We start from the raw sequence: 267,955 nt of genomic DNA on the forward strand, positions 1-267,955 counted from the left end.
AAATACTTACGTTTTCTCGTGAGATCAGGCTGGAACGACTGACTTACCCTTCACCTTCCCTAAACACAACCGATAATGCTTTCAAAAGCACCGATTGACCCGTACACCTACTTCCCTAAACCCAACCGGCAATGTTTTCAAAATTAATCCAGAAAAAGAATAGGTATTTCCTGATTTTCAGATTTGACCACATTCTCACCCTGTTATTTGCTTGTTTATTCTCATTTTTTGGCTTCTTGTCTTTTGTCTTGATTTTGTTTTGGTCAGCTAGTAAGCATGAAAAGGAACGACATCATACCGGTCCGTAGTGTTCGTTTTATAAAGCCAAAATGCAACCATAAGTACTTCTGCCGTATAGGGTTACGTTTTCAGAATGAGTCTGTGTTGCAAAAATCAGACAAGTTTTATTGATAAAACCCTTAAAGGAATCTATCAACACTGTAAAAATAATCAGCTGATTAACAGTTGCATGTTTAGGATGTTTAAGATTTAATTGCATTTTCAAAATTGCATTATTGGATTTTGATCTTTGCTCCTAAACTTTTGATGTTGAAAATGTAATTCAACATTAGAAGAGTGACTTTTATTGATATTTTAGTTGTTCAAAACTGTTTAGAACAAATCATATACAGCAAGGGAAATTAGTATTGAACACGTCACCATTTTTCTCAGAAAACACATTTCTAAAAGTGCTGTTGACCTGAAATTTTCACCAGATGTTGATTAGCAACCAACAAAGTCCATATGTGCAAACTAAACAATATTAATTAGCATTTTAACAGAAAGGGAGGTGTTAAAAAGCAGTAAAAGCCCAGACAGCAGCTGACATCGCTCAGTAGTTCTTCAGCAACTTTCTGTCCTTCCTCTGTGGAAATATAATATTCGCTGCTTCAGTCCAACATCTACATTAGCAAGAGGATGAAGATAAAACCAGAGTGGACATTTCAGCAAAAACACAGGCAAGAAAGTTCTCAAATGCTTTCAGAGAAAGAAAATCAAGCTGTAGATTGGCCCAGCCAATCACCTGACTTAAATCCAATAGAGAATACACAATAAAGATCAGATTTAATAGAGGATACACACAGAACCATCCAAATTTGTACACTTTGTTGAAGTCTGTGAAAAACTCACACCTGAACAATGCATGTGACTTCATTCTATATGAGAGGCGTCCTTAAATAGTCATTACCAAAAAAGCCTTTTATAATAAGTGTTAAATAAGTTTCAGCACTCTCTGCTTGTGTCATTTCATTATTACACATTACTAATTACTGCAGATTTTTTTATTTTATTTTTATGCTTGAAATTGTTTGGGTTTTTACCAAAATCTGGTTCAAATCAACAACTTCTTTAGATGAATTTTAAAATAAAAAAATAAAGAAAATAAAAACATGACATATTCAATACTTATTTCCCCCACTGTATATAAGTAAACATAGAAATAAAAAAATACTGGCATCTTATTACCCTTTTTTGATACCCAAACCTGACCAGTCCAGATAATATATCAAAACCCATAATAAAAGTCCCAAATTGCTATTTGAAAATGTAAACACATGCAAAAACACCAGTGAATTGGGGAAACTAATTTAAGGTTTTAGTCAATATACAAACTGTTTTGTTGATCAATCATCTTCCCTTCATCAGACGTGTGCTGACTAGAACAGGCAAATGGACAACATGCTTCAACATCGAGCAAGCTTTGTCATAAACCAAGTCATGGTGATTCATTGGATTAAGCTAAGTCCTCAAGGAGATAATAATGAGGGTATTTATGAGTCAGCAGGTACTCAGACAATCTAAATTACCCATGGGTCACTTTATCTGTTTGTTTTGCCCTTTGCCCATGTCGTTTATACTTTCAGATCACGTAAGTTTATGACTTTCTGTAACACCCTAAAGGAACCTGACATAAATTCAAGCTTATGTAACTCATGTTTTCAGTAGTTATTAGAGGAATGATTAACCAAAAAGTAAAGTATGCACTGTAAAGAAATTGAGCTTAAATTCACTGTAAATTACTGGCTAATAATTGCATTACTTTCACAGTAAAATACTGTATGTAAGTTCACAACTAATTACTGTGAGCTAGTTCATATTTACTGTATTTTTATTATATTCTTATTTTTATTATATTATATTTTTATTATTTTTAATTTTGTTATATTCAATTTCTGTGAAATTACAGCCATATAGTGTAGCTTTACAGTAGATAATAAAGTCCATTACTGTGATTTCACAGTATTATCTTGTAGAATTAACTATATTTTATGGTGAAGCAGGCTTTTCTCAGCTAGTCATTCTGACATTTACCCTGACTTTGAAATCATTTTGGGTCTTTAACAGTGTTTGGTTTTATAAATCAATTACTTTTGTTCCAGTGTATGATGTTTTTGGCTAAGTACAAAGTTATGTTCATTAAAAAATTATTTCATATTTCCATGTTAACCTTATAAAATGAAATAAAGATGCAGTGCACCCAAAAATGAAAATTTACAATGAGATTCATGTCATTTCAAAACAGGATGAGTTATTTTTGAAGATGTAACCAAATAGTTTTTGGGTCTGCAATAACATTGTGTTATTTATAAATATCAAACAATTGCCAACACTAACATAAATGTTAATTTAATATCTATGTTGAATAAAATAAAAAAGAGTTTGAATTCCTGTAACTAAAATGCAAAATATATAGCCCTTTGTACAGTAATTTGCTGAAATCATGCTAATTTGATAATTTCACAATAAAATTCTGAATACCGCATGTTACTGTGAATATTTACAGTTAAATCCTGTAATATGATACCAATGTAATTTACTGTGAAAAATTCAGTAACGTTTTGAAAATCTGAATTTTTTTACAGTGTTCATTCACTGTAAAAAGGGATTTGTGCTTTACTTAAAAAAGTGAGTAAACCCATAATAACATAGAACTGTTGACTTTACCTAAAATGTATAAGCACAGAGTTCATTTAAGTAAGGTGAACTTATAACTTTTTACACTGTTAGTTATTCACCCTCATTTAATTCCAAACCATTTATTCATTCATTCATTTTCTTGTCGGCTTAGTCCCTTTATTAATCCGGGGTCACCACAACGGAATGAACCGCCAACTTATTCATCACACACACTTATACACTACGGACAATTTAGCCTACCCAATTCACCTGTACCGCATGTCTTTAAACTGTGAGGGAAACCAGAGCACCCGGAGGAAACCATGCACGCGAACGCAGGGAGAACATGCAAACTCCACACAGAAATGCCAACTGAGCCGAGGCTCGAACCAGCGACCCAGCGACCTTCTTGCTGTGAGGCAACAACACTACCTACTGCGCCACTGCTTCACCCCAAACCATTTATTATTATTATTATTATTATTATTCATTCATTTATTATTATTATTATTATTATTATTATTATTATTCATTCATTCATTCATTTATTATTATTATTATTATTTTGCAGAACACAAGAAGATATTTGTTTAAATGTCTGTTTATTTTGGTCATAAAAAGCGTTCTGAACCCCTTTAATTGTTATTATATAACCAAAAACTGTTCAAACTAAAGGGTGGGCCATTTATATGGATACATCTTAATAAACTTATTGGGAATTTCACCAAAAAAAAAAAAAAAAGGCAATAGAGTGCTAGGTTTTAACGTAAATTTCTTCTTTCACGAGTTATTTACCAGCCCCCTCACATATACTAATTTACCACAAACAGAACATTAATATCACCAACCATTCCCGCTTTATTAAGGTGTATCTAAATGGCGCACCCTGTATAGCTCCTTTGTGCTTCATAGATGGCAAAGTATAAAATGACATGGGAGTAAGTAAAATAATGGCAGAATAAAAATTTTTGGACACTACAAATGTATTTTTTTTAAATTGCAAGGCAATCAGATTCCAGGTTAAAACAGCCTGGGATAGAAAGAAACTACTGAGAGGAGTTGAAGGTTTTCTCTATTGACTAAATGAGTGGTTAAACAGAGCTCTGTGTTTATAGGAGCTGCGTCACTGCTGTCAGGTCAAAGGACATTGACTTGCCTTTATCCGGCTGTTGAAGTTTGCATTTGAAGCAGAGCTTCGCACTCCAGATCTTTTGAATAATGGCAGCAGATTGACGCTCTGGATTACTGAGCTCACCGATGCTGAATTTATTCAAATCATCTTCCAGTTATCTGAAGAATTCAGCAAAACCGTTGAACGAATCTTCAATCTTCTGAGTACAACTGCAAGAGTTTTTGCCTCAAATCTGTCATAGACGATATAGAGATATCTGTGGAAAGACGATTAAACAATGTCATCAAGGAATATTTTGCTTTACCCAGAGAAAACCGCTGCAAACCAACAGCAGGATTTCGTGGCTTTTAGGTCTGCTGCAATCATTAACTTATGATGCATTCCAGAGCCTTTCATCAAGACTGCTGTACAGTATGATCAACGCTGGGCGTCACACTGTTCTACAAGAATGCATAAGGATATACGGTCTATAACCAAAATAAGGATTGCTGAAAAAAATAGTTTGCACACTTTTGTAAAGTCTGAGAAAAAATCTCAAATGTTTTTGCTGTAAGGGTGAAAATTTCAAGTGAGTATGCTGCTAAAAGAACCATTTCGTTTCTAAGAATGCTTTGCTATCATTACCATTACGTTATGAAAATTGTATAACCTTTCCCTTATCCAGTTTTTTCTTGCTCGTATGGATATTAAAAGAACAGTCCATTCTATCATATTGCAAACCTACTGAAAAAGTTACAGTGCTTTTAAAAGTTCTCTGAAAAAACAAAACCTAAAGCATTATAAACATTCACAAACAATCTACAAATGACGTCTAAATAAAGTTTGTGAGCTAAGATGTTGAGAACATTAAAGACATTTTTTAATTAATATTACTGAAAGAACAATTTGTTTCAATTCAAAGCATCCATCTAAAAATTCTAAAACCTCCTGTGGAGATACATAAATATAATACTGTTAACAATGTTCTGTAAAATCAACAGTAAATCAGTTACAGTATAAATACTGTATTTACACCACCATTTATCTTCATTGGATTTGCTCTTCAGTGTTTGGACTTACAGCAGTAAAAATTAAAGCATGCTGAACTGAACTAAACTGAACTTCAACTCTGAAAACTGGACTGACACAGTTTTAAGTTTTTGACTAGAACTTCTATGTTAAGCTGCTTTGGCACAATCTACGGTGTAAATTGTATTGTAAATTGTACACGATAGAAATTAAGATGAATTAAGTATTGCTGTATATGTATTTACAGTATTGTTTATCTTTATGTAAAATTCAATTTAAGTTTATTTGTATAGCGCTTTTTAAAGGTGCACATAATTGCATTACAGTACAATCAAAATCAGAAAAGCTAAGATTATTAGTTATCATACTTCATTATTTACTAATAACTTTAACTAATCAACTAGTAAATAATAGCTTTTAACAGTTAGTTTTATTATATATAAACATAGTTAACCTGTAGTTATATACAGTGCTTAAATTTAGCCAGATCTTGCTGGATCCTGTTTTAGAAAATGTCAGATATTCGTGCTTTGCATTTTGCTATTTATTTTGATGGATCCGGCATTAACTTGTGCAATCTTTGATTCACAATCAAAATTGTGAATACCTACATATGTGTTTGTGTGTGTGTGTGTGTGTGTGTGTGTGTGTGTGTGTGTGTGTGTGTGTGTGTGTGTGTGCGTGTGCGTGTGTGAGTGTGAGTGTGTGCGTGCGTGCATTCGTGTGTGTGAGAGAAAGAGAGAGAGAAAATGTGAATGAGTGCAAGTGTGGATTGATGGTAGTCACCATGCGAAAGTTAAAGCAAAGTTACGTTTCACTATTGGCCCTCAACAATATTTTCAACCAATCTGCTTTCTTATCTTTACAATCACTCTCATTGGTTGGTGATTGTTTCGCGGGCAGTGAGCAATGAAAATAAATAATGGCATAGTCAGTGGCGTAGCGCAAAATGCGGGGGGCCCCTGCAGGGGTTACTGGGGGCCCCTGGTGAATCACTCTCAGTGATTTTAAAAATTAAAAAAGGCAAGCATGTTTTCATTTATTAAAACCACCAGTAAATCTGAGGTAACACTTTATTATTATGGTCTATTTGAGTATTAGTAGACTGTCTGCTTAATATCTGTTGATACTGCTTCTTCAACAGACATTTAACTGACTTTAAGAAACTTTGCAAGTACATGTCAACTTATACTAACTCTAACCCCAACCTAACAGTCTACTAATCTAATGAGAATTAATTGGCATGTAGATGCAATGTAACTAAAATCAACAAACCGATCATCAAAATAAAGTGTGACCAAATCTGACAATGAGCCTGATCAAAAGAGATCTTGAGGAGATGAAACTGCACATGGATCAGGATAGCGGGAGACAGAAGCAAAGCAATCTCAAGTCAACCAGTAAATATGACAGAAGAGGTAACTGTGGGTTCTTCTTAAAGATTTGACTTAGTGAGTAATGTAATTATTATATTTTTTTAGTAAAGTGAACTGAATAGTGATTGTTTATATGATTTATGTTTGTAGCTACATGTTTTTATTATCCTTGACTGACCTATAACGATATATGGCACAAAATAATCAAAGACCGTTCAGAAATGTGATGCTCTTTTAAGGACGTCTGTTGTGGGAAAACTTTGAGTGGTGGATGTTCTGGGAATTATTTATTTACAAATTAAGCACTGGTTATATAGTGTGTAGGGGATGTCTGTGTGTACATGTAATTGAAAACTACAGAGCATATTCTGGTCTTTGGAATAAACTCCCTGGAATTTAAAAATCAATTCAATCTGAGTGTACATGCGTGGCCATCAAATTTACTCCCCTACAGAGTTAAAATCTCACTGCTTTTAGAGTTTTAACACTTTCTGGAGTTAAAATTGTAATCTTACAGAGAGTACATTTGAGTATGATATGAACTCCTTACCAATGTTAAAATGTAACACTTCTTAGAGGTATTTAACAACTAATGTTAGTGTGATTGAAAATGTAATACATAGTTGAAAACAGCATCTCACGGTCACGAATAAATCATGTTACAATTCAAAACATTCCAAGAGCAATATTACACGTATTAAATCACAGAGACATAAAGCTGTGTTGCTGGATAAAAGATATTAACGCTTCCTCGTTGTGTAAGTTAGCCTATTTAAAAAGTGAACAGCAGGTTTTTTCATCTGATCATGTAGCGCTTCTTTTTGACAAGCAGAACACACATTTTCAGAAACAGGGAAAGGAAAGATGATTAGCTAGTGTTAGCTTGTTCACTTTCTCAACATTTTTTTAAATACTCCACAAAACAGACACATTGCAAAAAGCTAACTTATGTTAGATGCTAAGTTTGCCACAAGCAGTCACTAGCGTCACAGTACAAAACAAAACAGCTACAGCAAAACACATTTCTGTCACAAAATATCCAACATTTCGAAAAAGCTTTTAGAATTGTATAACAACGCACTTTTACCTACCTCACAACGAACACAACTCCAGTTCTCTTGTGCTGCTCAGCAGGGTTGTGTAATGGCGGACTGTCTAAAAATGTAACTCCAAATATGAACTTAAAGCACGTTCTGAACACCAACAAATGAACTCCAAAATACAGCACAGCAGGGTGTATCCCACATCACAAAATTTCGTAAGAGTTTTAAAATAAACTCCGAAAATTGAACTCTTTCACACTTTTTTCCTAACTCCTAATTTTTCAACTCCAGAAATTTGCTGTGAAGTATACTCAAAATTTACTGATAGTTAATTCTACTCATTTACAGTTTTATATATTTTACTGTATTTTCCCTACAAATACAGTGTACACAGTGTTCATCCCAACCAACACAAAGTTGCAGATATCGTGATCTACATAAACCATCAACAGAACAGCAATTATTAGTATTTACTGAATACAGTCACAGTAAAAAAATAAAATAAAAAATACAAATAAAAAACAGCTATACTCCATCTGCTTTTCTGTTTTGGTCTGGCCAAGCAGTGGGGGAAACGTCACTTTGCAAGGCGAATCCAGCCACGAAAAGCATCAACTGCTATAGCTTGGAGAAGGGGTATACGTGTGCGCGTGTGCAGATTTCGGTCATTCCATCTCCAGGCAGAAAAACAATTCCTCAATAGGTTTGAGGAATGCATAATATGGAGGGAGATAAACAACTAAAAACATGGGTGGGCAGTAAACTATTTGTGAACCAGATGAGCTCTGATTTCTAAATTGCAATTCTGTGTGAAAGGTGTTTACTCATGTGATGAGTTAGTATGCAAAGTAGGACAACTGACTTTACAAATGTGAATGACAGTGTGTTCCTTGTAAAAACAAAAGGTTTTCTGCATGAAAATTGTGCAAAATGCAGAGAATTGTGTTGTGTTTTGAAAAAAAAGTGTGTTTTAAACCTGCAATTTGAGTGTAAAGCAGGAATTGTGCTTGTAGTTTAGCAGAATTGGTTCAGGGGGTTGGTGCATCAGTTACATGTTGTAGTCATTGTGTCTGAAGTACAAGTATTTGAGTGTAAACAATTGGAAAAACTGTAAAAAGAGTTTTGAACTCAGTGTTGAAGGTAATAGGTTAATTAAATACCTCATTACTTCAACTTAAATGGAGCAAGTTCACAGTACTAATATACTGTAGATTTAGATAGATAGTTTTTAGATAGATAAAAAGCCTTGATAGTTTAAAAAAAACGGTAGATAGTTTTTTAAACTCAAATGGTTTGTTGCAATCGGTTTCCTCAAATGGTTTGAGTTGCCTGAATTTATAGGGTTTTACAGCACTCAGTTGGTTTGAGTTATATTCATTTATTGGGTTTTACTGTGCTCAAATTGCTTTATTTACTCAAATGGATTAAGTTCACAGTTCTCTTTAGGATTAGTTTTTGAACTTAAATTTTGTTTAAAATTTAAAATTTGTTTAAAGCTTCAAATTTGTTGCAATCGGTTTTCATCAAATGGTTTTAGTTACATTAACTTTTCGGGTTTTACAGTGTAGTTTTCACAATGCAACTTTAAAATACAGTAACATACCACATAACTGTCAAATACAGTTCATAATACAGTTAAATACTGTGTCATTTACCAAAGTTGGTAACAGTGTTGGATTAAAGAACTAATCCTATTCAATATTACACAGGATTCTTGGACACTCCACCATGGTTAACATGTCCGAGTCAAACAGTTCCAGTCCTGGACTGAGTGATGTTGAGCGAGTGTTGGTTCCCATATTCGACAGCTTCATCCTGGTGACTGGAGTAATCGGACACGTCTTAGTTCTCATTGTCATCAGTAGAATGATGCGCAAAGGACATGGACAGCCCAGCGGAGGACGGACAGGAGGACTCCAACAAACCAATGCAAACGGGACGGATGTTCTTCTTCTGTCTTTAAGTGTGGCGGATCTTCTCCTGCTTTGCTGTCTCCCTTATCACACGGTTGCCATTGCAACCCGTCACTGGCCATTTGGAAGCTTCATGTGCAAGTCTGTGAGCTTCCTTAGTGCCATGTGTACGGCTGCAAGCGCCTTTACTTTGTCCGCTTTGGCCTTCGCTCGATACGTTATTGTGGTTCATCAGTCAAAAGCGTACCGATGGCGTAGAGAGGGCCGTATGAAAGTGATCGCTGGTGTACTGTGGATACCAGCCATTATCTTGGCATCGCCTCAATTTGCTTGGAGGACGCTGATTTCAGGAGTGGACGACCGTGAATCTCGCGAGGACTTGGCATGCTTTAATTTCCTTTCGGACTCAGGCCAGTTGGCTTACGGCGTGTGCCACTTCCTACTGGCTTTTGCATTTCCACTTGGGATCATCGTAATAGCTTACGCCAAGATATATCACTTCTTGAAGATCACTAGACGGAGTCGCACAACTCAAACCACTGACCGACTGGAGCACTACCATGTGCACGTGACCCAAACGTCTGCTCTGTTAGTGCTGGCGTTTACAGTGTGTTGGCTGCCGTCATATGGGTTGATGTTTGCTCAGATGGCTGAGAGTGACAAAGCGACTGGTCCTTTATCTCAGTTAGGACCGTTTGCCACATTTGCTCGCATCATGGCCACGTCTTCAACTGTGGCCAATCCCATTCTCTATGTTTTCATGTCAGAGAAATTCAGAAAGGAACTAATGGATCTTTTTAAAGGGGGCTGTGGAAACAGACTCTCCATATAGGAGCCCTATATACAGACTACAGACTTCCTGAATTAACCTTTGAGTGCTCAAGAGTAAATGACATGGTGAAGTCCATAAAATAAGTTGTTTACACACGGTACATAAATGCAATTGTTAACAATCAGTATTTATTTGTAAACAAATATGGAGAATATTTCTATGAGTGATGCTACAGTGACCAATGGCTTGGACTCACTGTCATTGATGTGTGTATTATGTCATTTGTATATTAAAATCTACAGATACGGGCCGTCACGGTGGCGCAGTGGATAGCCTTACGGCAAGAAGGTCGCTGGTTCAAGCCCCGGCTGGGTCAGTTGGCATTTCTGTGTGGAGTTTGCATGTTTTCCCAGGGTTTACATGGATTTTCTCTGGGTGCTCCCCACAGTCCAAAGACATGTGCTATAGGTAAATTAAGCTAAATTGGACTTAGTGTTTTCATTCATTCTTTAATTTTCTTGAAATGAGATCCATTTGCTAAAGATCTTCAAGTTAGTTCATTTTGCTTTATTAGACTTTTTTACTCTCAAAGAGCCACGTGGTAGCCTTTGACTTACACTCTATAATAATCCATCTCAAAATCTTATCATTTGAATCAAGTATTTCATGTGCATTACCAGGCCCGGATTGGCTAATCGGGAGGACCGGGAGAATTCCCGGTGGGCCGGTCCGTTTTTTGGCCGCGAGGGCCGGTGTCCCTAGCTCCAGAATCTCACACTTTTTAAATTAATTTATTTATTTACTTGACCACATTCTTCTTATTCATTATTTTACTGCAGCTCTACTCTTTTTATATACAACCAGCCTGCAGGTTAATGATGATATAACTCAGATGAGTCACCTTTCAATATTCAGCTGTTGTGGTCCAGCGGTTAGCACCATAGACTGTAAAATATATGGACGTAGTATCCGTGACATCACCCATAGGTTTCTAAAGAGCGCACAAGTAGGCGTGGCCAACCGTCGCCATTTTGTTCGCGCGTCATCACACCCACGGGGGGATACCAAACATGGGCAAAGAGGCGGAGAGTGAGCGGAGCTACAGACGCATGCTGCATTTAGCTTGGACCTGGTTCAGACACCTGGTTTACTTTGGGAGAACGCTTAATATTTTATCACTTGTGACTCGTTTGTATTCTGACCACTTGTGCTTTGTTGTATACTATATCAATAAAGTGTTTAGTCTTTTAAAAACACTGCTGTAATACATTAAGCCACTAAACATTGTTCTTATGATGTTTCTCAACAGGAGGAAAACGCGAATTACATCCAAACACTTCAGATATAGTCTGTGTTAATAAATGCAGGACTATTGATGAAATCCAGCATAACACTGTATGACAACACTTCAGATGACGGTTCTAGAGCCTACAGCTAATCAATCTGACAGATTCTGGAGTGCATTACAGCTCTAAATATAAATATAAACGATAAATGATCTTAAATAAAACAAATGCATGTATAGAGATGGTATATAAGTATATAACTTTACTCACATGGGAAACGGAGGCCACGTGAACGGTTTGTGAGCACAATTAAGTGCACTCAGCATGACATTCCATCAAATAATTGTAGGAAACAAGTCCAAAAGGCAGTCGACTGTGTAAAGCCACATAAAACAACACAGAAATACGATAAATATGCCGAGTTCAGTGGCTAATCTGCAGGATTCAGCTGAGGTGACGTGACGGCGACCAACGAGACCTAGCTGTCACTCAAGTGACCACGCCCTTAATTATGCAAACTTAATATAACTTAATATAAAGGAAACGGATGAGTTATAAAAAAATTCACCCCCTCACAGTTGTCAGGAAGGGTAATATTAGCTGTATTAACCAAAACCTTTTTTGTACCATGCTGTAAACACCTTTTTTTCTGCTGTAAAGTTGGCCATTCTAACAGTGGGCTCAATTGAAATTTGCTCTGTTTTGGAGCCAGGAGCGGCCACGACTAGCGGAATTTCAGATGAATTGCAGTTTTAGTTACTTCCGTATTGGCTTCCTGAGGGAGAGCGGGAGGTTGCCGCTTGCTTAGCACAAAAGAATGTGACGCCGCTGACCCGGGTTTGATCCTCGTCTTAGTATGTTTTTTTTTTTTTAATTTTTATTGTTAAGACATATAATACTGTTAGGGTTGTTGAACATTTGAAGTTCTAAAGCAGCTGTTTTCTCAAAAAAAGACGTGATAGTGTCATTAGAAACTGAATTGGAATGACCCGGCCCGGTGCATTACTGTACATTTGCAAGTACACACCACACATCGATGTCCTCATGTCTTATCAACTTTTCTTGCGGTTAAGGTAAAGCAGAGGAACACGTAAAGCAAGACACTCACTGAGCACGTGAAACTATTTTTAATTGGTGTGGAGTGTTAATACACATGTGCAAGACGCAGGGCAGCAGTTTATACAACAGCTAAAATTAGCACAGCAGAATACAGTACAACGCATCCTGTGTAAACAAAAAATGATCTGGTGGATATTTACCTCCACGCTTCCCCTTTTCTCAAATATTTACTGCTAGTAAATGAGATCGAGAAAAGGCCTTTGGGCTATAAAAGACAAATACAGTTTGAGTAACTCATTGTAGTTTATATCATTAAGCAAATATTACTTTGGCAAATATTAAATGATTTGTGTCGAATGTAGTTAACTAGGCAATATATGAACAGAGGCGACACGGTGGCTCTGTGGTTAGCACTGTCGCCTCACAGCAAGAAGGTCGCTGGGTCAGTTCTGTTTGGAGTTTGCATGTTCTCCACGTGTTCACATGGGTTTCCTCCGGGTGCTCAGGTTTTCCCCACAGTCTAAACCAGTGGTTCTCAAAGTGGGGGTCGGGACCCCCCGAGGGGTCGCGGGGCAATGAAGGGGGGTCGCCTGGTGATTTCCAAAAATCGATTTATTTTTATTAAACCATAAGAATTAACATATTTTATTCATAACTATACTGAAAATAAAAATAGTCGTTTATAGTTACTATATACTATATAGTTACTATAGTAGCTTATAGTTACAAGTTCTATTGGATTGCGACCCCTGGGGTAATTACATTATATTAAAGGCAGCAATAGCGTCAGATGCATTTTGATTTTATAAAATCAGGTTATACTTTCTGGCACATTTAAAGCACTGACACAAATTTAATTGGTGTGTCTGCGTCATTGCATGCAAGGTTTCTGTATTTATAACCACCTCAGAGGATATGGGGGGTTGTGAGTCACTGGCATTGTTATTTTGGGGTCGCGGGCTGAAAAGTTTGGGAACCCCTGGTCTAAACCACAGGTGTCAAACAGGGCTGCAGCTCTGCACAGTTTAGTTCCAACCCTAATTAAACACACCTGATCAAACTAATTGAGTCCTTCAGGCTTGTTTGAAACCTACAGGTAAGTGTGTTGGAGCAGGGTTGGAACTAAACTGTGCAGGGCTTCGGCCCTCCAGGAAATGAGTTTGACACCCCTGAGCTAAACACATGCGCTATAGGTGAATTGAATGAACTAAATTGGCTGTAGTGTGTGTGTGTGAATGAGTGTGTATGGGTGTCTGCATAGTGAAGGGCATCCACTTTGTAAAACATATGCTGGATTAGTTGGTGGTTCATTCTGATGTGGTGACCCCTGTGAATAAAGAGACTAAGCGGAAGGAAAATGAATGAATTAATATTTTTACTGAAAAAAAATAATAATTCATTCATTCATTTTTTTTTCCCGGCTTAGTCCCTTTATTAATCCGGTGTTGCCACAGCGGAATGAACCACCAACTAATCCTGCACATTTTTATGCAGTGGATGCCCTTCCAGCCGCAACCCATCTCTGGGAAACATCCACACACACTCATTAACACTCATACACTACAGACAGTTTAGCTTACCCAATTCACCTGTACTGCATGTCTTTGGACTGTGGGGGAAACAGGAGCACCCAGAGGAAACCCATGCGAACGCAGGGAGAACATGCAAACTCCACACAGAAACGCCAACTGACCCAGCCGAGCCTCGAACCAGCGACCTTCTTGCTGTGAGGTGCCACTGCATCGCCTACAGAAAAACTTATGGTTAGTAAAACATAATATATTTCTTTATCAGAGTCAACAACAACAAGTTTAGCCTATATTTTAATTCAATTAGTTGAAATTGTATGGATGCTTATAGATCTTATATGTAAATCTAGCTCGAGCCTATATTAAATGTGACAAAATCATGTTTGGCATTTGTTGCATCAGGGTTTTTTGCTAATATGGTGGGTGAAAACCCAGAGGCAAGTTGTTTAGAGGCAAGTACATTTTACCAAAACAATTTTTTTTTTAATTTAGATGTTTTGTTTTTGACAAAAAAAGTAACCTGTAGTTCTGATAGTTTATCATGATAATTTAATTGTAGACTACTATATGAGTTTATCTTTAATATTATATCTTAAAAGCTGCTTTATAAATTCTTAGTTTTATGATCAAAGCACTGAAATTTAAATTGCCTGACAAATATCTGACTGTCAGATGTAAATGATGAATACAATTTGACATGTATTTTGAATATATAGTTGAAGTCAGAATTATTAGCCCCCTTTTGATTTAGTTTTTCTTTTTTAAAATATTTTTCAAATGATGTTCACAGTATGTCTGATAATATTTTTTCTTCTGGAGAAAGTATTATTTCTTTTATTTTGGCTAGAATGAAAGCAGTTTTTAATTTTTTAAAAGCCATTTTAAGGTCAAAATTATTAGCCCCTTTAAGCTATATATATATATATATATATATATATATATATATATATATATATATATATATATATATATATATATATATATATATATATATATATATATATATATATATATATATATATATATATGTATGTATGTGTGTATGTGTGTATACATATATATATATATATATATATATATATATATATATATATATATATATATATATATATATATATATATATATATATATATATATATATATATTACAAACACACACACACACACACACACACACACACATACATACATACATACATATATACATACATACATACATATATATATATATATATATATATATATATATATATATATATATATATATATATATATATATATATATATATATATATATATATATATATATATATATATATATATATATATATATATACATACATATACACATATATAATTACCCTTATCTGCTGTATAGAAGTGTCTTGAAAAATATCTAGTCAAATATTAAGTACTGTCATCATGGCAAGGATAAAATAAATCAGTTATTAGAAACGAGTTATTAAAACTATTATGTTAAGAAATATGTTGAAAAAAAAACTTCTCTCCGTTAAACAGAAATTGGGGGAAAAAAACAGGGGCTAATAATTCTGAGGGGCTAATAATTTGGACATCAACTGTATATTTATATATAGATTTTTATATATAGATTTTTAATCCTCACATGGATTATCATTCATTTATTTATTCATTCATTCATTTGGATCATCAAAACAGATCATCAAGTAAACCCAAGCTGCTTTCAGGACCTTGGTAAGTAATTTCAAAGCATTGACTTCATGTTTTATGTTCATGTTTTATGTCAGTTTAATGTAATGCATTAGTTGAAATAACTTGTTTGAATTTTAAACATGTTAACAACTTGGCGTCACAGTGGCGCAATGGGTAGCACAATCGCCTCACAGCAAGAGAGTCGCTGGTTCGAGCCCTGGCTGGAGTTTGCATGGTCTCCCCGTGTTCACGTGGGTTTCCTCCAGGTGCTCTGGTTTCCCCCAAAGTCCAGAGACACGTGCTATAGGTGAATTGGGTAGCTAAATTGTCCATAGTGTATATGAATGTTTCCCATTGATGGGTTGAAGCTGGAAGGGCATTCGCTGAGTAAAACATATGCTGGATAAGTTGGCGGTTCATTCTGCTGTGGTGACCCCTGATTAATAAAGGGACTAAGCCGAAAAGAAAATTAATGAATGTTATCAAACTATCAGGAAAACAATGTTAAAATGGACCTCTAAAATATAACAGGCTGTTTGTTTTTTATTTATAAATGTACATCATTCATTTTCTTTTCGGCTTAGTCCCTTTACTAATTTGGGGTCGCCACAGCAAAATGAACTGCCAACTTATCCAACATACGTTTTACGCAGCAGATGCCCTTCCAGCTGCAACCCATCACCCGGAAACTTCCAAACACACTTATTCACCATGGACAATTTAGCTTACTAATTTCACCAGGAAACCGGAGTACCCGGAGCCGGAGGAAACCCATGCGAACTGACCCAGCCGAGGCTCGAACCAGCGACCTTCTTGCTGTGAAGCAATCGTGCTACCCACTGCGCCAGCCGTTAATTATTGTAATATTAATAATTTTATTTGTCAGTCATCATTGTATTGGATATTTTGCCCCCACAAGGGATAACTGATTGGATACTTTTGGAAAAATTGAAGACATCCATGTTCTCCTAAACCATACGAGCAATAAAAACCGGACGCACCAAAGCCAGATGAATGAAACATAAAAAAAACCTTAAAATCTCAGAGGTTTAATAAACAGTTCTGTTTAAATTTGACGTTTTTTTAGATCATATTTGAATGTTCAGGTTCAAGTTCTTAACATTGACGTGTGTGATGTAAAAATACCAACAGAGGGCGCTTTGTGACAGCCTATGCACTGAAGGTAAAGCCTCTCTGACTAAAGCAAAAATAAAATTAAAAAGTATATATCAGTCTATCAGTGATCTTTTTTAAATAAGATTTATTTTATTAATAAAACAAACAAATAAATACATAAATAAATAAATAAACTTATAGGTTTGAGTTGAATCAAAATCACTTAGCTACAATGCAATGTCATGTAATTGTGTCCTCTAAGAGTTTAGATGTAGTTAATGCAACTTTATAAACAAATATTGTAAAAGAGAAAGGAAACTGCTTATACATTATAGAGAGCAAACAGAAAGCAGCATTGCTAAATGTACTCAGTTGCTATTTAATTACACAAGAGAGCAAATTTACACAAGAGCAAATAAACATGTATTGTAGTCTCTATAAGGCACCATTGTTGTTGTTGTTTTTTTTTTTGTAATAATCAAACGACCTCTTTGAGAAAAAGGAGATAAAAGCATGTAGTGAATGTGGCAGAGCGTGTCAAGGAAATGCTACTTTTTACCTGGGCCAGAGTTTAAAGTAGTAAGAGAATGCAAACCAACAAGTCTAGTCAGATTTTGTTTTTTGGGCTGTGTTCAAGAAAAACTCCTTTAGCCATGAGAGATTTCTAGAACAAGCACACAGAATGAACGCTATGTTTTTGTTAAGTCACCAAGTGCAGTCAGGTTAATTGGAAATATATCTTATAATTGATTTCAATAGGAACTTGTTCAATGTACTTATTTAAAATAAGCTTAATCAACTCAATTCTTGAGCTTTTGGGCAGGAGAACTTCATTGATTTATGTTCAATGCACTTAAATTTGTACAAACAATTAAGATTTGTGTTGGGACAAGGGAACCCAGCATTTTTACAGTGCAGATAAGTGATACGTCTATAAAGCAGGAGTTTATAATGTTATGACCTGCTAAAGAACATTTCTGACAGTACAAACTTCATATAAATTGCTTTATTATGACGATGACTATGATTCCACCATTTTTGTCCAGGTAAAAATGACTTATTTTAACAACGGGCATGCTGTCAAGTCACCGTTTGCATGCTTTTCTTGTGACTAGATGACTGTATTACAGTTTTTCTCAGTCACTTTTGTACATTTCTCAGATCAGAATTAAAATTTGCAAAACAGTAAGTGCATTTGTTAAAACACTGCATACAAATAGCAAAACACCATGATTACCTGCAAAACCTCTTGCTCTAAATTCTAAGTTCATCTTCCAAAACTAAATTTCTGTGTCAATGAACGTATCAGCGCCATCAGAATGACAAGTCCTTGTGTCATTGTGTGGATAAGACTCACTTAGACAAATCACTTAGTCATGTTGTCAATATAACAATGTTCTCTGGATAAATGTTCTGATGTACACTCCCACACGGAAAAAAAACTATATAAACATATATGTTTTAATATAAGTTTACAAAAAATTGCAAAAATTTACCAGAAATTTTATTTTAAGGACATTTTTGTAATTTAATATCCGTTATTTTATGGTATATTTCTGTAATTCAATGGCCGTTATTTTAAGTTTTTTTTTTTTTCGGCACCCCAGCTGCCGCAAATAAACTGTAAAATTACAGATTATTTTTACAGTGGGAAAAACTAATGTTAACTTACCTCCATGTTGTCTCAACACAAATCGATTAACCTGTTAGCCAGCACTCAATTTTGGGGATTTACATCTAGCTAACTTTAAATTAAAACAATTCCTGACTCCAGTAAGCTACAAACACACATTATGTATATTGGAAAGAAGACACTCTGTGCTTTACTGTGGTAAAAGGAGAAGTTACTTGTTAAAAAATATAAAAAGTTATACATTATGAAGTCATGAGGAATTTTTTTTATTGATTTTAATATTAGTTTTCCACATACAAACACGGGAAAACATTAATGTAATGTCCTCGAAAAAATATGACTTTAAAGCCAAGCATTTCATGAGGTTATATTTTAAATTCGGTATTTTAAATTTGATGAACTTAGTTTGTTAACTTAATCGATTATACAAATTTAAGTGAATTCAACATGAAACAATGAAGTTATCCCAAAACAACTAAAGAATTGTGTTGTTTCAACCTCATTTACAATAAGTAATGCAAGGCAAGTTTATTTATACAGCACATTTCATACATAATTTCATAAAATAATTCAAAGTGCTTTACACAAACAGGAATAAAAGAATTAAGTATAAGAAAATACAAACAACAGAGAATAAAAATGATTAAAACAGATTGAAATATGTTAAGAACTAGTTTTAAAGGAATGAAAAGGATGGATGCACAGCTAAACAGATTTGTATTCAGTTTTGATTTGAATGTGCCTAATGTTGGAGCACATCTGATCATTTCTGGAAGCTGATTAAAGCAGCGGGGGACGTAGCTGAAAGCCGATTCTCCCTGCTTTGACTGAACTCTTGGAATTTCTAGTTTACTTGATCCTAAAGATCTGAGTGATCTTTTAGGTTTGTATTCAGTGACCATATCTGTAATTTATTGAGGTCCTAGGTCATTTAGTGATTTATAGTCAAGTAACAACTATTCTGAATGTAATTGGGAGCCAGTGTAAAGACCTGAGGTGTGATGTGCTCCGATTTTCTAGTTCTGGTCAGAATCCTGGCAGCAACGTTCTGGAAAAAATTGTCTGACTGTCTTTTTGGGAAGTAATCCAACCTGCTGGTGATAAAAGCATGAAAAAGTTTCTCTAAATCCTCAATAGAAACAAAGCATCTAATTCTTGCAATGTTTTTGAAATGATAGCATGCTGATTTATTGACTGCTTTGACATAACTACTGTAACTCAGATCTGACTCCAGAATCCAGTTAGGTCAAGCAGCAAATATAATTTGAGTGAAGGATCAGATTAGTGTGAAAATGTTTTTAGAAAATAAATATCCCATAAAATCTTGGTGCCACAAACAATATATAAATAATATTAAAAAATAAATGTTTAAATGATCAGTATTCACTGTATTTCAAAGTATCTTTGATCACAATAAATATTGAGTTATTAAATTTCAGCACATTTCTAGTGTTGTAACAACTAGTCATTGGGATTATCTTTATTATCTCTGAATAAATCCTCAGGAGGGACTTGTTGCATTACTCCCTGTTTGGGTGGTTACTGTCTGTTATTAATTGACTCTTAAATCCAGGTGTATTATTAAAATCAGTTGCCATGATACAAGAAATAAAGAACCGCTAAACAAATCCACTCGGTTACCGAGAACAGGACTTTGCACCTGGCAGTGGTTACAGTTTTACGAAGCTGCAAATGACCAATATCATATAGCAGCCCAGGTAATTAAGAGCAAGCATTATTTTGAGGTTTTCAACAGAGGTCATTTGCATTTGTGTGTTTGTGTGTGTGTGTTTGTGTGTGTGTGTGTGTGTGTGTGTGTGTGTGTGTACGTGTTTTTGTGACATATCAGGACACAAATCTGTATAATGACATGGGTATGACACAGGTATTACAAAAAGGAGGTGAAATATGAGGACATTGGTGACGTCCTCATTTCTCAAAATGCTTATAAATCCTACAGAATGAGTTTAATCAGAGAGTAAAGCTGCACACAATCTCCTGTGATGGTTGGGTTTAGGGGTGGGGTGGGGTGAGGGCAATATAATATACGGTTTGGGCTGCATAAAATGAATGGAAACCTATGTAATGTCCCCACTTTTCACAAAAACAAACGTGTGTGTGTGTGTGTGTGTGTGTGTGTGTGTGTGTGTGTGTGTGTGTGTGTGTGTGTGTGTGTGTGTGTGTGTGTGTGTGTGTGTGTGTGTGTGTGTGTTTTGATTCTCAGATGGGAGGGGTGAGTCTCTCATGCATACTCAAAATTTGTTTCTCATTTAAAGATTGTCTGGCATATGTGAAGTCATATGAGCATTTACACACACTCCTGCATCATACTCTCTACTTTCTAAGACCTCAATGCAGTAAGTAAATTTTTTTTATTTTTTTATAGGTAGAGTCATCTATTCTTGTGTATTTTATTGTGAATTTGTGATTGTTATTTTTTTTATCAGCTTAGCAATTATAGCAAGTGTTTCCCAGTACTGGGTTGTGGTTGGAAGGGCATCCACTGCCTAAAACATATGCCTGAGTAGTTGGTGGTTAATTGCGCTGTGGTGACCCCTCATAAATAACGGACTAAGCTGAAGGAAAGAAATTGAATGAATTTTAGCAAGTGATTTTTCTTGCTTTTATTTTTCAATGGATGAAGTAAAAGTTCCTAAAGTTCAATATGTAGACGCACATGTAAAGAGTAATTTGAACATTTTTTGTCAAATGTTCGGCTTGAAAAGTGTGTTTGAGTATGATTGTGCTAAATTACGAAGGGATAGATTACATCAAATTTAAAATTATGCCAGCAATTTTTAACCTCAAAGTTACAAACCGGAATCTCAAACCAGAAGAAAACAAAATTAAAATGATGTAAAAACTTGAGTCGTGCCTTTTAAAATGAATACTAATTAGTTTTCCACCAGACCAAATTTAATAACTAGATAAATCTGTCATTACCTATTCACCCTCTACTTGTTCCAAATCTTTCTGACGTTTTCCCTCTAAAGATATTACGAAGAAAGCTGGAAACCTGTAACCATTGACTTCCATTTGTTTTTCCTATAACGTTGGCCACTATTTCAGCTACCTTATAAAAAGAACAAAACAAAAAGGTGTGAAAGCACCTGAGGGTAAGTAAATAGTGTTTAAATGATCCTATTTGTCTGACTTATCCTTCAAGTGGCGTGTTTACATACATAAAATGAAAGTAGGCATTCCAGCAAACATGATTCATAAACACCCACGTTATAACCGGGAAATCTGTCATTCGCACAGACACACCTGAGCCTCGTGCGTACGTCAGGTGACTTTACCGGACACAAATCTACTTTTCATGTTGGACCAGGAGCTGGAATGACATATTAAAGAGCTGAAGAGTTTATATCTGTAGATATTAAGGTCGTTTTCTGTTTACTCTCCTCAGGTAACCGGGACATTATGCTGCATTGCTGCGGGTTTTCGCGCTTCCTGCTCGGCGAGACTCGAGTAATAACCGGACTGAAGATTTGGACTTTGTATCCGAACTGATCAACAATGGTCCGTTCTGGTCCAGTTAAAGGATATACAACGAAGTATAAATAATCTACAGGATTTTGTTGTGAAGTAGTTTCGGTTAAACGCTTGTTGGACAGCGAAACTGTTACGCAATGGATTTGACGTCGTTTATATTGAAGCTGCTTTTATTGGCCGGTACCTGTGTGTGTTCAATGGAGCGGGTCACACACAGGCCAGAAAACAACATCACCTGTCCTCAGGTTGAGTATTTATGCAGTGATAATGTAATATATGCAATGACATACAAGGACTAGCACTATAATAGACAACTAATAGGCGGTCCATTCCGCTGTGGCGACCTCTGATAAATAAGGGACTAAGCCGAGGGATAGTGAATGAATGAATAATAATACAATACAATATGAAATAAGTTATACAAGAATATAATGCACAATTTCAGTGTTGGTTATAAAGTTAGCCTACCTTTAAAAGTAAAATATGACAACCACCAGCACTTAAATAAGAAATATGTTTTAAGGAAAGTAGTGTGAACATATGTGTTACTATATGTTATTTATTTACATATATTTTTAAGAGTAGATGTGTTTACGATTATAATATATTAATTTTAAAACAACTTTACCCAAAAGTGTTCATTACTAAAAACTAGAAACACATTGGAACAAAACTGAAAGAAGTATGTTATATGCAAACAATAATTCAGCTTTGAATGTTGTTTACTACGTGTTCTTTGTCTTTTATCTACAGTATGCAAATAATGATGTTATTCCTTTTTATAATGATTTACAGAAGATGCCCATTAATATACAATATAAAATAATTTACATATACAATTTTTTTAAATACATAGTTAGAAGAGGAGTCGTCTGATTACAAATTAAAAAACTATCTAAGAATTACGAGGTAAAAGTGAATTATATATTATTAAATGTTCATTCATCAAGTCCCAGTTAAAATAGGTGAACGATTAAAGAACATAAGGGGTTAGGGTTTGAATGTAGGTTAAGTTTAGGGTTAGGTGCATGTAATTATGCGTGATTAATAGTAATTACTATAGTAAATACGTGGAACATGTGTAACTAGGACATTCTAAATTAAAGCATTGCTAAATGTATTATTTTATACTTTTACAATATCCCAACACTGGGATATTATATTATATTATATTATTAAATAATATGCAAATGTTTATATGATTTATGTACAACAGTTTGTTAAGTATTTTTATTTTTTTAGTTTTTAGCAGACAGTCTAATGGGTTTTGCATTGTAAACCTTAAACAAAAGATAAAATGTTTTTTATTTCATAGGTAAAATTGTAAGTTACTATACTTTCAAAATCATTCCCCTTAAATCTGCAGATTTTGTGCAAAATTCTGCACAGAAATAGCAAAAAAAGTTTGCAGATTCTGTCTCGCCCTGCCCATAAATCTATCTCACTTCCCTCTTAATTAAGAAACAAAAACAAATCAGATGTCTTGTGAATCTAGTCTAGACACAGTTTATGCAACCAACCCCTGATCATAACCTTGATGTTGTTTGTGTTTTCAGACTCTTTTAAACTGCACATTTAAACGCACAGATCCTCTCAGCGCTACTGATGTAACCTGCTGCCCTGCCTCTGTATGTCATTCTGTGACCGTCAAGCCCAAACTGTGCTGTTACAATCAGGATTGCAAACCATGTTTTTGGATCAACATCCAGTTGAGCTTCATTGAAGATACTGAGGATGTTAGTGATGAATCAGTATATGAAGGATCTGAAGAAAACAGCGGTACGTCTTTATAGCAGCATCCAATTAGAGTTTGTGGTTCACAGGAATATGTTTTACATAAACCTAACCTTTGTGATTGCAGGAGAGGATTCAGAATATGTATCTGAATCAAATGACCATACACTATGCCAAATGGTAAGTGATTTATTAATTTATATATAGCAGGGGTCACCAATCTCTGTCCTGGAGGGCCGGTGTCCCTGCAGAGTTAAGCTCCAAGTTGCCTAAACACACCTGCCTGGATGTTTCAAGTATACCTAGCAAGACCTTGATTAGCTTGTTCAGGTGTGTTTGATTAGGGTTGGAGCTAAAATGTGCAGGACACCGGCCCTCCAGGAACAAGTTTGGTGACCCCTGATATATAGTAAATATAGAAAATCTGAATGAGGAATCACCTTTAATCTTTAATATGTGTTGTTCTTTTAAACAGAAAGAAAATTTTAATTGTGAAGAACACACAGATGATAAAGGTAGGCCGACGGCACTTACAGTAAAACAAAAAAAAAAAAAAACTTGAAATATCCTTTAGTTCTTTGTTAGTTTATAAGCTGTTTCAGCATTATGGTTGTGACATTTGCAGTAAAACTTGAAACATAACAGAGAATGTCTATGTTATTGTATATTGAAACATCTGTTTCCAAAATACTAAAGTTTATTTATGAACTAATTTCCAGAGGATCACATGCTGATGATTGCTGGCGGCTGGTCCCGCATAATCCAATTTATGACTGAGCAATCAGACAACTTATAAGCCACTATTAATACCCTAAGTTTCATATAACAGCCATCTTTGTTTTGAAGAATCCCCCCTTCCACCCCTACTCCTCCTTTCCTAGATGGGTGGCACGGTGGCACAGTGGTTAGCACTGTTGCCTCACAGCAAGAACATCACCGGTTCTAGTCCTTACCAAGTCAGCTGATGTTTCTGTGTGGAGTTTACATGTTCTCTCACGTGGGTTTCCCCCGGGTTCCCCGATTTCCTCCCACAGTTCAAAAACATGCAACTTAAGTTAATTAACTAATCCAAATCGGCATCATAGACATGCTCCTAGCAAGTAGTCTCTTAAGAGCAATCACTATCTGTTCATTAGCTACTACAACAGGGGAGTTCTCGAGATCTACCTGAGCTCAAACTCTCCTCTCACCTTGCAAACAGGAGGGAGCCCGGGCTCGAGGTTCTTATGAGCTCAGGGCTTTCTCCTGGGACAACATGCCAAACTCGCTTTATAATCAATCATCAGCTGAGTGTGACCTCTTGAAATGAGCAAAAAATAAAAAATTAAAAAATAAAAATCCAACAACTAACCACATAGAAAAGGGATTGGAAAGATATCAATCTGTAAATGTGTTTTATATTTTAATTGAGGGAAATAAACATGCATTGTGGATGTGACCAAAAGAGTTTACATTATACAAAATACTCTAGAAATTCTGTGAATTAAACTGTACGACCCAAGAAAAATAATAATAATCAGGAGGAATTTGAAATGAACAAGAAAATGAATGAGGAAACAAATGTGGAACAAAAAATATTTATTTTGTTTTATATTTTTGCATTCATGAGGAAAAGCACGTTGTGTATGTGATATACACTTACCAGCCACTTTATTAGGTACACCTTACTAGTACCGGGTTGGACACACTTTTGCCTTCACAACTGCCTTAATCCTTTGTGGCATAGATTCAACAAGGTACTGGAAATATTCCTCAGATACTTTGGTTCATATTGACATGATAGTATCATGCAGTTCAGATTTGTTGCACATCCATGATGCGAATCGATGGACATGGTCAGCAACAATGCTCAGGTTGACTGTGGTGTTGACACAATGCTCAATGGGTACTAATAAGTCCAAAATGTACCAAGAAAATATCCCTCACACCATTACACCACCACCACCAACCTGAACTGTTGATACAAGGCAGGATGGATCTTTTCTTTCATGTTGTTGACGCCAAATTCTGACCCTACCATCTGAATGTCGCAGCAGAAATCGAGACTTAACAGACTAGGCAAAAGTTTTTCAATCTTCTATTGTCCAATTTTGGTGAGTCTGTGTGAATTGTAGCCTCAGTTTCCTGTTCTTGGCTGACAGGACTGTCTCCCGGTGTGATCTTCTGCTGCTGTAGCCCATCTGCCTCAGGTGTTGGACGCGTTGTGTGTTCAGAGATGATCTTCTGCATACCTCAGTTGTAACGAGTGGTTATTTGAGTTATTGTTTCCTTTCTATCAGCTCGGACCAGTCTGGCAATTCTTCTCTGATCTCTGGCATCAACAAGGCATTTGCGCCCACAGAACTGCCACTTACTGGATATTTTTTCTTTTCGGACCGTTCTCTGTAAACCCTAGAGATGTTTGTGCGTGACAATCCCAGTAGATCAGCAGTTTCTGAAATACTCAGACCAGCCCATCTAACACCAACAAACATGCCTTGCTCAAAGTCACTTAAATCAACTTTCTTCCCCATTCTGATGCTCGGTTTGAACTGCAGCAGCTCATTTTGACCATGTCTACATGTCTAAATGCATTGAGTTGATGCCATGTGTTTGGCTGATTAAAAATTTTGACAGGTGTACCTAATAAAGTGGCTGGTGAGAGTATATAAAAATTAGCAGTTGTGATTTTGTTAAAATAAAATAATAATGTTTGAAAACATTTTCAATAGTTTTAATATACTGTAAAATACAAAAAAATTACTGTAAAAATAGTTTTGGTGAACATATATTTTATGGCAAGGTTGACATTTGCATGGAATTGCTCTCAGTGTTAGCATGCAGATTTAATAAACTGTATATGATTTGTTGAATCAGCAGTGGATTCACCATTGTTTGTTGTGTGATGCTTTAATAATACCTCTGTCTTCTCTTCATATAGTTACTATTGCAGTTTGCTACCAATCAGCTGAAAGCAATGAAATGCGGTGCAACAGATTAGACTTCACTGTGGTTTCTTCTGAAAGGCACAAACCTCTCGATGTGAGTAGCACATAAATATGCCTCTGTGCATATTTATTATGACTTTTTTTGTGGAGGTCTCTAACACTATCCATTCTAGATTAAAAACACTTTATTTCCCTTGTAATATATATTGCAGCATCGGGTCTTTCCTTTATACTTTATACCTAGAGCACCATTTACTGTTAAAAAACTATCCTACAGTGCCATCTGATGTTAAAAAAACTATCCTAGGGCGCCATCTGCTGTTTAAAGCTAGCCTAGAGCACCATCTGCTGTTAAAAAAAATCCTAGAGCACCATCTACTGTTTAAAACCAGCCTAGAGTACCATCTGCTTTTAAAAACTGTCCTAGAATGCCACCTGCTGTTAAAACTAGCCTAGAGTGCCACCTGCTGTTAAAACTAGCCTAGAGTGCCACCTGCTGTTAAAACTAGCCTAGAGCTGCCATCTGCTGTTAAAAGTAGCCTAGAGTGCTGTCTGCTGTTGAAAAGTAGCCTACAGCGCAATCTACTGTTAAAACCAGCCTATATTACCATCTGCTTTTAAAAACTGTCCTAGAGCGCCAATTGCTGTTAAAACTAGCCTAGAGTGCCACCTGCTGTTTAAAACTAGCCTAGAATGCCATCGGATGTGACAACTAGCCTAGAGTGCCATCTGCTGTTTAATGCAACCTAGAGCATCATCTGCAGTTTAAAACAGTCCTAGAGCGCCATCTACTGTTAAAAATAGCCTAGAGCACCATCTGCTGGTAAAATATAGCCTAGAGCAGTTATAGTTATAAATATATAAACCTTATACACCGGCGCACACATACCATTAGGCTCAAGTCTATTCATCATTTAATTTTGAAGAACGCCACTCAGAGGCCATCCTCCATGTTCAATTGTGGCCTGTATTTATTTTAAATGTACGTGAGTGCCGTAAAAGGTGTCCGAAAGTTTAACCTGGTGCCCTAAAATCAATGTGCTGTGTCTTTAATATAGCGTAATAACCTCAGGGGTTGCAAACAAATGAGAGGCTGATGGCTTTTTGTTTGCATGTTGTTGTTGTTTTAATGTAACTACTGTTTTACTTCTGTAGGTTATGGATAAAATATGTTAATTCTAATAGTTTAATAAAATGAATTTGATTTTTGGAAATCATCGAGCAACCCCCCGTCATTGTCCAACGACCCTCTAGGGGTCTTGAACCCCACTTTGTCAACCACTGGCTTAAAGTGCCATCTGCTATTAAAACTAAGCTCAGAATCGATTCAAGTGAGAATAGGGTTGCAAATCAGAAATTCGCAACCAGCTACATTAAAAACCAGATAAAAAGTAATATCCCAAAACAAAGATAGACAGGGTAATGATTGATCAAAGGTATTGAAAATTCTTGGTAAAAATAAATCTTTTGAAGTGCTATTGACAGTTTAATACTTAAAGCTTTAAATTAAATGCTCTTTTTATATTTAAATAAAATTTTCACCCAATTTGTCAAGTGTAATGTGCTTGCAAAGGTAAAGAGTGAAGCAATGCAGAATTTCCTGAAGATCCTGATTTCAAAAAAACTTTAGCGTGACACTGGTGACTGGATTGTAATGTGTTAATCTTTTTGTCGTGCAGCTGACTCTGGTGGAGTATGAAGATGTTCTCTTTGGCAGAAAAATGACTATCTCGGTTGGATCAAAAAAAACGGAAGCTGAAGTTCCTACATTAAAAACAGGTAGTCATTGATGGACTACTTGTCACACATTTAAATAAATAACAGGTTTTTGAAATGTTTTAACAAGAAGGCAGTTTATTAAAAATAGATTCAAATATAATTCATGGGCGGCACGGTGGCTCAGTGGTTAGCACTGTCCCCTTACAGCAAGAAGGTCGCTGGTTCGAATCCCAGCTGGGTCAATTGTCATTTCTGTGTGGAGTTTGCATGTTTGTTTAGGTTTCCTGATTTCCCCTCACAGTCCAAAGACAAGTGCTACAAGTGAATCGGATTAACTAAATTGGCCGTAGTGTATGAGTATGTTTGTGAATGTGAGAGTGTATGGGTGTTTTCCAGTACTGGGTTGCGGCTGGAAGGGCATCCACTGCTTAAAACATATGCCAGAATAGTTGGTGGTTCATCCCGCTGTGGCTACCCCTGATAAATAAGGGACTAAGCCGAAGGAAAATGAATGAATGAATTAGAATACATTAATTATAGGATGTAAAAATATTTCACATTGTGACTTTAATAGTCTTTAATGGAGTACATTTCAAACAATGTGAAATCTGTAAATGCAAATTTATTTGTATTAATTGTTTTTGCTTAGCACAATGTTTGTGTTATTGCATTGCATCTGAAAAATAAGAAGTATTTTAGATTTATATAGTAAATTTATATATTTTATTTGTTTATTTTTTGTCATTTTTTATTTTAAACATGCTTTATGTGTTTTGATATTTAAATTATGTTATGTTTTATAAGATTTTTGGCACATTTAAAAGGAAATGCATGCAAATTCATTGTTAAAGCATTAAGAGATTACAAAGCAGTGACTGCCTGTCATAACATCGGAAAGGCATCTGCACAAACCAGTGTTTTTTTCAGCAGTAGTTGCTGTAAATCAGGGGTGTCAAAACTCCTGGAGTTCCTGGAGGCCTGCAGCCCTGCAGTTTAGTTCCAATTCTGCTTCAAAACATTTATCTGAATGTTTAAAACACACCTGACTTGAGTTTGATCAAGTGTGTATCAAATTAGGGTTGAAACTAAACTTTGCATTGCTGTGGTCCTCTATGGTCTAAAGCATATGTCAAACTCAGTTCCCGGAGGGCTGCAGATCTGCACAGTTTTACTCCAACCCTAATCAAACACAGCTGATCCAAAAAAATCAAGGTGTTCAAGACTACTAAAGACTATTTAGCAGGTGTGAGTTGTTGGTGGTTGGAGCTAAACTATGCAGAGCTATGGCCAGGGCCGGATTAACCAACGGGCTTCATGGGCACAGACCATGGGGCCCGTGCACACTTGGGGCCCCTGGAAGGAGGGAAAAATGCCGATTTTGGAGTGTCTGTTTAGGAGGAGCCGATTTTGTAGTGTCTATTTAGGACAGAGTGGTATTATGGAAGACTCAGATTCATAAAACTGGATTGGAGAGTCCAAATCATATGCATTATAAGTTTGTAGAAGTTATACATTAAAAATACCCTTAAATATACATTTTCAGTACTGCTTCAGTGAACATGAACAAGTATATTAAAATCCATTAATTTCACTAGTTGTATTAGTTTTTTTTTTTTTCAAAGTATGCTTTAAATGCTTCAAAAATAAGGTAAATCTTTGTAGACTACAAATATATGTACTGCATATTATTTATTTAAAAAATGCAGACAATAAATTATAGAATAATTTAATTATGAAAATATTATATTAATCTTATTTTTTAATTCAACTATAGAGGTGCGGCTAGGTGGGGGCCTACAAGACATTGTGCCCAGGGGCCTCTGAATTCTTAATTCGGGCCTGGCTGTGGCCCTCCAGGAATTGGGTTTGAGACCATTGCTCTAAAGGCAGCAATGTAGAATGTGTGTGCTGTTTTTATTATAATATATATTTTTCTGTTGGTAGTGTGTTCCTCACGAGATCTCAAGGACATACAGCAGTGTAAAGGTATGCTCGGATTAAATGTATTTTCCTACAATGTGTCTCTCTACTTTATAATGATTTAAACCCAGGATAAAATACAGTTCAAGACATAACTTAAACATTTAGAATAAAAAATATATGTCTCTGAATGGCTCAATCACTATGTGGTGCTTTGTTAAATCATCAAGTCTTCATCATATAATTTTGACTTGAGGTTTAAGAACTTTTTTAAAGAAATATTTAATTATTAATTTGGCATAAGAATTTCTTATTTGTAGGACCAAAACCATAATGTTTGAGCTAATTTCACTTCAGGTGTCATGTTTTCTTGACGTCTGTTCATTTTAGGTCTCAGAATTCAGACTGAAACACACAAGGGCCTGGATAAGATGATATTGATCAGTAAAGATGAGGGAGCTTCTCAACCCTTGTACACGTGCATGAAACGCGGAAGAGAAGGGAAATGCTGGGTCAGTGAACTCAACATTTTTTCTGTCCAAATAACTCACAGCCGGAGGACTCCCTGCATACTTACAGAGAATGCAATGTACAAACCTGTTTGTTCTTTCTGTCGTCTACCTGTTCTTGGTAACTTATGTTATACTTTGTCTTTCAGCCCCTGCCAAATAACAGCATTCCACTGGCATCAATCACAGACTGCATCTGTTTTCAGGTGCTTTTCAAACACATACAGATGCAAAACAAAGCCCAAACTATTTGTTTGTTCATGACTTTAATTTGCCTTCTGTTTGCTTATACGCTTTAGGCTTGGAAGCAAGATTCCGAACGTTCTGAAATCTGTCCCTTTGAAGGGAATAAAACAGGTATTTCAGAGCCTCATTTTGTTGACAAGAGCGTTCAGATCCACCTCTTTTTACAGTAGTGCATTTCATTTAAAATTCTTACGTTTTGTTAGGTTACACCTGACTTATAGACTACTGTGGTTTAAGATTTGTTTCAGTTTGAAAATGTTAGGATTTATTGATCAAAATAGGCGGCATGGTAGCTCAGAGGTTAGCACTGTGGCCTCACAGCAAGAAGATTGCCGTATCGAGTCACAGTTGGCATTTCTGTGTGGAGTTTGCATGTTCTCCCCGTGTTCGCGTGGGTTTCCTCCAGGTGCCTTGGTTTCCCCCACAGTCCAAAGACATGTGGTACAGGCGAATTAAATAAAACTAAATCGGCTCTAGTGTATGAGTGTGTGTGCATGTTACAGTTTATGGGTGTTTCCCAGTACTGGGTTGCGGCTGGAAGGGCTTCCACTGCGTAAAACATATGGAGAAATAGTTAATGGTTCATTCTGCTGTGGTCACCCCGATAAATAAGCAGGGGCGGACTGGGACAAAAATTCAGCCCTGGCACTGTAGCCACATCAGCCCACAATACCACACCAACATAGCCCCACCCACGGACACGCACATTCACTATTTATTTTGATGTACAGATGGTGAAATGATATGACATTCTTGCCATTCTTGATTTTGATTACGTCCGGGTAACCTCGGATTGGGTCGGCCCATCTTGAAATCAGGCGGCCGTCGCCGATTGGTCCAAATGCTTAAGATTTATTATTATTATTATTATTATTATCATCATCATCATAATATCACATCTAGCAAGAGATAAAAGCTGTCTCCACGTAAAAACAATACATTTAAAAAATAAAATAAAAACTGACTGGCCCACATTTAAAAATTGGTCTGGCCCTTCTGGCATTTGCCAGAATTGCCAGATAGCCAGTCCGCCCCTGTAAATAAGGGACTAAGCCGAAGGAAAATAAATGAATGAATAAATATTGATTAAAATATTTATATGGTTTGCCAATGCCTAGATCTAGGGTTCTGGACCGAGTGGCCTTAAAAGTGTGTGGGTCTGCGGACCTGCAGCTGGATAAAGCTCTTGTAAACAGATATTCTTTTTTTTCTGTATGGGTGAGGAGCATTCATTCTCATTCTACTACATTCCACTAGTGCAAACACAGCCTTAATCTGAGACACAATAAACAGATGAGATATTTAAATACAAATGCTTTGTTGACAGGCTTCTGCTGTGTTGGCGAGGTGTCAACATTTTTTTAATTAAAGATTTTTTAAGTTTTTGAAATGTTTTTCAGCATTGGCCTGATATAGTATGTTCATTCATTCGTTTTCTTTTCGGCTTAGTCCCTTTATTAATCTGGGGACGCCACAGCAGAATGAACTGCCAACTTATCAAGCATATGTTTTATGCAGGGGATGCCCTTCCAGCTGCAACCCATCACTGGGAAACACCCATACACTCAAATTCACAAACATATACTACGGTCAATTTTATCATACCCAATTCACCTATACCACATGTCTTTCAACTTTGGAAACAAGAGCACCTGAAGGAAACCCATGCAAACAAAAGGAGAACATGCAAACTCCTCACAAAAGTCCCAGCCGTGTCTCGAACCGGCGACCTTCTCGCTGTGAGGCGATCATACTGCGCCATCGCGTCACCCCTGATCGAGTATATAATACATTTTCCTGTTTTCTGATTTTGAGTACTGCAGGCCAAATTAATTCAAATAATTTAATCATTATGCCATGTTTTGATGTGGATATCTGGGTTTAATTTGTATGTACAGTTGAAGTCTGAATTATTAGCACCCCTGAATTATTATATTAACTTTTAATAACTCATTTCTAATAGCTGATTTCTTTTATCTTTGCCATGATGACAGTACATAATATTTAACAGAATATTTTTTAAAATACTACTATTCAGCTTAAAGTCTAGCCGACAGCTAGCTCTCTGCAATCTCACATGGTTGCACACTGAAGCTAAGCAGAGCTGTGCCTGGTCAGTACCTGGATGGGAGACCACATGGGAAAGCTAGTTTGTAGCTAAAAGGGGTCTTAGTGAGAGCAGCAGGAGGTACTCAACCTGCCTCTGTGTGGGTCCTAACGCTCCACAATAGTGAAGGGGACTCTATATTGCTCAGAGAGCGTCATCTTTTGCATGAGATGTTAAACCAAGGTCCTGACTCTCTGTGGTCATTAAAAACACTTTGAAAAAAAAATTAGGGGTTTAACCCTGGCATCCTGGCCGAATTTGCCCACTGGCCTCTGTTCATCATGGCCTCCTTACCATCCCCATATCATAACTGGCTTCATCACTCTGTCTCCTCTACAACAATCAGGTATTGTGTGGTGCGCATTATAGCTGCCATTGTGTCATCTAGGTGGATGCTGCACACTGGTGGTGGATAAGGAGATTCCCCCAAAAAATGTGTAAAGCGCTTTGAGTATCCAGAAAATCGCTATATAAATGTAAGCAATTATTATTATTACTATTATTATTAAAGTGCCATTTAAAGGCTTAACTAGGTTAATTAGGCTAGTTAGGGTAATTAGGCTAGTCATATAACGGGGGCTGAACGGTGGCGCATGTTCGCCTCACAGCAAGATGCTCGCTGGCTAGAGCCCTGGTTGGGTCAATTGGTGTTTCTGTGTGGAGTTTGCATGTTCTCCCTGTGTTCAAGTGGGTTCACTCCGGGTGCTCTGATTTCCCTTGACATGTGGTATAGGTGAATTGGGTAGGCAAAATTTTCCGTAGTGTATGTGTGTGAATGAGTACGTATGAACGTTTCCCAGTGATGGGTTGCAGCTAGAAGGGCATCCGCTGTGTAATATATATGCTGTATAAGTTAGCGGTTCATTCTGCTGTGTCGACCCCAGATTAATTAAATGACTGCGCTGAAAAGAAATTGAATAAATGAACATAATGATGGTTTGTTCTGTAAACAATTAAACAATGTTTATTGCTTAAGGGGGCTAATATTGACCTTCAACGTTTTTTATTTTTATTTTTTATTTAAACTGCTTTTATTCTAGCCGAAATAAACAATACAATACAATATTTATTTATAAAGTACATTTAAAAACAACCAAGGTTGACCAAAGTGCTGTACATAAGATTAGAAATATTTGAAAAAGAAAAAAGTGCTGAAAGTTTTGACTTCAACTGTATATGCTGAGAAATTTGTACACATGTGAGTGGTAATTTTATTTATTTTAAGTCATATTGCACAAAAGTGATAATGCGCTAGAATGTGCATTTTTACTCTTCTTATTTCTGTACTTATTTACTTTATTTATTTGTTTCTCCTACAGATTTTAGGGCCAATGTCTGGTCACAGACATCAGTGTCTGTTGTCCACATGAAAACAAATGACAACGAGCCAATGCTGAGCTGGAATTTAACATCCCCCTGCAGGATCAGCCCTGAGCTGTGGCCGTGTCTCCTGCAGGCGGATGGAGTATGCAAAGAAGTTAAAGGATTCAGGCAGAAGTGCTGTAACACCTGGACAGAAAACAGCACTAAACTATGGGTAAATAATATATTACATCATGCAAAGCTTTGACTCTCTGAGAAGCTATGAAGCAAACATTATTGGATTTAAAATAAAGTGACATAAACCAGCACGGTGGCTCAGTGGTTAGTCGCCTCGTTGCAAGAAGGTCACTGGTTTGAATCCCGACTAGGCCAGTTGGCATTTCTGACATGTGCTATAGATGAATTGAATAAAATAATTTGGCCGTAGTCTATGTGTGTGCATGTGAGAGTGTATGGGTGTTTCACAGTACTGGATTGCAGCCGGAAGGGCATCCACTGTGTAATACATATGCTGGAATAGTTGGCGGTTTATTCCACTGTGGCGACCCCTGATAAATAAGGGACTTAGCCGAAGGAAAATTAATGAATGGGGATATAAGGGAATTATTATGATTATAAAATTTTATTATTATTAATTATTATAATGTTTTTTTTTTTTTTTACAAATTAGCGATTTATGAGTTATAGAAACTTTAAGAATTTTGTATTTTTCCATAATTATCTAAAATAATAGTCTTTTTTAACTGTGTTTTTATAAACATAGTATACAAATAGCATTTACTTAGAATGTTTACAATCACAAAAATGTAAACAAGTAATAGATAGAAAATAATAATAGATATAAATTATAATAACAGATAAATAAGAGTGACAGCTTTAAAAAAAAAAGAAAAAAAAAGGTGGGGAGTGTACAAATAAATACACTCCAATATAAGAATAGTCTTTAATAGTAGTTTAGTTTTTATTTTTAGTTTTTTTTGTGATGTTTATAGCAATATGTATGAACACAGCAGAGGTTTTAGTGAAGGTTAGCTTTGAGGTTCCTTACGGTGAGATGCTGTAATTATAGCAACAGCAGTACTCATTGCCATATGTTGGCAGAAACTGCAGTGAAACACTTAGTAAAAACACAGGTAGGAATGATAATTAAGGAGACACCGTCAATGAAATCTGGATAGAAAACAGCAAAAAATTTGACAGCATTCAAAGCTTTGATTCTCTTTTCAAGGTTGCAAATGAAGAAAATAGTACTATAATTATTACAAATATATTTCATCATTGGGTGAAAAAAAATGTGCAAGAATATTGAAATCTTTTATTGAAATCTAGAAATTAAATAAAATTAAATAAAATTAAGTTAAATTAAATTAAATTTTTATTAATTAGTTTAATTTAATTTATCCATTCATACATTCATTTTCTTTTTGGCTTAGAGCCTTTATATTTTATATTTAATAATTTTATTTAATAACTTTATTTCATTCTTTTATTTAATAATTTTATTTAAAATTTTTATTTTATTTCCATTGATTCATTCATTTTCTTTTCGGCTTAGTCCCTTTATTATTCTCGCCACAGTGGAATAAACCACCAACTTTTCCAGCAAATGTTTTATGCTGCGGATGCCCTTCTAGCTGCAACCTATCACTAGGAAACATCCATACAAACTCATACACTACGGACAATTTAGCTTACCCAATTCACCTGTACCACATGTCTACCAAGTCTTTGAACTTTGGACTGGGGAAACCGGAACACTCGGAGGAAACTCACACAAACACAGGGAGAACATGCAAACTCCCCACAGAAATGCCAACGGGCCCAACCAGGACTCGAACACGCAACCTTTTTGCTGTGAGGCGATCCGGCTACCCACTGCGCCACCGTGACGTCCTAATTTAATTTAATTGTTTATTATTTTATTTCATCGTATTTTACTGTACCTGGAGGTCCTTCAACAAAACTATGAGATTATTGGATTCATATAAACAAAAGTATCATTATTAATTAATGAATAATTTATACATCTTGTTTTTAGTGTGTCTTTTTTACTTTAATGTTGCTTTAATTATTTTGATCATCATTATGTTTTGCTGAATTAAAAAAGACATACTATATCAGTTTTTCTTCTTCAAAAGTTCATGTTAATTTTAATGTGTTGCTATTTGCTTGTAGATTTCTAAAAATTGTTTCTTAGGCATTGTTCCCCACCCCCCAGTGTACTTCTATTTAATTTAGTTTCACTTTTTATCTTGGTGAAATGTAATATCGCCTCTACCCCGACTGAGGTCAAAATCAATAATTGTTCTTCCAGCGATAAGAAAAAAAGTTTGCTTTACTGTTATTTGTCTTGGGCAGGCATCCGGGACGTTCGTGAACATCCCATCTGAAAATCAGCAGCCTCTCTGCATAATGGTAAGATAACATTTCTCGTTTTGATTTCCTATGGACAGAACATGAACACAGTAAACATGATTCATTCTCTGTCTTTGGTCTGCAGCTTAAAGTGGATGAAGAGATTGTGCAGTACTGTCAACATCCCTGTAAGTGTGATGATGAAGCACCACTAATCATTGCCATTTGATCGCAGTTATGCGTGTATGTTTGATGTACTTAAATCAACATTTGCTGTTCTAAATGTTATGACGGTTGTTGTTTTAGTGGAGCGGCAGTACTGGAGTCTTCTTCTCCTCCTGCCGCTGATCGGTGTTTGTCTGACTGTTGTTGGAGGACTTCTGCTGGTGAACAAAATCAAATGTAAGTCTTTGTTCCTTTGTTTATGTACAGTTGTAAGATGTTTTGCCTCTCAGGTGAAAAAAAATTAGGTGACTCTCAACTAAATTCAATTAATTAAAATCACACACACACGTTGTTTTTTGTGCTTTATGAGGATTCTCCATAGGCATACTGTAATTTAAACTGTAAACATTGCTGGTAACACTTTAAAACAGTAATCCATTAGTTAATATATTTACTAACATAAACAAACAATTAGTTATACATTTATTACAGCACTTATTCATCTTTGTTAACGTTAGGTAATGTTATTTAAGTTAATGAAAGTTAGTTCATGTTAACTCACTGTAAATTAGCCAAAATTAACAAGGACAAGTTTGGATTTTAATGTTTTTAGTTGTTTAATTAGTTGATGTTGAACTATGATTAATAAATGCTTTACTAAATGATTCATTCTTAGGTATTATTAGTAAGTACATTAAATTACTTACTCTCAGGGCCATTTATATTAAAGTTGATATTTAACCGAACCATGTTGGTGTTTCGTAACATCTCATTTTTTACGAGGTAGGCCATTAGCCCAATGCTCAACCCCCAATCTGAAGAACCAGGGCATACACACGTACACTCCGGACAATTTAGCTTATTCAATCCACCTACAGCACATGTCTTTGGACTTGTGGGGGAAACTGGAGCACCTGAAGGAAACCGAACCAGCAGGGCTTGAACCAGTCACCTTAACTAGCATTAACTAATGATCCATTATTTTAAAACGTCACCAAGCTTATTATATGACCTTATTTTCCCCCTACCACTAATCCCAACCCGTAGCAAAGTTTGAGTATGAAAAAAGTAGAATTTTACAGTTTTAAATTATGAGGACACAGTCCTCATAAACCACTTCGGCATTGCAATACCTACAGTAGGTCACACCCATGTCATTACAAAAATGTGTCTTCATAAATTACATAAATCTCACACTACACACACACTACTACTAAATATGCATGTACAGGTAAAATGATTAGCCCTCTTGGTAATTTTTTTCTTTTTTAAATATTTCCTAAATTATGTTTAACAGAACAAGAAATTTTCACGGTATATCCTATAACATTTTTTTCTTATGGAGAAAGTGTTATTCGTTTTATTTAAGCTAGAATAAAAGCAGTAAAAAAAAAACCATAATATTATTAGCCCCTTTAAGCAATATTAGGCGGGAGGGGGTAAAATATTCAGGAGGGACTTTAACTGCATATATGGCTAAACTAAAATCAACTTAATACCATTAGTTTTTATTAAATTTTACTTTATTTTGTAAACTCTGTAAGAAAAGAAAAATGCCATGGACAAATTAGCCAGTTCTCATTTTCTGAAAACAAAATAACACAAGCAAAAATGGAGAATTTTTATGGGCCCTTTTTATATTTCTCAGCAGCGGAAGTCAGCATAGTTGGGTAAACTTTGAACGCAGTAAATGGGAAAATACCAAAAATATAATTTTTACAATTATATTTGCTTAAATAATAAAAGGAAAAACTTGGTAGTGTTATCAAGAAAATACAAAAAAAACATACCAGTAAATTAGATTACACCTTAGAAACATTAGAAACACCTCAATCTGTATTTTTTTGTACTTTGATGCAAAGACAATATGTAAATATAAATGTAAATACATATAAATGCTCATATGTTTTTTTTAATCTGAAATATTAAAAAATTTAAAGAACTTAAGATTCTTATGACCAAATAAAAATTTTGTAACCAGCTTGAGAAAAGGAAAGAAGAAAAAATTAAAGAAAAAAAAACTTGTTAGTTTGTTAATATCCATAAAAAATCCATGTTTTAAAAAATAATTATATGTAACTCATTACTTTAGTACATATAAATCACTACAATAAATTAAAAAAAATGTAAAAAACTGCGTGCGCAAGCTGTAAGGTTAACTAATCTGCTCTGCCATTAACTACATAGCGCAGGAGATTGGTTGCTATCACTTTTGCAGCCAATGAGCTTGCTTCTCATCAGTTTAAAAGATCTGCATCATTTTACACTGTTAAGCTGTAGCGCATTTTTGGAGACCCTCCTCCACCCAAGCTCCACCTGAGTTTAGATCTGCTATGGGCGTTGAATATATATTATGTTTGCAGCAGCAGTGTGTTACATTCTCATGATGGCATGTGTGTGTATATACAGGCTGGCAGTAGCAGGTCTCGGTACTTACTCTGCCATAACAATCAAAGCAGAAGCAGCATTATAGCAGATCAAATACCGCCAAGACCAAATACATCAACATTGCCATCTACATATACATTACCATACTAAATCCCGAGAGTGTTCATGACAGAAGTAGATTTAGCATATCCTAGCCGCTAACTATTGTGTTTCAAACTACAAGTGACCAAACACATATCACTGTGTCCAGAGAACATTAAAAAGAGACTTTTTTGTTTAGTTTTTTTCTTTCTCCTCTTCTCTCAATGGATCTATTGATGCGCTTTTGGCAGTGGCACATATTTTTGTGCTGATCTGTGTTTAATGCATTTATCCCATCTAAGCCTGCTCTTTGTCTTTTCCTTCTGCCATTTTCTGTTCTTTCATCCATTTTGTGAAGTCTGTGAATCTTACACACTTTCCATGACTTTTCACTACACATATTATAGAAAATTATATATGAAAGTGGTTTTTTAGACATATTATAGAAAGCATTTTGAGAGTCTGATGAAATGTTTTATTCTTCTACATCCTTTTCACAGGGTCTCTGAGCGAATGGGACAGATGTTACTCTCAAGGTACGCAAGGTTTACAATCATGTGTACACAAGAAGCATTTCAGCATAGCAAAAGTTCAATTTTCCAGACTCAATTTCAAATCATATTTAAAGCTTTTTATAATTATTTAATTTTCAAAAGGGTACAGCATGTTAATCCATGGCAAATGTTCTTTAGAAAGTTTTAAACTTAACACAAAATAGCAACAGTCCAAACGTGTTAGCTAGGTGTTGAATAAAATTTAGCTCACATTTATTTTCTAAATGTATTTTTACTTAAATAATGCAGGGTTCCACACAATTTCTTTATGTTGTCCCAACACAAATTGATTAAGTTAATTAAATTGTTTTAGCAAATTTAAGTGGATTAAACATAAAATAATCAAGTTTTCCCAATAACACCTCAAGAAATGTATTGATTCCGCTCATTTTAAATAATTAGTTTAAACAAGTAGCACAATTTTTTTTGTGTGTGAATATAGCATACCCCACATGAGAAAATACCATAGTAATTTATAGTAAGTACTATTGCATATTTAAAGAATACTATAGTAAAGTATATTATATTGTATACTGTATATTATAACTCTTTATTAATGAATGCAATAGCATACTGTTTTACTATAGTGTACTGATAAGCTTTATTTAATATTGTATACTTACATTTTGTTTTACTACAGTAAACTGTGGTGTATAACATGCAATATAGTGCAACGGTTTGTACTGCATTGGGCACACTGCAAAAATTCTTTTTTAGAGTTTTTTTAGTCCAAATATCTAAAAAAAATTATTATACTTTTATAATTTTTATTTGTTTTAAATATTTGGACTAAAAACAAATAAAATTATAAAAGTATAATAATTCTAAAGATTTTGAATAATATAATATAAAGATTTTTTTTAGATATTTGGAGTTTTAAATAATTGGACTATAAACAAATAAAAATTATAAAAGTATAATAATTCTAAAGATTTTTAATAATAATATAATATAAAGATTTTTTTATATTTAGACTAGAATAAAAAATATAAAAGTATAATAATTATAAAGATTTGTAATAATATAATATACAGATTTTTTTTAGATATTTGGACTTAGATATTTGGACTAGAAACAAATAAAAATTATAAAGATTTTCAATGATAGTCATAATATTAATATTTTTTTTGATATTTGGACTAGAAACAAATAAAAATTATAAAAGTATAATAATTCTAAAGATTTTTAATAATAATATAACATAAAGATTTTTTTAGATATTTGGACTTATTATTTTGGACTAGAAACAAATAAAAATTTTAAAAGTATAATAATTATTTAAAAATTATAATAATAGAATATAAAGATTCTTTAGATATTTGGACTTTTAGATATTTGAAGTAGAAACAAATAAAAATTATATAATTTACTATAAGTTAGTATGGTGTGGTTGGAAAAACTCTTGTTTACAGTATTTACTGTAAATCACTATAATAAGTTTTATATGTGGGAAAGTACAAAGCTGTTACAAACATCCAGACAGGGCATTTTATAGTCAACTTTGTCCCAACAAACTTTACAACATTTGTCTCATGATCTTTTCTTGACTGTGTGTAGATACACGAGGACAGGTGTTATTGCTCCATTCCCCTGCCACCAACTCACAGCTGGTGCGTAAAATAGGCCAGTTGCTTTCTGAGCTGGGTTTTAGAGTATTTCTTGACTTATGGAATCCAGCAGAACTGGGCTCATGTGGTCCAACAGCGTGGCTTCATTCTAAGCTCGATCACATCAAGAAACATGGAGGAAAAGCTCTACTTCTTCTTTCTCAATCAACACTACAGAGAGCTGACTTGTTCTGGGATGCTGCAGTGGAAAGACAAAACAATCCGGAAGCAAACTGCTCAGATACTTTAGCTTCGGCTCTTGGCTGCATTTTTGCTGACCGCCAGAAGGGCGGCGCCGTGCAGCGGTTCATTCTTGTGCAGATAGACTCTCCTGAACTGCTCGTCAATGAGGAGAATGACTTGCCAAAACTGTTGAGAGGCCTGCCGCTCTATAAACTGCCCTCGCAGGCTCAGGGATTATTAACAGAACTTTGTTTGGAGAAACCAAATAATGTGAACGAGAAGCTGAAGAAGATGTGGTGGATGAAAAGGGCACAAAGAAAGTTGGCTACAGGAATGCAGAACTTTTGGAAAATGACAAGAGTGAGAACTGAATCCATGAACACCCAGACTGATTCACTTAGTGTCGACATGGAAGACACAGAGGAGAGAGTTTGTCTCAGACATGAACTGCACTGACGTGCTGTTTGTATGGACTATTATTACATTATATGAATAATACACATGTCCACAAAGATACTATATCTAAAAAAAATGTTGATGGTGTGCTTTACTAGGCATAAATGTCAATTTACAGGGTTTTTTTTTATGTATGGTTTAGTGGCTCCATAGGAATGCCACTTAGATGTTATGCAAGCAAAGACTTACTTAGTATGTACACGACCTGAAGTAGGTCTGTATGGGAAATGTTTACATGCGGAAATTGAAAAGTGCAGACACTGCAGGAGGAACTTTAGACTAAAGAGGTAAAGACTTCAAATTCCAAGATGCGAATTCCAGTGTTAGGTTCCAATTCCTGTGTTGGGTAAAGTTACTTGTAAAAGTAATATGTTACAATCTCGAGTAACTTTAAAAATGTGTCTAAATAAGGGAAACAGTGTGAAAGTATGTGTTTTGTGGTTATTTTTGTGGTTATATTTTGTGTTATTTGTGCAGTTTTAAAGACTAATGTAATGGAAGTTTGTAATATGTTAGTATAGTATACTGTACATTATATTCATTCTGCTTAGTCTCTTTATTTATCAGGGGTCGCTTCTTGGTGTGAGGTGACAGTGCAAACTTTTGAGCCACCGTGCAGCCCATATCTATTATAAACTACTTTTGAAAGTAACTTTACCCAACACCGTCCAAGCAATATACATAGTTATACTGTTCACATGCAATAGTAATATATGTGTAAAGCCATCTCATTATATTTCCATATGTATTACTATTTGGAAAGGGTTGATTTACCATTTGCAAGTCTGCATTTTAATTTAATAGTTGTAAATCATTCGCTCTCCTTTAGTTAAACTTAAATTTTTGTGTGAAATGGTGTATATTTTTCTAAACTAAACATATATAATGTGCAATAGTGTGGTTGTATGCAAATGTACAGTTTATTTACACTTATCAATGTCAATGTTAATGATGTCAATGGTGTTGTGTCATAGGGTGACCAGTGAAATATAGAATATAGCTGGCCAAAGTGAACTTTCTATCTAAACATAACTAAGACACTTTTGTGTGCTGGTATTGTTTATGCTTAACTCAACAATACGGGAATACTGACCCCCTTAAATCTATAATGATGTTCAAATGTAGAAATCTTTTGAATGCCACCTCATCTGGTTAGAGCTCTTGAAATTGTCTTATGACACTGACCAGCAAACCATCAGACTAGTCACAATTACAGTCTATAAAAAGAAGTTTAAGAAGGGGGCAGGGTAAAAAAATACTGTACACCAGACCCACTGCTATAAATAAGCTCTGTTATCTGAGAAGCGCAGTATGACCTCAGCTGACTGAAGTAAACTAAGAATTGAGGTTGGTTTGATATTCACACTTTCAGACTTTCTCCTTAATCATATAATTTCAGAAAAGTATTCACTGCAAATTCTAAAGAGTGATCATATTAGCAGCCAATGACAATCAAAGTACAGCACATTGAATAGTGCTAAGTCATACTTACATGCAAGTTCAGTCAGAATAGTTAATGTAGTAAACAATGTATAGAGCTGCTAAACGAATGTGTGAATATAAAATCTTTACCTCAATACAGAAAAAGACCCGGGGGGCGAAAATTTGTCTTATACTAATCAGGTACAATGGTGATAAATATATTGTATTTAACTGCTGTGTATTTTTAACAAACTATATGTTAAATAAGTTACAGCTATAAAAACGTTGGTTCATACGTGTCATGTGGTATGTGTATTTTCGCTGTCAGAGGATTTTTAAGAGTTAAACTTGTGAAGATTTTTTGGGGTTGTTTGTTTTTCGGCTACAGAAATGTGTAACGAAAATATTAAAACGGTTAAAACTCATACCTGTTTCTCCAGCACGACAAAACGAGTTTGGCTAAACTACTATGGCGAAGACGCATTTTAATATTTATGAGCTACAAGTTATCTTTAAAATACTGTCACTGTACGTCACGAGTACCTCGTTAATATTCACGAGCGTTAGCCTACCATTGGACGTGGAGAAATGAATATCCAATATTCATGACGCACGCCTTCGCCATAGCAGGATCTGTAATTTCCCGTCAAACGGCGCTCAGAGAAATCTCTGCTGGGTGTGTTTTTGCGCGAAACGCGAACTGTTTTTATTGACCTCATCACTTTCGCCTGTTTGTAAGTATTTAAAGTACTAACTGCATGCTGAACCTTCCAAAACTTTGTAGTCATTAACTAACTTTTACGTGTTTTGTTGAACTAAACTGGCTGTAATGTTATAAACACAAACATATTTACTATTTTAGATTAAAGATATAAACCCTCTCCTAATCTTTACGAAAATAAACCAATAACCAAATCATCTACAAACGTCACAAAACATTATATTCACTGTAACCCGAATGAGTAATGTTTACTTTAGAAACGTTAGGGCTAAATATTTCTTAAATATTTTGACGTAAAAATACCTAAGAACTCTTGTACAGAACTAACTTATTAGAGTTAAACTAAACCTCACAGTTAATAGTTAATATATGAAGAATTCAGATGCAAAAACCTTTAAGTGCCATCTGAAATTTTCTTCTAATATATTAGCATTTCTCAGGTGTCTTAAGTAATTTCACTTTTATGGCAAATAACAGGTTATTTTCATAATTTTAACGTGAAATAACTGAACATAAACATACGAGGCTGAGAAAAATGCTCTTTGTAGAAGAAAATTCTAGATGGCACTAGGTTTTTGAATCTGAACTCTTTATATAATATTGTAAAGTTGAAAATTTTGAACAGTTGTTTCAAAGAGTTAAGACAAGTTATGCATTAAAATCAGTAAGATTTATGTAATAATGTACAATAATATAGGCTAACGATAGTTTCTTTGGTATTTTTACATTACAAAAATACCTAAGAACTCTTGTACAGAACTATTAGAGTTAAACTAAAACTCACAGTTAATAGTTAATTTATGAAGAGTTCAGATGCAAAAACCTCTTAATGTCATCTGAATTGTTCTTTTAATATATTAGCATTCTTCTCAGGCTCTTATCTTGATTCAGTTCTTTCACTTTTATGGCAAAGAAAAGGTTATTTTCATCATTTAACACATGAAATAACTGAACATAAACATACGAGGCTGAGAAAAATGCTCATTGCAGAATGAAATTCCTGATGGCACTTAGAGGTTTTTGCATTTGAACTCTTCATAATTTAATATTTTATACAGTTGTTTCAAAGTGTTAAGACAAATCATTCATTAAAAGCAAAATTATTTATATAGTAATATACAATAATAGAGACTAAAGATAATTTCTTTGATATTTTGACATAAAAAATACCTAAGAACTCTTGTACAGAACTATTAGAGTTAAACTAAACCTCACAGTTAATATATACTAATATGAAATTAAATATTATATACAGCTGTTTTAAACCATTGAGACAAATCATTCATTAAAAGCAATGAGATTTATTACAAAAAGCTTACAACTTAACACTGAATTGTAATAACACAAAAACAAAAATATAGACTAAAGATAATTTTATTACTTTAGGTACTTTGACAAAAATACTTTACTAATAAGAAATTTTGTTTGGAATTAATAAACAGAACTGTTACATTTAAACTAAAGCTCACAATCAACAGGTATAAACACTCACCGGCCACTTTATTAGGTACACAAATCCAACTGCTTGTTAACACAAATGTCTGACTTTGACTTTAACCGTGGCATGGTTGTTGGTGACAGACGGGCTGGTCTGAGTGTTTCAGAAACTGCTGATCTACTGGGATTTTCACACACAACCATCTGTAGGGTTTACAGACAATAGTCTGAAAAGAAAAAATTTCCAGTGAGCGGCAGTTCTGTGGGCACAAATGCCTTGTCGATGCCAGAGGTCAGAGGAGAATTGCCAGACTGGTTCTAGCTGATAGAAAGGCAACAGTAATTCAAATAGCTATTCGCTACAACCGAGATATGCTGAAGAGCACAACACGTCCAACCTTGAGGCGGATGAGCTACAGCAGCAGAAGACCACACCGGGTGCCACTCCAGTCAGCTAAGAACAGGAAACTGAGGCTACAATTCACACAGGCTCATTAAAATTGGACAATAGAAGATTGGAAAAACGTTGCCTGGTCTGATGAGTCTCGATTTCTGCTACAACACTCGGATGGTAGGGTCAGAATTTGGCGTCAACAACATGAAAGCATGGATCCATGCTGCTTTAAATCAACGGTTAAGGCTGGTGGTAGTGGTGTAATAGGGTGGGGAATATTTCTTGGCAAATTTTTTGCCCATTAGTACCAATTGAGCATCGTGTCAATGCCACAGCCTACTTGAGTTATGTTGCTGACCATGTCCATCGCTTTAGGATGACCACAGTGAACCCATCTTCCAGCAGGATAACGTACCATGTCATAAAGCGCGAATTATCTCAGACTGGTTTCTCAAACATAACAATGAGTTCACTGTACTCAAATGGCCTCCACAGTCACCAGATCTCAATCCAATAGACATCTTTGGGATGTGGTGGAACGGGAGATTCTCATCATGGATGTGCAGCCGACAAATCTGCAGCAACTGTGGACCAAGATCTCTGAGGAATATTTCCAGCACCTTGTTGAATCTACGCCATGAAGAATTACGGCAGTTCTGAAGGCAAAAGAGGATCAAACCCGTTACTAGTAAGGTGTACCTAATAAAGTGGCCAGTGAGTGTATAACAATGTAAAATGTAATATTTTATAAAGTTGTTTTAAACAGCTAAGATAAATCTTTTATTAAAAGAAATGAGATTTATACATTTAAAAAGATCTTACACATCAACACTAAATTGTAATAATTGAATGCATACTAATTTAACTGCTTCAGATAATTATCACTCATTATAATTGCTCCCATGTTGATTTGTGTTAATATAACATAATTTGTCCCCCTTCAAATGAATTCTTGTTTTTAAAATCATCAGATGTCGTGAGAAGATTCTTCTTATCAGCCATTCTAACAGTAAACTTTGTGGAAAGCAAGGGTTTTGGAGCACTCAACCGTGGCCTGAGCATTTCACTAGTGCATGGAGAAAACAAACCAGTGTCACCAATGTCACGGATGTTCATCCTGTCTGCTGCGCTCAGTGTGGCCCTTTCTCATCTAACCTGGGGTCAAAACTGCTCAGATCACTGCAAAGCATGTGGAGGGCCAGAGAACAACCAGTGTCTTCAGTGCCAAACCGGATTCATCCTGCATGACAACCGGTGTGTGGGTGAGTGAGATAAACACACTGCACTCTTAAAGGAACAGTTCACCCAAAGCTGAAAATTCTGTCATCATTTACTTGTCACAAACCTGTTTAAGAAGATATTTAGATTAATGCTGAAAACCTGTAACCACTGATTTCTATTGTATTTTTCCTTACTATAGAAGTCAGTGGTTACAGGTTTTTAACATTTTTCAAAATATCATCATTTGTGTAAAGAAAAAACTTACATACTCACATTGACAGCCTGTGTGTGGGTGAGTGAGATGAACACACTGCACACTTAAAGGGACAGTTCACCCAAAACTGAAAATTCTGTCATCATTTACTTGTCACAAACCTGTTTAAGTTTCTTTCTTCTGTCGAACACAAAAAGAAATATTTTGAAAAATGCCGAAAACCTGTAACCATTGACTTCTATTGGATTTTCTCCCTACTATGGATGTACAGTAAATGGTTACAGGTTTTACATTTTTTTTCAAAGTATCATTTTTTGTGTACAGAATAAAACTTACATACTTACATAGACAGCCTTTGTGTGGGTGAGATAGATGAACACATTGCACACTTAAAGTGACAGTTTACCCCAAACTGAAAGTTCTGTCCTTTTCTCTCATCATTTACTTGTCACAAATTTAAGTTTCTTTCTTCTGTCAAACACAAAAGAAGATATTTTGAAAAATGCTGAAAACCTGTAACCATTGACTTCTATTGTATTTTTGTTCTACTATAGAACTCAATGGTTACATCCTTTGCGTTCTACAGAAAAACTTACACACTCACATAGAGAGCCTGTGTGTGGGTGAGTGAGATGAACACACTGCACACTTAAAGTGACAGTTCACCCAAAACTAATCTTTACTCATCATTGGCTTGACTGTTTTAGTTTCTTTAGTGTCTTTTTTTATCGAACACAAAAGAAGATATTTTGAAAAATGCTGAAAACCTGTAACCAATGACTTCCGTTTTTTTTTTTTCGTACTATGCAAGTCAATGGTTACAGGTTTCTAACATTTTTCAAAATATCATCTTTTGTGTTCTACAAAAATAAGGAACTCCTAAATAGTGAGTGAATCTTCATTTTTGGGTGAACTATCCCTATATTCATTCATTCATTCATTTTCTTGTCGGCTTAGTCCCTTTATTAATCTGGGGTCGCCACAGCAGAATGAACTGCCCACTTATCCAGCAAGTTTTTACGCAGCGGATGCCCTTCCAGCCACAACCCATCTCTGGGAAACATCCACACACACATTCACACACACACTCATACACTACAGACAATTTAGCCTACCCAATTCACCTGTACTGCATGTCTTTGGACTGTGGGGGAAACCGGAGCACCCGGAGGAAACCCACGCGAAGGCAGGGAGAACATGCAAACTCCACACAGAAACGCCAACTGAGCCAAGGTTCAAACCAGCGACCCAGCGACCTTCTTGCTGTGAGGCGAAAGCACTACCTACTGCACCACTGCCTCGCCTATCCCTATATAGTTCACCTAAAATCTTAACTTAGTGACATCCATTAGACATCCACACATTGACACCCATTTGACCGGCAAAACAACAACGCAAAAGTATTATAATATAAGAAAAGTTTAATTCATCTGATTTATTCATCTTCAAATCCAAATTTACTCTGGATTTTGTATTCCAACAATGCATGTAAACTTCCTTGACGTTTTTGATGCCAATGTTAGATGTCAGTTTGATGTCTATTTGTCATAAAGTCAATTTCCACCAAATCGATCTGCCGATTTTGACATGTTTTTTATGTCGTTTTGACATGAAGATGCGCGCTGGGTTTGACCATTAAAGTTTAAAAAGGGTCAAATGTCTTTATACAAAGCATAAGACATTTCATAATAACAACACGCACACACAAACACACAGTCTGACCAAATCAGCAGCAGATCAACAACAACAAGCCAAGCACAACAGACAATGAACTGTACTCGGGACTGTATTTGCATTTGTGGTGGATGTATTTTGGGATTTGTTTATCGGTGTATCAGATTTCATATTTGTTTGTGAATGATACTGCAATGGTGTACTACATATGCAAACATCATTGTAATGTCTTTACAAACATTGCCACCCAACTTGATCAAACTGTACATGCATGTGCTAAAGAAATAAAATGTGTTTGGTTGAACAATTTATGGATGTTGTCTGGGGCCAAAACATGCACAGTTTGGTTTTGTCAACACTTCCGCAAGCGAATGATATTGCTGCATTTGCCATCATCTTACAGTACATTTTATGAATCAGCAAGGCTCACACTTTCAGCTAAAATGTAACTTCACAGTTATTAAATGTCCTGAGGCTGAGTAAATGAACAGCGAGTGTTCACCGAATGCTCCATTTTAGTCTGAAGTTGACTTTTACTCCTTTCCCCTGACAGACATTGACGAATGCGGGACTGATCTGGATCAATGTCCTCACAACACATACTGCTTCAACACACGGGGCTCTTATGAATGCAAAGGTCAGTGTAATTTACTGTGTGCTCAGTGTTGTTATTTCATTAACAGTAGCACACTGTACAAATACCCTTCTAATGCTTATCTATTTCTGATATGCTTTATTATTTGTCAGGCTGTGATAAGGCTTGTGTTGGCTGTATGGGTGGAGGAGCCGCTCGCTGTAAGAAATGTGCTCCTGGTTACAGATCATCAGGCCTGAGATGCATGGGTGAGTTATAGCGAAGTCAATGTCAAGCAAATCAGCAGATACGAATGATTTCTGAACGATCATGGGACATCACAGATATCAATATTTTATCAATTTATGAAAAATGTATCACTTTCTGCCAATCTGATATTAGGCATGGTTATATTTACTGTATACATATATATATATATATATATATATATATATATATATATATATATATATATATATATATATACTGTATATATATATGTGTGTGTGTGTGTGTGTGTGTGTGTGTGTGTGTGTGTACGCAAACACACACACAGTATAAAGAGAGATAAAGAGTGCATCTGGAAAGGGTTCATAGTTTTGTCCTTAAAATGGTGTTTAAAAATAACTGCTTTTATTCTTGCCGAAATAAAACAAGTAAGACTTTTTCCAGAAGAAAAAATATTATTAGACCTGCTGTGAAAATTTCCTTGCTCTGGTAAAACGTAATTTGGGAAATATTTAAAAAAGAAAAAAAAAATCAAAGGGGGGCTAATAATTCTGACTTCAACCGTATATAATCCCTGGCCACTTTATTAGGTACATGAGGGGTTAGACCCCCTTTTGCCGTCAGAACTGCCTTCGTCCTTCGTGGCATAGACTTAACAAGGTACTGGAAAATTCCTCAGATTTTGGTCCATATTGACACAATAGCGTTACACAATTGCTGCAGACTTGTCCGCAAATCTCCCATTCCACCACATCCCAAAGGTGCTCTATTGGATTGAGATCTGGTGACTGGGGGCCATTTGAGTACAGTAAACTCATTGTCATGTTCAAAAAATCAGTCTAAGATGATTTGCACTTCATGACTTGGCACTTTATTCTGCTGAGAAGTGGCCATCAGAGGATGGGTACAATGGTCATAAAGGGATATACATGATCAGCAACAATACTCTAGGCTGTGGTGTTGACACGATGCTCAAGTGGTACTAAAGTGTGCCAAGAAAATATCCCCCACACTATTACATTACCAATAGCCTGAACTGTTAATACAAGGCTGGATGGATCCATGCTTTCATGTTGTTGACGCCAAATTCTGACCCCACTATTCATTACTATGCAGCAACATATGTATATGGGATTTATATATATGGGATTTATATATATATATATATATATATATATATATATATATATATATATATATATATATATATATATATATATATATATATATATATATATATGGGATTTATTAAACACAGTAATGTTGTGTTATTAAATGAATGCATTAATTAATTAATTAATTCATTAATGCATTCATGAAATAACAAAATATTTCTGTATTTATCAATTCCCAGGTTTTTACTATATATTTATACTTTCGATTTAGTTAATTAACAGAGTTTTTATACAGATTATTTTTGTTAGTTATTTGAATGTTGTTGGTCTGATTGAACAAGTTATCAACATAAAACAAAATAAGCCTTACAATATAATGAAATTATAGGAATATAACTCTAAATATATTACAGTATACAGAATAGTATACAATAAAGTTGAGCAAAACCATTTGCTGGGATACTCAAGAATGTATCCATCACCAACAAGAGATTTTTTTGAGGTGTTGCTTAAATTGGGTGTGAAAACTGCTTTAAAAAGAGTGACGCAACAATGATGCACTATATTTTTAAGTAAATCTAGCATTTTTTTAGTGTAAAAAATATGAACTACAATAATATACAGATCATAAAAATTTGCCTCTGTGAGCTTTAAGGAACAGTTCACCCAAAAATTGAAAGTCTGTCATTAAAAGTCTTTACTCATCCTTCACTTGTTCCAAACCTGTTGTGATTCTTTTTTCTGTTGAACACAAAGGCAGATATACTGAAATATGCTGAGTATATAAAATACCTGTATCTACTTTTTAGCAATTGTATTTCTTATATATGACAGTGGATGTAAGGGTTCCGGCAACCAGCATTCTTCAAAATATCTTATTTTGAGTTCATCAGAAGAAAGTAACTCATAAAGCTTTAAAACCATGTGAGGGAAAGTAAATAATGAAGTCATTCTCATTTTTGGCTGAACTATCCCTTTAGCAGACTTCTTTCAATCATTAAAATAAGCATGACAAAGTTTGAACTAAGTGAGTGAATACTGCAATGAATTGAGTGAATACTGCAATGTTTTGTAAAAGTTGTTGCATTAGACTTCAGAGATGTGTGATAATGTTGTTTGTGAAGGACGATGTGGATATACAGATACAATCTAACTGTATAAATCATGTTAAAGATGTTTATGAACAGTAGTGTTGTGGTTCGGTTGGAGAAAGTATGATATTCATCTCTGGAGTGTGAAACTCTGCAGGCTATGGAAATGAGGAAGTTCAGGTGTGTGTGTTCCAGCTTATGTGAAAACAAACCTTTGCATTGTGTTTTTGACAGTTAAGAAAAGAATCGGATCAAAAACAAATTTTGTAAACACAAAACATGATAATCATCACCGCTGTTGATGTAAAAGTAAAATAAATAAATATTAATATTTCAAAAAGTATTTATTATTCAAATTTATGTGCTTGAAAAATTCTGACTTAAAGTTTGTTTAAATGTAAATAAACAGGGTTTTCACGGGGGCTCAAAATAGTCTTAAAATGTCTTAAACCTCAAAAGTTAAATTTTAGTCCTTAAAATGTCTTAAATCTACTGAAATGTTGTGTTGTAGGTCTTAAATATTTTATTACAGGTTTTAATTTTCCTTTGTTCATGGATAGCTACCCAATCTGGCCATCAACACCCATACAACCCCCAGCAATCCCTATCTCAATGAAACCTTTAACTTTTTATTTAAAAATAGCATTTAATTTCTTTCCTTACAGTAACATTTGCTTTAAAGTTCTCCATTTATTTACTGCTGAGGATACTGACCTGACCTATATATTTATTATTATTATTAAATTATTATTATTGTAGACTGAAGCATTGACAGCTATGTTTTGTTCTATTCTTGGTAAGGGTTATAGGGTTTGTGAATGGATATATTTTTCATTCATTCATTTTCTTTTCGGCTTAGTTCCTTTATTAATTAAGGGGTCGCCACAGTGGAATGAACCGCCAACTTATCCAGCATATGTTTTACGCAGCAGAAGCCCTTCCAGCTGCAACTCATCACTGGGAAACAATGAATATATTTAAAATAAAAAAAATAAAAAATAAAATAAATAAATATATATATATATATATATATATGTATATATATATATATATATATATATATATATATGTATATATATATATATATATATATATATATATATATATATATATATATATATATATATATATATATATATATATATTCACACTAAATTATTATTATAGTATTATTAAATGTATTCAATTTTAATCATTTTTGATAGGGCAAGTGAAAATCTTTGCTAACTGGGATATTCAAAAAATTCCTTATCATTTAGCCCTGCACAAATCTAAAATTTCATTCATAATGTCTTAAAAAAACATGTCCTAAAAAGTGTTAAATTTATCTTGGTGAAACCTGCAGAGAAAAGCTGAGAAATATTATTTCTTCTCCACAATGATGCCTTTTGTAGCCTGTCTCATTTCTGGTCAAAATAAATAAATAAAAAACAATCTTGTTGGAATAATTAAAATGACTTTATATTACTTTTTTATAATTTTTGGTCTTATATAAAATTGAACGTCCTTCTTTTAAAAATCCAAAGCACAATCAGTTTGTTTTGGCTTATGTAGAAAGCTAACAACAATCTATCCTTGTTTTTCAGTGTGGTTATCTGCTGCTTTAATTTTTTTTTCATAAGTTTGTAAAATGATCTAAGACTGGATCTTTTCAGTAACGACACAAATGAGACTTCTGTATGAAATGGCACCACCTTGTGTCCGAGTGTCATATAGCAAGAATGTTTTTATTAATTCATTTTCTTTTTGGCTTATTTCCTTTATTAATCTGGGGTTGCCACAGCGGAATGACCCGACAACTTATCCAGCACATTTTTTTTATGCTGCGAATGCACTTCCACCCTTAACCCATCACTGGGAAACATTCATTCACCCTCATTCAATACAGACAATTTAGCTTACCTGATTCATCTGTACCACGTCTTTGGACTTGTGGGGGAATCCGGAGCACCCAGAGGAAACCCACGCGAACATAGGGAGAACATGCAAACTCCACACAGAAATGCCAACTGACCCAGCCAAGGCTAGAACCAGTGACTTTCTTGCTGTGAGGGGACAGCACTACCTACTATTTTTGATCAGTGGTCTCAAACTCAATTCCTGGAGGTCTGCAGCTCTGCATAGTTTAGCTCCAACCCTCCAATTCACACCTGCTTAATAGTCATTCATTCATTTTCTTTTCAGCTTAGACCTTTTATTAATCCGGGGTTGCCACAGCGGAATGAACCGCCAACTCATCTTTCACGTTTTTACAAAGCGGATCCCCTTTCAGCCGCAACCCATCACTGGGAAACATCCATACACACTCATTCACACTTATACACTATGGACAATTTAGCTTACCCTATTCACCTGTACTGCATGTCTTTGGACTGTAGGGGAAACCGGAGTACCCGGAGGAAACCCACATGAATGCAGGGAGAACATGCAAACTCCACACAGAAACACCAAATGACCCAGCCGAGGCTTGAACCAGCGACCTTCTTGCTGTGAGGCGACAGCACTACCTACTGCGCAACTGCGTCACCCTGCTTAATAGTCTCTAGTAGTTTTGAACACCGTTTTACCAGCGTGGACCACACCACACTTTGAGCTAGACTTTATTGTCGGAATGAAAGGGATGGTAAGGGAACAGTGGGATGAAGGGGAAGGGAAGTAAGAGGATAAATAATGAACAGGTAGGTAGGTTGATTGGGCATCCTACGATGATGCCCAGAGACTCAGAGTGGGGGTACCACCTCTGTAATATTTTGGTAAAGTGTTTGGACCCCCAGATTCAACCAAGAAGTGAAGAGAGAGTTATAGGATTGTAAATGGGAAGCGAGGAAATAAAGAGAGGCAGGGTGTTAGAGAGATTACATTTATATGTATATTGGGTGGCACAGTGGTTCAGTGGTTAGCTTTGTCGCCTTACAGCAAAAAGGTCGCTGGTTCCAGTCCTGTCTGGGTCAGTTGCCATTTTTGTGTAGACTTTGCATTTTCTCCCCGTGTTGGCGTGGGCTTCCTCCGGGAGCTCCTATTTCCCCCACAAGTCCAACGACATGCGCTATAGGTGAATTGAATAAACTTAATAAACTATAGTGTGTGTATGAATCTGAGTGTGTATGGGTGCTTCCCAGTACTAGACTGCGGCTGGGTGGGCATTCACTGTGTAAAACATATGGATAAGTTGGAGGTTTATTCCGCTGTGGAGACCCCTGATGAATAAAGGGACTAAGCTGAAGGAAAATTAAATAAATGAATGAAAAAAGAAATTGCTATTTAATAAAAAATTATATTATTATTATATATTGATTATTTAGTTTGTTATTTTCGATTTATTTAGCTATATTATTGTCATTTATTTCACTGCATTTTGATTAATACTTCATAGAATTTCATGCACATTGTTATCTTTTCATTTTAAATTCATATGGCCTCAAGAGCCCAATATTTTCTGGTTTGGAGACGCAGTTTCTCTTGATGTGTTACAATAGCAGTGAAAAGCAGTTTGTTTGTTTGTTGTGTGTAATCTGTCGATCTGTTCTGCTTCTTCACTTTGCATGATGTTGTGTTTGTCCTGCAGATGTAGATGAGTGCGGTGAGGAGGTTTTAGCCTGCGCTGGACTCAATGTGTTCTGTGTGAATACTGAAGGCTCTTTCCACTGTCAGTGTGCGGAGGGATTCACTCGCAGAGAGCAGAACTGTGAGAGACAACAGACCTCAGGTGAACTGCACAGAAGGTTCAATGACATGTATTTGAAGTCTGAATTATTAGCTCTCCTGATGAATGTCAAATTTTAAAATATTTTTCCCCGTGTTTTGTTTAACAGAGAGATTTTTTCAACACATTTCTAAACATCATCGTTTTAATAACTAATAATACTTAACACATTTCTACATAATAATAACTGATTTCTAATAACTGATTTATTTTATCTTTGCCATGACGACAGTATATAATATTTGACTAGATATTTTTTCAAGAAAAGTTTTCAGCTTGTAAAAGGCTTTAAAGGCTTAACTAGGTTAATTAAATAAAATCACTTTTTTTGTCACATTATCAGCAGCACGTGTGCTATGATGAGTGAAAAGCTTAAGTTGTGCGCCCATAGCTCTCAAAGTTTGTTGTCCAGTGACTGAACGTTAGCCAGCAGAATGGTGGGAAGCGCAGGTCGAAATTTACGGTGTCTTATTCTTACATGGACGCCGGCTCTCTTTCCTCTTTTCCGGCTGTTTCCGTCGTCGCTTCAGTTGTGTGACCCAGACAAAGGGCTCTGTTGATGTGTTTATAAACAGAGCGTCGTTAAAGAACTCAAAGTCCGGTCTTCAATGTGCAACGAGGGAGCCAATTTCCCGAAGTGTGTATCTGTCGTAGATAATGAGAGTGTGTACATCCAGCATGAAAAATGACAAAAATACAAGCAGGGCTGGAGTGGGACTCCTTTCCAGCCCTGGAGTTTCAAGCATTAGACCGGCCCACCTCAGGTCACGACTGACTGTATTAAAATAAGGTCATTTCCAATTCAGTTTCTAATTACACTATCACTCCTTTTTCAAGAAAACAGCTGCTTTAGAACCTCAAATGTTCAACAACCTTACAGTTTTACATGTCTTAACAATAAAAATGAAAAAAAAAAACTCACTCAGGTGAGGAACGAACACGTATCGACGACATTGAAACGCAACGTGCTGACCACTGGACCACAATGGCGCTGTTATATACCTGAGGCCGGAATGTTAGTTAGATTATCATTACCCTGCAGGCTACATTTTGCTCATGGGGCTGTGGGACAATAGATAAGAAGAGCGGAGCTGCGGCAAAATAATGAATAAAAAAGGTGAGGCTATGGTCAAATAAATAAATAAATGAAAAAAAAGTGTGACTGCTGAGAGTGAAAGCAGCTAGAAACGGCGGCTCTCACAGCCAAAAAACGGACCGGCCCACCGGGAATTCTCCCGGTCCTCCCGATTAGCCAATCCGGGCCTGAATACAAGATAAACACACAAAACACTACAAAGTTTGCTGGGTGCTCGCAACACGGCGGCCATGCTCGGCGCCATCTTGATGACGTTATCATCATTGTAATTAGATCAACTAGGCTAGTTAGGGTAATTAGGCAATCATTGTATAGCAGTGCTTTGTTCTTTAGCCCATTTTAAAAAATGCTTTTATTTAGTTAAAAAAGTATTGTGTATTGTTTTTTGTTTCTTTTGATTTTTTTAAATCATTATTTGTTTTTAATTTTATTTAATATTTTTCCACAACATATTAATTTGCGTGTTTTATTATTTTGGGCCTGTGATTTTAAGTGTTATTGCTTGATTAGTTGCAGTTTTACGATCTACTGTACACTGAAAAAAATGATGTCTGCAAAATTGTCGCAAACACTATATGTTGAATTTAAATAAATAAATTACATTTAGTGATGTTAGGGTTAGGGTTAATTTGTTTGTTTAATTTCAGCCCAAATAAATTCTTTACAACCACTTACCTTATTAAAAAAAATTATAAATCCAAGAAATCATCTCTGAATCGTTTTTTTAAGTGGCAAACTATATTACGGGGAAGCATCCTATAAAAAAAGTTAATTTAATGGCAGTATTTCATTCAGAAGAAAAAATTTTAAGGTATTTGGCGGAAATAATATTTATATACACACAAATATATATTCATCCATTCATTAATTCATCTTCTTTTGGGGTTAGTCCCTTCATTAATCAGGGGTCACCACAGTGGAATGAACTGCCAACTTATCCAGCACATGTTATTACGCAGCAGATGCCCTGAACCCAGCACTGGGAAACACCCATACACTTTTGCATTCACACACATACACTACGGACAATTTCGCTTATTAAATTTAACTTATTTCATTCACCTATAGCGCATGTCTTTGGACTGTGGGGCAAACCAGAGCACCCGGAGGAAACCCACGCCAACATGGGGAGAACAAGCAAACCACACAGACATGACAACTGACCCAGCTGGGGTTCGAACCAGCATATATATATATATATATATATATATATATATATATATATATATATATATAATTATTATTATTATTAGTAGTAGTAGTACACTGTACACTGTAAAAAAAAAAAAACATCTGTGAATTAGCAGTTTTCTGTATTTTGTGATTCACGTTTAATTTTTTTAATTTTTATTATTTATGCTTTTGAATTGCATCATGGGACTTTGATCTTTTATCCAACAACTTTTAACATTGAACGGTTTGAAAAAGTGACATATTGACATTTTTAATAGTTTAAAGTGATATATTGCTGGGTTGGTGTTGTATTTTACGCGACAAAACTGCTGTAATAAACTGCAGGCACATTGCCTGTTATTTTACAGATTCATTTGTCTACATATTATTTCTTGGGCATTATTTTATTTCAAACTAGTAAAATGTCAATAAAAGTCACTTTGTTAAGCTGTTAAATTTTCAACATCAAAAGTCGACAGAGCAGAGATTAACATCCAACAACAGCAGCAGTAAGAGGGGTCTGGATGCAGACTTGGTGCAGTGCAATCTGAGCTGCATGCAATGCTTTTTAATGGGCTCACCTAACCCCACCCCTACCCCTCACAGTGACATCACTAGCTACATTGAGAGACTGAGAGATGCAATGTCAGCTCACACCATAAAAGCTGCATCCAGATTCTAACAAAGGTGTTGTGGTTAGTGTTAGTTTCAGCTAACAATAAAAGCCTGCTGTGTGCTGAAAACTCTGAATAGGATCTGTCCCAAAGGACTTATATTCCATTATTTTGTAACTCAATATATTGGGCTTTTTACATAATATGAGGACAATTACTCTTTTTGTGTTCAGAAGTTGCTAAACCCGTATTACCGGCTATTAACACAAAAAATAAGGTCATTAATTCACTTTCCTCTGGATACTTCATCAGTGCATGTTTCTCCAAAAAAAAAAAAAAACAAAGAAAAAAAAAATAAACTAAATTCAAATGTACAAAAATAGAATAGGCCTATTATTTTCTTGTATTTAAAAATGCATGTATAAAGAACGAAGTGATGTTTATTTATAAACTAATTTCGAGAGGATCACATGCTTATGATTGCTTGCAGCCGTTCCCGCATTATTCAATTTATGATTCACCAATCAGATGATTCCTAAGCCACTATAAATACTCTAAGTTCCATATCACAGCCATCTTCGTTTTGAAGAACCCCCCTTCCACCCCTACTCCTCCTTTCCTATATGGGTGGCATGGTGTCTCAGTGGTTAGCACTGTTGCCTTACAGCAAGAACGACACTGGTTCTAGTCCTTACCAAGCCAGCCGACATTTTTTTGTGGAGTTTACACATTCTCCCTGTGCTCAAGTGGGTGTCCCCTGGGTTCCCCGGTTTCCTTTCACCATCCAAAAACTTACAACTTAAGATAATTGACTAATCCAAATCGGCACTATAAATATGCTCCTAGTAAGTCGTTATCTCTTAAGAGCAATCACTATCTGTTCATTAGCTAGTACAGCATGGGAGTTCTCGAGATCTACCTGAGCTCAAACTCTCCTCTCACCTTGCAATCGAGAGGGATCTTATGAGCTCAGGGCTCTCTCCCGGGACACCATGCCAAACAAGTTTTATAGTCAATCATCAGCTAAGTGTGAACTCTTGAAATGGCCTTTATTTAATATTCAGTTGAAGTCAAAATGATTCGCCATCCCATGAATTTGGTTTCTTTTTGAAATATTTCCCAAGTGATGTTTAACAGAGCAAGAAAAATTTCAAAGTATTTCATCTATTATTTTTTTCTTCTAAAGAAAGTCTAGTTTGCTTTATGCTTTATTAATTAAAAGCAACTTTTAATTTTTAAATTTTAAGATCAATATTATTAGCCCCCTTAGGCAATATTTTTTGATTGTTTCCAGAACAAACCATCGTTATACAATGACTTGCCTAATTACTATAATCTGCCTAATTAACCTTTAAATGTCATTTTAAGCTGTATAGTAGTGTCTTAAACATATCTAGTCAAATATTATGTGCTGTCATCATGGCAAAGATAAAAGAAATAAGTTATTAGAAATGAATTATTAAAACTATTATGTTTACAAATATGCTGAAAAATGTTCCTTCTGTTAAACAGAAATTAGGGAACAAAATATACAGGAGAGCTAATAATAAAGGAGAGCTAATAATTCTGACTTTAGCTGTAGATAACATAGCACTGGAATTATACAACTGTAATGCATGTTTTTAATGTTTGTCTGTTTGCTCAGCGTCTGCAGAAAAGGGTCTGTTTGACGATATTCAGGAGGATGAGCTGATGGTCCTGCAGCAGATGTTTTTCGGGGTTGTGTTGTGTGCGCTAGCCACATTAGCGGCTAAAGGAGATCTGGTGTTCACCTCTATCTTCATGGGAGCGGCGGCGGCAATGGCTGGATACTGGCTGTCTGATAAGAGCGACAGGCTGATAGACACCTTCATGAAGGGCAGATAAAGACACAACAGCATTCAACCACTACAGAATGCTTTCAAGAAGGTTTCTTCAACGTTAACATTCATTCATTTTCCTTCGGCTTACGACTGATTTTTACTTCTGCGTTGAGTGATCAGTGTGACCCACTGTGCCTGCTTTGCGCATAGTAGCATGTATACTTCTGCGTGCTGTTTGTTTTGCTTTGCAATAACACTTGCAAAAATCTAGCAGGCTGTGGGTTTTCATGTTCTCTGTGTCGAGTTTTTCGTGGGTGTTTTGTTTTTTCTGAACGCTACCTTAATGTAAAAGTACTCACTCATTCAGAGATGGGAATCGGCATACTGCAACAACTTTAATCATAAGGTAAACACAAAACAAAAGTTTCCATCTGGAGCTCCTTCACGGGACACGACATTTGTAAACACTCGCTTCATGGGGCTCGCGTCTCTCAGCCCCACCCGTACTCGTCACTGCTACCAAACCGACCAATCACAGAGCTTTCGCTACGCATCGTTGGGACATGTAGTTACCTAGTTACATTTTTCGAGAGGTGCGCATCAGTGTTGTAGTCAGCCACGGCGAGGTCTATGCGAACTTGCGAAGGCTGCGCGGGAGCATACGCGTGTGGTTGGGGCAGAAGTATAAATCAACTTTTAGTCTCTATTTCAGAGGTTGACACAGCGAAATGAACCATTAACTATTCCAGCATATGTTTTATGCAGCGGAAGCCCTTCATGCTGCAACCCAGTACTGGGAAACACCCATACACTTTCATTCTCTCACACATAGACACTATGGTCAATTTAGTTTATTCAGTTAATTTATAGCACCTGGAGGAAACCCATATGAACAAGGGGAGAACTCCACATAGAAATGCCAACTGGTTCTGCCGGGACTTGAACCAGCAATCGTCTTGCTGTGGGGCGACAGTGCAAACCACTGAGCCACTCTGCCTCACCAACTTTAACATTTAAAGCCTATTTTATCTGAAACTCATTTGATCAGATTGTTTTCATTCTATGAACACAGTTGTGGTTGAATGCAATTGAACAACCCCGGAAAGGACAAAATCTGAAGTCACACATTTGAAATCAAGTGAAAACAGCCATCGTTTCATAAAACAAATGATTTGCAAATTTTAAATTACATAATGGACAGTAGCACATGGTGTGAAGTGGCTTATTGTCTGTTAGTTTGATAACAGGTGGCACGGTGGCTCAATGTTTTGCACTGTTGCCTCACAGCAAGAAGGTTGCTGGTTCGCATCCTGGCTGGGCTAGTTGGCATTTCTGTGTGGAGTTTGCATGTTCTCCCTGTGTTCATGTGGGTTTTCTCCAGTTTCCCCCCATAGTTCAAAGACGTGCTATAGGTGAATTAGGCGAACCCAGGCTCATTATTATTATTAAAAACGTACCCCTATATACATTTCTGGAGAGAGCCAAATATGTCCCAAGAGCTGTTTTTTTTTTCACAGTTTTTGTTTTAATGATTCCGCCAGAGGACGCTGTGTGCGCTTTTTCAGATCTCAAATTTCTCTTGCGAGTGCCATTCGCGCCTGTTCTTCTCGAGTAAATCTACCAGAGGCCGCTGTCGATTGACTGATTGACTGACCGACCAACCAATACCCTACAACCACCCCCCTCCCTAAGCCCAACCGATAGTGTTTTTGAAAAATCAATACAGAAAAAGAAAAGCTTCCGGATTTTGCCATCTTTTTAGATTTAACCACGGTCTCAACCTGTTATTTACGTATTTACTTTTATTGTTAGCTTTTGTCTTTGTCTTACCTGCTTTCTGAAACCGTTCTTCATGGGACTCGAACCCTTTTGTCGGTTTCAACTGGTAAGCGGTCAACTGGTAAGCGCAAAAAGGTAGCGTTTGTTTTAAAGATGAAATGGAGCCATATGTACCTCTGGCTTCATTACTCGCGATCTCCAGAAATGTATATGGGGTACGCTTTCAGAATGAGTCTATATTGAAATTGGGTAAGCTAAATTGGCCATAGAATATGAGTGTGTGTTTCCCAGTACTGGGTTGCGGCTGGAAGGGCATCAGCTGCATTAAACATAAGCTGGAATAGTTGGCCATTCATTCCCCTGTGGTGACCCCTGAAATAGAGACTAAGCCGAAGAAAATTAATGAATGAAATTGAAAGTAGACACCAAGAAGTGTGTCTTTCAGTTGACTAATATTAGCCTCATCTTATTCCACTCACTCATATCAGGTATCAGTTTTGGAGGAACATGAATGAAGCTTGAACTACTGTTTGTTCATCTGATGCCATTATAATTGTGCTTTGTGCTTTGTGTGTGTGTGTGTGTGTGTGTGTGTGTGTGTGTGTGTGTGTGTGTGTGTGTGTGTGTGTGTGTGTGTGTGTGTGTGTGTGTGTGTGTGTGTGTGTGTGTGTGTGTGTGTGTGTGTGTGTGTGTGTGTGTGTGTGTGTGTGTGTGTGTGTGTGTGTGTGTGTGTGTGTGTGTGTGTGTTCAAACTAACAATTGAGCTTACTAGCATTGTAAAAGTTATGAAATATGACATTTTTTGTGAAGTGCAAAGGAGAATTAAGGAATAATATTATGAATATTGTGGAAATTAGACAGTTCATTACAAAATTAGCACACCTTTTTGAAACGCTGATGAAGGAAAATACAGTACTAAAACACAGTAACAAGCTGTAAAGCTATATGGTGGAAAAATTACGTAATATAATACATTTTTTCTGCTGTCTATATTTGAAAATGACATCTATTCCTGTGATTGAAAACCTGTTTACGTGCACATTACTCCAGTTTTCAGTGTCACAAGATTTAATAGAAATTAAACTATGCTGACTTTCTCAAGAAATATTACTCAGTATTATATATTAAACACTTTGTTCTAAAGTAATTGACCTTACACTCATACATAAATATACACTGCCTGACAAAAGTCTTGTTATCAATCCCAGTTGAAAGAGCAACAAATAATAGCTTGACTTCTAGTTGATCATTTGGAAAAGTGGCAGAAGGTCGATTTTTCTGGTTGAACTGCATCAAATCATCACTAATACTACAGAAGTCTTATTGGAACCAGCATAAATCCAAGATTCTCACAGAAATCAGTCAAGTTTGGTGAAAGACAGATCATAGTTTGGGGTTACATTCAGTATGGCGGAGTGTGAGAGATCTGCAGAGTGGATGACAACATATACAGCCTGAGGTATTAAGACATTTGTGCTCCCCATTGCATTACAAACCACAGGAGAGGGCAAATACTAGAGCAGGATAGCACTCTTTTTCATTCTTCAGCCTCCTTATCAAAGTTCCTGAAGGCAAAGAAGGTCAAGGTGCTCCAGGATTGGCCAGCCCAGTCTCCAAACATGAACATTATTGAGCATCTATGCTCTAATTTACGGCAAGCTGTCATCCTAGCTCATCATTATACCATGGTGCAGAGCGAACATAAAATACAGAATGTGATTTCAACGGTGCACAGGTTTCCAGTGCAGAGTGAAGAGCAGAGACTGTCATCAAGGGAGTCAGATGAAGGTAGACCAAATATGGCACTTTCAGTGAGAGCAGAAACTTCTTGGTGATTAACTGATTTCCATTTACGTAATTTACACAATGTGCCACAGGTTTGCTTATAAATGATAGATCCAGATTGAAATAAATAGTCAAATGGTCTGATAACCCAAGATCTACAGGAGTTAGCAATGGGTTGAATGCATTACCAAGACCTATATTGCGAGTAGGGAAGTCCACCAGATGTTTTAAGTCAAAACATTCTAGTAAAGAAAGGAAGACGTTTGAAATTGCAGAGTTTTTGTCTATCTGGATGGTAAAATCCCCCAGGACAAGAGTTCTCTTATATTTGAGGGACAACATGGACAGTAGGTCAGCAAATTCAGACATAAAGGCTTTATTTGGCTTCTGATACCTGATGATCAACAAGAAGTCAAATTATTATTTTTTGTTCCTAATACTTGAGTGCAGCTTATTTATAAACTCATTTTGAGTACAACCGGTCCCGCATTAGCTAATGCATGATCCACCAATCCCTCCTTCCACCCCTGTTCCTCCCCCTTTTCCCTTGACAGGGCAACAGTGTGATTTGCACTGTTGCCTTACAGCAGGAATGTTACTATAGGTCAAGTCTTTACCTAGCCAGGTAGACATTTCTGTGTAGAGTTTACATGTTCTGCCAGTGCTTGCGTGGGTTTCCCCTGTGCTCCTCTGGTTTCTCCCACAGGCACGGCATGTGACATAAGTAAATTGACCAAACCAAATCAACACCATAGAAGAGCACTTAATCAGTAGTACATCTGTCCACAGTAATTCCTTATTGCTATTTGCCATAACAAGCAGGGGAGTTCTCGAGACCTACCTGAGCTCAAACTCTCCTGGAGGGAGCCCCAAGCTCGAGGATCTCATGAGCTCAGGGCTTTTTCCCAGGACAGCATGCCAAACACGCTCTATAATCATCAGCTATGTGTGAATTCTTGAAATAGGCGACAAGACTTCTGTCAGGTGTACTGTATATATTAATATCATAAGTAAAAAAATTAAAAAACTGAGCTGAAACTTTTGAACGGTGCATCTTACATAAGATCTATTGTTATGGGGACTCTGTTAATTTTTTTTAATTTTTTTTTACGAATAAACTTTTTACAAAAAATGAAACACCAAATCTCTGAAAGAAAGTCACTTTTATTTAATGATATAAACAAGCCGACTGACACTCAAGAATAGTTGGGGGTTACAACACATACAATAGCAAATATCAGGGAGTTCGAGGGTTTAAAAACATCGAACATGACACAGATTTCACACCGAACACCCCAGTCGACTTTTTCTGCAACACACACACACACACTCATACACACAGCATTCACACCCTGAAACAATCCTGTTTGCATACACAGACACAGTCATGCAAGCATATCCCACACTCTTAGCGTCTCAGATCTGCACACCCAAAACATGCAAACGCTTTTCATTTTGTTGCACGGGCAAAACAAATAAATAAATAAATAAAATCCACTGGCAGTGGGCAGGAAGATGTGGGCGAGGACACATCATATACTCAAAACACAGTACACACCATCATAATGTCAACGCTTGTCCTCCGTGATGCACACGTACACACAGAGTCATTCAGCATGCGGACACACACATTGGAAGTGTTTGCACTGCTGTACAGAAATAAAAAGAACTAATATATCATGTACAAATCTTACAGTCCCAAAAAAAAGTCACATAAATAATAACAATAAATATCTTAAAAAAGTAAAAACTAAAAAAAGAACTATACTATTTCTTTTCTGGCATTTGTCACAGTGGTTTGTATCATCATCCAGAGGTTTGCATTTTTTTTTTTTAGGACATCGTGAAATTAAAGAAACGATGCACACGACAACTATAAATAATATAAATATAGAGAGAAATCTTTTCCTTCTCTTTATGTTGGACCTCGAACTAGAGATCGCTTCGATTTAAAGACTTCCTTTCAATATTATTGATTTCTGCGTAGAGATTTCATTTTCACCACAGCCCAGAGTTGGCACATAATGTACATAATCATGCATCATCACCACATAAGTCAACATTTCTCTTATTATTTTTTTTTTTCATCCTGTATTACTTTGTTCTGTATAATATATCTCTTCCCAAGGCAGGAGAATCATCCTCCTACTTCAAGTATTCAATAGTAAAAGGTCCTGAAGGTGGAGGACTGCAGAATGTCTCCCAAAAGGTCAAGTTTGACGTCTTTATGTATTTCTTTTCCCTTTTTTTTTGTCCTCTTGCTTTGCCTTATAATACAATTACAGACTTGCACAACAGACAGACAGACATAAATAGTAGAATATCAGATCAGACACTCCACTGTTGATTGAAACTGGACTCAGAAACATCCAAGATGATTTTTACATGTTGTGTGGACAGATTCAGGATGTGTGTTCCTTAATAGATACAGGTTCAGGAAAGCAACATAGGAGTAAGTGACAATGACTGAAAACTACTTGTTCATTGTGACACGTCATTGTGAGTATGTCCAGCTTGTTATCACTCGATTGAATGGGAGTTATCAGTGGTTATCAGCTGATAGATGATAATATTAATATGATAATTCCTTATAGCACTTTTCTGGACACTGAACATCTTTCTGGACACATGGAAGCACTTTACACATTTTTGGAGGAAATTTCCTCATCCACTTGGATGACGTGATGGCAGACATTATTGTGCCACACACCAGCTGATTGGTGGAGAGGAGACAGAGTGAGGGAGCCAATTATGATATAGGGATTATTAGGAGGCCATGATGGACAAGAGGCCAGTGGGGAAATCTGACCAGGATGCCGGGGAGAAATCCCTACCTTATTTCGAAGGACATCCTGGAGTTTTTAATGACCATCGGGACTCCAGTAAGACGTTTCCACTGAAAGATGTCGTTCACTGACAGTATAGTGTCCCCTTAACTATACTGGGGCATTATGACTCACACAGACTGCAGGTTGAGCACCCTCTGCTGGACACCACTTCCTGCAGCAACCTAGCTTTCCCATGTGGTCTCCTATCTAGGTACTGACCAGGTGCAGCCCTGCTTAGCTTCAGTGGGCGACCATATGAGACTCGCAGAGAGCCAGCTGTTAGCAATGATATGGGCCAGTAAGGGCCTCCTGCACCTACTGGTAGGCTCAGAAGGCTGTTATCATCCATCCACACGGTTAATCAGCTATACTATTAGAGAAGACTCCAGATTCAGATCTGTTTTTACATTACTTCGGCGGTTGGGGTTGGGGTAGATGTTGATAAAATACAATTAATTAGAAATTTAATAAATAATATAAATAATTCTCAAATATTAATTACAGTTGTAAGTGTTATCTATAGCTGATAAACCATGTGAAAGGATGATAACAGCCTTCTGAGTCTATTAGTAGGCGTAGAAGGCACCTACTGGCCCAAATCTATCAGCCGAAAATTACTGATAACGCCCTACCTGATAACATTTGAATCGACTGGACATATTCACAATGACCAAAAAGTTACATCCCAAAATGAAAATAAATGCAGTGTCAGAATTATGCTCTCCTTTTTGGCTCAGCAGTTATTCATTTTAAGGGCAATGCTCAAGTTGTGAGGAAGGAAAAAAATGAAACTGTGTAACTTTGGCTGTAATGACATTTTCCTCATCATCTGCTCACCATAATCTCATTTCAAACCCATACGAAATGTAGTGCTCAGAATAATAAATGAGAACATATTATATTATTAATATATCAGATTTGAAAGTAGTCGGCTCAAAATATTTGCTGAAACTCAAGCTTGCTTGCTTGATGCGTGAGAAGCAATGAGCTTCATTATTGTGTCACAAGGTTGGAGCTTACTCGAGAACCAATTACGTTTGCACCCATGATTATTATTATTTTTTATTTTATTTTCAAGTAGTGAGGTTTATTCATAAACTAGTTTCGAGAGGATCACGTGCTTATAATCAACACGGCTGGCTCCTTATCAGCTCCGTAATCAGCCCTATTAGATGATTACGGAAGCATTATAAATAACCTGAGTTTTTCACTCCAGTTATCTTCGTCTTGAAGCTCTCCCCCTTCCACCCCTACTTCCTCCCCCTTTTTTCTGATCTGGCGACACGGTGGCCCAGTGGCTAGCACTGTTGCCTCACAGCAAGAACATCGCCGGTCCAACCTATCGGGCCGGTTGGTGTTTCTGTGCGGAGTTTACATGTTCTTCCCGTGTTCGCGTGGGTTTCCCCCGGGTTCCCTGGTTTCCTCCCACCGTCCAAAAACATAAACCATAGCTAATCGACTAAAACAAATTATCACCCAATACAACCTTAGTTTACACTTCTCACGGTGACAAGCAGGGGAGTTCTCGAGACCTACCTGACCTCAAACTCCCCTCTTGCCCTTCTAACGGGAGGGAGCCCCAGGCTCGAGGATATATACAGCTTGCCTAATACGCTTTATTGATCATCAGCTAAGTGTGAACTCTTGAAAAGACATTTATTAATTTTCTTTTTAACTTACTCTTTTTATTAATCAGGTGTTGCCACAGCAGAATGAACCGCCAACTTATCCAGCATATGAATGCCCTTCCAGCTGCAACCCATCACAGGGAAAGTAAAGACATTTAATTAAATTCTAAATATTGGTACTCTGATGAACAAATTGTGTATGGTTCTGGATCAGCGTGAGTAAATGATGACAGAGTTTTTATTTTGGTCTGAACTAAGCATTAAAAGATGAATGTCATCATGATCCAAAGTCACACAATGCATTACAACTTTTGAGTGTTGCCATAACAAATAATTTCTGAACCCCAAAAGTACCAATAGTTGTGACACTTGAACGCAGTGAAAAGAATGCGAACACAGCCAAAGAATGATCTTCCAGAACACTTCGGAACAGAAGAGATTGAGGTTCTGGAATTGACATGAAGGTGCCTGAATAACAAGAATGAAAATGCAACATGGAAGCACAAACAGGTCATTTTAACAGTCTGATCTTGGCTATATTTTGAGTTTTGCCAATCTGAGAAACTGTGAACTTCACAACTATGGACAAAAGCAGTGAAATAGAGTATAAGACAATGGAAAAACAAGTGTTATCATCTCAGTGTAAGCTTGCACTTGAACTGTGTTGATGTTGAAGCAATAGTCCACCACACGCTGTAAAAATCAATGTTACTTTACTGAGTAGACCTGTTGGAACTGTTAAATTGATTTCATTTTTATAACTATGCAACTAATTCCTTTAGATGCATCGGGCTTACTCACTTTTTGGAGTCAACTAATTGGTTTTTATAGTGCAAAATGTTCATTTTTATTTTGGGAAAATGTGTCATTTCAAATCAGGGGTGCGTTTCCGAAAACCATCATTAGCCAACTAAGGTCGCAAGTTCCGTCGTTATAAACATACTTTGTTGATTGGCGTTTCCCTAATCCAACGTTTCAATGAACATTCACAAACTACGTCGCAAAATTGTATGCTTGCAACCACCTCAGGAGCTGTATTTAGAAACCTAGATCCTGGCTGTGTTCTATTCCCCATTACCCCCCCCCCCCCCCCCCATGCCCTATTTATTTAGAACTTTCTAACATTTAAAAAATAGAAAATAATTAAAGTCTTCTCTATTAGGTGTAATTTGCTTTCAAAGTATTTTTACACACTGAAAAAAAAAATCAGAAATGATTCCATGGATTTACTCAATTTTTTTTACGTTAAGTACCTGTAAACAATTTATTTGGGCTGAATTTAAACAAACAAATTAAGTAGAATTTGATTAAATTTTATTTGTTTGTTTAAATTCAACACAAATTAATTGTTTGCCACAATTTTGCAGACATCTTTTTTTTCAGTGCAGATCAGTTTTAGCGGTCTTCATGTTTACAATTGTGCTCCCTTCGCAGTGCACTTTGAAAACATTGATGTCACTTTGAACACAGCTGTGGCTCATGACGAAAACTATAGGTGACCTATTATTTAAAAGCTAAATTTACGTTTCGTCTCCAAAGCTTGTAAAAACAAACAAACAAACAAACAAACAAACAAACAAACAAACAAACAAACAAACAACAACAACACAGCATATGTTAATGCTTTTAATTTTTGGTAGATTATTTATCTGTACTGTATATGACATGGGTCTGTTGGTTAGAGCATTTCTGCAGAGGTTTACATGTGTCAATTTGTCAAATCAGACTTTAACAATAAACTAAATAAATCAACAAAATCCTACTTAATAATAATAATAATAATCATCATTAGTATTATTAATATTATTATTAAAATAGGATTTTTTTCATTTCCTAATAATAATAAATATTAAATTCCATTTCTTAATAAATCACCTCATTATTTATTTATTTATATGATTTATATGATATTAGAATAGGTGTTTGCTTTTGTAAGTGATTCTGTGTTTTAGAATAGAATATTTAATGTTCTCAATAATATTTGTAAAGGAATCACTGGTCTTATATGAGCCATATATTTCAATTAATATGAAAAGTGAGTGCATGTTTTTACCAAAACTAATATTGGGTTTTATTTTAATGTGTGTGTGTAAAACAATATAATTTGCACAAAGAGATTATAGAGTTCTTCTCTAAAGAAGTTGTTACTCCACTCCGTTTAGAGCATCGTTATGGGCGTTTTACATTATAACTAACATGGTACAAACGATTCGCAACAGAGGAAATCCGGATTTTGCGAAACACTCATCACTACATCGTTCTTTTTTTTCGTGCGTTGTTTGGGAAACGCACCCCTGTATGACAATCTTACATTCTTCTGTGGAACACAAAGATGTTTTGAAGAATGCTGGTAACCAGACAGTTTTTGTTCCCATTGATTTATATTATATTGTTTGACCATACAGTGGAAGCCAGTGGAAAGCAAAACAGCTTATGTTCATTTAATTACAATAAATAAAAAGAAATACTGGTAACCAAATAGCTTGATTTCCATTACATATATTTTTGTCCATTAAGTGATTTACTGTTCCACAAAACAAAATTAGTCTTACAACTTTGGAATGACTTGAGTGTGATAAAATCATGGAACAATTCATTTTTTTGGGGGGGTGAACTACTCTTTTACAGTGCGTTCATGCAGAAAATGTGAACGCATCTTTAAGGCTTGTGCACATCGGGTCGATTTTAACTTTTGCTTATCGACAACATTTTTCAGCATTCATACCCAAGTGATTTTCACTATTAATGAAAAACATAAATGGTACACAAGGTGTCGATGTGCAGCATAATGCTTTAGATCTTTGATTGTAGCACACTTTCAAGCTTTTACCTATCATTTTTTTCTAACATGTATTCATCACTTTTCCACTTCTGTTGAACCTCCTCCACTAAACCACACAAACACCTGCTCAAAAGTTTGCAGGATAAAGGTTACAAGCCATAAAAGAAAATGAACTTAAACTCACTATTGAATCCTAATCTGCAATTGCTTTTTGCTTGGCTAAACCGTTTTGTGCTTGAGCACCATTAAGCCATGTTTTACTGTAACTCCAGCAGCTTAAGGCACGTGAACAAGAGTTTTTAAAATAACACATTAAAGATAAATAAATGATTTTTTATTTATCTTTTATGCCTGATATTTTGCACACTGGTTTTCACTCTCACATTGGTGTTTTTTATTTAGTCATGAGGTGTTAAATTTAGTCATTTATCAACTGTTAAATGAAAAAACATCTACAACTTTTCCTGAATATGTGTATATTTATTTCTAGCATTGGTTTTCTTATAAAATTACAAAACACAAAAGATCTACGAGTATTTCTACCTTTAATTTCCATAGCGGACAAAATGACAGCATGGATTGCTTTGAATATGTGTGTCTCTGATGCCTAGCAACTTCCTGCAAACTGATAGAAAGGCAAAACTTTACTTCAGAATAGCCTTTCAAAACCACATTTTTAGTCCCATATAAAATAAGTGCATTCTCAAAGCATGTAAGCAAGCACGTGTAATAAAACAAAAAGAGTCAAAGGCAGACAATATTTGCCCTTTAAGATTGCAGATGTGTTTGTAAAGAATTATTATTTTACATTAGATTTCCACCTACAAAAAAGTAGAACTAAAGAGAGCTGACAGAATCAATGCTTGAATGAGCAAAGACTGATTCATTGAAGAGGTCGAGCTATGTGAACTTTTCCTAAATATGTGTATATTTATTTCTAACATTGTTTTTCTAATAAAATTAAAAACACGAAACATCTATGAGTATTTCTATCTTTAATTACCATAGTGAACAAAATTACCACATTTTAGAGTCTGCTACTTTTCCCCATGACTTTGAACATGCGTGTCTCTGAAGCTATATTACCAAAAAGATAATTTTTTTAAGCTAATGACTTTATAAAATATGATGTAACAATATGACATATTCTCAATGGTGTAAAGTAACAAATTACTTAATTGACTTTTTCTCAGGAATTGTAATTTACTAAGTAGTTTTAAAAATGTGTACTTTTACTTTCCCTTGAGTACATTTTTAGTGCACTATCGGTACTTTTACTCCACTACTTTCCTTTAACCTGCAGTCGCTACTTTATTTTTCTTGTCTATGGGGATTGGCTGAGTAGTCTTGTGATTCCTGACCACTCAAATTGTACATAGAAGGAAAATTGCATCATAATGAACTACCTTAAGACATGAGTGATTTATAAGTGCAAACTGTTTGGAAGCAATAAAAGGGTCCAAGAAAATGTCCAAAATCTTTACAAGCATTGTCCAAGAGTTTGTTTAGGTGCATGTCACTGATGAAAAGATCACAAATGTTTACTGTATAAAGACCAAAATGGCCTTAAGCACCCAGCAGGCACAAGTCAACATGACGTCAGATTGACGTTGTACCCCAACATCGCGGGGACGTTACATTTCATTTGGAAATGAAAACCAGGTTGACGTCAGAACCCAACGTCAATGTCCAACCTAAAATCAACCGAGAATCAATGTCTAATGATGTTACAGCTTGACGTTGTGTGGATGTTACCATTAAGACGTTGGATTTTGGTTGCAATACCTAACAAATAAATGTCAGTATTTGATGTCAATATGACTTTGGTTTGAGATGTTGGCTCGATGTTGGATTTTGGACACTTTCTAACACAACCTAAATCCCTAGACGCTGGCTAGACATCGAATTTTGCTCACCTGACATCCTAACCTAAATATAACCTAAATATTAACGGCTCATAACGTTGTGTGCCTGCTGGGCAATAACTAAATGCACTACAGAATGTTACGTTTACACACATCCTCAAATTATATGTAAATACCTAAGCTTTTTACATTGTAATACTCACTACTTACTACTCTTGAGTACTTTTGAAAGGGCTACTTTTATTCATACTTTCAGTAATATTTACATTAGATGCTTTTATATTACTTGCACTAGACTTTTAGGCAAGTAATGGGACTTTTACTTGAGTATGACTTTTCAGTACTCTTTCCACCATTGCGTATTATATGAGAATGGTCAGAATGACCTTATAGATGATTTCTGGTAGTTCCAGTGTTAAATGTTGCGATAAGCATGAGCAATAATTATCCCGATGTGCACAGGCCGTTACCCTCAAGTGCAAGTTTCAGTCCACTGCATTGCTAATCTCATTGCCATTTAAATACTTTATTTTTTTTCATTTTGTGAGGTGCAACATATAGTATACAACACTTCCTCGAGCTGAAGATCAAGAAACTAGATTTCACACATTTAATACATCCTGCAAAAGACCTCTTGGTTTGTTCCATTTTTTTTTTGTTTTGATTTTTTTGCATAGACCCCAGTGCCAAGATCTTGTAACGGGAGCACTGCAAAGGCCAAACAGACAATGACAACACACACGACTCAAACACGCCGGAAAATAAATTTCCTTCGATTTCTGACACAATAGTCTGACCACAGTAGACGCACTTTATTAAGCTAGTATTTCTCTATCTATATATATCTACTATCTATTTATAAATAGGCACTCGCCACCATATTGAGACGTTACGAGAAATCGGAGGTGACTCCGCCATTACCTGGTGGGACGGTTCGTTAAAGGAGGAAGGACAATCTCTTTGTGGGACACTCGGAGTGGAGTGGACTGGCCTTTCGTCAACAGACATCTTGATAAACTCATCCCTGCTACAACCTGCAGCGGTAGCCCAGGAACACATTGCAATGATCTGCCCTATGATGGTGTCATGGATGCATGGAGTGTTACGAATCAGCTAATGTACGAAATGCTTGTCGCCATGGCTGTCTCCATCTCTTTTGGGCCTGAGCACCAGTTGAAGCACCATTAGAAACGTTCCCTGTTGTGAGGGCTGGAGGTGCATAAGAGCTTGTATGCAAACCAGGCCTGATGGATTTGAGTGGAGCACAAGCAAAAAGAAAAGGGCAATTTGAGTTAGCATGGTGTGTGTTGATATAATGTGCGTTATAAGACAAAATTGAACTATGCATAGAGTAAACTACCTCGGAGGATCAACTGAGGTAAGACATGACAACTCTAGAAGGTCCGATATACACTAAAGTACCAACAATGGAGGCTAAATGTGGCACAGAATGACATGCATATTGTAGTGCATTCTCAAAGCATGTAAGTAAGCACATGTAATACAACAAAAAGTATCGAAGGCAGGCAGTATTTGCCCTTTACGATTGCAGATGTGTTTGTAAAAAAATGAGTATTTTACATTGGATTTCCACATATAAAAAAAGAAAATGAAGAAGGCTGACAGAATCAAGGCTTGAATGAGCGCAGACTGACTCATTGAAGAGGTGGAGCTAAATGAGAGTGGGCGGGGCAGTGTAGAGAAGAGGCGGACTCATGCACTGGAAACCAGGCAACAAGGAGCAGCTGCAGTTTCTCCAGTGTTGACTGAGCACGGAGAGTCGTCAAGGCAAATGTCTTAGAAAAAGATCTGCACTTGAAAGTGACTTTGTTTCTGTCCAGACTTCCTCTCCATTATTTTTTTTAATCATCTGTTAAAAAAAGGAAATAATTATTTTTAAGAGAGTGTCAGCATGAAGCTTAGCGAAGCTGCATTCTCTTGGTTAAAAATACAGTAAAACAGTAATATTGTGGGTCAAGGGTGTTGATTTCCGGAAAGTATTGATAGCGCTTCACTTTTTTTCTACAGTTTTTTATGTTACAGCCTTATTCCAAAATGGATTAAATTCATTTATTTCCTTAAATTCTGCACACAATACACCATAATGACAATGTGAAAAACAGAGTTTTTGAAATTGTTGCAAATTTATTAAACATAAAAAACCAGAAAAATCACACGTACAGAAGTATTCACAGCCTTTGCTCAGTACTTTGTTGATGCACCTTTGACAGCAATTACAGCCTCAAGTCTTTTTGAATATGATGCCTCATGCTTGGCACACCTGTCTTTGGGAATTTTTGCCCATTCTTCTTTGCAGTATAACTTTTAAGCTCTATCAGGTTGGATGGGAAGCAAAGGTTTACAGCCATTTTCAGATCTCTCCAGAGATGTTTAATAGGATTTATGTCTGGGCTCTAGCTGGTCCACTCAAGGACATTCACCGAGTTGTTGTGAAGCCACTCCATTGATATTTTGGCAGTGTGCTTTGGGTCATTGTCTTGCTGAAAGATGAACCGTGGCCCCAGTCTGAGGTCAAGAGCACTCTGAAGCAGGTTTTCATTTAGGATGTCTCTGTACATTGCTGCATTCATCTTTCCCTTTCGTCTTTCAGTTCCTGCTGCTGAAAAACATCCCCACAGCATAATCCTGCCACCCCCATGCTTCACTGTAGGGATGGTATTAGCCTGGTGATGAGCAGTGCCTGGTTTTCTCCAAACTTAACGGCTGGCGTTCACTCCAAAGAGTTCAATTTTAGTCTCATCAGACCAGAAAATTTGGTTTCTTATGGTCTTAGAGTCCTTCAAATGCCTTTCGCCAAATTCCAGGCGGGGAGTGCTTTTGTGCTTTGACATGCACTGTCAACCCTGGGACCTTATATAGACAGGTGTATGCCTTTTCAAATCATGGCCAATCAACTGGATTTAGCACAGGTGAACTCCAGTTAAGCTGCTAAAACATCTCAAGAATGATCAGTGGAAACAGAATGTACCGGAGCTCAATTTAGAGCTTCATGGCAAAGGCTGCAAATACTTATGTACATGTGATTTTTCAGGTTTTTTATTTTTAATAAATTTTAAACAATTTCAAAGAATCTTTTTTTCACATTGTCATTATGGGGTATTGTGTGTAGAATTTTATCTGTGAATTTAATCCATTTCGGAATAAGGCTGTAATATAAAAAAATGTGGACAAAGTGAAGCGCTATCAATACTTTCCGGATGCACTGTATAACGTAAAGTTAAAGGAATGTCTGACAAAAAGGTAGTTTAAAGACTTCCGTTTACTGAAGGCTAGTTTGTGCACAAACACTTACCACCGCATCTGAACCTGTTTGTGCAAGTATAATATTGCTATCTATACATTTTATGCTAAAAGATGACTTCACATGTCCATGTTCTTTTCCTTCTCCGATAGTGCAAACAGAACAGCACTTTAAAAAAAACTTAAATAGATAAATAAATCAAATACAATTGGTAATAAAAAAACAACAATAACTAAAGCATGTCTAATGGTGCGAAAGTTATTTGCATGATTTTACTTTGACAAGGAATTAATGCAGACTTCTGGAAAGAGGAGGCATATGACACAATAAGCATTTTATCTCGATTGTTGCTTTTTCATAATCGTCGAGGAGGCCAAAATCGAAACAATTGCACATCCATGGTAACTATTATTGTGGACTTGTATTGAACTTGACTTTAAGCGAATGACACTTTTCTTTGAAATGTAGCTGCTTATGTCCATGTCTCACCTGAGTCTTGCACAATAAACCTGACTGGAAAATTTCGACATCATTTCATTTTATTTTGGAGGCAAATCCATTATTAGTGGGGACATTTTAATAATTTTGGATATTGGTGGGAACATGTCCCTTCTGTCTATGCTGATTCTACACCCTTGTTGTAAGTTATAATATTATAATAATACAATTATAAAATTATAATAATAGAATTTTCTTAAAGCTTAATTTTCAGTATTTATTGTCAAAAGATCCATTTACAGTAAAAGACATTTCTTACTTTTATTAATGTAACAACAGCTTCAATTTTAAGTGGAAACTATGATACTTTTTTTAAAGATTTTTTGATAAATGTAAAGCCCTAATTACATTATAAACACATTTTAATCAACTAAAAACAGACAAAAATGAAACTAATGTATGATTTACAGTAAAGTTTAAGTATGAATAAGTATGAAAAACTAATCATTGTCAGTATCATTGAAAATTAAAGATTATTGGAGCACATTTTATAGGAAAGGCATGCTCCAATATTCTACTTCAAAACTTTACACTCATCGGCCACTTTATTAGGTACACCTTACTAGTACCCGGTTAGAACCCCTTTTGCCTTCTGAACTGCCTTAATCCTTTGTGGCATAGATTCAACAAGCTGCTGAAAATATTCCTCAGAGGTTTTGGTCCATATTGACATGATAGCATCACGCAGTTGCTGCAGATTTGTTGGCAGCACATCCATGATGCTTAAATGGGGAATTGTAGCCTCAGTTTCCTGTTCTCAGCTGAAAGGAGCAATAGTAATCGGATGCAGCCTTTATGATGCAAGCTGAGATTGGATCACTCAGTGATGCAATGTCAGACGCAATGCACTTAATGGAGTGAGTGACGTCACTGTGACGGATAGCGTTAGGGGTGGAGTTGGGTGAGCGCATTAATAAGCATTGGATGCAGATCAGATTGCACTGCACCAGGTATGCATCCAGACCCCTCTCGACAAGAGTGGCATCGGTGTGGTCTTCTGCTGCTGTAGCCCATCCGCCTAAAGGTTGAACGTGGTGGTCGTTCGGAGATGCTCTTCTGCATACCTCAGTTGTAATGAGTGGTTATTTGAGTTATTGTTGCCAGTCTGGCCATTCTCTTCTGACCTCTGGCATCAACTGGCATTTGCACCCACAGAACTGCCGCTCACTGGATATTTTCTCTTTTCCAGACCATTCTCTGCAAACCCTAGAGATGGTTGAGCGTGAAAATCCCAGTGAATTAAATCACCTTTCTTCCCCATTCTGATGCACAGTTTGAACTGCAGCAGATCGTCTTGACCATGTCTACATGCCTAAATGCATTGAGTGTTGGCCATGTGATTGACTGATTAGAAAAATTAGCATTAAAGAGTAGTTGGACAGGTGTACCTAATAAAGTGGCTGGCCAGTGTATGTGTTACCTACAATTTCTCTGAGTGAAATGAGTGAAAATAGTATTAATTGCTTTTACCTGCTCAGGTGTTCATCTCCAGCTTTGTCCCTCCCACTCACACTAATGCTCCGCCTTTATCCTCAATGCATGGAAATAAATGGGGCCCCATCCAAAAAACAGTGAGTCTGATTGTAAGTAAAGACTGGCAGAGTGAACGATGTAGAATATCATCTGTATGGCATGGCTGTGCTCCTCCATAAGTGACTGAACTGTCTGAGAACATAAAGATGGACCATAGTAATAGACACAATCATCATTTTCAAACAATGCAATCATTTTAAACTAGAACACTGACAGATCAATTATTGAGATCTCACCCCATAAAACAACATCATTGCTTTGGTTTGGTAATGGTTAAGCCCAAATTCCTTCTTCATCATCCTTCATTGAGCCCAACATAAATCCAGATGTTCAACAGTCAGCATGAAATGGGAACAATTAGATTAGTTAAAGGTGAAAGAGCAGGTTGTTTAGTTCATAACTTCAGACTTTTATTACAATTAAGTGATGAGTATGTACAGGTCAATTGCCTGATGAAAAGTCAAACTTTTACTTTAATTAGTACTTTTATTAACATTTAATTAGTATTGACTTATTTAGATAGGCTCTTTATTTACAGCTGATTTTGTAGTTATTGTTAATAAATGTTACACATTAACTCACAATTATCTAAGCATTAGTCAAATTTGGATTAATGACTATTAGTGCAAACTTTTGCTACAATTTCTTAGTGTAACATCCCTTTTTTTCAATGAGTAAACGGGAACCAAGAAGAAAACACATTGCAACAATTTATTTGCTGGGTTTCCATCAGCCTGTGTTAATGCACATTTTGAAGTATCGCATGAGAAATGAGTGATAAAAACAAATGAGATACTATCAGTAGGGTTGGGTACAAAAACCCGGCACCATTATGGCACCGGTACCTTTGTAACCGGTATGAATGTCAGAACTGAGGGGGCATTTTGAGGGGGCACTAGACCTGGTTCTGATTTTGGTCGCTCTTCTTCCTTTTATAAGCTTCACTTATTTATTATTACTTTGCATTACTGCCTAAGTTACTAATTTAAGGAAGTAATATACTTTTTTAGTAATAATAACATGCACAGTTTTAAAACCGGTAATAATACTGTTTACATAAATGCAGATGGATCATGGCTTTAGCGCCAAACAAGTTTAAATGATATTTTATTCTCCTTATTTCTCTCAGTTTTATTTCAAGTTTTATTTAGTTTTAGGTAAAGACATCAAACTATGCCCACACATGCAAGATAACCCACGGTAAGTCTATTTGTATAACCGGTAAATTAATAAAGCGAAATCAGCTTTACAGAGTCATCACGCTTACCCAACCAATCATTCATCAGTGTTAGGAAAAAGTTAAGTGGTACAATCTGATGTCATAAAAATAAAAAATAAAAAAAATAAAAATAAAACAGAGAGTTTGTATATCTACCTCGAAAAAAAGAAAAAAAAAAAGAAATTTGCAGTTGTTAATTTCACAATTTCGTAACTTAATTGCTTTTTCATATAATAAAATATCTAAATTTGTGTTCTGTAGGTTGGAATGACGGGAGTGTTAGTAATTAATGCCAGAAAGAATTTTCAGTTTTGAGTGAACAATCCTTTATGTAAAGTGAGGGGGCATAAATTATTTCTGAGGGGTCAAACTCTTCCAGCAGTCCTTACTTCATATTCTCTTTCAATACCTCAGTTTGTCATGGGGGCATGAACAATATGTTCCTGAATAAAAGTAAAACTGCCGAACTGCAGTTAAAGTTAAAAAAAAAATTAAACCCCCAAAATGAAATGAAACTCCTGAGGAAACGTGGATAACAAAGTGACGCAATGACGCTAATCAATTTATGTACTACAACATATAAAACAGGATCATGAAAGAATCATTCAAAAAGCAACTCATGTAAACACCTTAATCATATTATTGACTTATTCAGATTAAGGCAAATGATTGATTACTAAAGTTCATGTAAACATAGTCCCAAACCCCAACCCTAGGAAAAAGTGTTTCCTGATTTTGATGACAGTCTTTCCACTGGTTAGTAGTAACCTGATGTAATGTTAATTGCATAATGCAAATCTTAAATTCATACAAACAAACAAATGATCAAAATAGATATTTTAATGCAATTCAATCCAAAAATGTGAAATATGAATAATGTATATATTAAACTTCAATAAAAGTATATATTTTTTTGTCAAATAAAAGATTTTTATAGAGTCATCCACCATAATTTTGAGGCTCAAAAGTGTCTGATCAGGTACCATTTTAGCACCGTTACCATTTTAAGAGTATCGATTTAGCACTGGTATCGAAATAACCCCAAACGATACCCAACAATCAGGGAGTCCAACTGCCTCCTACAACCTCCCCAACCTTTGTCAACAACCTCATCCAGCTGTTTACTATCCTCGTTCCAACCAGTCACCCTCACACATATGATATATTTAACATGACAGACACCTCATGTTAGGAAGTGTAATATGCATTACATAATACAAATATATATACATAATTAAAACACATTAATGACTGACCTGGTCTGGGGAAGGTCTGTGTCCGGGATGAGGCTGTCCGCGTCCGGGCCCCCGGTGATGTGGTGGAGGGTGTCGAGGGTGAGGCCCCTGAGGCCCGGGGTGTGGAGGGTGATGCGGGTGTTGCTGCGGGTGGGGCATAGGCTGGGGAGGGTGAGGGCCCTGCTGAGGTGGAGGTCCGTGAGGGTGCTGGAGGTGCGGATGCTGCTGCTGCTGCTGTGGGGGGATCCCAGGATGAGGATGTTGGGGGTGTTGAGGATGTTGAGGGTGTTGAGGATGCTGAGGGTGTTGTTGGTGCTGAGGGTGCTGTTGGTGCTGAGGGTGAGGCTGTTGGGGTCGGGGAGGGTGTGGGCCGGGTGGTTGAGGCTGCTGCAGGTGCTGTGGGTGGTGTGGAGGAGGCTGTGGGTGCTGTGGATGGGGTGCGTGTGGGTATGGAGGCTGATGGGGGTGCGGGCCCTGTGGGTATGGCGGCTGCGGTTGGGGTTGAGGGTGAAGTGGTTGAGGTTGCATGTGGGGAGGTGGAGCGTGAGGGTGGTAATGGTCGTCCTCGTAGTTGTCGGCGATCAGTTTCATTCGGCTTTGTGTCTGAAATGGAGAAAATGTGGTGAAAAGTAAAAAGTGTGAAACGTTGTTGAATGTTTTAGTTTGATTAAAGTTGCAATAAAAATAGACATGTTTTGAATTATTTTTACAGTTTAAAATAACTTTTCTTTTGTAATGTTTTTAAATGTACGGAGATCCGGAAGGGACATGATGGTAGGGAAAACATTGGTGGAAGAAAAAAAAAAACGAGTGATGGCAACACATATTTTTACATTTTTTTGCGTTCCCTCACAAAGATGTTTTGCGTTATCTCGCAAAACTTTTTCCCCACAAACACTTCCTGTTCACATGTTATGAATGTGGATTTCAATTACTTTTTGATTAATTGCCCAGCCCTAAGCGCATGTCTTTAGTCTGTGGGGAAAACCGGAGCACCTCGAGGAAACCCATGCGACCACAGAGAGAACATGCAAACTCCATACAGAATTGTCAACTGGCCCAGCCCAGGGCCGGAGTGGGACTCTTTTTCAGCCCTGGAGTTTCAAGCCTCAGACCGGCCCACCTCAGTTCACCACTGACTATATTAAAATAAGGTTATTTCCAATTCAGTTTCTAATTACACTATAACGTCTTTTTTTGAGAAAACAGCACTTTTAGAACTTCAAATGTTCAACAAACCTTACAGTATTATGTCTTAACAATAAAAATGAAAAAAAAAAAAAAAAATTGTTACTCAGACGAGGACCGAACCCAGGATGGCCGCGTCATAATCTAACGTACTAACCACTGTACAACAAGAGCTGCATGTTGAATGGTGACTTATCTAGTTATATCATCATTATCTTGCATCCTGCTCACGAGGCTACGTGAAAATAGATAAAAAGAGCAGAGCTGCGGTAAAATAATGAATAAGAAGGCTGTGGTCAAGTAAATAAATAAATAATTTTTAAAAAGTGTGACTGCTGAGAGCAACCGATTCTGGAACTAGGGACACCGGCCCTCGCGGCCAAAAAACGGACCGGCCCACCGGGAATTCTCCCGGTCCTCCCGATTAGCCAATCCGGGCCTGGCCCAGCCGATACTTAAACTAGTGACCTTCTTGCTGTGAGGCGACAGTGCTAACAACTGAGCCACCATGCCACCCTTCTTATTATTATCAATGGCAAAAATATTATGCTACTTATTCTTTTGACGATACCAGCAAAATGTTTGTATAGATATAATAATCAACTGAAAAAGTATATATATATATATATATATATATATATATATATATATATATATATATATATATATGTATATATATATATATATATATATATATATATATATATATATATATATATATATATGTATTGTTTTAAAGCAGCTTTACAAAAGGTGCACATTATTGCATCGTTATCAAAAAAGTTAAGGTTTTTAGTTACCATAACTTTATTAGTAACTATTAACTTTAAATAACTAGAAACTAATAGCTTTTCAAGAGTTCCCACTTAGATATGCTTAGCATTTATAGCAGGTTTGGCATGCTGTCCCGGGAGAGAACCCTGAGCTCGGAGATATTTGAGCCCAGGGCTCCCGCCCGGTCAATAAGCATATCAGGGGATCCGAGATCAGGTGGGTCTCGATAGTTCCCCCTTTAGAAAGGGGAGGAAAAGAAGGAAATGGGGTGGAAGGGGGAATTCTACCAAAAAGGAGAAAGTGATCCATTTATAGTAAGCTGGGATCACTCGGATTGGATTATTACTGATTACGGATGAGTGGCCAGCAGTGCTCAATCATATCACGTGCTCCTCTCGAAATTAGTTTATAAAACTTCACTTAACAGTTAAAGTTATATATAAACCTAGTTCATACATGGATTCAGCAAAAAAACTAACACCCCCACCCAAAGATATAAAGATTTCAAAACCAGTTTATAAAAATATTAATATTTTATTCTGTACAATGTTATTGTGAGGCCAACATTTACTTAACACACAAGCAACTCATTAAACTTTTTAAACAATGTAGAATAGATCTATAACACCATCTAATTAAAATTCATTGGCCATAACACTTGATATCAGAATCAACAAATCAGCATCAGCAAAAACGCCAGCATCTGTGATCATCCCTATGAATATTTAATAATATGCTCAACGTACATCCAGTATCCTTAAACCTGTGTGCAATGAAATGGGCTTTCGAGTAAACAAATGCACTGACCTGCTGTTTGAGCTGATGCATCAGTCTGTCCTTCTCTCTCTTCAGCGCCAGCACTTCCTCCTGCGTTTTCTTCTTATTGGAGGACGAAAGCTCCAGCAAAGCGATGTTTGCATCCTTCTCACTGATAGCAGCGAGCAGAGCCTGTTGTCTGAGCAGAACAGAAGTTTTATAGACACATTTTTATTTTCACCTATCTAACAAAAAGACATATGGATGATTCTTTAACTGCAGGTACATGTGGTGCAACTTACTTCTTTCAGCTTTTTTTTTTCAAAATGTTATGCTATACACTATCTGACAAAAGTCTTGTCGTCAATCTCAGTTGTCAGAGAAACAAATAATAAATTGATTTCTAGTTGATCATTTGAAAAAGTGTCAAAAAGTTGATTTTTTTCTGATGAATCATCTGTTGAACTGCATCTCAATCATCACAAATACTGCAGGAGACTTACTGGAACCCGCATGGACCCAAGATTCTCACAGAAAACAGTTTGGTGAAGAAAAATCATGGTTTGGGGTTACATTCAGTATGGGGGCATGTGAGAGATCTGCAGAGTAGATGGCAACATCAACAGCCTGAGGTATCAAGACATTTGTGCTGCCCGTTACATTACAAACCACTGGAGAGAGCAAATTCTCCAGCTGGATAGCGCTCCTCCTCATACTTCTGCCTCCACATCAAAGTTCCTAAAAGCAAAGAAGGTCAAAGTGCTCTAGGATTGGCCAGCCCAGTCACCAGACATAAACATTGTTGAGCATGTCTGGGCTAAGGTGGAGGAGGCATTGAAGATGATTCCAAAGAATCTTGATGAACTCTGGGAGTCCTGCCAGAACGCTTTCTTTGGCATTCCAGATGACTTTATTAATAAGTGATTTGAGTCATTGCAGAGATGTATGGATGCAGTCCTCCAAGCTCATGGGAGTCAGACACAATATTAATTCTTTTTCCACTGCAGCATGACTTTATATTTTAGGCATGATCATATTTTATTTTGGTAAAATAAGTGTAATCTAGAGGTCTTTGCCTTTCATATAAGCCACTTCTGATACCAAATGATCAACTAGAAGTCAAGCTATTATTTGCTGTTCCTAAAACTTGGATAGACAACAAGACTTATATCAGGTGGTATATATAAATACCACCTGGTGGTTTATATAGTCATGGATCACATGATGTTACAGGTCATAAAATTTATATAATGTTTCCTTCAAAATACATAACGGAAAAATTATGATATTTATTTTTGTCCAAATTAATCAGAATTTTCTATTATGTACCATTGTGTAATGAAAATGTTTACTTTTATTTTTTATTTTGGTAATATATATTACCAAAAAATGTAAAAAAAAAAAAAAAAAAAAAAATATATATATATATATATATATATATATATATATATATATATATATATATATATATATGTATATATATATATATATATATATATATATATATATATATATATATATATATATTATTAATACTGATAATTAGCCCCCTTCAAAATTTTTTCTTCTTTTTTAAATATTTCCCAAATTATGTTTATCAGAGCAAGGAAATTTTAGTATGTCTAATAATATTTTTTCTTCTGGAGAAAGTCTTATTTGTTTTATTTTGGCCGGAATAAAAGCAGTTTATAATTTTTTTTAAACATCATTTTAGGGACAAAATTAATAGCCCCTTTAAGCTATATTTTTTCTCGATAATTCACAGAACAAACTTTCATTATACAAAAACTTGCCTAATTACCCTAACCTGCCTAGTTATCCTAATTAACCTAGTTAGGCCTTTAAATGTCACTTTAAGCTGTATAGAAGTGTCTTGAAAAATATCTAGTCAAATATTATATACTGTCATCATGACAAAGATTAAATATTTCAGTAAACTAGAAATGACTTGTTAAAACTATTGTTTAGAAATGTACTGAAAAAATATTCTCTCCGTTAAACAGAAATTATATATATATATATATATATATATATATATATATATATATATATATATATATATATATATATATATATATATATATATATATATATATAAACCCTACATTGGCAGTCTACAACAACAAATTGTTTAAAAACAACTTTTATTTTTTAATAGATCAAGGTCAGTAAACCTTGTGTCAACTCTGTTACTGGGCCATGTTTTTAATTTAAAGGTAAAGTACAGTATGTAAGTATGTATGCATGTCTTTAATGATAAGATCTGAAGCACTGAAAGAAATGTCTGCTTTCTATAAGAAACAATCTTCAACTGAAATGTTCTTAATGCAAGAGTGATTTTGTAAAACATCTAAACTGTTATCATATTATCTAAAGCAACACAGAATTTATCTGATCACACAGTTGGTTGTTTATTAGTGGCTAAGCACTGCAGGTCGAAGGCACCTAATGTTTTTGTTAGCGTTTGTAAACTGTTATAACTCTTCTTCTTCCATTTCTTCCACCAGATTTGAATGGCAGCCCACATAACTGTATGCGGGAAAGTTGTATAATTTGTCACAATGATAGAGGGCAGTGTCAACATGAACCGCAGCAAAATTGAAGTCTAAAACTCTCTATTGCCACCACTTGTCCAAAGTTTCACTTACATTTATCCTTACAACTTATGAATTGAATAGAATGGAGCAGGGCCATAGTGGGACTGCTTTTCACCCTTAGAGTTTCGAGCCTTAGACCGGCTCACTTCAGTTCACGACTGACTATATTAAAATAATGTCATTTTCAGTTCAGTACTTTACAGAGAGGATTTATTTGAATTGTTAACACTATGTAATGCTTCAGAATCTGAATCTGGGATCAGAATCTGTTTTCTGTAAGTTAGTGCTCATGAATAACTTTGAAATTAAAAAATATAAAATAAATACAAAAATGTACTAAGGTACATGAAATTAAAACGAGATTAAAATCAAATGTTTAGAATTTTTTATTGACACTATCAGGTCTTTTTCAAGGAAATAGCTGCTTTATAACTTCAAATATTTGTCATAAATATGAGAACATTAAAGGGTATCTCCAACACTATTCTTTAAAACATCACAATGTCCTTTTCAGCAATATCTGAATATATGTTGTTGAAGCTTTTTTTGTTTAGATTTAATAAGTAATGTTAAATGATGCATTTTAGCTTTGAATATTTTTGTTTTGAATAGTTTGCATTTGAGAACTTAGAATATTCATATGTGTTGCTCAGATGGATACTCTGTTCATTTTGCATTGAGGATATGTAACATGTTAAAAAATTGTGTGCGGGCTCTTTAAGAACTGCGTAAATGTCAAATTTGCCAGCAGTGCGTTCTTTAGAAGACAGCGGAGTCACACAGTTTTCTAAACTGCATCCGTGATGGTTGAAATTTGAGGTTATATTTTGTTTACTTTCCTTTAATTTGTTTATGTATCTCTGAGTGAAAATAAAAAAGTCTGACAAGAAACAGATTTTATAGATTTCTTTATTTGATATCATTAACCTGCAGGCTGCATTCTGCTGTTCTGCTCATAGGACTGCGAGAAAATAAATAAAAAGAGTGGATCAGCGGTAAAATAATGATTAAAAATATTGAGGCTATGGTCAAATAAATAAAGGAATCAAAAAAGTGAGACTGCTCAGAGTGCAGGCAGCTAGGGACACCGGCCCTCGTGGCCAAAAAACGAACCAGCCCACTGGGAAAACTCCCTGTGCTCCCGATTAGCTAATCCAGGGCCTGGGCTTTAGGGAAATTTTTTTTTAAATTCCCTCGATTTATTGGCTCAAGTCGATACAAATGCACCATATGACGTCATTTTTCATTATTAGATTTTTTCGCTATTTAGAATTTTTTGCAAAAACTATTTCTACAGATCATGCTGACCAAAAGTAACGGAATTCAAGTTGATAAAGACGAACTGTTTTTGTTTAACTTGCGAACAAATCTAATGTAGAGCTTGCAAAAATGTACTTGAGGCGATATCTCCGTAACGCATTGATAAATGCGCAATGAAAAACTGGTCTCTTCACATTTGACAGAGCATGCCAAGTTGAATGATGTCAGATTTTCCCAGATCAGCCATTTTGGGTGTCAAAAAATGCTATTTTTTACAAATATTTTCACGTATCATTATAAAACATGGTATGCATCTTCAACACCATGCCCTGAGGTACTCAAAAACTTCTGGAACAGCACCTCCTTGTGGCAAAAAGTTATAAGCAATTTTTTAAAAATGCTAATAACTTTTTCTAAACTTTCCTCATTGACATGACGTGTGTCACTATATTCCCTGGATCATGTAGAGACCACTGACGCCAAATATGCCAAAATGAACTAAACTTCCTCTCCGCCATTTTGTTTTTGATTGAAAACCTATTTTTTTCTAACTCTTTTTAGACGTTTTTTTTTTTCTTTCTTCAATTTTCACCAAATCTAATGCATATGTTCTTCAGACCATGTTAGCAAATTGTTATGGAATTCATGTTTATACGTGACATGGTTTTCATTTATGCCACCGATAAATATGCTGGCACAAGGTCAAAGTTTGTCTGAGGCTGTAATTCTGCAATGTTTGAACATTGATGCTGAACTTTAGGTGTGTCATTGACACCTCACAATAACCACAACGCATACATTTGATAACAGCACCACCTAGTGGTCATGTTTTATAAACCCTTAACAAACCATCAATAATGAATAAATGTTAATTGCATAGGTTTACTGTGGTAAAATTGATCGTCTTATTCCTTGGGTCATGCTAAGAACATTGATACCAAATATGCCATATTTGGGCAAACATCCTGTCCGCCTTATTGATTTTGTTCAAAAAATTAGTTGCCACCAAATTTGACTCGAACCATCTTCAGACCATGCTGACCGAAAGTTATGGAAATCATATTGATCAGTGAAACGGTTGTCATTTACGGCATCGACAAATGTCCTAGCATGATGTCAAAGTGAATCTGAGGCTGCGAATTTGCAATGCTTAAATATATTGACACCAAACTTTAGATGCATTATTGTCACCTAACATCAAATTTGTAACTCTGCCACCTATTGATCAAAAGTTTTAAACCAATAAATCATTAATATGTTAATTGTTTTCTTGATTTTTGATACTTTAAGAAAAACATACTTCAAATGTGTTTAAAAAACTCAAGGTTTCACTCGGCCTGATGCTACTCACTAACCGTGTTGCTTTTGGCTTTTGGACTGCTTTGCTCATTTAGCCTCTGTACTGATTTGCTCTTTATGGCTCTGAACTGCTTAGCCCCTTTTTTGCTGATTGCAGCTATATTTAAAACTATAATCATTATTTCATTAGTGGCATGCACTCTTTGCATTTATGCTAGCAGGTAAGACTTTTGGATAACACGTTTAGAAATTGTCAACTATATTACAGTTAAAACATAATATAGTTGACAAGAACACTGTATGACACATTTTTTGTTTACAATAAAAAAACCTAGAAAAAAATATTCTTTTTAAAATCTTTGAAATGCAAAATGCAGCACTCTAGTTAAAGAATCACCCCTATTATAGGATCCCCTTCAAACTTTTTTGTAGGATTAAAAGCATGTCTTACTTCATCTCTAAGATCTCCTCAAGCTGTTTTCTGCGTTCCTGTCGGAGGTTGGTCAGATGGCCGTCTCTCTCAGACAGAGACTGTTGGGTGGAGGACAGACGCTGTTTGGTGGCATCCAGTTCTTGCCTTGTCTTCTCTAAAACATTCATCAACTCCTCCATCTGTGATATAAAGGGAGAGACAATCATTGAGCTGAGTGGAAAAACAAAGGCATCATCCATTTGGATGAATAAATAAAGCACAAACCTTTGGGTTGTCCATTGGGTTATCCTTGCGCTGGTCTTGCAAGATGTTTCCTGGGCCTTTTTTGTCCATCTGAGGGCCAAGCTTGATTCCTGGGCCCTTTTTAATTTGATCCTTGGTTTGCCTTGGAAAGCATACATAATGTTACCAGAAACATCGGATTGAATTCTGAAGCAATTAATTATAATATAATGATCCAAAATAATTATTAGAAAAATGTTAACAAATTTATCACATCATTCCTGAAATTTTTTTTCTTGTTTTACAGCACAAAAGTCTGAACATATTAAAATCAAGATACACTTGCTTGAGAAGCAAAATTAAGCAAAACTTTGAGTAACACTTTACTTAAAAGGGTGTTCGTAAGACTGTCATGAAACCTTTATAGTCATGACATGTGACTGGGATGTTATGCATGCTTGTAGTAACCGTCATTAAGTGTCATTCGCTCAGTTTTTAAATGCAAAGATAATAATGGTAACTGTTAGTAATGGTTAATGATAATATAAATTGTAAAATAATAATTTGGTTAATAAAATATATGTAATGTAGGTTAGGTTCAGTTATTTTGTGCATCAAAATATTTCTTCACTCAAAAAATTATTTAAATGTATTTTAAATGTGGGTCAAGACAAACTTATGTGGCCCACGTGTCAACTTTTAACATCTGGTCCAAATACTACATTTAACATTGGCCCATGTGTTGTGTGTCGCCTTAAAGACGGTGCCACCTCTGTCAAACCTGCGCCAAGTTTGGCCCACATGCTGTTTGCCAAAGCCGGATGAATGCCTGCTGTGCCAGCTTTATGCCAAATCTGGACCAGAAATCTTTGCTACCTGGGGTGATACCAAATTTAGTATTTTTGTCAATATAGTGAAAGTCAGGGGAAACTGAACGTTTCTGAACCAAACTGAGTTTGGTTCAACTTCTATGGAATAACGAAAGTCATAAAAGTAAAAGGAAAGAATTTTATTTTAGGGTGGACTGTGCCTTTAAATGTTCATTTCTGAGAAAAAAAAAACATCAGAATTAAGTGGATTTATGCACAAGAAAAAAAAACTGAACATTTTTTTTTCATATGTAAGCTCTCAATTTGAAAGAAATATTATCAGACCTTTATATACAAAACAAATATTAAAAATATACTCAAATTCAAATATAATAAATCCAAAGAAACTGAGAATTCTGTTAACTGAGAATATAAAAAGAAAGAATGAATTGACAATATGATCTTTATTTTGGTTCTCAAATGAATGCATCCTGGGTTAAGAATGTTTAGATACAGTTGAAGTCAGAATTATTAGCCCGCTTGTTTATTTTTTTTCCCCAATTTCTGTTTAAAGGAGAGAAAACAAATTTTCAACACACTTCTAAACAGAATAGTTTTAATAACTCATTACTAATAACTGATTTATTTTATCTTTGCCATGATGACAGTAAATAATATTTGACTAGATATTTTTCAAAACACTTCCATACAGCTTAAAGTGACATTTAAAGGTTTAACTAGGTTAATTAGGTTATCTAGGCAGGTTAGGGTAATTAGGCAAGTTATTGTATAATAATGGTTTGTTCTTTAGACTATCGAAGAAAACAATTTGCTTAAAGGGGCTAATAATATTGCCCATCAAAATGTTTTTTTTAAAATGTAAAACTTTTATCATAGCTGAAATAAAACAAATAAGATTTTTTCCAGAAGAAAAAATATTATCAGACATACTGTGAAAATTCCCTTGGCTGTTAAAAATATTTTTGAAAAGATTTAAAAAAAAAAAAATTAAAAGGGGGGCTAATAATTCTGACCAACTGTATTTGCACAAGAAAAAAAATTCCTTTGTTTGCAAATGCCTGTTAGTCTGACCTTTGTTATATAATAACTTTATAAAGTGTGTTTGATCTCAGGAGGAAGCATAACTATTTTACGTTTTGCCAATTCAGTGTCTAATTTGTACAAATTCATACAAGTTCAGTCTTACGAAATGTAGGATTATTAAAAGGACGTGTGGCACCAAACCAATCCCCACCCCTAAACCCAACCATTATTGGGGGATGAGCAGATCCTACTAAATTGTACAATTGAGATCGTACAAATTCATACGAAATAGCCACCAAATCAAAATTTGCCATGAGACAGCATTGCTTTTAAGTGAATGTCTGTGATCAGTGAAAGCAAATAACAAAACACGACATCACCATGAAATGAGAACCATCAAAACACCACACAAATGCAAACATGATAACCATGTAACATCACATGACCCAAAACACGCTTGGTTATTGCTCAGAAGGGACGCTGGACACCAGAGAAACACCCTACTTACCTGGGAGCGAGACTGACGGTGGAGGAAGAGGAGGGAGGAAGGATGCAAGAAGAAGGGCAGGAACGGGAAGGAAGAGAAGCCACAACACAGCAAACAGGAAAGGAAAGGAGAAATAAAACTTTAGAATACACCCAAAAACCCAACAGAAAACAGCTGGAAAGAGTCCAGACGCAAACTAGGAGTGGTTTTAAAAACACCTCCTAAAAAGTCAACAAGGCAGGATGCATGACGGCATCAAATCTCAAATCATCACCGTCAGTGGGTACATTCGCCACTGATTCCAGATCTGCAGGGACCCGTGAGAGTGCCAACATGCAGCAACCCAACCAGCCGAGCCGCGGTGAGGAATTGCAAACGGGGCGAGAGAAAGAGCGCTCAGGCATGAGGGTGTGCAAACCTACTAGAGGAACACCAGACCCTGTCTAAAATACCCAGCTCATTCACTGAGCACAACAGGCCCGAGGTGCTGCCCCGACGTCTCATGCAGGCCGTTTCAGAGGATATTTTGTCGCAGGTTGGTGGTTCATTCAGAGGAGTGAGAGGAGAGATTGTGTTAGAAAAGCAGAAAGAGGAGAGGAGATGCAGATCAGCATGTGAAATGGGTGTTCAAGGGGAAGAAAACAGGGTTCAGATCTTTGCCAGAGCCCTTGTATGAAAGCAACACCAAGCGGGAAGCATATCGATCATTGAAGCATGAGTGCTGTATGTGGAGAAAAAATACATTAACGCTGCAAAAAATGCTTTTAGCACTTGTTTCTTGTACAAACATCTTAAAATTCTTAAATCAAGCCGCATATTCTTGACAAGAAAAACATTTTGTATTGTTTTAAGAAATAGTGTCAAAATAAGTGAGTTTTTCCTTAAAAATAGCTAAATAATCTATTGATTAGGTAAGCTAAATAAACTTATGTCAAAAGATAAAACTAAATTATTTTGGTCACCCCATATACATTATTTGCTTGTTTTTTTTTTTAAACTCACTTACTTTTGACATATTATGTCTTAAAACATGAAAACTTCTCTAGGAAATGCTTTTTGATTAAATATTTATAAGAAATTTGGACTAGAATTAAGACTAAAATTCTAAGTAAGAAAGGCATTTTTTGCAGTGAAGATTTAGTAAAATAGCACTTTTTAAAGGGAGAGTTCACTTACGTTTAAATTTTGGCATTATTTATTTATTACTTCATGTCTTTCCAAATGATATAAGCTTTTTATTTCAATGGAACATGAAAGAAGATATTTTGAAGAATGCTGAAAATCAAAAAGTTTTGTTCTGATTTAAGATTTTGCCACATTCTCATCTTGTTATTTACTATAGTTTCTTTTATTTTTCGGCTTTTGTTTTTGTCTCATCTGCTTTCTAGAACCGTTCTTCACCGGATTTGAACCCCCTCGTTGCGGTCAACACCGCTCTGCATCTCAAGTCTGTCGATATACTGTCACACCTGTTGCAGTGCCCTAGTTTGGACACTTGAGGGCACTTGTTTGTTTTGTAGTTTCACCTCATTTCCCATAATCCTTTGTATCACTGATTGTGTTGTTACAGCTGTTTCATGTTTGTTAATTTAGTCCTGTCTTTATAAACCCTTTTGTTCTCTGTTTTAGTTGCCTTAGGATTTTGTGCTCCTCACGTTTGGTATGTTTGTCTGGTCATATAGTTTTTGTATTTTGATAATTCTTGGATTCCTGTTTTGTGTTTGTTTTCTTTAGCACTCTTTAGCACTCCTACCCTGTTTTTTCTGTTTACTCGTTTTTGGATTTTTGCCTGTTCTCTTGTTTGGACTAGATTTGCATCCTGCTTTAGTTCTGTTCAAGTTTGGAAACCTTTGTCTTTTGGAAACTTTAGTCTTTGTTATAATAAATTGCTGCACTTGGATTTTTGCATTTTGTGATCATTCCCCATTTCGTGACACATACGTGGCGAGCCACTAGACAAACTGGTAACAGCAGGAAAAGTCGTCCTACAGAGGTAAGCGATCAGCTAGTAAGCCAGAAAAGAAATGGCCGTCATACCCCTCTGCAGTGTTCATTTTAAAGATGAAATGCAGCCATACGTTGTGATCTCCAGAAATGTATATAGGGCTACGTTTTCAGAATGAGCCCATGTTGGAAAAATAATGACTTCCAGTGTATTTTCTTGTCCATAAAATGGAAGTCAGTAATAATTAAAAAGGTTTGGCTACCACGCAGTCTTCAAAGTACTTTCTTATTAGTTCCATCAAAAAAAAAAAAAAAGAGCACAATTTAAGTGAACGGTCGCTTTAATCTCAGTGTGCCTTTGAAGATGACACATTTACATGTTGCCATGCCAACATCAACACAACAGACACAGTATCAGAAGTGCAGTTTTCACACATCTAGCACAAAGTGAAAGAAAAGTAAAGTGCTAAAACTGAGGAAACATTTTGATCAAATCTGAGATACTTCACACACCAAAAACACATATTATATAACAGATATAATGATAAAAGAAAACATGCACTCTGACTGATGCACACATACAAGTTCTGTTCCAAAGCCCAATGAGGTGACAAGCTAGGTGCCATTTAAGTGGACTTCTAACAGGGAGTCTGTTTGTGCATATACGGCTTGATTTTAAAAATTCTAAAAGTTTTGGGTTGATATAATTTATTAGTATATTCCTAAAATAAATATCAGTTCAGTGAGGCGGCTTTTAAAAAAACAACAACAATAATGCTATTTGTATTATTTTCTCTTTTAATATATATATTATTCCTTCATTTTCTTTTCAGCTTAGTCACTTTATTAATCTGGGTCGCCACAGCAGAATAAACTGCTAACTTATCCAGCATATGCTTTTTACTCAGCGGATGCCCTTCCAGATGCAACCCATCACTGGGAAACATCCATACACACTCATTTACACACATACAATACAGCCAGTTAAGCTTACACAGTTTACCTATACCACATGTCTTTGAATGTGGGGGAAACCGGAGCAACCGGAGGAAACCCACGGCAACACGTGGAGAACATGCAAACTCTACACAGAAATGCCAACTGACCCAGCCAGGGCTCAAACCAGTGACCTTCTTGCTGTGATGCGATCGTGCTACCCACTGCGCCACCATGACGCCCTATTTTAATATATTTTAAAATGTAATTCATGGGAAGATAAATATAAATTATCTGATGTTGATTGTTGATGAATGAATATTCCATTTTTAATTGTCACATTATCCTTCAGAAATCCGGCTAATATGCTTGTTTGTCGCTGAAAATATATTTATTATTATTATTCATTCATTCATTCATTTTTCTACGGCTTAGTCCCTTTATTCATCAGGGGTCGCCACAGCGGAATGAACAACCAACTTATCCACGATATGTTTTACACAGCAGATTCCCTTCCAGCTGCAATCCAGAAGTGGGAAACACCCAATACACATACATTCATTTATTCATTCATTTTCTTTTTGGCTTAGTCCTTTATTTTAATTTGGGGTCACCACAGTGGAATGAACCGCCAACTTATCCAGCATGTTTTATGCAGTGGATGCCTTTCCAGCTGCAACCCATCTCTGGGAAACATCCATACACACTCATTCACTACGGACAATTTAGCTTACCCAATTTACCTGTACCGCATGTCTTTGGACTGTGAGGAAAACCGGAGAAACCCACTCCAACATGGGGGAAAATGCAAACTCAGAAACGCCAACTGACCAAGCTAAGACTCAAGCCAGCGATCTTCTTGCTGTGAGGCGACAGTGCTAATCATTGAGCCACCATGCTGCCCATTATTATTATTATTATTATTATTATTATTATTATTATTATTATTATTATTATTATTATTAAGGCTTCATTATTAGGGCTAATTAAAAAAAACAAAAAAAAACAATGCAGATTTTTATTAAATTTGAAAATTTATTTTTAAATATATTTAAATACTTTTATTATTACTATTATTATTATTATTGTTATTAAGGCTAATTAAAAAAACAACAATGCAGATTTGATAATTTTTTTACATGTTTTTTTTTTAAATATTTTAAATACTTTTATTATTATTATTATTATTATTATTATATTTTTAATAAAATAGTGATACGCATTTTACATTTGTCAGTATATTTCAGATAAATACCCCTTTTAAAAGAAATTTTTTTGAAATGTTTTGTCATAAATTAATTTTAAATAAATGAAATTTGTCTCACGCTGTAAAAATCATTTCACAAAATATAATAACAATCATTGTTTTTGTTACTTTAAATTAATAAAGTTTCAATTAAACATTTTTAGCTAAACAAAGTTTAACATATTTTTTGTTTGACTGATATTAGATGACTAGAAAGGTTGATTAAAAAAAAAACTATTTTACAGTGCATTTTTATCAGTTTGTCTTTGATAGCATTGTAAAAAAATACTGGGTTTCACACAAATTTTTCATGTTAAGTTAACTTTTTTCAATTGGATTGAACATAAAACAATTGTTAAAACAAAAGTTGTCCCCCCAAAAACTTAAGAATTGTGTTGTCTCAACTCATTTTTAAAATATTTTGAAGAAGCAGCAAAGGTCCATTTTATTTTTGAGTGTATTATATACATTTCAGTGCTAACCTGTCAATAAAAGGCAATCCCAAATAGCATCACAAAATGCTCAAGATGTCAACTATCTATTAGACAATGAGACATCTCACTGAAGATTGGAAGTGAACCATGTACATGTGCAAGAAACAGCAGAAAATATACAAGCACTTCTTTTCTAAGCTGTCTCGGTCCACTGATTTTCCAACAATGCAATGTGGCACTTATTTACATCATTATAATGATTAATAAACATGTTTTATCAGTTTTTTTAGTTAAACAATGCAGTGAACAAGAGACAGCATTAAATCAAACAGGCGCACAGCCGTTGCAGTCACAGATAGATCAATGCAGCCGAGCCGTGGTGCCAGGACAGAGCACTCACTTTCCCAGGAAGTCCCACACCATTCCCCCAATCTGCTGAGGGGCGGCGGACACTGAGGGCGGAGGGTCAGAGGGGGCTCTGCCACCAGGGCGGGGCGAGGGGCGGGTAGCAAGGGGAGGGGGGCTGGGCCACAGTGAACAGAGGTGGAACACCAATGAAAATGGCAAGAATGATAGATAGATAGATAGATAGATAGATAGATAGATAGATAGATAGATAGATAGATAGATAGATAGATAGATAGATAGATAGATAGATAGATAGATAGATAGATAGATAGATAGATAGATAGATAGATAGAACAAAACAGCAGTAGATGCAATGACAGTGCAATAGAATAATAGATGACATGTCAGATTGATAAAGGTGCAGCAGAATGATAGATAAAATGATAGAGATGAACAATAGATAGAACAGCAGATATAACATCAGAATAACATATAGAATGACACCAAGATAAAAAGATAAACAGAACAGAACGATAGATAAATCAAACAATAGAATGGCAATTAGAATAACAGAATGATAGGAAGAACAAGGGAACGATGGATTGAATGACAGAAGGACAGATTGAACGGTAGAAGATTGGAAGAAGGTAATGATTAAACGACACAATAGAGCGATTAACCGAATGATAGAACAATGGAAAGAACAGCAGATAGACAGAATGATAATTAGAAAAATATGAAGGAAGAAAAAATGAAATAAAGAAAAGAAGAAAGAAAGAAAGAAAGAAAGAAAGAAAGAATAAAGAAAGAAAAAAAGAAAGAAAGAAAAATGGAAGAAAGGAAATAATGAAAGAAGGACGAACAAAAGAAAGAAAGAAAGAAAAAAGAAAGAAAGAAAGAAAGAAAGAAAAAAGAAAGAAAGAAATGAATGTAGGAAAAAGAAAGAGAGAATGAAAGAAAGAATTGAAAGAGAAAGAAAGTAAAAGAAATAAGATAAGAAAAGTAGGAAAGACAAACGAAAAAGAGAAAAACATTAATAAAGAAAGAAAGAAATTAAGGAATGAAAAGAAGGAAGGACAAAAAAAGAAAGAAAGAAAGAAAGAAAGAAATGAATGTAAGAAAAAGAAAGAGAGAATGAAAAAAAGAATTGAAAGAGAAAGAAAGTAAAAGAAATAAGAAAAGAAAAGTAGGAAAGACAAACGAAAAGATGAAAAACATTAATAAAGAAAGAAAAAAGTAAGGAATGAAAAGAAGGAAGGACAAAAGAAAAAAGGAAAGAAAGAAAAAAAGAAAGAAAGAAAGAAAGAAAGAAAGAAAAAGAAAAAGAAAGAGATAATGAAAAAAAGAATTAAAAGAGAAAGAAAGTAAAAGAAATAAGAAAAGAAAAGTAGGAAAGACAAACGAAAAGAAGAAAAACATTAATAAAGAAAGAAATATATTAAGGAATGAAAAGAAGGAAGGACAAAATAAAAAAGGAAAGAAAGAAAGAAAGAAAGAAAGAAAGAAAGAAAGAAAGAAAGAAAAAAAGAAAGAAAGAAAGAAAGAAAGAAAGAAAAAGAAAGAGAGAATAAAAAAAGAATTGAAAGAGAAAGAAAGTAAAAAAAATAAGAAAAGAAAAGTAGGAAAGACAAACGAAAAGAAGAAAAACATTAATAAAGAAAGAAATATATTAAGGTATGAAAAGAAGGAAGGACAAAAGAAAAAAGGAAAGAAAGAAGGAAAGAAAGAAAGAAAGACAATGGAAAAAGAAAGAAAGAAAGAAAGAAAGAAAGAAAGAAAGAAAGAAAGAAAGAAAGAAAGACAATGGAAAAAGAAAGAAAGAAAGAAAGAAAGAAAGAAAGAAAGAAAGAAAGAAAGAAAGAAAGAAAGAAAGAAAGAAAGAAAGAAAGAGAAGCAGTACAGAAGAATATGAGGATGAACAAAGAAATGAATGGACCGTGAAAAAACAGAAGGAAGTGAAGGAAAAGAGAAAGACAGAAGAGAGAAAGAAAGAGTTGGCGAGACGGTATAAAAACAGAACAGAAACACACATGATTAATCAAAGCACATCAACACTAAAGCATAAGCATGTCAAAAGAGAAGAAGCAGAGCTGGAGAACCAGAGGAACTCAACCTACACTTATAAATACTTATTAAACATAAACAGCACACACTTAAACTATGTCAAATCAAACTGGAATTTTTGCCCAGCACTTATATTAGATTAACAATTTAATTTGATGTAATATTACAATACTAATTCAATATGATCAATAATAATGTATTATCATTTATATTATATATAATAAATGGTTATGCCTTAATTATCACTGATAGTAAGCAAATGCAATTACTGTTAATTACATGATAATTAATCTTTTGTTTTGTTCACCATCATTATTATGGCTACTTTTAAAGCGGGCAACGTTAGTGTGAACAGCAATTTAAGATGATGTAAAACCTGAATACCTGAACAACACCTCAACAGAAGAATTCAGAACAAAGAAGAAACAAATATGAAAGCGTTTGTTCATGAACAAACACAGAGAGTAATTTAAGGAGAAGCGCATGAAAACAGAGGCATTTCACAACCATTAAAAAACACAAGCTTCACATCTATATTCAGAGCATGTCAGAAACACAGAAAACTGATGACCTCATGAATGTGTGATTTTAGAAAACAGCACAAATATTTGCAATGGTCATCATATTTCAGCTCTTTGAGCACTCTGAGAATACAGCATGTTTTGTACTGCGTCAGTAACAGAAAAGCCCTTCACAGCAGCAGTTTGATGTTTATACTCTGGCAGAATTAAATATTAGGTACAGTAGAAACTGTCAGCGGATGCTGTCAAGGCACAACATAACAGCAAAACTGGAGATCAGTACTGTAGGCATACTGTAGGTACCATAGTTAGCAGAAGTAGTTTCCATCTCAATGCTCCTGAATTGCAAAGTTTTCACTACCAGGCAAACATTTGGACACATTTATTCACTGCTTACTACTATTTTGAATAACAGAAAAGGTTTTGTTAAATAAATAAAAAAACACATTAAAGAACTGCTAGAATGGGTTTTTGAAAATTGACCATCCATGCAGTGTGTAGCACAGCTCTAAGTGAAATATCCAGCTAAGGCTTAAATCTGAAAGTGCACCGTGTTTAAAACTATTGATTCATCTATAAAAGAAAAAGAGTCGACTCATAGTGCTCCAAATGAATCGTCTTAATACGCTTATTTCACACGACCACCATTTTCAACCCAAGTTCATTCTGAAGACGTAGTCCCGTGGACGTTTCTGAAAACGGTGAAATACGTCCCGGGAGGTACGTATGGCTGCATTTCATTTTTTAAGCAAACGCTACGGGGCGGTGTGACGCCGTTCCCTTTCGCCCTTGCCGGCTGACCGCTTACCTCCATGTGGAGGGCTTTCTCGCCGCAATCAGTTTGTTCGGTCAGCTCATCGTGTGCGTCGGCGGACTTCAGATGCAGAGAGGAGGAGTTGATAAATGCGTCTGGGTTTGAGTCCGGGGAAGAGTGGTTCCAGAAATCAGGTAAGACAAAAACAGAATTCAAAAAATAAAGCGAACGAGTTCATAACTGGGTGAGAACATGGTAAAATCCGAAAAAGTGGTAAAAAAAAAAACCAAAAAACAGACGAGGGCTTTTTTTTTTCTAGACGGCTTTTCTAAATTGTTGCTCGGGTTTAGGGAAGTGAGCGGGCGGGTCAATCGGTAAAACTGGTTGGGTTCAGGGAAGGGTGGGTCAGCCGATTGGCCGGTCGCGCAGTCAATCATGCGATCAGTCAGACAGCGGCCTCTGGTGGGTTGACACGAGAACAGCGCGGGCGTGAACGGCTCTCATGAGAGACGTTCGAGATACGAAAAAGCGCACACAGCCGCCTCTCGCGGATTCGCGAAAACAAAAACTGCACAAATACGTACCTCCCGGGACTTATTTTGCGGTCTCGAGAAATTCCGCTGGACTACGTTTTCAGAATGAGCCTGGGTTGACCATTTTAAAACACTAAAGCGAGGCTGCGGTAGGAACAAACTCGGAAGTATAGGATCAGCACTGTAAACATTGCAGCAACATGTTGTGTACTACAACCCCCCAGCTGTTGCCACAATTGCAAAATGCAGATATGGTGTAAACATCACTTTAATATCATTCAGTTCAGTTTAATTTAATCAATTAAATGCAAATTAGGCATCAAACAACATTACAATCTCTTTCAGAGTAATACGTCCAAGTGTCCGCCTAGGCTTCAGTTCATGGCAGCAGGTAAACACGGTGGGGACGCTTCCCTGCTTCAGTCTATGTAACCTGTTGAGCGATAAAACAATGCAGTCCTCTGTAGTACACCCTAGTGTTGTCAGTAACAAGAGGGTTACCATTTAAGCGCCTCTGATTAGCCATAGTATTCACCAGTGCTCAACAGAAATGACTATGATTGGCCGTGAAGGTCCTCAGCTCACCGCTCTTCACCGAGTGCAAACACAGATACACGGACATTGGAGCGTTTAAAGCCGTGAAGATCAGTCGAATTATTAGCAGATCGCTGGTCTGTGTTTGGGCTCGGTGAAGTGCGGTGAACTGACGACCTTCACGGCCAATCACAAGCATTTCTGTTGAGCACGTGAACACAATGGCAAATCAGCGCTGTTAAAAGAACGCAATCAACAGTGCCTTAAATGTTAACGGGTAATAGACTTCTTTTTTTTTCAGTACCGAAATTCAGTATCGTGGCATGTCTAATATAGTGAAAGAATCAGTTCATTAACTTTAGTTTGATAAATGGCATCAAAAATGTGTGTTTGGGAAAGAAAACGTTAGATAACTAATGCCATTTCCCTTAACTTAGCTGAAAATGAGGTCCAATATTCCTTTTTATTTTCACTATTCATTCAGAACGGACATTTGAGTTAATCGGAAGGCGGTGAAAGTATAAATTTGTGTCGATTTCTCTTCATTGATAAGATATACACCCAGGCACACAACATTCCTGTGTGACTCAGGCAATACTTCCAGGTTTCTTCCCACCACAGCCTCGATTTTGCTGTTTAAAACGGCGGCCGCGTGAAATCAGCCCATAATGAGTCTTTAGCCGTGTTGGAATCATGTCACGTAGACGCTGTGCTCTGAAGTGTGAGGGAAAGTTAGAGTTGATTCCCTACCCAAAGATGAGGTTGTGAAGAGTCTGTGGTTGTGGTTTACTTTTGCAAAAATACCTCAGCATTATAGCCCAAGCCCTGTGATGTGTTCCTGTCATTTTTCTGAAGAGTGCTTCAGTAATCTACACACTTAAGCCGCCTTTCCACTGCACACAACATTTGGACACGACTGTCGTAATACACCCCCTTGTGGCAGTCGGTTCTGAATTTTCAGTTCTGAAATGCACCATGGGAGAGAAGCTGTTCTCGCAGTGTCCGAAATAAAGCAGTGCAAAAGCAAGAGCCAGCAATCTCTGTGCGTTCACCATGATTGAATGAATGAATTGAATGAATACTAGAAACTCATAGACCACTAAAAAATATTAGAGACAACATAAAAAATATATTACTTTATCACATACATTTATGAATAGAAATGTTTTTTATATATTGACTTTTTCTGATTCAAAAAATAACCAAAAAACTAATATTTGTCATTTCTCGCACACGGACCAGCATGGACAACATTGGAATATATCACATTCAGTCGGCAGGTCGCATATGGTCTCGCGGGTCTTCAAATATTTCATTGGATCCGTAGCTCAATTCGCATCTCATTTTACGGAGAAAGAAAGATCGGAACTTCACGCAGCTCCTGGACTACTCTCCTTTAAAAATAAATGACTTCCGGTCTGTTGCTTGTTGCTTGTTGCTTGTCGTGTGCAGTGGAAAGGAGGCTTTACAACGGGTGATTCATCGGCCATTTGTTACAGGAAGAATCAGAAAAGACTATATGGGACTTTGCAGAGCTTGACAGAACCTTTACAGTAGACAGTTTATGGACCAGTTTCTTCTGCCACTTCACCAGTGTAAGTAATGCTGAGTTCAGACTGCACGATTTTTAAAGTAGTCGTGTCACGGATGTTTTCACACAGCATGACCATCTGGGTTAGCGTTCTGTCGGTGCTGTGTTTACACTGTAGGATGGATCGGTGACAGGACAGTTCACACTGCATGACTTTTAAATAGAAAGAATCACGGACAACTTTGTCCAAACTAAGTCTCACAGCCAAGCAAACATGAATAGTGACATGTAAACAACGCAAGGTCACGCAAAATATCTTTCGTTTTTAAATACATAATGGAAAAAGAAGGCTTTAGCTTTAGACACTTGTGTTGCTCGCCTGGCTTTTGAAGAGAATTAACAATCTCTCCTCAACTTTTTTTTTTTTACTTTTAGACCTGATTGTGATATTGATCAGATGACACGTCAAGCAGACAAAATACTGCTGCCAAATTTACACTAGTTTTTCCTCCATTTCTTGGGTCCAAATAAACTTAAAATGAGCGCTTTTAACTTCTCCCCCAGCCTCCCGCTGGCCCAAACTAGTGGATGCTGCTCTCTCATTGGCTGTGGGTGATCGCTGATGTTATTTTCAATCAGAACACATTCACATGGCATGATCTGAGTTGCTGACAGCTCTAGATATTTAACATGCCAAATGTTAAATCTCACGGGTGTCTGCGACTCATCGGCGATGCTCTTTTATCGCGTCGTTGATAGTTCACACTGTGTGATTGTCACTCACGTGAACGAGCACCGATTGTCAGCCTTTATTGCCAATTTAATTTCTCAAAACCTGTCGGCGAGTCAAAATCAGGGCTAAAATCATGCAGTCTGAACTCGGCATTAGTGCGATTAAAGTGGTTGCCATTATGTATTATTATGTAATTGCGTTTTGCTACTTGTAACTGCTTGTACTGTGTCTGGTTAACTCTTTATACTCTCATATCACGTCTAAAGCCACGTTGAAAACGTGACGCGTACAGCTTTAAGGAATGCGTTTGTGAGCTTGCGTTCCACTGCCATTTGTCATTGCTATGGCCACCGTCAGCTGTTCCAACACTTGTGCAGAGGCCATGATACAACCTAGCTCCAAGCATCAACTTTCTTGCTGTAAGGCGACAACGCTACCCACTGCGCCACTGTGCAGCCCCATGTACAAATTATCTTCATGGAATATGATCTTTACTTACAGTTTTTCTCAGTCGCTTTGGTGCATTTCTCACAACACTATTTACATTTGCACAGCAGGTCATGTATTTCTCAAAACAATTAGTCATCTGTGCACATCCTAGTAGCAGTTTCTCATTCCTTCCAACAAATTGCAAATGTTTTCGGACATGCATCAATTGCTTTCATTCAACTCTCTGCTATTTATAACATAATCATCTGCTTATGTCATGTCAGTCAAAATTAACTAAACTTGTAAATGCTGAATAGTCATTCCATATAAAACTAATTGTCCTCATTTAATTACTTGAGTCATTACATACAAAAATGTTAAACTACATGTCAAAATCGGTCAAGCAAACTTGATAAAACATTTATTTTTAACTTTATTTTCCTGAAAATGTCTTTAAAATTGAACAATTTAATGAATTATTTACAGACCTGTGTATGTTGCAGGTTCAGGTCCAATATGTACTGCAATATTGTGTACAGTTGTGCACAGCTCTACACAAAGGGAGTTTATGTTTGTTGTAAATAAAGGTGTGTTTATTCTTTTGCACAATGCTGTGAATAAATTAGAATTGCAATGAGCAAATGCAGTAAAAATGTGAAACATACATATTCAGTGGGTTGTACTCAGATACCTCAGTAAATGCAGTGATGTCTAACTTTTCTGTTGTTTTCAAACAGCTGTGCAAATAGTATATAGTGCTGTCCTGAGCATTTTCAGGAAGTGTCACCAAAATCTGACTTTTTTGCATTGAAAAAATGTCCAGAGTAAGCTCATAATGAAAACATGACAAAGCCATTTGACTATCTTGTTCATAACAATGGTGTCAGGACATTTCATTTTGAAAAATGCATTAACTGTTGTGCAGAAATGCACTAGTGTTGTGAGAAACGCACCAAAGCGACTGAGAAAAACTGTAATATTATTCATTCATTCATTTTCCTTCAGCTTGGTCCCTTAATTATCAGGGGCCACCACACCGAAACGAACCGCCAACTATTCCAGCATATGTTGCAGATGCCCTTTCAGCCGCAACCCAGTACAGGGAAACACCCATACACTCTCATATTCACACACTCATACACTACGGCTAATTCAGTTCATCCAATTCACTGTTGGCGATTGCTAAGGAATGCAGCCATGCAACATCAGACAGATTTTTTCATCCAGGTTGCCATTTAGTCTAGATCACAGGTGTCAAACTCAGTTCCAAAAGGGCCGCAGCTCTGCACAGTTTAGTTCTAACCCTAATTAAACACACCTGATCAAACTAACTGAGTCCTTCAGGCTTGTTTGAAACCTACAGGTAAGTGTGTTGGAGCAGGGTTGGAACTAAACTGTGCAGAGCTTCGGCCCTCCAGGAATTGAGTTTAACACCCCTGGTCTAGATCAACGAAATATTTGACTGGTAGTGTTCACTATATAGCACTGGAATGCACAACATCACACAATAAAAAGCATTGCGCATTTTTAAAAAAAATGTCTTTATTTCCTTACCTTTCCAACTCCTGAATCTTCTTATCCTTGTCGTTTTTCTCGGTCTCCACCTCTCTCAGGATCTCCAGTAACCGCTCCACTTCATTCTGAGCTTTGCTGGACTCATCTTTAAAGTAGGAAACCTCTTTTTCCAGAAGTTTGACTCGATCCACGTACTCAGGGTTTCCACGCGAGCTCTGCTGCACCTCCACTTCATGGGCCTTCTGTTTGAGCAATGACACAAAATCAGTCAAAAAATCAATCAAATCAATAGCTGCAGAAACATTCCCAGCTCTGAATGCCATTCTCAGACCAACACAGACACCAGCACTACAGCCTAGAGGAGCTTTGCGCTTCACAAAGCAAAAGAGCCAAGCTTTTTAATGCAAAACAACAACAACAACAAAAGTTAAATAGAGGGATAATTCACCCCAAAAATTAAATCTATCTATAATTTACTCACCCTCAGCTGTTTCCGAACATTTATGAGTTTAATTATTCTGTTCAACACAACAGAAGATATTTTGAAGAAAGCTGAAAACAAGTAACCACTGACTTCAACCAACCATAGTTGGACATACTATGGACAACTCCTATTGGTTTTTACACTACGTGATAAAAGTCTTGTCGCCTATCCAAGTTTTAGGAACAACAAATAATAACTTGACTTCTAGTTGATCATTTGGTATTAAAAAGTGGCTTATATGAAAGTCAAAAGCCTCTAGATTACGCATATATAACCAAAATAAAATATAATCATTTTAAATAAGTTTAATGGGACAGTAAGGTGTCACTTCACTTAGACAAAAGTCTTGGCACTTAACAAAAATAATGTACAGTATAGAATATAAATTCAAGGAGCAGCGGAAAAAGAATGAATATTGTGTCTTCATCAAGATTATTTGGATTCATCTTCAATGCCTCCACCTTTATCTTACCCTAGACATCCTCAATATAGTTTATGTCTGGTGACAGGGCTGGCCAATCCTGGAGCACCTTGACCTTCTTTGCTTTCAGGAACTTTGATGTGGAGGCTGAAGTATGAGAAGGAGTAGTATCCTGCTGAAGAATTTGCCCTCTCCTATGGTTTGTAATGTAATGGGCAGCACAAATGTCCTTATACTTCAGGCTGTTGATGTTGCTATCCACTCTGCAGATCTTTCGTACGCCCCCATTCTGAATGTAACCCCAAACCATTATTTTTTCTTCCCCAAACTTGACTGATTTCTGTGAGATTCTTGGGTCAATTCGGGTTCCAGTAGGTCTCCTGCAGTATTTGTGATGATTTGGATGCAGGTCAACAGATGATCCATTAAAAACAATCTACCTTTTGCCACTTATCCAAATGATCAATTAGAAGTCAAGTTATTATTTGTTGCACTTACAATTGGGATCGATAACGAGACTTTCGTCAAGTATATGGGGGGCAACTTAATTGTTTTGTGTTCGATCTACTTAAATTAGTTAAACTAATAAGATAATTAAATCCTTCAAGTTGCCCCAACACAAATCAATTGTGTGGAACCCAGTTTTTTTTTACAGTGTAGGAAAAACAGTTACTATGGAGGCCACGGGTTACAGGTTTCTTCAAGATATTTGTCAAAATATTTTCCCTTGTGTTCAGAAGAAGAAACACTTAAAGCTTTCAAACAAGCAAAGGTTGAGCAAACAACGACAGAATTTTTATTTTTTGAGTAAAATCCCTTTAAATACAAATATTTGGTTTTAAAACCCACGTCGATTACTGCAGAACTGAGGAAGATGCATCATTTGTTTTAAACACTGTAAATGCAGCCTTGCTTATTAAAACACTGCAAGCATCCTGAAACACAGAGTTTGCACAATGAAACACATACAGTACAACACAAAAATAAAAGTAAACTGGTCACATTTTACCAACGCAACTGATCAAAACTGACATAGTGGATCATATACAACACCAAAAGAATGCAGCAATATTAATAGTACCAAATGATGTTGTCACAAAAACCAAACATTTTACCAATGCAAGTGATCGAAGCTGCAGATTGTAAAACATGACATGAGAGGGTCTGAACAGGACAGGGGAACATGCGTTGCATCATGCAGAGGTGGATTTTGGTTCAGTGGTAAGAGTCTTTGCAATGCTGTGTTCAAGTCTGGGAATTAACTTCCACAAATTAGTTACAAATTAGTCAACATTGGAAGGATGAGGAAACAACAGCGCTTTTTGAAATCCATTGTGTTGTGTCATTTTATTTTGGTTTGCATTCTATTTGTGGTTGGTATTGCTACATATCATTTATACAATACAAATGGTACATTAACGTGAAAGACATTCAATTTATGTTTCCCAAGTGGTGTTTAACAGGGATATTTTTTCAACACCTTTTTAAACATAACAGTTTTAATAACACATTTCTAATAATGACATTTTTATTATTATTTAAATAAATTTTCAATTTAAAAGTTTGATAGTTTAGGTTAACTAGGCAAGTTAAAAAAAAAAAAAATTTTGTCCTGTTAAACATCACTTGGGAAATATTTGAATTCAAGAATAAAATTAAATAAAACAAAACAAAGAAACAAACTATATATATATATATATATATATATATATATATATATATATATATATATATATATATATATATATATATATATTTATATATATATTTATATATATATATATATATATAAAAAAAAAAAAAAAATATATATATATATATATATATATATATATATATATATATATATATATATATATATATATATATATATATATATATATATACATACATACATATATTTTACTTAATTTACAATAATTTAGGTAAAACGTTTTTCTTTTAGTCCTTTGTATATAAAGGCAAATAAATAATAATAAAATTAAGCAGGTTGCACATTTAAAATTTATTTCAAAATTATTTTCTTTTCAGCTTAGTCCCTTTATTAATCAGGGGTCACCACAGCGGACTGAACCGCCACATGTAAAATTGTAAATATCAAACAAATAATATTTAATATTTTTTAAATTATTTTATTAATGCTTAACAAATAATAAAATCACTAGATGCTAATGCTTAGTAAATGATTCATAGTGTGTAGTTATTATAAAGTGTTATCGTATGTTTCTAGTATGAATTTGTATGTTATTATTATGCCCAATGTAAAGTCAATGGCAGTTTTTTATAATAGAAGTATATGGGACAGTTGCTAGGGTGCCGTAAGTGGTTGCTAGGGTGTGGCTAGTAAGTTAAAAGGTCATCAGTAATTGGCAGATTGGTATTCTGGGTTAAATGAGCCCAACCGTAAGTCTGTATGACAGTCTGGCGCAAAGTTATGAGGTCACAAAGTTTGGTCCAATGTTAAGTCAATGGGACTTTTACAAATTTTCTGGGTCAGTTTTCGAAAGACTCTAAGTCAGATCAGTTGGAAAAGATATAGCAACTTAATTCAGTACAGTTTAGAGGTTTGGAGCTAGTTTGGTGTTTGTAGTATGTATGGTCTAGGAGGAGATGCGTTCCTAAAATAGTCTTAGAAGACGAAAACGGAAGAATAATAAGTTTATATAACAGTATGTTGGCTTTCTCAAGCCACCATAACCATAAACAAAACTCAAACAGACAACAACAACAACAACAAAAACAATCACAACAACAGCAATAGCAACAAAAAAAACCTAGTGTTCGCAATGTTGATTATTAAGAAGCCATATCTTAAAATGACACTTAAATTAATTAAATAATACACAATCTTAGACTGCAGTATAAAATTCCACTAATGATGAAGCTTAAAATTGATCACAACTCCTGCTATCTAAAGCAGCACAGCCGAATTGTTTACACACCTTTAACAAAAAGTTAAAAGAGTAGTAACTATAACATAGTTTCCTCATGCTTTCAACATGTGCTGGTGCAGATCATAGAGACACTTACGGGGTTGTTCATTTGACTGAACAGCTGCTCTGCCTGCTACATTGCAAAGGAGGGAATTATGGGAAATGATGAGGAGGAGGAGGATGAAGGGACACAAGCTTTATCATTAGCTCTTCTTTCAGGTTAATGATAATCTTCTAAATTGTAAAGTCGAGAAGAAAAAAAACCCAGAGAGCAACAGAAGAAGCCTGCTGAGTCTCAAATCTGAGCGAGTCGCCTACCTAGACAGCATTAAAGGTGCTTTATGTAAGTTTTCGACTCTTCTAAAGCATATAAATGCTAGCAGATATTAAAGAAAAGTGCTTGTTTATCTGAAAAACAATGTTAAAGTTGGTTGTTCTTCTTTAAAAATGTGCGTTCTATGTCATTGTTTTAGTCTGTGACTTTGCCCACTACTAGTTTAACCAATTATATTTTGACATCCCAGGTTGCCTTGATGGAAAAAACAGTGTGATTAATTTTAATTTTGAAGGCTGTGTCAATGTATGTGGAAACGGACGGAAATGTGACAGTTGCAACCTCCAGAATGATATAAAATCCACATGAGGTGGTTTTTAATGGACAAATAATACAAATTTTACAACAATAAACATTCGATGATGAGTTTACAGTGTAAGGTTTGGTCGTCATGCACACTTGCTCCTATTGGTGTTGTCAATCTGGCAACCTATGTGTGCATCAAGACTGAAGAGGAGGAGCCAGGTGAAAAAAACCCTCTTCAATATTTTAAATTTGAACTGCAATACCTAATTCAACCACTATGAATTAGGAATTAATCATACATGCAGCACCTTTATTTATCAAATATAATTTTTGGACATTTTTACTAAACTGTGAGCCTCTGGTAGTAAAAATAATTTGTTACTTAGGCTGGTGGCTCGCTGGGCTTTGAGACAGAGCTGTGGTCAGATTAGACAAATTAAACAAAGGCAGCAACATCTTATCAGAAAGGCTCCTTTTAAAGGAGTGACCATTAGTCTGATGCAGAAAACACATTCAATGAAACAACTGGATAATTCATTGAATGCAATTCCAGCGGTTAGGAGTTAACTGATATGGGTTTAAAGTGCTTCAAGATCAAGCTGACCGATGGCTCATATAACAGCAGAGTTCATACAGAGAGACCACTTTTGATAAATTCAATGCACCCATAGTGTATACAAGCATACATTTGTTTATAAAAAAACATACTGTATATGTTTATTTAATATGTTTACTATGTAACTATACTAACAGATTAATGATAGCAAAAAAGACAGTTAAAATAATTCTATTTCATTTATTTATATTTATTTAAACACAAACTGATGTGAGTTACTGCCTTCAATAAAAATCTATACAAATGGATGTTCATTCATATTTTAACATAGGCTCATTTAGTTTCTTTAATCTGTTCAGAAATCAAGACAAGAAAAAACTGCACAGTTCTTTTGCATAGACATGTATATATTAGACATTTTTATTTAAATCAAAATAATAAGCAAGTATAAAAATAACACTATAAATGATTACTAAGCATGTATGTCTTGTTTTCCTCTTGTTTTGTTTTACAAACATCATAAATACCTTTTTAAATTCCTTTTAAAAATGTAGAAGGTAACAAAATAATCCCAATAAATGAAATACATTTTTTTGGTAGTAAACAAATATGACATTTCTGGGAAATAAATCTAAAATGCTGCATTAAAAATAATAAAAAATGAGTCTTATTGTATGCAAAACTACTTAATAAACATGTAAATAATAAAATAAATAACAAAATGTCTGTTTGTATAATCCGTCAACAACTAATTCAACTGTTAGATTGCTGCAGCTGATAATGTTATAGTAGGCAAAGCTCAACTGATCATGAAAGAGAGTCTTGCTGTACCTTTTGTAACTGCGTCTCCAGTTTATTGCACTCCTCTTTCTTCTGTTCGATGGCGATCTCGAGAGACTTGAGTTTGGAGTCTTTCTTGAGGCCTGACGAGGCCAACGAGGACGCATGTTCCTTCAGATCTATCAGACTCGACTGGAGGAAGAAGAAAGAAGCTTAAAGTCAGGGCACAAATACCACGAGTGTGTTTACAACAGTAATCCAGTTACTAACCTTATTCTGAATAAAACAGTTTTAAGATTAAGGTGTTTTTGTGAGTATCTTTTAGAATGTTTTAAGCTTTTAAATGTCACTTTAAGCTGAATACTAGTATCTTGAAAAATATCTAGTAAAATATTATGTGCTGTCATCATGGCAAAGATAAAATAAATCAGTAAGTAGAGATGAGTTATTAAAACTATTATGTTTAGAAATGTGTCGAAAAAAATCTTCTTTCCGTTAAACAGAAATTAGAAAACGAAACATACAGAGGGGCTAATAATTCTGACATCAACTGCACTCTATACTGGATTTTGATAATATGACTAAAATACTCCACCTCTTAGATTGATTTATGCTTTCTTCATGTATGACTTTAGCTAGATTAGGATACAGTAATAAAAAAATCTCTGTATGCATGGTAGATTCTAAATAAGAGCCTGGTCTTGCTAATATTGCAATGGTATTACAGCAATTGAAACTAACGCACCTCTTTCTCCGTCAGCTCCACCTGCAGTGTGTTCACCTTCTCTTTCAGATCTTTATTCTCCTTTTTATATGAATCCAGCTCCTCCATTCGCTCTCGGTCTTCACGCTCTCTTTGCTCTTTCAGTCGCTCGATAATTCGCTCCTGTGAAACAAATGAGGAAGCAAAAACAAATATATTTCTCTTGGCTGATCAATATAAGTACTAAACATCTTCATTCTCCACAGATTAGAGGGTAAATTCAGTAAAACGGAATAATCCTGGTGAAGATCATTCTATTTAAAATGGGGGTGAATGCTGAGAAAGTGTGATGTGTTTAATTAAGGATTTTTTGGCTTGTTTAATGATTTGCATAATTACTTTATAGAACTGTGTGCTGAAATAACACAGTAGGTGAACATGAATGCTGCTATTAGACAGCATACATTTAGTCCTTACTAATGTTTTCCATTAGCATTTATATTAGATGCAAAATTATTTAAGATATTGAGTCTTGCTTTTCTGAATAAGTGATTTATGCTTAAAATAAGAATACATCTTTGTCACTGTAATCCAAAAAAAAGCAATATGATACTTATTTTTAATCCAATGTTTAAATCTTGTTATATTTTATCAATTTTGACATTTTTGTGACATTTTCTGTGAAAAAGACAATATTGTTTCAGAGTGTTATTTCTTGTAAAAATCAATCTTGTAATAATTTATCGAATATATCCTAATGTAAAAATGTTTTAGTATTTAAAATGAAGATGGCAAATCTACAAGGGTTTCATTTGAGTTGGTAAACATTGTAAGTTGTCATATATTGCAAAAAAAAAAAGTTTTCCCAAGTTTATTTTGGGTAACACTTTATTTTGATGGTCCATTTAAGTATTAGTAGACTGTCTACTTAATATCTGTTGATACAGACATTCAACAGATATTTAACTGACTATATGAAACTTTGCAAGTACATGTAAACTTACACTAACCCTAACCCTAACCCTAACCCCAACCTAACAGTTTACTTATAATCTAAAAAGAAGTAGTTGATATGTAGATGCAATGTATATTCAACAAACGGACCATCAAAATGAAGTGTGGCCTTATTTTGTCTTATTTTACATAAAAATAGCATTATTAAATCATGATATATTCCCTTACGGTGCAAAATTATATATCAAATTCAGTTTTATTTTTTTTTTAACAAAAAACTAAAGGTCGATTTTTACTTCTGCGTCAAGTGATCGGCTTGACCCATTCATCTAGTGCACCCTTATGGGAGTCAACACTTGTGAAACTCGCTCCATCGAGCTCGATGCTCTCAGAACCGCCCACACTCGTCACAGCTACCAAGCCGACCAATCACAGAGCTTGTGCTACATGTTGTTGCGACATGTAGGTACATTTTTGAAGGGTGATGTCTATGCGACCAACACGAAGTATGAACCAGCCTTATGTCATTAATAAAGTCAATTTATAGTAATCAATTAAAATTATTAAATTTAAGTAAGAACAAGCATCTGTTAATTAGAAAAATGAATGAACCCACTGGCAGATTTTTTTTTTTTACCTTGTTTTAAGAATAACCTCAATCCATTTTGATAATCTATTCATTAACAAGACTAAATGTATTGTCATTTTGACAGAATAAACTACCAAGATAATTTTTACACTGTATTTCTGCAGCGTAAATACTGTGAATAATGTCATGCAGATTATTGTTCAATGCAAATTGTTGAGCATTTTATGCAGATATAACCTTAAAGGTGCTGTAAGTAAGTTATTGACTCTTCTAAAGCATAAAAATACCATTACATGTTTGCAGATCTTTAAGAAACATGCTAGCTGAACATACTTGTTTATCTGAAAAACATAGCAAAAGTCAGTTATTCTTCTTTAAAAATGTGCTTTCCGCTCAGCATGTCTATCTTTGTTTTGGTCTGTGTAACTCCGCCCACTGCCAGTTTACCCAATTATAATTCCACACCCTGGATTGCCCTGGCAGAAACAAACAGTGTATTTCATTTCAACCATGAAGGCTGCCTCAATGCATGCAGGCGCCTAAAATGCTTTATTCACGCAACCTGGTGGCCATTTTCCCATGTTCGCGCATTTGCATTGACTTTGTTCCTATCCGCTGGTAAAGTCGTGACATATCGGTGATGTATGGAATAGTGTTTCCGGGTCCAAGCCACTACTCATTTGAATTAAGAAAATATTTGTTTATGACCACTGTTTAGTCATATCACACATTTAAGTGATCATCCTCTGGGCTTGTTGCATCACAAATACCAAAAGTTTAAGAATTTATAAAAAATAATAATAATAATAATTGTAATTAATCATTTTCTGGCCATTGGATATTAGGCATGGACAAATATATTACGATCGTGATTTTCGAAAGTGTTACATCGCTTTCTAAACATTTATTATTACCATATAATAAGTCTCCCAATACAGTTTGATAGAGTGCTGGGACCCGGAAGCCGCTTCGTGTAACATCACACTTGCAGATGCAGATGTAATCTACTTGCATGAATGCTTTCACTTTTGTTTTGCGTCCGTTGATGCCACCAATCTGGCAACTGGCATGTGCATCAATCTAAGGAGGAGGGGCTGGGTAAAAAAAAAAAAACGACTAACATTTTGAATCTGGACTGCAATACCCAATTCAACCACTAGGCTGTCAATCCTACATATACTGGTAAAAATATCTGCTAATTAACAGTTTCCGTATTTTGGGATTCACAAGTGTTTTCTGTTTATTTATGGTTATGAATTGCTTTATGAGATGTTAATCTCTGCTCTGTCGACTTTTAATTACGAAAAGTCAACTTTACAGTTTAACAAAGTGACTTCTATTGACATTTTAGTCATTTGAAAATAATATAATGTATAATAAATATATAATAATAAGTCTGTAAAATAACAGAAAATGTGCTGCCAGTTTTTTTACAAGGTTTTTGTAGCGTAATATACAACACCAACCCAAATAATATATCACATTAAACTATTAAAAATGTCAATAAAAGTCACTTTTTTAAACTTTTCAAGGTTAAAAGTTGCTGAAAGAAAGATTAAGTCCTACAGTGAAATTCAAATGCATAAATAAACAGAAAAAAAAACAAAAATAAAAATATGAACCACAAAATAGGGAAAACTGCTAACTCACAGATATTTTTTTACAGTGTACTGCGCCTTTAAAGAAGCTTTCCAAATGAACGCTCTGGAAACCTAAATCAGTTTAAAAGACGCAGCTTTGATTTGAAGTGCTTGGATTTGGTTTGCTGTTTGTGGTACCTTCTCAGACAGAGCTTCCTCCAGCGTGGCGAGGGCAGTGTCAGTGTTGCTGGAGTCCGTCTGTAGAGACTTCACTCTGTCCTTCAGGTTCCCCAGCTGCTTATCTTTATCCCTCAGCTGCTCCTGAAGGTTTTCAATCTTACAGAAAGAAAGAAGATAAATCCACTGCAGATTAACTGTTCATCCAGTGTTTGGAGTCCCCTTTTGATTGATTGATTGTTTTATGTTCCTTCAGCTTAGTCCCTTATTTATCAGGGTCGCCACAGCAGAATGAACCTCCAACAATTCCAGAATATGCCCTTACAACCGCAACCCAGTACTGGGAACTCTTTTGATTCACAATTCAAATAATTGGGTTATTCGTGAATAAAATGTCTAGATAAAGGTGGTTTCTGTAGGAATTATTATGCATTAATCACTCTTTTTATTGCTAAAGTTGTGAGCAGCTTGGTGCTAGAAAAAAAGAAAAAAAAAAGAAAAATTCTCTAAAGTCGTTTGTGAAAGACTGTAGAGTGATTCTTTTGCAAAAGGAGGTGATGTTTATGCAGGAGGTGATTTATTCTATGACACAATAAACAAATGCTTACAATGGTTAGGATAGCACACACTATACATTTTTTTTAATTTTGCTAATATATGGTAAATACAAACAAACACAGGTGTGGTTGCAAGAATTTTGCTATTTAAAATAAGTTTGAGACTATAAAATATTTTTAAAAATTTTATGATAAACTACTGTATTTAATTAACTTACTACCATTGAACTTTTGTTACATAGGCAAAAAAAAAACCATACCAAAAGCATGTTTTGCTCATTAGCATAGACTGCCCTGAGTGAGAAGCAGCTGTCAGCAATTATTCTTTAAATCTGCCACTATGTTGACACCAAGGTATTTGTAGTTACGCACTCTTTTGGAAATACGGCGTGGAGCACAATTTAATTTGAATTTAAAACAAAAGTCACCTAAACAGCACAATTTGGATCAAAGTCGAAAAAGAGGGCAGTTTCAAATAGTCTTAAAACATTATCTGTGCAGTATTGTTAGCTGAAATTTGGCATAATAGGACCCCTTTCAACATAAAATATACCTGTAGGTGCACTGGTCATACATACATCAGTGCTTCTCACACACAGATTTTTTTTGGGCGGGCTGTCCTGGTATATTTACAGCCACCCAAGTATATTTGGTGACACTTTTTTTTACTATTATTATCACTTTTTTGTATTTGCAAAAGATAACCAAATATCTGCGATTGATTAACCCGTGGACAGTCTTCTCTCACTCGACACGTTCCATACTGAATTTTCTTTGTGCGCGAGAACTGTCAACACTCCCACAGACATTCTCATGAGCTCTGCATCGACCCACAGAGATGCGCCTTTTTTATACTTAAGAATACGTCTGGCTAAAGTTTGTGAATCTCCTAAAATGTCTGGGATTCAACTTTCTAAAATTGTTGTTAATTGAATGCGTTTTTGCATTACCTTCTTATTTAAGCCTATACTTTTTCTCTTGGCTTCGCAGCTAAAAGCTTGCACACAACCACGAGAGTAAGCAAGAGAAACATTGAATAATACATTGATTAATCTAAACAACTCAGAAAAATTTTACAATATACTCAGAGAAGACCAAATACCATCTAAACTGGCTGCAAAATATATGTGCACCGTTAGAAATGGTTAATCAGATATAACCAGAGAACGAGTCTGTTTTATTCTTTTTTTTCTGTCATTTATTTCTTATTTGCTGTATAATTTATTATGATGTTAATATATTACATATTTAACTTTAACCCATTGAAAAGAAAAAGTGTATTACAGTGTCATAATAAATGAAATATTCATAAAAATCATATTATTTTTTGTTTGTCATATGTAGTTAACCAGGGGTGACGCGGTGTCACAGTAGGTAGTGCTGTCGCCTCACAGCAAGATGGTTGCTGGTTCGAGCCTCAGTTGGGTTAGTTGGTGTTTCTGTGTGGAGTTTGCATGTTCTCCCCGCGTTCGCGTGGGTTTTCTGCGGGTGCTCAAGTTTCCCCCACAGTCCAAAGACATGCAGTACAGGTAAATTGGGTAGGATAAATTGTCCGTAGCGGATGAGTGTGTATGAGTGTGTATGGTTGCTTCCCAGAGATGGGTTGAAGCTGGAAGGGCATCCGCTGCGTAAAACATGTGCTGGATAAGTTGGCGGACAACTGACAACGGAGAAGGTAAATTCAGATAACTTGTTATCAGCAAAATGTTACAACTCTTTCTTTTAGGCTCCGCTGCTTTCTCCATCTAGCAGGAATGTGAGAGTGCGCAACTGACACAGATCGCCTGTGCTGCTGTTCTCTGCCACCCAGGGCTCTGTATTCTTTATCCATATGATTCATTAAATTGATTTGAACTTATTTGAAGCCTCTGACCGACCTTTAAACCTGGGGGACTACTGGGAAAGTCCAGCAGCGCCATGGGTAAAAGGTGTGTTTTAATCTGGCTACCATCACAAGTATCTTTCAAACCTGTGAGAAGCACAACATACATCATTTGAAAAATTCTAAGTCAACAAAATAAAAAAATAAATAATAGGTTGAACCGACAATGAGGAACATCAATAAGTCAGCATTTACTGAAAGGGATAGCTGTATAATCATATCACTGTATTACTGGCGAGCTTCACAAAGATTCATGTTCAGCGGTCATTCAGAAAGTGCATATACTCAAGGCCGTCCTGCACAGATGAATAACTCAAGAGTAACGGCCACAGCACATGGCCGTCTGAGTGTGTTTTGCGGTCTGCTGGTTCATCTTTCACCGTCTTCTCCATTTGGATGCTTGGTGTTTAAGAAGCCTGAGATTGTTTCAGACCACAGTATATATCTGCTGCTGACTGTCAAACATGCTGGTTGGTCTCTAATGGTCCAGGAAGCATCTCGTGGGATTATTTATGCCTGATGATGATATTCGGTATGGTCAGATAATGGGCGAGATTTCACTTCCTTCAACCCCCCTAAGAATTAATGCATTCTTTTTGATGAATGGCACAATATCCCATTACCCAGAGTTACAAAGCTCTATGAGAAATGAGCTTTGACAACAAATGGAGTTGCTTTAAGATTTGTTAAAGATAAGCATAAAACAAAGGTTAAAAATAGTTTTATTTTTGCAAGAACTCAATAAAACACCACCATTTTTTACCTAAATTCCATTTAGAAGATATAAACATTCAAAACGTGCAGTCTTTCACTTTTGGCAAGAAGGATTGTTGATTTTGATACCACCACTGTAAAACTTGACTATTTATTTTAAATAGGAGAAATTAATTATCCTGAATTTGTCCAGATTCTGCCACTTCGCTCTAGTTAATTCTTGTTTTGATAGCAGAGTCTGGACAATAGTCCTATCTTGTCTAGTATGTTGTGCTCGGCTTGAGTTGTCTCGGGTCGAGGACTCACACTACTCGTCTGAGTGACATCTTGGCTGCCCTTGGGTTGTGGGCACTCCCACTTGATGCAGGTGCGCAAAGTCCGGGCGTGCTTGGGATGCGTGCTCTCATCCTGGTGTGTTTGCTGAATTGTTCACGGCATAGTGTTTTTGTTCTTAGCGCTCTAGTTTAGTTAGTTCAGTTTCGGTTGGCGCTGGGATCGGAAAAATGCATGCCGCATGTGAGTGCACTGTAAGTGTGTTTACATTTATTGTGTGCTCGTGTCTTGTGTTGTGTTTGTGTTGGTGTTGTGTTTAGCACGTGGTTCACATTTACATGAGCCGCATGCTTCAGTGTTGTGTTCCATGCGAACATGCGTTTAATAAATTCTCTCATTGGCTGCATGTTGTAGTGCCATCTATTTTCTAGTCCCACCCTCCTTGTTAACCCATTATTAGTTTATTAAGTTCACCTGTTTGTTTGCTAATTCTTTCACTTTACAGTCTTCTCTTGTCTGCTGTTCTGTGCCAGTGCGTCACACGTCGTCTTTCCAGTGTCATGTTGTGTTTTGTACAGCCCTGCTCTTCACTGCCAGCCTAGTTTGTATGTTTAGTTGCTTTTGTTAATGTTTCCCCCCTTAGGGTAGTTTTTGGTGCTCAGGTAGTTTCAACTACCTGACCTGTATGGTCTTTGTTTTACTCATAACCAAATCATAAACAAATAAAAAAATAATTAAAGTTACACGCAAATTACCACCTGTCAATCACTTTTTCCTCGGGACTCTGGCATGAATAAGCAGAGTGATCTGTGCTGTTATAATGGCGTCGACAAACTTGGTTGGTAAAAAATGTGCACAACCAACAGGAACCAACCAACAGTATCTGAGTAGTATCTAAAATTACTAAATACAGTATGAAAGCGAAAGATTGAAGCAGTGTACTGACGCTGTGACACGTTACCTGATTGATTGAAAAGACCAAAGAGTTAAATATCACGTTTAACAACTATAGTGAGATGTGATCCAGCGGTACATGCTTGATAAACTGTCTGATGTGCACTGCTCTCTGGGCTGACTGCTGGAGCTCAGACGCTGCAGCGCATGACAGAGTATGTGTTTGTGTGTGTGTGTGTGTGTGTGTGTGTGTGTGTGTGTGTGTGTGTGTGTGTGTGTGTGTGTGTGTGTGTGTGTGTGTGTGTGTGTGTGTGTGTGTGTGGACACGTGATGTGCGTTTTCAGCAGTATAGTGTGGAATGAGGGATGTTCAGAGATGCTAGGTGAAATGCCAGTGTAGACGTAGATTGTTTTCGTTTTTTAAACTAAGATGCTTATTGATTCATTTCAGATTGATTACCTTCTTCTGCAGGACGTTGATTTTGCGTTCTTTGACTTCCAGCATGTCCTTCATGTCTCGGATTTCTCCAGCCAGAGTTCCCTTCTCCTCTGTCAAGTCTTGAAGCTGCTTTGTCTTTTTATTAAGGAATGATTCTTTCTCCTCAAGGCGCAACCTGAGAGCATCCACCTGAAGACGAATATTAGGTTAACAATGAAATATGATTTTTTTAAAAATATAATAAGTGAAAAAAACAAATATGCACAGAAAATATAAATTTCTGTGGGATTCCACTGGGGAAAGACTTTTTTTAAAAATTGACAAAGGCGAATGTAAATATTAAAAGGTATCACTTTATCTTGATGGTCCCTTAAACACATTTTGTTGAATTTAAGTTACAATGCATCTACATGCCAACTAATTCTCATTAGATTATAAATAGACTGTTAGGTAGGGGATAGGGTTAAGGTTAGTGTAAGTTGACATCTACAGTACTTGCAAAGTTTCTTAAAGTCAATTAAATGTTGAAGGAGCAGTATCAGCAAAAAGTCTACTAATACTCAATTGAGAAGTAATTGGCATGTAGCTGCAATGCAACTTTTAGTCAACAAAATGTGCAATAGGGACTATAAAAAGTGTTACCATAAAAAAATACATTTTAATAGCATTTTATTTTATTTTTAATATAATAAAAGTTTTATATAAAAAACAAAACAACAATAACAAAAATAAATAAATAAAGTAAAAAATATAAATAAAATAAAATAAAATAAAATAAAATAATTGAAATTGATTTGCACACGATTAAAATTTTCACAATGGGCAAAGGTAAATGTTATAAATATATATTTTTAATTAAATAAAAATACAGAAATTAAATAAATAAAATAAAACAAACTTAAACATTAAAAATTTTATATAAAAAATAATAACAAAAATAAATCAATAATTTTTTTTTAAGTTATGCACTCCAATATTTAAAATATAAAATTTTCATAGTGGGCAAAGGTAAATTTTATGAAAAAAAAAAACACTTTAAAATGTATTAAACAAATAACAAATAAAGTTACAAAAATAAAATAAATAAAATAAACTTTTAAACATTTTAATAATAAAATAAATAAATAAATAAAACAAAATAAACAAACAAATAAATAAATAAATAAATAAATAATTTAAAGTAATTTACACATGATTAAAATATTCACAATGGACAAAGTTAAATTTTATGAATTTTTAAAAAAATAAAATAATTATACATTTTTTTTAAAACCAAAATTAAACTAATAACAATAAATAAACTAATAAAATAAAATAAAATAAAATAAAATAAAATAAAATAAAATAAAATAAAATAAAATAAAGTAAAATAAAATAAAATAAAATAAAATAAAATAAAATAAAATAAAATAAAATAAAATAAAATAAAATAACCTCTGTTTGTAAGATGGCAGCGCGTTGCTCTTTGGCAGTGAGGGATTCTTTGAGCACTTCAATATGTTGTTTGCAGTCGGAATTCTGATTATTCAGAGTTTCCAGTTTTGTTTGCAGAGCCAAAAGCTCAGACTCTTTCTTGGAGAGCTCCTGCTTGAGCTGGTCAATCTGAAAGACATAAACAAAGCCACAAAGAAAGAGTACTTATTTACGGGACACAGAAAACACTTAGCATGTCAAACATTACAAAACATCAGATTATTTCAATTTTTCTTAATAGGAAAATTGAAACGTGCACTTGAGTTTTTCTTCTCTACATCTGTTCTCACTCACTGGAAAGACAGATTACAGAACGCAATCCCCATTTAATATACATCAGCCATTTGAATTATTGATGAACTGAGGTCTATAAATATCACAACAAAACCCCCAGCTGATTCGCCAGCATGTAAGAAACAGAGAAAACATTGAACATAATGATTCCCACACACGTTCGCAAAAACACACACCGGCAAACTAATGAGAGACCAAAAAAAATCTGTTCAAGTCATAACTGATAAAAAATATATATTAATATATGAGAGACAAGATTCTGCATTATACAATTGACTAAACAACAACACAACACTAGAATATCTGTACTTCATATATTGGTGACTAAGTATGTATATTTAAGCATATACATTTAATTTAGCAACTAAATAATAATTAAAACAAAAATATAGACATATAACAACATGATAAAAATACAACACTTACTAAAACTTTAAAAGAATTGAAAACAGAACATAATAAAACTAAAATGACAATAGTTATTTATGGTAATAAAACAACACTGGTCAGATTACCAAACCACATGCATTTTATTTAGTGTAAAATTTGCAAATGAGGCCAAATCTTAGTGTTTCTATTTATTATAGTTATATTTATTACAGTACTTATATGTTTTATTTATTAACAATTATAGAATTTTAGTTTATTTTAAGCTGCCTTTATTTTACATATATTATTAGTGTTAAATTCAACTGTGATTTCTGTTTTAGTACTTTTGTTGGGCTTTTGTAATTTGAAAATTAGAAAATAATAAATGTAGCTTTAAAATATCTGTATAAGTCTACAAACATAATTAATTTTAAACTTACAATTCTTAAAAATGTATTTTATTTTACAAAATATTTTGTAAAGTCTTAGTTAATAATAACATTTTATTTAGTTTTTTTATTTAATGAAACCATTTTATTTGATTAGATTTTATTTCTATTTTTTTATTTTATTTGTAATTTAATTTTATATTTTATTTATTTATTTATTTATTTATTTTAGCTTTACAATAAACAATTACAAAAACAACAGATAAATGCTTTTAGCAAGTGTTTATTTAATTTAATAAAAGTATTTTATATCATTATATTTTACTTTTGTATTTTTTATATTTTATTCTGTATTTTGTTATATATTTTATTTTATTAAATTAAATTAAATTAACATAACATTAACATTGACATAATAGTTTTAATAACTCATCTCTAATAACTGATTTATTTTATCTTTGCCATGATGAAAGTAAATAATATTTTTCTAGATATTTTCATGACATTCTCATTCATTTCATTTTCATTCTAGCTGAAATAAAACAAATAAGACTTTCTCTAAAAGAAAAAATATTATCATACATACTGTGAAAATTTCCTTGCTCTTTTAAACATCATTTGGGTAATATTTAAAAAGGAAAAATAAATTCAAAGGGGGGTTAAGAATTCTGACTTCAACTGTATGTAGTTGTTTTAAACTTGTGTCTGTTTATTTTATTTTACACAAATATTTTGTAAAGACTAAGTTAATAAAGACATTCTATTAAATTTTTTTATTTTATTTAATACAAATATTTTATTTTATTTTATTTTATTTTATTTTATTTGAAAAGTCAGCTTTGCAATAAAACAACAGATAAATTTTTTATCCATTTTTTTAAAAAGTTTTTTTTTTTAAATATAATTTTGTATGTAGCTTTAAAATATTTGTATACATCTATATAGTTGTTTTTAATCTTTAATCATTCATTCATTCATTTTCTGTGGTTCAGTCCATTTATTCATCAGGTGTCACCACAGCGGAATGAACAGCCAACTAATCCAACATATGTTTTACAAAGTGGTTTCCCTTCCAGCTGCAACCCAGTACTAGGAAACACCTATAAACTTTCATTCACACTCATACACAACGGACAATTTAGTTTATTTAATTAACCTACTGTATACCGCATGTCTTTGGACTGTAACATGCAAACTCCACACAGAGGTGCTAACTGACCTAACCGTGACTCAACCTTCTTGCTGTGAGGCAACAGTGCTAACCACTGAGTCACCATGTCGATTGTCTAAATTAATAATGCAATTTTAGTTTTTTTATTTAATTTATTATAACTACTTTATTTTTTATTTAAAATAATTTATTTTATTTTATATTTTATATTTTATTTTATTTATTTCAATGTTTTATTTTATTTTATTTTATTTTTATTTTTTATTTTATATTTTATTTATTAATTTATTTCATGAACATATTTTAAATTGAATTTATTTAATTGAATTTTAGTTTTAATTTTATTTAATTTTAATTGTTTATTTAATTTTATTTTGAATCAGTCTTAAAAACAACATATACATTTTTTTTATCAGTTTTTTGAAGCAGAAAATTATGTATGTAGCTTTAAAATATCTGTATACATCTACATAATTGTTATTAATCTTGTGCCAATTTAATCTAATTTAATTATTTAATTGTATTTATATCTATTTTATTTTCCTTATTTGAAAAATCAGCGTTGCAATCAATGGACCAAAAACAACAGATAAAAGTTTTTTTTTTTCATACAAAAGACAAAAAGAAGCATCAAAAAAACTGCTTTGTCACAGAAACAGCTGTCTTTTTCAGGATGACATCATCCATATTTCATATATCCAGTTCAATTCTCAAATAATGAAATTCCTACCCTAATTATTATTTTATATGAACATCACACTACTAAAGTGAAAGTGGTTTTATGTCATCCAAATCATTTATATTAACTTTTAGAAATGTTTGTCATATTTTCAGTTCTAGTTTACAATATCATGCAATCATCTGGTTATTTTCCAAAACTACACCTGCATGTTTTCTGAGCTAATATCACCCATAAACAGCCCTGTGCAATGTGTTATTTGCTAATAATTAGAGACGCAGTGTCTGATACGCAATGCGCGATAGACTTGTTGGCACTGTAAACTGGGACTGAGCCAAAGTTAGTGCGAGAAGAAGAAATCCCAATAAACCTGCAGCCGAAGAGCCGAGGTGTTTTGACAAGAAACACTGTCAGCAACACCACCGTGAGAAATACAGTATATACACACATCCTACAAATCCTATTTTAACACTGCTGCTTCTAGCATTACTCAGCAGAGCTATCATTACAGTTCACTGACACACTCCAAACACTTCACTTCAACTAAACACTTCAGCAAATGACAGATTTATTATTTTCAAAAGACGCTCGGTGGAGTATTTCATCTGATTTAGCTGCTTGAAGGATCTGGTTGCTGCTAATAGGAAATCATGCTTAATGTAAAGTGATATGACAAATATGTAAATCTTTATTGTTTTATTTGTTACTAAGCAGGTTTCATAACACATTTCACTTTAGTAATATTATATTCAATAAGAGAACACTCTAAGGGCAGGACTTTCATTATGTGCATGAGAACTGATATGGGTATATGAAATATGGATGATGTCATTCTTGAAAAGGACAGCTGTTTCAGTGACAAAGCAGTTTTTCAGGGTGCCTCTTTTTGTCATTTGTTTGAAAAAGATATTATATACATATTTGTTTTGGTCTGTTCATTTGATTTTCTTTTCAAATCAGAAATTACAATTTAAAAGTTATATTAATAAAAAAAATTAAAAATAAATAATAACAATAATAATAATAATAAAAATCTTTAAAAATAAAGTGATGTACACACGATCTGTGTTGTTACGAATACTATGAATAAAATAAAAGATAATAAAAAATTATTTAATGAAATAAAATAAAATAAAATACATTTAAATTAAATTAAAAATAATGATGAAAATAAATAAATAAAATAATGCACACACAATCCAAAATGTTATAAATAAATCAATAAAAAAATAATAAATAAATAAATACATTTAAATAAAATAATTAAAATTAAATTAAATTCAATTAAAATTAAAAATTAGATTGTTTATAACAAATAAATTTTCTTTTTATCAATTATAATGAATGCACATGATGTAATAAATTTCTTGCCAATCTGTACATACTATTTGTGTTTACATTAAACAAAAATCATTATTTTTTTAATTTACAAAATAGTGGGGCAACAGTTGGCATTTCTGTGCGGAGTCTGCATGTTCTCCCTGTGTTCACGTGGGTTTCCTCCGGGTGCTCTGGTTTCCCCCACAGTACAAAGACATTCACTATAAGTTAACAAAATAAGCTAAATTGGACGTAGTGTATGTGTGTGAATGCAAGATTATGTGGGTGTTTCCTAGTGTTGGGTTGCGGCTGGAAGGGTATCCACTGCATAAAACATATGCTGGATAGGTTGATGGTTCATTCTGCTGAGGCAACCCCTGATTAATAAAGGGACCAAGCCGAAAAGAAAATGAATGAATGAATGAATATCTGACTTAACTGCATTTAATTACATGAAAAAGTGAAATGCATTATTTTTACAAACAGGAACATTTCCCACTTTGCATAGTTTGTCTTTGTCTTGTTATTGACAAATGTTATTTTTACAAACAGTAACATGTTCTTATTATTTACTTTCCACTCTTCTTCTCATAAAATAACTGCATGAATACCTGAAAACTAGGAAGTCTTTTTATAAGATTTGTATACTAATTTTGTGCTGCTTCTCCCATACATTATATTAAAACAAATGTTTTAACTCAATTAAACAAGCTGTTCACATTTTGGCACTGTTTTAAGCTATACAAAGATTAACATAACATTATTTTTAAACTTATAAATTTAAATTAAGATGACCAGAAAAGCTCATTTGATTCAACAAAAACATTTCAGCCAGGCAAAATTTGTTTTAGTTTTTTTACAATGAGGGATAGTTCACTTAAAAATGAAAATGATCAATCCCCCTCTCTCTCTCTCTCTCTCTCTCTCTCTCTCTCTCTCTCTCTCTCTCTCTCTCTCTCTCTCTCTCTCTCTCTCTCTCTCTCTCTCTCTCTCTCTCTCTCTCTCTCTCTCTCTCTCTCTTTATATATATATATATATAATATTTTTGTGTTCAACAGAAAAAAGAAAAAAGTTTTAATTAAGTGCAGGATCAATAAATGATGACAGATTTAATTTTTACCCCTTTAAGTTTGTCATGGCCATTATAAACTTTTCTATAATCCCAAAAGCATCCGTGTTCACAACTTCAAATAGTAATTAAAATTTTTTTTTAATTAAATTAAAAATACGATAAAATAAATAAACAAATAGATAAAAATCTTTAATAAATATAAAATAAAATAAAACAAAATAATAATAATAATAAAATGAAAAAACAATAAAAATTAAAAAATTAAAAATAAAGATAAAGATTAAATAAAATAAAATAAATCAAAAATTGAAATAAAATAAAATACAAAATAATAATAAATAAAAAAATAAATAAAATAAACATTTGAACAAAAAAATATAAAATAAATATAAAGATAAAGATAAAATAAAAAAAAATACCATAAAAATAATAATACAAAATAAAATAAAATTAATAAATAAAAAAACAGATAAAATAAAATAAGACAACAAAATAAAACAAAATAAAAAATACTAATAAAAATAAATAAAATAAAACATAAAACAAAATTTTTAAAACATTTTTTACTTTTGAATTCCTTTAAAAACACTTTATACCATCTCACATGCACACAATGCGAGCATTTACACTCCCCAAGTGCAATGTTTATCTTTTTAAAGAAGCTCTTTACCTTGGTCTTCATGAACTTGGAGTGGTTTTTGTAGACCTCCATCTGCTTGATCTCCTCCTCTCGGTCTTCTGTATTCAGCAATCCATTCGCCTTCAACATCTGAATCTCGTCCTCCAGGTCCCGAATGTTGCGCTCCAAGGAGGCGATTTTGGTGTCCTGGATAAACAATTTAGTGGAAAAATTAGCCACGTTGTACTCCATCCCCTTAAGCTAGCAATGACAACTTTTTATGGGTGCAGATTCAAGGGGTCCGAGGCATGCCAAACCCCAATTCCCAACACACAGGAAGAAATCACAACAAGACAGGGATACGCCAAAAACTCAGCATCGCCAGTGAGGAGCTGCAGTACTGCTGCATAGCCAAAGCAGAATCTGTCTCTCTCATGCTAATGGATCAGCATGTAATCACCATTTGGTCGAAGTAGGAGCGCACATCCAGCCCGGACGGAGACAGAGACGCTCTTTCTTTGCACGTTTTTGCCTCTTTGAACTGGGAGAGAGGGTTGCGGCGCTGCAGCTCCTTCAGCTTTTTAAATAAATAATACAACGTCTTTGGCATTAGCTATGGTCCATCTCCCGTTCAGACATACTGTACATAAGAGCATGTTTGCCACTGCCTTCCTCTGATAACCCGCCCTTCTCTCTCTCTCTCTTTGCTCTCACAGACATCAATAGACACCATTTACACATGAGGCCTTTGAAAAGCATTGCAGAAATCGCAGCTTTGACTGTAATGTTTGCTCATTTAGTAGTAAGTGAAGGTAATGCTATACCTTGCGGCTCTATGAGAGATATTATCCATCTTCAGAGCACATGCAAACAGATCAGATTTCCGCTGTGTGTTTCTGTCATCGTCTCCCACGCCTGCATCCGTGCTCTCGGTGTTGTAAACAACTCCACCTGTTCCCATGGCACCGGAATCAGCATCCCTGCTCGGCCAATAGGGCGGGAGAACATCGCTGCTAATTCTAAACGGGTCATGAACTGACTTTCCTTGTTGATTTAGTCTCTAAGGTCCACTTATAAAGATTTTGCACATCAAAAATGTCATAATTGAAAGCTAACAGGCTATTTTCTGCTCATGTTTTGAATTAAAAACACTGTTAGAATAGGTCTAAGACTATAGAAAGCATATAGTTTATCGTTTAACGGTCAATATGGCGAATGAAGCCCCACCTACAGGAGCCAATTATTAATCAGTCTGCGGGAGAAGCTCGGACCAGACGTGTGCTTTATGACAGGCTTTTTGTTTAACAAATACACTGGAATCTCAGCTAATATTTGCTTCAAACACATAAGAAATATATCCACATGAAGCTTGAAATTTGTATTTTTTAATGAACCAACTGCACTTGAAAACAAAAGTTTTTGATTTTGTGATCTGTAAACGAGCTTGAGGTACAATGCATCCTGTCAAAATCACAAGACAGCAACTACAAGAACGCCCAAAACTTGTAAACAAAGAGTCGCTGACATTTCTGGAGAAGATATGCCATCAAGACCAAGTTATGAATTACTTCAAAAGACCACAGTGATCTGACAAAGCATTATCCAGAGGATGGAAATTTGCAACGCTGCCATAAATGAGGTTGGTGTCGTGATCTTGTTACTTGCGCATTCACTAGGGCAACCTGAAAAAGAAATTCTGATTTTGTGTGATTCAAACGTTTAGAAACGAAGCTTATGAGACAGTTGTTTAATTGTATTGTTGATTTCAAATATATAATATAATCAGAGTTCCACGTTAACTTTTTTGATCACCAGCTACTGTGGCTAGTAGATTTCCAACATTACTAGCCACTCGCCGTTTTCACTAGCCACACTTTCTGGTTGGGAAAATATATTTTATATGCATAAATTTGATTTGACATGCTAAAATGAGTTGATTTAGATGTTGTGTTATGTCCACATGCCTCCTCATTCATTTAACTTCCTGTGTGTATTGTGTATTATCTGGCTCAGTGTGCATGAGCAAATGTGTTGTCGCAATGCAATCAGTTTTTATTTCACATGACTTTTCAGGGCTCAAAATTAAGGATTTACCAAATTTATCTCTGACCACACCAAATAAGTATTTCTTAGCCACAATTTTTTATAAGCTAAAAATATAGCTCTGTAGATGCACTTTTTAATTCAACAAAACTTTTCTTTAAAAAAAAAACATTACATTTAAAAAAGGAAATATTGTCATGTATCAAAAATATGCACAGCAATCTGTCATGGCTAAAAGTCCCAGATCACCAGTTAACTACACATTAACGGGGAGTAATCTCCCATTAAAGCAATGTTATTGTAAAAAAATATGATTAAACCATATTAACAAAAATAACTGTAAGCAAAAGAAAGCAGGTGAAACATACCGTGTTTGATAATGAAAGGATGATCACGTGCACACGGTTAGTATAGGCCTGTTAATAATCTGTTTAAAGAATAATTAAAAGTGACCGCTGCTGCTTACAAAAGAATATTTGTATTTAATTTCAATTTTGAGCTTTTGAAAGCAGCAGGACTGAGGGTGCAGCATCATCGCTCTTTGTTCAGTCTATTTCAAAGGGAACCAATCGCACCAGTTTCCTTTAGACATGGTTGCTTCGCGCAAGTAAACGGGAGCCCGCGAGTAATCATCCTCTCATTCGGTATTTACCTTCTTTTTAACTGTTTTGCTCGCGTGAACACAGTTATTTTTGTCAGTCGTGCTGCTTCTCCATTCTAAGATCGCATTTGCACGAATATTGGGCCACACTTATTGTCGAACCCTGCTTTTAAGAAAACTACAATTTAAAAAGGATTTCCAACCAGCCAAAGTGGCTAGCGGAGGTGTCTGTCTAACCTGCCAGAGCTGAAATTTACCTGCATTTAGTGGGCTGGTAAGTGTTAATGTAAAGCTCTGAATATAATCATAAACTTGGCAAACAGTTTTGGAGAATTTGATGTTTCCAAATTCAGACAGAATGCATGAGCAAATACTGCCCGAGAGGCGTTTCAAACATGGCCGCCGATTAAAATGGCTTGCCTTAATGTTAGTTCATAATCACCAACCACCTTAATTCGTCATTTATTCATACTAAAGTAATGTTGAGTTTACATAGTAATGCATCATTATTCATGTACTGTTAATGTAAACTGTTACCGATAATATTTTTTGTGTAAACCCAGAGTGAAGCGAGTGCATGTGCCCATTTTGGCCAATCAGACATTTCTGTTGAGCTCCTGAACACACTGGCCATTCAGCTCATGCTGATATCCTCTCTCATTGGTTGCAGCTCGTCACTACATCTGACCACGGCCACCCCTGTGTAAACTCTGGCCACCCCTCTGGCCACCCCAATGACATTGCTGTTGATATTATTAATTTAAATGTACTTGCAAAAATGTAAAATATTTAAATAAATAAATACAATGGGAATATGCAATATTTTAAGAGTAATACATTAAATGAATTTAAACCACATTATTTCATTTACTACAAACAAAAATATAACATTACACTGCATTTTTTGGGCACCACCCTAAGACTTGGTGTGGCCTCTTCTGGCCACCCCTAGGAAAATTTTCTGGGGGCGCCACCGCATCTGACCGCATGTGGAGTCGAGTCGGCCGACTGGTCTGGAATGTTTAGCCTGCTAGATATTAGATTTCCATCGCTTCAGTGAGCCTCTTTGAAGCATTGTTTAGTAGTTCATACATAAAGACTGCCGAGCTCCCCATTTTTCTCTACGATCCGATCAGTCAGCGAGCTCGTTAATTTCCAAATCGGACTCAAATCGGGTTTAAAATCCTGTAGTGTGAACTAGTCTTAACAGTGACAACAGTGAAGGCATAATTAAACTAGTCTTAACAGTCTCAACAGTGAAGGCATAATTAAAGGTGAAATAAAAAAAAAATATATATTTTAGATGTTACAATCAGTATGTTAGTTTTAATGATGTCTATAAAATTTGCGTTTAGAAGATATAAACCTGATATAAACACCCAAAGCTGCAGTTTGTCTTTTACGCCTAAACGCATCAACAATTTTTTTCACCTCGTACTTCAGAGGTTCAAATCTTGACCAATCAAATGTTCTCTAGTATCTGACATGCTCCACCCCCTTCAAGACACTTCTCATTTGCTTTTCATTTGAAGTGTTTAAGCTCAATCTCTCTCACTAGCAGAGCTGTTTTAAAAACAAAACTCAATTGGCTGTTTTTAAAGGGGAGGAGCTACTCAATGTCCTACACTCCCTTCATGTTTCACTTAAGATTATGTCAAATTTCGAATAAAATGCACATTTCAAAGCACTTCTTGAGACCTTTAAAGCATTATGGTCAGATCCAACATGGTTAAAACCGCATTTAATTTTTGTCTCTCTAAAAAATCCAAAATCAAATTGTGCCCAGTTTGAAAACAAATCTATGGTGAAATTAAGTCGGTCTGGAACTTAATCTTAAGTTTAAAACATAATTTTGTTTTTGGGGCTTCTTTATCATTATCATTTTCATTATCGTTTTCTGCGTAGACATGTGTGCCTCTCATTTTCAAGTCAATTTGAATTGTTGGGTGGATCTAAACAGGCAGTGATGTTGGCATATAGCTCTCTGCAACTCTCACATGGTCGCTCACTGAAGCTAAGCACGGCTGCGCCCGGTCAGTACCTGGATGGGAGACCACATGAGAAAGCTAGGTTGCTGCTGGAAGTGGTGTTAGTGAGGCCAGCAGGAGGCGTTAAACCTGCGGCCTGTGTGAGCCCTAATGCCCCAGTATACTGACTCTATACAGCTCAGTGACATTAAATCGAGGTCCTTGCTCATTGTGGTTGTAAAAAAAATCCCAGGATGTCATTTTAAAAAGCATCCTGGCCAAATTTACCCACTGGTTTCTGTCCATCATGGCCTAACCTATCATCCCTATATCCTAATTGGCTTCATTACACGGTCTCCTCTCCACCAATCAGCTGGTGTGTGGTCTGGTGCAATATGGCATCCATTGTGTCATCCAGGTGGATGCTGCACACTGGTGGTGGATGAGGAGATTTCCCCTTATAATATGTAAAGCGCTTTGAGTATCCAGAAAAAGCGCTATATAAACATTCCACAACCTGCCATTTTGGCAGACTGGCTTCAATAATACCTGTTTTTAGACTAACAAGAAAGATTTGAGTTCTGAAAATTGCAGGATGTTTTTTATAACACAGAAATAATACAAAACCTCTTATATGTCGAAAGAATCAGCACATTTTTATTTCTCGGTTCATGACCCCTTTAAAAAAGGGCACTAGAGAGAAGTCCAGGTGAAGCAGTTTGTCCAGTTATTTTAGTTTTTTGGGGAGTCTATCATTGTGTCACATCAATGCGGTGGTGAACTCTGGGTAATATTTAGCTCCAATCAGAGGGGAGCCGAGGAGTGTGTACGTGCCTTGCATGAGGTCATACTTTATTTTTAGCACGGTGTGTAATGCTTCTGCTGGCAGGGGTTGCTCTGCCTGTGAGCGCACAAACCCACTTACTGTTTCATTCAGCCATTAAGCAGCATGCTGCAGTGACTCTGCCATCAGACGTTCCTCTTGTCTTTCTGGTCCGTTCTGTTTGCTTTTTCAGTCTAATATTGTTCTTTCCGAGCAGCAAGAGCTTGCTTGATTAATGGATTTGTTGAGCAAGTCTATTAATCTCATAAAGGCTGAATGAATTGATCAAAGTGCAGTAGAGTATATATTCAAATAGAGTAATATTACAACAATTTGAAATAGCTGTTATCTATTGTAAAATGTTTTAAAAAGTCATTTATTCATGTGATGCAATGCTGCATTATCAGCATCCCTGCTCCAGTATTTAGTGAACTTTCAGAAATCGTTCAAATATGCTGATTTAAGACTTTCAATTGGGTCATATTATATAAAGTCAAATATGGGGTTTTAAGAATCAAAATAATTACACACCTTTAAATGATTTTTAGACTTTTTGCTGTGCAAAACAGAATTAGAAAAATGTTCAGCATAACAATAGTTCATATACTGAAAATACTACATTTAATTACATACTCTAACTCTGTTTAAATAATAAAAGTTGACTTAACTTATCCTTCATTCATTCATTCATTCATTCATTCATTCATTCATTCATTCATTCATTCATTCGTTCGTTCGTTTGATCATTCATTTTCCTTCAGCTCAGTCCCTTATTTATCAGGGGTCACCACAGTGGAATATACTGACAACTATTCTGGCTATTATGTTTTACGCAGCGGATGCCCTTCCAGCCACAACCCAGTACTGGGAAACACTCATAGACCTCACATTCACAAAAACACACACTCATGCACTACAAGGTCAATTTAGCTCATCCAATTCACCTATAGATCATGTCTTTGGACTGTGGGGGAAACCGGAGCACCCGGAGGAAACCCACGCCAACACGGGGAGAACATGCAAACTTCACACAGAAATGCCAACTGACCCAGCTGGCTTAGCAATGCTTTATCAATTTGTGAGCAATGATTTTCAAATTATTTTTTTTTTTTTTGCATAATCACTTATGCTTTTACAGATTACAGTGTACAAATATACAAGCACAGATTAATTTTCACATAAATGTATCTGTGCCCCTCAATGACAAACAATGGAACATTATACCACCATTTCTTTTTCACTGAAGTTATTTCAAACATTAAAATATACACCTTCTTGCATTTAATATGCTTTCAATGTGCATACACTTTTGTAAATTTAGTTTGATGTGGACGCAAAATGGGACATTTTGTGTTTGACCCATATATATATATATATATATGTATATATATATATATATATATATATATATATATATATATATATATATATATATATATATATATATATATATATATATATATATATATATATTATATATATATATTTCACAAAAAACAAATAGTATACAAAAAACATTTACCTTCATCTCTATGATAGTCTGAAGTGCTTTAGTTTTTCCAGGGTCTGGGTGAAGCTGGTTTCTCCGATGAAGCTCCTGTGGGAAATGAATAATGTTAGTAACACAATGACTTAAATTAAAAATTAAAATTAAATTAAAAATCTAAAATTAAAATTAAATTAAAAATCAATAATCATGTTTAGTGGAAACATTAGTTCTTGTAGTGTAAAGTCAAAAAAATTTGTAACCTTGAACAGGACCAGATTAACCAAAGACCATTATGGGCACAGGCCCAGGGGCAAGTGCACACTTAGGGCCCCTGCAAGGGGGGGAAAAGATTGATTTTAGAGTGTCTATTTAGGCTACGTTAAAAAAATCCTTCCTCATTCTTCTTTTTCCCCATTACAGGTAAGATTGGAAATACATTTATTTTTATAGAAAATAAATATTTTTGTTTAAAAATGAAAATAATGAAGTCACAAGTGGCTTGTGGGTATTTAATAAGGTTTAACCTATTTCATATGTGTATAAACAGCATCTAAATAGTTATATTAAATATTCTATAAGCAGTTATTTTCTACCTGGTGTTGAATGTTAATGACATCTTAATATAACTTACTTGTATTTACAACAAATACCCTTTAATATATATATATATATATATATATATATATATATATATATATATATATATATATATATATATATATATATATATATATATATATATATATATATATATATATTAGTACTGCTTCAGTGAACTTGAACAAGTATACTAAAAACCATTAATTTGCACTAATTTTATTCATATTTTTTTATCAAAGTGTGCTTTAAATAAATGCTTTATAAATAAGTAAACTATTTGTAAAGATTGATATAATAATTTTATTAAAAAATATTTTCTTATTCTTATTTTTTTATTCAACTATAGAGGTGCGGTCGGGTAGGGGGCCCAAGAAGACAATGAGCCCAGGGGCCTCTGAATTCTTAATCCATGCCTGCCCTGAAGTAATCCACAAAAATTGCGACATTAGATGGAAATCTCCCTTCTGAAAATCATATTGTGTATTCTGATCTTTGTTACTATTTCACATTTCAATAGTTTTAATCTTACTCTCTCTGAGTTCCTAATGAATTATGTGTGTCAATCTCAGGCACTGAACTACACAGACTTATACTACAGATTTAAAAAACATACATTAAAAAAAACTGAACTGTACAATAACCTGTCTCTATTTCACATTCAACTTGTTTTTATTATTTTCCCTCTGACGTTTTGCACATTTTTATGCACATTTCTGCCTTTTCATATTTTATATGTAAACATGCTATTTACATAACTCACTGTGCACCTTTTGTTAATAATTAGAATATAATTATATATATATATATATATATATATATATATATATATATATATATATATATATATATTGCACCATGCTGTATTTTCAGTCATCTGCATTACACTGGTCTCTTCCCTTCTACCTCATACCTTGTCATAAAGCTTAATGCATATGCAGATTTTATATTTATTTACATGCAATGTTTTTTGCACCCCTGGTTAGATGTTATTGGTGTATCAGTAGCTATGTTTCCATTCAAAGATGTAAACTAAATTCATGCGCAAACTTCCTAATTATCTGTTGCCAAATTTTAAATGTAAAAATGAAATTTACCGCGGTAGGAGATGCTGCGTGAATCTTTTCTTTATTTAATAAATGACTCGCGCCTCAAGACAAATGCCAACACGCAATGAACATAAGGTTATTATATAATTAATAATATAATAACACTAATGCTGAAATGGTTACGGCGTTTTGGAATGGCCAAAACAACATTTCAGATGTTTTACAGTGTGCTCAGCCTGCTGGTTTGTCCATTCACACACATTTTTATCATCACATGATTATAACAAAATCACATGACTTTTTTAATGCGCATACTGGAATTTGTTATAAATTATTGGTAATAAATATTTCCATCATAGTTTATGCCCATCTTTTCTTTTATCTCTTTAAATAAAAACTTTATCCTACTCATTTATGCGCATACATTTTTTATGTGCAGATCCAAAATGCGCATCAAAATAGGTGGATGGAAACATGGCTAGCGGCTCTGTATTTGTACTGTGCACAATGACAATACTGTTGAATCTGATCTAATCTAATCTAACTCGTGTGTTTGTAGCAGTGCTGGCACAGATCTCCTCTTGGGTCCAGATGATTCAGAGACCATATGCTGTTATTGTCTTGGTTGACTCTAACTATCTGTTTGACTATTAAGATGGCAAACCACTTAACCTCAGATTGTTCCACAGAGACTGTGCGTGAGTTATTGCATTTCTCTGCCTCCAAAATCGTTCTTTGGGTCTGTTCATGCTTGAAAACAATTATTCGTGCAGTTGGTCATCCAAAAGGAGCCCACTGTAATGGCTAAATGGCTAAGTTAAACAAATCATTTCTTCAAATAAACCAAAATATTCCAAACAAAAACATGAGTTGCAGGATTTAATGTCATTTAAAGAGTTGCAGCACAAGTTTTTAGACAAACCATTTTTTCATTCTCATTGTAACATAAAAAGCAGACAAAATCACAGAGAATCAAAGATGACAATGATGTTGAAAGAAAGAAGTGGACAATGTTTATGTTGTAAAACTATAAGCTTACTTCAATAGCAATAATGTACAGTATAGAACTTCAATGTCTGCTTTTAAAGTCAGCAAATCTTTGTCACTATTGGGATGAAATATCTGAAAATATACACTACCTGACAAAAGTCTTGTCTTTGATATCAGGTGTATGAGCAACAAATATTAACTTGACTTCCTGTTGATCATTTGAAAAAGTGGCAGAAGGTCAATTTTTCTGACGAATCATTCAAAAGACCTATTAGAACTCGCATGGACCCAAGATTCTCACAGAAATTTGTCAAGTTTGGGGAAGGAATAATCATGGTTTGGGGTTACATTTAGTATGGGGGTGTGCGAGAGATCTGCAGAGTGGATGGCAACATCAACAGCCTAAGGTATCAAGACATTTGTGCTGCCCATTACAGTACAAACCACAGGAGAGGGCAAATTCTTCAGCAGGATAGCGCTCCTTCTCATACTTCAGCCTCCACATCAAAGTTCCTGAAAGCAAAGAAGGTCAAGGTGCTCCAGGATTGGCCAGCCCAGTCACCAGACATAAACATTATTGAGCATGTCTGGGGTAAGATGAAGGAGGAGGCATTGAAGGTGAATCTAAAGAATCTTGATGAACTCTGGGAGTCCTGCCAGAACACTTTCTTTGACATTCCAGATGACTTTCATATGCAATATTAGTTCTTTTTCCACTGCAGCATGACTTTATATTCTATACTGCACATTATTTCTGTTAAGTTAAAAGACTTTTATCTAAGCAAAGTCAGACCTGTCTGTCCTAGTTAAATAATTCAAAATCAAGGCATGATCATATTTTATTTTGGTAAAATAAGCGTAATCTAGAGGCCTTTGCCTTTCATATAAGCCACTTCTGATACCAAATGATCAACTAGAAGTCAAGTTATTATTTGTTGTTCCTAAAACTTGGACAGGCGACAAGACTTTTGTCAGGTAGTGTATATCATGGCTTCTGAAACAAACAAGCCAAAATAAATGCAGGGAAGGTCTAGATTTTTCTTTTATTATGTAAAACTGACTGCAAGATTGTGGTTTGCTATTGGTAGATCTCATTCATTGACAGATAGATCCCATCCTCAAGCTAGTGAACACCAATCAGAGGACAAATGGCATTGAAGAGGGAAGGTAAATTATTTAGAAAACAAATACTATAATATTTCATTCCAAAATAAAGCTCAATTTATACTTCTGTGTTGAGTGAAGTCTGTATCGTATGTCATAGCCTATGCCATGGCCTAGTGGTTCACAACCATGATAAAGTTTGTCATTTTAACAAAAGCGAGTTGTGTTTATTTATTAATACAATGCAGATTATACCCTGTTATTTTACATTTGATTTTCGAATTTCTGTACCTCAATAGTGACTCCATTTGAACATTAAAGCACTGTTTATTAAATTATGATCTTTGTTTTGTTGTCGTCTGTGCATTTTTTTAAATTGATATAAAGACGTAATATTTTATTTATATGCACTCCCCTACAAAATCCCAATCAATCTAAAATTAAGATTTTTTCCCCTAAATAGTCATTTTCTGAAAATATATTCATATCGCAATATAAATTGCAGAAAAAACGAAATATTGCAATGTCAGTTTTTCCAATATCGTGCAGCCCTACAATGTAAAAAAAATATCTCTAAATTAGCAGTTTTCTGTATTTTGTGCTTAATGGTTTTAATTTTTTCCCTTTTTATTTATTAAATTGCATTATGATCTTACTTCCACCAACTTTTAAACTTGAGAAGTTAAAAAAGTGACTTTTATTATCATTTTAATAGTTTAAATTGATACATTTTCTGGGTTGGTGTTTTATCTTATGCTACAAAAACTTTGTGATAAGCTGGCAGTAAATTTTCTGTTATTTTACAGATTTATTTATCCACATTTTATTTCTTAAGGTTATTGCACACTGAATCCAAAATGTTCGTCCGTTATTTTTGCACGTTAAAAAATTTATTTGACCTCACGTTGTGTGAATCGTATTGAAACACTTCCTCCAAAAAATGTATCCATCATTAAAAAACTGAACCAGGTTAGATTTTTTGGGGCTTTTCGCAGCCAAAAAGTGCTTTGAGAGGTGTTTTGACAGTTAAGAGTCACCGTAAAAGCGAAAAGCTAAATACTTTGTTAAATAATAAAATTTTTTTAATAATTTGTCAAATAATAATACTATGTTATTATTTGAGCTATAGATAACTTTATGACAAACACAGTGCAAAATATAAGACAGAATGTGGCGGACAGTTGAGAACCCCAATATGTTGGACTGAGTGACTGGCGCACCCAGGGGTGTCGTCACTAGGCCCCATTTACTGGGGCATGTAAACACCAGTGCCCCAGTAAAGGTACCTTTAAGGTACGATTTACTTTATATGCAAGTGTATTTATTGAGAGTGGTTATTCCAAATGAAGACGTAATTCTCTATGTGCAACCGAACCAACGCTGGTAAAAGCAAAGTAGTTTAATCAAAAAGAAAACTGACGCATGCATGCTGAAAACCATACTTGTGTGCCTCACACTCCTCATGCACTGCTCTATGGCAAGCTCCTAGTTTGAATCCTGGTACATACACGCCGAAAAAGTATGCACTGCTCATGCTTAGTGAAACCGGCGTAACAGCCTTTTATTCAAAGGTGTTGGCAGTTGGCACTTAGTGAGTTTTGCAAGTTGACAAAACTAAAGTTTAAATAATATGATGGTGATCTTACTTAGACTATAAGCACGGCCCCTGATAGATTTCTTTTGTATGAGGCAAAAGGGAGGGATGATGATAAAACTCGGCCATGTGTCTAAGACAACAGATGATTCTATAAAACATCTTTTTTTGTATTCTATATAATTTAATTCTAATGAAATTAATATTCATGCAAAAGATTTCTAAAATGATCTTAGAATATCACTGCAGTTTAGAAATCATTTCTGTTATTTTTTTAGAATAATGAATGTATAATAATAACAACATTAATAATACTTTTATTTGTTTATAATAAATATTTTTGTATTAAAATAACTATATATATATATATATATGCTACAGTAGAGCTTTATGTCTAGCAATGCCCCTGGGCGCATCTCTCCCCTGCTGCTGCTTGGTATGTGTGTGTCCATACATTTGAGATACAGCCCATATACATTATATTAGAAAGCATGGTTCTCTTTCGGTCTGTTGCTTCAACACGTCAACGTGACAACCATCTATTATAATGTCTATAGGTACTGCCAGTCTGTTCAGAATTTGTTTACGTACGTGTTTGAATAGGGAAACATTAAGTTTTCTAAAACTACTGGTCAAGCTTACAATTAAATTCCATATTACGAATAACCAATACAATTAAACAACAACTGTCTATTTAGTTTCATTTCTAAATGTTCCTATTACATAAAATCTGCAGAAACTCACGCCGGGTCCGAGTCCCTCCCCTGGAAAAATGTCATTCTAAAGTGATCGCTGATTGGCTCCTGTACTAGAAGGCGGGCTATATTCCCCATATAGCGATCGCTGATTGACTCCTCTACTGGAAGGCGGGGCTTCATTCGCCATTTTGAGAGTTACACTTTTCCCCTTTCAAAAGTATACGAGTGAAATGTCTTGTGTATTCTATGGTCTTTGTTAATACACATCAGACTCAGTGTGCAAGGTTTGTTTACGTGATGAATTTTTGGCATATGAATACGTAAAAAAATCATGAAAATTTCGGACTTCAGTATGCAAAGACTTTTAGACATTATATTATTCCAAAGTACTAAAATGTCAATGAAAGTCACTTTGTTCAACTTTAGACATTACATTTACATTTAGCACATGCTTTTATCCAAAGCGACTTACAAATGAGGACAAGGAAGCAATTTACACAACTATAAGAGTAACAATGAATAAGTGCTGTAGGCAAGTTTCAGGTATGTAAAGAACGTGTAAGAAGCAAAACATTAGTAATTTTAATTTTTTTTGTGTAGTTAGTGGAGGAGTCAGAGAGGAAATTGCATATTAGTAAGGAAAGTGGAGACTAAATAGTTGAGTTTTTAGTCGTTTTATGAAGACAGCGAGTGACTCTGCCGTTCTGATGCAGTTAGGGAGTTCATTCCACCAACTGGGCAGATTGAGCGCGAGAGTACGGGAAAGTGATTTCTTCCCTCTTTGGGATGGAACCAGGAGGCAACGTTCATTCACAGAACGCAAGTTTCTGCAGGGCCTATAAATCTGCAGAAGTGAGAGCAGATATGAAGGAGCACAGCCAGAAATTGCTTTGTAAGCAAACATCAGAGCTTTGAATTTGATTCGAGCAGCAACTGGCAGCCAGTGCAAACGGATGAGTAGCGGAGTCAACTTTAGAGTTGAATTTTCCCCTCAAATTAAGAATGAAAAAAGTTTAAAGTATATTGACACCTCATTTAGGAGAGAAAGAGGCATAAACCAGTAAAAACAATGCTCAACAATCACAAAATAAAGTGAAAAAACACTTGCACCCCAGCCCTTGTGCCTGCCCACACAGCTACCAAACTGACTAATGACAGATGTTGCATTCCGTGTTGTCTTGATGCACTCGACGCAAAACAAGATTGCCTTAAAAATGCAATATTTGATCTCACACTAACTATTTATCATTAATTCATTTACTTGTCGGCTTAGTCCCTTTATTAATCCAGGGTCGCCACAGCGGAATGAACCGACAACTTATCCAGCACATTTTTACGCAGCGGATGCCCTTCCAGCCACAACTCATCTGTGGGAAACATCCACTCACACATTCACATACACACTCATACACTACGGACAATTTAGCCTACCCAATTCACCTGTGTCTGCATGTCTTTGGACTGTGGGGGAAACCCACGCGAACATAGGGAGAACATGCAAACTCTACACAGAAACGCCAACTGAGCCGAGGATCGAACCAGCGACCCAGCGACCTTCTTGCTGTGAAGCGACAGCACTACCTACTGCGCCACTGCGTTGCCTCACACTAACCAGTATGGTCCAAAATCCTCTTTCAACCCAAATCATTAGCATTGTAAGTGAATACCTCTCTGAGATGGATGTTCTCCTTCTCTTTTTGGTCCAGGATGACCTCCAGGTGTCCGAGCTGAGCTTCAGCTTCAGCGATTCGTCGGGCTCGCTCTTGCTCCTCCTCATCTGATGCCCGTCCTGAAGCTGGAGGAAGACCTTTACTCTGCAGCATCTCCAGCAGCTTCTTGATGGACTCGTCTCTGGCTCCCAGCGTCTGTTTCTGGGTCTCGATGCGCAGCTCCATCTCCTCCAGGGTTTTTCTTAGAAGGAACAGCTCTTTGGCCTGTCGGTCGTGTTCAGCCTGAAGCCTGCGGAAGTTTTCTTCGGTCAGCTCGATGGTGGTAAAGTGGTCTCCTCCGCCGGCCCGCGAGCTGCTCTCCTGCTGGAGGAGATGGTTGAGGTCTCGCTGGGTCCTCAGCTCGTCCTGCAGAGCCTGGATGGTCAGCTGGAGGTGCTGGAGATGGAAACAGAGCAGGGGTCAACATGATGGGATCAGGGAGCTTCTTTTTTTAGATAATGAGCAGAAGGTATCCTTAACCAGACCCATTCAGAACAGGTTTTGAGATCAGAAAAGTCAGGTTGGATTTAGTGAAATGACCCCACTGTGGTGTTTAAATCTATAATTCTGTCTCGACCAGGATCAACGCAAGCTTTCACATCTTTTTATGCACATTTTTTTTGCCTTTTTTCTAGTCCAAATATCTGAAAAGTTGAATATTTTGGGGTATTGCTATGGAATAAACTCCCAGTGGATATTAAAAGTATTACAAAAGTGGTCAGCTTTAGTTTCAAATTAAAAAGTGGAATAGTATGTTGATATATTTTACAGTATGTTTTAATTTTTATTTGTGATCGTATTTGTATTTGTTTTTATAATGTAGTGTCAGTGTACATGTTACCGGAAGTAGCATAATCTTCACATCAAAGTACTTTACTTTATTGGGTTTATCCTTGATGAATTACTTGTAATCACTTACAGCATTTTTTGGCAAATAGAAAGAAAGAAAGAAAGAAAGAAAGAAAAAGAAAGAAAGAAAGAAAGAAAGAAAGAAAGAAAGAAAGAAAGAAAGAAAGAAAGAAAGAAAGAAAAAGAAATTTTTATAAAAAAAAATTTTTTTAAATAAAATTGAAAATCGAAAATCTACATATGCAACGTCAAAGAAATCCTGGACACTTAACCCTCATCTGATGCTACGGATGACAACTTAATGGAAATTATCTAACAGCTTGGACTAAACTATAGTTATTCTGTGTTTCCTGATGTGCGTATAATGGGGTGGGGGGATGGAGAATATATATGGGGTTATATCTGTTAAAAGTATTTTGTTATCTGATTGTAAAAATTGTATATTCTCACTTTCGGAAATAAAAAACTGAATTACAAAAATAAAAAAATCTTAAATCTTGTTTTCAGAAATAATATGTAAAAATCAAGAAGTATTTTCTGGACAATTAAAAATTATTGCATTGTTTACAAAAGTAATAAGTCAGAATTAGTTGATTTTTCCTCAAAACACTATCAAAATAATACACTAATGTGTTAGGTAAAATAATATAGTTTTCATTTTAAAATAAGATTACTTTGCGTACCCCATTGGCAGACTATTTTGCTTATTTTAAGAAAACGCTCTTAAAAAACAATCTCTCTGATTACCATAGAGTGTGATGCATTTGATTTTCAAAGTAAGTAGTGGTACTTTTTACAAGTGCTGTTATTGTTAACTAAAACCAAACTATTTTTGGTAATTGAAATTAAGCTGATATGACTGTAAAGTTTTAAATGAGTTATAAATAGAAACTGCAAATGTTGAAATGAACTGGTAGAAATTGCTAAGGGACCTCTATTAATTATTCTAATCTTATCAGAGCAAATTAAATAAAAAAAAAATTCAAATTAAATTTCAAATATTATTTAATAATATTAAATTTACAAATATAAAATTTTAGGGAAAATTATATCTTTAAATTTATCATAAATCATAGAAAATCTGGCACAAAAAAAGAGAACAGTTCGAACTAAAACTTGAAATAAATATTATAAGCAAAATGAAACTTATAACCCCTGCTCATAATTTTGGAATATCCAGACCAATACACTAAGCATTAATTAAAAATAGGAAATAATATATAAACAATATAAGAACTAACAAAACAAACAATATAATGTTGTGTTGAACCTGGTTTACATACAGATTAGTTCATTTTTGCATTCACATAAATGAGAACAGTATGGAAGCTACATGACATTTGTTTTTAGCAATATCTGTACATACATCTTGAAGAGACCACATAAAATCCTCAGATTTTCTGGATTTACTGTATATATTATGGTTTTTAGCAGAATGTTAATATTTGATTTATTATAATAAGGTCTTAAAACCATTGTTTAGTCAGAAAAGGACAGTTTCTCAGAGCGAAAAATGTTTTCATTTGTTATAATTGACAATAAATCCATCAAATAGGGATTTTTATAAAACTCTTCTGAAGTGAAACTGGTAATGTGTTGTCTAAAAATGAACTATAATCTCAAAATCGAGTATCTTTTAGTTATTTTATGCAAAGAAATTACAAGATTTTTATCTTAAATTTAGGCGAAATATCACTAGTCATTTACAGAATTAAATCTAACTAACATTTTACCCCAACACAAAACAATAAGCAGTAAATTCAGATAAACAGAGCATTTTGCAGTGGTCTCTTCTTTTATATATATATATTTCTCATAAAAAATCCAAAAGAGTCAATTGTCAGGAAAACCACAGTGAGGTCTATTCCAGTTGAGGAAATGGGAAACAATCAGGTTTCTCGAGAGAAAACACAAACTGATAACTTCTAAAATAAGGTTAATGACCAAAAAAACTGTGCTAGAAATAGTCTGAAGATAATGGGGTTTTCTAGTCTATTTGGCACATGAAGAGCCTTGGGCAGAACCACAGAGAATATGAGCTCAGAAAATCCAAAACGCGTCTCAGAAAATGTAGATCAGCACAAACAGACACACAAATCTCTTCAGTATCACACGCATGCTTTCGGTCAGGAGTTTATAGGGAAAAACAACAATTTAAGGCCCAGTTAACCCTTAATCTTAGCTTATCTGGAAGAAACATGGAGGATAAGGGAAAATGTTCCTTATTGAGGTTGTTTTTATGCAGATCTGATCCATTCATCACTGTAAAAGCGATGGTGGGCTCAGATCAGCAGCTAGAGATGCACTGATATCAGTATTTTAGCTGATAATAGTAGAGACAGAAAGTCTGCCAAAGTAATCTAGGATGTTTTGTCTATTTTTTCATTCATTTTCTTTTTGGCTTGGTCCCTTTGTTTTGTCTATTTTTCAAAATCGTTTTTTACGAATATCATGAGACATAAGGCATCAAAAATAAAAGAGAATAAAATTAAAAAGAAAGAGAGAAAACAGATTGAATTACAATTTTAAATAAATTAGAATAATGAAAACAGCTGTCAAAATTAGCTTGCAATATAGGGCAAAACAAACCTATTTTAAAAAATTGTTAATTAAGTGTAAAAATGTTTATATTTGATAGTGGTTATATAATTATAACAACACATTTGGTACTGAGAAGATAGAAAGACAATTGCTATTTGATAAAATAAAATCTGATATGCTTCTAATCTGCAATTAATCTATGTAATCACTTAAAATGATTTCAATAAAAAAAAAAAGATTCAAATGAGATTAAAAAAAATAATTATTCTGATAAAATACGCTTTCTATATTATCCCCATCTGAATACTATTTGATGCAATAATCACAATTACTAATAAAATGGAACAGTTTAAATTAAAAAACATATATTAAATAAAACAAATTAGATAATATATGCTTCTTATCTGGATTTCATCAGATCAATGCAATAATATAAAACTATTTAAGCTAAATAAATAAATATATAGAATAAAAAATTTGTCAAAACCATAATAACAACAAAATTAAAAAATACAAAAAAACTTAAAATATTTTTAGCATCTGCTTCTATTATCAATTTTTTCTTAATAATTTTATTGCAGTAATTGAGATTACTATATTAAAATGAAATATATTCTTCTAAAATAGACTTAAACAGGTGCCAATAATACAATAATTTGAAACGGTTTTTATAAAAAAAAATTAAGCAAAATTAAAACAAGACAATAACAATAATTATAATAAGTAGATATAATAAATATTAACAGAATATGCTCATATTATCAATATTTTTTGATAAGTTATAAAATGCAACAATTAAAAATACTATTCAAATTGAACAGTTGTAATAAACAGAAAAATAAAATAAAATAATATTGAAAAATGAAATTAAAAGCTGTTTTAAATAAAGAATTTAAATAAAATAAGTTAAATAAAATAATAATAAAAATAAGTGAAATTAAAATACAAAAAACTACTGAAAATACTAGTAATATATATATATATATATATATATATATATATATATATATATATATATATATATATATATATATATATAAAATAATAATAATAATAATAATTTTAAAATAATAATTACAATAAATAGATATAATTAATATTAACAGCATCCGCTTTTGTTAATAATAATTTTAATAATACATGTTGTGAAGAGCAATAATTTAAATAACTATTAAAATTGAACAGTTGTATCTGAATTAAATTAAATTAAATTAAAATTAAATAAAACTAACTAACCAATTAACATCAAAATTAATTAAAAAATAAATTGAAATAATAAAATAAAATACATTTTTTAAAAATTAACTAAAAAGTAAAAATGTAAGAAAATAAGTTAAAATAAAATAATATTAATAAGAATAATAAGAATAATTATGATTATTGTTATTATTATTATTATAAAATACTAATAAAATAAAATAAAACACAAAATACTACTGAAAATACTAACAACACTGATATAATTATAATTTTTTTAATAATTACATAAATAGATATAATTAATATAAACAGCATCTGCTTCTGTTATTAATATTTTTGCTAATAAATGTTATAAAATGCAATAATTAAAATTACTATTAAAATTGAACATTTGTAAATAAAACATAAATAAACAAAAAAATAAATAATTTTTAAAGTTGCTATAACTGAAAATTAAATAAAGTTAAAATAAAATAATAAAAATAAATTACATTTAATTTACATTAAAAATATAATAAAACAACTATCTAACTAACATCAAATTAAAAATAAAATAAAATAAAATAAAATAAAATAAAATAAAATTAAATTAAATTAAATTAAATTAAATTAAATTAAATTAAATTAAATTAAATTAAATTAAATGCTTTTATTATCAGCCTATAACCAGGCCAACACAAGTTAAAAACCCTCTTACTAACAGCATTACTGTGCATCCCTAGCAGATAAGAACAACTCTCATAGAAACCTGTGAGATCTGAATCCGGGGATCAGGTTCAGGGTACAGTCTGGTTCAGTGTAAATAAAGACACACGTGTTACATGTTCGGCTCACAGCAGCAGCGGTGGCGAACATGACAACAAACCTTCGTCCTCCTGGAGTCCAGCAGGTGCTGCGTGAGGTTGAAGACCACCAGAACAGAAACAATGCAGAAACACAGCAGAGTGAGTGCAGAACGAGATGAAGCAATGACAAACACAAACTCACAGCATTATTCAAACACCGCAATTACAGAGAATAATGAGGTAATTCACATTCAGAACACACCGCTAATGGAAAAACTGCAACAGAACACAATTAAAGACCATATAGAAATTGATGAAGTGAATGTGAATGATCCTTCTGGAAAGAGGGGAGATATTAAACCAGATGAATTCATGGTTATGTATTTATAATCTTGACACTCTTTGTAAATATAAGGGAAATGCTGAAGGAAAGTTGCATAATTTTTCATAACATTTGGATTTTTTGCTCTAAATATTAATGATAAAAGAACTTATTTAGAGCATTTAACAGTGAAGTATACTGTATACATTTATGTACAGTTGAAGTCAGAATTATTAGCCCCCCTAAATATTTCCCAAATTATGTGTAACAGAGCAAGAAAATTGTCACAGTATGTCTGATAATATTTTTTCTTCTGGAGAAAGTCGTATTTGTTTTATTTTAGCTAGAATAAAAGCAGTTTTTAATTTTTGTAAAACCATTTTTAGGTCAAAATTATTAGCCCCTTTAAGTATTTTTTCCAATCGTCTACAGAACAAACCATCACTATACAATAACTTGCCTAATTACCCTAACCTGCCTTGTTAACTAAATTTAAGCTAATTTTAAAATTGATTTCTTCATTTTCATTCATTTTTTTTTCGGCTTAGTCCAAATTATCCAACACGGGGAGAACATGCAATCTCCACACAGAAATGCCAAGTGACCCAGCCGAGGCTTGAACCAGCAAACTTCTTGCTGTGAGGTGAAAGCGCAACCCACAGCGCCACCGCGCCGCTCATGTTTCATTTGACATTTTTATATTATTTTATTCCCAATTGTATTTATTTTGATGTATTATTAGTATTATTTTAGTAATTGTTTTAAGTAATTAGTAATTATAGTAATTGTGTTTTTATTATACAATTTTTGTATTATTTTTTTTATAAGAAATTGTATTTATTTGTATTTATTAGTAGTATTATTATGGGAAACACAATGCATTTTTTATTTCTTTTTACATTTTTATATTAGAATGTTTTTATTAGTAGTAGAATTATTAAGGAAAAACTAAGTCCTCAATTTAGTTTTTTTATTTATTTTATTTTACATTTTATTATTGTTGTTTTTTACTATTAAAAATTAGACACATTTTTATTTATTATTAGTTTTATTATAAGGAAAAATATTTTTATTATACATTTTGATATTCTTCAATTTGTTTTTGTTAATTGTTTTTTTTTTTTATTTATCATTAGTATTTTAAGGGAAAACAAAATACTTTTTATTATTATATTTTTTAATAGAATTTTTATTTATTTGTATTTATTATTATTAAGGGGGCAGCGCAGTGGCGCAGTATGTAGTGCTGTCGCCTCACAGCAAGAAGGTCGCTGGTTAGAGCCTCAGCTGGATCAGTTGGCATTTCTGTGTGGAGTTTGCATGTTCTCCCTGCGTTCGCGTGGGTTTCCTCCGTGGTGTTTCACAGAAATGGGTTACGGCTGGAAGGGCATCCGCTGCAAAAAAAATGTGCTGGATAAGTTGGCGGTTCATTCTGCTGTGATGACCCCAGTTTAATAAAGGGACTAAGCCGAAAAGAAAATTAATGAGTTATTATTAAAGGGACAAAAAACTAGTTTTATTATTTTAATATGCACTTTTATATTATTACTTTTAAATTATACTTTTTATTTAATTGTATTTATTAGTACTCCATATATTATTAAGAGAAAACAAAATCTACCAAAACTACATAACCCTATATAGTCCATAACTGGCGAAGTTAAGCCCTGGTCAGATCACACGAATTTTATTGTTTATTGTCAGGTTAAGCGATTTCGTCTGGATAAATCTTGATTTGTCGTGGGTAACAAATGTGCCAAACTACATGTTTCTTCACGATCAGTCATCCCATGACGTTTACGACGAACACTATTTCCCAAAGCAGTCACAAGTGTTGAATTAGTTGAATATTGTAGTCAGAAGGTCTTCAAAAGTCTTGGCAAATGATTTGAAAGGGTTTAAAGAAACAACAAAAACATCCCCCCAAAACAAAACACCCTCAAGCATCTTCAGTATATATTTGTTATATTTGGAGAGAAAAAGAAATCATTTCACACAATAAAAAACATTGTTTCACAGCCCACTTTGCACATATTAAAGGGATAGTTCACCAAAAAATGACAATTGACTCATCATTTACCCACCCACATATGCTTTAATGAGTTTCGTTTCTCTGTTGAACACAAAAGAAGATAGCAAGATGCTGCAAACTACTGCCTTTCATTAGAAACACCATGGAGGTCAATGTGTTTCAGGTCTTCTTCAAAGTATCTTCTTTTGTGTACAACAGAAAAAAAGAAACTCAAACAGGTTTGAACAATTGAAGGATGAGTAAATCATGAATTTTGAGTTGTAATGTGTGTTTTTGTCCAGCAGATAGAGCAGATGAGCTGTGTGCGAGACGCTATAGTGAACAGTTGAGTTGAGCTGCCGTGTGTCTGCCTGTCTTACTTCCAGATCAGCGGACACTCAGTCTTATGTAAGAAATGGCATTTTGGGCTGCTTCACTTCTGCCATTATACATTCACGTCACACAGACACAAACACACACTAAAACACTTAGACTGATGTAGATATATAGGCATCCACAGGCCTACTGCCACAGTGCTCACTGCTCAGAGGCACACGCCCTTTTGAATATGAATATTTTTATCCATTTCCCAGTGAATATAGACAATACTTTTAGTGCGTTTGAACAAAAGTATTTTATTAAACAGTTATATTAGTTAAAATCTTTAGGGATCATCTGGAAAGATTATACATCGATTAAAGCAGAAATTTGATTGCATTAAATACATGAATAAAGAAAAATAAATAAACTACAGATCTTCAACTCAATTAGATTTTTTTTAAATGTTCCTCTTGATTTTTACCAGATTTTTTTTCACCAACATAAAAAAGAAAACCTACGAAAGGCTTAATTATGGAAATATATTTGAATAACACTATATATTACATCAAGGTATACTACACTTAAAACTAAATGTACATATGAAGGAAATACAAATATATTTTGGAAACATCATATTTATAATTGAAGATGATGAAGTACATTTTGCTCTAAAGCATAGTTCTCAAACTGGATTCCTGGAGGGGCGCTGGACTTGTCTCCCCATAGACTTCCATTCATATGCACACGAATGCGTCAGACCAGAAATGCATGGTCATGAGTTAAGATTCGCAATTCGCTGCAGTGCAAGCTTGGTGAGCTCTGACCTGCGAAATCGCGTCACTTGACTGCGTGAGACCAATAGAGGATCAAAACATGACCTCTCTGGACAGAAATTTAAAACATGGAGCAATAGCTCGCTTTTTTTAATGTCTAATCATCTTGTTTAATCCCGCCCCTTTTCGCAGCGACGAACGGCAGATTTTCACACACACAAACTCTAGTGTGACCGCAAATTTAAGCAGGTGTGAGTTGAAGGTGGTTGAAGCTAAACTATTCAGAGCTGAATTTAGTTGAACAATTGAGATCAAATTGCAAGAATAAGACTCTTTAGAGCAATAGTCTGCACTAAAGAGTCTTATTCTTGCAATTTGATCTCAATTGTTTAATCTCCGTGATCTTAAACTTGTTTGATTGAGTAAAATATTATTTATTACATTTTATTAAGGGGTAAAATATGGCCTGGGTATCTTTTTGAAATGTCTTATGAGACTGAATAATCTTCATAATGTAACTTCATAAATATTCCATCATCAAAAATGACTAATTGTCTTTTATGACTAACTTTATGACTCACCTGCAGACTATATTAAGTGTAACTAAAGATATAGTGATAAAAAGTGATGGTGATGTAAATGTATCTTGGTCTTTTTTTGCACTTTGTATTTGAACACTGATAAATGCAAAGTACATTTTGAACACAGTTTATGAACTGGAAAATGGTAAAACTATGGAAAAAAGAAAGCTGAATTACAATGGGAAAAAATGTAGTTGTGTAAAATAAAACAAAATAAAATAATAATTTGGTAACCATATATACCGTGTATGACATTATATACATTTTTGGTCCATTAGAAAATATATATTAAATCTCTTATTTTCTAATCATTAAATATTTATTTTTAGTTTGGCAAAAAAAAAGCAAGCTGTTTTAGGTAAAATAATAATAATAATAATAATGCATAAAGAAATAAAATAAAATAAAATAAAATATTTGGTTCATTAAAATAAAAAATAAAAAAATAAAAAAATCTAAAAAAAATCTATAAAATAAAATAAAATAAAATAAAATAAAATAAAATAAAATAAAATAAAATAAAATAAAATAAAATTAATTTGGTAAATGTATAAATTGATTACATGCTGGTTCAAAAACATTTCTAAAAAAAAATTTGGTATGGCAAAAATAGAAGTTGTTTTACCTAAAAACAAAATTAAATAAATAAAATATATATTTTTAATTAATTTAAATTAATAAAAATAAAATAAAATATTTTGTTCATTACCATTTCTTAAAATAAAATTTTTGTCTGGCAACAAAATGGAAGCTGATTTCAATAAAAACTAAACATTAAAAATAATTATAATATAAACAAAATAAAATAAAATAAAACATTTGGTACATTTACATTTCTTAGAATAAAATTTCAGTCTGGCAAAAAATAAAGCTGTTTTAGGTAAATCAAACATTATAATACAAAAATCTAATAAATAAAATTAATAAATGGATAAAATTAAATTAAAAATAATTTGGTAAATGTATAAATTTATTACATGTTGGTTCATTAACATTTCTAAAAAATTATTTTAGTCTAACAAAAATGGAAGCTGTGTTAGGTAAAAACAAAATAAAATTAAATTTATAAAAATACAATAAAATATTAGGTTCATTACAATTAAGTAAAAACTAAACATTAAAATGAAATGAAATTAAATAAAATATTTGGTTCATAAATAAAATGTAATTTAACTTAATTTAATATTTGGTTTATGAACATTTCTTAAAATAAATTTATAGTCTTGCAAAAATGAAATCAAATTTGGATAAAAAAAGGTTAAAAAGATTTTAAAAATGAAATAAACTGATTCCTCCAAATTTCCCTGCACTGTTATTTGTTCCCAAAGGATGTCAAATGCATCAGAAGTGTGCTTAATTGTGGTTAAAACAAATTCACTGATCTTTAAAGAAGTTTGATTGCATTCACGTTGAATCTAAATTATTATTCCTTTTTTATTCAACAGTAAATTAAGTTCTTATCAGATTCTGTGAGATTCCCTCCACCTTCTATGTAACTCTACATAGTCTCAGAAGTGACTAATGGTCTTTTATGAGTCAGTGCTGATGGTGTGCTCCGTCTCCACTCATTACCTCTTAAAGGAATAGTCTGCATTTACCGCAGGCACATTAGCAAATTAATTCAGACCCTTAAACAGACACACACATTCACGCACGACAGCAAACACGCAAAATAAGACACGCAAGCTCCTTTAACACAGATTAACACCACAGATAAATCCTCCGAAATGCACAAAACACCTGAGGGAATTCAATAAGTTGTCTGAATAGATTCTCCATTTCTACAGCTCTATTTCTGTTGTTTCACTCAGAGATTGTGTCTCCTTCGGGTCAGGAAATTTATTGAGGACACAGGACATTTGTCTTTCTCAATCCTTTCTCGATTCCTTCTCTTTCCGTCCTCGATCAATAATCTGTCTTGGCTGGCGAAGTATTCAAGGAAACGGTCCAATTATTCCATTTGCATAATTACAAGCGTTTGCAAAAGAACCACAATCCACCGGGATGCAAAAAAATGGCGGTTGGAATTGATTAGAGATGTATTGAGATGTATTTTCAATGGATTTAAATTGACCCTTGCATGTTTTTTTACTTCTTCAGATTTTACCTTTCAAATGAGTTGTCTGTAATTTTTATCCCATTTTTTGCTCAACACTAAAATTACTTTTTTTTTTAAAAATCCATATATTTTTGGCCAATTAATGTGCAATTTAATTGATTAACTAGGTTAACAAGGCAACTTAGGGAATAAGGCAAGTTATTGGACAACCATGGTCTGTTTTGTAGCAAATAAAAAAAAAATATATATATATATATATATATATATATATATATATATATATATATATATATATATATATTTTTTTTTTTTTTTTTTTTTTCTTATAATTTACAAATCCCTGTGCTTCACTTCTCAAACGCAAACAGAATTACATTTTTGGGTGAGCTGTCTCTTTAAGAGCGTGATGTCTGACTAAAGTCAGCTGAGTCATTCAGAAGTGTTCAGCTCTCATGTTGTGTGCATGTGCTATGTGTGTGTGTGCATGTGTGTGTGTGTGCACTGAAGCATAGGCAGGCATGAATATGTATTCCATACGGCTGTGTGTGATAAAGGGAGAGTGAGGGAGAGCTGGCAGCCGGAATAATCCACAGCATCACTTCCTCTCTCTTTCTCTCTCTTTCTCTCTCTCTCTCTCTCTCATTACTCATTACCCCCCATCACTAGCACAAATGTTTCAGCCTCCTACATCCAAGAAACTATTTTTCAGTCAATTTGTCTTTATGTAGACAGATTATTTCCTCCGCATTTTGCACCTTTATACTCTGCTTATGATATAGGGGCAAGGAATTATTTTAAAGAGGTTCCTAGACATTTCTATTCAAGTGAATACCACGTGAATACTAATTAAATTAATTAAATCCAATTAGATTTTTTTAAATGTTCTATTAATCAAAAATATTGAAAATACATAGATTACCTTTGATCAAAATAAATTGAGCGGCAAATCATTATTTAAGAATTATTATTATTATTATTATTATTATTATTATTATTATTATTATCATTATTATTATTATTATTATTATTATTATTGTTATTATGATTATTATTATTATTATTATCATTATTATTATTATCATTATTATTATTATTATTATTATTATTATTATTATTATTTTACACCTGGCCTGAAGTAATGATGCTGAAAATTCAGTGTTGAAAAAAACATTTAAAAATCCATATAGACAATAAAATAGAAAATACTAGTTTAAATTTGTAATAATCTTTGCTACATTTATGCAGTTTTTATCAAATAAGTGCATGTGCTATGTTGCATTGTATCTTGTTGTATTGTGTTATATCGTGTTGTGTCATATCATATTTTATTGTATTGTATTGTACCGTGTCGTGTCATATCATGCTGTTTTGTATAATATTGCTTTACTATTTTAAACCCTCAGTTCAAAAGACACAATAAAGATGAAGAAATAACATCTAATAAAAGTAAGCATCTAAAATACAATGTTGATCTTCGTATTACAAACTGTAATGACCTCTGGCTCTCAGCATTAGAAAATGTAAAATTAAATTAAATGTTTAAGCCCAGAGTAAACACTGACTCTAAAACAATGGCTAACACACACACACACACGCACGCACGCACGCACGCACACACACAAACACACACAGTGACGTCCTGCCCCATGACAGATGCTTCATCTTTCTGCAAAACATCCATCAGCTCAGTCCAAATGTGGAAATATTTGGCTCTGGCTGTCAGCCTCCACAGTAAATGTTACTCTGCCTCTAAATGAACGATTACACTGAAAGGCAAAACAACATCCGGAATAGAAAAACAGCATTAGATCAATTTTGTTGTTTTTCATTTCCCCCCCCAAAAGCCTATAAATCAAGGTGTCTTGATTCAGAATGTTCTCCAGCCTCTCTCAAATCTGTGAAATTACAAGACCACTCACAGTATGAACATTAAAATATATATTTATTTAAATTTCACGCTCACTCAAAATTAATGTATCTAGAGGGACTTGCTAAATAAATTGATTTGATTTATTGCCCTCATTCTGAGATGCGGATGTGCGCTCGTTTTTGCGATTGTTTTAAAACTTCTGATATACGTAGTTACCTATGGGAGAAATGACTAGGAATAATAAACGGGATGTACAGCAATACGTAAACTTCTTTACAAATGAAAAAGAATTAAAGGATTAAAATATTACAAAAATTCTTATTTTCTACATACATATAAAAACCACTGCCTTCATGCCTTCTTCATCTTGGGGGGGCTTTTTTAGTTTATTTAGGACAATTAGCTTTTGTATAATGTTATTATTAGTAGTAGTATTGTTTATTATATGCATATGTATATTTGTTTTAATAAAACAAGCTTAAATTTGCCCACCTGTCAGGTTTTAGTCCATATGGGGCATAGCATGTTTATTTGGAAATAACTCAGCTTTTTGACCACACTTTTTTTGACCAAACAGATCTTTGCGCTTAACAAACTAAATTAATTATGTAGGCTAATGGATGTGCGTACAACACGTTTCACTATCCAGGAAAGAGAGTGAAAGTGAAAGTTAAGAATAAGAAGCTCATCTCTCATTCTCATGCTGCAGATGCTCTGTTTAACTGTTTCTCGCTAGTGAAGCGTTCAGTTTTTCCACTTACAAAGTCCGCCATGTAAATAGCAAATGCGCTTTGGCACAACGCAACTGACTCTTAAAGGGAATGTGAGATGAGACAACACGAATAAAAGCTTCTGTGTATAAAAAGTATTTTTTTGACTTCTTCATCCCAATGAGATTCAAAATTGTCAAAATATGAGCAATCAGAGTCTATTCAGTTACAGTTGAAGTGAGAATTATTAGCCCCCCTTTGAATTTTTTTTTCTTTTTAAATACTTCCCAAATGATGTTTAACAGAGCAAGGAAACTTTCAAAGTATGTTGATTAACCTAGTGATTAACCTAGTTAAGCCTTTAAATGTCACTTTAAGCTGTATAGAAGTGTCTTGAAAAATATCTAATCAAATATTATTTACTGTCATCATGGCTAAGAAAACAAAACAAAACAGTTATTAGAAATGATTTATTAAAAGTACTATGTTTAGAAATGTGTTGAAAAAATCTGACCTCCGTTAAAAAGAAATTGAGGCAAAAAATAAACAGGGGGCTAAGAATTCTGACTATTTTTTTTTTTTTACATATGATCTGATCTACACTGATCATGTATTTCAAACCCAAGAGACCCAGAAGTCCTGTATCTCGCACTAGGACTTTCTTTACTGCAATACACTTAAAACATGGATTTCCATTAAAAAAAAATTTTAAAAAATAAAATAAATAAAAACCTTGTCAATGGTTGTTTCTTAATTGACTAGATATTTCATCAATGGCAGGAAAATAATTAATTGTGGCCACAAACTAATAAGTAAAAACTGGCCAACATGGCAACGATTGACTGAAACTAGAGCAGTATTGACCAGCTACAATTGACCAATTTGAGGTAGATACAATTTATCAAAACAAGGTACTGAATTAATACAATATGGCCACAGTTAGCTAAAATGCAAACTGAATAAGTACATTGTGGACATTATTTACTAAAAAGAGGAACCGGAATCGTACAATATAGTCGATCAGTTTATTTAAATTATAAAAGTACACCATGACCATGATTTAGCAAAAAAAGAGCACTCGAAAATGTGCAGTGCCAACATCATTTACTAAAATGAAGGAACAAAATAGTGCACAGTGGAAACTTTACAAAAATGTGGGAATGAAATGAGGGAAATTGTTGAGTCTCACTTTATATTAAGTGGCCTTAACTAATATGTACTTACACAGGAATAAATAGTTTGTTACAATGTACTTATTGTGTAAATACATGTATTTACTGTGTACTTATGCTTGATTAAATACATGTATGTAATTACATCTGTAACTAACTTTTGTAATTACATTTGTAAATACACTGTTGACCATCCCTTACACCTTAACCCATCCTTAAACCTACCCATACCACCAAACCTGTCCATAACCCAACCTCTATACCAACTCAAAAGCACCACAAGTGTTCTCGAATACATCATAAACACATTAAGTACATTGTATTTATTTTTTGATGTAAGTACATAGTAGTTAAGGACACTTAATATAAAGTGGGACCAATTGTTGTAATTCTTCTAAAACAAGGCTTAATTTATTGCCATTATATCCTATTCATTCATTAAAGAGATATTTACCCAACAATACAAAGTTACTCACTATTTTCTCTCCCTTAAGTGGTTATAAACAGATTTTTTAAGATATTTTGAAGAAAGTTAAACACCTGTATCCATTGACCGCCAGAGAAGGAAAACAAATACAGTGGAAGTCAATGGTTACATTTTTCAGCTTTCTTCAAAATGTACTGTATACTTTTGTGTTCAACAGAAGACAGAAATTCATAAAGGTTCGGAACAAGTAAACGGAGAGTAAATAATGAAAGTATTTGCATTCTTGGGTGAACTGTCCCTTTAAATGGGAGTGAAAAAGAATAAGAGAAGTAATATATCATATGTGGAGAGTCACAGCCTCTAAACCCCTCAGGCATAATTATGACTGCATGTTAGGACACGCACATGCACACGCACACAGACACGCACACACACACGCGCGTGCGCACACACACAGACCAGAGCTCAGCAGATCATACTGAAGATCAATAACCACAATCTGTGCCTGAGCAACTGTAGTTAAAGCTCTTCTCCACAATCAACACTCCACACACACACACACACACACACACACACACACACACACACACACACACACACACACACACACACAAACACACACATTTATTTATATCAACATCGTTATTCACAAAAACAGTGGCCAGAAAATGCATTTCTCCTCTCTTCAAATCCTTCACTTGTCTTCTACAGAGCGCTGCTTTGCTAATCTGTCTTGTAATTCCCTCCGGCCACTATTTCCCCTCGCAAATGTGCTTTTCAGCCATCCATCCATCCCCATTTAGTTTTCTCCGCCGCTTAGACTGGTAATCACGGTGAATGCATGAGAAAAATCACTGATTAAAGAATCTGTGTCTGTGCTTCGGATTTAGTTTTAAGCAATTAGTGGGAACAGGGAAAGAATGCGATCGAAGATCATTACTTTGTTAGCCGTGACAACAGGGAATAGAGGTCTCGCTTCTCGCTCCTGCCACGAGTCCCTTTTTTGGCTTAGTCATTCCAGAAACTGCGCAAGGAGATTGATTCATCGTAGATAAACTGCAAATATAGCAAGGTAGAAATGGAAGGAATTTCATGCTCATTGTCTTTTTAACAGAAGCCTTTTTTAGCTTAGACAAAGGACATTAAAGGTGCAGTATGTAAGTTTTTGACTCTTCTAAAGCATACCATAATATGTTTGCAGATATTTAAAAATCATGCCAAGTGATCATTCTTGTTTATCTGAAAAACAATGCTGAAGTCAGATATTCTGCTTTGAAAATGTGAGTTACATGCTGGAGCGGCTGTCTTTGTTTTGGTTCTTTTAACCTGCCCAATGCTACTTTAGCCAATTATATTTCAGCATCTGGGTTGCCTTGTTGGAAAACCACATATTTCATTCATTCAGTCAGAAAGGCTTTCAAAGCATGAGTCTGTGACCGAAATGCGACCTCCGGTGGACAATAGCAGACTCTGAAATAAGACGCAGATGCAGAGTTCCACATGAGGTGGTTATTAGTTGGCAAATAATATAAATATTATAAACGTAAACATTAGGTAAGCAGGCTACATTATAACCCCGTGTCCTAACAACACACTACATGACAAGATTTGCAGTAATAAGGAAATTGGCTGTTTGCACCAGACGAAATACCACAAAAATTGAAATACAGCCATTCTGAAGCCCAGAATAGTGCACTCACTGCACTTTGACAAAATGGTAAGGTTTATAATCTAATTAATACATATTAAATCTCTTTAACATTATTAAAAGTATATTCTGAACCACTAATATGTGTTGGCTTGCACTGAGTCACAATTTTTAAAATCAATTCAAATGGTTTATTTTATTTTCAAGATCTGAGGTGAACTATCTGCTGCTGCTTTCAGTACGTCATGTAAAAAAAAAAAAAAAAAAAAAAATATATATATATACACAGTTGAAGTCAGAATTATTATCCCCCTTGTTGATCCCCCCCAACATTTTTTCAGCACATTTCTAATCATAATAGTTTTATTAACTCATTTCTAACAGCTGATTTATTTTATCTTTGCCATGATGACAGTAAATAATATTTTACTAGATATTTTTCAAGACACTTCTATACAGCTTAAAGTGACATTTAAAGGTTTAACTATGTTCATTAGTTTAACTAGGCAGGTTAGGGTAATTAGGCAAGTTATTGTATAATGATGGTTTTTTCTGTAGACTATCGGAAAAATATAGCTTAAAGGGGCTTATTGCGACTCCCTGATGCCTCCTTGAGTCGCTAGAGAGGCAGTGAGGGTCCTTTGAATTTGTGACTCGCTGGTGGCTTTAGACAGACACACTGAGCCCAAGATGTTATAAGGAAAACTTTATGTAAACTTGAGGCATGACAAACAACACAGCAATCTGTGGGTTGAATAACTGTTTTGTATAAGGCCGATTATTGCGTTGTAGTGATGGTTGTTGCGTGTGCCGTTGCGATGCCGTTTTGCGGTCAACAAAACATACGACTACCCCACTCTCCTTCTCTCCTCCTCACCTGTTTGATTGTGCACGCGCTTTATATGTTCTAGCAGGTGCCAGTTATGCCCACGTGACCAAAACACAAAATGTCACTGTGAAACTGAAACTAATCAGTATACAAATAAACATTATAATTAAATGAAAAGTAACATGGCTCCTATAGGGCTAATGATATTGACATTAAAATGTTTTTTGTTTTTTTTAATTTAAACGGTTTTCATTCTAGCCTAATTAAAATAAATAAGACTTTCTCCAGAAGAAAAGTATTATCATACATACTGTGAAAATTTCCTTGCTCTCTTAAACATCATTTAGGAAATATAAAAAATAAATAAATAAACAAATAAAAGGGGGGGTAATAGTTCTGGGTTCAACTGTATACTTTAATGTATTTTTTCACACTTGCAATGGTAGTCTAGGTTACATGTTTTATGAATAGATGATCATAAAACAAAGCACTTCTGACTAACTTCACTTTCTCTACCGTAACCAGGGAAACCAGTCTAAAAAAATCAGATATTAGATGTTTTGTCAGAAACTCCCTCACAAGATCAAGCAATGTGACGGACTGAGCCTCTTTGTTCTGATTTAGCTTGCATGCGTCGACTGGATGCTTGAGTTTCCAAAGTATTGAATGTTAAGCTGCTAAGCTTCCACAGACCTCTGGATCAAATGCCAAAACTGGCTCGTGTCTCAATTACAGCAGAAGCCCACGCTAGCGCTGGATGAAATAAGCATGTCATTTAAATGCTAATATTCTGGTTGTACAGCATTAGATTATGCCCTCGATCATTTAGAATGCCGCGAATGAATGTCAGATTTGATCCCAATTACTGTACTAGACAATGCACAGAAAGGTGCTAACCTAACCTGCTAAATGCTAACCTGAAAATACACTGAATGCTGTGGTATATTAATGGAAACATTTAAAGGAGCCCTATTATGCTTATTTTGTTACAGATTTAGGATCATTTAATGTGTAAAGTTGACAAGTGAGCATGAAAAAAAGGTTCTACAAAGTCTCTCCAGTGGGAGTTATTCTCTACAGTCATTTATTAATTTTCTTTTCGGCTTAGTCCCTTTATTAATCTGGGATCACCACAGCGAAATGAACCACCAACTTATCCAGCATATGTTTTACGCAGCAGATGGCCTTCCAGCTTCCACACACTCATTCACACACATGGACAATTTAGCTTACCCCGTTCATACAGTAAACCGCATATTTTTGGACTTGTGGGGGAAACCGAAGCACCCAGAGGAAACCCATGCGAAACAGAACCAACTGACCCTGCCGAGGCTCGAACCAGTGACCTTCTTGCTGTGAGGCAATCATGCTACCCACTGCGCCACCACTACCCACTGCGCCAGTGCGCCCTATGTCTCTCGGCTGGCCTTGGGAATGCCTCGGAATCCCCCCTAAGGTACCTGGAGGAAATGTCTGGGGAGAGGGAAGTCTGGGGTTCTCTCCTAAGACTGCTGCCCCCGCGATACGGCACCGGAAAATCGGTTGAAAATGAAATGAATGAATGAATGACAAAAAAACCTGCATGTTCTGCTTCCACACAAAACATGTGTTTCACAACATAATAAATGACCTTTGAGATATTTTGATCTGACACCGCTTTAAATTCACTCTGTAAATCTCAGCTTTTCATTAGCTTTCTCAGTCATGCCGAAACACTGATCATTATTCTCCTCGATAGCATCACGCTTAAACACAGACCATCAAATCTTGTTACTGTACAAATCACAAACAAGTCAACCCCCACTAATCCTTTTTGTATTGGCTTTCTTTCAGGCACCCCAGGGGCAGAGAAATTGAGACAGCTGAAACAAGGAGTCGAGAAACGGAGGAGGCGACGGGGAGGAAACGAGCTCAAAAAAAAAAAAACAAGCAACAACACTTGAGCTAAACTAGCAGCGCCCGAGGACATTCACTCACTTGTTCACCTCTGAGTCCTGAGCTACAAAAGAGCCATTAGCAACGAGCACTAGCCACCCAGCGGATGAACCCCATCATCATTCATCAAAGCCCAGCTATTAACATCAAGGAAAAGCATCAATCCTGGAGAGGAGAGGATAATTTTGGAAGAACTAGACTAAGATCAAGAGGTTGCACTGTCTATTTAGATCAATACCACTTTTTTCCTGACCTACTGACCAAGAGGATTAACCAGACTTAACAGCAAGGTCACCAATAATGCTGTTACAACTGTTTTCAGATGTATTTTATTCATGCAAAGTACAATGTAGCCTTTTCCAAGCAAATAGAGTCTTACAAAGCATGAAGCTTCATGGGATTTTTGATGGCAGTTGCTTAGCACTGTTACGACTCTGTATTAACACTGCAGATTACATTCATTCAAGTTACTAGAAATAATTTTATCATTCATTTTCTTTTTAGCTTAGTCCCTTTATTAATCTGGGTTCGCCACAGTGAAATGAACCGCCAACTTATCAAGCATATGTTTTACGCAGAGGATGCCCTTCCAGCCACAACCCAGTACTGGGGACGTTACTAGAAATAATTTTTGTTTAATTAATGTGTACTGTAAAATATTAAATATACCAAAACATCTTTAAATAATCCTAAAATATTTTCAATAAAACTAAAACAAACTAAATCAAATAATAAAAAATCAATAATTAATAAATAAATAAAAAACATATAAATTATTATTATTATTATTACTGGTACATATAATATTTTTCAGCTAATACAAAATACATGGTAGACAAAAGCTAGAAAAAAATCTATAAAATTATAAAAACACAAAACTAAATTTCTAAAACTTCAAACATTTAAACGAAAACCTAAAAACAAGTATCTCAGTATCTCAAACTATTAACAAAACTAGTGTAGGTGACAAAATTAACACTGATGTAGATATATACACATAAATAGTAACTAGTAACTGTAAAGAATAAATTATTTATTTAGCTAGACAATGTTTTGAATGATTACAAATTAAAATCAAATATAACACACTGAATTAAACAATTCATTTTAGATTTCTAAGCAATTACATTTGGAATGTTCTTTTACAGTGTATGTGCATACTGTCTGCTATTCCAGCCTGATCTCATGAGAAAATGTAAGTATTTTACGTCTGTCAGTTAAGTGGCTATTTCGTACGAGTTCTGTTGTACGAAAATGTACGATTTTAAAAAGGAGGCGTGGCAGCTAACCCCACCCCTAAACCCAACCGTCATTGGGTGATGAGCAAATCATACTAAATTGCATAAATTAGATTGTACGCATTTATACGAATTAACCACTAAATCAAAAAGTTACGACATGCCGTGAGATTGCCTTGGCTATTCTGATTTCAGCTCTAGCCTGACCATCTGAACGAAAATGCCCAACACCCATTTAAAATAGCAAAATGCTGAGACCAGAAGAACAGCAAATCAATTTAGGCTGGTTTAGGCTAATGTTTTCAGCAGGTTTCAACAGACTTAAGGCTTAATCTTTCTTGTAAGCAGTATGTGATGCAGCAGACAGTATACAGTACTAAACAAAAGTTTCTTCCAGTTCAAGGTGACCATATTTCAGATTGCAAAAAAAAAAAAAGATGACTCCAAATTGTTTTGCTATTACTTTTTAACAGATTAATTAATATACATCAGACTGCTAGATATGCGTTGGACTGCACAATATATTGTTTGAGCTTCGATATCGCAATGTGTACATCAGCACTAGTCACATCGCAGGATCTGCATTGTTAAATTGGGATCATGCAGTTTAGGATTATATACAGTTGAAGTCAGATTTATTAGCCCCCCTTTTAATTTTTTTTCTTTTTTAAATATTTCCCAAATTATGTTTAACAGAGCAAGGAAATTTTCACAGTATATCTGATAATATTTTTTCGTCTTATTTGTTTTATATTAGCGCTAGAATAAACCATTTTAAGGTCAGTATTATTAGCCCTTTTAAGCAATATTATTTTTCCATAGTCTATAGAGCAAACCAACGCTAAACAATAACTTGTCTAATTACCCCAACCTGCCTAGTTAACCTAATTAACCAAGTTAAGCCTTTAAATGTCACTTTATGCTGTATAGAAGTGTCTTGAAAAAATATCTAGTCTGACTTCAACAGTATATTATATTGGGATTATATAGTCACACAGTTCAAAATACAGGAGATTTGTTAAGTTATTGCAGAGTTTAACCATAATGGAGAAATATTTTATTATTTGCGCATCTTTAAGCCCTACGAGAGTTTAAAGCATTCAGGCATAAGCTATTTTACCATTTGTAGCTCAATTAAGAATATTTATTAACTATTTAAACAGTAAAGTCTTTGCAGTGTTATTTTATATTAGATTTTTTCAGCTTATTTACCTGAATATGATTTGACTAGCCTGAAAACCAAAAAGCAAAGTTTATTTCACTTTTGTGTTTGCTCTATGGGATTTAGCTATACTTGTGATTTGTTTATTACATTCAATCATGCCAATCAATGGAAATTGTCTGCATATTGTCATAAATATTGCAGAAATACAAAATATTGCAATGTCATTGTCGCAATATTTTGCATTCCTACTATGCGTGAAAGATTTTAGGATTTTGTGTGTTCATAAAGGCCTGATACAAGCAAAGAGAGCAAATGATGACAGAATTTTCATTTTTGGCTAAACTATCCCTTTAAGGCTGGCCAACATCTTTTAAAGAAACTGCAAGCTCCTTTAAATGTAGTATCATTGCATAAAGATCTACAGCTGAAGGGATTTTTAATGGCAAAATAAGAAAACACCAAGCATTCAGATCCCACCATTAATCACCTGGCCACCTCCAGACTCACAGCACGAACATGTGGCCATAATGAAAATGGAGCACGGCTAACAGCATATGATGACGTGCACCTTTTACTAATTGTGTCTGATCATCACTGTTATAAAGACAGCATGACAACACAAGTCTCCTCTGAGGAGCTGGAATCTTCAGGACAAGCATGAGTGTCCTTGAGGAGCAGACGTGCTGGATGGGTGAACTGCAAATACAGCCCAGTGCACACTGTCAGACAGCAGGCAGGCCAATGATGTTATGGAAAGGCTTGCGAATGTTTGGAGCTGATTTGGCTCACACATTTCATTGCTTTATCGTTCCTCTGGCAATTTCATTGGCTGCTGATCACTGCTGCTCTCTTTGCTTGTCAGTAAAAGGTTTGGATGGATTTCAAACCAGTTTAACATTTATCACAGCATTCAGACTAGTCTCACAGTGCACTCATTTTGAAAATATATGATAATTGTTTGATTAAAAAAACAAACAGCGAGGATGTGATATTTTCTAGTCCTCTTGTAAAATTTGAATTATTTTTCAAACATTGTCCAAGTGATGCTTAAGAGAGCAAGAATGCATTTTTTCACAGTATTTATTATTATAAAATTTTCTACGGTAGAAAGTCTTATTCCTTTTAGTTTGGCTTATTTAAAAAAAAAATATATATATATATAATATATACATAAAAAAATATTATATATATATATATATATATATATATATATATTTGTTATATATATATATATATATATATATATATATATATATATATATATATATATATATATATATATATATATATATATATATATATTTATATAAATATAATATATATATATATATAAATATAATATATATATATATATATATATATATATATATATATATATATATATATATATATATATATATATATATATATATATAATATATTATATATATATAAAAAACAAATATATATATATTTGTTAAATGTTAAAAATTTAACATTGCTTAGCTTGTTAAATGTCACAAAATGCTACAGTAAATGTTATTAGCATCCTTAAAATATATTTTTGTCCAATGATTTTTTTAGAGAAAAAAAATCTCTGTTGTCCAATGACATGCCTTATTAGCTTAAAAATGTGTTGACAAAAATCTCTGTTAAAAATAACTTATAAATATTTGAAAAAAATCACAGTAGGGCTAAAAATTTTGTCTTCAATTGTATATAAATAAATATATAAATATCCAAGAAGGGAGTTTCCAAAAATATATGTGAAAGTTGGTAAAACAACAAAATAGCTAACAATAAATTTATTCATTCATTTTACTTCGGCTTAGTGCTTTTTATCAGGGGTAGCCACAGCGGAATGAACCGCCAAATGTACAAATGCATTTTATATATTTTAAAGCTGATGTTTATACCCACATGCTCATATCCCTTTTTGGAAACTGTTCTCTTAGATCTTTGTTTGCATTTGATCATAAAAGTCTCTTTGAAAAACGTGGCCATGAGTCATTTACGCATTTGGCTGATGCTTTTATCCGTAGCGACATGCAATGCATTTAAAAGACACATTTGATCAGTGATTGCATCTGTATTCAAATAAGTGCAAAACAAATGCATAGTACTGTAGCACACATACACAGTTTAAACTCCAAGGGCTTCATAAGAACCCCCTGGCATGTCTAATCCTGTTACTTTCTACCACAGGGCAGAACCGTGTCACGGCAGCACTGTCACTGGATATGTACCTACAGCTCTGCTAATGTCCTTCCCCATTTTCAGGACACATACACAGACACACACTCACCCACACACACACACACACACAGGTGTTTGCTGGGAGCTGGGGTGACACCATCCTGTTTTAACCTTGAGGATTCAGAAGAAGCGGCAGAAACGAGACACACACACACACACTTTTACAGAGCAGCCAAGAATAAGCTTGCCTAAATTGCATATCCAATCTCATTTGAGCATTTGAGTTTTCCTGCCCCAGTATCGCCACATGATTGCATTCTACACCATACATCTGCTCCTGAATAGTGAGCTTGCAAAAAAAAAAAGACATATTCATGCAGACTAAATGCAAGAATGTTTTCTCCTTTAATACAGACACTGAATAATCAAATCCTTCCGCATATCACATCTATCTATCATTTATGGTATTTGAATGGCTACACATAGGGATGCTAATTGATAATTGATGATTATTCGCATATGCAATATAAAATGATTTCAATTTTATCCATAAACAAGGAATGTAAACATTAAATGAAGTATGCATCACAAGATTACTTTAGCATCACCTCCTCAGTAACTGCTGTTCTGCTATTAGCCGGAGCAGCCCAAAGGTAAACGTAGAGCTGAAAATAAACACTAATGGCTGGAATCAAGAGAGAGGAAAATGACAACAGCCAATCAGAGTCAGGAATTAGGCTTTCAGTCATTCATAGGCTGCGTCCGAAACCGCCTACTACTCAGTAGGTTCTGTATTTGAATACTACTCAGCCGTTAGAAAAGTACATTCTATACAGTATGAATGTGAAAAGTATGAATGGAATTCGGACGTACTACATTCGCCATTTTGTCATGGTCACATGAACTACCTGCGTCATTTGCGTCGCTTCACTTCCATTCATGAATTGGATGCGCACTCCAGAATCTCGCCGGAGAGTAGTAAGTCATCCGGGTACTTCCTCGCATACTGATGTTCGAATTCTATGAATTCAGACATACTACTCTGCTCGCATACTGATTTTAGCGTACTATATAGCATGGAAGTATGCGGTTTCGGACACAGCCATTGTGTTTTAAAGACTAAGGGCTTTATTTAAATGATGTAGAGCGCATGGCACAAAAGCATTACGGGAATGTCTGAATCTACTTTTGCTATTTAAAGGACGGAAAAATACGCTTTGCGCCCCGTTGCATGGTCTAACAGGGTTGTGCTTATTCTCCTAATGAGTTATGAGTGTGTTTTTAGCATAACGTAAATTAAACCCATGAGAGTCTCATCTCCCATTCCCTTTAAGATTCAGTTGCGTCGTGCCATGGTTTATTTGCTATTTACATGCTATTCACTGGCAAGAAAATTGGTAAACAGACCATCTGCACCACAAGGAGAAAGAACAAACCTCCTCTATTCGGCCTCTTTACTTTACTTTTAATCTTTACTCCTTTACTTTAGTGGATAAGGAAACGGTGTTGTACGCACTTCACTGAAGACATCATTAGCCTACTGTACATATTTAATTTCACTTGATAAGCACAAAGATTTGTTTCGAAACTGTTTCCAAATTCAGTTCTAATGTCCTGCAGACTAATAAATAAACAATATTAATGAAGTGTGGTCTAAAAACAGAGCTATATCCAAACACACGTCCCATATGGCCCAAATGGTGATGCAGAAATCTCCAAAACTCAACAGATGGACAAATCAAAACTAGCTTTTACTTAAACAAATATGAATAAGCATATGATAAATAATACTGCTATAATAAAAACATTATACAAATGCAAATCGTCATGAATAAACTGAAAAAAGCCCCCCAACATAAAGTAGGCATGGAGGAAGTGCTTTTTATATTTACCTAGAAAATAAAAATTTATATTTTATTCTTTTTCATCTTTAAAGATAATTTAGATGTATTGCTGTACATCCTGTGTGTATTAAGCAATGTGTAAACGTTTTGGGCTCATAACTAATTTGGAATTTAGACTTGCTTTCAGCTGGTCAATTGTCAGTCTATTTTAGTTCAGTCTAAAATAGCAACGCGCCAACAGTGCGCCTTAACACTCCTTCTTTCCAGAACACCCATGAGTCCATAAAGAGGTGCAAATGGATTTACAACTGAAACAACATGGTGCAAAACGTGAAAATTAGGGTTGCGCTGGTCTGAAAATAGCAACAAAATCACACCAAAAACGTCTTGTGCCTTATTGCGCAAGGGTGTATGATAGGGCCCCAAATGTTTGCACCTTGACTAAGTAATTAGATCAGAAATGTGTTTATTTGTGTGTTTATTGTAATATCGCAAAATGAAATTTTTGTTATTTCTTAAACGTAGCTAATAAAAATTGCACTTAATTATATTGTAAGAAATATCATTATTGAAATACTCAGCAACAACACTGCATATTGCATATTTTTGCAGTATCGTGCAGCACTAATAGAAAGGCAGCACATGCTGTTTTTTCCATCTGTTTCAAGCTACAAATTTTTGTTTCAAATATCAACATTTAAATTGTGGACACTTGCACCCTCAGTTGTGCACATCTATTCTGTGGATATTTCTCAACTATTTAGTCATTGATGATGTCGTTATTGCATGTATGTGTCTGATTTTGTTTATTTTTTTTTTTGGTGTTGTTTTCTTTTGCTTAGATTCAGTGATTAACTTGTGAATTGCAAGGTCCCAGAACAAATCGGGGTTACGGATAGACTAAAAATTTACGAGGACAACTGGTGTGGTGGGTGGTGGAGGAGTTTTGCAGACGTTAGTGAGCGGGCATGGGTGTCGGGAAGTAAGTGAAAGTGAACAGTGAATGGATGAGGAGGGTGGTTAAAAAGGGGCATCTGTAAAATGAGGTGCCGGATCCGGCGTATTCTGGCACAAATTAAGCCCTGCTTAGCTTAATATTTGCTGGTAAGAAAAATCTATTCATTCACTTCTGCTATTTGTACTTTGTATTTCAATTTATACTTAATGGCACTTAATCTGCAAGTTATAATAGAAACTATATAAAAGGCATGCAAACACACTGAGAGTTATAGGTACCATAGAGTGTTGTGGGTCAGTGATACTACCGATCTGTACAAATCCCTAAATATCTTCTTTCTGGCTGTGCTTTCTATTAGGCAATTCTGTAGAAGCACAGCCCAGACATGTCTCCTTGTTGGTTAATAATGCTATATCTTATTGCACAACAATCATACAGCTTTTTGAAAAAAGAGAGAAATCACTTCATCCAACAATGAAAGTTTTGTCTTCATTTACTAAACCTTGACATGTTTCAAACCAGGTTTCTTTTTTTTCACAAAAGAAGATATTTAAAAGAATATTGGAAACCTGTAACCACTCACTTCCATTTGTTTTTCTAAATATGAATATCAATAGTTACAGGTTTTCAACATTCTTCAGAATATTTTCCTTTGCATTCAACAGAAGAAAAAAAACTCAAAGTGGTTTGGAACAAGTCATGATTGAGTAAATTAAAATGTTTGAGTCAACTATACATTTTATAGAGAAATCTATGAATATTTAAGTGTTCTTAGCAGCAATTTTGAATAAAATTAGATTGGATTAAGATTAAATTATGCAAACAAATGCACACTGCAATTCCAGGAGCCCATTTTGGTGTTTGAATCATGCAAATTGCATTTCAAAAATGTTTTGACCATGCTTTCACAGTTACCTGATCTGCATAATTCCATTCTTTAGAAAAATGGGTGCTGAAACAACGCATACAAATCAAAGAAATGCTGTTCACTCACCTCTAAATCTCCTAATGCATCATTGCAATGTGGCTGTTTTGTAAGAAAACGAAAGGCAATTTTAGCGCCAATGAAAAGCTGAGATATGTTATTTGCCTAAATATTCCGTTTCTGAACTGCAGACTTTTATTTAAATAAATTAAACAATAACCAACCGGGGACATAATTTCCTTGTGAATGCCTTATGGATCATTTAAATCACATTTTCCGGATAAAACCTCTCAGATTCAAGTATTCAGCTTGTAGGTCTGAAGGACATTCTTGAAAATAAGGATTAAAGAAGTTTGAATTCTAAAGCTCTCCACGATAAAGTAAAACAAATGCATAAATTAGCTGCTGTGGGGTGAAAGGGAGTTTAGTATAAAAACTGATGGAATGGATAGAAAGTGCAGCTTAGTTCATTATCAACAGGTCAGATTCTACACACAAGGTCAAACTAACACTGGAGTGGCTTAATAAAGGCATGGTCAAACACATTATTAGAAAACTGCAGTGAAAACATGTCGTCCAAATAGCCTGAATGACCTGCTATTGCACTTCTGGTTAGACCTAAACTGCATTTCGATGCCTTGTACTTGATTGTGTAAAGACAATAAAGTTGAACCAAACCTAATCTAATTCCCTTGTATATAATTACTAATAAAAGATTAAGTATTAATGTATTGCCAAAAATATATCTGTGTAACACAAGGCAAGTTTTAGGGCCAAGAGTCGCATACAACAGTTTCAGACAAGATATATTTCATGAAACATAAAACCGTTAAATCTACTCCATTAAATCTCAATACAAAAGTAATGAGAGTGATGTGATTCCATGCTGCACTTCCAGCCATATTTGCTCCAGGTCATTCAGGCTATTTGGACGACTCTTGTTCAGTGCAGTTTTCTAATAATGTATTTGACCATGCCTTTATTAAGCCACTCCAGTGTTAATCTGACCTTGTGTGTAGAAGCTGACCTGTTGATAATGAACTAAGCTTCAGGTTTCAGCCAGAAAATCTTCTGAAATACTGCAATGCATTTTGTATTCCTTCTTTCTTCAGTTTTTATACTTAACTCCCTTTCACCCCACGGCAGCTAATTTATGCAGTTGTTTTACTTTGTGGAGAGCTTTAGAATTCAAACTTCTCTAATCTTCATTTTCAAGGATGTCCTTCAGACCTACAAGAATACTTGAGTCTGAGAGGTTTTATCCGGAAAATATGATTTAAATGATTCATATGGCATTCACAAGGAAATGATGTCCCCGGTAGGGTTTTGTTTTTGTATCATAACATATCTCAACTTTTCATTAGCGCTAATACTGCCTTTCATTTTTAAACAAAACAGCCACAATGCAATAATGCATTATAAGATTTAGAGATTTATTATTCACACCTTAAAGTTTGCTTTGATTGTTCGGTATTTACGCTTTATCAGTGCGTGCACTTTGTAACATTTTATTTCCCAAGTGTAAGAGTCTCTTTAACACATGTTTATTTTATTATAAATAAATCTGATTCATTCATTCATTTTCTTTTCAGCTTAGTCCCTTTATTAATCAGGGGTTGCCACAGCGGAATGAACCGCCAACTTATCCAGCATATGTTTTTACACAGCAGATGCCCTTCCAGCTGCAACCCATCTCTGGGAAACATCCAAACACACTCAATACATTATGGAACATTTAGCCTACCCAATTCACCTGTACCGAATGACTTTGGACTGTGGGGGAAACCGGAGCACCCGGAGGAAACCCACGCGAACGCAGGAAGAACATGCAAACTCCACACAAAAACCAGCAACCTTCTTGCTTTGAGGCGAGAGCACTACCTACTGTGCCACTGCGTCGCCTAAATAGATCAGATATTTTGTTAAATATTTAGTTTTTTGACTATTAAAATGATTTGCCTTAGTAATTCTTAGGTCTCATGTGGGACCTGTTTGTTGTTTGTGTTTTGTGATTTGCGGAGCCTGCATGATTGCAGATTGGTGGGTGGGTCATCTCACCTGAGACCCATTATGTAGTGCCTATTAAGAATCCAACATTCTTTCTGAGAATGAGCTTGATTAGCCGGACGTCCCTGCCTGGCATTTTGGATTTATTTTAGTTTGTTTTGGATCATGAACTCAGTTCACTACCATACACATGCTTTTCACTTCTGACTTCCATTTATGCTGACTTTGATTACTTTAAATATTTTGTTAGTTATGTTTTTGTTGATAAATCATTTCTCTTTTCAATTTACCTGGTATGTATTGTCTCTCTAATGTTGAGCCGGTTGAAAAAGAAATGTTGGTCAATTAAAATAAAGTGGTTAAATAAAAAACCTCTAATATTCCTAAATGTATTGTTAAATTATATTCAAGATTATCAATACTGAATGATATGAAACATGATCTTGTTATATATTTTTGCAATATCGCCCAGCCCTCCTTCAAATACAGTACTCATAGCCTCTGCTTAAACTCAACTCATCATGTTTCCTGTAGCAGCTAAGACACAATACAAGAAAATACTGTGTAACATTGGATTCACCCGCCAGCACTTAGTAATAAAATGTCACCAAATCACAGTTTGAAATGCAATTTAGTCAAGTTAGTGAACTGGTAAAGTGCCTGAATGCTTTGCGAGTTTCTTGATGTGGTATTTACAGTATACAGCATCCATATGTCATGCAAAATATGCAAGTAAATGCCATATGGTGCCTTGGAGGATGGGTGGAGAGAGTAACAGAGAGCAAGACGGCTGTAAAGGACACAGGATGAGGAAGAAGCACGGAGAGTGAGGATGTGTGACAGGAACGGAGCCAAAAAGAGAGCTGGCAGACAGAGAGAGAGAGAGAGGATAACAGACAGCGGTTGAGTCAAACGCTGGCAGAGGAGACAAAGAATCAGATGGAGGGAAACAAAGACACACATTTGCCCTTGACATTCCTTCATCTCAGGTCTGGTGCCGCGTGCTGACGGAGTGTGATTTAACTAGGCCACCGTTTCACGCTCAGACACACTGATCGACAGGAGGAGAAAACCGACGTGTCCTGTCCTCAGCTGTTGAATAGAAGAGACTATCACCTTCAGGTATGAGAGACTGACCTGCTGTATACACATTACAGAGCTTTATTATTAAGCCAAATGCTGAAAATCACATACTTCTATACTATATAGTATGATAAAAACAATACTTGAGTCGAGTAGTATGTCTGAATTCATCGAATTTGAAAAACAATACGCGAGAAGTACCTACTACTTCAGGTGAGATTTTGAAGTGCGCATCCAATGAACGCTATGCTATCTCATAATGCACCGTGAGAGAATTCATGAATGAATTCTTTGCGCTGTCGCCACTGGCTCGCATTGGTAGAGCTACGCATCGATGAATTTGCTCTTCAGTGTTTGAACTCTCAGTAATGATTAAATCACACTGAACTGAGCTAAACTGAACTGAACTGAACTTAAACACTAAAAACTGAACTACACTGTTCCAGTTACTATGACCATTTATGTGAAGCTGCTTTGACACAATCTACATTGTAAAAGCGCTATACAAATACAGCTGAATTGAATTGAATTGAATGAATGAGAGTAAAGCGACACAGCTGACGCAGACAGGTCACGTGATGATAACGAATGCCGGAAGTAGTACATCCGAGTTCCATTCATTGGAGTCCACAGTCATCCCGTATAGAATGTACTTTTCTAAAGGTCATGTACTGAATTGCAATTTAAATGTAGTATATACTAAATAGTAGGCCATTTTGGTCACAGCCAAAGTCTCTTTTAGAACAATCAGTTCAACAGGAGCAAGCTAGATTTGCTCTTAACATCAGAGGGAACCGATGAATCTAATATACCTCAACACACTTTACTAAGCTAATTACTGGCAACGAGGTACTGTAGTTTAATAATGACCTCCATTTACTTCAGCATATGTAAATAAACACATTTTTGCATTCCCAGGAAAAACGGGAGAGTTGGCAGGTATGATCCTGACCCATAAGGTATGCACTTACATAGTCATAGTCATAGACTATGTAAGTGTATACCTTAAAGGCAGGGCCGGAGTGGGACTCATTTTCAGCCCTGGAGTTTGAAGCCAGACCGGCCCACTTCAGTTCACGACTGATTCCAATTCAGTTTTTAATGACACTATCGTGTCTTTTTCATGAAAACAGCTGCTCTAGAAATTCAAATGTTCAACAGCCCTAACAGTATTATATGTTTTAACAATAAAAATGGAAAAAAAAAATTATAATAATTTTTTCAAGTGAGATTTGAATCCGGGTCGGTGGCGTGGATACACAATGTGCTTACCACTAGTCTACAATAGCGCTATTACAGCAGGAATAAAAAATAAGTATTGATCTGTGACCCGTGAGTGATGGCTTACTCCTTTTCTCCCCTTTTTAGATATCTGATCAAGTTATGTCAGATTTATTAATGTAGTGAATCATCTGATTTTCATTGAGCAGGTGTATTATACATTAATATTAATTATTCGAATTCTTATATTCACTAAGGTGCCACTGTTTGGGGTCGAATCATGATAGTTACATCATCATTAACGTTAGTTAACCTGCAGGCTACATTTTGCTCACGGGGCTGCGAGAAAATAAAAAAAAGAGCAGCGCTGCGGCAAAATAATGAATAAAAAGAGTGAAGCTATGGTCAAATAAATAAATAGATGAAAAAAGTGTGACTGCTGAGAGTGCAAGCAGCTAGGGACACCGGCCCTCGCGGTCAAAAAACAGACCGGCCCACCGGGAATTCTTCCGGTCCTCCTGATTAGCCAATCCGGGCCTGCTTAAAGGTCAGGATCATAACTGCCAACACTCCAGTTTTTCCTGGGAATGACCCGTATTTCACACCCATCTCCTGTTTAGTTTTTTCTCCTGGAAAATTACCATAATTTCACCACCCAACCCCCCGCCCCAGCCCTCAACTTTGGTATAGTACCCGATTGCACCACCTGAAAACCAGTTCATGGCACAGTTATTAACACCACATAGACCTCCCGGTTCTCAACTTTGTTCCTCAAACCACTACCACGTAACCCATTCGTCAACCAGCCCCTCACGATTGTAGCTGACGCTGATTTGTCAGCTTGTATTTTTGTTTATTGTTTTGTATTTCATTATTTGAATGTGTTTTGGTATATGTTTATGTTACTATTTTTTTTGTTTCAGGTTGGCTTGAGGGGGAGGTCACATGATTATCTTTGTTGATTTAACCTGCGAGAGTTTGTATGGTCACTCAGCATAGTGAGATCTCAATACAAGCACCTGTTAAATGCTCCTGCTTATTCTACAGCTGGTTATCAGGCCAACACGGTAAACTAAACATTGTTTTATATATTATTTGTTTATTTTGATGTCCTTTGTGTTTGTGTGAAACATTTGGTTTGTTTATTTGTTTATCTTTTAGTTTTCAAGGTGTTCAATAAAGGAAATGCATACGGACATCAGTGTTTGGAAGCGTGGACTGTTTTAATAGACGGTGGGTAGTTACATCGATGTTCTGGAAATTTGTAGACAAATGTTGGCAGGTATGGTCACACCAAGTCAATGCCGAACAACTAGCCCAAACGAAACCCAACTGTGTTGTTGACTAGCATTGGATTGCATCTGGAAAAAAGCTGTGTGTGAACATACCAAACAAACAAAAGTCGAATAAAACAAAAGCTGCATTCTGCACCGAAGGGGGCAGTATCTGTTTTCTCGTTCTGCAAAGGGAAACCAAACTTACAACACACAGAGATAAAGCGAAATCAAAGCAGCGAATCAATTCAATAATCAATCAATTGTGAATAATTAAGTATTGAGATTAATTATTGAGAGACAGAATGTAATACTAAATATAATATTCAGTCATTCATTTTCTTTTCGGCTTAGTCTCTTTATTAATTAGGGGTCGCCACAGTGGAATGAACCACCAACTTATCCAGCATATGTTTTACGCGGTGTATTACCCTTCCTGCTGCAACCAATCACTGGGAAAAATCCATCCACACTCATTTACACACATACACAATGGAAAAATTAGGTACTGAAGTTTTAAAACTTCCATTTCCGCTAACATTAAAGCGCCGCAGAGCACATTTATAAACGATTTACCATAGTGTTCACCAGATCGCTCGTCTGTGTTTGTACTCGGTAAACAGCGGAGGTTGAACTGATTACCTTCTCGGCCAATCACAGTCATTTCTGTTGAGCATGTGAACGCAATAGCAAATCAGCGCTGTTTTAAGAAAGCCATCAACAGTGCCTTAAATGTTAGAGGAAAATGGACGGTTTTTCTTTTAATTCAGTATTGTGACAAGTCTAATATAGTGAAAGAATCAGTTTATTAACTCAAGTTTGATAAATGCCATCTAAAACGTGTGTTTGGGGAAAAAAAAACGTTAGCTAACTAGTGCCATTTTCCTTAACTTAGCCAAAAATGAGGTCTGATATCCATTTTTATTTTCACCATTCATTCAGAACGGACCTTCGGGTCACTCGGAAGGCGGTGAAATGATAAATTTGTGTCACTTTCTCTTCGCTGATAAGATATACATCTAGGTACACAATGTTCCGATGTAACTCCCAACGATACTTCCGAGTTTCTTCCCACCACAGCCTCGATTTCGCTTTTAAAAATGGCAGCCGTGTGAAATGAGTCTATATGCATATCAACCATTTAATGAAAGGAATTGCATTCATACTCTGGGTTCAGGCTTGACTGTACATACAATTTACCTATATTTTTGTAATATAAAGTGAAGGGAAAGTGTTTGTGGTACAAGATTTTTGCAAGGAAATATTTTCCTCCCGTTCAGTTTTTTTTTCTTCCATCCATTTTTTTTTCTCCACCAACATGTCCCTTCCAATTATCCATAGAAATAGAAAAGTATGAATTTAAATAGTAAGAATATTTCAAAGTTTTAAAAAAAAGTTTTCAAATACTTACCGATCTAAATTATGAACAACATATTTTTTAGGCAACTATAATACATATACAAACTATTGGAAGGCTTTAAACAAGGCACATCTAGTTATATTTTAGAGTCATAAAAAAATTATTCACTATATGGTTTTGTCATGTCTATTGATGGTGTGCTGCATCAGATTAAGTGAAGTTTCATAAACTAATTTCGAGAGGAGCACGTGATATGATTGTGCACCGCTGGCCACTCATCCGTAATCAGTAATAATCCAATCAGAATGATCCTAGCTTAGTATAAATGGATCACTTTCTCCCCATTGAGGGAGAAATTTTGGAAGAATCCCCCCTTCCACCCCATCTCCTCCTTTTTCTCCCCTTCTAAAGGGGGAGCGATCGAGACCTACCTGATCTCGGTTCTCCTGATATGCTTCTAGACCGGGCGGGAGCCCTGGGCTCAAATATCTCCGAGCTCAGGGTTCTCTCCCGGGACAGCATGCCAAACCTGCTATAAGTGCCAAGCAAGTGGGAACTCTTAAAATGATTAAATGTTAATGATTATAAGTGCCTCTTTCCAGAAGTGCCACATAAAATACAGACAAACCAAAAAGAAGAAATCAGCTGTGAATAGACTTAAAGAACTGGAGAGTGGGTGGAAAAAAAAGTGAGAGCGTGATTACACAGTTGAATGAGACACAGAACGGAGGAGAAGAAAGGTACAGCCCACAGATGACACCAAAACTGGAGGCAGGAAGAGCAACCTTGGCAACACCACAATTCATAGACTGGGCGGATTTCTCAAGTCTTACAAGGAAAGTTCATCAGAAATGAAAATTCTGTCATTGTTTGCTCATCAAATCTGTTCAACATTCTGTATGCTGTGTAACGAAAGGAATACTTTTGCACATCGGTCATGAAATTTTACAAATACACATTTTTCCCTTACAGAAAAACTATGAGGTTCACATGTCTTAAAACATTTTCATCTGCAAAAAAGGTGGTCACATGACCATTTTTTCCCCAAATAAAAATCTTTAAACGCCATGATTAATGTGTTTTAACGTGATTTTAACACGTGACAGCACATGCAAAGCTCATGTGTTTGTTCTGTAAGGATTTTTCATCATCTTTAATGTTCCATTAATGACCATATGAATTTGATGTAGCAGACAGTTTTCATTTCAACATACTGTCATATATTAAAGTACACTATTCTTCAAAAGTTTGCTATCAGCATTTTTCTGCTCACGAAAACACAATAAAAATGTACAACTGTTAAATATTCTTACAATTTAAAATATCCTTAAAATATTAGTCAAAACGTACTTGTATTTGTAGCAAAGCTAAACAGAAGTATTAATAATAATAATAATATCAACAATAATGATAATAACATACATTGCTTACTGATCTCAGACAATTGAATTTTAGTGTACTTTGAATGGTTATCTTTATAAACAGCCCAAAGAACTCAATAAATAATCTATAAATGCCACAATCTATTATTTATGCCTCTCCTTTCTAAAAAAATGAAGGTTCCAAAGGGGGATTTACAGCACAACCTTTTTCACTTAGGGTCATTTTAGAAGAATCTCGACACACTGGGGCTACAATAAAAATATTGAATGGATGAAGGCTTTAAGCTTATTTTCTCCGCATTACTGTAGATCATTAAAGGGATAGTTCACCCAAATTTGAAAATCTACTCCCTATTAACTCACCATCAAGTGGTTCCAAACATTTATAGCTTTCTTTCTTTTGCTAAAACACAAAAGGAGATATTTTGAAGAAAGTTGAAAACCTGTAACCATTGACTTACAGGTCAAAACAAATACTATGCAAGTAAATGGTTAAAGGTTTTCAGCGTTCTTCAAAATATCCTAGCTTCTGTTTAAAGATGCCCTAAAATCTGAGAACATTTCTGGGAAAATCTGGGTATTTTATGGAGTAACAAATGTGCTTATAAAACCATATCTGGAGATTTTTTTAACACTACCAAATCCATAAACCTACTATGTAAATGTCAGAAAACAATTAAACTTATTAAACCAATGCAGTATTTGACACCTAAAAGACGAAGGAAAGTCAAACGAGTTGGGAACAACTAAAAGGTGAATAAATGATTGCAGAATTTTCATTTTTGGATGAACTACGCCTATTAGGTCATTTTTCCTCAATCACAGAGCCTTACGTAATCAGTATAAGTTAATGTAACCATCCTAACCTGATTCTCCTCATGGGTCACCCGCATCTGTTCTTTGAGGATAGAAGTGCGCGCCGCCTCCTCTTTCCTCATTATGCGCTCTTTCTTCAGCTCGGGGCTCCAGAAGCTCTTGATGCTGTTGGTGGAGGATCCCAGCTTACTGTCCTTCAGGTCCAGCTCCCTCCGAAGGAGCTCATTTTCCCTCTGCATGTCCCGTAGCTGCGCTTGGAGTTCCAGAAGTTCCCCACCGCCACCCCGGACCACCTGACGCAGCAGGGCTGATGGTGTCCCTTGGTGGTGGAGCAGAGACAGAGAGCCCAGGTCTCCATAAGACTGAAGGTCTGCATGCGGGATTCCCACCGTGGCGATATTAGGGGTGCTTCCCATCGCTGTGACCCGACCGCCATACATGGCACGACTCGTGGCCCGACCGAGTGTCATGGTGCCTTTAGGGTAGGTCGCCGTGGACCCAACGCCTTCATGGTCGCTTAGGTACATTGGGCCAGATGTGGCGTAGGCAGCATTGAGAGACTGGATGTTTTCCATGGATAAGGTTTTTCCACCCGAACTGCTGCTGTTGGCTCGACGGTGGCCCAATCGAGGAGAACGGGGCAGCCGCGGGGAACGAGCGGGACTGCCCTCGATGTGGCCGACGGCACGTGCGCTGCCATACATCTCCCAAAGTTATGAAACAAGGAGAGTCTGGTGTTCGTGAGAAAAGTCCCTTCGCTGATTGACAAGGGGGTTTAGTGCATCCTAGAGAGAAGAGAAAAGAAATCAACGTTTAATAAATAATAAATAAAGAATTGCACACCAGTGCAAAGATAGTGTTTGCATATGAGTTAAAGGAGGCCTAAAAACTGAATATTGAGCTACTGATTAGGGCTGCATGATATTGGAAAAATTTGTGACATGCTATATTGATGTTGAGTGTTGAGATAGCTATATTTCGTTTTTTTCTTTTTTATGATTTCCACAGCTCCTAGTACACCGTTTGAACCACTTTCCCAAATGTTCATTGCCAGTATTAGCCAGTTGTAATGATTTGTTTTGGGTTCATTTTGAATTTGAATTTCCACAACCAGCGCAGAGCCATGTGGATCGCAGAGAGCCTGGATTGAATCCCCCCAGATCTAGCTATATTTTTTTACGATATAATTAACTTTAAAAAGCCCTATTTCATCAGAAATTTATAAAATGATTTATTTAATGATTTTACTAAAATAAAGAGCCAAATGATTTCCTTCTGAGCTAATTAAATCTAAAAAAAAAAAAAACATTTACGCTTTAAAACATCACAAATGACTAAAACCTTTGGCGGAAACTCTGATCCTTAATGGCGTTAGTATTTTTTTTAACAGCACCTCCTGGAGAGGTGGGGATGAAGATAGTAGAGGCCCCATCTGATTGGACAAAGGAACAAAATAAATAAAGAATTACACACAAATGCAAAGATGGTGTTTGAGATAAAGGAAACCTAAAAACTGAATATTGAAGTACTGATTAGGGCTGCATGATACTGGGAAAATATGCGACACACTATATTGTTGTTGAGTGTTGCGATAGCTATATTTCTTTTTTTTCTTATGATTTCCATGACTCTTAAGTATGCTGGTCGAACCACTTTTCCAATTGTTCATTGCCAGTATTAGCCAGTTGTAATGGTTTGTTTTGGGTGCATTTTGAATTTCCACAACCTGCGCAGAGCCACGGGGATCGCAGAGAGTCTGGATTGACTCTAGATCTCCCTAGATCCAGCTATATTTCTTACGATATAACTATCTTTAAAAAGCCCTATTTTTATCAGGAATTTATAAAAATCATTTATTTGTGTAATAATCTTACTAAACTAAAGAGCCAATAGATGTTCTTTTGAGCTACAGTAATTAAATAAAAAAAATACCATTTAGTCCTCAAAACATCATAATACATGACTGAAAAAAAAGAACGGAAATTCTGATTCTGATTGGAATTAGCATTTATTTTCAGCTTTAAGTTCACCTAACATCACCTACTGGAGAGGTGGGGATGAAGGCCCCATCAAGTTGGTCAGATTTGGATAAACAATCTATGCAAGCAACACATACAATGTAACAAGCAACACATAAAAGGTGGGACAGTGGCTCCGGATGCTCCTGTTTCCCCCATAGTCCAAAGATAGCAGTATAAATTGGACAAACTAAATTGGCTATAGACTATGAGTATGTGAATGAAAGAGTGTATGAGTGGTTTCCAGTGCTGGGTTACATTTTACAGCCCTAGTATACTGAAAGCAAATAGGGAGCGGTTGCCAGAAATTTACTGTCAAAAACAGTGTTTTGGGATTGCATTGGTGCATTGCACTTCTTTTATTAAGTGATAAAATGTTAAACTGCTAAGCTATTTACCTAAAACTGGCTGCAACAAAGCATCTTGTTAGGAGTGCAGAGGGAATTCTGCTGGCACAGACAAATCATTATTGGATACATTGTAAATTAAAAGTTAAAGTGTATTCAGATTAGTGGAAAAAAAAGGAAGAGGTTCATAGTGGTGGATATGCAGTGCTCAGATGGTGGAACATTTTCATGGATTTCTGGAGCTGTTGAGCCATTTGGTCAAATTGGCAAGAGGTAATGCAATATGACTTTTGATGATGGAATTGATTGCCTTGCTCTACAATGTATTTGGGCAATTTAGCTGCTCATTTAATGCTGGAATACTAGTACCTAACACGAAAGTGGCTCCAACAGTGACTGAATGATTGGCCACTGTGACCAATATCCAAAACATGAAGAGAATGCATTTCAAGTCAATTCATTCATTTTCTTTCAGCTTAGTTTCTGATTTATGGAGTGGAATGAATGCTCTTCCAGCCACAACCTAGTACTGGGAAACACACACTCTCACTTTTACACACACACTCATACATTCATTCATTCATTTTCTTTTTGACTTAGTCCCAGGGGGTCGCCACTGCGGAATGAACCGCCAACTCATCCAGCATATGTTTTACACAGCGGATGCGTTTCCAGCTGCAACCCAACGCCGGGAAACACTCATGCACCACATTCACACCATTCACACACATACACTACAGCCAATTTAGTTTATTCAATTCACCTATACCTAAACCACGGTTTTGGACTGTGGGGTAAAACCGGAGCACCCGGAGGAAACCCATGCCAACATGGGGAGAACACAGAACTCCACACAGAACTGCCAACTGGTCCAGCCGGAACTCAAACTAGCAACCTTCTTGCTTTAAGGCGACAAAGTTAACCACTAAGCCACCATGCCGCTCCTCAAGTCACTAATTTCCACTAAACAAGATACATTTTTAACCCTGCTACAATATGAAAACAACACAAAAAGGCTCAAAATCAAACAGTTCATGCATTGATTCTTTTTTTTTTCTCCTTAGTCCCTTTATTAATCCAGCGGATGCCCTTCCAGCCCAACACTAGGAAACACCCATACACTCATACATTCACACACATACACTACGGCCAATTTAGTTGATTGAATTCACCTATACTGCATGTCTTTGGACTGTGTGAGAAACCGGAGGAAACCCATGCCAAAATGGGGAAAACATGCAAACTCCACACAGAAATGCCAACTGACCCAGCCTCGAATCAGCAACCTTCTTGCTGTGAGGCGATCATGCTACCCACTGCGCCACCATGTCACCCAATCAAACAGTTTTCACACATGACCAGTAATAATCAGCTTAAACTAGCTCAAGACCAGTAAGAACCAGCTTAAACCAGCTCATGACTAACAAAAAACAACTTGAGTCAGCTTATAACTTGTAAGAACCAGCTTAAATCATCTCACAATGACCAACAATAGCCTTTTTAAACCAGCTCAGTAAGAAATTAGACCAGTAAGAACCAACTTAAACCAGCCAATAACAAACAATAACCAGCTCAAGACCAGTAAGAACCATCTTAAACCAGCTCATGATCAACACGAATCAGTTTAAACCAGCTCATAGCCAGTAAGAACTAGCTTAAACCAGCTTAAACCAGCTCAGGACCAGATTAAACCAGCTCATGACCAACAAGAACCAGCTCAAGATGAGTAACAACCAGCCTAAACCATTTCAGTGCAAGAAAGAACCAGCTTAAACCAGCAAGAGCTAGGTTACACCAGCACATGACCAGTAAAAATAATCTTAAATTAGCTCAGGACAAATAAGAGCCAGCTCATGACAATGGAAATGTTAATTAATCCCATGCTAAAATCTCATCATTTATAAATGTTTAACGAACTCTTTAAAAATGAGCACTGACAAAGATACATTTTCGAGGCAATTAATATTTCAGAGCTCTGCACATCTCTTTCATTTTACAACAGCCTAGATTCTAATCGAAAAGCAAAGACTAATTCAGTTGCTGTGAGACATTGCGAAACATAATGAGATATTTTGTTCGCGTTCATTTAGGAGAAACCGTTACTTCCTCTGCAGTTCAAGATAACGTCAGCGCCTATTCTTTAGGAAGATGAGTCAAAATGAAAAGTGGCCCCGCAGTTTTCCTCCGAGGTGGGGACCACTTGCTGCTCGCGGGGATGACGCTGATGCTGTGGAGAGGGTTGCTATGGCAACAGTGAGTGAGATGATGAAGGAGAGCGCACCTGTTTTCACTCGGATGAAAAGTGAGGATGTGTGGGCATTCATAGGCGGAAGTGCGAAATGTACATTTATGCTGACATTAAACGAAGCTGGCCTGCAGATGGCCTGGTCATCTGTGCTCTTCCGTGCCAGACAAAGGACGTTTCCAGTCCTCATCTTTCCGGCCAGAGAACATACTGTATATAGCATGCCATACTGGACAAACAAACTGAAACAGAGGGAGAAGACTGGATGCAAATGCCAAAATTTGTACATTTTCTAGTACTTGTGTGGAAGACATGTTGTTTTCTGGATGGTTGCATTTGGTTTGAGATAAAAGAGCTCATCACCAATGATAAAAACTGCTGAAAAGTGGACTTTTACATTAAAAAGTATTAACAACCTGGTTCAGACATGGGCTTTTTCATTAAAGGCAATATTTATTTCCCTTGTATTGATTTTCAAGGTCATTTTGTATCTTCACAGGAGCAATTTTCATAATTACCTTAATAATTGTATCTGTGTTGTCTTTATTGTCAAATATTCATTTTCTTTTCAGCTTAGTCCCTTTATTAATCAGGGGTTACCACAGCGGAATGAACCGGCAACTTATCCAGCATATGTTTTTACACAGCAGATGCCCTTTCAGCCGCAGCTTATCACTGGGAAACACCCATACACTCTTGCATTCACACACATTCACTATGGCCAATTAAGCTTATTCAACTCACCTGTAGCGCATGTCTTTGAATGGTGAGGGAAACCAGAGAACCCGGAGGAAACCCATGCAAACAACAGGAGAACTACACACAGAAATGCCAACTGACCCAGCCGGGGCTCGAACCAGCAACCTTCTTGCTGTGAGGTGATCGTGCTACCGACTGCACCACCATGACACCAGATGTCATATAATTCAATGTTAACCAGTTACTTAAATGAGTTAGAACACGAAAAGTGTCACGACTTGCTTTCTCACAAAGCCACAGGATCGCAGAGATTATCAAAATACGTATTTATTTACATAACACTCACTGGAAACACTGAAACATCAACACACAGGAATTATGGGGTAACGACAACATGGAATGGCGTACAATACTGGACCAGGAACGAACTAAACACAGAGACTGCTCTAACTGATTACATACAGGGGTGAGACACAGGTGGAAACACTGAACACTAACAAACAGCGGGAAAACAGAACAAAGGAATCACATGATGCAAACAGCCCTGCTGAAAAATCCAGCTTAAACCAGCCTAGGCTGGTTAGCTGGTTTTAGCTGGTCGACCAGGCTGGTTTTAGAGGGGTTTTGGCCACTTCCAGGCTGGTTTCCAGCCATTTCCAGCTTGGTCTTTGCTGGTCAGGCTGGGAGATGACCAGTTAAAACCAGCTTGACCAGCCTAGCCAAGCTGGGAGTCCAGCCAAACCAGCTATGTCCAGGCTGGTCAAGCTGGTTTTAGCTGGATTTGGCTGGTCATTTTCCAGTCTGAACAGCTAAGACCAGGCTGGAAATGGCTGGAAACCAGCCTGGAAGTGGCCAAAACCCCTCTAAAACTAGCCTGGTCGACCAGCTAAAACCAGCCAACCAGCCTAGGCTGGTTTAAGCTGGATTTTACAGCAGGGAGAAGTACTTGGAACAACACAGACCCCGACAATAGAGTGGAGGAACTATCACGTCACTTTGTAGGCTAATCGGCTGCTAGCATAAAACTGGTTCCCTCTATAAAATCCCTATAGGATTTTCCCATAGGCTTTTTGAAGATTGCAAATAATAAGCTCTGTGTTCAAACACAGTTCATTACACTTACACATTTTGTCCAGCTGGATAATCCTCACATGAAAATACAACTTTGAGCACATTTGGATCTTAAATGCAAACGCAAGAACTGAAAAGCTAACATTAGGCTATAAACGGACTACAGTGCCGTCAGGGCGCTCGCCTGTGACGTCAACACCACCCTGCTACAGACAACTTTTCAAGCTTATTTTTAGAAATATGGTCCATGTCAAAGTTTTACTCTCTCTGTTAATGATATTGTAATCCACGCTACATATTATAAACAAATAAATACGCAATAACCACATAGACCTACGTGCCTTTTGGATAATTTTTACGTGGGGAATACATCTGTTTTGCTTTACAGTTTTTGTTAAAGTTTTAAAATTGTATGTATAAATGCGCCTACATATCATAAGACATATTTAAATGTCATCGCTCGCGTGCACACATCCTGCTTACCTTAACAGACGACAGAAATGAGGAGCGAGGGACAAGTCTATCAAATTTAAATTTTCAATCAAATCAAATGCCTACAAGTTCCATCATGGACACAAAACAACATTCAATACACTTTTTATGTCATGAAGTACAGCGAAAAGCAGCCTATACATTCACATCTCCTATACATTTTTTGAAGGAGTGTAAATATTGCGGTTATGACAGTTAAATGTGTTCAGATGAAGAAAAACCCGACAAAAATCACTTGATCACGTTAAAATTACAGTTAATATGTATGTATTTTTACACATTTATTTACACGTTTGCATTACGGAGAGCAGGAAAGAGGCAGGCTGAACTGGTAAGCAGTAGGCTATCTTCATAATTTTGTTTAATTAAAATAAATGATCAACAAATTAAGCTGTCTCGACGGTCTAAAGACACTTGACAAGTAAAGAAATGATCTACACTCAATATGAATTCCCAATTAGAAAAATACTACAAACTATAAAATACTATTCATGAAAATACTCAGACAAATCCACATACCAATGCTAGCGAGCTGCGCTCAACACCAGTTCAGCTCGATGATGTATAATGTCTCTGACACCACCCGTAGTCCCATTAAGCAACTTGATAGCAACCGTCTTTTTAAAGAAGCATAACTGATTTAAAAAATCCAGAGTGTGATGTAACTGATGTGTTTTATGTCGTAATATAAAACATGAAAATATCTTGAGTTTGTGTCAGCCATGGACCTTATTTAAGGGATTTTACTGAAACCCCATTTAAAAAACCCATTGACTTTGGGACGAGGGAACTGGAACTGCTAAAATGCTAACTCGCTTCACGGGTTTTTGCATACAAATCGACATCATAGTTTCTCCACTCTATAAGCTGTTACCAAACTGTTCAATACTGTGTGCAAATAGTAAATTTTTAAAAAGGAAATCATTACAGGGTACAGCTATGATGAAATATATAATTATTGTAGCTCTTGATGTTGTAATAGATACAATGAATTACACAAATTCTTTCGTTGCACTAGTACATTTTTGACGAAAGCAAAAAACTAGATTGTATAGGGCAAAAAGACTGTTTTTTCATGCCAAAAATCATTACAATATTAGGTGAAGATCATAAAGATATTTTGGAAATTTCTCACTGTAAATAAAAACAAAACTTAATTGAAATAACTTTAAACATGATATTCTCAGTATTTAGATCATTTAAAGGCACATATTTTACCCCTTTTTCAAGAGTTAATTTTTCTCGTCTCTAGAATGTGTTTGTAAAGTTTCACCTCAAAACACCCATCAGATTATTTATTATATCTTTCAGAATATTAGAATTTTCTGCTTTGAACACTCGCTTCAAGAAACGACTAAAAACTCAACTATTTAGTCTCCACTTTCCTTCCTAATCTGCAATTGCCGCTCTGGCTCCTCCGCTAACTATACTCAAAAAAAAAAAAAAAAATTCCTTACATTATTAATGCTTTGCTTCTTACAATTTACACACCTGAAACTTGCCTTACGGCACTTATTCATTGTTGCTCTTATAGTTGTGTAAATTGCATTTTCCTCATTTGTAAGTCGCTTTGGATAAAAACGTCTGCTAAATGACTAAATGTAAATGAACACAATGTAGCTGTTTTTATTGTCTGTGCTTTTAACAGTAGTTCCCCCTTCCCACCATTCCCACGTGCCTGTTAGAGTGTGCCTCAATCTCTGCCTCAGCTACTTCCGATAAACAGCACAGTGACCGACATTAGAGAAGCTGATCTCACGTAACGTCTGTGAGAAATACTACAGTAAGAACTTTACCAATGATTATTTGATGTATTTGTGGAGTTACAAAGAGGAGTCACACACAATGTCGTTCATGCAAGTACGCGCGCAAATTTCAATAAAGAGACTTATTGTCTTTATATCACTTTTTATATCACAAACAGTTTACAAAAGAAGATTTTCACCATAGGTGCCGTTTAAACATCAGATTCCAGTTGTATCTTAGACAAATATTGTCCTATCCTACAAAACCTACAAAAAAATGTATTAATGAAAAGCAAATTTATTTATTAATTTTTTTTGTTAAAACAATTTCTGACTTTACAGACAAAACATGCCGCTTCATAATAACGCAAGTTATGTAAAATAGTTTTACATTGTTAACTTTATTGTTTTGATGCAGAATTCAGTCAGTGAAACTTAACAAAACTTGCTCGATGCTGAAAATATCCAGCTTACAAAAAAAATCTGATGCATGAATCTTGACTTAATGACACAGACCGACATTACTTTTTAATGGTGACTGCCATAATAGTTAACCAGTAAACAGTAAACCAAATATATATCTAATTCAATTACATCTAATTTATTACTCACACTTGGTTAAGTTTTCAGTGGTTTTAAGGAATATTAAGTGTATTCTGACCTACAGTAACCAATTTTGGCTTTTTCTGCGGTTCTCAATCACCTTTTTGATATCAAACAAGCGGTGACAACTTTGCATTCCTACGCCAATAAATGGATGACCATGAAAGACTGCACTAATTTATTATTTAACTGTTTAACTTCCATGTGCAAGCAAGTGTACAAAAAAATACAATCTATGCAGCAACATTGTATTACTTTTAGGCTACATGTTGATACAAACACCTATTTTACAGGAAAAAAAATTGTGAACACTTACAATGACTACGTTTACATGGACAACAATAATTTATTGCAATTAAGACAATACTTTGATTAAGAGTCTACCATCAACAGCGATTTTGAATAATTTAATTTAAATATCAACTTAGATAAATGGCTTTGGGAGCAAGTAAGTTTTTTAATTATTAAAATGATTTAAGATGCATATCAGGGAAAACCACCTAGTAAATCTGGTTTTGTTGTCCTTCAGGGGGATCAAGCATTAATTAGAGGGGTCAGACCCCCTCAAATCTCTTCTAGTTTGCTTTTGAAAACACTATCGGTTGGGTTTAGGGAATGAAGTACGTAGGTCAGTAAATAACAGATGGATCTAATGATGTGTAAATGACACATGGATGGATATGAGAAGGAAATGTAAATGGCACATACTGTACAATAAGCAAACGTTAGTCAGTAATGTTTTTGAGACTGGCAGAAATGTGCACAGCAGCCTTTAGTGGATTAACGAGAAATAGCACACATAAGAAAACATGGCCTAGTAACTTTTTTGAGACTGTCAGAAATGTACATGGCAGCCTCTAGGGGATTTGTAAAAACAAATACAGCAAGCAGATGTAGCCCAGGCACCTATTTCACAGGTCCCACAATGTAGCCCTGGGCACATATCACCAATGAACATGAGTTGCTTAAAACTTGGCATGAGTTACTGTATGATAGAGATTTTTGCCTCAGGAAACACTACTAATTAAACTGGGCTTCCTGAAACTTCATTTCTAAAACCAAGGTCATGGGTTTGATGTCCAGGAAACACATGATAGATACACTTGTAAGTCGCTTTAGATAAAATCTAATCTATGCCAGCAGCAAGCGTATGAAGCTTTTAGGTCTCCATGGACGTAACTCAAAGAGACTGAGCTGGAAATGTCAGCAGAGTTAAATGAGAACTAAATGGCAGAAAGCGCTTTTTTGGTCAGTAATATATAGAAGGCAGCTGCTCTCCAGCATAAATGGCTTAATCAAGGTGGCGGGATGAATATCACGAGCCACTGACTCTCGCTGCCACCCACTCTGACGCTGACAACAGTGTGTTCACAGAGGCACAAAGGGCAAATTACCCAGACTTCAATAACACGACACGCTCAGAGAGAATCTGGCCAAGCCATACATCTGTTGCGTTAAATGCAGTTTAGCCAAGACAGTTTAAATCCAAAAAAATTTATAAAATTGAAGTCAATTATTTCTATGAATACTCACATTTTTACAGACCTCATCATTACCCTGGGGAAATATTTTACTCACTAGTCCATCATCTAAAATCAATTCATGCCACTTTTCAGCATACTTCATTGGAATAAATAAAATTAAATAAAAATGTAAAAAATTAAATTAAATAAAAAAAAATATTAAAAATAAAATAATATAAAATAAAACAAAAATAAAATTAAATAAAACAAAAAAAAATCTGTACTATTCTTTTATAAATGTACAAATTTTACATAAAAAACTATAACCAAATATCACCCCTTTACACAAATAAAATTAAATCCTTATCTTACAATAAGGGTTTATTTAGGTAAATTTGCTGTGCTAAAATAAATAAATCAATAAAATAAATCAAGCACAAATTATATGACTATGCTTTAAAAAAGCATTCAGTCTGCTTCAATTTGACAAATAATCCAATGTATTGTCTTTTATCTTTACGTTTTTGTGAAATCAATAGCAATTTCTGATGATTTCTGCATATATCAGTGCATAAGAAAGCATATTCACAAATTCCTATGCAAAATTCATATACAATTTCCAAGCATTAAAATATGTGATTAAATATCCTGCTAAATTTACAATAAAAAGGCAGCTGAGGATACCAGAAGCTCGCTATATTGTCAGTATTATGGGGAGTGCTTTTTGGTACCTTATAATCATATAACAGAAAGGTATATATTAATATAAAAAAATAAGCAACATGAACTGCCAAAATTTTACCTCAAAATGTGCTGACAAGCACAATAATACTATAAAAGTAAAACAGAAATCATACGATAATTCAGAGTTCATTGTATGAGGCAAATTATTGACACTTCTGGTTATATCTTTTTTATTGTAAAATAAAAAGTGAAACACTGTAAACCTTTATTTCAGTAGATTTCTCTTCTCAGTTAATAATACTAATAATATCAATTCAATGAAATAAATCAAGCACAGATTATATGAGTAGCTATGCTTAAAAAATTCAGTCAGTCGGCTTCAAATTGACAAATATTGACTTCTATTTTTAAGTTTTTATGAAATTAATAGCAATATCTGAAGATTTCTGCATATTTCAAGTGCATAAAAATATATATTCATTAATATGCAAAATTCATATACAATTTCCAGGCATTACATAAAGTACGTGAATAAATATCCTGCTAAATTTACCGTAAAAAGGAAGCTGAGGATACCAGAAGCTCGTTATGGTTCCAGTATTATGGGACTGCTTTTTGGTAATCATATATCAGAAAGTTATATATTCTAATATTATATTAAATAACTATATTATTTCACCAAGCTACCTGAACTGACAAGATTTTTCCTCAGAATGTACTGATAGCCACTGTAATACTTTAAAAGTACATTAGAAATCATTTAATAATTCAGAGTTCATTGTACGAGATAAATTATTGATACTTAGGGTTAGATAATATCTTTAGGGTAGTATCTTTAATATGTAAAATAATACATTGTAAATCTCTATTTAAGTATAATTCTCATCTCAGTTAATCTTAGTAACAGGCCTACTGATAATATCAGTTGAATGGATTTTAAAGAGTGACAGTTCAAACTACACAACCACTGTTAACAGATGCCTGTAGGTCACACTGTGACAAAAATAATGTCCCTTATTTTTTTATTATTTCCCAGAGACAATGTCCGAAAACCAATAAATTATTTGATATTTTAAAGACTAGACAGAACCCGCATGTAAAATCCCTCCCTCATCCAGAAGCCACTGGCTGTGCGCATAACAGCTGTTTTCTGATTGGCTTTTACCACTGTCAATCATCCCCCAAAAAATCACTCCTAGAGGCTGACAGGTCATACATGCCCATGTTTTTTCCTAAATGAGAAGAAATCGCTGAGAAAACCACCAAATGCTACGTGCATTTCAAAATGGAATGCACCAAAATCCACATCACAAAATTATAGGTGTATTCAAATAAAATACAGCTAAATAAACGTCAATCTAACGTTCACATCGAATTGTTCACGTTTAGACAATTAGACCGCACAAATAAATATCCATAAAGCAATATCAAGCGTTTACGAAGACACATTAACACTAAAACGAACAAAAACATTGAAGCAAAACTGACTGTTAATCCTAAAGCAAATGCATCTGAAACAGCATCGAGCGACGCTTCATCTCGTTCATACTACAGCGGATTTAAGCCCATTTTCCGTCATTCAGAAATAATATAATTAGCTCGAATCGATGAATCGGGCCTCATTTCGATTCCTTACTATAAACCCTGTCTTAGTGGGGTGAATGAAAGCCTATGGGTGTCGTTAAATCACGTTCCGTTACCTTTTCAGCGTCGTCGCCGCTCCATCACTGTGCGGGTCCCCCAGCATCAGCATCAGAGTCCCACGTCCTGCATTCACTCCAGTATCAGCATCCCGCGCTCTGATTGGACACACGTACACTAGCTCCGCCCCCGACACCATAAATGCACTTCAGATTTAAAGGGCCAGCGCACAAGAGGGACAAACTAGCCGCGTCGACCACATGAGGCGTTGTCATGTATGTATATGTATGTTGTGTCGGTTGATAAGCTCAATTTTAAGTCAATGTGGCCTGTAAGACAGAGTTAAAAAAAAGAGTTAAATCAAGGTTTATCGATATTATGACTAATACTAGCCGCGTCTCCCACCTGAGGCGTTGTCATGTATAGGCTAGGTAGTCTCAGTTGATAAGCTCAATTTAAAGTCCATGTAGCCTGTAAAGACATAATTAAAAGAATAGTTAATCAAGGTTAATCTATATTATAACTTCAATGTTTGTATGTATGTATGTATTTGTATATAACTTAGGCCCATCTAAAGTATTCTGGTTATATATATATATATATATATATATATATATATAAATAATAACATAGCCTGTTTGTGCATGTGTCATTATATGTATCATAAATAATATGATAAAATATTATATAACATTGCATATGAATAAAAAATACCTTCCATTTTGTTGAGATATACATACATAAGTACAAAAGTACATAAATATTCATTTTACATACAAATACATAATCAATTTACTCATGTAATATACACCATATTCGTAGTTGTACAAATGCCAAGTGGTAGCACTGGCATGGTAACAGGTTTTTGTAGATTTAGAGTACATATGCTTAATGAATTATATTGAATTAATTAACTTGTTTAGCCATTAAATGATGAAAAGCTCATTTGGTAAGAACCTCCTGTTCTCATTATATATTCTGTGAAGGTCATCTCTGAGAAGTTTGCATGAAGTTGAGTGATGAGCTCTTCGCTGTCTGCAGCCATGCCAATCATATGCAGCCAAGTGTGATCATGTGACCCCTCCTGTAATTGGCTTTGATGCCTCTGGTGCTTTGTGATTGGCTGAATGTCAGACTTTTTCCTCCAGCTCCTTCTCCAGACATGATGCTTCAGGGTGGACAGAGACGGATGAAGGTCTGTCTTTACACCGCTCTCCACTTTCACCATTAAAAAAAGACAAGGGTACATTTTTAAAAGATTATGACCAAAATGCATTCCTGCCTGAACATCAAAGGGATAGTTAACCCAGAAATGAAAATGTACTCACCATTTATTCATGCTCAAGTGGTGCTCAAGTGGTTCCAAACCAAGTTTCTTTCTTTGGTTGAACACAAAAGAAGAAATTTTGAAGAAAGCTCAAAACCACTGACTTGCATTGTAAGAAAACCAAATACCATGGAGGTCTATGGTTACAGGTTTTCATCGTTCTTCAGAATATCTTCTTTTGTGTTTAACTGAAGAAATAAGCTCATAAATGTTTGCAACAAGTAAAAGGTGAGTAAATGATTACATAATTCTCATTTTTGGGTGTTTGCAAGATCAGTTCAGATATCCATGCTGAAAAACACACACAATTTTACTTATTAAAATCAGTATATTTTAATGGTTTTCAGTGTGTTTTGGAGGTTATTTCATTAGTATTTATTATTTATTATTTAGTAACTGACAAAATATTACCATTAGCGACTCGAAGGACCATTATAGCTTCCATTAAAACCAATATAAATCCATTATAATCCTGACAGATTCCATGATAGTTTGATATATATATATATATATATATATATATATATATATATATATATATATATATATATATATATATATATATATATATATATATATAGCAGCGTATAATATACATTCTCTGATAAAAGTCTTGTTGCCTATCCAAGATTTGGAAACAGCAAATATTAACTTGATTTCTAGTTGATCATTTGGTATCAGAAGTGGCTTATATGAAAGGCAAAGGCCTCTAGATTACACTTATTTTACCAAAATAAAATAGGATCATGCCTTGATTTTATTTATTTAATTAGGACAGTAAGGTCTGACTTCGCTAAGACTAAAGTCTTGTCACTTAATATAAAGTCATGGTGTAGTGGAAACAGAGTTCATATTGTGTCTGACTCCCATGAGCTTGGAGGACTGCATCCACACATCACTGCAATGACTCAAATAACTCATTAATAAAGTCATCTGGCAAAGAAAGCGTTCTTGCAGGACTCCCATAGTTCATCAAGATTCTTTAGATTCATCTTGAATTACTCCTCCTTCATCTTACCCCAGGAAAGCTCAATAATGTTCATGTCTGGTGACTGGGCTGGCCAATCCTGGAGCACCTGCTGAAAATTTGCCCTCTCCTGTGGTTTGTAATGTAATGGGCAGCACAAATGTCTTTATACCTCAGGCTGTTGATGTTGTCATACACTCTGCAGATCTCTCACATGACCCCCATTCTGAATGTAACCCCAAACCATCACTTTTCTTCGCCAAACTTGGCTGATTTACATGAGAATCTTGGGTCCATGCGGGTTCCAGTAGGTCTTCTGCAGTATTTGTGATGATTGGGATGCAGTTCAACAGATGATTCATTGGAAAAATCTACCTTCTGCCACATTTGCAAATGATCAACAAGAAGTCAAGTTATTATTTGTTGCTCTTACAACTGTGATCAACGACAAGACTTTTGTCAGGTGTGTACTGCAGTATTTTAATTTAATTTTCATAATTACTTTTTTGGGAAGTTTTCAGATATGAAAAGTGTTTACAGCCTGTTGGTTTTTACATCTTTTTCTAAAATGTTCATTTCAATGTGACCCGTGCAGTTTACAGTACAGCAAATGCCTTGATTAGCCAGCATGACTCAATCTTACCAACAAGCTCTGTTAGTCCCATGCTGAAGTGAGTAATGTCTTATCACAAGGCTTTTATATGCTAGATGCCGTCCGGGTGCTGAGGGATTTTAGCCGGTGCTGACGATGAGCGGGTGTGACAGTGGGAGGACAAGTAAACACACACACACAGTTACACAAACACACATCAGCTGCCTCAAGTTCCTACAGAAGGCGGGTCGAGGCGACACACTTCACACTTGTTTTAGTTTATCTCTTCATCTCAGTGTGGAACAAATGCTCTATTGATCTTTATGCAAAGATACCACTGCGATGAAGTAGAGTTTTACACAGAAAAATGCTAAATATTGGTTTTAAAATCTCAGTGCAGCAGATTGCAATCTAAGAAAATGTCTCCATCTTTCCATTTCTGTTCAATGAATCCAGTGTTTTCATGCAAAACCATTATTTCCCCCATTATTTCCTTCACTGGGGACACTCATTACTGTACAAAATCAATTGCTGTCAGTGTTTGTGGCCTTTGGGGAAAGAATTTAATTATCGGACACAAAATATTGATTTAGTGGAAGACTGATTATAATTATTTGCATTTAAATCAAATTGTAGGCAGCCGCAGTCCATTTTAAAATGTAAAGTTATTCCACAATTCATGTCTTTCATAATTTCATATCAGTTTAGCTCACCGTAAAACCGCTGGTCCTTTTCGGACATCTAGAGGTCATGGCAGAAATTGCAGCTCTGAATTTTCATTATGTGAACTTGGACAATGTAGGCTACGTAAACCACATTTTTCAGTCACATATCGGCCCATAAACGGAATGTAAAAACAAATTAGACCAGAACAATAAGCATGTGATCTTCTGTTTCTGCACAATAATAAAAGAAGTATTAAATCTACACACAAATGGTGTTAAAGGATTAATAGAAAAAGCTTATTATTTACAGATGCTATATGTCAATGTGCACATACCTGTATATCACTTGCACATCCATTATCCAAGTAAAACCAAAGCTTCATGGTATATGGCAAGCCATTTAGACTTTTATTCATTCTCATATGTATTCTTGATATCAACAATTCAGTTCTTGATATCAAAATGGTAACTGCTGATATCAAAAACTGAACTGTTGATATCAAGAAAAATAAATTTTTGTTATCAACAATTTATTTTTTGACATTAACAATTATATTTTTGATATCAAGAATTGAATTTTCACTAGTTAAATGTCACCATAGGATATGACTGAAATTCAAATTTAATTGTTGATATCAATCATTGATTTTTTTTTTTTTGAAATACAATTTTTTATATCAATAACTTGTGGATATGAAAAATGTAATTGTTGATGGCAGGAATTACATTGTTGATATCAAGAAATACTTTTCAACTAGTGAGGATGTTCATTATTGATATCAACAATTGGTTTGTCGCTAGAGACAATGTTAATTTCTAATATCATAAATGTAATTTTTACTAGTGAAATTAGTCATTTTAGACATCATTAATTACTTCCCTAATAGCAAAAATACATTTTTAAATATCAGACATAATAAATGTACAATTGAAATATAATTCAAGAATTACATTTAAACTAGTGAAATTAAGTTCTTGATATCAGAAATTGACATTTTCACTTGTAACAATATAATTCAGTTTCTGAACTTGCTGATATCAAGAATACATATCCTGAGAATGAATAAAAGTCAGAACGGCTTGCTGTGCACAGTCGCCCTCTGGCGACTGGATGCAGTATATATATCTTAGCATTAAAAAGATTAAATTACACTTCCCAAATATACATTCAGCAACTTTAATTCGTTCTTACCGCATTGCTTTATGTTTAAGCGTTACTTTTTCCAATTACGCTACTTTGTGTTTTAAGTTAAGCTAGTTAGTGAAACAAAATGGGGTTTGTTATTTTTACGCTCTTGTGTTTGAAGAGACAAAACCAACAGGAAACAGCAGTTAGCCTATGAAATCATCTGATTTGTCTGCACAGGCTCTGCAATCCAACAGCATCTTGTGGACATATGAGGTAGGCCTAATATGTAGATGAGGTAAAAGTGCATGACTATTGGCCAGTGGTGTAAAGTAACTAATTACAAATACTCAAATTACAGTAACTGAGTAGTTTTTCTCAGGAATTGTAATTTACTAAGTAGTTTTCAAAATGTGTACTTTTACTTTCTCTTGAGTACATTTTTACTGCTGTATCTGTACTTTTACCCCACTACTTTCCTTCAACCTGCAGTCACTACTTTATTTTTTCTTGTCTATGGGGATTGGAAAAATCAGTCCTGTGATTCCTGTCCAATCAGATCACAAATAAAAGGCAAATCGCATCATAATGAACTACAACAAGACGTGGGCTATAAATATTTGCAGCAAACTGTTTGGGAGAATTAAAAGTGACCAAGAAGATGTCCAAAATCTTTACACGCAATTACCAAGAGACTGTTTAGATGCATAAGAAGATGATGGATGTTTACTGTATGATGACCGAAATTGCTTTAAACAGGCACAAGATGTGTGACAACATGATGTCAAATCGATGCTGTACCCTAACGTTATAGATGTTGCATTTTAGAAATGAACATCAGAATGATATCAGAACTCAACGTCCAACCTAAAATCAACCAAATATCAGCGTCTGATGATCTTACAGCTTGATGTTGTGTGGACGTTACAATTATGACGTCTATCAGATGTTGGATTTTGGTTGCCTTATCTAATGAATAAATGTCAGTATTTTTGATGTTAATATGACATTGGTGTAAGATGTTGGCTCGACGTTGAATTTTGGATACTTTTTAACAACCTAAAATCAACCAAACATCAATGTCATTTGTTGTCGTTATTAGACATCAAAATAACATATTCCTTAGACGCTGGCCGGACATTGAATTTTGGTCACCTGACATCACAACCTAAATCAAACCTAATATTAACGTCTTATGACGCTGTGTGCCTGCTGGGCAAAAACTAAATGCACTACAGAATGTTACGTTTACACACATCCACAAATTACATGTAAGCGCCTGAGCTTTTAACAGCGTAATACTCACTACTCTAGAGTACTTTTCTAAGGGCTTTATTTTATTCATACTTTGAGTAATATTTACAACAGATACTTTTACTCTACTTGCTCTACATTTGTAGGCAAGTTATGGTACTTTTACTTGAGTATGATTTTTCAGTACTCTTTCCACAACTGCTATTGACACATTGATTTTACAGTACAGAATGGCTCTTTTGGCATTATTCTGAACATTATATCTTTATTATATTATATCCTTATTATTATGACTTTAACATGATTCACATGCAATATAATCAAACTGTTTCTATTTCCTAAGACAAGAAAGTTTCATATATGTTCTCCCTGACATCATACAATGAAAAACACAGATAAAAGACACCAAGTAAACTGTCATTTTTTGACTTTATTCTTCTCCAGTCTGGAAACAATTTTCAGGTTCATTATTTTCATAATCACATTACATGACATGATGCACCAAAATTTATCTTTTAACAGGAATACATTGAAAAGAACACAATATTTCACAATGAATACTGGACTCACATTTAGCCCATTGCACTTACAACAGTGAGTGAATCTTCATTCGTGAGAGCGTTTTCCTGGAGTTTCATCTTGTTTTTTCCCCCGATTCCTGACTGAGTTCATATCACATCTGCTTATTCACTGAACCTTCTGTTTTTTTCTGGCACGGTCATGATGGAAGCCACTTACATAATTTCCATTGTATTCAGATTTAACAAACACAATATGTATAGAAACCCTACACAGACCAGATTGTACGTTTCTCGTTTTTTTTTTCCACTGTAGTCAACAGTCATTGAGAGCCAGCAACATATATACTATGATATTTTTTCCCTCATAATAATAACAATAATCATCATTATTCTTTTATACACAAAAGCACAAAAGGTTGGCAGCAAGGCCGGCGTGAAGTTGCACAAGACGGCCATCATTTTACTCATGATATTTAAACACTGTACAAAATAACCAAAGTCAGTATTTACAGCGACATTTAGTCTGTGTGTGTTTGTGTGTGTGTGTGTGCGTGCACATGCCTGTTTGTGTGGATATGTCAGTGTTTGCGTATTTCTATCTTATCACTGTGGCCGGCTTTTGTGGTGGCAACTTTGGCTCATGCACTTGTTATTGAATATCTCCATGGTATCGGTGATGAAGAAGACTTCATATTCTTCAGGATAGTCATAGTCGTGATTGACTAAAGAGCATTCCAGTATCGAAAAGGAAAAGATTCCCCTCGAATCTACCACCTCATGACACATTCAAACCAATGAGGCCCTACAGAACTCAAATGACGATGGACAGATTGTGCTTTCAACGTGCATGCCCTGATTTTCATATAGATGGCATGGAGGTGAATTCATGCTACATACTGTAGAGTGATCACGTTTACAGCAAGTTGAAACACTGAAAACATTGTGTTCTTGTGTCAGCAACGCTCATCTTTATCTTCTTTATATATTGACCAATTCACCATGATTCCGGTGTGAGGAACACGAAAAACATTCGCCACCAAACGCGACATACAATGACATTTCCAGTTGGAGGAGACGAAATAACGAGTGCATAAGCTGTGTGCCCCGTCTTGTCGCCCGATCAAACTGCAGACACGAAGAGCGGATGACAGCATTACAAGGAGCCAAAGAGAGCTGAGCAGAATTCATGCTGCAAGCAACAGAGATGGTGGATGTCCAAGACCAACAGTCCACACAGTTAACCCTTTGGCAACAGATTCCCTGAAAACTAGGGAAGACGAGGGCTTTCATAAACATGCCACAAAAAGAAAATGAAAGGAATCTAGTAGTTCGATATTTTCATACATACAAGGTAAATACAAACATGTCCCTATTCATATTTGAACCGATTGTAATTCTGTGTCGGTGATGGATATCGCGGTGGGAATGGTTTTACATGGATTATTGCATAGAATATTTGAAATTGGATCAAACCCTTTTGGTGGATGTACATAACTGGTTAATGTGTGTGTGGTTTTTTTTTGGTTGGGGGAGGGGGGTTGTTAATATGGGTGTATGGTTGTTGGGGTTTGTAGAAACTTAGTTTTACCTGTCTATGTTTGACAATCAGATCTGTAATGAGGAACTTGAATGATTGCGGATCACTTTCAGCAAAAGTTATTGTGCTCTGTACGGATTAGCATGCTATTGCTTCAGGAAAAAAAAAACTAAACAAAACTATATAAAAACATATAAGTTAATCAATATAATGATGAGAAAAAAATATGTAAAGATATAAATAATAATACCAAACATTAAACAAAGCAATACCAGAAATATAAATCCATAAATACACAAATCAATATCTTACATAAGCAGAGTGTTAACAAGAGATATGTACATGTTTAGCAGTATACAGATGTGCAAAATAAATCAAGTAAGGATGACTTTTAAAAAAATGTGTGAGGTATACAAGTAAAAAATATTAGTAAGGCTCGTAATTTAAAATAAAATTAGGCAAAACTGATAAGCTAACGCCAACAAAAATGCAAACTTAGGGTATTCTGGGGGAAGGTAGCAATGGCTTAATGGTAAATAAAAGAGGGACACGACTATGCTAACATTCTGATATTACTGACCTCTGCACTTCACCAATAGTTTTATGTTAAATAACCAGCTTTTTACACAAGGTGCACATGGCTTCACCCTTAGAGACTTTGAAAAGTTTTCTAGATATGGATTCATATATATCTCATATATGTATACATATACATATATTTTTGTGCGTGCATTCCATGTCCACGGTTTACACATTTGCATTCATTACACACTTGACAAAAAGGTTAAGGAAGAAACAAAAACATTCATAGAGAGGGTCAATCATCGCCATATTGGAATGTCAAGATCTTAGAAATCGAGCATACATTTTTTTTTTTTTTTTTTTTACAGAGTTTGTTTGAAGCTTTTGTAAGATAGTCGCTCTCCTTCACTGCTACGGTCTCTTCGAGTCTGGGCATTGAAGTCTTCGTTAGAACTGCAAAAAGCTAAGACCTGCTGCTGCCTGACATCTTCATGCTGTTTCGGGAACAGGGAGGGTCACCTGAGCACAGATTATGTGATGTGAGGGTAGACATAATTGTCTGGAAAAACCTCAAAAAGAACTGACAGTTTGGCATTTTGAGAATTGCAATTGCTTCAGCAGCAACTGAAAACGCTTTGGAAGAGAGATTACGCCTCCGTTTTTGGTGGATTTGGTTGATTTCATAGGATAGATGGTGTTTGGGATTTCGTCTTAACGTTTCATTGAAACTTCAAGGGTTGACACGTATCTGGAGAAGTCATAAGAGAAAAAAAAGCATTAAAATATAGATGCAGAGCTCAATGCAATCGTCAGAATTTTAAAACTTCAAAACATTTTTCTTTTAAAATTTAAAGGGATAGTTAACCCCTAAAAATCTGCTGTTAATTTACACACCTTCAGGCCATCCAAGATGCAGTTTTTTTCTTCATTACAACAATATAAAGGATATGCAGCTGAAACCATAATCCTTGGTGATTCATCAAATGCAAGTAAACCAAAAAATATACAGCCAAAAGAAAACCAATACCTGCAACTTCTGATAATACACCGAGGTCTAATGTAACAGAACTATCAAATCTTTAATGATCTAAATTAAAGGGAAGTTATTTATTATCAGTGGTGTAAAGTAACTAATTATAAATACTCAAACTACTGTAATTGAGTAGTTTTTCTCCGAAATTATAATTTAAGTAGTTTTAAAAAGTTTACTTTCACTCTCTATTGAGTACATTTTTAGTGCTGTATCTGTACTTTTACTCCACTGCTTTCCTTCCACCTGCAGTCACTACTTTATTTTTCTTGTCTATGGGGATTGGCTGAGTAGTCTTGTTATTCCTGTCCAATCAAATCGCACATAGAAGGTAAATTGCATCATAATGAACTACTGTAACTCAAGACATTGGCGCTTTATTATTGTAGCGAACTGTTAAGAAGCATCAGAAGTATCCTAGAATGTCTTAGAATGTCCTAAATCTTTACATACAGTAACCCAGAGACTGTTTAGATGCATGCCACTGATGAGAAGATGACTGATGTTTCACTGTATGATGACCAAAATGGCCTTAAACAATCAGCAGACCAAGGCGTCAACATGACGTCAGATTGACGTTTTATCGCAATGTCGTGGGGACATTGTATTTTCTTTGAAAATAAAAATCGGGTTGACATCCGAACCCAACATCAGTCCAACATCAAATTTCAATGTCCAACCTAAAATCAACCAAATATCAACGTCTAATGATGGTACAGCTTGACAATGCGTGGATGTTACCACTTTATCTATCAGACGTTGGATTTTGGTTGCTAAGCCTGAAGAATAAATGTCAGTATTTGACATCAATATGACGTTGGTTTGAGATGTTGGCTCGACGTTGGATTTTGGTCACTTTCTAATACACTCTAAATCCCTAGACACTGGCTAAACATTGAATTTTGGTCACCTGACATCATAACCGAAATCTAACCTAATATTAATGTCTTATGACGTTGTGTGCCTGCTGAGTAATTACTAAATGCACTACAGAATGTTACGTTTACACACATCCACAAATTACTTGTAAATGCATCAGCTTTTTACTGCATAATACTCACTACTCGAGTACTTTTAAAAGGGCTACTTTTTACTCATACTTTCAGTAATGTTGACAACAAATACTTTTAATCTACTTGCACTATATTTTTAGGCAAGTAATGGTACTTGTACTTGAGTATGAATTTTTTAGTACTCTTTCCACCACTGATTATTGAAGTTTTATAAACTAATTTCGAGAGGTGCATGTGATATGATTGATATCAGGGCTGGTTTCGCATCAATGATCATTGCTTGTCCAATCAGATGAATTCTAGCCTAAAATTTAGCCTAAAACCGTTCATCTTACCTTCCTTCTTCATTTTGAAGAATCCCACCATCTTCCCCATCTCCCCCTTTCCTCTTTTACCAGGGGGAGCTCTCAAAAACTACCCGATCTTGGACATGCTTCATGACTAGGCGGGAGCCCTGTGCTTAAGTATCTCTGAGCTTAGGGTTCTCTCCTGGGACAGCATGCCAAACTTGCTATTATTATCAAGCATTTTACCTGTATATATACATATTTGATTCTCATAGTGCCAGTAGTAGATGTTAATCTGCATTTTGTGAATCTCCATGGTTTCAAATCTTCTTTAATGTTCTACTGAAGGAAATAAAAGTCATCTACTATACATCTTTGATGGCCTGAGGTTAAGTAAATTTACACAAAAAGGTTAAGGGTTTTTACAGTACACCTCTTCTTAAACACTAGAGGGCATAAGAGGACAACTTTCTATAAACAGGCAAGGACCAAGTATCAAAATGAGATAAATTCACTATGGGAATCATGAAAAGCTTTATCGAAAAAAATGGACATTGACTACAAATTTGAATAGGCTGTACAAATTACAATGAGAAAGGGCTTGGATTTAAATATAAGGCATGGTGTTCAGCTGCCCATCTCAAAATGAGAGCAGTGATTGTCGATACAAATCTACAAATGGGAATGGAAACAGTGGGTTTTTAAACATAGGTGTAGTATCTGGTCTGACACATCTACACTTTCCAATGTGACTGTGTGAGTAAACCATGCTGATGTATGGAGCGGGATTTGGATTGGATTGTAAGCCGAGAGTTGAATTGGATTAGCCATGGTTTAAGAAGCCCCTAAACCTGTTTTATCCCAGATCCTTTCTCTGGATCTACACATGCAACACACCCCCTGACAGTAAAATACCACATCACTCACTATGATACGATACCAGAAACGAAATAGGCAAAAGACAGAGCCCAGGCTGACAAAGAGTAGGAGAAATACGGTAACTATAGGAAATTAAATCTGCCTTTTAATTAAAAGACCCACTGGTCTCATTGGCTATGCTCAGCAGAGAATAAGAAGTAGAGTGGGAACTCGTTCACAGGCCCATGTTTTACTGTTCAGAGCTAAATTAACGTGCAGCATTTCATTACTTTCTCAGTATGATTTCAGTGTCATTTCTGTAAAAACTTTTTGACAGTTTTAATTAATGTGACTCATCAGAATATTTACGCCACAAAGATGACTGAGCTTTGCCTGGATGCTAATGCTAATCCAAGCCCACTGATCTGTCTGCTAATTATAGATCTCTTTGACTGACCTAATTCACCCAAGCTGAAGAGTCAAAGGTTAGTTCAGAGTGGCCTGAGATCAGGGGCAGTTAGCCTGAGCTCTGACCTTTAGTACAGAGTAAAAAGCAAAAATCAGAGGAAATACTCTGTTCTTCAGCCTTTTTTTAAATCATTGCCCTGCATGTTGAATTTGCATAGTACTGCATAAAAAAACTTTCACTTTCATTTGTATAAGTTGCTTACTCTCCCACAATGCACTGTACACTGACTGAATGTCATTTATTATACAGAATGCAATTACTTACAAGTATTTACATTGCCCTGAATATATATATACAGTTGAAGTCAGAATTATTAGCTCCCCTTTGAATTTTTTTTCTTTTTTAAATATTTCCCAAATGATGTTTAACAGAGCAAGGAAATTTTCACAGTATGTCTGATAATATTTTTTCTTCTGGAGAAGGTCTAATTTGTTTTATTTCAGCTAGAATAAAAGCAGTTATTAATTTTTTAAACCCCATTTAAGGTAAAAATTATTAGCCCCTTTAAGCTATTTTTTTTAGACTGTCTACAGAACAAACCATCGTTATACAATAACTTGCCTAATTATCCTAGGCTGCCTAGTTAACCTAATTAACCTAGTTAAGCCTTTAAATGTCACTTTCAGCTGTATAAAAGTGTCTTCAAAATACCAAGTAAAATATTATTTACTGTCATAGAGGCAAAGATAAAATAAGTCAGTTAATAGAAATGAGTTATTAAAACTGTTATGTTAAGAAATATGGTGAACATTTTTTCTTTCTGTTAAACAGAAATTTGGTAAAAAATAAACCAGGGGTCTAATAATTCAGGGGGGCTAATGAGAGAGAGAGAGAGAGAGAGAGAGAGAGAATGAGAGTGAGTACTGGAGTAAAGCATTGCAGAATACAATACTCACCCGTGTCCTCAGGTGTACCCCACCCTCAGCTAAAGATGTTAAATGGCAGATACAGATTCTTAGGTTTTGCAGTTCTAGGCCCAAGTCACCCCAACTAACACCTGAGGAAAAAAAAAAAACATTTCACATGGGTTGTTGCAAAAGCTCAAGTGTAATTCCTACAGGTAAGGCAAGGCAAGGCAAGGCAAGTTTATTTATATAGCACATTTCATACACAGTGGCAATTCAAAGTGCTTTACATAAATAAGAATAAAAGAGACAAGTGTTAGAAAATGAAAAGAAATAATAAAAATATTAATTAAAAAATTATAAAAATAAGAATAAAAAATTGATAAAACAGATAAAAATGTGTTAAAATGTTATAAGATAATGAAAAAGAAGAAAAAAAAACACACATTAGTGCGATCTGTCGGACGCAGCACAGTGTTCATTCAGTAAATGCACAGCTGAACAGATGTGTTTTCAGTCTTGATTTGAACATGCCTAATGTTGGAGCACATCTGACCATTTCTGGAAGCTGATTCCAACAGTGAGGGGCATAGTGACTGAAGGCTGATTCACCCTGCTTTGACTGAACTCTTGGAACTTCTAGTTTATATGAATTTAAAGATCTGAGTGATCTGTTAGGTTTGTATTCAATCAGCATATCTGTAATGTATTGAGGTCCTAGGCCATTTAGTGATTTATAGACTAGTAATAATACTTTAAACTCTATTCTGAATGTAGCTGGGAGCCAGTGTAGAGACCTGAGGACAGGTGTGATGTGCTCTGATTTCCTGGTTCTAGTCAAAATCCTGGCCCGGGCGTTCTGGATGAGCTGCAACTGTCTGACTGTCTTTTTGGGCATGAACAAGTTTCTCTAAGTCTTCACTGGAAACAAAGCATCTGATTCTTGCAATGTTTCTGAGATGATAGTATGCTGATTTACTTATTGCTTTGACATGACTATTGAAACTCAATAGGTAGCAGTAAAAAGTTACAAAAAGTAATCATTTAAAAGATTAACTTGTGAAATGTGTTAGCTGACATACTGAGTCCAGATATACTGAAATATTGACATTATGTTATGTGTGCTTTATGTTTAACTAGCTCAGCCAACAAGTCCCAGCTTCATCTGTTTGCTTGGTGAACAACACTAATCTACCAATCCTGCACCAAATAGTATTAAACACACCAAACGAAATTCATACTGTTTTATTTCAGGTGCACAGTGTTTTCTCACCTTCCTATCGGCAGATCACCAAAATGAAGTAAACTTCTTCCCGAGAGCAGACACAGCTGTAAGAAAGATTAGCAAAGCAAAAACACAATTAAGGTCACATGTGCCATAACTTAAAAGATCTGGACAATAAAAACTAAAGCTGTATATTCTGTCTTAGGTAACTGTATGTCAGGATTTTTAGAATTACTGAGATCATAGTGCTCAAACCCCCACCATTTTTCACTTATACCCTGGGTACCCTTGGGTGCCATTGCTGAAATTACTGTAGTAAAAGCTGCTTTGGAAGAAAAGCATCTGCTAAATGGCAACTAATTACTATCCTCAGTCAAGACATGGTACATATTCTCCATAACATCTGTCTCTATCCCTGCTGCCAATTTTTTGATTGCTTATGATTCACAGTTCCATACCATCTCCTAATTTTCCAGCTTGTTCCGCTGCTCCTCCCTGCAGGATCTTTGTAAGCACATTTTCCCCTTCGGCAGGCTGCTGTGCAGCACTACCTATACCCCCTGGCCGGGGTGCTGCCTTTGAACCTGAAAAAAAACAAATGATGATGTGCTAAGATCATGGAAAGGTAATGAAACATGTTTCCCTGAAAATTCATATTGCTGTAATTTAAAGTTAGAATTATATAGGACTTAGGGGTTATTTCAACTTACCAATTCCTGTGGCAGGAATCTGGGGTGGTTTTGCAGCCTGTGGTGCAGCTTTTGATCCAATTGCAACTGCAGGAGTTGGTGCAGGAGCAGGAGCAGGAGCAGGTGCAGCTATGTCAGACTTGGCCTGTACAGCCAATAAAAAGTCAATGTTAATATATATATATATATATATATATATATATATATATATATATATATATATATATATATATATATATATATATATATATATATATATATATATATATTTCTTTTGCATCACATTAAAAGTCAATCAAAACTTAATAAGAGACAAAGGAAAGCTTGTATGCCAAGCCACAGAGGGACTCATGAAAACTCACCATAGCAGCAGCTGGCTGGGCAGTGGGTGGTCCTCCTGGTTGTTGTCTTGCCTGTGCTGGAGCCTGACCCGGCTTAGATTGCTGCTGTTGAGTTGTTCCTGTTCCCATACCAGCAGCTGTGGTTGTGGGCTGACTTGCTCCCATTGTGGTCGCTGGCTGTTGTCCAGGATGCTGTAGTGGCTGCTGTTGTGTACGGGTTGTCTGTCCCAATTGTTGTTGTCCTTGCTGCCCTGTCTCAGGTGGCAAAGAACCTGTCTGCTTGGCAGACACTTGCTGGCCAGCGCTTGATCGCTGCTGTCCTTGCTGGGATTGCGGTTGCTGCTCTCCAAGACCCTGCTGTGGCCTCGAACCTGAAGAGGGCTCCTGCCTCCTGGATGAACCTGGTTGTCTCTGGCCTCTTTGTCCACTTGAACCATGGTGGTGGCCTGATGGATCACGAGAATATTCTCCGGAGTCTCGGTGGCTGCCAGATCGTGGATCTGAGGATCTTTTCTGTGTTGAGGATGAGGTGGTTCGCCCATCTGACCGGATGGAAGGATCTTTTGGATGTGATCGTGAAGAACGAGATGACCTGGGATCATCTGTGGTATGACGGGAAGAGGTGTGTCTTCCTGAACTGCTGCCATGGTGACGGTGTTCTCGAGATGAGGTGGAAGAGGAATGCCGTTGGTGTCCGTATTCATCTTGAGGCCAGAGATCTTCCTCAGGGGGCTCATCATAATCATGGTAAGTGTGCTTTACATTGCCTCTCCTGCTAGAAGATGAGTGACTTCCACTCCCATGGTGTTTAGAACGAGCTTCGCGTGGTTTTTCAAACCAGTCTGTTTCCTCCTGACCCAAATGATAGGCTTTTTGGGAAATGAAGGGAGAAAGTCAATACTTTGTGCTACAGGAAGTGCCAATAACAAGAACTGGCAATGAATACAGTGAGCCATGCATCACTCAAATCCCCAAAAAACAGCCAAGGAACAAAAAGAAAAAAGAAAGCCAGCAGCCAACAACAAGAATAACAAAAAAATACACTTAATCAGTCAAAACATATAACATATCATGCAGTTCATGCAAAAAAAGGCATATGTGGTTTCATGCATTGATTACAGCATTCATATATAACAATAGTCCAAACTTCTGTTTTCTCTGCCCTCAAGGCAAGATCATTGGCATGCAAGTTTTTTTAATTGCTGGGTGCATTTAAACATGCAGTTTTTAAATTCAGCACCAGTTACCTTCACTGTCTGAAACAGCACAGTGCATGTCATCTGCAAGGTAAGGGTCATCTGGCTTATATACATGACTCTTAGGAATATCCCTCATATGGTGGTCCTGTACATCTGGTAACGAATGGCTGGAGCCATACTGATTTCGTACATCATCTGGCACAGAGCCACGACCGATTCCCATGGGCTTTCCAACAGGACTCAGAGGACTCTCTTCCTCCGAGTTTTGTGTACGCATAGAAGGACGGCCACTACGACCATGGGTGCCCCTTTGTGATCGCTCCATAGCATCCCTCTCATAAGACTTACTTCGGTAGCCACTTGAGTCTCTGGAGGAAATTTTATCCATACCATAACCTGTGGACCTTGATCGTCCAGAGCCATAGAGGCGATCGTCCTCTTCCAATGCCTCCCTTGATCCATAGTACTTCTGCTGGTCATAGCCTTTTTTCACACCAGTCCTGGACACCACAGTGCAACTACCACCAGTCGATGTGGTCATAGTGTACGAAGCGAGATCGGACTCTACATCTCGAGCTTCTTCAATTGGAGAGAACTTGGAAATTTTTTGCTCCATGCCTTGCTTTCTATGTTTGCTACGTTTGGACGAAACAGCAGGTGCCAGATTTTTGGATGAGTGCTTCTGGCTGCCCATTCCCCCACTGCTGCGTGAAGAGTGCTTATAGTCGTCATAATAATAACCAGAACCACCACTTCCAGAGGTGATTGGGTGTCCATGGCTGTCGACTCCACCTTGATAGGTGTTTGAAGTTCTTCCATATAAATTCTCAGAACCATCACCATAAGTCGGTCCACGTGGGCCATTCTCACTTCCATAACCTAACCTTGCCATATCAGAGGACCCCATATTCTCTTTTGTGAGTTCGCTGATATCATCAATCATGACATAATTTCTGGGGATGTTTTGTTCTAGATTTGTGGCATAGACACCATCTGTTCCATATCCTGATGAAGGACTTGGGATACGTTCAGTCAAAGGTTGATCAGAGGGCCGATACTGACCATAAGCATTATTTAATGGTGAGGAATAGACACCGCTGAATCCAGTATCTTGAGCTGATGTTGCTACTGGAATTGAAGGATTACTGATCACTTCATAGTTTGTGGGTAGCTTTTGTTCCAGATCAGCTAGTGAAGTTTGCCTTGGCCTTTGGTGGGCTGAAAGCATGTCTCCTTGAGGTTGGAAGGACATGCTTTGTGCAGGATAAGGTAGCGTCTGGCCTGCTAAAGGTGCAGTTGGTGGTTGGAATCCCTGGTGACTGGGTTGCTGTAATCCAAGGTCAGACTCATAAGTAGGCTGACCATAGTTATGAGTCTGGTATGGCCCTGGGGTTTGATAAGATGAAGGTTGAGGAGGATGAGGTTGGAAGGTTCCAGGCTGGGGCTGTGAGGAGGTTGGGTATGGTGCTGGCTGAAACCCAATCTGATAGGTGGCAGTGGGTGGTTGCGTGGGTGTGGGTTGGGGCTGTGGGTATTGATATGGAACATATGAAGAGGTAGGAGGGTACTGAGATGCATTCAAATCGGAAGTAAACTGGCTGAGAGGAGCTGTACTTGGACGTGACAGCATTCCATTTTCTTCATAGGTGCCTGGCGCTACCCCAGCTAATCTCAAATTATTCAGTTCACTGTCTGACATGTAGTCACGTGCATCCCCAATACATCGCAAGTATGCCAACTCTCGCCTCTCTCTCTCTTTTACTCTGGTTTCCTTGCGTTGAGTGATGCCCATTTCCAAACATCGTAGCTTAGCATCAATCTCCTTCTCCTCTTCTTCTAGCTCAGCCTGTTGTTTACGTAATTTGGTGGATTCTTGCTCTACGGCTTTTAGTTCACTCAACAAGCCTGCTTTCATTGCACCCTGTGCAGTACGTGGCAAAACCCTTTGGGATACCCCAGGGGAACTGTATATATGGGGAATTGCTGGTGTCATAATCGGTAAAGGTGACTCATCTGGAGGAGGACTTGGGAGAGTTCTCTTCACCTTTCTCATCATTGCGTTCTGCTGTTGCAAGGCAGACATCTGGAATGCAGAGATTTTAAAGATTAAAATAAAAGCAACCAGAAATATTTCAAAGCATGTTTTAAGATTAGGTTGGTAAATCTGTCTTAATAATAAACATACTGCATTCTGTTTTATTTTATTATACTTTATATCTTCACTGACTTTAGGGCATACATTGAAAAAAGACCAACATTAAAATCCAACTATTACCTGACAATGTACTGCAAGCACACTCAAAATGCTAAACGCTTTAATTAAAGTAATTATAAATATATAACCATGACACTGTATTTTATAAAAGATCCATAATCAGTCAAGCAATACATTATGTGTGAACAAAATGGCTACAATAATATTTAACTGTAATGATTTGACGTCAACCACAGAGTAAGAGCTTTAGTGTTAACACAATAATCACAGGTCAGTTTACAAACAACAAAGCAGTAAGTAGACATCAAATAACAAAACAAATCTGCATACCTACAGTAACGTGGAGGTAGATAATCCATTAAAGAAATTCAGTTATATAATAGTCATTGGATGAAGTAACAAAATAAAGACTCCTTTAATCTGGTGTGCGGTACACTGAATGCACAAGCCTGAGCATTCCTTAGACGGGATTCAAACTGAGAATGAAAGACTCTCTGACCAGCTGCTGACAAGCCGGAAGACAGCAGGGCTGACCCAGTATGCCTACACTTTGTGCCACCCCCTAGCAGTTCAGAGACTTTGCCAGATATAGCAGTTTCTCTCTCACTCACTCTCTCCCTCCCTCCCTCTCTGTGTGTGTTTTACATATACAGTATGTTCATTCCCTGCTATTTTTATCACATATTGTATACACATAAATAAGTAAAGATGCAATTTAAAAAAAAATCTGAAATTGTAAAAAAAATAAAAATAAAATAAAAATCTATACTTTTATACAGCCCCACAGTGTATAAATGGTTCATTTTTAAAATTGTCTAATTTACTGTCTATAAGGTGTGGTTTTGATGTCAACAAAAGAACACTGTATACTAAATAAAAATCTATGATGAAATGGTTCCATACCTGACTCGCTGGGCTGGCTTGACTTTGGTATAGGGAGAATTTAGTCTTGGCTGGGTCCTCTGATGTTGGACTGAGAGGCTTGGGGTCGGACATTGACCGCTGAACACTCTTTATGGGCCTTGGAATAGTCTGATGCCTTTGTGGTGATTCTGTAGTGAAGGCTTTTTGTTGGGGAGTCACATGTGCTTTGTTGAGTTTCTCACTGGAAGCAAAGGTAGTCTCCAACATACGATGGGGGGACAAAGGAGATACTGGAGAGTATAGCACTTGTGGAGATTTGGGTGGCTGACGTGAAGGAGATTCATTTTGCTGCTGAGCTTGCTGATATCCTATGTCTAATGGGTCTGGCTTTCTCCTTTCAAATTTGGTAGGTGTGGCACCAACTAGTTGTAGACTGGTGGAATAGGGGCTAACAGTAGTGGGAACACTGAGCTGAGGAGCAACCACTCCATGGGATTGTGCCTCTGGATCAGTTTGGCATGCTAAACTCTCTCCCTTATGGGTTCTTTCTGGAGCAGATATGTAGTGAAGGAGTTCAACCTTTGATGTTTCAGCCATGGTAATGTGTATAGCTGGAGATATTCTACCCAACTGGTCTGACTCAGTCTGACATGAAGAGTCATTGGTGGTCTGAATGGCAATACTAGATTTAGATGCATCACTCTTAGTCTCTGCAGTTGGTTCAGAATGTTTTGAGTACCTTGAACGTCTGCGGCGTATTGGCTGATTGTCCCACTCACCCTGATCCTCTTCATCTGTCTGGACACTGCAGTCAGCTATACGTCTAGTTCTGCGACGGCGAGACATGAGTTTGTCCTCTGCGTCTTCATCATCAGTTTGGACACTGCAATCTGCAATTCTCTTTCCAGACTCATCCTCTGACCCATTCCTCAAACGGGGCATTGAGTTTTGCTTCTTCATAATCCGATCTCCGTGTTCTTCACTATTCTTAAGGGACATCTCTGAAGAAGAGCTGGGCAAAGGTCTAGTGGACACCACTGCCTGGACCACCTGTCCATCAGCACATGGCAAAAGCTGCACACTCTGGCCCTCTTGTGGAATAATTCTACCACTCTGGTCATAGATAATTGAAATGGTTTGAGGGGTAGTTCCACCAACCATCACACCTTGCATTGCACCTTGAGCTGTTGTAGCCGCTGCTGCAGCTGCTGCTGAAGCAGCCGCCGCTTCTGCTGCAGCTGCCACTGCTGCTGCTTCAATCGCTGCTGTTTTCTGCCTCTTTTGTTCTTCAAGTTGTTGCTGGAGTTGTTGTTGTAGAGAGTGAATTTGGTCAAGCTGCATCCTTTGCTGTGCCAGTTGCTCTCTTTGCATTACAAGCTGGGTTTCCCTTTCAGCCTGTTGCTGGTGAAGTACCTGCTGCTTTATGGTTTGAAGTTCTTGAATCTCCCGCTGCATGAGTAGATGTTCTTTCTCTCTGTGCCTCTGAAGCTCCACGCGGTCCCTCTCTAACTCTTCTTGTAGACGTAGCTGACGCAATTTCTCCAACTCAACACGTTCTCGTTCTAGCTGCAAGAGTTGCTCCTGCTGTTGTCGCAATCTTTCTTCTTCTTTTTCCTTCTCAGTATCTGCAGATGTTGTTATCGTTGTACTGGCAGATGCATCTGGAAACACTCGGGTAATTGCCTGGGTTTGTTTTTGTGGCAGTGTTAGTGGTTGAGGTTGTGTCTGAGGCTGGCCTTGAGTCTGTTCCTGACCTTTGACCAATGACTGTGCTTGAGTTTGAGGCTGTGATTGGAGTTGCATTGTAGTACTGTCTACTGGCATATGTGTTATAGGAGCATTAACAACTGATTGTACTGGTACCATACTAGTATGTGCTGGTTGTATGCTTTGCATGCCCATATTTGAAACAGGTTGACTAGATTTTTGTGATGCATTTGTTGACATACTACCAGGAGCTGTAGGCTTTCCCAGATAAACTGGAACTTCCTGTGATGTACTAGAAGGTGGGACGCTTCCTGATAAAGTTTCTGGAGCAGTTGCTGAAAACTGATTTGGAGGAGGATATCTGTAAGGTGCCTGGGCATTTAGAGGCATTCTTGGGGTGACTTGAGGCAACCTGGTGAGGCTAGCCAGAGGTACAGCAGTAACGCCTCCTGAAGTGTAAGGTCCATATGCTCCTCTTAACATGGGATTAAGAACAGGGGCAGGCTGGGTGGTGATTGGTAGGGTGGAGGCTATTGGCGTGTTAATAGTAGAATATATCATGCCATCAGCTGTTCTTCCAGCAGGGGGATATAAAGATCTTAGACTAGCTTGCCTAGCATTGATTAAATTTGTAAGTGTTTGACCATGTACTGTTGGTCTACCATCAGGACCATACAACAAGTTGGCTCTGATAGATGCTAGTCCTTGTTGAAGGTTAAGTCTACCTGCTGGGCCTCCTCTTCCAGCACCATACTGCAGAAGCTCAGGAGTGCTAGTGTATCGACTCCCAAACTGCTCCATGGAATTGAGAGCAGCACACATTCTGCTAATCTCTCTAGCTGTAGTAGCGCTGTACTGTGCAAGATTAGATTCTTGAAAACCACCAAGATCACGTGGAGGATAGCCATATTCTGCATTTATATTGGACATTGAACCATATCTTCTCAAAGGTAACGGTGGAGCTGAATCACTTCCTTGATGGCGTAAATCTGTGTATGACCCATATTGAGAACCCATTCCAAGATATCCTGCTTCATAGGCCTGCTTCATAGTGCTTAAATCCACTGCTAGGTCTCCAGGGTCCGTCCTCTGATAATATTGGAGAGATGAACCTGCTAGATTATTGTCTGACATAGATGGTGGAAGTCGTCCTGCAGGAGGCAACGTAAAGGATTTGGATTCATCTGCAGTTGCTTGTATAGTTGCTGTTTGGTAAGCATCATTTATAGGTTGGCTCTGCTGCCCGTGAACTTGGGTTGGCTCTGCAGGTGGCTCTGATGGTGTCGTCTTACCTCTCTGAGAAAAAGGGCCAGAGCAACTGCCAGCAAATGGTAACTTGTAGACAACATCACAGCAGGCTAACTGATTCTCTGGCTTTATCTGTCCTGTGAGATCTAGAACATCTACTGGTGGAGGAGGCTCCTCTCTTTTAACAAGTTGAGTTACTGTTGCTCCCTGAGTGCTATTCTCTTCCAACTGCACCATCATTACCTGGGGATTCACTGTGGAGAGATTTATTACAGCAGGCTTGTTCTTTAGTTCCAATGCCACTCCACCATATATGTCATGACCAAGTGTGGGTGTGGTAGATGCAGAGCATGATAATGGTGGTGGAGGTAGCGGGGATATTTTGGCAATAGAACTAACTGCTGTTTGTGTACCTCCACTGGCGTTCTGACTCACAACCAAGTCCTTCTTTAACAATATTGGCTGTACTTGATTTGCTAAGTTGTATCGAGCAAAAGATGCATTTTGATGATGCTGCTGGAGCTGTTGCTCAAGGAGCTCTTGTTGTTGTTGAAGCTTCTGTTGCTGTTTCTGAAGTTGCTGCTGTTGAATGCCTAAATTTTCCAGACATGCATCAATTTTTGGAATGGATGGATCTGTAATTAGTGGCCTATTCTGTGTCAAACAGACTGCAGATCCAACTCCTTGGCCAAAGTCGACTCTATTTTGCAAAGGATCCCCATATACAACTGGTTGCTTTGGCTGTGATATGAACATAGATGCTGCCACAGTGACACTTACTGTTGTTGGTGTAGTTGTAGTCACCTGAGGTTGTGCCTGTGAATTTAGATTCATAATAAGAGGTTGTACAGCAGTATGACGACTTGGGGCTGTTTCTGAATCAAGCGAGTATCGTCTTGCATCAGAGGCTAAAGATGTTAGGTCCATACCCTGATCTGTCATGATGATTGGGGCAGGCTTCATTGGTGCTCTAAGATCCACTATATTACTTCCAGGAGCAATAGTGCCTTGCTCTACAACTCTTGAGGTACCAGGTACAGTTGAGATTCTACATAAGGATATGTTTCCCGCAGGAAGAGATCCACTACTTTGGGCACCAGCAGAGATGGCTGTACTTGCAGGTAAACTAACTCGCTCTGATATCTGTGCCCTTTGTAAGACATGCTGAGACGTTTGGTGTGTTGGATATTTCTGTGGTGATGTGGGTGACTTTGTTGTTGTATGTTGAGTCTGATAAATTGTTTTTTGGCTATCTTTTGTCGGAGAGGATAAAGGTGAAGTGGAGGAATTTACCGTTGCTGGTTTGGTTTGACTGCTAGTCCCTGATCCCAATGTAATCACTATAACAGGGGAATCTTGGGAGGACTGTTGTCTTGCAAGACGTGGTGCCCCAGATCTATGGGGGCTTTGAGAGGTTTGAGTGGGTGCCACTGTAGAAATAGTACAAGGTGCAGGGCCACGTGTTGGACTGTGTGTGGGGGAAGTAGAGGGGGATGTTGAAGGACTTGAGCCTTTGAAATATGAGAACATTTTTGATGTTAAAGAGGAAGCTCCAGGATCAGGCACTTGACCCTGTGCAGTCCCTTGAACTCCAGGTCTTCCTTGAGGCTGTGTTGGAGCAGGCTGCCTAATTTGAGACTGTGGGGAACCACTATGGCCTCCCTTAGAGGTTTGGTTGTTCATTCGAACTTGACTTTGTGAATGACTCTGAGTAGACTGCATTCTTTGTGCCCCTCTACCTGAAGGATCATTTCCAGAGAATGAGACTGGAGCTGAGATCTGGGTAGGGCTTGTACCCGGACTCAAGGAAGTTGTTCCAGAATCTAAATGCTGTTTTTTGTCAGTTTGAAGCATTCTTTCCTGGTTTTGTTGCCCTGGTCCTCCTGGTGCACGTTGCTGCTGCTTTTGCATCATTTCTGCTTTTCGCATCATTTCCTCATAAACCTCTTCAGCACTTTTTAATGATTTATCTGCTGTAGATGGAGAGACAGCAGATGTTTTCTCTGTTGGTGAGTACAAAGACATGAATGTTGGCAAATTATATTCACTGCCAGACTTGTACAGCTTTGATCCCATTTCAAATCCTTCAGCTTCTGAATCCATGGAGGGAGAATATTCTGAGCAGGATGATCTATGGAGTTCTTCCATTTCCGCAGCTTGTCTGAGCTCTTCTGTTGGGGATGCATCTTCTATAGGTGAAAGGTTACTAGGAGGAGTCTTTGATCTCTCTCTACGTCTCTGTGCCCTCAGTTCCTCTTTGTCCCTTTTGGTTTTCCTGGCTGTACTGCGAATTCTCTGCTGTTCTAAGTCTCTCATCTTCTCTTGCTCTCTCAGAAGTTCCTCCTCTTCTCGCAATTCATCTTCTTCTGAGGAGTCCTCAATGGTGGGAAGCAATGGGCCATGAGATCGATGCCTTGCTTTTCTCTGCTGCTTTGCTTCCTCAAGTCTTTGTCGTCTGCTAGGACTACTATCACTGTCATCTTCCATTGATGACACAGAAGTGGGAGAAGTTCCAGAGGTATAACTTGGTGTTGTTGCAGGAAGGGTTGAAGAGTATTCTCCCCGTGATCTTTCTTCAGGTGAACCAGTAAGGCTTTCCATCTCAAGCTCAGGCTCCCTAAGGTCATGATCTGTGCTGAGTTCCATGTCACGATTGAAGCTATTTGTGTTATTCAGTTCTATAGTTTTAAACCTTCTTAGACCACCTTGTGAGGCCATCATGTCATCAGCTTCAGCAGATTTGTAGTTATCAGCACTTTTAGAGTCTTCTTCAAAACTGCTAGATTGCTGTGTCAAGCGACGCCTCTCTTTTCCAAGATCTCCACTGTGTTTATGGCTCCTTTTTGACTTTACATGACCTTCAGTATCTGCTGTATCTTCCTCATCTGCACTCATCTCCAGAATTTGTCTTCTCATAAACTCCTCATCCGTTAGCTCTTTCTGTGACTTCTTCTGCCGGGGTGGCAATGGAGAAAGTCCACTTTCACTGCTATCTTCCACATAATCATGTCTTAATTTACAGCTCAGATCATCTGATGCTTCCTCATCAGACTCAAATTCTTGATCTTGTGTTATGGACAGAGATCGAGGCCTCTGTTGGTCTGCATTGTCCCTTCCATCACGGTGCTGTCCTTGGCCGGTGCCTGTATGTGATTCCAACAGAGGTCGCATCGAACTTTCCAGTTTTGTTAGTTCAGATGGACTTGGGGGACTGCGTTGGTCAGTGACCCCCCTCTCATTGAGCTTCATAGAGTCTTCTTGGATCAAGCCAGTAATCTCACTCTGAGAGCTGGAAATGCCATCTGAGGAGTAGCCTGTATCACTCAGACTCTGTGTACTTGACTTGTTGGAATCCTGTAAATACATAGGATAATACATTAGGACATAGATCATTATGTAATAAACATTTATATGACCAATAAACAAATTTAAACATTTTAAATTAATCAAGCACAACATACAAAACATGCAAATGGCTCACATTAGATAAGCATGCAAAACCTGAAGGGGATGAGGTTAAAAGTGAATTTAAATCCTCTTGATGCTATTAATAATACTATTTATTCACATATAAATGGCATGCAAATATTATTATATAAATTGTAATTCAAATTAGAATTCTGGAAGAATTATATATATTGCATGGGGCTAGATTAGTGACCTGGCAGTATCAGCAAAAATGGTGACACGTTCCAACAACAGTTCATTTTAAACTGGTTTTGGATACAGATGAAATTGGTGAATTTATTTGACACATAACATTCCCATCAAAGAATGTTGAAGTGATCTGTTATGAAAGACACAGACAGTGGTGATGAGGACACAGAGGACCACTCACGTCATCTTGTTTAGATTTCTGTATGCCACTACTTTTCTTCTCATCTTTTTTATCCGATGTTCCCTTTTTAGATGATGCTTTGATGTCCCCATCTTTTTCTGTTTTGGACATAACTTGTTTCTTGTTATTTCCTTGATCTTGTTTTTTTGTGTCAGTCTTAGTTGCAGGTAATTGTTGAGAGGGGCCCTTGGATTGTGGTGCCCCTTGTTTTACTGGAGAGAAAGGAACACTTACTTGGGCTCCAGCTGGCTTTTGCTGCTGAGGGCCAGTTGGTCTCAGTGAAGCTTGCTGACTGGACCCTCGTTGCTGCTGCTGTTGATTGGCTGGGCCTGGTAGTCGGGGAGATCCAACGGATGGTGGCACAGGAGGAGTAATATCCCCTAAGCTCCCTGACATTGCTCTCTGGGTTTGGCATGTCAAACACAGCCATTCTTTCTTCTGAAAATAGAAAGCAAACATGCGATGAATATCTTGAAAGAATCAAGATAAAAAGGGCTATACAACTGAATACAAGGTGAAAGTGTCAATACTCAGATTATATGTAATTTATCACATCACTCATCCTTCACTGACATTCTCTCTTCCTCTCTCTGCCTTTGTAACACTGCTATTGTAATTCAAAAGGGATTTGGTCAAGCTGAGCAAGTAAGTGTAATTGGGTTGTGGCCAAGACTGTGACCTTTTCTCAAAGGCTTTGCCGACTCCCTTTAAAGTCAATGTGTTTAACACACACAATTATGTACCTTCAGATAAGTCCAGTAAAACACCCAAGCTTAGAATGATGGCTGATTCCACTAAATAAAGGTGGCCTCTGAGCATTTATATTACAGTATTTCATGAAATAAATTTAGAAGAGGTATATGATAATTTAAAAGATTTAGCTTCTTATTTCAAACATATTTCTCCCAAATATATGTTGTAAAAACTGACTTTGCAGTACATACAGTAACATAACAGCAATATAAAGAACCTGACTTCATAAATCCCAGAGAGTAATATCTAAAATGATTATAGAGAGTGATTGTACAGTATAAGAGACTGAATTTCATTGGTGGAGCCAATAATACAATAGACCATCTACTGAATGCTATTATATTTAATAGCCATGAGCCTACAGATAATTTTAAAACATTTAGGGCTTTATTTTAATGATCTAGGTGGAAAATCTAAAGTGCATGGCCTAAAAGCATCAAGAGTATGTCCGGATCCACGTTTGCTATTTTCAGAAGAATACGCTTTGCACCCCGACGGATTTCTGCGGAATTATTTTGGGAGTATCCAGCGAAGTATCATAACTAAAACCTTAACATATGAGATAAAAAGTAATAAATTACTGAATAAAAACTGAATAAATTCAGATTTACACATTTACTCAAGCAAATAAGCAGAATTAATGACGGGGTAAAAATCTGCAGAAATCTGCGGAGTTCTCCGCAAAATCTGCTCAAAATCTGCAGAATTCTGCGCGTGCAGATTCCGTGTGGGCCTAGATATGGGTGTGTTTTAAGCATAACGTGCATTGAACCAATCAGAGTCTCATCTCCCATTCACTTTAAGAGTCAGTTGTGTCATGGCATGGCGCATTTAATATTTACATGGCGAACTTTGTAAGTAAAAAACTGAACGCTTCACTAGCGAGTCAACCGTTAAACGGACCATCTGCAGCACGAGGATATAGAATGAGCCTTTTTTATTCGGCATCTTTACTCTCTCTTAAGTTTACTTTCACTCCTTTACCTGTGTGGAGTAAGGAAAGGTGGAAACTCACTCCACTGAAGACATCTATTAGCCTACATATTTAATTTAGTTTGTTAAGCGCAAAGAATCGTTTCAAAACTAATTTCCAGCAAACGAATAAATGAACAATAATAAGGAAGTGTGGTCAAAAAACGGAGTTATATCCAAAACACATGTCCTATTCTTATGCCCCACATGGTGACGCATGCATCTCCAAAACCCAACAGGTGGACAAAACTTGTTTTTAATAAAACAAATATAAATATGCATATAATAAATAATACTGCTAATAACAATAACACTATACAAATGCAAATTGTCATGAATAAACTGATAAAGCCTCCAGACATGAAGGCTTTTATATTTATGTAGAAAATATTAATTTCTGTAACATTTTAATTCTTTTTTTTATATATATATTTAAAGTTATTTGTATATTGCTGTACATCCTGTGTTTTAGGCAAAGTGCATGCATTTTGGACCAACATAGGCGCATAAATAACACGCTCTGCGCTGGACTTTAGACCAGCTTTCGGTCTATTTCATTTCCTCAAAATAGCAACGGTTTAACAAAGTGCCTTAACACACCTCTTTTTAGACCAGCTCACCCATGAGACCACAAAGTGGCACAAATGGATTTGTTATTTAAACAAAGTGGCGCGAAACATCAAAAAAATTAGGGTTGCGCTAATCTGAAAATAGCAACAAACTGCGCTAAACACGTGCCTTATTGCACCGGGTGTATTAAAGGGCCCTTAATGTCTACTGTCCTGAAGAAGCATGATAATACCCGTATGCATATACTGCACAGTATATTACAACCTTTCTGGCTACATTTAATTAGTCTCATGAGTGCAGGAATAAACTACAAAAGTTCTCCTAGCTCTATATATAAAACTAAATGCATTTTCAGTTTGATGTCCTCTCTATCTTTTCTCGATTTTCTTGTCAGACTTTCACATTGCCTGGCATAGGGTTCTGCAGGTATGCCTGTGTTGGATTGTTTGCTTTGTTTTTCACTGAGATTTTTGACTCTGGTTGATAAACAAGCATTGCACCTCACAGCATTCTGTTCAGTGTACACTGATGCAACTGCTTGTACATATTTGGTGCAGATATAAGCATGCGTAAACTGTCACAACCTGCATCATATTGCTCACTCATGTAAACTGGCCTTAAACAGTATACAAATGTATACTGTAAACGCAATACAAATGTATTGTATTTTGCCTAGGCAATACTATGCACATAGCTGTTCTGAATGATTTTAGGCTAATATGGTAAAGGACTTGTGCATTTGTTATGGTTTTGGGTGCTTGCTTATTAAAAAAGACAAAGATTCCAATCCAATGATGCTTTGGCCCTTATATGATGCCTCATTAGACATCTCAAAGATATTTGCAATTAAACACAAAGGATTATTTCATAGAAATCAATAGTAATACACCCTATAAATATGAGTAAACTTGTAAATTCATATACTTTCCGGAGAAATTTTCCAAAACCAAACTGGTGGGTAGAGAAAAAAACGTTTTGTGCCAAGTAAACAGCTCTACTTTTAACAAAATTCTGACAAAATGAATGTGCATAGCTCTGCTTGACTGCTGGAGCGGGTCAGGATGAATTCTGGGGAGAGGCTGAGGAAAGGAAAGATTTCGCCATGCGAGACAGATGCCTTTTCTTTTTGATTCTGCGTCCCCCCAGTGCTCCACACTGAAGCTAAATATAAACAGGTGCAGCGCTCACTCAATGCTTGTGCAACGCTCACAAAATGCTCTGCCATCTGTGCCTTTCTGCTTTTTATATGCTGCGCTGAAGCGAGATGGACGTTGTGTGAGTGTAGTCATTTGTGAGGTGTGCTTTTAGCATAATGAACGAAGCAGAGGTAATGCAGTGTGTGCTCATGAAGAAAGCCCAAGAAAAATTGCAACCGAATTCCCATTCTAAAGCAAATGATCTGTGCAAACTGCAACTGAGACTGGCAAAATTTAGAAGAATGGCTGATTTCTGCTAGTTGCACGAAGTTCCATTCAAAACCAATTGGCTCAGCTTAAACGTGAGGTCTTTGGCTATACAGGTTAAATAAAGAGGCTCCCAAAATTGACCAAAAATTTGAATAACATACTACTGTTATAGGCGACGCAGTGGCGCAGTAGGTAGTGCTGTCGCCTTACAGCAAGAAGGTCGCTGGTTCAAACCTCGGCTCAGTTGGCGTTTCTGTGTGTAGTTTGCATGTTCTCCCTACGTTTGTGTGGGTTTCCTCCGGGTGCTCCGGTTTCCCCCACAGTCTAAAGGCATGCGGACAGGTGAATTGGGAAGGCTAAATTGCCCGTAGTGTATGAGTTTCTGTGTGTGGATGTTTCCCAAAGACAGGTTGAGGCTGGAAGGACATCCGCTGCGTAAAAACGTGCTAAATAAATTGGTGGTTCATTCCGCTGTGGTGACCCCGGATTAATAAAGGGACTAAGCCAACAAGAAAATGAATGAATGAATGAATGAATGAACTACTGTTATATTTTGTGAGTTTTGGAATGCATGAAAACCTCATGCGCAATGTCTTTTGTCAATAAAAATGACAGTGTGTAACAGTTTTAAGTGAATGAAAACATTTAGCTGAGGGTTACATCTGAAAATGCACTGTTAAAAAATATAGATTTTTAATAAAAGATTTGACTCCGAGTCGTTATGATTCCTCGTTTGTCTGGATTTTTCGCCTGTTCGTATCAATGTTGACACGAAATGATACCAATTAAGAACTGCCGGACCCAGTAAAATGTAAACCTTTCCTTTCAGACACTAGAAGACGCAAAGATTACTATGGCCAGACATGCGGTTGTGGGAAATAAAGGTTTAAAGTTCATTTTCACAACAACACTACAGGATAGCCAACAGGGATGCAAGGGTTCTTAGTAAAAAAATAACTTATCCCGCTGTCCTCCCACGGTTCAGTGCGCTCTGTGATCCACGGTTCAGAATCTGCATTATTAATATTGGTTTGTTAATAAAAACAACTGCAACAAAGCTGTTCTGCTTTTTTACGCTTCCGATTACCTTTCACTTCCATTGCACATGCGAAGACCTGTCCAATCACCTCTTAGTGTGTAAATCTGTTGGTTGACATCACGTCTCCTCACGTGTCCATGTGTTTGTGTGTGTGTGTGGAGTTTCTGTGCGTTTCAGCATGGCAAGTGAAGGAGATACAGCGCAAATGCGCAGGTGAGGCCAGATCACTCAGTTTTAACAGACACTCTATATAAATTAAGAAAGGCACAAAAACATAACATATGACGATAGATAGCCTAGATCAGGGGTCACTTACAGGCCGATCGAGGCCAGTATACAGACCAAGAAGTGTCCCATATGGACGCGGACATACAACAGGTCTGTTACTTCAGTGCTTCTCACACCCGATCACTATACACTCTATTTTCTTCTCGATGTACTGAATAACGAGAGAAGAGCCGAATGCTCTCTCTTTGCTTACATAACAGAGCTCTACGGAATCATGATAAAATCATATAGAAATCATAAAAAATGTGTTGTTGCCTTGGTAATACAATCCTGATGTAAACAGAAATAATCAATACTTTAAAAGTGCTCAATTATTAAGATTTGTTGACAATTAAGATCTGCGTAATTGGTCGAGACTGTTGAGCCAAGATGTAAAATGGAAAAAGGAGGAAATTAAGCTTATTTTCTAAAGCAATTTATTTGAACACACAATTTTTAAAATGCCCTACTTTAATTTAATTAATACGAGAAGAAGCCCTTTTTTAAATGTCTACAGACTGGCCAAACTGAAAACTGAGTTGTGTGGAAGATTTCATGAAACATAGCAATGCGTACAAAACACAAATTTTCAATAATTAGGTATTTATAGGTATTTATATGTCTGAAAACCTATTTATTTATTTATTTATCTATTAATTTTTTTCCAATTTTTATTATTTTTATTTATCCCTTTTCTTTTTCATTTGTTCCTCTTCTCTTGTTATTTGTATTGATTTGTACTCATATGTATTTATGCTCTATATGTAATGTACATATGCAGATATTTGACTGGACTTGTGGATGGCATGTGTAGGCATAGATTTCTCATGGAGGAATATGATTAACATATCTGATTACAAATCTGAGTTGTGGATGTGCATGTGCATATGTATTTACATCTCACATATGTTTATTTATTATTATTTGCTGGGATGGGAGGGATATGGGATTTGTTCTTTAAAATGTGAAAAACTTTAAATAAAATATATTTGAAAAGAAATTAATGCGAGAAAATGCAGATCTACAGTCATATGTGTGAAGCTGTTGCATTGTCAGGTGTTTGTTAACCAATAAATATGCTTATTGTTCTTTGAATCGTTCTGTAGGTATTTTTTTTTTCTAAACATAGCACAAACCATACCAAAACCGTGACCCTAAAACCGTGATACATACTGAACTGTGAGTAGATTGAACCACTGCACCCCTTGTAGCCAACCGTGTGTTGTTTTTTTCCTGCCATTATTCTGATGATTGATACAATAATCTTTAATATAATTTTATATTAAAGGAAGAATCAGCAAATACTACAAATGCATGTACTTTGTCAGTAACTGTTACACATTTTGTATGAACCAGTTTCTTCTTCCTTTAGATCCTGTGTTTCTCCTTCCTACACAATGTAAAGTGTGATTAAAATGGTTACCTCATTTTCTGTAGCCTGCAAAATATGTATTCAATTGTGTGTTGTAACTTGTGATGTCTGACCTTGCATATATAGTATATACCTGTCCTAATCATACAGAATCTTTTCAAATGTAATGCTAGTAAAAAAAAAGGTCAGTCTGCATAGAAAGTATATGGTTTGAACATTTCAGCTACTGTATCTAATCATCTACATTGCCAGTTAACAGCATTAAAATGTTTCAAACTCACACACAGTAACTAAATAAGTAGGAAATGTTTGAAAATGTCTTCCAAGGCCACGTGAGATGATTTGCAAAATAATATTCAAGACATCAATTAGCTGCACTGCTGTGAACAACAAAAATGTTTGCTAGCATTATTTAGTTAATCCACAGGACCCGAATTAGCTAATTGCGTATCGGTGTTCCTCTCTGTGCATCTGATTTGAGCTCCCAGTTAATATCGTCTTTTTATTTTCATCAAACAGGTGCAGGAATGACTGTTTTGCTTTTTGTGATAAACCACTTTTCCAACAAGGCCCTGAAAGAGCAGGCTTGCAAAGTGTGTATTCACTTTTGAAAGGTTTGAACCTGGTGTGATGGATCTGTTAGTGATGGATCTGTTGTTTTGTAAGTGTAAAATGCTGGCATCTGAACACCAACTATTTATATCCTGTTCCACATTTTATTTTGATGGTGCGTTTGTTGAATTTAAGTTACATTACATCTACATGCCAACTAATCATACCTGTCAACATTGGGATGTGAAAATAAGGGATATGCCCACCATAATAAGCCCCTATGCCACCCCCCCCCCCAAAAAAAAAATACATCCCCAATTACTAAATATGTTCATTTGAAGCTGTTTCATTGTTAATAAACAGTTAAATAGTCAGTAATATGTTTTAAAATTATTATTACCAAAAGAAAAATTAATACATAGATTAGCAGCAAATACATTAGCAAACAGTTCAGCTTATTAAAATTAATAGCTATTATAATGACATAGAATCAAGCTATCAAATCTCATTAGCCGTTTCTCCACTGTATAACTTACCCATTCTGATTAAAGAGCAACAAATGAATCTCTCATTTATTAAGATTTTTTTTATTACATTAAATAACAGGTGTCACTTTAAAACTGCACACATCTAACGTTATAATGAAAGCATTCGACTGCTTTCCCTACATTTTATGCTCATTTTAGACGAAATTAGTTGTGTTTGAAAAAAAAAAAAACCCACCAAGATCGACATCCTTATATGTTATTTTCATTAATTATGTGTGTATGTCTGTTTAAACACGCACCCAAAAGCCAGACTTTTTTCTCTCCGCTTTAAATCGCGTGTACAGAATCTGTTTGGAAAACAGCATCTGTTTATCACTATGGAGCACGTCAGCTGACAGTCATGCACCATTATATGACTGTTTTTAGGATTGTATAGGATGGGCGACGGCACCTGTAATCAAAAGGAAATGGAATCGCGCCGTTTTTAGTATTTATTTATAAGTGTTTTCATTCCTAAACAAAGCGAAAGCACAGAAGACTCACGTTTTAGAGCAAGGGGCGACCCCTGGTGGTTTGGTGGTATGTGTTCCGTATAGTGAGGCTCGGCTGTTTAGAGAAAGACTGAAAATACGGGAAAATAACTTAACGTGATGATATCGGGATAGAACAGTAAAATACGGCAGAATCCCGGAAAAAACGGGAGGGTTGACAGGTATGCAACTAATTCTCATTAGACTATAAGTTAGGCTGTTAGGTTGGGGTTAGGGTTAGCATATAAGTTGACATGTACCTACAAAGTTAGTCAGTTAAATGTCTGTTGAAGGAGCAGTATCAACAGATATTAAGCAGACAGCCTAATACTCAAACGGACCATCAAAATAAAGTGTTACCCATCATTTGTGTTTGATAATGTAATCCAGACCTATTCCCTAGCCCTAAACCCAATCATAACAGTAAATTCCCAAAACTATAGAGGAATTATGGTTGGAAAACAATCATGTAGAAGTGCATAGACTTAACCCTAAGCCTAAAGTTAACATAAACTGTAAATGTATCCTATAATTCTGACTGGCTGATTAGAATGTTGTTCCAGGATCAACATGTTAATCCAAGAACACATCCAACTTGGTGAAATCAGTTTGGAGGAAAAGGACATCTTAAAATAAAGGCAAATTAATATAATGACAACAAAACAGCACACCAAGCTACGGTCTCTATTCACAAACCACTGCACATGGCTGAACAAACTAAAACAGAGGTGGAGAAATGAAATCAAGAGTGTTAGCATATCAGTTTATAGTCATTTAAACCCCGTAGTGAAGGTCAGAGAGAGGTGCAGCGCTCTTAAAAGATTGAGCTGAAGAGATTGTGGGTGTGAGGCATTTGCAGTGCTTTACATAAAACTCTGCAGTTCAACACCCCATGGGGAAAACACACGGGCCACACAATCAATCAATCCCACATCAAGCAGAGGGATTGAGAGAGAAAGAAGTATGAGTGTTTGGATTTATCACAATTAGGTATGTTTATTAGAATTGATCACATGGATTATGAAGCAAGGTTTTAGATTTGACTGCAGATTGATTCATATGAAGGAACGTATCAAGACTGACTGCAAATATTAAGCAACCGCATGAGAAAAATCTTCACAGATGGTGTTGCTTCTCTGCCATTTTCATATCGATAGCCAAGAAAAATTCACCCTTTCTCTCTACCAACATTTAAGGTAGCACGTCAGTCTAATACTGTGAAGGATTTGCATGCAGCATTTGCAAAGAAAAAGCTTGATGCATTTTTATGTAGCCATTAAGTAGTCTACAGAGCGACATGCATTTGCATTATTATAAGAATAGCATTATAAGTCAAGCGGGTTGAAATGAATGCTCTCTCTTTCCAACCTGCTGTTTCTCATTTCCACAGCCACATGCAAAGCTAAATCGAGCACTAAAAGGCACACACCGTAAAACAATGCATAGAGCCAAACAGGCAACAAAGAAAACAGTTTGAATGGCAAATATCTGCTTTTGTGTTCTGACAGCGATTGATCTAAGAATAGCTGCAGAAAGGAGAGGCTAAATCCTTGATTTTAGGCTAAATACATTAATGAAACAGCAAAATAAAAATACGGAACTGAAACCGAAAATTCTGAATGCACCTGGCTGAAAACAAAAACCGAAAATGCTTTGTAATAATTCGTATTAATTGTATTAATTAATTTCAAAAGACTTTTTAAATTTAGCTCAATAGTTTATTTTATAACTGATTTTACAAAACAGAAGCCAATAAAATAATTACGTTTTATTGACAATAAAATTGTATTTACAGCACAGTAGCACTATTGAACAGCCTCTGTGAACAGCGCTTTTTTTTAAATTTACCAGTAAAGTCGTTCCGGACAGATATTTACCGGTATCACTGTATGAAAGGCGCTATGGACAAGAATGTTTACGTAATATTCACAGAGAGGAATATTGAGCTATTTTGAACTTTGACTGCATTAAGTAGTTGATGATGCTCTCTGCTGCTCTTGCACTTTGGTCGGCATGACAATAAACCACTCTTGCTCATCAAAAGCCATTGAAATTAATTTTCATTATTTCAAGTTTCATTGCACAGCGCAGCGCTTTCCGCATCAGGTGTGAAAGCCATAGCATCTTTTTTGGGCTTATCAGTTTAGCAGATTTTCTCTTTGACATTGACTGAAACTTTCTGTTGTACACCATGGTATTAGTTCCATTACCAGACGCAAGCCTGATAAAGGTAACCCATACCGTACTGTACCCGTGGAAACGGGCGAAACCTTTGATGCATCAGTCAATAAATGCAGTAAAAACATACAAGAGGTCACTTGAACTCAGGCCGGCTTGGAACTTTAGGGTGGGCCAAGTGATATTCCAGGTAAGCCAAAAAATAAATAAATTATATATATATATATATATATATATATATATATATATATATATATATATATATATATATATATATATATATATTTAGCATTGTTACAGTCACTTCAGTTCAATATAGTAACTAACCATAAGCATTTTTCTTGCTATATGATTTATTGTTATGTCTACACATTACTAAATTTATCCATAACAGAGTTGACAAACTGTTTGTTCCCTAAGAAGTAAACCTTTATATATGTTTGGCAAAAGCTTTCTAAAAGATTAAATACACTTTCAATAAGATACTGGAAATAATTCTTTGAGTTTTATTCCTTAACCTTTTGAAATGTCAATTATACACCCAATAGAATCACCCATATTACTTTTAATGCATGTAATAACGACTACAATAACTGTAACTAACGTTGTCATGATGCTGGAATGTCCAAATTCAAGATGATACCTTGAAAAAATATCAACATTCCATACCCTTTTCAATATTTTGTGATTTTTAAAATATCTTAATATTATTATTATTATTAATTGTTATTTAATGCACCAGAGCCAATATGTAAATTATTATTTTTGAATAGCAAATTTTTGAATAGCAGATCTATAGCATATAAAAAAAAATTTCAGCATTAATTTCACATTTAATATGTTTTAATCGACGCACAAATGGGATTTAGCATGCTTTACCATAGCGCTCAATGTGTGTGCGTCGGCCTGCTCGCTAAAACATCTTAAATTATTAATATTTATTCAATATTCATTATTGAATCCTGAATTGTCAATATTGTATTGCACTACTGTTAAGCACAACAGTAAACATTAACAGTTTAAGACATTAGTATATGTTTTTGACGTTTTCCTTTGTCAAAAGATGTTTTTTTAAAGATCACGGTCACATTGTATGCTGCTTTCTCAGTTTTAAACACATCCCAAAAAATTGTAGTTATCTGATGTGGAGCCAGAGTGGACCAAGCTCCTGATTGGGTGGGACAGGCCCTCACTGTGGAGCCGGGCCTGCTTGAACAGCTTAATGAAGAGCAATGTAATCATAATGGTGCATTTTAGTTCAAAAGTGCTGACATGTTAATTACATTCACAGGGATTCATTTCAATATTGAAATATTAAAATCCTGGTGATTTAACTTTTCAGGTCTGACCTTTTCAGTCAAAACCGCTTTGATTGGTGCATATATTCCAGGCAAACAGAGCCATCTACAGCCTAGCAAATTGAATTAGCTCATCACAGTCAGTATAAGATTTACATAAGACAATCTCTTACATAATCTCATGCTGTCTGCTTTGTGTATCAGAAATCAAGACTGTGATCATAAGCAGAATCCACAGAAAGGCACCAGAGCATCTTAAAGAATTAAACAGATTGGATGTAGCAGCAGAGATTTCTTTAGTACAGTACACCCAAATAAGATTATATTTTTTTCTAACATATTATTACATAAGAGGGATCCGATTAGACAGCAATGAAACATGCCAGGCCATTTAAAAATCAAGATCTATAATTTTCATTACTGTTGCTGCAAAGCTTAGGGATTTGAACAAAGTTGCGAGCATTAAACTTTGCGAGCACAACTCATCCTGCACTGACATGAATGATAGCTCAAATTATTTGTCTTGTTGATGAGAGGTCTGCTATTATTTATACTGGACTTATGCTTTTTGGCAGGTCATAAAAGTGCGCCATGATGTGAGCCATATCCAACACTAGAATTGTGTGTTCCTGGGGGTAATCACCTAGAAACCAATCCAGACACCCTAACAACTGCATAGCAACATATCAAAAATCTCTCAAAACCTCACAGTAACCAGTACTCTAATTCAATGGCATTTATTGTGACAAAATATTTACAGTGCTCAGCATATATGAGTACGCCCCTCACAAATCTCACATTTAAATTAATATATTCTATTGGAGGTTTTACAATATTGTATTTGTGCATATACATTAGATTAGTCAGTACTGAAGCCAAATCTGGAGCTTATCTAACAAAAAAGCTTAAAATTGTGGTCTAAAAAATTGGTAGCCAAATTAATATGTCAGGGAAAAGTATGAAATAAAAATTGAATATAAAAATATAGAAAATTTTAATGAATTTTAATGTATTATCTCTCCATTCCTAAAGATGTTCGGTGACTAAAATATTATTTTAATAAATTTATTAGATTATTAAATCTGCTTTGTTCAAAAGCACCATGATATATTACTCCTATTTACTGAGAAATGTAGATTTCAAATAAATATTGCTTATTAAATGTTTGATTTTATTGCATTTTGTTGTTTATTGAATGTTTGCTAAATATGGCTTATTAAATATTGCTAGTTAGATGTTTTTGAACTTTATTCATCACATTTCTGTTTATATTTTTATTGTGAGTATTTTTTTAAAGCAGCGCAACTGTTTTCAAATTAAGAATAATAATTTTTAATGTTTATTGAGCAGAAAAGCAGCATGTTAGAATGATTTCTGAAAGATCACGTGACTGGAGACTGGAGGAATGATGTTTTGCATCACAGAAATCAATAGCAAAATATCATACAGTACTGTTCAAAGGTTTTACAGCATTCATTTACTCACCAAGGATGCATGTAATTGATCAAAAACTCAAAGAAAAGGGTAAATTGGTAAAATAGCTGTATAAAATTATTTTTAAAATGCAACATATTTATTTTCTTTGGGTTTTCCAACCAGATCATAAATATGGTACTACTACTATTTTTTGTATTAGTGTTGTCACAATACTGGAATTTCCAACTTGAATGTGATACCTTGAAGAATATCAATATTTGATACCATTTTAGATACCGCAGGGAACAAATTCCAAAACATTAAAAGTATGCAGCTGAAGTAAAAAAAAAAAAAAAGGGAAAAAAATAAAACATACACTGACTGGCCACTTTATTAGGTATACCTCTTCAGCAGCAGTTCTGTGAGCATAAAGGTCTTGTTGATGCCAGAAGTCAGAAGTTAATGAGCAGGCTGGTTTGAGCTGATAGAAAGACAACAGTAACTCAAATAACCAGTCATAACAACTGAAGTATGCAGAAGAGCATCATTGAACACACAACACGTTGAACCTTGAGGCAGATGGGCTACAGCAGCAGAAGACCACACTGGGTGCCACTCCTGTCAGCTAAGAACAGGAAACTGAGGCTACAATTCGCACAGGCTCACCAAAATTGCACAATAGAAAATTGGACAAACATTGCCTGGTCTGATTAGTCTCGATTTCTGCTACCACATTCGGATACCTGGGTCAGAATATGGCATCGACAACATGAAAGCATGGATCCATCCTGCTTTGTATCAACGGTTCAGGCTGGTGGTGGTGGTGTAATGTTGTGGGGATATTTTCTTGGCACATTTGGGCCCATTACTACCAATTGAGCATCATGTCAACACCACATCCTACCTGAGTATTGTTGCTGACCATGTCCATCCCTTTATGACCACAGTGTATCCATCTTCTGATGGCTAATTCCAGCAGGATAACACGCCATGTCATAAAGCACAAATCATTGCAGACTGGTTTCTCGAACATGACAATGAGTTCCCTGTACTCAAATGGCCTCCACAGTCACCAGATCTCAATCCAATAGAGCACCTTTGGGATGTGTTGGAACGGGAGATTGGCATCAGGGATGTGCAGCCGACAAATCTGCAGCAACTGCGTGATGCTATCATGTCAATATGGACCAAAATCTCTGAGGAATATTATCAGCACCTTGTTGAATCTATGACACAAAGGATTAAGGCAGTTCTGGAGGCAAAAGTGATCCATCCTGGTACTAGTAGGGTACCTAATAAAGTGGCCACTTAGTGAATAATGGTTATATCAGGTACGTCAGTCCAAAAGCCAATAAATTACAAAAAAAATAAATAAATAGTGTAATCTCATCTTATTTTCTGATCAAAACAAAAGTGTTAAAATCCTTATATTATGTGTGTTTATCTCGCTGCTGGTGAGAAGAAAAAGTGCAAAACAGCAAAGCCAGTTTCGATACAAACCAAAACCAAGATTGAATAATTTTAAATATTTCAGATTTGATATTAAGCGATGTTTTTGAAAACACTATTACATATTGTCAGAAAAGTGGCTAATACAAGCAAATTCATAGTACTTCATTCATGTGAAAACATGCCATTTTTAAAAAGGAGGCATGACCCTAAACCCCACCCCTAACCCTCATTGAGGTACAAGCAAACTGTACTAAAATGTACGAACGAGATAGTACACATTAATGTGATTTGGCCATTAAATAATAAAGAAAAACAGTTGCCATGAGATTGCATTGAATTTTTAGCATCATTACTCCAGTATCACTGTCACATGATAATTCAGAAGTCATTCTAATAAGCTGATGTGCTGCTCAACAACATGTATTGTTTTAATGACTCTTTGACGAATAGGAAGTTCAAAAGAGCATCGTTTATCTAGTTAAAAGTCTGTTCTCAGTAAGTGCTTTACATGAATCAGGTTTGAAGACAGGAGTCACTCAGAGCTCTGCACTATTGAACTGTACTTTCATTAGGAGAGGAATCAGAGCCGTCTCTCGGCGGGGTTCAGGAAAGTGGTGGGTCAGCAGGATTGATCCACACTGTGAGCTGTGCTGAATCACCCTCTGACCAAACACCTGTCCTTCAGCCTGAGCTCTGCTTGCATGACAAAGCATGTGTGTGTGTGCTTGCATGGACATTCACTGGAGATCCATGTGATGTTGCGGCTCCGCGCGTGGCTCACCATGTGAACATTACTACTGCTATTGGACGTCTGACATTTTGATGTCTAGCAACGTGTATGTAAAGTAGTGTTTGCACCATACTGGAAAAATATACGATATTGTTTTTGAGTACTGTGATAATGATGTTTCTTACACTGTACACTTTATCAAAGGAAATAAGTGTAGTTAACTCAAAATTGACTGAAAGTTAACTCTACTCATTTGAAAAGAGTTTTAAACTAGGTGTTGAAGGTAATGAGTTAATTAAATATCTCATCACTTCCACTTAAATGGAGTAAGTTTACAGTACTCATATAGGTTAGGGTTTTTTTTTTTAACTCAAATGGTTTGTAGCAATCGATTTCCTCAAACGGTTTGAGTTGCCTTAACTTATCGGGTATCACAGTCCTCATTTGGTTTGAGTTCTCTTCATTTATTGGGTTTTACTGTGTTCAAATTGCTTTGTTTACTCAAATGGATTAAGTTCACAGTACTCATTAGGATTAGTTTTGGAACTTAAATGATTTGCTGCAATCGCTTTCCTAAAATGGTTTGAGTTACCTTAACTCTTTGGGTTCTACAGTGCATGATATAACATTCCTCATTTTATTAGCTGTTTTTAAATCAGTTATTTATTTAGTTATATTAAAACAAACAGGTGTATTTTTTATGATTTTACATTTAGTTTTGAAAACACTATGACTGAGCAGCTACTGTGGAGGCGGAGATGAAGATAGGTTTAAAGATTGGTTTAATTTAGGTCAAAAATAATGCATATATGATAGTTTTGCGATATATTGTGCAGGCCTTAGGCAAAGTTAATTTAAAATAGTGTTTTTAGTATGATATAAAAAAGCAACGTTATATAAAATAAAATAATTATTCTATATAACACTGTATTATTACATACACTTAAAATAATATATATATATATATATATATATATATATATATATATATATATATATATATATATATATATATATATATATATATATATATATATATATATACATACACATACATACACATTTGACCCCATATCTTACCGCAAGCATTAGATTTTCTGGAACTTTCCTTCATGTTATTGCATGCATTGGTTTCAGTTGAGTTCATATTGTTTTTTTACATGATACAAAAATAAAAACTTTTTTATTTGTCATATATTTTACTTATACTGTATGTATGTCAGGTGACGCAGTGGTGCAGCAAGTTGTGCTGTAGGGTTTCCCCCACAGTCCAAAGACATGCAGTACAGGTGAATTGGGTAAGCTAAATTATCCGTAGTGTATGAGTGTGAATGAGTGTGCATGGATGTTTCCCAGAGATGGGTTGCAGCTGGAAGGGCATCCGCTGCGTAAAACATGCTGGCGGTTCATTCTTCTGTGGCGAACAGATTAATAAAGGGACTAAGCCGAAAAAAAAATGAATGAATGTATGTATGTTTATCAGTACTGTATGTATCAAAATGAAACTCAAGACTAGATTAAATATTACCCAAAAATATTTAACCTGGTCTTAGGCTTCTTTTTTCATACCAACTTTCATACCTCAGTTATTTTAGACGCAAGATGTTTTATTATTATATTAATAAAAGTATAATGAAAAATCTAGTCATATGTAAATATCTTGGGAACAATACTTTTCTTTTCATGGTGGGCGTGACAGATTTAATACACACACACACACACACACACACACACACATATATATATATATATATATATATATATATATATATATATATATATATATATATATATATATATATATATATATATATATATACATATATATATATATATATATATATATATATATATATATATATATATATATATATATATATATGACAATGTATAAAAATAATGTTTAGTTCAACCTATCAAAATATTAAATAATGCATTTAATATAAACCTTACACAGATAAAGCATAATAATAATGTTTATAGATAATAAATATTATTAATACTACTACACTTACTATTTTACAATATTGCAAAAATTAAATGTCATACTTTATATATTTACAAAAATATAAAACTTTTAATAAACAGTTTTTACAAGAAAACCTGTATTTTTTTCTAAAACAATCTGCATTTATATTAAAACACTTCAGTCTGTGAGAATGGGCTAAAAATACATTACAGCAGAAAACTCAATCTCTGCCAAGCTGAGGTTTCCCAGTTTCCCCTGCGGAGGGCACCAGAGAGACCACATCATTACACATTTAAATCACCTCCACATTGGGACACAGGTGCAACCACACGCTAGTACTCGCAGTCCACACACACACGCACACACACACTCCTCTTTGCCAGAAATCCCATTCGTCCGGTGACACAAACAGCCACATGCGTATGCTTGCCACTCAATGCCTCTGCAGGACGCCTCCCTATCCCTGCCGACAGCCCACCGGGCACAGGTACTCATGCTGGGACAGGGAAATGTCAGCACTCATTACCAGCCAAACCACACCCACTCAGACTCCTCCACGTCACAGCGCTGACCCTGAGCGCTGGCGTCCCGTCAGAGTCTGAGCACTGCCTACGCTTTCCCTTCATCAATGAGATCTGACATTTCAATCAGGCAATTAAAGCATGCTGGACTTATGTGACTGTTCATCAGCTGTTTCTCCATGCTTTCAGGAAAGATGGATGATCAGAGAGATATGGAAGGATGAACAGATGAACAGACAAAAATAGTGACGAACGGACGGATGGATGGAAAGTTAGATAGAATGAAGAGTAGAACAATAGACAGAACGATCAATAGATATAATAAAAATAGTGACAGACGAACGGACGGATAAATGGAATGATAGATAGAACGAAAGTCAGAACAATAAATAGTATAAAAGATAGTAAATAGAATGAATTGTAGAACAAAGGATGTATGGATGGATGGATAGATAGATAGATAGATAGATAGACAGACAGACAGACAGACAGACAGACAGACAGACAGACAGACAGACAGACAGACAGACAGACAGACAGACAGACAGACAGACAGACAGACAGATAGATAGATAGATAGATAGATAGATAGATAGATAGATAGATAGATAGATAGATAGATAGATAGATAGATAGATAGATAGATAGATATAGAAAGGTAGACGGACGGATGGATGGATGGATGGATGGATGGATGGATGGATGGATGGATGGATGGATGGATGGATGGATGGATGGATGGATGGATGGAAAATTAGAATGAAAGGATGACAGAAAGATAGATTGTATGGATGGATGATAGAATGATAGAACAATAGATGGATAAAACGTTAGAATGATAGAATGATAGAGTGACAGATAGATAGATTGGATGGATTGAACAATAGAATGATAGATGGACAGAATGATAGATGGATAGAACGATAAATGGATGAAACAAAAGAATTATAGATAGATGGATGGAATGGATGGATATGAATTGGATGGAGGGATAGCTGGATGGATTGATAGAAGGATAGATAGAATGTCAGAATGACAGATGAATGAATGGATGGATGGATGGATGAATGATAGAATGATTGATGGATAGAACGTTAAAATGATAGGATGGATGGATAGATAGATAGATAGATAGATAGATAGATAGATAGATAGATAGATAGATAGATAGATAGATAGATAGATAGATAGATAGATAGATAGATAGATAGATAGATAGATAGATAGATAGATAGATAGATAGATAGATAGATAGAAATAGAAAGGTAGACGGATGGATGGATGGATGGATGGATGGATGGATGGATGGATGGATGGAACATTAGAATGAAAGGATGACAGATAGATAGATTGTATGGATGGATGATAGAATGATAGAACGATAGAGTGAGAGATAGATAGATTGAATGGACGGAACGATTGAACGATAGAATGATAGATGGACAGAATGATAGATGACAGAACGATAAATGGATAAAACAAAAGAATGATAGATAGATGGATAGAATGGATGGATATGAATAGGATATATGGATAGATGGATGGATTGATAGATGGATAGAATGTTAGAATGACAGATGAATGAATGGATGGATGGATGGATGGATGGATGGATGGATGGATGGATGATAGAATAATAGATGGATAGAACGTTAAAATGATAGGATGGATGGATGGATGGACGGACGGACGGACGGACGGACGGACGGACGGACGGACGGACGGACGGACAGACAGACAGACAGACAGATAGATAGATAGATAGATAGATAGATAGACAGACAGATAAACAATAGAACAATATACATTGTAGACAGTAGACAATAGATAGATAGAACAACAGAACAATAGATAATAATAAATAAATAGATAGAATGAAAATAAATAGATAGAATGAAATAGAATGAAAAATATAGACAGAACAGAGGAACAGACACAGTTTTTTTAATGTGGTCTCTCACATTCAAGACTGGACTGTGCAATAAAACCGGCTCTCTCAGCAACTCCAGCAGTGATTTATGAATGTTTCCCACATTCATGTGCATTCATCTGTCATGCGGTATGAATATGTGCGCATGCACGTGTGGGTGTGTGTGTTAGGACGGTTTTACAGGGTAAGTCAAGAGATATGTGGGTTAATCCTGTGGGACTCCTTCAATGGGCCACGTGGTACACACACACACACACACACACACATGCGCGCACACACACACACACGCATGCACGCGCGCACACACAGATCCTCCAGGCCCACTGCCCTGAGTCTGAGCTTGCACCGGATTACAGTGAGTAGGAAATGAAAGATCATCCAGCATAAAGGCACTGAGAGAGCACCCATTCAAACTCCATCAGAGAAAAGAAAGGAGAGAAAACGAGAGAAGAGCATCTGCGTGTGCATTCACATCCACCTGAGCTGCAGCACTGCAACACACACATATTACAGTCATTTGCTCATGTACCGCATGAACAGAAACAGGATAGAACAATAGTGTGATAAAATGATAGACAGAGGGATGGATGGAACGATAGAATGTAATATAGATTGGATGGATGGAACGGTGGATAGAACAATAAATGGATAAAACAAAAGAACAATAGATAGATTATAGAACGATGGTTAGAAAGATGGATGGATGGACAGATGGATTGTTAGAATGACAGGGATTGGATGGATGGATGCATGATAGATGGATAGATTGTTAGAACGATAGAATAACATAGATTGGATGGATGGATGGATGGATGGATGGATGGACGGACAGACGGATGGATAGTTGGATGGAATGTTAGAACGATAGACTGATAGAATGACAGATAAATTAAATGGATGGATAGAATGAGAGAACGATAGATGGATAGAATGTTAGAATGATAGAATGATAGACTAACAAAGATAGATTGGATGGATGGAACGATACAATGATAGATTGATATATATATATATATATAAAACGATGGATAGACAGAATAATAGATGGACAAAATGATAGAGGGATTGAACGATAAATGGATAAAATAAAAGAACGATAGATAGAGGGATGGAATGATGGATGGGTAGATGGATAAAAAGAACGATAGATGAATGGATGGATGGATGAATGGATGGATAGAAAGAATGATAGATGAAGGATGGATAAAAAGATTGATGGATGGATGAATGGATGGATATAAAGAACAATAGATGATGGATGGATGGATGGATGGATGGATGGATGGATGGAATATTAGAATGAAAGAATGACAGATAGATAGATTGGATGGATGGATGATAGAATGATAGAACGATAGATCAATAGAGTGACAGATAGATAGATTGGATAAATGGAAAGATAAATGGAAAAAACAAAAGTATGATAGATAGATGTATAGAATGATGGATGGATGGATGGAAAGTTAAAATGACAGATGGATGAATGGATGGATGGATGATAGAATGATGGATGTATAGAACGTTAAAACGATAGAATGACAGATGGATGGATGGATGGGTAGAATGATAGAATGATAGATGGATAGAATGTTAGAATGATATAATGACAGAAACGATAGAAAATGACAGAAACCTATCCAATATGAATATGATTTGAAACTACAATACCTAGTTTAACCACTAGTTAACAATCATAGAACAATAGATGGATGGATGGATGGATAGATGGATGGATATAATGAATGAAAGATGAATATAAGTGTGGAAGGATAGATAGATAGATAGATAGATAGATAGATAGATAGATAGATAGATAGATAGATAGATAGATAGATAGATAGATAGATAGATAGATAGATAGATAGATAGATAGATAGATAGATAGATAGATAGATAGACGGATGGACGGATGGATGGATGGATGGATGGATGGATGGAACATTAGAATGAAAGGATGACAGATAGATAGATTGTATGGATGGATGATAGAACGATAGATGGATAGAACGTTAGAATGATAGTACGATAGAGTGAGAGATAGATAGATTGGATGGACGGAACGATTGAACGATAGAATGATAGATGGACAGAATGATAGATGATAGAACGATAAATGGATAAAACAAAAGAATGATAGATAGATAGTTAGAATGGATGGATATGAATAGGATGGATGGATAGATGGATGGATTGATAGATGGATAGAATGTTAGAATGACAGATGAATGGATGAATGGATGGATGGATGGATGGATGGATGGATGGATGGATGGATGGATGGATGGATGGATGGATGGATGGATGGATGGATGGATGGATGGATGGATGGTAGAATAATAGATGGATAGAACGTTAAAATGATAGAATAGATGGATGGATGGATGGATGGATGGAAGATAGATAGATAGATAGATAGATAGATAGATAGATAGATAGATAGATAGATAGATAGATAGATAGATAGATAGATAGATAGATAGATAGATAGATAGATAGATAGATAGATAGATAGATAGATAGATAGATAGATAGATAGATAGATAGATAGATAGATAGACGGGTGGGTGGGTGGATGGATGGATTAGATAGATTGGATGGATGGATAGATCTCATGAATAAACAGGATTGACTCACTGCAGGATAAACCTGTGAGAACACAACACTATTCTTTGCTTGTCTTTACTGAAGCTCCTGCAGCACCTGAGGCTAAGAAAAGACTTCCAATCATGTGGATAATTGATTTTGCTGTGTATTAGCAGCAGGGACTGATATTACACAACACAAAATAAACACTTCTGAGAAAGCAGTCAGCTTCCCCTACAATAAAGTTCAGAGATTGTGTCAGCTTGTTAATGATTTTGTCGGTTACACATCTCATATAATAAATATTTGATTTTACATTAAATGAATCCTTCAACCAATAATTTAAATTCAGTTCTTGTGTCGACTTTTATTCTGATCTTCTGGAGCCTGGAAAAAGATGTTAGACTGGCTCAGTTATTATTCACTTTCATTGTGAAAGGGGGGAAATGCAGTAGAAGTGAACGGTGACAGAGACACCCAGTTCCTAAAAACAGAGACACCCAGTTCAAAAAAAAATTGCAGACAGACATACGGAACAAGTAAATATTGTAAATTGATAAAACTTATATTAACTTGACTTAAATTGTCGTTCTAGAATTATATAATGAGTGGCATAAAATGGTCTAATATCATTATTGCAATATATTTTGGAGCAATATATTATACAACAAAATATAGATATCATGACAGGCCTAGTTTTAATGTCACGTTAGAAAACAAATTTCAATTTACGAGATTAAAGTTATAATATGTCCAGAGGAAAGTCAAAATTTAAAGAATAAAGTTGAAATGTTACGAGAATAAAGTCGGAAGTTTACTATATTAAAATCATAATATTTCGAGAATTAAGTTTAAATATTACAAGAAATATAATTACATGAATAATCTTGAAATATAATTACGAGAATAATCTTGAAATAAAATTACGAGAATAATCTTAAAATAAAAGTATGAGAATAATCTTGAAATATAATTACGAGAATAATCTTGAAATATAATTACGAGAATAATCTTAAAATAAAAGTGTGAGAATAATCTTGAAATATAATTACGAGAATAATCTTAAAATAAAAGTGTGAGAATAATGTTGAAATGTAATTACGCGAATAATCTTGAAATATAATTACGAGAATAATGTTAAAATGTAATTACGCAAATATTCTTGAAATATAATTACAAGAATAATCTTGAAATAAAATTACGAGAATAATCTTGAAATATAATTACGAGAATAATCTTGAAATGTAATTACGCGAATAATCTTGAAATATAATTACGAGAATAATCTTGAAATGTAATTACGCGAATAATCTTAAAATATAATTACAAGAATAATCTTGAAATATAATTACGAGAATAATCTTGAAATATAATTACGAGAATAATGTTGAAATATAATTACGAGAATAATCTTGAAATATAATTACGAGAATAATCTTGAAATATAATTACGAGAATAATCTTGAAATATCATTACGAGAATAATCTTGAAATATCATTACGAGAATAATCTTGAAATATCATTACGAGAATAATCTTGAAATATCATTACGAGAATAATCTTGAAATATAATTGCGAGAATAATCTTGAAATATCATTACGAGAATAATCTTTAAATGTAATGACACGAATAATCTTTAAATTACATTTTTGAGAATAAACTTGAAATATAATTTCGCAAATAATATAATTATAAAATAATATATTATAATTACGAGAATAAACTTAAAACAATATGAGAATAAAAAAACTATACTCTCATAATATTTCAACAGATACAGTAGACAGAGTAGCTGCAATTAGAGATTAACTGACTTTATTTTATTTTACTTTTGCCTTAAAATGATTAAATAAATTAAGAGCACAATTATACCATTTAAACCAACTTAATAATTTACAATGGGTCTAGAGTAACTAATCTCTATTTACATTGCAGATAGATAGATAGATAGATAGATAGATAGATAGATAGATAGATAGATAGATAGATAGATAGATAGATAGATAGATAGATAGATAGATAGATAGATAGATAGATAGATAGATAGATAGATAGATAGATAGATAGATAGATAGATAGACTGTCATTATTCATTTAAATTAAATAGGGAAAACTGCAGTAAAAGTGAATGGTGACAGACTCTCTCTGCCTGATATTTTGCATAAAATCTTTTCTGTGTGTGTGTGTTCCAGAGATTAATGAAAGTCATATAGGCTGGAGCAACATGAGAGGAAATAAATGATGACAGAAATGCCATTTTTCGGGGACCCATCTCTTTGAGCAGTGCATTCTCCCTGATTTATGTTTTGCATTACATTACAATTGCTCGATTATTCAAATTACTCTGTAACTTTTCTGGACAGGCAAAATTTCAGCTTGCATTACTTATAGTCACATTATTTTAAATTAAAAAAAAAGTTTTTCTATCTCTGAAACTTTTCTGCTTACATGACCAACACCACAATATAAATAAATTAATAATAAAAGCATCAGTCAACTACATTTTTAGACAATTATCAATAATATATTAGACAATATTGAAGTGTGGCGTATCCATGACAACTCATTGCCACAATGCTATGTTTTTTTTTCTTTCTTTCTTATTTTCTCGAAAGACACAGTTTACAAGAACAGTTAATCTGTCTTTGTTACTCTGAGATTCATTTAATAAAGCTGAAAGACACTAATCAAACCCCAAATGGGTTGCTATGTGGTCAGAGAGGTGCTGAAAAATAAACACAGGGACAATGTAAGATGTCTATCTGGACAGCTTTGTAATGAATACTATCTTTCTTCGTCTCCTATAGTATCTGCTAAAGGCTACACAGCCTTTACTGTGTATTTGTGTAGGTTTACGACTGAAGGAACCACCTAGAGCTGCGACAGAGCAAACATAAAGGTGTGTTCAGCTGTAAAGGTACTGTTATATCAAAGGAGACTGACTTAATTTACACATGTGATTAATTAAGATTGTATTTTCACACAGATTATTCAGAGCAAATGAGATGAACAATTATATGACAATAAAGTACACTTACTTGAATTGAATAGTTATTTTATGTAACATAACCATTACAATTATTTGTAATATATAAATGATACGTATAAAAATGAAGAATGACACATAAACCTATTGAATCAATGAATTGACAGAGAGACAGACAGAAAGACAGAATGTAGATTCATGTTTGTTCCTGTAGATGTTGGCAATCTGGTAACCTGCATGTGCATTAAGTCTCTCCAATATGAATATAATTTTAGACTGCAATACCTAGTTTAACCACTAGTCGATCCTACATACTGAACAAATAAACAAATGATAGATAGATTTATCTATCGATCAATAAGTAAATAGATAGATCCTATATGAATTTATGAATATGAATTTAGACTGCAATTCCTAGTTCAACCACCAGTCAATCCTACATACTAAATGAATAAAGGAACGAATGGACGAAAGAACGAATAATCGATCGATAGATAGATAGATAGATAGATAGATAGATAGATAGATAGATAGATAGATAGATAGATAGATAGATAGATAGATAGATAGATAGATAGATAGATAGATAGATAGATAGATAGATAGATAGATAGATAGATAGATAGATAGATAGATAGAATGACAGAACAATAAATAGAAAGGTAGAATGATAGATTGATGGATAGATGGAGGGATGGATGGATGAATGGATAGAATAAAAAAGAGAATAATAGATAGAATGAAAGGTAGAACAATAGACTAGGATGGATGGATGGATGGATGGATAGACGGATGGACGGACAGATAGACAAACAGATAGATAGATAGATAGATAGATAGATAGATAGATAGATAGATAGATAGATAGATAGATAGATAGATAGATAGATAGATAGATAGATAGATAGATAGATAGATAGATAGATATATAGTAGATAGATAGATAGATAGATAGATAGATAGATAGATAGATAGATAGATAGATAGATAGATAGATAGATAGATAGATAGATAGATAGATAGATAGATAGATAGATAGATAGATAGATAGATAGATAGATAGATAGATAGATAGATAGATAGATAGATAGATAGAATGACAGAACAATAAATAGAAAGGTAGAACGATAGATAGATGGAGGGATGGATGGATGGATAAATGGATAGAATAAAAGATAGAATGATAGATAGAATGAAAGGTAGAACAATAGTACAGGATGGATGGATGGATGGATGGACGGATAGACGGACGGACAGACAGACAGACAGACAGACAGACAGATAGACAGATAGATAGATAGATAGATAGATAGATAGATAGATAGATAGATAGATAGATAGATAGATAGATAGATAGATAGATAGATAGATAGATAGATAGATAGATAGATAGATATAGATAGAATATTGAACTATATAATATAATTTGAACTGCAATACCTAGTTCAACCACTAGTCAATCCTACAAGAGCGAATGAACGAACGACAGATGGATCCAATATCAATATATGAGCATGAATTTAGAATGCAATACTTAATTCATCCACTAGTCAATCCTACATACTGAACGAACGATAGATCGATCGATAGATTCAATATGAATATATGAATATGAATTTGGACTGCAATACCTAGTTCAATCACTAGACAATCCTACATACTGAATGAACGAACGTACAAACAATAGATAGATCAATAAGTAGATAGATGGATAGATCCAATATGAATTAATGAATATGAATTTAGACTGCAATACCTAGTTCAATCACTAGTCAATCCACAATGAATGAAATGAAAGACAGATATGCTGAATAAAGAAATAATAGACAGATTTTGAACAAACAACAGATATAACAAAAGTAGATAGATATTTAGAACAAACATTTCAAATATTTTCAAGGCCATTTTCTACCAGACGTTTTAATTTCTTTGACCAAAAAAAAAAACTGCAAAAATAAAAGTTAATTAGTCAGCCTCACTCACACACACATATATATATATACACACACACAATTGGTCCAGTACATGTGTGTCGCTGCAGGATAACAGGCTGTCATCGGTGATTAAGCAGGCGCTGTTTTTGCCTCTCAGGGCCGATGCAGGGCAGGGTCATGTATTTGCGCTCTTTATTTACGGCTTGTGTCGCTGTGCATCAGTCGCTTGAAAATGAAATCGCACAGACGCTCTGTGACAGACAACACACATACACACACACACACACAATACAGACCGCAGACCATATCAGATGTTATCAGTAATGAAGTAAGTGCCGTGTGAAGCTGTTGCCCTGAACAGCGGCTTCACACGGCCCATAATGCTCTCTGATTACCTGAGTGCCCAGATCTTGACTACACCTTCTAGCAATGGTCTCTCAACCCAAATATATCTGACTCCTGACAGCCAGAGAAAGTCTAATAAGAAAGCTGCAACGCTGGATGGTTAGCATATTCTCATCTGGCTGTTTGTCATTTAGCAGACACTTATATCCCAAGCAAATTACAGCACATTTGCTCCAGCCACCTGTGGGTAAGTGTGAAGGCACAGCGGTGAAGCATTTAGATTACATCCCAGACACTTCACCCCTTACAGCACCACAGCTCTACAGGACGGTCATACTATTAGCCGTAATGAGATAATTATATGTCATATGCATGCTGACAAGCACCACTTAATGAGTAAACAAGTGTCCACAATATAATTAATATCTGGGCATTTGGGTTGATTAACTGGAATGCGGAGTTTCCAAATATAGTAACACTGACATTAAAAAAGCAAACAAACAGTTGGAGATTTTATCCCCTGCTTTAATTTTGCAGGCCTTTATTTTTGCTGATTAGGGATGCATCATATTGGAAAAATTCAGAAGGGTATAAACGGAGGTCAGAGACAGCTCCAAAAGTGGGCAAACCTCCTGCAATTTTCATTTATTTAATGTCTTGTACATGACATGGAGTCCAACCTATTTTGTTCTATGAATGTCTACACCTACCACAACCCTAAACCCAACCCCACAGTAACCTGTTAATTTATATTAACATCTACACCTAATGCAACCCTAAACTCAACCTCATAGTAGCCTTTTTGTTTTGTTAACGTCTACACCTGCCCCAAACCTAAACCCAACCCCACAGAAACCTATTGATATAATAATGCCTATTTCACCTATCCCAACCCTAAACCCAACCTTACACTAACCTGTTGTGTTTATCAATGTCATCCACACCTACCTTAACCCTAAACCCAACCACACAGTAACCTGTTATGTTTATCAATGTCATCTACACCTACCCTAACCCTAAACCCAACCTTACACTAACCTGTTGTGTTTATCAATGCCATCTACATCTACCCTAACCCTAAACCCAACCACACAGTAACCTGTTGTGTTTTATCAATGTCATCTACACCTACCCTAACCCTAAACCCAACCACACAGCAACCTGTTGTTATATTAATGTCTACTACACCTATCCCAACCCTAAACCCAACCTTACACTTACCTGTTGTGTTTATCAATGTCATCTACACCTACCCTAACCCTAAACCCAACCACACAGTAACCTGTTGTGTTTTATCAATGTCATCTACACCTACCCTAACCCTAAACCCAACCACACAGTAACCTGTTGTGTTTATCAATGTCATCTACACCTACCCTAACCCTAAACCCAACCACACAGTAACCTGTTGTTTATCAATGTCATCTACACCTACCCTAACCCTAAACCCAACCACACAGTAACCTGTTGTTTATCAATGTCATCTACACCTACCCTAACCCTAAACCCAACCACACAGTAACCTGTTGTGTTTTATCAATGTCATCTACACCTACCCTAACCCTAAACCCAACCACACAGTAACCAGTTGTGTTTATCAATGTAATCTACACCTACCCTAACCCTAAACCCAACCACACAGTAACCTGTTGTGTTTATCAATGTAATCTACACCAGTGGTTCCCAACCTGGGGTCCGCGCCCCCCTAAGGGGGGCGCCAGAGTTCACAGGGGGGGCGCGGGAGAGGATAAGTATTGAGGTAGAAAAAGGCATAAAAATGCTCCACTATTATAAAGGGCTTTGCAATTAATCGAAAATCCGATTTAGATTTCGGTTTCAAACGATTATAAAAAGCATTAATCGAGATAAATGATTATTGCATCATATTTCGCCACAGTTGTACACGTGTTGCTCTTAAAAGCGCGAAAGAGCTTATGTGTGTGTGCAGCACGATCACGCAGTAAGAAGCATGTGGCCGGTCAGCATTCGCTCTCATTCACACACTGAGACGAGCAGAGGAGTGCAGACATCTAAAGTCATCTTAACGTGAACGCTTTAATGGTCAAATAGGTGTCAAAACGCGATGTTTAGTGATTATTAACATTAACCCTCATTTGTATAATAAACAAACGAGTTGAGGATCAAAAGACGTGAAAGAGAAACCATTAAAGATACAGCGCGGATCCTTCTGCCGCCTGTTTTTATCGTTATTAAACAAACATAACGAGAAAACCCTCGCTGCTCTTGACTGAAGGAATGCTGTAGCTAAAGTGTTTTTCTTACAGTGAAGATGCTGAAAGCACAGTTTGTTTCATATTTTTATTCTATTGTATTCATTTCTCTTTCCTTTGCAGGGTGGAAAATAACTGTATGTATACAGTTGAAGTCAGAATTATTAGCCCTCTTGAATATTAGCAAACCTTTTCCTGCCCAATTTCTATTTCATGGAAAGAAAATTTAATAACTTATTTCTGAACATAATAGTTTTGATATCTCATTTCTAATTACTGATTTCTTTTTGTCTTTGCTATAATGACAGCACATAATATTTTACTAGATATTTTTCAAAATACAAGCATTCAAATTAAAGTGCAGTTCAAAGGCTTAATTAGAGTAATAAGGCAAGTCATTATAACGGTAGTTTATTCTGCAGACAATCAAAAATAAATATTGCTTAAGGGGGCTAATAATATTGACCTTAAATTGGTTTCAAAATATTTAAACCTGTCTTTATTCTAGCTAAAATAAAACAAATAGAAGAAAAAATATTATAGGAAATACTGTTAAAATTCCTTGCTCTGTTAAACATAATTTGGGAAATATTTATAAAAAATAAAAAAAAATCTCAGGAGCACTAATAATTTTGACCTTAACTGGCAATGGTTTTGAATAATCGTGATTACAATTATGACCAAAATAATCGGGATTATGATTTTTCCCAAAATCGAGCAGCCCAAAAAAATAAAAAATAATCTAAACACATGATTGAAATTCCAACATAATAGTGAAAATAATTAAAATAAATAACTTTAAATAATTATTTAAATTTTGCTCACTCGCGCAATCTGCTTGTCAACGTATCGTAAAGGCAAAATCAAAACAAAAATGGCAGACAAACGTAAATGCAGTGATTCCTCAAAGGCAAAGAAAAAGATTAGACAGTATGACAAAGCCTACCTAAATTTTGGTTTTATTGAAGGCCAAGACAAGTTAAAACTGATTAATTAATATTTCTATACATATTACTATATATTAATATTACACAAACACACACACACACACACACATATATATATATATATATATATATATATATATATATATATATACACACACAGTACATATGTGTGTGCGTGCGTGCGTGTGTATTTATATGGTGGGGGGGCTCCAATGTTTGTATATGTTTATTGGGGGGGCCCCAAAGAAAAAGGTTGGGAACCACTGATCTACACCTACCCTAACCCTAAACCCAACCTCACAGTAACCAGTTGTGTTTATCAATGTCATCTACACCTACCCTAACCCTAAACCCAACCACACAGTAACCAGTTGTGTTTATCAATGTCATCTACACCTACCCTAACCCTAAACCCAACCACACAGTGACCAGTTGTGTTTATCAATGTCATCTACACCTACCCTAACCCTAAACCCAACCACACAGTGACCAGTTGTGTTTATCAATGTCATCTACACCTACCCTAACCCTAAACCCAACCACACAGTAACCTGTTGTGTTTTATCAATGTCATCTACACCTACCCTAACCCTAAACCCAACCACACAGTAACCAGTTGTGTTTATCAATGTCATCTACACCTACCCTAACCCTAAACCCAACCACACAGTAACCTGTTGTGTTTATCAATGACATCTACACCTACCCTAACCCTAAACCCAACCTCACAGTAACCTGTTGTGTTTATCAATGTCATCTACACCTACCCTAACCCTAAACCCAACCACACAGTAACCTGTTGTGTTTTATCAATGTCATCTACACCTACCCTAACCCTAAACCCAACCACACAGTAACCTGTTGTGTTTTATCAATGTCATCTACACCTACCCTAACCCTAAACCCAACCTCACAGTAACCTGTTGTGTTTTATCAATGTCTCCTACACCTACCCCAACCTTAAACCCAACCTTACAGTAACCTGCAGCGTTTTATTGATGTCTACTACACCTACCCCAACCTTAAACCCCACACCACCACCAACCTGATTTCACCAAGTAGGACATGTTCCTGTATTTACATCTATGTTGATCCTGGAATGACATTCCAATTAGCCAATCAGAATTAAAATATATGTACGTTTACGGTTTATTTTATATGTACGGTATGTATGTTTACAGTTTATGTAGTTTAGGATTACTTGTTATGCAACTACTCCCAGGTAGCAAGGAATTCTGGCCCAGGTTTGGCATAAATCTGGCACAGCCGGCATTTATCCGGCACTGGCATACAGCATGTGTGCCAAACATGGCCCTGGTTTGACAGAGGTGGCACTGTCTTTAAGGCAGCACACAACACTTGGGCCAGACGTGAATTCAAATATTTGGCCGAGATGTTATAAATTTATATGTAAGCCATTTAGGTTTGGCCTATAACTTGACCCATATTTAAAATACATTTTTATCATATTCAAATAAATAAATAAATAAATAAGCCTTATCAGGTCGCTTCTAGAAAAAGCACGCCTATAGCACGCCTAAAGCGCAATGATTCATGGGTTTATCAATTTCATTGAAGTTGTAACACACTAACATATCTGGCCAAGTTCTTGTCTGGAAGCCAGACTTGGTCTAGTCATATACTGAAATTCACTGCGGCACATGGACTAAGCAAAAGCTGATTGTGTGGGCCAGAGATTTTTTGCTATGTGGGTTATTCCCCTGTTATTTTGGGAATAATTTATAACTATGGTTTGGTTTAATGGAAGGGAATAGATATGGATTACAGTTTTGAACAAAAATTGTTCCACAATTAACATAGATGTTAATCCAGGATCGTATCATACTTGGCAAACTTATGATGTGCCAACCCCACAGTAACCTGTTGAGTTTTATTACCATCTACACCTACCACAACCCTAAACTCAACTCCACAGTAGCCTGATGGCTTTATTAATATCTACACCTATCCCAACCTTAAACCCAACCGCACAGTAACCTTTAATGTTTTAATATTGTGTACTACATCAACCCTAAACCCAGCCAAGTTGCGCAATACCTCCCACTTAAAGGTCAGCAGGCTGCAGCAATACCTACTTGTAAATATTTGCAATGCATTATATTGATTTTCTGCGATATATGTTGTAATATTAATACAATTTCACTGGATGGATTGAATACCAAACCCAACATATAAACAAATAAAATATCTAAACAAGACAATAGCAAATAAACAGACTAATCGCAGGAAATACATACTAAAATGATTGCCTTAACTAGCCGATCACTTCTGCTGAGCACGTGAACACAATGGCCAATCACTGATGTTTAAGAATGCACTCAACACAGCACTCAAATGTTAGCGGGAAATTATTATTTTTAAAAATTCAGTACCAAACCCGTTAAATTTGACAACACTAGACGCGTGTATTTCCAATGAGCCTACTGTATGTTGGATGCTATGATTTCTTACATCTCATTAGCACATGAACAAAAAGCATGTATAGTATACTCTGACAAAGTGTTCACATCTTCTCCTACAGACTATGTTCTTGGCCAAAAAGGCAGTGGGAAATCTCTGGAGACGTCCTGTAGAGGACAGGGACTGATGTGAAGAGTCTAAGATCAGGATCTGTGTGTATTAAGTGCCTGAGGGCAGGATCACTCCCCCGTAGAGACCCTTTTCTCTTTCAATTCAACTCCTTTTGTTAAAGAATAACTGGCAAAAGACTGATCCACTGGATATATAGTCTTGCTATGAGATATAGTTGACTCTTGATGGTAATTTGTTCACCAGAAATTCACCATGGTAACCAAAACCTCCACCAAAATAACTATGGATGTTAGCTGCATCTTATTGCTTTGACAATTTTTCTTGGATATGAATCAAGAATTATACTAAAACATCTATTTATAGGCAAACTTAGTCTTCAATAACTTAACATTCATAAATTAGTATTAATTAGTGAATATTCTGTGGTGGAATTTGTTATTTTTATTACTGAACATGCAAAGCAATGGCAGCAATATGTTCACTCACGCAGAGCTGACCAACAAAATCTCACGACTTATGGTGGCAGATGGAATGAAGATATCAAATTAAATGTCACAAGTTAATTTATTGGCCTGCTAGAATTATTGCTCAATTTGCAACCCAAGATCAGTCTGAAAACGTAGCCCCACGGACGATTCTGGAGACCGTGATTTACGTATGGCTGCATTTAGTTTTTTCAAGCGAACGCTACAGGGTGGTGTGACGCCGCTCCTCTTTGCGCTTGCCGGCTGACGGCTCACCTCCTTCGTATGGAGGGCTTTCCTGCCGCAACCAGTTTGTCTGGTTAGCTCGTCGTGTTACGTCGGCGGAGCTGAGGCCCAGAGGAGGAACGGCTTCGAGTCCGAGGAAGAGCGGTTTCAGAATTCAGGTAAGACAAAAAACAGAATCCAAAAACTAAAGCAAACGAGTTCGTAAAGGGGCAAGAATGCAGTGAAATCTGAAAACGCGATCAAAATCGGACAAAGGCTTTTCTTTTTCTGGACGACTTTTGTAAATTATCGTTTGGGTTTAGAAAAGGAGGAGGATGGCTGGGTTGGCCGATTGGCCACCCAGTCAGTTGTTCAGTCATTCAGTCAGTTGGACAGATGGCCTCCGGTAGCTTTTTACACGAGAACAGCGCGGGCGTTAGAGATGCGAAAAAACGCGCACAGCGTCCTCTCGCGGATTAGCGAAAACAAACACTGCACAAATACGTACCTCCCGGAATGTATTTCGCTGTCTCCAGAAACGTACACAGGGCTACGTTTCCAGAATGAGCCTGTGTTGTCCATTTGGCTGATGTGTAGCAAGAACTTAGTTATACTGTATGCTGAATAATAAACAGCAAACCAGTGTGCTTGTGAAAAGGCTATTCGTTTGTAAGTCTTTGGACGAAAGCGTCTGCCAAATGACTATATGTAAAATGTATTTATGGTTGACATGAAATGTAACATAGTCTTTTTTTCTCTGTTGTGACTAGGGGTGTCACTGATAACGGTTGATCCATGGTTCGTATGAATCACAACCCACAGTTTGGAACAAATGTGACCCACGGAATAATACATTTTTTACTGTAGATTAATCCTAAATTTGTAATGATCACAGAAAGAGATCACCTCTCACGTCATTCAAATAACATGTATGAAAGCATTTAGGCAGCACAGCATAGATGGCATCATGAAGAAAGAACATTATGTAGAAATACTGTAGCCAGGTATTCAGCCAGGAAATTTAAAATTGGCCACAAATGGGTCTTCCAATCAGACCATGACCCTAAGCACACTGCCAAATTGGTTCAAATGTGCTTTAAGGCCAACAGAGTGAATGTTTTGGAGTGGCCATCACAAAGCTCTGAGCTCAATCATATAGAGAATTTGTGGGCAGATTTGAAAAAGCTTGTGCAAGCAAGACAAATTTGACTCAGTTAAACCAATTTTGTCAGGAGGAATGGGCCAAAATTCCTGCAAACTATTGTGAGAAGCTCGTGGAAGGCTACCCAAAACATTTGACCAAAAGCTATACAGTTTAAAAGCAAAGCTAAAACAATAACAAGGAAATGTATGTAAACTTTTGACTGTCTAGAAATTAATAAAAAAATTTCCAAAAAAAAAATTTAAAATCTCTTAATATTCTGACATTTAGCAAACGTAAATCATTTAGGTAATTCTAATGGACCAAAAATAGTAAACGTTTAGTATGATTTATCATCAGACTTTTTTTTTTTTTTTTAAAGGTTATGCTCCTTTTTTTTAGAGTGCATGTAAACTTCTGGTTTCAACTGTATACGAGAGACGGTCTAAAATCCGGATTTGCCTGAACTTTTAGCTGCATGGCTAAACCTTAAGAGTGCACAGTCATGAGTCTAGATTTCTGCAGATATCTCGTTTCCTCTCTTGGCATATCTCATTATCCTCTCCTCCCCTTTCTTCATCCTTCACTATCATCTCATCGTGTCTCAGCATCCATCTCTGCTTTCTTCCTCCACTGCTCTCTCCAGGGCTGATGAGTAGATATGAAGAGCCGCCGCAGGACCAGAGCATGAGCGACTGCCAGCTATTCTAAACAGCCAATCACATTCCAAGTGATTTACATCAGCCAATCAGCTCAGGCTAGACTAAAAGCCTTTAGGAAGTCATTATGAGTAAGAAGAGCATTCATTTGAATGTGGAGTTGAATATATGGATGCATATATATATATATATATATATATATATATATATATATATATATATATATATATATATATATATATATATATATATATATATATATATAAGGTAAAGGTGTGAACACCCTCCTTTAATTAATTATTAATTAAGGTTTAATTTGATGTAGTAATCAGGAGAGGACTGATCTTCATGTTACACCATATTTATCATAATCTAAAGCTATTAAAAAAAACCTTTGTTCAAGGATGGGAGGGAAAACATACACGTTTAATATAATGTGTGTACAATTTATAAAAAAGTTAAACAAACCTTCAGTGGTCAGTGGTGACAGTGACGATGCCTATTAGCCTGCATTGTTTCAGTTGACCTATTACATGATACATGAAATTAAAAAAAAATAATAATAGAACAAGTATAATAAAAAAATACACAAGAAGTCGACGAAGAAAAACGAACAAGAACTTATTATTATTATTATTATTATTATTATTATTATTATTATTTATTTTATTGAAATTAATAACAAAATTTAAAAATAATAAATAACATGATTTTTATTGTTGTTATTATTAGTATAAATATTTATACATATTGTTATATTGTTTTGATTTTAAATAAAATAACTATTCTAAAATAATAATAATAATTATTATTATAATCATTTTATAAATATTATTATTATTATTCTTTTGAATACAATAATTGTTAATAATAATAATAATAATAGTAGTAGTAATCCTAAATCATTATTTTTATTAGTATTTAGAAATATTTACAAAAATGTTAATATATAATTTTTCAAATTTACCACTTTTTTTACATTCCTTAAAAATAAATTAAATGAAAGCTAACATTAACATGAAACGAAACAGTGTAAAACAATTAATAAGCATAAGAAAAACAGACAACAAAAACACTAAAACACTATACTAATTTAAAATGAAAACTGCAGTTATAAAAACAATCCAAATTAACACTTTAAGGGTGAATGGAAACACCTCCTGCAAGTCAACATCGATGGCTAACCTCTAATGCACCCGTGTCCAACACAAAATAATTTCTCATTAAGCTCAAATAAACACATCACACTATTTGTTGTAGAATCGTCTTGTTGCTCATCTACTTTAATTCTCGAGTATAGGTAGATCTGACTCATGAATGGAATATATTTTTCCAGTTACTACAGAATTCAGTTTTATTCTTTCCTTAGAAATGCGCAGGTTGTCCAACCCCATGAGTCTCTGAAAGGATGACAAATTTACAAAGACCAACTGGCTTTTCCTTATGGGAATGACCCACTAGTACATTTACATTTCTATTCATAGTAAAACAAAAAAGGCAGGCTAACAGGGTAATATGTATAAATATAAATATATAGGGTTTAGGGTAATTAGGCAAGCTAATGTATAACGATGGTTTGTTCTGTAGACAGTTGGAAAAAAAATAGCTTAATTGGGCTAATAATTTTGTCCTTAAAATGGTGTTTAAAAAATATAAAACTGCTTTTATTCAAGCCGAAATAGAACAAATAGAAGAAAATATATTATCAGACATACTGTAAAAATGTCCTTGCTCTGTTAAACATCATTATGGAAAAATAAAAAAAAAAGAAAGAAAATATATATATATATATATAATATATATGTATATTCACACACACAGTTGAAGTCAGAATTATTAGCCCCCATTTAATTTTTTTTTTTTTAGATATTTTCCAAATGATGTTTATCAGAGCAAGGAAATGTCCACAGTATGTCTGATAATATTTTTTCTTCAGGAGAAAGTTTTATTTGTTTTATTTCGGCTGGAATAAAAGCAGTTACTAATTTTTTAAACATCATTTTAAGGACAAAATTATTAGCCCCTTTAAGCTATTTTTTCCCGATAGTCTACAAAACAAACCATTTATATACAATAACTTGCCTAATTACCCTAAAGTGCCTAGTTAACCTAATTAACCTAGTGCAGCGTTTAAATGTCACTTTAAGCTGTATAGAAGTGTCTTGAAAAATATCTAGAAAAATATTATTTACTGTCATCATGGCATAAGTATTAAATAGTGTTGGACAATTGGCAAAATGGGAAATGGCAATAACTGTATTTAAAATTCAGCATGAATAATTTCGAGCTTGACTGTATATGTAAATAAATACACTTGCACATGCACACACATACACTATGGCCAGTTTAGTTTCTTCAATTCACCAATCGTGCATGTCTTTGGACTGTGAGGGAAACTGAAGCACCCGGAGGAAACCCACGCCAACACGGGGAAAACATGCAAACTCAACACAGAGATGCTAACTGGTCCAGCTGAGGGTCGAACCAGCGACCTTCTTGCTGTGAGGTGACAGCGCTAACCACCGAGCCACAGCGTCACCACAATTTGTAAAAATTTTATTAAAAATTGCTATTGCAATTGCAATTATTAAATTACAAAAGAAATACTTAAAAATAGATACAAACATAACATAATAAAATAACAATCAAAACATTAGAAAACTTACAATTACATTTCATTCATTTTCTTTTCAGCTTAGTCCCTTTATTTATTAAGGGTCGACACAGCAGAATGAACCGCCAACTTATCCAGCACGTTTTACGCAGCAGTTGTCCTTCCAGCTGCAACCCATCACTGGGAAACCCATACACTCTCATTGACACACATACAGTACACTACGGACAATTTACCATAAGAACATGCCAACTCCACAAAGAAATGCCAACTGACCCAGCCAAGCCTTGAACCAGCAACCTTCTTTCTCCGAGGCGACATCGTTACCCACCGCACCGCCACAATTACAAAAAATACACTCATTATGTTTTTAAATCTATGGCATCACAAATTACTCCCAAAACAAGATGAAATTTCTGAAGTAGTAATACAGGACAGAACCAATACTGCTGTAGTAAATAGTTCTGCTATATCAAAGCCCAAAAGTGCTGTGACTCACAGTTTACTGTAAATACAGAGAGGAGAGTCTCTAGACGCCAAAGAGAAAAAAAACCTGGCCACATCACACGCTCTTCAACACCAGCTGATCCTAAAAGACTTAAGAGTTTTGGCCGTACTGTAGTTAAGGCTATAAAAGAAGAACAGTCGTCATTTAATTATGAAACTGTTTCCCCTTCACTGACTCACATCTCTTCCAGCACCTGTGAGTCAATCAATCAATCAGTGCAGCTCAGCCAATCAGAGGCAGCGCATACAGGAAAGGAGGCGGGACGAGCAGGAAATGATGTGGTCAGATTCATCAGTGTAAAACATGTGGAGACGTAGGGATGGACCCTTGAGGAGCATTAGTCTGATGAATAGAGCTGTGTGTGAATAACACAATGCCAATCCAGCCCACAGACAAATGCTTCCTGACCTCTGCAGACCGCACAGGCCGTGTGTTCTGGCTTTGAGGATGAAATGCTAACAGCGGTGTTAAAAATAAAGAAAATCTGCATAATTCCTGTGTCATCTCAGCTCTGAACAAACACCAGGTGTACAGTGATTCTGACACTATTGTGTGATAACACACACACACACACACACACACACACACACACACACACACACACACACACACACACATTAACCTAACATAAAAAGACAAACAGAGAAACACAAACACACACATAGAAAACAAACCCACACACACAAACTAACAGACACACACAGGTACACACTAAAAGACAAACACACACACACACGCACACACACACACACACACGCACGCACGCACGCACGCACGCACGCACGCACACACAAACACACACACACACACACACACACACACACACACACAGACACTCAATCACTCACGCACACACATTAACCTAACATACAAAGATGAAGAACCACACAGAAACACGTCCACACACACACACCCACCCACAGAAAACAAACACACACATACATACACAATAACATACAAAGGCACACCCACACACAGAAAGACAAACAAACAGACACAAAGACTATGAAGGTAAATCTGTTGCGTAACTCGAGAGCTTGCAAATGTAAATGTGAGCACTTGTGATAATAATATTTGTATGTGTAGGTTGAAATGTACACTTACAGCTCTGATGTGAACAGCTGCATCCCTCGATTTGCACACACACACAACAATCCACACACTTGTGTTTTAAATTGGAAGTTGCAGATTAATAGTTGTGTATTTGTAAAATGTCATTTACAAATACAAAATGACAGACACACGTGTGCACGGCAAATTTGATTGCATCTTATCTCTACAACCACAGGTCGGCACTCACAACCTCTCAGTTTCGTCAGTACAACTACAAATCTCCCGCGCTCTGACTTTTTCTACACATCTCCCGCGATCTCTGCAGCAGAACTCATCTGTGCACTTGCAATTGCAGAGGCGTGAGCAGCGCGGGGCGGGGGAGGGGCGAGGCAGGTGTAAAGCTGTTTGATTGGCTGATGCCTGACCAATGAACAATGCCAGCAGCCAACAGGACTGAGGTGCAAAAGAATCATTTGCCACGATTATTTTATTATTTAGGGTTTATTTAAACTCTTTTCTGAAGAGATTCTTGTTAAAAATCATAAATTCTGTGGAAATGTACATACCAGCAAAAGAGCAGCAAAGCCAGTTTATTGGCTAGAGCCAGCCAATGAGATGGGGCGTTTCTGTTTGTCAGGACACAGGGCAGCTCACGTTGTTGGAGGCCTCGAGCAATCAGAGGGTAAGTTATGATTTTTAATAATTATCTATATGTTCAATACTGTTAGCTAAGCTAAGGACTGTGCTAGGTGCTTCTCTAGTTTGTTTTTTTATATAAGAAACAGTTATGAGTTATGTAGGAGTTGCTTTCTATCATGTTATATCGTTCTAAAGATACAATTCAACCCACATGAAATAAGTTGTAGTAGTATTTATAGTAAATAATATTACGTTTTTGAACCATACTAACTATAGTAAACTGTATTATACTGTATATACTGCAGTATCTACAACTTTGTTAATGAATGCAACAGCACACTGTAATATTAACTAGCATGAACTTTAATAAATTGAAGTATATATATATATATATATATATATATATATATATATATATATATATATATATATATATATATATATAGCTTAAATTTGATAAGATTGAAATATAGCTATCTGTTTAAAACTAAACATTCTAATGTCATTTATTATGCAAATATCAAGTTGAAACAAATCTGTTAAGAACACATATTTATATGTAAAACCTAATACATTTTAAAGCAGTTTCATTTCTTTCTGATTTATACATCTACATCCATTACATCTGATTTAGGTCCACAACTTGCATCCTTCAACATGATATGTGTGTTTAAAGGAAGAGCAACTAGGTGAGGGAGACAGTGTCCATCGCTCGGCTGAGGGTCCACTTTGAGCATCTCATCTGCAGGGTTAAGCAACATAAGCTGAACAGTCATCATCTCTCTCTATTACAGCGAGCATCAACCAGCTTTACACAATGGCTTGCTTTTTGCCCATTACTAAAGGTTTGAGCAAAGGATTAAAGAGGAGATAACATTTGATGGGTAATGATGAAGTTGGATTTACCACCTCCATCTCATTTTGAACAAGGAAAAACCCTGAAATATTTCAATACAAGTAACTAGACATTTGCACTGCACTTATTTGCACTGTAAATTTTATTTCACAAATTAATGTTAAACATTTCCCTTACAGAACAGGTGTCAAACTCAGTTCCTGGAGGGCTGCAGCTTTGCAAAGTTTAGTTCTAACCCTAATTAAACACACCTGATCAAACTAACTGAGTCCTTCAGGTTTGTTTGAAACTTTCACTTAAGTGTGTTGAAGCAGGGTTGAAACTAAAAACGTGCAGGGTTACGGCCCTCCAGGAACTAAGTTTGACAGCCCTACTTTACAGTAAAGTGTAAAAATACTACATTAAACAATTATCAAAATAAAAGTTGTGTGTTGGTGAGTGTGTGTTTTGTTCAAATCTGTAGTCATCTTGGCAGGTAAAAAGAGAAAACAAATGGTTGGCTTCCTCTTGAATGATCTGAATCATTTGGAAGTGTTTGTAGATGAGCTGGATCATCATGTCATCTTTAGCATAAATAACATCCTATTCAAGCTATGCAGCTTCTCTGAGTTTCTCATCGACTTGAAACATGCTGATCTCTCCTGTCACTCCATCCTTACAGGAAACTGAGAAATAACCTATAGTTAGTAACTTTCATAATTAAAAAAGTGATATAAAGGACACACTGTACACAAACATGTAAATAGATAGATAGATAGCCATGATGCAGGTTATTATAACAAAAACCAGTATAATCAGTGAGAAACTGAAACGCCTAGTGTTATTTTTAATTGCTATTAATGTGTGTGTAAATATACTTTCATTTGTTAAAGTTCATGCTAGTTAATATTACAGTGTGCTGTTGCATTCATTAACAAAGTTGTAGATACTGCAGTATATACAGTATAATACAGTTTACTATAGTTAGTATGGTTCAAAAACGTAATATTATTTACTATAAATACTATTACAACTTATTTCACGTGGGTTGAATCGTATCTTTAGAACGATATAACATGATAGAAAGCAATTCCTACATAACTCATAATTGTTATATAAAAAAAACAAACTAGAGAAGCACCTAGCACAGTCCTTAGCTTAGCTAACAGTATTGAACATATAGATAATTATTAAAAATCATAACTTACCCTCTGATTGCTCGAGGCCTCCAACAACGTGAGCTGCCCTGTGTCCTGACAAACAGAAACGCCCCATCTCATTGGCTGGCTCTAGCCAATAAACTGGCTTTGCTGCTCTTTTACTGGTATGTACATTTCCACAGAATTTATGATTTTTAACAAGAATCTCTTCAGAAAAGAGTTTAAATAAACCCTAACTAATGAAATAATCGTGGGAAATGATTCTTTTGCACCTCAGTCCTGTTGGCTGCTGGCATTGTTCATTGGTCAGGCATCAGCCAATCAAACAGCTTTACACCTGCCCCGCCCCGCGCTGCTCACGCCTCTGCAATTGCAAGTGCACAGATGAGTTCTGCTACAGAGATCGCGGGAGATGTGTAGCAAAAGTCAGAGCGCGGGAGATTTGTAGTTGTACTGACGAAACTGAGAGGTTGTGAGTGCCGACCTGTGGTTGTAGAGATAAGATGCAATCAAATTTGCCGTGCACACGTGTGTCTGTCATTTTGTATTTGTAAATGACATTTTACAAATACACAACTATTAATCTGCAACTTCCAATTTAAAACACAAGTGTGTGGATTGTTGTGTGTGTGTGTGCAAATCGAGGGATGCAGCTGTTCACATCAGAGCTGTAAGTGTACATTTCAACCTACACATACAAATATTATTATCACAAGTGCTCACATTTACATTTGCAAGCTCTCGAGTTACGCAACTGATTTACCTTCATAAAAGACTAACATGCACAATTACACAAAAGCACACACAGACACTTACACACACACATACACAGATACACAGTAACACAAACACACACACATACACACACACAAAGAGACAGACACACTAACACGCAGACAAAGAAACAGGCACAAACACACACACACACACACACACACACTCACGAACAGACACACAGACTAACATACACACACACAGAAACAAAATAACACAGACAGACATGTACATTAACACACACACACAAACACACACAAACACACACACACACACACACACACTCACACTCACACTCACACAAACCAACATACACACACACAGAAACAAAATCACACACACAGACATGTACATTCACAAACACACACACACACAGACACAGACAGACAGACACACAGACTAACATACACACACACAGACACGCAGACAGACCGACACTCAGACTAACTGACACTCAGACTAACATAAGCACAGACACAAAAACACACACAAACACACACACACACACACACACACACTTACACACACACACACACACACACACACATTAACCTAACATACAAAGACACACAAACACAGAAAGACAAACACACAGACACAGACTAACATGCACATTCACACAGACAAAGGGATACAGATACAAACACACACACACATTAACCTATCATACAAAGACACACACACACGGACACACAGAACGACAAACACACATACTCACGCACATGCACGAACACACAAAACAGACACACATACAAACACACACAGACAGAGACACACAAACACAGATACAGAAACACCCACACACAAAGACACATGCACACAAACAGACACACACACACACACACACACACATTTTTATGATTTACAGAAATATTTACAGTTTTCAATCAAAACAAGACCAGTTTTAAATTAGTGAAAATAAAGTTTTCTGCCTCAGATATTATTGCATAAATATATGCATTTATTATAATTTTTTATTATTCTTTTTAAAAGTGACATTCTTGTGCATATTTTTAAATGCAAAATTGTATAATATGTATTAATATGTGATATGCATACATATACTTTATACAGTACATAAGCATCCATATGATATGAACCATAAACATCATCCTAATTAGGTGTCGCCCAGTCACTTTCTCTCAGGATCTCCATGCGCAGATGATATGCCACGACCAGACAATCATAGAAAGACAAAAATGAAATAAATATAATCAACACAGCAAACCCACATCTTTAATTAAACCCTAGAACTGGGATCTGTAATCTTCTCGGACTGCTAACCACCACACCAGAGCCACAGAATTCCCGGAATAACTCGCTAGAACGAACAAAAGCTTAGACGGTAATCTGAAGTGACACATCCCGCCTCCGTTCGGGACAAATTGGGTGACTTGATCAAGGATCTCATATCGAAAGCTGTGATAAACTCGTTAAATGTTAACGATTTAGGGACGAGCTCCGCTGAACCTCCCTATCAATATTTTATCGGCCTGCCTTGCAGAATCAAGCTCTTTAATCACAAAGGGGAGGTGAGGATCTTTCTTGCCAAAAGCATGTTGGCAAATTTGCAGTCTTCAGCAAGACTCGAGCCGACACAGATCGCACTGAGGACTTCTGCTTTTTTTGCGGCGATTAAACTCCAAACTTCATTTCACCATGACCTCCGCATCCGTTTTTCACTGTACGAACTTCATTTTTTGTTTCCTTATCTGCGGTGTGTATTTACTTCTATGCCTTAGCTTGGCCTCGCTGAATCATTTTGTGAGGCTGAGCGACCCTTTAAACAACCTTTCAGACTGGCTGTTACACAAAAGCACAGCGTTTCTGACAGCAGGCCCGAAATGCTCACAATAATTGAGTCGCTACAGTGGCTGAACAAGCGGATATAGAGACGTATATAACTCTATATGAGGTTACGCAGGAGAAACAGTACACACAAACAAACAAACAAACAAAACATGAATGTGCGAGCTTTGTATGTGCCAACCGAATCTACTGTATGTGTGCCCATGAAGAAATGAGGGTTAGATTAAAATGAACTCATTTCGAAGTTGTCCTGGACGTGAATAAATGGTCGTTCACAGCAAGCATGATAACTTTAATTTAGTGCTGGGCAAAGATTATTCGTGAATAATCATAATCACATTACAAAATTATAGTGTTATATATATATATATATATATATATATCTATATATATATATATATATATATATTTATATATATATATCTATATATATACTATATATATATATATATATATATATATATATATATATATATATATATATATATATATATATTATTTTTTATTTATTTATTTTTTTAAATATGTATATGTATATATTGGATAAAAATGTATCCAAAATATGTATATATTCATTCATTCATTTTCTTGTCGGCTTAGTCCCTTTATTAATCCAGGGTCGCCACAGCGGTATATGTATAATTGTGTGTGTGTGTATCTATCTATCTATCTATCTATCTATCTATCTATCTATCTATCTATCTATCTATCTATCTATCTATCTATCTATATATATATATATATATATATATATATATATATATATATATATATATATATATGTATATATATTGCCTTGTTAAAATGATCTATGAGTATTTTACTCATCTTTTAAGTATTTAACTCATATTACAGCACAATGAGACATTTTCACCACTGGAGGGCGCATGTTCACAACAAACAAAGTTATATTTACCTCAAATTCTCTATCGAACTCCTTTTTTTCAACATTATTCAAACCATAATGTGAGTACAGCAACATATATAACACTATTCTAGTAGTGTTGAATTTTTAATGATAAAAAAAATCTTATTAACATATTCTGTCTTTAAAATCCAGCTAAAGGTATCATAAGTGCCACAGTGTTTGTCCATGCTCCACTGTGTACACACTGCAGGGAAACTATGGCGTCTGTAGATCTTACAGAATCGCTGTGAGGATAAAGCAGAGAATCTCTGAGGATCAGAAGACATCTTAGCACTAACCCACCTTGCATGCTTCTACAATGAGAACATACATAGCAGAGCAAACTGAAGCTTGCTGAAATGCGTTCACGTGACTTCAACACTGCAACAGAGGTGTAAAATGAAGACATGATAAACCACTGCTGCTCTAACAGAGTCCCTGCTGTTTAACCAATCTACTGCTCAACTAAATCCACCATTGTTAAGCTAGATAATATACATGCATGCGATAAAAGAAAAATAAAAGCAGTGAAGTCTAAAATGACACTACAGACATACACAAATTCACTTGTATATGAGGGATCAGAACACGAACCAAGCACTAACACAAGGGATTTTTTGAAGTAATAGTTGTTTTAAAAAGATTTCCAACAATGATTTAACACAGATGTTTATAGGCTGTGTGCATAGTGACTTCCGAGTATAATTCTGTCATGTTTGCTATTTTAAGATGATTTCAGAATGTGCTGTTCTCAATTGCCACGTATTACCTAGCAACGCAAAGATACATCGGATTAATGATTCAATCAGGTTTTAAAACTTGTGCATTGTACTCCACCCTAAAGTGTATGTATAAATATTTGTGTATACACGGCCAAATAAAAGTCTTATAAGTTTTAGTAACAGAAAAAAATAATAACTTGACTTCTAGCTGATCATTTGGTATCAGAAGTGGCTTATATAAAAGGCAAAGGCCCCTAGATTATGCTTATTTTAACAAAATAAAATATGATCATGCCTTGATTTTTAATTATTTAATTAGGACAGTAAAGTTTGACTTTGCTTAGACAAAAGTCTTCTCACTACAAAAAAAAAAAAAAATGTACAGTAATGTTAAAATAGGTGTTTTAAAAATACGCCAGCATATAACCCAACTATAGATTATTATAGCACCCTCCCAACTATGGGTTATTTTAACCCAATGCATTGGGTTATTTTGATTAAATGTTATTTTTTCCATTCTGGCATTACTACAACTATTTATTTTATAATTATAGCTGTGTAAACAAATAAATGTCTCCGCTGTGCCCTATAGGTGAGAATGATGGCCGGTTATCCCAAATATGTGTATCATTTCTTTAAAAAAAACAAACTGTAGAGAAGAACACGTGAGGTAGAAAAAACTCTATATCCATTTAATATTAATATTAAGAGTGCTGGTGAAACGGATATAAAAAACACGACACGGAGAGGTCATTTGATAAAACAAAAACAATATTATTGTGCTAGAGCTTAACTTTTAAACCGCAAAAACAACATTACAAACGCATATAACTACAGCTGTTCTGTGTCAATTAAATCAGTATAACTGGTTGAGTTATAATATAAATAACCAAATAAAGGTTATAAATAACCCAACAAAGCACCAAATATTTAACCCAGCTGTTTGAGTTATTAATAAATAACCTAATAAAGGTTAAAAATAACCTATCAAAGCACCAAATATGTTTAACTCAACTATTGGGTTAAATAAATAACTCAACGTTGTTTAGTGAGTGTAGAATATAAAGTCATGCTGCAGTGGAAAAATATTTATGATTGTGTATGACTCCCATGAGCTTGGAGGACTGCATCCAAACATCTCTGCAATGACTCAAATTACTTATTTATAAAGTCATTTTGAATGGCAAAGAAAGCGTTCTTGCAGAGTTCATCAATATTCTTTGGATTCATCTTCAATGCTGCCTCCTCCATCATCTTACCCCAGACATGCTCAATATAGTTCATATCTGATGACTGGGCTGGCCAATCCTGGAGCGCTTTGTCCATCTTTGATTTCAGGATCTTTAATGTGGAGGCTGAAGTATGAGAAGGATTGCTACCCTGCTGAAGAATTTGCCCTCTCCTGTGGTTTGTAATGCAATGGGCAGCACAAATGTCTTGATACCTCAGGCTGTCGATGTTGCCATCCACTCTGCAGATCTCTCGTACACCCCCATACTGAATGCAACCCCAAACCATGATTTTTCCTTCACCAAACTTGACTGAATTCTTGAATATCTTGGGTTCATGCAGGTTTTAATGTGTTATCTGCAGTATTTGTGATGATTGGGATGCAGTTCAACAGATGATTCATCGGAAAAAAAATCAACCTTCAGCCACTTTTCCAAATGGTCAAATAGGTATCTTGTATGTTTGTCAAGTATTCATAATTATACAATAATTAAACTAATTATGAATGAACAATGAATGAACAATAATTAAACGAATTTTAAAAACTAAACTAAGGTAAATCAGGTAAACATATTTTCATAATTTTAAGAAATGGCCTTATTTGAAAGTTGCTAACAAGTGTAAATATAAACAGAAAATTTACAAAAATTATATATGTCTATATATCTACATTTGATAATATTTTAAAATAAAATACAAACATTTTAAATTGTTAAAACATTTCCCAATATTACTGTGTTTATTGCATTTTGATAAACGCAACACTGGTGAGCATAACTTTTAAACCCAACAACAGATAAGACAAAAAGACAATTACCTTCATACAATAAAGGAGAGACCAAACTTTACACAGCACAGAATTCATAAGGGTAACAATCAACTTTGGCCTAAAAAAAAAAATCACCCCATTCATCTGTTGTTGGCAGTACTGGTAAGCTAATTTTGGACCCTGCGGCCAAACACACACAAAGAAACGTTCTCAGCAGGCCGTGAGTGGCAGTGAGTGAGCAGTCACACAGGTGCAGGTCAGAGCAGCAGAAACATCATCTTACAGCCGCTCTGCCAACACTCCTTACCAATTCAATCAACACGTCAACAAACAAGCAGCCTTCCAGCACAATACACAATGAGAGTGAGAGAGAAGAGAGAGAGAGAGAGAGAGAGAGAGAGAGAGAAGACTGGGGAAAGAGAACAAGCGGTACACAAAATGGAAAAAGGAAAAGCATTCCAAAACCTATGCCTATGTCAAGAGAAATGCATTATTTTAATGCTATAGAAATCTGAAATAATTTTTGCTTATAGTTTTTGT

At 35.6% G+C, this 267,955-nt stretch overlaps 5 protein-coding genes across 27 annotated transcripts in view; 3 read left to right on the forward strand and 2 right to left on the reverse strand.

Moving 5' to 3' along the window:
- Positions 1-3,832: 3,832 nt before the first annotated feature.
- Positions 3,833-11,396, forward strand: LOC101884647 (galanin receptor type 1). 2 transcript variants are annotated; one of them, XR_015502906.1, is made up of 3 exons: positions 4,096-4,598; positions 9,167-10,267; positions 10,445-11,396. XR_015502906.1 is itself a non-coding variant. In XM_087274314.1 (2 exons), exon 2 carries the CDS (start codon positions 9,186-9,188, stop codon positions 10,200-10,202), a length of 1,017 nt encoding a protein of 338 aa, XP_087130440.1. In that variant the 5' UTR covers positions 3,833-4,598; positions 9,167-9,185; the 3' UTR covers positions 10,203-11,396. The 2 variants fall into 2 exon arrangements, 1 of the variants encoding a protein (XP_087130440.1); XM_087274314.1 differs by having other exon boundaries at positions 3,833-4,598; positions 9,167-11,396.
- Positions 11,397-20,708: 9,312 nt separating this feature from the next.
- On the forward strand, positions 20,709-43,922 carry il17rc (interleukin 17 receptor C). Of its 2 annotated transcripts, none has more exons than XM_087274232.1 (17): positions 20,709-20,793; positions 21,846-22,176; positions 23,488-23,710; positions 23,793-23,845; positions 24,141-24,180; positions 26,586-26,686; positions 28,272-28,371; positions 30,256-30,297; positions 30,622-30,743; positions 30,890-30,946; positions 31,040-31,097; positions 34,413-34,630; positions 36,775-36,831; positions 36,917-36,959; positions 37,078-37,173; positions 39,906-39,941; positions 41,517-43,922. In XM_087274232.1, the coding sequence occupies exons 2-17, from the start codon at positions 22,069-22,071 to the stop codon at positions 42,203-42,205; spliced, it is 2,043 nt and encodes a 680-aa protein (XP_087130358.1). In that variant the 5' UTR covers positions 20,709-20,793; positions 21,846-22,068; the 3' UTR covers positions 42,206-43,922. The 2 variants fall into 2 exon arrangements, with proteins under 2 accessions (XP_087130358.1, XP_087130359.1); XM_087274233.1 differs by lacking the exon at positions 20,709-20,793 and adding an exon at positions 21,685-21,725.
- A 353-nt stretch (positions 43,923-44,275) lies between these two features.
- creld1a (CRELD disulfide isomerase 1a) lies at positions 44,276-63,568 on the forward strand. Its single transcript, XM_087274344.1, has 7 exons — positions 44,276-44,361; positions 47,151-47,441; positions 49,842-49,925; positions 50,036-50,131; positions 55,862-56,002; positions 60,528-61,884; positions 61,976-63,568. Exons 2-6 carry the CDS (start codon positions 47,279-47,281, stop codon positions 60,746-60,748), a joined length of 705 nt encoding a protein of 234 aa, XP_087130470.1. The 5' UTR covers positions 44,276-44,361; positions 47,151-47,278; the 3' UTR covers positions 60,749-61,884; positions 61,976-63,568.
- A 10,308-nt stretch (positions 63,569-73,876) lies between these two features.
- On the reverse strand, positions 73,877-192,656 carry erc2 (ELKS/RAB6-interacting/CAST family member 2). 20 transcript variants are annotated; one of them, XM_087274157.1, is made up of 21 exons: positions 192,603-192,656; positions 179,586-180,320; positions 147,510-147,536; positions 142,013-142,450; positions 134,347-134,421; positions 127,442-127,597; positions 121,439-121,606; positions 120,026-120,193; positions 115,268-115,405; positions 111,989-112,129; positions 111,295-111,435; positions 109,425-109,460; positions 105,529-105,731; positions 91,989-92,000; positions 89,670-89,790; positions 89,424-89,584; positions 83,868-84,015; positions 81,120-81,701; positions 78,881-78,944; positions 78,582-78,776; positions 73,877-75,221 (listed from the first exon to the last, which is right to left on the reverse strand). In XM_087274157.1, the coding sequence occupies exons 2-19, from the start codon at positions 180,237-180,239 to the stop codon at positions 78,918-78,920; spliced, it is 3,396 nt and encodes a 1,131-aa protein (XP_087130283.1). In that variant the 5' UTR covers positions 180,240-180,320; positions 192,603-192,656; the 3' UTR covers positions 73,877-75,221; positions 78,582-78,776; positions 78,881-78,917. The 20 variants fall into 20 exon arrangements, with proteins under 20 accessions (XP_087130283.1, XP_087130279.1, XP_087130286.1 ...); XM_087274153.1 differs by lacking the exon at positions 91,989-92,000 and adding an exon at positions 96,928-97,050; XM_087274160.1 differs by lacking the exon at positions 147,510-147,536.
- A 6,228-nt stretch (positions 192,657-198,884) lies between these two features.
- The window catches only part of bsnb (bassoon (presynaptic cytomatrix protein) b), a 178,382-nt gene continuing 109,311 nt past the window's right edge, over positions 198,885-267,955 (reverse strand). Inside the window, exons 4-12 of one of the 2 annotated variants that reach the window (XM_087274037.1) lie at positions 219,117-219,320; positions 212,129-218,398; positions 209,059-211,093; positions 207,833-208,680; positions 207,492-207,615; positions 207,240-207,365; positions 206,830-206,885; positions 205,608-205,708; positions 198,885-201,802 (exon numbers count right to left, since the gene is read on the reverse strand). In XM_087274037.1, the coding sequence (XP_087130163.1) occupies positions 206,845-206,885; positions 207,240-207,365; positions 207,492-207,615; positions 207,833-208,680; positions 209,059-211,093; positions 212,129-218,398; positions 219,117-219,320 (9,648 nt within the window). In that variant the 3' untranslated portion in view covers positions 198,885-201,802; positions 205,608-205,708; positions 206,830-206,844. Of the gene's footprint in view, positions 201,803-205,607; positions 205,709-206,829; positions 206,886-207,239; positions 207,366-207,491; positions 207,616-207,832; positions 208,681-209,058; positions 211,094-212,128; positions 218,399-218,882; positions 219,321-267,955 lie in introns of both variants that reach the window. The other variant, XM_087274036.1, reaches the window with a different exon arrangement.

The sequence above is a fragment of the Danio rerio genome, chromosome 11 (assembly GCF_052040795.2).
Source record: "Danio rerio strain M-AB ecotype USA chromosome 11, GRCz13ab, whole genome shotgun sequence".
Taxonomy (NCBI): domain Eukaryota; kingdom Metazoa; phylum Chordata; class Actinopteri; order Cypriniformes; family Danionidae; genus Danio; species Danio rerio.

Bases quoted from the DNA above. Each gene is read 5' to 3' on its own strand.
- LOC101884647 (XM_087274314.1), top strand. From the start codon at position 9,186: ATGGTTAACATGTCCGAGTCAAACAGTTCCAGTCCTGGACTGAGTGAT.
- il17rc (XM_087274232.1), top strand. From the start codon at position 22,069: ATGGATTTGACGTCGTTTATATTGAAGCTGCTTTTATTGGCCGGTACC. The intron at 23,711-23,792 runs GTACGTCTTTAT...TTGTGATTGCAG, and splicing joins AGGATCTGAAGAAAACAGCG to GAGAGGATTCAGAATATGTA. The intron at 24,181-26,585 runs GTAGGCCGACGG...CTCTTCATATAG, and splicing joins AGAACACACAGATGATAAAG to TTACTATTGCAGTTTGCTAC.
- creld1a (XM_087274344.1), top strand. From the start codon at position 47,279: ATGTCACGGATGTTCATCCTGTCTGCTGCGCTCAGTGTGGCCCTTTCT. The intron at 47,442-49,841 runs GTGAGTGAGATA...TTCCCCTGACAG, and splicing joins GCATGACAACCGGTGTGTGG to ACATTGACGAATGCGGGACT. The intron at 49,926-50,035 runs GTCAGTGTAATT...ATTATTTGTCAG, and splicing joins GGGCTCTTATGAATGCAAAG to GCTGTGATAAGGCTTGTGTT.
- erc2 (XM_087274153.1), bottom strand. From the start codon at position 180,239: ATGTATGGCAGCGCACGTGCCGTCGGCCACATCGAGGGCAGTCCCGCT. The intron at 147,537-179,585 runs GTTAGGATGGTT...AACCTCACGCAG, and splicing joins TGACCCATGAGGAGAATCAG to CACCTGCTGGACTCCAGGAG. The intron at 84,016-89,423 runs GTAAGACATGCT...TGTTCTGCTCAG, and splicing joins GAGGAGATCTTAGAGATGAA to ACAACAGGCTCTGCTCGCTG.